The 288,358-nt window shown below is 38.6% G+C and overlaps 1 protein-coding gene, 1 non-coding gene and 1 pseudogene across 5 annotated transcripts; 2 read left to right on the top strand and 1 right to left on the bottom strand.

The window, feature by feature from the left end:
* Nucleotides 1-43,414: 43,414 nt before the first annotated feature.
* Nucleotides 43,415-43,546, bottom strand: LOC115031821 (small nucleolar RNA SNORA17). The gene has a single exon (XR_003837480.1). It is a non-coding gene; the product is annotated as a small nucleolar RNA SNORA17 (small nucleolar RNA).
* A 10,902-nt stretch (nucleotides 43,547-54,448) lies between these two features.
* On the top strand, nucleotides 54,449-195,511 carry Tusc3 (tumor suppressor candidate 3). Of its 4 annotated transcripts, XM_029480733.2 has the most exons (11): nucleotides 54,452-54,936; nucleotides 94,609-94,778; nucleotides 112,019-112,136; nucleotides 116,228-116,368; nucleotides 120,266-120,406; nucleotides 148,743-148,832; nucleotides 179,056-179,119; nucleotides 183,275-183,349; nucleotides 187,464-187,554; nucleotides 191,189-191,252; nucleotides 195,041-195,511. In XM_029480733.2, the coding sequence occupies exons 1-10, from the start codon at nucleotides 54,799-54,801 to the stop codon at nucleotides 191,205-191,207; spliced, it is 1,047 nt and encodes a 348-aa protein (XP_029336593.1). In that variant the 5' UTR covers nucleotides 54,452-54,798; the 3' UTR covers nucleotides 191,208-191,252; nucleotides 195,041-195,511. The 4 variants fall into 4 exon arrangements, with proteins under 4 accessions (XP_085700139.1, XP_029336593.1, XP_085700140.1 ...); XM_085844013.1 differs by lacking the exon at nucleotides 148,743-148,832 and having other exon boundaries at nucleotides 54,449-54,936; XM_085844012.1 differs by lacking the exon at nucleotides 191,189-191,252 and having other exon boundaries at nucleotides 54,455-54,936.
* Nucleotides 195,512-222,906: 27,395 nt separating this feature from the next.
* On the top strand, nucleotides 222,907-232,329 carry LOC115031751 (large ribosomal subunit protein uL1 pseudogene; annotated as a pseudogene).
* Nucleotides 232,330-288,358: the final 56,029 nt, after the last annotated feature.

Below are 288,358 nucleotides of genomic sequence, written 5' to 3'. Positions count from 1 at the left end.
ATTTATTTAAATATATTATTATTAGAAGTATACTAATTTTGGTAACTTATTTTATTTTGGGTCATTTAAAATACACAGAGCATAGGGCTATAGAGATCGCTCAGTAGTTAAAAACACTGACTGCTCTTTCAGAGGACCCAGGTTCAATCCCCAGCACCGACATGTTAGTTCACAAAGGTTTGTAACTTCACTTATAGGTGATCTGACATCCTCACACCAATGCACATAAAATAAAATTTTATAAATTATTTTTAAAAATCCAGAGACAGTAAACATATATGATTCACATATTACATATCTATACATGTCTTTATATATACATGTGTATATACACACAAACTCATACAAGTCAAATTATACTTGTTCATTTTTAGAACATTGAGGTTTTTTTTAAAGAGATTGTCAAAATTAAAATTCCCCTTGGGTAGCAGAATAACAAAAATTGCCTTCCCTTCACTCACCCCAACTTTTCTATTACCTAAGTAATACTATTAAAGATCTGAATTACAAGTTTTTTACTTAATGTTTTAATTAATTCTCTATATCTTTTAATAGTAGAGGGCAACAGAGAGGAGAGGGCATTAGTCAAATGCAAAAATAAGTACAGTAATAGTCTATTTAAACATAGACATAGATAATATAAAGGTAACATGGTGTAGTCTAACCCTTGCCTTATTGAATTTCAGTTCTGCAATGACTTTAAATCACAAATACCTAAAAATTCCACATTTTATGTATTTCAAGGTATCTTTGTCACATATGTAGTTTACAGATTTTTTTCTTTACACAAGGTTGAAACTTAGAGTCTTTATCCTTGCATGGATTTAACTCTTCTTGAAGGAAAACAGTAGTGAGAGTTGGATGGCATTTTGTTTCTTTCTTTAATTATTTTTCCCCATTGGAAAAAATGGAAGTGCAACAGTGAAGACCTCATACCTCCTTCCAGAGAATCAAAAGAAGAAAAACCTCTCCCAACACCATCACGAGAAATAAACTGGGATGTGCAGATTAGGGATCCTGATAAAAATGGAAATGGTGATTGTGATCTCTGCGACTAGAGTCATAAGAAGCCCTCACATGAAGGGACAAGGCCTGGCATGATCTTTATATGTAGGGGACTCTTGTATACAAGGCTTCCCACATGGGACTTTTCATAAAATTATCTCAGCAGATCTATATAAGTTTAGGGTTATTTTTGTCATTTTACAGATTACTAAATAGAATTTCTGTTAGATCATGTCCCTGTTTAGTGTTAGCTGACCAGAAAAATAAACAAAATGAGATTTAAGCCCATGATTACTTACCCTAAATCCTTAGCTTTAAACCAAAGGCCAGACTTGGGAGTTTGGGGCTGCATGTATCCCATGGCATTGGAAGAGACAACTCTAACATTGAACTAACTCCTCCTCCTCCTTCTCAGCCTTCTTGCTTTACATCAAATAAAACTTCATTCCATAGAGTCTCAGTAAATGCAAGTTGACTCTTCCTTGAGTTATCATTCATTTTCAACATAGGTTAAGGTTGCTAATTTTAAATTTAGGACACATGGTATTTTTGTACTTTCTAAGTTATCTTCTAAGTGTTTGACTAAAACATTTGATGATGACCATAAAATGTAAATCCTTGGTTGTTTATGGTATCATTACAAAAGCAATTTCTCTTTTAGATGTCTATGTATGGTATATTTCTGTGTAGGTGTTTGTGTTTATGTGAACAGGTGTGTGGAGGCCAGAGGACAAAAATACTTGGTCACTCTCCACATTCGTTTTTGAGACAAAGTCTTTCATTTAACCTGGTGCTTGCTCATGGATTATAGTAGATGGTCATGTTGTAGCACTCCAGAGATTGCCCTTTATCTACTTCTCCTATACTACAGTTACAAATGCATGCCCTGTGCCCAGCTTTTTGGGTGGGTGTTAGGAATTTGAACTCAGGTCCTTGTGTTTGTATTGCAAGCACAAAAGTGATTTCTGTTGAGTACAGCTGAAAATAGATGTCTGATCCAATACTTCATCTCACCTAAGAGTAAATGCCATTTTCACATGAAATTACCACTGAGAAAAGATGGCTTTGCCTAAACTTGTTTGTCCATTTGAAATCTTGTTGGCCTGTAGGCTCAGCACTGCCTTGGAATTGAAGGTTCATAAAATAAATGTAAAAATCCAGTTTTGCTCAGTGACATGACCTACTTATATTAACGCATTAACTGACTCTCACCAGGAGTGCCAAACAGGTGTAGGAAGCTCTTCATGCTTCATTATGGAGAAAATCCATGGAATATAGTGTTTCATTTTATAACTGAGAACTTTGAGATGATAATTTTAACATTTAACTCTGTATCTTTGTCATAGGATAAAAACTTCACGTTACCTAATCACCTTTTATTATGGTGTTGAGATCATTCTGCTGGCAAGAGAAATTTCCATCTGTCTTGCAGACATGTTCTCTCTGTGACCCAGGTTCAGTTCTATCAACTTACATTGCTTTTATTTATTAAAAATGTTTTGATAATTATCATTTGCTGTAATTTAGCTGATACTATATTGACAGCAATTGCTAATTTGGCTGAGCAGTGTGACTGTATTGTATATTTTTTTAATCTCCTATTTTCTGTTGCTATTATGTAATCCTCAAGGATTGGATTTTTAAACTTTTAAAGGGAGATTTATTTTAGCTTATGCTCCCTGAGACTGGGAAGTGTCAGAACAAGGTGCTAGCCAAACTTTTAGTTTGCACCGCTCTATTTTACAGCACTGTGTGTATATGTAACTGATACAATCCAACCAGAGGAAGAACTCACTATCAAAGATACAGCATACATCTATTTCTGAGGGCCCCTCTGCCTGCATGATCTAAACTCTTCCCTCAACCAAAATAGCCAGATGGAGTCCTGGGCCTCAACACTAATGTAGGTGGAGAGAAAACACATTCAAACCATAGACACAATAATCACTAATTTTATTGAGCAATTACTATTTTTACTATGTACTGGGCTGAAGGTTTAAATTACCCCATGTTACAGCCTTCTTAGGAGGCACACCTGACTATTAACCACTTCTCAGATGAACCTAGATTTGAGCACGTTGCCTGAAGTTATTGAACCAGCAAATGGCTAAACTGACATGAGAATCAGCCTGCCCCGGGGAGAGTGTTGACATTTTACTGTTTCCCTGCACCCCCTGTATGTGGCTTCCACACTGAAGGCAGCATCTGAGAATGTTTTTAAGTAGAGTCATGTCTTGCTTCGCTTAATTAGCACCAACATTATTCTTTCCATCTGTCGGTTTTCTGTTTATCTCTCAGTCTCTTAGCCAAAATTCCAAAATGAGATTTTTTTTTAAATTCCCTTAGATAAACGTTGAGATCTGAAGCTGATTAACCCAGCATAGATAAATCCATTTTTATAGAGTTAAAAGAAAAAATATATATAAATAAAGACACTAGAAAATTGGGGCTTTAGAGTATTGGGGGCCCTATAGCATTACAGTAGCAATTAACAAAACTGATCATTTTCATTTTATATGTAGATTATTGGCTCATGTTTTCATTTTCTTTTAAATTGTGCACATTAACATAAATACACAGACTAAAGGGAAGTAGCTAATTTGCATTTTATAAATGCAATTAGCATTAATGGAATGTATGAACTCTGATAGTCTGGTTGACACAGTTGCATTAATTCTCATCTCGGGATAGAGTTAAGTGATTCGGAATATACTCCTTTCTAATTGGATTGTTCTAACAAGGATAACTCAGAATGATGTGTCTTAAGAGCTGAACAGAATATGACATCTAGAATTTTAACAACATAATGAGATTTTTTTTTTGGCTTTCTGTATATCAGGTCTTCAAAGATATCTATAAAATTATTCATACCTACTTGTTTTCTCCTGCTTAGAAATCTCACTCTGAATAAAGTGTTTTGTTTTGGTTTTTTAACACAACAAAGTGCTGGCTGTACCCAAGGGATGGCTTATATAATTGTATTACTCGAGTAGGTTTCAAGATCTTAAGAAAATGTTCCATTTAAAGATTCTTTAAAAAGCAGTAATGTCTAATTCAGTGTGAATAGTGACTAGAATAAAGCAAGCACAATAGTTCCCACAAAATAAATGTAATCACTCATCAGGTACACCATCTCTCATTGCTCTGTGTTCTAGTATGCCTTAAATTTTTGTGTAGTTCAGTGGATTTGTTTGCTGACTATAACATGCTATTTTTTTTTTTTTTTTTTTTTTTTGGTTTTTCGAGACAGGGTTTCTCTGTGTAGCCTTGGCTGTCCTGGAACTCACTTTGTAGACCAGGCTGGCCTCGAACTCAGAAATCCGCCTGCCTCTGCCTCCCGAGTGCTGGGATTAAAGGCGTGCGCCACCACGCCCGGCTCAACATGCTATTTTTAATTCATGAGAAAAACGATTTCTAAGGAACATGGTATCTACATTGCTAGTCATTCCAAGATATAGAGGGTTTGGCAAGTACTCTTATATTTTAAAAATGTTAGTTATAGTATTTCTTTTATGAACCTCGGACTTGAGGAACAGATGTTAAGAACTGGAATGTCCTTTGGGTGGATGTTTTCTTTAATGATATGGAGTCTTTTTCCATATTGTCTTCTGATTTTTTCCCCGTCTCTTGTGATTTGTTTTGGTTTGAAGCCATTTCATCAGATACTAAAATGGCTATACCAGCTTTCTTCTTGTGTCTGTTTGCTTGAAATATTTTTCTTGGATCTTTACCTATCCTAAATCAGATAAGGGTCTAATATCCAATATATATAAGGAACTCAAGAAGGTGGACTCCAGAAAGTCAAATAACCCCATTAAAAAATGGGGCTCAGAATTGAACAAAGAATTCTCACCTGAAGAATACCAAATGGCGGAGAAGCACCTGAAAAAATGTTCAACATCCTTAATCATCAGGGAAATGCAAATCAAAACAACCCTGAGATTCCACCTCACACCAGTCAGAATGGCTAAGATCAAAAATTCAGGTGACAGCAGATGCTGGCGGGGATGTGGAGAAAGAGGAACACTCCTCCATTGTTGGTGGGATTGCAAGCTTGTACAACCACTCTGGAAATCAGTCTGGCGGTTCCTCAGAAAATTGGACATAGTACTACCGGAGGATCCAGCAATACCTCTTCTGGGCATATATCCAGAAGATGTCCCAACCGGTAAGAAGGACACATGCTCCACTATGTTCATAGCAGCCCTATTTATAATAGCCAGAAGCTGGAAAGAACCCAGATGTCCCTCAACAGAGGAATGGATACAGAAATTATGGTACATTTACACAATGGAGTAATACTCAGCTATTAAAAAGAATGAATTTATGAAATTCCTAATGGATGGACCTGGAGGGCATCATCTTGAGTGAGGTAACACAATCACAAAGGAACTCACACAATATGTATTCACTGATAAGTGAATATTAGCCCAAAACTTAGGATACCCAAGATATAAGATACAATTTGCTAAACGCATGAAACTCAAGAAGAATGAAGACCAAAATGTGGACAATATGCCCCTTCTTAGAATTGGGAACAAAACACCCATGGAAGGAGTTACAGAGACTAAGTTTGGAGCTGTGATGAAAGGATGGACCATCTAGAGACTGCCGTATCCAGGGATCCATCCCATAATCAGCTTCTAAACGCTGACACCATTGCATACACTAGCAAGATTTTACTGAAAGGACCCAAAGATAGCTGTCTCTTGTGAGACTATGCAGGGGCCTAGCAAACACAGGAGTGGATGCTCACAGTCAGCTATTGGATGTATCACAGGGCCCCCAATGGAGAAGCTAGAGAAAGTACCCAAGGAGCTAAAGGGATCTGCAACCCTATAGTTGGAACAACATGATGAACTAACCAGTACCCCGGAGCTCTTGTCTCTAGCTGCATATGTATCGAAAGATGGCCTAGTCGGCCATCACTGAAAAGAGAGGCCCATTGGACTTGCAAACTTTATATTCCCCAATATAGGGGAATGCCAGGGCCAAAAGAATGGGAATGGGAGGGTAGGGAAGTGGGGGGCGGTATGGGGGACTTTTGGGATAGCATTGGAAATGTAATTGAGGAAAATATGTAATAAAAAAAAAAAGAAATATTTTTCTTCCATTTACCAAGAAATGTGGTCTATCCTTGATTTCAAGGTGTGTTTCTCAGATACAATAAAGGGGTGGATCCTAGTTTTTGACTCAATATGCTTGTTTGCATATTCTTATTGGGGAATTGAGATCATTGATGTGAAATATCAATAAGTAGTATTTGTTGATTCCTGCTATTTTGTTGTTGTTGTTGCTGTTGTTGTTGTTGTCACTACTGTTGCTGCTGCTGCTGCTGGTGGTGGTGTGTGTGTTTATCACCTTGTCTGGGATCATCTACTCGTCATATTTTCTTGGGGGGTAGTTAACCTTCAGGTTGGAGTTTTCCTTTTAACACTATCTGTAGGGCTGGATTTGCAGATAAATATTGCTGAAATTTGGTTTTATTATGGAATGTCTTATTTCCTGTGCCTATTGTGATTCAAAGTTTGTTATATATAGTAATCTATGCTGGCATATGTGGTTTCTTAGGGTTTGTAGAACATCTATCTCTTCGGGTCAAGTTTTTAAGGTTTCCATTGGGAAGTTGAGTTTTATTTTAATAAGTCTGCCTTTATATGTTACTTGATCTTTTTCTCTGAAGCTTTTAATATTCTTTCTTTGTTCAGTACCTTTACTGTTTTGATTATGTGCCAAGGGGATTTTCTTTTCTGAGCCAATATAGTTGGTGTTCTGTAAGCTTCTAGTTCCTTAATAAGTATTTCCTTTTTTAACTTAGAGAATTTTTCTTCTATGACTTTATTGAAAACATATTCTGTGCATTTGATCTGGGTGTTTTCTTCTTCCTCTGTTCCTATTATTGTTAGATTTAATCATTTCATAGTGTCCCAGATTTCCTGAATATTTAATACCAGGACTTTTTAAAGATTTAACATTGTCTTTGGCAAAGTTATCCTGACGTTCTACTGTGTTTTCAACACTGATACCCTCTTACATATTTTGTGTTCTGGTGCTGAAGGTTGTCTTGGTTATGGTTTAAGTTCCTAAATTTTGCATTTCCAGATGTACTTACTGATTCTATTCACACTTTCATGTCTTGAACTGTTTTATTCATTTCCTTTCATTGTTTGTGTTTTAATGGGCTTCTTTGAGAGATTTATTCATTTCCTCTTTAAGGACATATATTCAATTCATAAAGGTCATTTTATGGTCTTGTCTTGTATTTCAGCTATGCTACAAATCTCAGTGCCTACTATGATAGGGTTGTTGGGCTCTAGAAGAAACATATTCTGGTTAATATTAATTATGTTTTTACACTGGTGTCTAGGTATCTAGGTTTGGAAAATTTGTAATTTTAGGTGCTAATATCTGGTCTTGTCTTTGTTGTGTGGATGTTCTGTTCTTGGTTTCTATTGCCCAGTCTGGTTCTTAACAGAATATCGTAGCTGTGTATTGCCTAGTAGAAATTTCCAGGATGCTGACAAAGTTCTGTGACTTGTGGTTCTGAGTAAAATATATTTCTAGTTTCGGGGATCTGACACTTAGGAAAGAGGGTAGGCTGAAGTTGGGGTAGTCCAAAAGAATAAGGAAAGCAGGTATTCCAACAGAATTCGCTTAGACTCTCCCCTTGCAATGAGAGCAGAAGGTGAGAATTCACAGCGCAAGATCTGCTACAGAACTGGGTATGAGACTTGGGAATTGGATATGAAGAAAAGAAAGGTGAGTTAAGATTTGAAGTTCACTTACCTCATCTACTGAACTACCTGTCACTCTGGCAGGCTTGGCTAATGGGTTCCCATGAAATGTCTGTTGCAGTTAGGAGCTAGGATAATAGGGTGAGATGGCAGGAAGTTTGGAGAATATTTGCCTGATTGATTGGATGAGAGCAGAGAGGAGGGGTAGGCTGCAGCATGTGATAGGCTCCAGACTTGGGGGCTTGGATTTGAATGAGAAAATGGACAGATGAAGATCCACAATTAGCCTACCTGCTTCCCTGGTTGTAGTGGTCTGTGTGTTCTCAGGGAATGCCTGCTGGAGTTGGGTGCTGAGAAGTTTGGAGGGAAGATCTGTGTGATCCACTGGAAATGGGGCCAGGGGAGAAGGGAGTCCTCAACAGGTGACCTGTTACGGAACTGGGGAGTAGTACATGAAGATCTGCCTATGTGCTTCTCTGGCTGTTAGCTCCTTGCATTTTTAAATTTGATTTATTTTATTCTATTCCATGCTAGGATTAGGAATAAAGGAAACCACAATAACTTACCTTGTTGCATATACTCTTTGTTTTTCCTCCTCGTTTGTAGTGGTTTGAATTAGAATAGACCCCACAGGCTCATATATTTGGATGTTTAGTTCTCAGTTGGTATCCTCTTTAAGGAAGGATTAGAAGGTGTGGCCTTGTTGGAGGAGATGTGTCAATGAGGATAGGCTTTGAGGTTTAAAGCCTAAACCAGGTCTGTCTCACTTTGTCTCCTGCCAGAGGATAAGAATGTAATCTCTGAGAGCCAGGCAGGTTTCTGAGTTCGAGGCCAGCCTGGTCTGCAAAGTGAGTTCCAGGACAGCCAGGTCTACACAGAGAAACCCTGTCTCGAAAAAACAAAACAAAACAAAACAAAACAAAACAAAACAAAACAAAACAAAACAAAACGAAAGAATGTATTCTCTGAGCTACTGCTTCAGCACCATGCCTGTCTGCCTTAGGCCATACTTCCTTATGTAAGATGTATGTATATGTGAAATTAGCTTACACATGTATGGAGGCTGAAAAGTTCTAAGCACAGCAGTTGACAAGTTTGAAAGAAACTCAGGAGAGCAAAAAGCCTAAGTAGTTTGGTTAAAAAGAAAACAAACAAACAGGAAAAGACTGATAACCTCTTAGCTTGTGGACAGATAGCTCATTTTCTCCTTATCCACCTTTTTTTGTTTGTTTGTTTTTGCTTTTAGTTTTTTTAGATTCACACCTTCAATGAATTGGAAGAGGTCCACTCAAATTGGTCCCAGTTCTGATTTCTTTGGTCTACCAAATCAAATGCTATTGTCAACCAAATATGCCCTTACAGATTCTATCACTACCTCTTCTCCTGACTAATTGCTCCATCACACTTTTACACAAATTCAAAATTCTCAAATGTTTACAGTGGCATCTCCAAATTTTGTTCAGTTTTAAAATATTTATTTATTTATTTATTCATTCATTCATTCATTTTTAGCTTAGATGTATGAGTGTCTCCCTGCATGTGAATCTACACACAAGTGTGTGCAGAGTCCATGGAGGCCAGAAGAGGGCAATAAATCAACAGATGAATAGGTGCTTCTGTATGGGTACTGGGTACTGAATCTAGATCCCCTGCAAGAAATGTTTCTGTTTGTTTCTTGTTCACCATTTTAGCATTTATGGCATATCCCTTATGATATTATTTTCATAATTTCCTATACGAATATTTTCCTATATTGTTCATGGATATAATCCTTGTATTCAAAATGTGTTTTAGCACTTAGTATAACCTGCTATTGCTAGATATTATATCAATAAATATTTATTAAAAGAATGAGAGCTCATGTATGCTTCATTCTTCTCCAGTTTCCAGTATCAACACCCTTTTAGTTCTGGTAAAATATATTAATGGGAAGCTGTAATGTTATTCTTGTTGTGATTTATAAGTCTGAGAAAATGAAAGGAAGAGTAATCTAAGAACTGTGTAAAAATAGCCCAGTTCTTTCTTTTGAAATTTCCTTTGCCTAGTATGAACAAAAAATACTTTTAAAAAGCAAGATAGTCCATGCGTTTTTTAAGATCTTTCCTATTTCTCATTAAATGCCTATGCCTATGTGTACAGTAAAAAGAAAGAAAACTTCAATTATGAATGTGGCAATCTGGCAATGGACGAAAACAATCATCCTATACTATGTCAGCAGGAGCTCACAGGAGTCACAGAAGTATGTATGTGTGAGATGGATCTTTAAAAATTGGCATTCAAGGGGGCAAGTGTATATGTTGAATAATGGAAAGATTCCTATCTTGAGATCACACTTCCAAAATACTAGGTTTAATACTCTTGCAAAGGGCCCTAGAAGACAGTACACATTTCCCATTAGGGTGATATCTAGAAGTAAGAAATAACCAATGGCTTATGCTAATTGAGGCTGATGTTATAAGATAAATGCATTAAAGGTGCACAGAACTGAGTGTGCTGAAGGAGACCTGCATATAAGACTAGAGGTGTGCCAGGTAATTATGAGCTGTATGAAGACAGATAACATACAGCATTTATGAAGCCTATGAAATGTACTGTTGGCACTCAAAGTACTATTACTATAGCCATTGACTCTTTCTATATAATATGGATGACAATGTGAGCAAATATAAGGGGATTGTGTGCACTAGTAGAGATAAAGATGGAGGATCCTGAAGTAATAGAGGCTACTTGGTGGGGTTAGCGGTCAGTGTTCAGTTACATGCTTGGATCAATTTTTATATTGAATAGCAAAGATCCTACTCAATTTGCAGGATCAAGAAAAACTATTTGGAGATGATTTTGAGTTTGATAGTAATTTCTCCAAAATTATCTTCTTTGACTCAATTACTATATTTCAGCAAGTTTTTTTTGTTTTGTTTTGTTTTGTTTTTTAGCCTAGATCTCTTCTGTATAATGATTCATGAATGTGAAACCTCTGAAAAGTGACATGGCAAGCATACTTAGTTAAACAGAAAATTCCACCTATCCATAGAGAAAATCCTATTCATCTCCAAGAACTGTGGATATTTTAAGTATAATTTTTCACTGAAAAAAGGTGAACACAGATATTTTAAGATCTAGGAGTAAAAAAAAAAGCAGACAAAAAAACAAACAAAAAATACTTGAGTTATCACTCATACCCAGTGCCCAAAGCATAAGCAAGGGTCCCTGATCAGGGTGGTCTATGTGTTGTAGGTTTGAAGTACGGTCATCATCAAGATCCAGTAATAATAGTTCCATGAGGTATGTGCACTTATACAAAGATTATTCAAGATTCTATAAGATACACTTAGAAAATAAATAATTGGTACTTAGAAAAACACTAACATTGTGGTGTGTGTGTGTGTGTGTGTGTGTTACATTTTACCACATTTGAAAAAGCTCTCAAAAAACCTCTAGAATCTGTCTCTATATAGATGATAAAATGAAGACTAGCATTTTACTCATAAGGAAGACAAACTCTTACATAGCTAAGGAGTTCAAAGGAGGTGGTTTCTATTATACCTCCATTTAATTTTTCAGTTTATTCTTCATGGAAAACCAGAAGGATCTACAAAAATGACAACCACCAATTAACAAAATAGATACCCCTATTGTATCTACTCAACGGAATGTGCTCTAATTCTTCCAGAAGAGGTTAATATGGCCTTGGTTTTAAAATCATAACAGGAACACTCATATTGACAAGAAATTGTCCTTAAAGCCCTTGAGTTTGTGAAATCCGACAGCAACCTGGTTCTTTCCCTAATTAACAATGTACAAAATGTGCCCTACAACACAAGAGAAATAAGTCTCACCATACAGGATGATGTCAGGATCACTCCAGCGACAAAGTGGCTGTGTATTACACCTTACATGGGAAAGTTCCTTAAACCATGAAGAGTACAGCTTGAGTCAGGGATGTCTGGCCCCAGTGGGGGGAGGGTATGCCTAGTCCTGTAGAGATTTGATGCCCCAGAAAAGGGGGATGTCTGGGAGGGGGCACCATCTCAGAGTTGAAGAAGAGGGATGATAGGGTAAAGAAGCAGGGACCAGGAGGGGGAAACATTTAGGCTATAAACAAATAAAATATTTTTTAAAAGACAAAAAAAAAAAAACACGTGAAGAGATAGATAGAAAGAAAGAGAGAGAGAGAGAGAGAGAGAGAGAGAGAGAGAGAGAGAAAGAAAGAAAGAAAGAAAGAAAGAAAGAAAGAAAGAAAGAAAGAAAGAAAGAAAGAAAGAGGGGGAAAGAGAGGGAGAGAGAGAGAGAGAGAGAGATCATTAAGACTAGTAGACCCTAAGCAAGAATCATACCCCTAGACCAAGCAGCCTCTGTAACCCAATCACAAAAGAACTCACATGATATGTACTCACTGATAAGTAGGTATTAGCCCAGAAACTTAGAATACCCAAGATACAATTTGCAAAACACATGAAACTCAAGAAGAACGAAGACCAAAGTGTGGACACTTTGCTCCTTCTTAGAATTGGGAACAAAACACTCATGGAAGGAGTTACAGAGACAAAGATTGGAGCTGAGATGAAAGGATGGACCATCTAGTGATTGCCATATCCAGGGATCCATCCCATAATCAGTCTCCAAACGCTGACACTATTGCATACACTAGCAAGATTTTGCTGAAAGGACCCTGATATAGCTGTCTCTTGTGAGACTATGCCGGGGCCTAGCAAACACAGAAGTGGATGCTCACTGTCAGCTATTGGATGGATCACAGGGCCCCCAATGGAGAAGCTAGAGAAAGTACCCAAAGAGCTGAAGGGGTCTGCAACCCTATAGGTGGAACAACAATATGAACTAACCATTACCCCCTGGAGCTCATGTCTCTAGCTACATATATATCAGAAGATGGCCTAGTTGGGGCCATCAGTGGAAAGAGAGGCCCATTGGTCTTGTAAACTTTATCTGCCTCAGTACAGGGGAAAGCCAGGGCCAAGAAGTGGGAGCAGGGGGGGGGCAGTGGGGGGAGGGTTGGGGGGACTTTTGAGGTAGCATTGGAAATGTAAATGAAGAAAATACCTAATTTTAAAAAAAGACTAGTATACCCTACTTCTTTGCAAAAGCCCAGCATACCTGCCTACTCTTTTGTCTGCAGGGTGAAGCCTGAGTTTCCCCACAGCAGTGCTGACCTCATTTACTTTTACTCTTGTTCTTTATGATTAAACATTTTCCTGAAAGCTCATACTCCACCTCAGACTTTATTCCCACCAACGCCAGGACATATTCCCTTGCATCCATTTTGATACCAGGTACACAGCATGCAGCTGTACCTGTATAAAAATAAAAAGTAAATTTTGTACAACAGCATGAAGAGCTGTACTCTTCATGGTTTAAGGAAACTTTCCCATGTAAGATGTAATGCTCAGCCACTTTGTCGCTGAAGTGATCTTGACATCATCCTGTATGTGGCAAGGCTTGTTTCTCTTGTGTTGAGAAAAATAAAGATTCTAATTGGTTAACAGAACTAAAAAGTAAATTTTGTACAACAGCAATGCAGCTATTGGTTTTGGTGAATGAGTTCTTGGCCAGTCATATCCAAAGGAACAAAATCAGTTAAAGTGCAATGGCTCAACTGCTGACAGAAGCCAAGACAGTCAGAGCTTTCTTTCGTTTTGTTTTGTTTTGTTGTCTTAATTTTGTTTTAATTTTTTATTATATATTTTCTTTATTTCCATTTCAAATATTATCCCCTTTCCTAGTTTCCCCTCTGAAAATCCCCTATCCCCTCCCCCCTCCCCCTGCTTCCCAATTTTAGTGGCTGTGCCACATACTCACAACCTGCCCATCTTAGCAAAACCAAGTGGACTTGATTGTTTTTTCAGATGAATGCAAGAAGTTGGGAGGGAACAGTGGTGGGAGAGGGACATGAGGACTTGGAAGGCCAAGAATAGGGATAGATTTGATAACAATGCATACAATCCTCTATGAAATTTCAAACAATTATTAATATAACAAATGTTATATGATAAGTAGCTATCCATATTCAATAATGATCCAAATACACTTGTACTTTTTTAGTCATACACACATGGAATAGCAGTGCAGGTATTTTATTACATATGACCTATTTAACCTATTTTAAATATGAGTGAGGGAGCTAGTAGTAATAATCCTTTATCCTAATAGTCATAGTACCCATCCTTTGGAAATCAATGCACTAGAGGCATTTGCTGCCTTACTTCATATCTTATACTTAGGCACTCCACTTTTACTACTGATCAGATAAAACATTGCTTCAGTTGCTCACACAGTTTAGCTAATAGAGTCCATATGGCATCTGTGTATGGTGAAAGAACTTGGATCTAAATTTCATTATCTATATAAAAAGTGGAGAGACCACTTGAAGCAATTCAGCCCTGGAGAGACTGGAACAATAGCGGCAGCAGACAGTAAAGCAGCTGGGTGAACAGCAGGCTGTATGGCGGGGTTATTCTTGAACAAAGAATTCAAGCAGGTTACCAGTCTACAGTAAGGCAGTGTGGATAATTTCATGTTGGGTAAATAGTTGCTGGACTTGTAGAAACAAAGGGCGAATTTTGTAATCAGTAGCTCCTGAGTTGGTGGCATGGTTATTGATCCCTTCAATAAAAACTGTCTACACAGTCCTATAGCCATAAGGTAATATTTTAGATGGACTTGTGAATTCACTTACAAACACACTTAAAAATAAAGATTCTAATTGTTTAACTGAAGTAAAAAGTAAATTTTGTACTCTGTTTCTGAGGTCACAGTAAGTTTTACCTCGCATGTTCATTATTGGTCCTTGATTATAAAGTTAGCATTTCAATATGTGCTTTTTCCCTCATAAAATGGTTCAGTCCTCGAAGGTGGGAACTGCAATTTTATTAATAGATGGCTTTCAACTTCTTATTGTACGTTTTAACCGTTATTCTAGAAACAAGAACAAAATAAATATTTGATGACTCATTTTCCTAAGTTAATATCTAAAGGTAAGACTTATACAATATTGTGAAATGATTCAGAATTCATAGTCAGATCAGGGTAGAAGTTACCCCTTTCATTCACTGTGTGACATTGGATAAATTACCGAGGCATTTTAATTGTTACACTTTCCAAAGTGCCTACTACCGTGCAGCATTTTTGTTGAGGTTAAAGATCACATTTGCCAGGCACTTTTAGCATTGATCCTGGAACATGTTAGAGATTTCATAAAATGTAAGCACTGCCAACGGTTTCATAATTCTCACAAGGCAATATAAGGTTTGATAAAGAGGGCGACACATCATGACTAAACAACCAAAGCCCTAACATTTTTGACTTTTATGTATTTTGAATATGAAAGGATAAAAACCTCATATACACTATGTTGTCATATTTTACAAGTTTTTGTAATTTGTGTCTAACATAGTCAGAGGGTTTAGCAAACAAACCCAGCCTTGAACTCCCTGCATTGTCTTTAATGTCCCTGATGTGAGTTGTTTCCACTCTCTGCAATGTCTATAATGATCCTGATATGGGTCGTCTCCCTACTTCTATGGAAACACTTCTGGAAGCAAATCACTCGCCACTTCATCTTCTCTTTGGGGGGCATCCTTTATACTCAGACTGTTTGATCTTGATGGTTGAAAACAGTGTTTGTAGAATTTTGTACATTGACCTTAATTTTTCCCTTCTAGAATTTTACAAAAATGTCACAACTGCATACAAGATCATTAAACAATGAAGCAAAGCAGTATTAATGCCAAGGAACTCAAGCTAAATGACACATTAATTAATATCACCAATAGGAGTTGTAGTCAGCGTAGAAAGGACTTAAAGGAGTTAAATGGACTTTTTGAGTTGGTGCCAACTCTTTTTGCCCTTCATATCAACATTGCTCCCAAAGAAAATTGGCATAATTCTCTGTGTTTCACAGCTCCCTGCGTGTATCTCTAGTGTGCTAGGTTCCTAGACAGTGGACAGAGAGCTGCCACTCTCAGCAAGTTCTTCTACAGATCAGTGAGTGGATGGGATGGAGCAGGGGTGGGGGGTGAGTAAAGGCCCCTCAGGAGGAATAGCATCCACTCTGGAGCAGAGGCTGTGTGACTGCTCAGTGATTTGAGGTGACACTATAAAGTTAAATGGGATGATCTATGTCAAAGAATACTAAAGAATACTAAGATATGATGTAAACGTAAGTCATGGGGGAGTTGGCGATACATATAACTACTTAAGACAGAAGCTGGAATCAGAATTTAGTCGTTGCTTGGTTTTGGTTACTGAATTTGTTTAGGAATTCAGGCCGTTTGGGGCCCACTTTCTTTCACTAATATCTCTGGGTTTCTGGACAGAAGCTAATTACTGGCCAAGCTTCCCATGCTCTCCGACTCTCCCTCCACTCCACCTGTACACCAGCTGAAGAGAACACATCATGGAAGGCTAGAGAATCACCTCCTGTGAGAATTAGCTACATTCAACATAGAGGAAAAGCAGAAAAATAAAAGTCCAGTTCATGGCTAAGAAAGAAGCCAGTGACTCTAAGACTCCACCATAATTTCAACTATGCCTTATGAGAGAAGACTTTTGACAGATAAATCTGGAAGACTCATTCTGATTTACAATACAGATTTACCTGTTAAAATAACCAAGGTAGGGCTGGTGAGATGGCTCAGTGGGTAAGAGCACCCGACTGCTCTTCTGAAGGTCCAGAGTTCAAATCCCAGCAACCACATGGTGGCTCACAACCATCCGTAACGAGATCTGGCGCCCTCTTCTGGAGTGTCTGAAGACAGCTACAGTGTACTTAGATATAATAAATAAATAAATCTTAAAAAAAAAACAAAAACAAGGTAGAGTGCCCTGTCACTGAGCTCGATGGTAGCCTGTGAAACTTCACTATGTACCACTGTCTAGACATATCAGTATTGTCATTTACTAACATATATTTGATTTGTCTGGAAATAAAATAGATTGCGGTAGACTAGATTTAGATAGTAGCCTTTGCAAATAATAATTTGTGTTATTATTGCAAGTCTCAAAAGTTGTCATATTTACTTACATTTGTTATTTAAAGAAATTGCATTCTTTACAATAGGTTCCCGAAAACAACATGGCTGGGACAAAGTACTATAGCTTGTGGATCAAAAAACAATTATTTGTCTGTTACAACAATAGAGGTTGGGAAGTGAAAAGGGAGGGTATTGACATTTTGCTCTTCTTATAGGGACATTTATTGACACCAATGTAGGGATTGTTTCCTTGTTAATACCATGATAATGGGTATTAGAATAGCGATATATGAGTTTCAGAGGAACATAAGTAGTCTGTGTATGATCATAGGAAAAAAAAGCATTTTAGCGGTAAATGCAAGTATTCAAAGTTAATAGTGGGGAGTTTTAGATGGCATGTGAAAAAGAAACTTAAAGAAGGAAAAGACACAGTCAAAACAAAACAGAAATCTTTAAATCCTTCCTTTCTGCCCAAGTGCACATTACTTCTAATGCCCAGAGAGTCTATGTTTTTAGAGGCCACATTAGAATGCTTACATTAGCATTAGAATCCTGATCTCTACAGAATGTATTCTCTTTCTTTCAAATAGTTTGAGACTTTCATACTCTATTTTCAGAATTTCTTCCCCTTTCTCCCTTCCAACTCTGTTTGTGTTTTCCCAGTTATTCACACAGTGCTGTGCTCTCTTCGTCTGATGCACAGGCAGAGTGGAAGGGGAATGGCGCTAAGCACCACATTGGTAACTCGGGCAACTATTAGCTTCGGGTCAGAAACCCAGAGAATTTAGTGAAAAAAAGTGGGTCCAAAATGGCCTGAATTCCTCAACAAGGTCAGTCACCAAAAACAAGCAATGATTAAATTCAGACTCCAGCTTCTATCTTAAGTAGTTATATGCATCATCTGCTTCCCATGACTTATAGAATACCTTTCATATTCATGATTCCCTATTTTTCTATTATTGTTACATATACGATGTTATGTTTAATTAGAATTTTATAATCCATCTATTCACTGATTTTAGTCACCACATTTAAATTTTTAAAGAAAGACCAAACAATACAGTTCAAGCTATTATCACAATATATTAGTTTTGAATTATTGAATACAAAGTTCACTGTTAGGTCTACAGGCTACAAGTCACTGCATAAATAACATGGTACTCATGATGAATGACCAATCATAGGAGTTGTTTCCAAGTCAACAGGTGACTGATCACCCTGAACCTGGTGCTCAGATCATGCACAGACAACAATGCACATGGCATTGCTTCTCTGTCTTCTAATGATGAATTCATGTTACAATTTGCATAGACGGGTAGTCAAAACAAGGGATTTTCTGATAAGGGTGACAGTATGAGTAGTGAAATGCTGATGGAACACACTGTTGTAATGGAAGAGATGGTTATGCAGCTTTTTTTGCTGCTGTTAGATTATGTCAGCTCCTAACAAAGAGATTATTATCTGTATTAGGGTTTTACTGCTGTGACCAGACACTATGACCAAGGCAACTCTTATAAAGGACAACATTTAATTGGGGCTGGCTGACAGGTTCAGAGGTTCAGTCCATTATCATCAAGGCAGCATCAAGGCAGACATTGGACTGGAGGAGCAGAAAGTACTACATCTGGATTCAAAGCCAGACAGGAGAAGACTGGTTTCCAGGCAGCTGGGAAAAGGATTTCAAAGCTTACCCCAACTGTGACACACTTCCTCCAACAAGGCCACACCTCCTAATAGTGCCACACCCTGGGCCAAGCATATTCAAACAACCACATTATAATAATGTGTTTCTTGGGAAATTTAGGTTAGGGAATAGTGGGGATTTGAGTTAAGACTTCATGTGGTTCTGTCTCTCTAAGAACCCACATGAATACATTGGGCAATTTTAGTGTCCGTACAAATGGTGTTCTACCACCCTGAAGTGTGCACTCCTTTCCTTTGGTGATATTTTCCTTGCTATGATCCAAATTAGCGAGAAACCTGGGCTTCATATTTAGTAAATAAACTGGAAGAATTATATTCACTGTATTTTACTATTTTAAAATGTGAGTTTTGAAAAAAAAGTCTTTAGAGTCATTTTTACCTGGGACCTGAAGAAACTTTGATTCTTCTATTGTTCATGGCTTATCAAAATTCCCTTAGTAAAGAATTATACAATTGGATATTGGCTGAAAGTAAGGCAGGTGATGATATGTAGGTGGGAAAAATCAGAAAACATTCATCTTTGATTATGTTTTTCAGATCCTGTCTACTTTTTATAGCTAAAGAAAAGCAGAAGTTTGTATTCTTTCTTAGATTTACCAATATTTTAAAATGTTAAGTAAAGATCTTATAGAATCTAGGTGTCCATAACGACAAAGATAAGACAGAGAGGAAAGATTTAAATTATGATAAGGTGATTTCTATAACCTCCCATATTCTGATTCCATGAATTCTTTATGAGCACTGAGGGTTTTAAAGGTTCCAGAGTCATGAATAAAACACATGTGCACATTTCGAGTTAATTACTTGCTGGAGAAAAGAATGGGAGATAGGTGAGAGGAGGACAGAGGGTGGAAGGAGGAACTGAGAGAGGGGAGAGAAGATTAAGGGAGAGGAAGTGGGGGATAAAAACAAGTATGGTTAAGCAAAAAACAAAACAAAACAAAATAAACAAACAAACGAACAAAAAAAACAAAAAACAAAAAACGTGCAAGGAGGGATTACCTCAACCAGGCAGAAGGGACATATGGAAATGAGGAAGTGAAAACTTCATATTACTAAGTTACATAATACTTCAGCCAGAACAGAGAAATGTGTCTCAAATGTAGCACAAATCTTTTTTTTTTTTCTAATTAGAAATGAGGCACACTTGAAGATATTTTTTAAGAAGCCAAGATGAAGGACTTTGTAGTGAAAATGAGAAGAAGATCATTGACACACTGAAGGAAGGAACAGAACTTAAGATCTTAGGAAATAAAGGTTCCCATGCCTAACGAGATACATAAAGCTTAGGACTAACTGAGACAAACACAAACTTGGTTGACTTTACTCTGACACTCACCGTTTGCTATTATCGGTTTGTAAAAGACTATTGATTTTTGTATGTTGGTTTTGTATCCTGCCACTTTGCTGAAACTGTTTATTAGTTCTAGAAAATTTCCCCTTTGTACCTGCTTTATTTTACATCCTTTGAAAAGCGTTCCCTCACAATATCCCCTTAGTATATCCCTTATGTCTATGGGTATTCCAAATGGGATTCATATCTGAAGGCTTAAAGCTAATGTCAAGAAATGAGAGAAAATGTATGTTATTTTCTGTTTCTGGGTTACCTCATTCATGATGGATGTTTTCGCTCTATCCACTTACCTAAAATTTTTATAGTATCTTTCTTTGGGTTGGGGTGGGGGGAGGGTTTACTCAGCTTACATTTCCAGATTGCTGTGCATCACTGAAGACTGGAACTCAAGCAGGTCAGAGAGCAGGAACTGATGCAAAGGCCATGGAGGGATGTTCTTTATTTTATTTTATTTATTAGATATTTTCTTTATATACATTTCAAATACTATCCCGAAAGTTCCCTATACCCTCCTCCTACCCTGCTCCTCTACCCACCCACTCCCACTTCTTGGCCCTGGTGTTCCCCTGTACTGTGGCATATAAAGTTTGCAATGCCAAGGGACCTCTCTTCCCAGTGATGGCCTACTGACTAGGCCATCTTCTGCCACATATGCAGCTAGAGACACAAGCTCCGGGGGTACTGGTTGGTTCATATTGTTGTTCCACCTATATGCTTGCCGACCCCTTCAGCTCCTTGGGTGCTTTCTCTAGCTTCTCCATTGGGAGCCCTGTGTTCCATCTTATAGATGATACTGGCTTGCTTCCCCTGGCTTGCTCAGTCTGATCTCTTATAGAACCAAGACTACCAGCCCAGAGATGGCACCACCCACAAGGGGACATCCCCACTTGATCACTAATTGAGAAAATGCCTTGCAGCTGGATCTCATGGAGGCATTTCCCCAACTGAAGCTCCTTTATCTGTGATAACTCAAGCCTGTGTCAAGTTGACACAAAACTAGCCAGTACAATTGACCCCTTGTCAACTTGACACACAAACACATCACTAGTAAGCCTCAACCCTTAGTTTCTGATTCATCCCCAAGATGTAAATAATTTTAAAAGTCCCACAATCTTGTATATTAAAGTTCAGTCCCCTTAAAATGTCCAATATCTTTTAAAATTCAAACTCTCTTAACTGTGGGATCCACTAGAATACTTTCTTCCTTCAAGAGGGAAAAATATCAGGCCACAGTCACAATCAAAAGCAAAAATCAATCTCCAACTGTCCAATGTCTGGGATCCAACTTATGATCTTCTGGCTCCTCCAAGGGCTTGGGTCACTTCTCCAGCCCTGTCTTTTGTAGCACAGAGCTTGTCTTCTAGTCTCCAGCTGCATATACTCCACTGCTGCTACTGTTCTTGATGATCATCTCACGGTACTGGCATCTCCAAACACTGCTCTCTTCCACTGTAACTAGGCTTCACCAACAGCCTTTCATAGGCTCTTTTCATGGTGCCAAGCTTCAACTCCTTTGCATGACCCCTTCTGTCCTGGGCCATCAATTGCAACTGAAGTTGCACCTTCACCAACGGCCTTCCATGGCCTCTCACAGTGCCGAGCCTAAGCTGTTATACGTGATCCCTTCATGCCTTCAAAACCAGTACCATCTGAGTAACTCTTACACATTACTAAGTCCAACCACAGCACAAGGTACAGTCTTGGCTATCTCTGGAACACAGCCTCTGTGCTCTCAGAAAACACTTCACAGAAGATGTCACCTCAATGATGCTGGTCTCTTCTTAATCACCACTAATTTATTAGCTCCAGCTAACCAGCATCAATAGTCCCAGTAATGCAAAGGTTTTGCTTTAGTAGTTCTGGTATCTTTTTAGTCACAGCTGATTCTTCAGCCCCAGCTAACCACAATCACAGAATCTTCACAATCCAAATAGCAACAGCCCTGAAAAGAGTCTTTAATCTTCCCTCTGAAATTTCACAAGCCAGGCCTCCATCTTCTGCACTGTTCTCAACATCATAATATCATTTTTAACAGCTGAATAATATTCTATTGTTTAAATAAATGTACTACATTTTTATTACCCATCCATTGGTTGATAGACATCTATGATGTTTCCAATTTATGTCTATAGTAAATAGAACAGCAATAAACACTGATGTGCAAGTACCTCTACAGAAAGATATAGGGCCCTAGAAGCATGGTATAGTTGGACATTGTGGTAGATTTTCAGCTTTTTGAAGAATTTCCGCATAGATTTCCATAGTGGTTGTGCCAATGTACACTGCTACCAACAGTGAACATTCCCTTTCTGACATCCAGGTCAGTATCCCTTGTCGTTTGTTTCTTTGATATGGGTTATTCTTATTTGGCAAAGATTAAATCTCAAAGTAGTTCAAATTTGCATTTCCCTGATGTCTAAATATGATTAATATTTTTTAAAATCTACTGCAGCCATTTGTGTTTTGTCATTTGATAAATGACTGTTTACATCCATACCCCATTTTTATATCTGCTGTTTGTTTTCTTGATACTTAGGTTTGTGTGTGTGTGTGCGTGCATGCGTGTCTGTGTGTGTGTGTGTGTGTGGTGTGTGTTAAATTATATAATCTAGATACTAACCTATTAAATGAATAGCTGGTAATTTTCCCCATTGTGTGGTCTGTTTTACTTGAAAGATGGTGTCTGTTGTTGTACTGAAAATTTTTAGTTTCATAAGCTCACATTCCATGTTAGTTTTAATGCCTGGACTACCCAGGCTGCTCCTCAAAAGTCTTGTTTAATCATAAAGTCATGTACATGCATTATTTCTCAATGGCTTCTTTAACCCACTTACCTTTCAGTAATGTCTTGCTTAATCTCCTTGAATTTGTATAATTACTAATAGTTTATTTGCTATTGATGATAAACTATAAAATTTTGGTCAGATGCGGTACACACAGTTATTTTAATTTTTCCAAGTTTGTTAAGACTTTGTGGGGGTCTCAGTGGGTGGTCTACCTTAGAGAAGCATCATAGGATGTTGAGTAGCATATACATCCTTTGGAAGCTCTGTGGAACATTCTGTAGATATCTATTAGGGTCACACTTTATGATTTCACTTAATTGCAATGTTCTCCTGTTCATTTTTTGGCTAGATGAGACACCATGCCTGAGTTGGAATTAATCTGTGAAATTTGATACGCCAGCCTTTGCTGCATATCTTGGGGGTTGGAATGTTTTATTGGTTTGTTGTTCCCTTAATTAGAATAAAGGTTCTTTCTTATCTGTTCGGATTTGTCTCAGTTTAAAGTCTATTTTATTAACTAGCAATGCCTGCAAGTTTCTAGTCCTAATTGTGGGGAATACTTTTACCATCATCTGAGATACATAGGGAGATCGTAGCTCAAAAAAAAAAAAAGAATAGATAAAATCTTACAATATACATTTTAAAGAATTTACATTTTAATCTTAACATTCTAAATTTTTAGATATTAAAATTTTATTAAAGATTATCATTTTACTATTTCATTCATTGGTAATTGTTGATACTTTTAAAGATGTTTAAAATACCTTTATTAGAACTGTAAGTTATAACTTCTGAAAGTCTCATTCTTAAGCAAAGTTTAAGATGAGTTTTTCAACTTCTACTTTAATGTTTTGCAAATAATATTAAATAATAGCTTGATTAATTATTAATTAATAGATTTTTAAAGAAAGCTAGTTATCTAGTCTGACAGTCTTCTGCAAACCACAATGGTATAAGGTAAAGACACATTGGATTTCCTTTCTAACTTGCATTATTGAGGAGCAAAGATAGCACTTTTGGGTGACAGATTGAATGCTGAATTCCTGAGAGTCTAATTGTACATTTGCTCAAACACTACTTCCTTACTTATTGTATTAAGTATTATGGGATCGCACTGACTCTAACAAATGAGTAAACATCACACTTTCCTTGGTTCTTTATTAGATGTAAATTTGAAGACTCATTGACAACAGCCTAGAGAAAGATAACAAGAGGGTTGTTAGTTACTCAAGTACTTTCACGCAGGTACATTTATATTTGGTATGGCGTAAGGCATTTCCACATTAAAACATCTTTATGATAGCTTTAGTGCTTTCTCATGATTTCTTATTGTGTGAAATGTTCCCTAAACACATTACCAAAGACTTTGGAGAGATGCGTGAAGAGGTCAGATTAGCATTGATTTTCACAGTTACTCTTTGTTAATGACTACCGTGGAGTCATTAGGGTACTGGATTTTAGTAACCCTCATCTATAGTAACAGAGATGTTTCACTAACCTTAGAATTAACATATATTTCCTATATTCTTTCCTTATTTTAATCCACTTAAAAATGTGTGTTAAAATAAAACAGAGGGGCACAATGACAATTAACATACAGAATTCATGGTCTACTTCAACTTTTAAAGAGCGAGTTAGTTATTAAAATGTGTCTAAGAGTCTCACCTCACCATAATTACTGACAATTTCATTCTGTTTACTGGCTTCACCTGCTGCAGGTGGCTTCTCACTTTGATTACTTTGGGTATCATTCACTTACAATACATTACACTTGGGCACTATGTATTTCTCTTGATGCATACACAGCTTCTTGATGCTATGGCAGGTGATCTATTTTTCCCTTGCAAATGGTTGGTTTCCATTACCATACAGATTACTTTCCTTAATTAAAGTGGGTAGGTTTATAAATTGGAACTGAAAGCATCGGGCTCCTCCTCGCAACTCTGTGTTGTCATTCATTACTGGGAGTGTTCTCTCTCACATTCATACTACCATTAACCAAAAGGGCAAAAGGCCTTCTGAATTAAAAAGGCCACATTTAGACGAATTAATCTTATGAAACAGAAAAGGTCAGTCACCATTCCTTCAATGTTTGTTGAACAAGGAAAATGATGAGTAATATGTCATCAGAAAAAAACACAAAAATGAAGGTAACTCATTATAATGATTATACTTCTAAATGAGTCTATAGCTTTAAACAATTCTAGATAATTTTTGAATGCTCATATCTATTTTAAAGTGAAATTATTAATTTAATCTATGTTAAAAATTAATGCATAAAGTTATACCAGTTGAAGGATGTACTGTGATCTTTTGATACATGTATATAGTACAAAATATTTGAATTAAGGGAAAACACTTTCTCCTCTTCTTCTTTCTTTCTCTTTATTAACCTGTATTTTTCCTTCCTACCATCAGAACTCCTCCTTGACTCTCATCATCCCCTTTCTACACATATATGCATATAAATAAAATACATATAACTGTAGATTTAAATATAAATCCTACATCTGAGGTATATATGTGGCGTTATCCTTTTGTTTGCCTTCTTTTACATATCACAGTGACTACCAGTTCTATCACTTTTCTTCTGAAGATGTTACACTGTCATTGTTTACAGCCAAAATGAAAATTTGAATGTGTACACCATATTGTCTTTATCTATCCATCTGTTGGTGAGTGTCTAGGCAGCTTCCATATCTTAGCTATTATGAATACAGCAGCAATAAACATAGATGTGTAAGTACCTCTGTGGCAAGCTGACTTAGCAGCCTTTGCGTGTATACACAAGAGTGGTATAGATGGATCATATACTAGTTCTGTCTTTGGCCTTTTGAATATCCTCCTTATTGATTTCCACAGTGTCTATACTTGTATAAAATCTCACCATACTCTATAAGGGCTCTTCTCTCCCTACCTTCTAACCGGCATTTAATGTCATTTGTTTTCTTAGTGATAGTTATACTGAATGAAGTGATGTGGAATCTAAGAGCAGTTCCAATTTGCATTCCCCCAGTGGTTAAGGATGCTCCAAATACTTATCAGCCATCTGCATTTCTTCTTTTGAGAACTGCCTATTCAGTTCTCTTCGCTGAATGGATGATGTAGTTTTATTGGTGCTTAATTTTTGCAGTTCTTTATATATTAAAAACATTATCATTTGTTGGACAGATGGTGAGCAAAGGTTTGCTACACTTCTGTAGGCTATCTTTTCTGCTGTGCCTAGACATTCTTTTAATATCGTGCAGTTTTATTTGTTAATACTTGATTTGTTCTCCTCAAGCACAGGAGACCTGTTGAGAAGTTTCTTGACTACATCAGTATCCTAAAATGTTTGACACATGATTTACACACATCTCTGATCCACTTTGAAATTACCTTATGAGTGGTGAGAACTATTAGTCTAGTTTCGTTCTTTAACTTGTGTATAGTCCGTTTTCCAGGCACCATTTGTTAAAGAACCTTCTTTTGTTCTACTGTATGTTTGGGCTGTAGCTTTGTGGGTTTATTTGTGGGTCTTGTATTCTATTGAATTAGTCTTCATGTCCATTTTTGCACCAGTGTCATGATCTTTTGTTTGTTACTTTGTTTGTTTATTTACTATAGTTATGCAATGAAATGTTGTGATGTATGCAGCATAATCCATCGATGGTTTCATAGATCCTGCTTCCAGTATATATGAATTTAGTATAAACTTGGCTATAGATTTGTCATATATGGCTTTTATTATATAGAAATATATTCTTTCTTTTTCTAGCTTTTCTTTGAAGCTTATATCATCAAAGAAAACTTGATTTTGTCTAAGGTCTTTTGCACATCTATTGATATATGATTTTTTTTTTGCTTCCAAGTCTACTCACATGCCATATTATATATAATGATAATGGTTGTGTTGTGGAATCCCTGCATCCCTGAAGGAAATCAATCTGCTTTTGTTTATGATCTTAATATACTCTGGAGTTTAATTGAGAACATTTATGTCTATGTTCCTTAGAAAAACTGGCCTAGACTTTTCTCTCTGGCTCTAGCTCTTGCTCTCACTCTCAGTCTTGCTCTTGTATATACATATATATGATGCCTGCATGCCTGTATGTGTGTGTTGTTCCTTAACCAGAAACTGGAAAGAACCCAAATGTCCCTCAACAGAGGAATGGATACAGAAAATGTGGTACATTTACACAATGGAGTACTACTCAGATATTAAAACAGTGAATTTATGAAAGTCTTAGGCAAATGGATGAATCTGGAGAATATTATCCTGACGGAGGTAACCCAGTCACAGAAGAATGTTCATGATATGCACTCACTGATAAGTGGATATTGGCCCAGAAACTTAGAATACCCAAGATACAATTTGCAAAAAACACATGAAACTCAACAGGAGGGAAGACCAAAGTGTAGATATTTCATTCCTTCTTAGAATGGGGAACAAAATACCCATGGAAGGAGTTACAGAGACAAAGTTCGGAGCAGAGCCTGAAGGAATGACCATCCAGAGACTGCCCCACTTGGGGATCCATCCCATATACAACCACCAAACCCAGACACTAGGCAGATGCCAACAAGAGCCTGCTGACAGGAGCCTGATAATGGCAGTTTCCTGCGAGGCTCTGCCAGTGCCTGGCAAATACAGAAGTGGATGCTCACAGTCATCCATTGGACAGAGCACAAGGTCCACAATGAAAGAGCCAGAGAAATACCCAACCCAAAGAGCTGAAGGGGTCGGAAGCCCCATAGGAGGAACATACATATGAACTAAGCAGTACCCCCAGAGCTCCTTGGAACTATACCACCAATCAAGGAGGGCACATGGTGGAACTTGTGGCTCTGGCTATATGTGTGACAGGGGATGGCCTGGTTGGTCATCAGTGGGAGGAGAGGCCCTTGGTCCTGTGAGGGCTCTATGACCCAGTGTAGGGGAATGCCAGGACCAGGAATGGGAGTGGGTAGATTGGGGAGCAGGGAGAGGGGGGACTTTCAGAGGGGATACTAGGAGGGAGGATAACATTTGAGATATGAATGGAGAGAATATCTAGAAAAAAAAGAAGAAGAAACAATGAATTTATGGAATTCTTAGGTAACTAGAAAATATCATTCTAAGTGAGGTAACTCAATCACAAAAGAACACACATGGTATACACTCACTGATAAGTGTTATTAGCCCAGAAGCTTGGAATACCCAAGGTACAATTCACAGACCAAATGAAGCTCAAGAGGAAGGAAGACCAAAGTATGGATACTTCAGTCCTTCCTAGAAGGAGGAACAAAATACCCATGGGAGGAGATACAGCGATAAAGTGTGGAGCAGAGACTTAAGAAAAGACTATAAAAAGACTGAACCACCTGGGTATCCATCCCATATACAGTCACCAAGCCCAGACACTATTGTGGATGTCAACAAGTACTTGCTGACAGGAGCCTGATATAGCTGTCTCCTGAGAGGCTCTGCCAGTGCCCGATAAATACAGAGGTGGATCCTCTCAGCCAACATTAGACTAAGCACAAGGTCCCCAGTGGAGGAGCTGGAGAATGGATTGAAGGAGCTGAAGGGGGTTGCAGCCCCAGAGAAGGAATAACCATAAGAACCAAACAGTACCCCTAGTGCTCCCAGGGACTAAACCACCAACCAAAGAGTACACATGGAGAGACTCATGGCTCCAGCTGCATATGTAGCAGAAGATGACCTTGTTGGACATCAATGGAAGGAGAGACCCTTGGTCCTGAGAATGTTCAATGCCCAGAGTAGGGAAATGACAGGACACGGAAGAGGAAGTGGATGTGGATGGGTTGGTGAGCTGGAGGAGTGGGGAGGGTATATGGGATTTTCAGAGGGGAAACCAAGAAAGGGGATAACATTTGAAATGTAAATGAAGAAAATATCTAATAAAAATTAATAAAAAAGAAAAGGTCTCTCATAATTTTAAAAATTATGTTATTTATTTATATTCCAAAAGTTGCCCCCTTCCTGGTCCCCCTCCCTGAGTTATTCACTCCATTCCCCCTTCCCTCCCACCCCCGTTTGAGAGCGTGCTCCTGCACCCAACCACCCTCACCAGTATCCCTCTTCCCTGGGACATCAAGTTTCCACAGGATTAAGTGCATCTTCTCCCACTAAGGCCAGACAAGGCAGTCCTCTGCTATACATGTGCCTGGGGCCACAGACCAGCCCAGGTGTGACCCTTTGTTGGTGGCTCAGTCTCTGGGAGCTCTGAGGTATCCAGGTTAGTTGACACTGTTCTTCCCATGGGGTGCAATCCCCCTCAGCTCCTTCAAGTCCTTCCCCTAACCTCAATCCAATGGTTAGCTGTAAGGACCTTCATCTGTCTCAGTCAGCTGCTGGTAGAGCCTCTCAGAGAACAGTCATGCCAGGCTCCTGTCAGCAAGCACATTATGACATCAGTAATAGTGTCAGCATTTGGTGTGCAAGCATGGGGTAGATCTTGAGTTTGGCTTGTCACTTGGTGGTCTTTCTTTCAGTATCTGCTCCATTTTTGTCCCTGAATTTGCTTTAGACGGGAACAATTCTGGGTCAAAAATTTTGAAGATGATTGTGTGACCCCCTGCCACAACAGGTGGCCATGTGTCTATCTACTGGAGATAGTCTCTTCCAGTTCCATCTCTCCACTGCTGGGCATTTTGGCAAATGTCATGCCCACTGAGTCTTGGTAAGCCCTCACATCCCAGGTTTCTGGTACTTTATAGAGGTTTCCCAGAACCCATCCCCACCCCACACTGCTGCATATTTCAATTCATTCTCCTGGTCCTATGGGGTTCTCTCATGTCTCCACCGTAAGTGATTCTGCCGTCCATTTTCCACTTCCTCTCTCTTCTCTCACCCATGTTCCTCCCTCCTGCTGCCACCAATGATTACTTTGTAACCCCTTCAGAGTGGCTTTGAGACATCTACATTTGGGCCTTCCTTCTTTTCAAGCTTCCTACAGTCTGTAAGTTATATTATGGGTATTCTGAACTTTCAGGCTAATATCCACTTATCAGTGAGTCCATACCATTCATGCCCTTTTGAGTCTGGGTTACCTCACTCAGTATGATAGTTTCTAGTTCCATCCATTTGCCTGCAAAATTCATAATGTTCTTGTTTTTAATAGCTGAATGAATGAACCACATTTTCTGTATCCATGCCTTGTTGAGGGACATGTGGGTTGTTTCCAGCTTCTTCTATCTCTTGTGCTCTGTTGGTGATGCTTGCATCTGTAACTCCTGATCTCTTTCCTAGGTTTTCCATCTCCAGCATTGCCTCCACTTGTAATTTCTTTATTGCTTCTATTTCCATTTTTAGTTCTAAGATGGTTTTGTTTGATACCTTCACCTGCTTAATTGTATTTTCCTGTATTTCTTTAAGGGGTTTGATTGTTTCCTCTTTAAGGACTTTTACCTGTTTGCCTGTGTTTTCCTGTATTTCTTTAAGTGAGTTATTTATATCCTTCTTAAAGGCCTCTGTTGTTTTCATAAGATCGTATTTTAGGTCTGCTTTTCAGGTCTGTTAGGGTATCCTGGGCTTGCTGTGGTGGGATTACTACATTCTGATGGTACCAAATTACATTGACTTCTGTTGCTTATGTTCCTGAAAGTCCCTCTTGCCATTTGGTTGTCTCTGGTGTTAACTGGCTTGGGTGTCTCTGACTGGACTTTAGCTCCTTGGAAATAATTAGAGCTCTGTGACATGAGTTAGAGCTGGCCTCCTGGCAGCCAGACAGTGCTGTCTCTGTTTAAAGGAGGTGTGTACCTGATTATGACAGTCATTCTGGGAGATAAGCAGGCTATGGGATGGGGGAGAAGAGCAGGCACTCCAATATGGCTTCAGTGTAAGAGCAGACTGGAAGGGACATGGGGCTCAGGCAGAAGGGATGGGTTCTACATCTACTGGGCTCTGTGAGGGTCTCAGCTAGTGTAGTTATTTGGCAGGAGGGGTGTCTCACCTGTGTCCCTGGTTATGGCAGATCTCTTGGGAGACAGACAGGCCATGGGGTGTGAGAGAGGAGCAGACCAGCTAGCTGATCTACCCAAGTAGAGTTGCATCCAGAAGGGCTCTCACAGAGCTTATTAAAGACCATAACTTAAGCTAGGCTCACTAGCCATTGATCTCTCAGGATACTCTTTGTCCTTCTTCAATACTGGGTTACATGCATCTACTACCATATCCAGCATTTGCATACATGGGTCCCAGGGATTTGAACTCATATTTTTCTGCTTTAAACAAAGACTGTAGTGGCTTAGTTCTCCAGCCCCTGGAAAAGTGATTTTAAAAGAATGTATAGGATAAGTATGTAGGTTTCTCCTTATAAAATAAAAGTCTGTTACTGAAATGGTTATAGCCTTTCCTTTATAATCAGACATTATATATGCTACATATTTGAAATCATAGTTACTCATCTTCGTAATAGAAATTTTGGGAAACTATAAGACTTAAAGTTAGTTAGACCACTGAAGATTTATGTAGGAAAATATATTTTCCCTCTGCCTAAAGAAATATTGAATGTTAGCAATGCTACCAATTCTTCCTTTTTTTATAAAATTAAACATGTCTTATGCTCAAATTTGCATATAAGTGTAAAGACGTAATTTCATTAAAATGGAATAAATCTAAATTTTACTATTCTCTCAGCTCTATTTGAAAATGTTTACTCAACTATGCCCATGACAGCACAAATCTATCCTAAAATTGAGTTAACAAATGAAATCTTTATTGTATGCAACTCCAGCACACAATAACATTTCCTTGTACAACAGTACATTATTACAACAATGTTGTATGGTCCTGTATTTTGGCTCATTGATTGTGTCTCTGCTCACTCTAATATAGACATCTTCTGACATAAGATTTATCACCCAATTTTTAATTAAATTGTTGAAGTATGATGGAGGAGTTGTGAGAATAATGATTGCAATTTATTCTCTTGTTTGGCTAATTTTATGTTAAAAATTTTAAGATATAAAAATCTAAATTATAACATTAAAAAATTAAAAGGCATTATTAACATCTGTTTATCATAAAACATGTATTATATAAGCAGTATTTTTCATAATTCTATCTTTGTTACAGTCATGTAAGTTTTCAACTTCTTTATTTCTTATAAACTATAGAAATTTGAAACTATAATAAAAATTGATCATTTAGTTATAGAAGGGTCTATGTGTACCATCAAAGCCAAACTGACACAAACACACACACACACACACACACACACACACACACACACACTGTTTGTTTTGTTTTGTTTTTTTGAGACAGTTTTTCTGTGTAGCCCTGGATGTCCTGGAATTTACTCAGTATACCAGACTGGCCTCAAACTCAAAAATCTGCCTACCTCTGCCTCCCAAGTGCTGGGATTAAAGACGTGTGCCACCATTGGCCTGCTATTTTTATATATTTTAGGCATAAAATGATCTAATTCTTTGAATGGTTTAATGTCGACCAATATTTCAGACATGTGAATTATACCTGACCTAAGTTACAGATACCAATCTTTCATCTCTTAACTCTTCTGTGGTTAATACTGTGTTTTGAACTTTTCAAATAAATTCAAATCCAGAATGTACTGCATTTTTTTTAAAGGAACTATGGAAAAACTGTGAAAGAAAGAATGAACCATGTGTTGTTTCAGTCGAGATTATTGACTTTATAAGTGGATTGACATGAGTGTCTTAAAAAATCACAGAGACAGACTATAATTACAGTATAATTGCTGTTTCGTCCTAAATATAACACAAAGATATTCTGACATTGAATAACCAGTGATTCTCCAAATCCTCCTTCTCAGTTCTAAGTGAGATCACTTATGTGAGATGTCTAATTTAACACGCGAATATTTCTAACAGAAACATTGGCCATTGGTGATTAGTTTGCTCTCTGGTGCTATAATCAGATATCATGACCAAAGTGACTTATGGGGAAATTTAGTTTGGCACAACGCTTCAAAGGGATAGGTCAATAAAGACAGGCAGGGATGGCAGGAAGCCGCAAGCATGAAAATAGGAGCAGGAAGAGCTCACTTCCTAACAAAAAGCATGAGTCAGGAAGAGAAAACAAAGTAGGGTGAGGTTTAATATACCCAATGGCATTATTTCCTCCAGTAAGGCTGTACGTCGTAAACCTCCCCAAACATTAATACCAACTGGGGACTAAGTGTTCAGTTATCTGAGCTTATGGAAGACACTCTCAATCAAACCACTGCGATTGATAGCTGATGAAATATAAATCATCAATTTGTAGTTCTGTGAAACTGAAAAGAGTCCTCCAGGTGTCCTGAAACCTACCCACTTCTTGTTTCGTATGAAGCTTCTGCTTTATATGATAATGAAGAAAATTTTCATTGCATGCATCTGGGCATATGAGACAAACAGACGAAAAGATTCATGCTTTAACACCTGCATAATTAATCAATGGATTCATACTTCTGAAGTTTACAGTTCCAGCCTGAAGTCTGTATTGTTTCTCCTCATATTTCTCACCAATGCTATCAATTATTCAACAAAATAGAGTAAGTTTATGCTCTGTGCTAGTTGTAGGAGCGATGTGTTTGAATATTCTAAAGTTCTCGTCCTTACAGATTTGTTGGAAATGTGGGGCAGGAAAAAAAAGAAAAAAGAAAAGAAAAGGAAATCAAGATTTTCATTGAAAGGCTAAATAAGGATGATGGCCAAATTATATTTTGAAGCAAACCTCCAATGTTGGTTAGTTTATTGAAAAAGTGATTAAAATGAAACACATTATAATTCCCCTTTTCAGGCATTTTATTGAAAATGTTTCTGAGAATTAGTGTGTGCTATTGACCACAGGTTCCTTCACATAAGTAGACTTAAGTTAAGAAACCACATTATCATCTTAGATGAAGATAATGCCTTTGACAAAGTCCAACACCTCTTCATGATAAAATTTGGGGAAATCTAGGAATATGGAAAACATATTTAAACACAATAAAGGAATGTAGGCACCTTGAAACCAACATATAGCAAAGTGGAAAGAAAAAAAAGGAAGGCAAAACAAAAAATTCAAAGCATTTATACTAAAATCAGGAAAAAGAGTAGCATGACTATTTGCCTTTATTTATTTATTTATTATTTTTTTAATTAGGTATTTTCTTCATTTACACCTCCAGTGCTATCCCAAAAGTCCCCATACCCTCCCCCCCACTCCCCCCCACCCACTCCCACTCCTTGGCCCTGGCATTTGCCTATACTGAAGCATATAAGGTTTGAACGACCAATGGGCCTCTCTTTCCAATGATGGCCAACTAGGCCATCTTCTGATACATACGCAGCTAGAGACACGAGCTCCAGGGGATACTGGTTAGTTCATATTGTTGTTCCACCTATAGGGTTGCAGAACCCTTTAGCTCCTTGGGTACTTTCTCTAGCTCCTCCATTGGGAGCCCTGTGATCCATCCAATAGCTAACTGTGAGCATCCACTTCTGTGTTTGCTAGGCCCCGGCATAGTCTCACAAGAGACACCATAAAAGGATCCTTTCATCAAAATCTTGCTAGTGTATACAATGGTGTCAGCGTTTGGAGGCTGATTATGGGATGGATCCCTGGATATGGCAGTCTCTAGATGGTCTGTCCTTTCATCTCAGCTCCAAACTTTGTCTCTGTAACTCCTTCCATGGGTGTTTTGTTCCCAATTCTAAGAAGGGGCAAAGTGTCCACACTTTCCCCTTTGTTTTTCTTGAGTTTCATGAATTTCACAAATTGTATCTTATATCTTGGGTATTCTAAGTATCTGGGCTAATATCCACTTATCAGTGAGTACTTATCATGTGAGTTCTTTTGTGATTGGGCTACCTCACCCAGGATGATGCCCTCCAGGTCCATCCATTTGCCTAGGAATTTCATAAGTTCATTCTTTTTAATAGCTAAGTAGTACTCCATTGTGTAAATGTACCACATTTTCTGTATCCATTCCTCTGTTGAGGGGCATCTGGGTTCTTTTGAGCTTCTGGCTATTATAAATAAGGCTGCTATGAACATAGTGGAGCATGTGTCCTTCTGACCGGTTGGGACATCTTCTGGATATATGCCCAGGAGAGGTATTGTGGGATCCTCCAGTAGTACTATGTCCAATTTTCTGAGGAACCGCCAGACTGATTTCCAGAGTGGTTGTACAAGCTTGCAATCCCACCAACAATGGAGGAGTGTTCCTCTTTCTCCACATCCTCGCCAGCATCTGCTGTCAACTGAATTTTTCATCTTAGCCATTCTGAGAAGTGTGAAGTGGAATCTCAGGGTTGTTTTGATTTGCATTTCCCTGATGATTAAGGATGCTGAACATTTTTTCAGGTGCTTCTCAGCTATTCGGTATTCCTCAGGTGAGAATTCCTTGTTAAGCTCTGCACCCTATTTTTAATGGGGTTATTTGATTTTTTGGAGTCCACCTTCTTGAGTTCTTTATATATATTGGATATTAGTCCCCTATCTGATTTAGGATAGGTAAAGATCCTTTCCCAATCTGTTGGTGGCCTTTTTGTCTTATTGATGGTGTCTTTTGCTTTACAGAAGCTTTGAAATTTTATGACGTCCCATTTGTCGATTCTTGGTTTTACAGCACAAGCCATTGCTGTTCTATTCAGGAATTTTTTCCCCTGTGCCCATATCTTCAGGGCTTTTTCCCACTTTCTCCTCTATAAGTTTCACTGTCTCTGGTTTTATGTGGAGTTCCTTGATCCACTTAGATTTGACCTTAATACAAGGGATAGGAATAGATCAATTTGCATTCTTCTATATGTTAACCACCAGTTGTGCCAGCACCATTTGTTGAAAATGCTGTCTTTTTTCCACTGGATGGTTTTAGCTTCCTTGTCAAAGATCAAGTGACCATAGGTGTGTGGGTTCATTTCTGGGTCTTCAATTCTATTCCATTGGTCTACTTGTCTGTTGATATACCAGTACTGTGCAGTATTTATCACAATTACTCTGTAGTACAGCTTTAGTTCAGGCATGGTGATTCCACCAGAGGTTCTTTTATCCTTGAGAAGAGTTTTTGCTATCCTAGGTTTATTGTTATTCCAGATGAATTTGCAGATTGTCCTTTCTAATTCGTTGAAGAATTGAGTTGGGATTTTGATGGGGATTGCATTGAATCTGTAGATTGCTTTTGGCAAGATAGCCATTTTTACTATATTGATCCTGCCAATCCATGAGCATGGGAGATCTTTCCATCTTCTGAGATCTTCTTTAATTTCTTTCTTCAGAGACTTGAAGTTCTTCTCATACATATCTTTTACTTCCTTAGTTAGAGTCAAGCCAAGTTATATTGTTATAATTATATTTATATATTATTAAATTATTTGTGACTATTGTGAAAGGTGTTTTTCTAATTTCTTTCTCAGTCTGTTTATCCTTTGTGTAGAGAAAGGCCATTGACTTGTTTGAGTTAATTTTATATCCAGCTACCACACTGAAGCTGTTTATCAGGTTTAGGAGTTCTCTGGTGGAATTTTTAGGGTCACTTATATATACAATCTTATCATCTGCAAAAAATGATATTTTGTCTTCTTCCTTTCCAATTTGTATCCCCTTGATCTCCTTTTTTTGTCAATTGCTCTGGCTAGGACTTCAAGTACAATGTTGAATAGGTAGGGAGAAAGTGGGTAGCCTTGTCTAGTCCCTGATTTTAGTGGGATTTAGATGGATTTCCTGTAAGCAGCAAAATGTTGGGTCCTGTTTGTGTAGCCAGTCTGTTAGTCTATGTCTTTTTATTGGGGGAGTTGTGTCCATTGATATTAAGAGATATTAAGGAATAGTAATTGTTGCTTCCTATTATTTTTGTTGTTAGAGTTGGCATTCTGTTCTTGTGGCTGTCTTCCTTTAAGTTTGTTGAAGGATTAATTTCTTGCTTTTTCTAGGGCATGGTTTCCATCCTTGTATTGGTGTTTTTCTGTTATTATCCTTTGAAGGGCTGGATTCGTGGAAAGATAATGTGTGAATTTGGTTTTGTCATGGAATACTTTGGTTTCTCCATCTATGGTAATTGAAAATTTGGCTGGGTATAGTATCCTGGGCTGGCATTTGTGTTCTCTTAGTGTCTGTATAACATTTATCCAGGATCTTCTGACTTTCATAGTCTCTGGTGAAAAGTCTGGTGTAATTCTGATAGGCCTGCCTTATATGTTACTTGACCCTTTTCCCTTACTGCTTTTAATATTCTATCTTTATTTAGTGCATTTGCTGTTCTGATTATTATATGTCAGGAGGAATTTCTTTTCTGGTCCAGTCTACTTGGAGTTCTGTAGGTTTCTTGTATGTATGTTCATGGGCATCTCTTTCTTTAGGTTTGGGAAGTTTTCTTCTATTATTTTGTTAAAGCTATTTGCTGGCCCTTTAAGTTGAAAATCTTCATTCTCATCTACTCCTATTATCCGTAGGTTTGGTCTTCTCATTGTGTCCTGGATTTCCTGGAAGTTTTGAGTTAGGATCTTCTTTGCATTTTGCATCGTGTTTGATTGTTGTGCCAATGTTCTCTATGGAATCTTCTGCACCTGAGATTCTCTCTTCCATCTCTTGTATTCTGTTGCTGATGCTCACATCTATGGTTCCAGATTTCTTTCCTAGGGTTTCTATTTTCAGCTTTGCCTCACTTTGGGTTTTCTTTATTGTGTCTACTTCCCTTTTTAGGTCTGGTATGGTTTTGTTCATTTCCATCACCTGTTTGGATGTGTTTTCCTCTTTTTCTTTAAGGACTTGTAACTCAATAGCAGTGTTCTCCTGTATTTCTTTAAGTGAGTTATTGAAGTCCTTCTTGATGTCCTCTACCATCATCATGAGATATGCTTTAAAATCCAGGTCTAGCCTTTAGGGTGTGTTGGGGTGCCCAGGACTGGGCGAGGTGGGAGTGCTGCGTTCTGAGGTTGGTGAGTGGTTTTGGTTTCTGTTAGTAATGTTCTACGTTTGCCTTTCACCATCTGGTAATCTCTGGAGTTATTTGTTATAGTTGTCTCTGGTTAGAGTTTGTTCATCTCATGATTCTGTTAGCCTCTATCAGCAGAGCTGGGAGACTAGCTCTCTCCTCTGAGTTTCAGTGATCAGAGCACTCTCTGCAGGCAAGCTCTCCTCTTACAGGAAAGGTGCACAGATATCTGGTGTTTGGACCTCCCTTCTGGCAGAAGATGAAGGCCTGAAACAGGACCTGTCCCAGAAGCTGTGTTGCTTTAGCCTGTCCCAGAAGCTGTTAGTTTCTGTAGTCCACACTCTCACCTGCACATACTAGTCTCAGAGGGATCTGAGAACCAAGATGGCTTCCCCAGGTGCTCAGACAAAGCCCTCCGGGCCAGACAGACACCTCTTCTCTGGCAGGGAAGGTGCCCGGATGTCTGGAGCCCGAAACAGGGTCTGTCTCAGAAGCTGTCCTCTAGGGACCATGGGGTTATCCGCCAACTCTGTGCCCAGGTGACCAAATGCTGGTGCTGATGGGAAGGGACTTGTGACCCTGGTCAAGCCGGGTTTCCTGCTTCTCTAATGCTGTCTCAGGTCCTGCGCGATTGGATTGGAACAGAAGTTGTGTTTCACTCCCTGGTGGCCCTAAGATCGCTTGGAGAGTCCTCTAAGGGACCTTGGGGGTGTCAGCCAACTCCACACCCAAGGTGACCCGGAGCTGGCGCCGACAGGAAGGGACTTATGACCCTGGTCTATTTGCCTTTCTTATTCAGTATAGTGCTTAAAGTTTCACAGCAAGACAAGTCAAGGAGATAAAGAGGATACACATGAGAAAGACAGAAATCAAATTGTCCTTAGTTGTAGGTGAAATGATTCTATACATAAAAGACCTCACATAGTCCACCAGAAAATTCCTACAGCTGATGCATCAAATTAATACACATGAATCATTAGCTTTCCTATATAAGTGACAAACATATTGACAAAGAAAACAGGCTATCAATTCATAACAGCCTAAAACTCTTGGAATAAATTTAAATAAAAAATGAATTATTTGTACAAAGATAACTTTAAGGCACTGAAAAAAAAAGAAATAGAAGACATCAAAATTATAGAAAGGCCTCTCCCTCATGCTCATGGACTTAAAAGGTTTAAAAAATTTCAATGATCATCCCAAATAAAGATTCAAAGCAATCCCCATGAAAATTCCAATTCAATTCTTCAAGGAAATCGGGAAAAAAATCTTAAATTTCATATAGAACATAAAAGACCTAGAATAGTCAAAAGAAATCTTAAGACTAGAAAGGCTGGTGGAGGTAGCAGCATGCCAGATTTCTAGTTATACTGTCTGGCACTAGCATAAAAGCAGACACATTGATCAATAAGAGAAAACTGAGGCACCATACCCTAGCCCACACTACTGCAACCACCTGGTCTTTTACAAAGAAGCCAGCAATGTGCACTGGATGAGATAAAATGGTACTGGTCAAAGTGGGTAGCTGCATCTAGAAGACTTAAGTTAGATTCTTATCTCTCGCTCTGCACAAATCTCATCTTCAAATGTATCAAGAACCTCAGCTTAAGACCTGAGCCTCCTAAATCTAACTGAAGAGGAAGTAGGGCATTTTCTGACTGGGATTCCAATAGCAGAAGGATTATTGAGCAACCATTATTAAGTGGGATGTCATAAACTGAATGCTTCAGTAGAGCAAAGGCCAAAGGCAATATGGCTCATTTGAGTGACAAGGCAAGATATAGAATTGAAATAAAAAAGAACTTTATCAGTAATATGTCTCTCAAAGGATTATGATCTAGAATACACAAAAAAAAGTCCTAAACACCATTAAAATAAACAACCCATCTAAAAACTGAGGCATGGAGCAAAACAGAGAGTTCTCCAAAGACGAAATGCAAATATCTAATAAGTGTATTATTCTGCAGATTTCTGGTTTTGTTCTGTTTTTATTCAGCGGGAAACATATTTCCTCTATCAAGGAATCACCTTTGCAAGTTTCAAGTATTTTGATCGTTTAATTTTTTTTTTCAAAAGATTTCTGCCCCCCCCCCCCAAAAAAATTCCCTGAGTTCAGGAATTAAATGCACATAGCTTATTTGAGAAGCAATTTGAATTCCAGCTTCAGAAAGGATTGAGTTAGAGAGCTGCAAACTAACACGGAGATTGTTCACCAAGTAAGCTATTACTAAAGAAAATAAATGTGTATCATCTCTGTAGCCTCCTGTACAAAGCTTTATAACCAACCAGAAATGTTGGTTGCTATGGTAACCCAGAGAAACACCTACCGGTTTTCATTCTCTGATGTTCATAATCGACACAGTCAGAGTCCTTGAGGTAGAAAGAAGCATGTGAGACAGTGTGAGCTGAAGTGTTATTCAGTGCATCAAGAACCAGGAGAAGTGGTGCCCGGCATCAGAGATGAAGGATGCAGTATGAGAGGGACAAGGATTGAAGAAGTGTCAGAGATGCTTGTAAGTCCTATAGTAGTTATGTCCTTGCACTGAATTTTCCACTATGTGTTGGCATTTTGCTATATCTTCTGTATCGTTTCTTATTTTAAGTACTTTCTTTTTCCTAAAGTCTGTCTATCTATCTCTATCTATCTATCTATCTATCTATCTATCTATCTATCTATCTATCTATCTATCTATCTATCTATCTGTGTGTGGGTGCATGTGAACATATGTGCCACAGTATGTATCTGGAGGACAACTTGCTGGGCCTGGTTCTTTCTTTCTACTATATGGAATCTGGGAACAGGAACCAAACTCGGGTGTCTGGCATGGTAACAGGTGCTTTTATCTGCTGAGCCATCCAACAGGCCCCGCCTTATGTACTTTACACAAGTGTTTTTGCCTTCAAAGAACTGTAAGCCCCTGAGGACCATGTCTATACGTGGCCCTTTGTGCAGATACTGAGCTGACTAATCAACATGCTGGGGTCCAGAATAATAGCATGTTAATAAATTATTAATTAAATATTACTAACTATGTGTGAAAAGCTATTGCTAATTTTCCAACCTTGGTTTCCAAGTTGCTTTAAAGAAACTGAAAGCACATTTCCTAAAAGAGTGTAACAGATAAATTTAAAAGTAAAGATCCGAATAAGAGCTTATTTTACACTTTATTCAGATATACATTTTTTTAAGTTTTAAACTTGCTTATATTCTTAACAGTTTAACGCAATCATTTTCTTTCCTTAAAGTAAATGCTATAATCATAATGAGCAAGTAATTTTATATTTATGAAAGTGGAAATATTAAATCTGAGTTAATTAGCGCTCTATTAAAATAGTAGGCCCATTTATTCTAAATAATGACTTTAGATGAGTCCACACTCTCCAACCATAACAGTACTGAACACTTTGGAGAATTCATAGACTTTATTCTCTCAATGGAAAGAGCTTGTAACATTCTCAAGGTTATTTACCTATATGTTTTAATTTGAATAGATTCATTACATTTTTGAGCTCAAAGCCTTTTTCTAAAAGAGGTATTAAAACCTACGTAGTTCACTTCTTAAACTGAGATTAGATTTTATAAAATTGATGCCCAGTATTAGTACTAAGAATATGTTTTATTTTTTAATTTAAAGCCTTAATGAGAGTAATCTAAGCCTGAATAACCATAACCAGATATGAGTACCTTTTGTCACAAGTAGTTAGAGAGGAAACGAGACTCAATGAAACAGTCCTCCCAAGATCCCAGCTGTCATTTTCTCATAAGTGAGCACAATGGGATCTCACGATGTCTGACTGGCCAGGAAAATCGATTATAAAACGCAGCAGCTTTTATTAAGTTCCACATTAAGATTTGTTTTTAAAAAACTGAATTGCTTGCTGATTTTTGATAAATATATCACTTATTTTAGTAAGCAATCAACACTGTTATTTTAAAGTAAATTAATTTTTCTGTTCTATTTTTTATAACATTATAAATATTGATGGGTATGTCACACCTAAACTAAAGTTCCTTGGCTCTCCAATAGTTTTCAAGTGGACAGAAATTCCTTATACCAAAATTATTGAGGACTACTACACTATGTCTTTAATAGTCCAATGGCATGATGTGGCAAATAATTCAGAAAGAGAGCCTGCTGGAGGATTCTGTGAAGATTTCTTGAAGAGACTGAAACCTACACTGGATCTTACATGATAAAATGGATTTTAGCATTGTAGGATAGAAACAATGTCTATTTAAGGATGGTAGCAAAAGCATATGTATGTACCAACCACAAAGTGCAGGAGTAAGGAGACTGGTGAAGTGGGCAGGGGTATACATCACAAAAGCAGTAGGAGCCAAGTTGGAAAGATATGCTAAAAAAAAACCCCAAAACCCCCAAAAAACAGAATCATAGATGTAATCACACTGGCTGTGGGGAACCAGTAACTTCAGAAGCACAGATTATAGGGTAAAATGAATTCATACTTCAAAGGGACCCATCTGGGAGGTGGATTGATTCTAGAGAGAGATAAATTAGTAGAAATGTTAGCGTGGAGGGTTGTGTAGAAAAGGATAAAGAGCAGTCCTAAAATTCCAGGGCTGGAAGCTTGAATGAGGAAGAAAATGAATGCAGCATTGAGGCAAAGAGAACACTCAGCACCTCAGAAGAAAGGGCGAAACAGCTATGTTGAGAAATTGCGACTTGATGTTGACGCATCTGAATTTAATGATATATGGTACAATTTAAGCATAAAATACATTTCTTTGTGTTTGTATTTTAATTTGTAAAGATATTATATTACATGTTATATAACTATTTACTACATATGTATATAATTATAAATATTATATATTATTAAATATGTAGAAATGTCAAAATAAATTTGAGTTACTAATGAAAATTCCCTTTCAAGGACTCCAGTTAACTAAAGTTTGCTATACTATACACATCGATGTATGTTATTGAACAGTTCCCCCTAGGAAGAAAAAACATTTTCTTGTAGCTTTAAAATGATTACTTCCTACATTACTAACTCTATCTGTGCAACGTTTGACTGCTTTTAAAGCTGACTTTGTTTTCATTTAGAAAGGCACTCCATGCCACAAACACACACTACTGAAAAGTTACTAAATAATTGAACAAAATAAATCCTTCAGTTAAAAATAATTGTGGCCAAGTGTCATTAATGCCAGCCCTTGGAAGACAAAGACAAGAGTATCTCTGACTGTGAGGTCATCTTGGCATACACAGAACATTCCAAGCCAACCAGGGCTACATACTGAAACTCTGTCTCAAAAGGAGACAGAGGTTTGCGTTTTTTTTTTTTTTTTGGTTATTCTTTAAATTTATTAAAACTTTGTATTGGTTCTTTGTGATTTTACCTCATGCACCCCAATTCCACCTGTCTTCCTCTCCCCTCTTACCTACTCTCCACCCTTGCAACCCATCCCCCAACAGCCCCAGACATGTCTGCTAGTGAGAGTACATGCCAGGACTTCACCATAGTTCCAGCTAATATCACTGGCTACTCACATCAGGCTGTTCCCTCACTACCCTCCAGTCTCCAGTTCTGCCTCTACCATGGTGCCACAACCCTCTGTTTCTCTTTTTATTCCATCTCGCCACCACTTACTTGCTCCTTCTAGTGGCACCTGGGATCTCTGAGTGTCTGGAATCTTCTTAGGTTTGGTCTCAGGAGTGCTATTCCACATTCTTGCATTGTGGTGCCAAGACGGGGTCATCTCTGGTATAGTCACTTGCAACCCCCCCCACCCCCAAGCCTAGTGGTCATCTCAGGCTAGCTCCCTGTCCAGGCGCCATAAAGCAGGTCTGGTGGTCATCCCAGGTTCTTTCCTGACACAGTTCATCTGAGTGGCTTCTTGTAGGGGCCATCTATCTCTGGCTCACTCCTGCCCAGTGTTACAGTAGGTTCCAGGCAGGGTTCTTCTAGTCTGCCTGGAACCAGACTGGTGGTTGTCTAAGGCTCAATTTTTACAGGGAATGTTTGGCTACTAATTATTCAGATGTTCACAGGTCAGAACACTATGTGTAGAAATAGCCTCTTTCCTCTCGGCTACCTAATGACACACAAGTGACATAGTAGCCATACAGGTGACACTTCAAGGGGCAGGAATTTTGCAGATTTTTATATATGCTACTCGACATATAATTTTGACCTTTCCTATAAACACACGCGTGCGGGTGCACACACACATACACACACAAACACACACACATACACACACACTTTTATAGAAATGAAATGATATTTTTGGAATAAAATCAATATGTACTTAAAAGTTAGGGCTTCCTCTGAAGTCTTCATCTCATCAACTAAAAATATCCTTTGACATATTTCTTAATAATGAGTTAGCCTGTGAAGCAGATGAAGAACTCTGTGGGAAATCAAATGGCTATGTCACCATATTCTACCAATAAAACTTAATGACTGATTATAATTACAATTAAACACTTAATTTTGTTAATACAGAAGTAGCATATACCCAACTCAGCGTTTCTGATGTTTAGAAACCTAACTATCCATCACTTCTTTCCCTGAAAATGACAAGGTGAAAACGATCATTTATTCAGTGAAATAAAATTATTGGCATGCAAGTTTAGCTCACTCAGTGAGCATAGAAAATAAATTGAGATGAAAGTTATTGAATCAAGGACTTGGTAATATAGTTTACTCATTAAAAAGTTCTATTTGCACATTTATATATAATTCCAAAGAAAGGATAATTGAACGGAAACCAAAGTAAGTTGAACTGGTGGTCATTTGTACACTAAATAATTTTAACATTTCTTAAACTCAGAGAAACACGGATCAGAATCCACTGTTCGGTATTCTGCAGCAGGCTCACATCTATCCAAGCCAAGTCAATTTGTTTGACATAATAGGAATGGCAGCATTATCTCTGTGGCTCACCTGGCTTTCCAGTTTCCTTTCCAATGGTTCTTTGGCTCTGTGGATTCCTTCTTCAATTATTTCTGGAATCTCAGTATGCTCTCTATAGAATCCTGTAACCTGCTTGGATTCTTTTCTCTTAAAAACAATGCTACAGATTGTTTAAATTAAATATCTTCAATCATTTGTCCATGTTTCCATCTTCCCTCTATGTATTGGCTAGTTTTGTGTCAACTTGACACAGCTGGAGTTATCACAGAGAAAGGAGCTTCAGTTGAGGAAATGCCTCCATGAGATACAACTGTCAGGCATTTTCTCAATTAGTGATCAAGGGGGAAAGGCCCCTTGTGGGTGGTGTCATCTCTGGGCTGGTAGTCTTGGTTCTATAAGAGAGCAGGCTGAGCAAGCCAGGGGAGGCAAGCTAGTAAGGAACATCCCTCCATGGCCTCTGCATCAGCTCCTGCTTCCTGACCTGCTTGAGTTCCAGTCCTGCATCCTTTGGTGATGAACAGCAGTATGGAAATGTAAGCTGAATAAACCCTTTCCTCCCCAACTTGCTTCTTGGTCATGATGTTTGTGCAGGAATAGAAACCCTGACTAAGACACTCTATATCATTTCACTAAGATAAAATAAATTTTCTTACTGAGGGTGGGAAAATTCTGGTTGCATTCTGCCAGAAGCAACCATACTATGGACATTGACTCTAGAGTATGTAATATAGCAGAATTTAAGAAAATAATTCCCTCTCTATTTCTCTTCCTTCCCCAAAGCTACTAAATAATGCAGAGTTTTTTGACATTATATTTCTTGAGCTTATTGTGTATGACACTGGCCTCTCTGGTTATAGGGGCATGCTGAAAAATAAGTGAAATACTGTTTGTTTGAGATAATGAAATATCCAACATAACCGACTCATATGATTGGGGTTGTTTCAGAAAACATCCCAAACACAAACACAGGATGAAATCCAATTGCACAGGTACATGCTCTTTCTATTATAATTTCACTTGGTAAATTCCTTACTAGAATGTTTAGCAATAAATTTCAATATAAATATACAATAGCCCTGATCTAAATCCCAAGACACAAATCAAGCGACACTTGGATCATATGCAAATGCTCTTAGCAAATGCCCTAAATTATATGAAAGAGAATATTTTAATTTGATATCCAATATGGCATTAGGTTGGGTTTAATAATGTTATTGATAATAATTTGGTTGCTGTTGAATATAGTCATAGGACTTTGAAATATCATTCATAAGGAAGATATACTTTAGAAATAACTGAATAAAATGTGTCATAATATACAAAATCACTTTTATTTTAGAGTACATTCAAGAAATATTTATATAAAAATCATTTTGTTAAACCAAGAACTTTCAACAGAGGAATCTGGAGAAAGTACCTATGGGTGGAACAACATTATGAACTAACCAGTACCCCGGAGCTCTTGACTCTAGCTGCATATGTATAAAAAGATGGCCTAGTCGGCCATCACTGGAAAGAGAGGCCCATTGGACATGCAAACTTTATATGCCCCAGTACAGGGGAATGCCAGGGCCAAAAAAATGGGAATGGGTGGGTAGGGAAGTGGGGGGGAGGGTATGGGGGACTTTTGGGATAGCATTGGAAATGTAATTGAGGAAAAGATGTAATAATATATATATATATATATATATATATATATAGAGAGAGAGAGAGAGAGAGAGAGAGAGGAATCTCAAATGGTAAAAGAACATTTAAGTAATGTTCAACATCCTTAACCATCAAGGAAATGGGAATCAAAACCACGCTGAGATTCCATCCACATTGTTTCTCCCAGTATTTTCTCCTGCCCCACCTCCTGATCTCTCTGTTCCCACCCCAATCCACAACCAATCCACCCTTGAAGTCTCTTCTAGTTTCTCTTCCTAGGGAGATCCTTGTGTGAGCTCCTCTCCAGTCCTCCTTGTTTCTTAGTCTCTCTGAATCCATGGACCATAGCATGATTGTCTCTTACTTTATAGCTAATATCCACTTATTAGTGGATACATATCATGTTTGTCATTTTGGATCTGGGTTACTTCACTCAGGATGACCTTCTCTAGTTCCATTTCCCTACAAATTTGCATGATGTTATTGTTTGTAACGGCTAACACTCCACTTGTGTAAATGTACCACATTTCCTTACAGTTTCTGGCTATTATGAATAAAGGCTCTATGAACATAGTTGAGCATGTGTCTTTGTAGAACAGTGGAGCTTCTTTTGGGCATATGCCTAGGAATGGTATATCTGGGTCTTGAGGTAGATCTATCCCCAGTTTTTCAAGAAACTGCTAAATTGATTTCCAAAGGGGTTGTACAAGTTTGCACTTTCACGAGCAATGGAGGAGTGTTCCCCTTGTTCCACATCCTTGCCAGCATGAGCTGTAGCTTGAAATTTTGATATTAGCCATACTTATGTGTGTAATGAAATCTTGGCATTGTTTTGATTTGCCTTTCCAAAATTCCCAAAGATGTTAAACATTCTTTTAAGTGTTTCTCACTGGCCATCTTCCATAACAAGGCAAAATCTCAAGCAGAGAGATTGGGACATCAACTGTGGTGGTTTGAATAGATTTGACCCCTACAGACTCATGTGTTTGAATTCTTGATCCATTAGGAGGTGTAGCCTTGTTGAAGTAGGTGTGGCCCTGGAGGGGGTGTGTAATGTTTTTATCCCATTTTGCATGCTGCTTCCTGATATGACTCATTAAGAATTGCCAATGAGTAGATATGCATTCTGAGGTTTTAAGGTAGCTATGACTGATCTTTATATAACAACTTAGATTTGTGGTTCTCTTAAGATTCTTACAAGATTGCTTTTAAAGATGAATAATAAAAAATAAATTATTATTCCTTTCTTTGTAACCACAAATTGCTGCCTGCCAGTAAGATAAACTGTCTGAGAAAACTACCTTGCTTGTTCACACTTTGTTAATCTAAAACAAGTTGCTTAGTTACATATATACGTGGGTTGGAGGGAATAATTTGTTTTCTTTACCTGTACTAAGTAATGATATTACTTGTAAATGTATTGGAGAACACACTGTTTTGTTTTGTTCTTTTCATAATCATTTACTAGAAAAAAACAAAAATGTAATCCTATTGTAATTTTATACTGCTTGAAACATTTTGCTGGAATATAGAAGCTATGGAAGAAACAAAGTGTGGAGGACTGAAACATTGTCCCTTCTATCCATCAACTATGTGTATGTGTGTAAGGTTTGGGTGAGTGGGGATTGGCATGTTGTTCCTTCCACCCATCAACTATGAATATGCCTGTATATATGTAAAGCTTGTCTGGGGTGTGTTGAAGCTTGTTCCATCCACCAATCATGTGTAAAGATGTATGTATATATGTATGCATGTATGTATGGATGGATGGATGTGAAATACTTGGAGCCTTCTTGCTGGAATTTTGCTCTAACCACTCTGTGTGTGAATGTCTATATTTCTCTCTATATGTATGTATGTATGCATGTATGTATGAAGTTATTGGCCTCTGCCTTTTGTTTCATCCACTGTGTGATTGTGTGTGTGTAAAATTTTCTCTTTGTTTCTCTTTCTGGCATGCCTCAAAGAGTTAAAAAAGTTCATAGTTTTTCTGCTGGCCAGAGGGAGCACCAGCCCCAGTAAAATAAACTTTGTTCCCTCTGAGAAAAGTCTGTTGAGTAACTACTTCTCTAATTGTTGGCTGCCATTGGCAGCCACCTCAGCAGCAGCTCTCAGCACTGACTCTCAGCAGCTGCTTGTTTCAGTTTAACCACACATGGACACCAAAGCTGGTCATTGGCATTAGGCAAATCGACTTTATGACTATGATGGAGAAAGAAAAAAAATACAAATTACCTTAGTCAGGGTTTCTATTCATGGACAAAACATCATGACCAAGAAGCAAGTTGGGGAGGAGAGGGTTTATTCAGCTTATACTTCCAAACTTCTATTCATCACTAAAGGAAGTCAGGACTGGAATTCAAGCAGGTCAGTAATCAGGAGCTGATGCAGAGGCCATGGAGGGATGTTTCTTACTGGCTTGCTTCCCCTGGCTTGCTCAGCCTGCTCTCTTATAGAACCTAAGACTACCAGCCCAGGGATGGCATCACCCCTAAGGGGCCTTCCCTCCTTGGTCACTAATTCAGAAAATGCCCCACAGCTGGATCTCATGGAGGCACTTCCCCAACTGAAGCTCCTTTCTCTTTGATAATTCCAGCCTTTGTCAAGTTGACACACAAAACCAGCCAGTACACATATCCTTCTATATTTTCTCAGGATATATACAAAAGCAAGAATCCTATTCAAGCATCAAAATTGACCCAGCATCCAGATCAGCATCTCAGAGCTGATAAAATTTATTCACCCCTTTTGATCATATTGCCTTTAGCTCTCTTATTTCTTCCTACCATCTAGATTAAGGCACCCCATGGAATCTTCCATTTCTAACATCTTTTCATCTGGAGATACACACACTGGTGAATTCTTCTGAAAATGTCCAGATAAAGACTGGAGCATAGAATGAGCTCTTCTGACATTGTTTCTCTATAACTGCATAGTTCTTCTGAGTTACTATTTCATAGCAAGTTACCAGTATGCTTAAATTGGCTCAATTTCAGGTGTGCTCCTGGCAGGTTTCAGCTGATGGTTAGTAGTAGTATGGCCTAGATGTTGATCTAATCACACGCTTGCTGTTTTTAACTAACAAACTAGACTTAAGAAATGATGTGTGCGTTGGGAAGATCTGGTTATTTCTACATGTTCAAGTATGCAAACGAGTCATAGGTGGGAGCTAGGTTTCACTCTGGTCAGAGCTTTGGTTAACATTTGATTGTGATATGTAGTTGCTTTTATTTAGATATGTAGATTATTAATTTTCTTAGGAATTATATTCTGCATGGGCTTTGTGGTCAACTGATCCGATTTAGGTTGCTTTATTCATAACCTGTTATCTGGACCTCGAAGTATCTATATCTTTGGACTACTTAATTGTTATGTCTGTATTAAGGAGCCATATTTAAGGAGAAAAATTGATACAGATATTCAAAAATCCTTCTCTGATTCAGTATCAAGGAAGGCTGAGTTCTGAAAATATCATTAGACACTCAGGTTCTTTAGATCAATTTAATCTAATGCTGTCATTTCAAGTCTGCACAGGAACTTCTTTAGTCTATGAGAAATGGCTTATTCAGTTTCTTCTGAGCAATACCAGGTCATTTTGCCTGTTCTCTGATTAATATCAGATACCATTTGCCAAACTTTGACAGACACAAGATTTCAAAAAAACTAACTGAACTCATGGGCCTCTCGATATCTGTTGTCTTCTCAATCTAAAATGGCACTTCACTCAGGTCAGACACTTGGTTCCTCCATGTTTTCTGAGTGTAATATATACTTATTCTCTGATTAGTGAAATTTGCATGAGACAATTCAGCATTGTAGTGGCTACTTAGATCTTTGGCAATGGCAAAAACAAAGCAGGACCTACATTAGACAGGGGCACTTCCTAATCTCCACATGACTAATTCACCTCCCTCTGATCATCCTGAGTTATTTATTACTTATTAAATCCTACATTCTCTCTTGGCTGCTCTGGACCCAGAGTTCAGCCCAGCTGGGCAGCACTCTCCTGGATCCATCACATACCCAGATACTGCTACCTTGTGTTAGGCTGACATAAACTAGCCAGCACAGATGGGAAGGAACTTTTATCTAGGTGAAACTGCTTACACCACTGAGATCATCAGTGCAAAGCCAAGTGACAGAGTGTAAATGACATATTAAAGAGGAACAAAACAGCTAAGTAGAAAACAGTGAGAAATTAAAAGAGAAAATAGAAAATGAGTTCAGAAAGTTTGCCACAGACTAGGAAATGAGTTCTTGAGGACATGAAATGCTATGCTTTTTCTAGTGATGACAGCACTTTACACAGGTTTCTGTCTTGTAACGACTTCTGTAAAATGTAAGGAGGCAGGGCTAAGAGCTTGGGCTTATGCTATAAGAGGAGGATAATAGAGTTTTAAAAGGATAGGAGCAATTTTTGTAGGGTTGTTTAATGCTGATTTATAAGTGATGGAATCACACATTTGGGACAGAAAAACTGGCTGGCAACACCATAGGTGTAGAAAAACAAAACAAAACACCCAGAAACTGTGAGTTGCAGATAGATCAGGAGAATAAGGGGAAATGCTCTGAGGCCCAAAGCTCTTGTCATTGAAATGGTTATTGCAGTTACTGCAAGGAAATGAAGATCTGTTTGGGAGGGAGAGGGCAGGATAACGGATTTTGATTCTATTGAGTATATATCAATTGTGGATGATGTGGTTGTTGTCATTTACACTTTTTCTCTTGTCCCCAAATAGACGAATGTAGAGGCTCTTTTATAACACCTCGAGGTGAAAGTGGAGAGATATTCTTTGAGGGGACTAAAAGCAAATGGAGATAAGAAAATCTGCTGACAGCACATCCCTAACACCAAATATTTCTTCTGTATTAGTCATGGTTCTCGTGCCGTGAAGAGACATCATGTCCAAGGCAAGATTAATAAGTGAAAGCATTTAACTGGAGCCTTGCTTAGAGTTTTCAGAGGATCAGTCCATTATTATCATGTCAGGCAACATGGTGCCATGTGGGTAGACGCTAGAGCAGTAACTGAGAGCCACATCCTGATACAAAGAATGAGGAGAGAATTGGGCCTAGGATGGGCTTTTAAAATCTCAAAGCTGAAGCCAAGTGACACACTTTCTCCAATAAGGCCAAACCTCCCATTCCTTGTAATTCTTTAAAATAATGCCACTTCCTGGTGATGAAGCATTCAAGTATAAGAGCCTCTGGGGTCCAGTCTTTTTGAAATCACCACATTTTGTATATGAACCTGTCAAGGGCCAGCTTTGACATTACAAGATAAACTGAGACAGGCATCAAATGTGTATGATGATGGCAATCTATCAGTTCCCAAAGCTGATGACTTCTGGCAATTTAACTCTCACTTGCTTTCCAGACACAAAGGCTGTTGGCTTCTGACAATTCTTTCTGCTGATAGCAGTAGGGGGAAAGAAACTTAATTACTTGGATTCTTCTCTCTTTGAACCAGGAACTCCTAGCTGTCCAGACTAGAAGATCAGGGTTTGTTAACTCTTTGTGGGACAGAGTGGAAAAAAAGAAAAGAGAAGAGAGAAAGTAACTCAGGCACACAGACAACATACACACCAGATAAGGCTGGAAAAAGAGCTCCACTATATTTTTTTTTAATGTTTTTTTTTTCTTTCTTTCTGTATATAAGGTCACTGCAGCTGTCTGTCTTCAGACCCACGAGAAGAGGACATCAGGTTCCATTACAGATGGTTGTGAGCTGCCATGTGGTTGCTGGGAATTGAACTCAAGACCTCTGGAAGAGCAGTCAGTGGTCTTAACTGCTGAGTCATCTCTCCAACCCCATACTTTATTGTAGTTCTTAATTGTTATATCTTCTCCGTATAATTGATCACATAATTTTTAAAGCATTTTTACATTTCATAAGTTCATAGGTTTAAGGCAATAATTCATGTCATACTTTGCCAAGTCTTAAGGAGTTACAGCAGAACTGTTTACATGTCTTTCCATTAAGACTAGTTCCTGACTAAACATTCATTATCTGCTACTAGCTCCATAAGTTCATTGTAAGTTTAAAGCAATAATTCTTATGTCACAAGTTAGCATGGTTTTGCCAAAAGACAAATTATGTGCCTTGGATCTATAGTAATTTGAAGTCCTGTATAAGTCAACTAATCTATCATTTATTTTCTGTCCTTGCACCTACAATAAATTTCCTATTCCCAGCTTATTATGATCTTTAGTTATCAGATATTGGCCTCATTCCTAACCTAGAAGGAATGTTTTCTTTGATTGTAAATTTCTTCTATGCCTCCTTCCTTTTCCTGGTGCCATTAGCCTGTGACAGATGAAGGTTACAGAGCTCTATTTGCAGCTTTTATTCTATATGGAGCATGAGATTACTTGTATCAATTTAGGAGTTCTATAAAGTCATTTATCGGGAATTATAAAATCATCAATTTGTCTACACAGCATTACTACATGGAAGTACATCTCCATATTGATTCTGAAGAAAATATGCTCAATATGATGGACTGATGCCCAGGAATCATTAGGTATTCTGTAGTGAGAAGCAATCCTGAGATGAAGTCTCTTAAGACCCTGCATCCCAGAGCTAACACATTACAGCCATGCAAAATGGTGGACAATCTACAGAAAATTCACTTGCTTGCCATATGCTTTCCTAGATGGTCTCTGACTTGAGTCACAGGCAATAGCTCCATAGTCAACTAGTAGGTGGGTTACATATCAAAGGACCTCCAATCTGACCATATCCACATAAACATAATCCTCATAATTAAAGACTTCAAATACTTCAAAAGCCAAATGCATAGGTATGGCCAATTAGGAAGCAGCCTTACCTGGCTTCAACTTAATTCTTTGTGGAGTTGACCTTTCTGAAACTCTTCTGATTCTGGATGCTGCTATAAATAAGAATAATTTATACCCAACTTTAACTCTGTCTAAGTTTTCTTTAAAGAAAATTGCCCAGTACAGGTATGATGGGTATATGTTTATGCTTCCAGTATCTGGAAGGTAATGGCAAGAGAATGATGATTTAAGGTAGCCGTTGTTATAACCAGGGATATAGAGTGAGACTCTGTCTAAAAACCGAAATGGAAAAAAAAACACAAAACAGAAAACCATAAACTAACATATATGAACAGAATGTTCAGATGATTTTGGGAAACAAAAAACCTGAGAATCATAAAAGAGTTATATGTTTTATGATCTCCTTTAAAGAACGGTTAAGAGATGGATCAGTGGTTAAGAGCACAGGCTGCTCTTTTAGAAGACCTGAGTTAAATTGCTAGCATTCACATGATGGCTTACAACCATCTGTAACTCCAGTTCTAGGTGCTTAGATACCCCCTGCTGGCTTCTGTACATATCAGGCATGCATTTGGTGCACATATGCAGGCAAACACTCATGTACATACAATAAGAATAAATAAAACTTTAAATAAGTTGATGTAGCATGTGCATGGATACAGGGCTGAACTGCCAAAGTTTGAATTGCTGCTTCATCTCTGTCTAGCTGTACCACATAAATATTGAGTGTTAATGTGTCTATGAAATGTTTACTAAAATTTCCTGTGGTTGTGGAACAACCTTTTGTTTTGTTTTGTTTTTTTTGTTTTTTGTTTTTTTAATCCTACACTATGCCAAATCAGCAGTATTTATTACTTTCGTATGGAAACTGGTTTTGCCATATCATAGCCAAGTTGCTACAGGTCACATAGAATTCTGTGATCACTACATCAAAAATTACAAGATTGAAACTGCTGTCAGATGCAATCTGTGAGCACTGTTTGACTCTCATGTGACTTATTAGCTATGCCCCTTGCACTTTTGTGACCCTTTGTTATGTCTAGCTTTGGACTGTTGTTTCTCATATTTACAATATTGTCTAATATCTCCCCACTACAAGTATTTGTTGGTTAGCAAAGTGAATTATTTCAATGTGAATATTTGCTTTATAATTGATTCCTTAATAATTATATGTATATGTATATATGTGTGTGTGTGTGTATGTGTGTGTATAATTTATGCAGTTAAAAGTACTTTCAATGTCTTTAGGTTTTTCATCAGACTATCAAAGGTGTTTATCGTACAAGAGAAAAAAATCTTGAGGTAGAGGAAACAATGGAGTTACAAGATGCCTTTATTACACTCTTATTCATTTTTGAATAGAAAAATGTTGTTAGTTTCTAGAGCAATGCTGCTAACTTCATGAATAATGAATGAATAGCTTCTAGCCAGGTTGGTTTCTAAGGGCCCTGATGGAAGGTGGAAGAAACCCCGGGCAAAGTGTAGTACACTTAAGTACATCCAGGCAACTAAGTTGTGTGTCAAGTGTGGTAAGGACCTCAAGAGGAGACACATAGGGGTCCCTAGCAACTTCTTAAAGCGATGGGAGCCTTCTGATGCAAGAAGGCAGCGGGATTTCCTCCTGATCCAGATGGCAGGTTGGCTCAACGGGCTCCTTGGACACTCCTGTGCCCTTGTGTGCTTAGTGGGCAGCCCAGCGTTGGGTCAGAGGTGAAAGGGGTTACTTCTTGATGCTTGCACACAGGAAGCCCCCGAGAGAGCAGCGGAGACGCGCGCGCACAGAGCAGCTTTCTCGCCACGCCCACTTCCTGCTCCATCCCGCGCCATTCCTGGTCCCTCGCCTAGTGAACCGGATGCGCTGTCAGTCTCCTCCTCCTCCGCGTCCTTAGCCTCCACCCAGCTCCCTGGAGAAGCCGCTGCCACCCCGAGGCCTTGGCCAGGAGAGGCTGCTGGCGACTGGCCCGGCGGGCGCGGGCACGGTAGGAGCTGGGCGCGCACGGCTACCGCGCGTGGAGGAGACACAGCCCTGCGGCCATGAGTGCCAGGGCCGCTCCTTCACGCCGGAGACAGGCGGGCCGCCGGTTGCGTTACCTGCCTACTGGTAGCTTTCCCTTCCTCCTCTTGCTGCTGCTGCTCTGCATCCAGCTCGGGGGCGGACAGAAGAAAAAGGAGGTAGGCTGGATCCCGCGGGCGGTCGCCTCCGGGCGGGGGAGGGCTGGAGCTTGCTGCGTTGCTAGGAAGCCCCGCCGCGTTGCTAGGCAGCGGGGACGTGGGCGCTGGCGCCCGGGGGCGGGAGCTACGTGGGCGGGAGCGGGTTGGGCGTGTCCCTTGGGCGCCATGGGCTGTGAGTGCTGAGGGTGACACTACTCCTACATCCTGAAGTCTGAAAGCGGGTGCTTCTGAGACCCTAGCTGTGCTGTGTGCCTCAGGTGTAGGCCGGACTTTGGATGCTGGTGTTCCTAAAGGGCTTGCTGGGTGTGAAAATACCCTAAGGGGAGTACTTGCAAGCACAGAGGAACTATTTACCCATTATTCTGCTCTCCTTTATGTTAAGACGTCACATTGCGCGTGTTATACATTCTGTATTCCTAATAGTACCCTTGCAGAAATAACAGAATGCTTATGTCTGTGTTCAACCTCAGTGTGTGATCAAGAGAACAGTCGCATTTTCATTTTTAGCTTTTACACTATGCATATTTATTTGTGAAGTTTGGGTCACCTGATTTCAGTTTCAACCTATCTCTAGGGCCAAGGCTGAGATTTGACGAATCTAAGTGGGTGGTAGAATAATTCGAGCTTAGTTGTGCAGAATTAATGTGGAAATCTGGTCTGCTCGCTTCACAAAAGCATTTGTTTTGGAATTGTGAGTAGGATTTTTAATTGTAGACCAGTTTGGTAAGAGTATTTTGTTTATACGATTGAAGATGGGTTTTACTGTTGAAATTACACAAGTCACAAGGCTCATAAAAAAGAATCTGGTTCAGTTTATTATCAGAATTTCTTATCAGTAGGGTAGGGAGTGAGTGAGCGTACATTGTAATCATTTTCCTTCATTAATTAAAAAAAATGAAATGTTAATGTTTGTGATTTGTGCACCACTTGGGTAGGTATCCTAGGAGGAATCTGATCCCCTGGAACTACAGTCACAGCAGGTTGTGAGCTATCCTGTGGGTGCTGGGAATTGAAACCAGGCCTTGTGGAAGAGAAGCTAGTGCTCTAACAGCTGAGCCTTCTTCAGTGCTCTCTCTCATCAGCTTTGCTTGAAACCACCTCAGTATTCACAATTGCCTTTCCTGGCCCCCTCCCCCACCTTGAGATTTTCTCCTCTTCCTCCTCCTCTTCCTCTTCCTTCTTCCTCTTCTTCTTCCTCCTCTTCCCCCTCCTCTTCCCCCTCTTCCTCTTTTTTTTTTTTTTTTTTTGTACAAAATTCTTGGTATTTTGGTAAGAGGTTGGAGAAGGCCCACTGTTAACTTGAAATCGAACTTCCACCACAAACTAGATAGGTTTTCCCAGCACTTTGTGTCTTGTACATATTTTCAGAGCCTTAAATTCAGTTCATGAGAAAGGTAGTAGGTTTTCAGCAGTTTCATTTATTATTATTTGGGGGGGGGCTGCTGTGACATACAAAGCAGAGGGCAGTGGTAACTGATGATGACATTCATGGCGTCTGTGACGTTTGCCACACCCAACAATGTCACCAGAGCCACATTATAAGTTGTAGGGAAAATATTAGAAAGTTTACAGGTTCATTGATACTGAGCACCTCCAATCATGAGACTATTTCAATATGTAAAATGTTGGGAAACTTGCTATAATTTAACAATTAAACCTAAAGAACATATCTCCTTTCCTTAAAAATCCTTAGAACATTGGTTAGACAAGATATTTTCTAAAAGGAAAAGATTAGGAGCCATTGAGATGGTCCAGCAGGTGGAGGCGTTTGCCATCAGAGCTGATGATTTGAATTCCATTTCCAGAACTGTCATGGTGGAGAATACCAACTCCTATAACTAACTGTCCTTTGATCTCAAGACATACAGGCTTTGGCACATGTACACCCACACACGAACATGCACACGCTTTCACACGCACACACACGCACACACACACACACACACACACACACACACACACAATATGTGTAAGTGTAAAGATGTAAAGATTGGGGAAACATGATTTGAGATAGAAAAGGGATGAGTTCCAAAATTACCTTTGTCATTAAAAAAAGAGAACCAAATACTAATACGTGATGATATTACAGAGCACACATAGTGTATGTAGAGAAAATGGAGAGGAAATTACATTCTTAAAGCTTAGATAATGGTATTCTCTTTTAATTCTGGAAGAAAAAATAGTTTTGGAAGTTATGAAAACTGGTACCATTTTAGAAACATTGTCTGTAGTAGATGCTGTTTTTTTCCCTCTGACTTATGAATTTCATAGCCACTGTAAGATTCTATAACACGGAATCAGAAAGCATAGCAGTTGGAACATAATTTAAAATAGATATTACTGCCATCTGAATCAGAGTGGCAGCCTTGGCATGAACATGCTTCCTCCTTAAGGCAGAAACCATGCTAACATCTAAAGCTAAACTGGCAAAGTGATTATGACAGCAACAATCACCATTATGGATTTTTGAGTCATGTATGGTCCAGCTTCACAACTGGATCTCTAAGTAGACACCTGGCAGACACTTACCCCTGAAGTTTTGTGTGCTGATTTTCAAATCCAGACACTAAGAACCTACATCTTAGGATGTCGAGGTTAAGACTGTATGAAGTGTTCATAATAGGGCTTAATACATACTAGCAAATGATCAATAACTACCAGCTACTACTATGTAATACCCGAATAAAGGAACGTTAATATCATAGTTCTGACATGTAACTTAATTGATGTTAATTAAACTACAATATATTGCATGGCCACTGTATTGAATTATCATATTGTAAAACACTGAAATCTTAAACTCTTAGGTGGTGGAAGTTTCCTAGAATGGCTTTTCCATCACACAAGAGTTAGAGTCCATAGATTGTTGTGTGCTTGTGTTCACCTGTGTGTACCATGCATGTGTTTATACAGATTTCTTCATAAATTGACATTTACTTCATTAAAATGAGTTTTGATATATTTTCAGTTTAAGAATATACTCAAGTGAAGTAGCTGAGTAGTAAAGAAGATTGAAGATTTTTATAGTTGCTTCCTTTAATGATGTTTAATTATGTGATTAGAGCTGCAGAAGCAGTTGAACCCTTTTCATACTAGGTGACAGGACTTTGTGGGAAATTTGGGGTTCATATTAGTATTCATTTGCATAGCTACTACATTTTTCTGCTTGGCTTTTTAAAAAGCAGTTTCTTGGTTTTTGACATCATTACCATTTATCAGTTAATCACCTTCATTTAGAATTGTTTTTAAACTCTTAATGACTTCTTCCAATTATGTCAAAAAGGTGCTTTAAAGTGATTTCCAGAGAACTTAGTTTTACACACATCAGAAGGTGACAATAATTTATCCTACCTGCTCAAAATGTGCCTCATCAAATAGGCTGTAATATATAGGTGAGCGCAAACATGCAGCATGAAAGCCTGAGTAGCTTACAGACATTTTTTTGAGAGATGAACAAAATTTTGCTGGTCTTAGCTGAAGCATTTCCATTTTAAAAAATATGTGTCTATGTCATTAATTTGTTAAGAGAATTTACATGGAAATTCTATGTGAGACTTTAATATTTTACCAAATGTTGGTAAATAGTATATATTTAAGCTAAGAACTGAAGTGGAAGAAAACTCCTATAACTATAGTACAACCTTCAAAACATCTTAGTCATTAGCATGCAGCTGCCCACCCACATGTAGCTTGCTGTGTGATTTACTTTAGCTGTTATTGGATAACTTGTTGAAGGCTGATTGAAAGAAACAGCCTTATCTTGAATAGCTCCAAGCAGTATGCCCTTGTTGCAGAGGTGATGGCAGAAGACATGTGATTCCTTGTCACAGCAGTGAGTGATTCTGTTTCCATCCTGCCTGTCCGTAGTTTGCTCTTTGAATGTAGCAATACTGGGTCGGTGAGGGAACGTTCTTCTGTTGCTTGCCTGACAGTTTTGTATGGTGGTGTTTGTTAGCAGTGAGCAGCTAGAGACATCTACTAATAACACCAGATGGAACTCCATGGTGGTGTAGCTCTTGCAAAGGCCCAGGATGCTGAGACCCTTCAGCCTGTGAGTGGTATAGGTCGTAAGGAGCTCTAAGAACTTACTCAGCCCTCAACAGCTCTAAGTGTTGGCATTTCTGGACCTACTCTGGTGAGATTTCCCAGGCCCTTGACTGTAACCACTGTTACACATTCATGGCCTAGAGGAGTGTATGTTGAATGACCCACCTTTTTGTTAAAAGTTGGAGTCTCCAAGAGAATAAATGGCCTTTTTTTCATATTCATAAAGCTGGAGAGATTGAGTTATGTCTTGGTATTATTTCCTGTATATTTTCTCTCTTAGAATCCTCAGGGGCAGGAAGAATGGCTAAATTAAAGTTAACACTTTACTAATGGCCCTATAATTTAGTGTAGCTTCACATTGCCAGCCATATGAGTCATATACTTTGATGTTAGAGAAAGTAGAAATCATAATATCTGTAATCGTAGAGTGGGAATTTAGTCTAAAATCATATTTTAGACTAAATAGCAGAGTGTAACTAGCAATCGGAGCTACTGACATCAGGGTTTACGTTTCTAAGTTCCGTTCCTCGTTATTGTGCCTTAGGGTCTCTCCACCCCTTTTCTACTTAATATTCCTTGTTACATCTATGTTTCTGTTCTTCTGTTCCTAGCTGAGACTTTAAGGGACTACCCTTTTAAGTGTGTCTTTTTGTTTTTTCATGAAATGAATAACCTACAGACGTTGTATACATTATAGGGGCTCCGAGTGGTGTTTAATATGTACTAAATAGTGTTTGTGATAGATTTAGCAGGTTCACATTATTAACGTATGATGGTCATATTGCTGTTATCTGTAGTCACTCTCCTGTATGACAGCACACCAGGACGTCTTACTAGCTAGAGTTAACACCCACTGATCCTCTTTCCCCAGGCTCGCTCTTATCTGCTTTCCACAGCCCACCCTTCCTCCTGTTCTCTGCACTTCTGTGAAGTCACCTTGCTACTTACAGGAGCTGGCTTTCTGTTTGTGTTTCACTCTTTTTAAGGTTGAAAAGCATACTATGATAGATATGCCACATTTCCTTTACCAGTAGGTGGTATATGAGATACTTAGATCTAGATCCATTTGTTCTAGTGCAGATAGTTCTGGGTGTGCAGTTTTATGACATAGTGATTCCCTTCCTTGGAAGTGACTGATAGCCTTAGGTTTTCTTTTCTATTTTTAGTTTATTGAGGAAGCTTGACACTTTTTCTGTAATGCGTGTGCTGATTTACCCTTTCCATTGATAATATAGAAGGATCCCTTTTGTCCATATTCTCCCTAGCACTGCTAATCTCCTGACTGTGGCCATTTTTACTGTAGAAAAGTACTAGTAATGTAGTCGAATATGTTTGAATTCTGACGTGTAATTACCTTTACTTTCCTCGTGTGTCTCAGTTACTATTGTGATGAGACACTCATTAGGGAGGAAAGGGCTGATTTTGCCGGCACTTCCATATCCTAGTCCACCATTGCCGGAAGTAGGGGCAGGACCTCAGCAGGCAGGAACCTGGACTGAGATGCTGATGCCCAGAGCACTGAGGTGCTGCTTACTCAGCTGCTTGCTCCTCAGCGCTTGCTCAGCCTGCTTTCTTATGGAATTCAAGAGCACAAGGGATGACACTGCCCACAGTGGCTTGGCCCTCCTTCACGGACCACTAATCAAGAAAATGCCCTACAAGCTTGCCCAGACCCGCTTGTAAGGTTTTTCAATGAGGTTTCTTCCTCTCAGATGATTCTAGCTCATTTCAGGTTGATAGACTACTAGCCAGCACATAGCCTCATGTTCAGGTTTTAGCTTCTTGGCTTTCTAGTTAAACACTTGGTCTATTTTCTGTAGTTATGCAGGAAGATGTAGCTTTAATAAATGCTGCTGCTCAGACCCGCTTAAGACCAGATGATTCAGGCAAATGTCTTATTGGGTGATGGCTTGCATATTGAATGAGCACACCTAGAAACATTATAAAAGTTTAATGAGCCGGGCAGTGGTGGCAGGGTCTTTAATCTCAGCACTTGGGAGGCAGAGGCAGGTGGATCTCTGAGTTCGAGGCCAGCCTGGTCTACAGAGTGAGTTCCAGGACAGCCAGGGCTACACAGAGAAACTCTGAAAAACCAAAACCAATCCCCCACCCCCAATAAAGTTTAATGGTAGTTTTGCCTTTGTTTTTGAGGTCGTCTCGCTGACCTGGTGCTCACTGTGCAGCTTAAGTTTGTGCCAGTCATCCACGTCTGTCTCCTGAATGCTGGGATTACATTCATCAGCCTCCCAAGGTGGCTGATATAGTTTAAAATTAGTATTAGTGGATTAGGAATATGGGACACAGATTGTTTGCCATTCTGCAACTGTGGAAGTGTCTCTGAAATGCCTCTGTATTGTGTTAGCAAGTACTGTAAGGTAGATAAGTCGTGTAATTCTTCAGTCACTCATCTGTTGAACTCGTCTGCTTTCATTTGTATCAGTTTCCTTAGCCCCCGCTGGAAAATATATGGGCAATTTATTTTCATAGAAAAGAAATCCTGTTACTATAGACCAATTAAATATCCTGTTACTATAGACCAATTAAAATGAGAATTGGAGAAAAATTCCTCATATGAACTTGACATAACAAATTATAGCATAATGATAATGAAGCCTCATGATACATATACATAAGTTTATTTAACTCATCTCAGAATATCTATATAATTATCCTGACATCTGGATGAGGGCAAAGTTAATAGCTTATAGCCAGAAGGAGCCAGCTACATAGAAGGAAGATGATGTATAATTTATCTTGCAAACCAGGCATTTAAGAGTGAAAGAGAGGATACGATTAATAATTGTGTTGCTATAATGGAAGTAAGGTGAGGCTGTTCTTGGGGGTAAATGGGACGTCTAGTGACTGAAGTTAGATGCAGGGCGGGTTGTTGAAATGAATATACAGTATCTGCATGCTTTTTGTTGCACAGTTGGTGTTGGTTTATAGGTGTATAGGTTTATAGGATGCTTGTTGTGTTTAGTGCCATGTCACGGATGTGCCCAGTGTGTTGCTTAGGTAGCACTGAGCATGGGTGGTGTTAGGTGGATTGCTTGCCTGCTGTTTCTTTCTACAACTTTTAAACTCAGCTTTTAAACTTTTATCATACTACTTTGGTCTTTTCATTAATTAAGAAGCAATTTATTAAAATTAAGCTTTATATTCAGTTATTTGTAAAGGTGAATTTTTGGATTGTGGGTTAAAAAGAACTGTTCAGGGAGTCCTGGTTTAAGAAACATTGCCAGCATCGTCATTGCGTCTGTTTTGCTCATCCCTTCGCATTGGTTACTCTCGCAGGATAATGAGTCTGCTCTATGCACTCTGTTTCCTTTCTGCAGTGTTGTGGAACCCCTCAGCATACATTTCAGTTTAGTGCCTTTTTAGGGTTAGAATATTATAAATCAGTGTGTGTCTGTGAACATATCTAATTGAATGATGACTGATTTTCCTGATGAGGCTTGATAGAAAAAGAAAGAATGCATCTTTTTTTTGAATATGCTGTGGCTATATTTATAGCATATACAGCAACATAAATCCAAACAGAAGTTTGTCTGCCTGCCTTCATTAATTTGTAAATTGTATAAGTTACGTGTTTTGTTGCTGCCATAAAGTAAAAGAGAAAAACTTACCTTTTGAAGTGTTTACCTTAGCTTACAGTTTGAGGAATCTAGTGCGCTATGGCGGAGAGTATGGGAGGAGCAGGAGGCGGCTGTTCCTGTGTTTCTACACTCAGGAAGCGGAGAGTGGTATACTCACCTGTTTTCTTTTTATTCAATCAGAATCCATCTCATGGGATAGTACCACTCAAGAGTTAGGGCGAGCCTGCTCATCCCAATTAATCAAGTGTAGGCAGTTATTTACGGGTATGCCCAGAAGTTTGCTTCCATAGTAATTCTAAAATTTTACCAAATGGACAGACAATCAAGATTAACCCTCACAGGAATGATTTTAAAACATGCAACTATTTGGATTGTATTAAAGTATATGATAATTTAATTATTGTTACAATGCTCAACATAGCTCCTGTAATATGCCATGCTCTGGATATTCTGTATTCTCTCACCATATACCTTAGTGTGAGTTAGTTTTGTCAAAGAGCTATAAGTAAGTTGAAGTGTTCTATAGATTAGGGTGATTTGCCCTAAATTAGGACTCTAGGAAATGTGCAATTATTAAAGTTCAGACTGGATATCAAAGCTGCTCCTAATTAGCCATGCTTTCCTCCTGCTTCTTAGACTGAGAGGGGTAGTGGCTGTGCGGGTGACTCTGGGGATCTAGAGGTGCAGTATGCAGCCAGATGCCTGTTCTAAACATCTTGGAGATCTTATGTTTTCTTTATATCAAAGCTTTTGCAGGCTTTGCTTTCTATTCATTCTGCTATTTTAGGAAATGTGTTTTATATTTATTTATTTATTTTCATTTCTCCGTTGATTATGTTGCTTTAGGATTTTATAGTATATTTTCTTGGCATGCTGTCTGTTTACCCCAAATGGGTTTAGGATTATTCTGTCAGCAACACTGCCTTCTGGTAGAGAAATGGCCAGCTTTAGGACTGTGTGCCGCAGTTAAGCAGCTCTGTTGAAGGCTGGCTTGTGGTGCTTGCATAGATTCTCCTGTGAGGGAGGCAGTGGGCCTAGATGGCTAAGGTAGTGTATTACTCAGGACACAGCTCACAGGTGAGCCTGAGCACAGGCTTCCTCAGTAGGTCTGTGTCACAGCAGAGACCCTGAGCTTAGCTTGACTTCTCAGTGAGCCTCTTTTAAGCTCTTTAGCCTGCCCTGCAGGAGCCAAGGCTCTATCCCTCTGGAAGGGAAAGTGCTCTGACTCAGAGAGAAGCTGCTTCAGAAACTTTATGCAAATATTATTTAAAGACATGGCATGGAGATCACTTGGCCACACCATGCCATCTTGACACTGGTGGTAATTCCTACCAGGGGAGAGAAGAGACAGTTATCATCACTGTAGAAGGTAGAGAATTGAGAAGGGACTTGTCATAGTGTCACCTTTCCTTAGGCAATTTTAGATATGTCTGTGCTGTTTCTTGGTGGTACTTTATTCCTCAAAGTCATTCCAGACTTTTCTTTTCTTTGTTGATATCTGTAGTTTTGGTAACTGGGATTTTGGCCTATCATTGTTTCAGTGAGGGAGGGCAGGCTCTCCGTTCACAGTTAATTTACCTGTTGCTCTTGCATATTTTAATTTTTACTGCTTCAGAGAATCAGTCAGGTATTAAAGTACTATTTATTTTGATTGTGTGTGTGTGTGTTTGGTGTATATGCAGAGGTTAGGTGAGGACACTGTGAATTCCTTACACGGGAGGTTTTTCCCTAAAGCTGGAGCTCTCAGTTTTTCTGCTTCTCTGACACACAGCAAACACCAGCAGTCCTCTGCCTTTGTCCTCACCAGTGCTGGGATTCCTGCTGCCCATGACTTGGTGCCCATTTGTTCCTTGTGTGCTGCTGGAATCTGAATTTAGGGTCTCCTGGTTCAGCAAGATGCTCAGAACCATCATTCCGTCTCTCAATCCCTCAGGCAGGCATTATGTTAAGGGAGCTGTAACACTTTGTGTCCCTAGGAGTTATCTGGGTGTAAGTCGCGTGGAAAACAGAGAACCAGAGAAACCTGAAAGCTATGTGTTTTATTTCAAAAAGACTTCCTGAGATATGCAGTGTGGTCCTTTCTTGCTTTCATTATGGTTTAGTTACTCATGTTCAGTCACACAGTTCAGATATATTAAGTGGGATATTTAGCAATAAGTAACTCATAGTTTTATATTCTGAGTAGCATCTCTCATCTGAAAAGGTCCTGTTTCTTTCTCATGATTTTACTTTTGTCCTGTATTTCCACACTGTATATGTATATCTGCACTGTGTATGTATATCTGCACCATATATGTATATCCACTATATCTACACTATATGTATGTGTATATATCCGCATTGCATGTGTATAGCTGCACGGTATGTATATATCCGCACTGTTTATGTATATCCACACTACATATGTATATCAACTACTTTCACACTATATGTATGTGTGTGTGTGTGTGTTTGTGTGTGTATGTATCCACATGGCATCTATATATATCCACCCTGTATATATTGTATATGCATCTTACTAGTCAGTCATTTGCTAGCTGTTGAGATTGTCAGATCACAGAAAACTAATACAGATGGATTGAGCCAGAGTAGGGAAGAGAGAGAGAGGGAGAGGTAAGTAAGGAGGTAACATTTACATAGCTTTTATTATAATATTAGTATTCTATAGTTCTGATTTTAGTAGTTACTGACAACTTACTTTACCTAATTTATAAACTAAACTTACCATCAGTGTGAATATACAGGAAAGTAGTTAGTGTTTCTAGAGGTCAGTACTGTTTTGGTTTTAGACTGCTGGCCGACATCTTCAAACTTAAACCTAGTGGATAAGGAGGAATCCTTCTTTGTAAGTACGCAGTTCATATCATTATTGGTAGAAATTTTATGTTTGTCCTTTTAAAAGTTATCATTACTGTCCAAGATAGAAATAAATTGAAGGAAGCCTTGTAAAAATGAATCATAAATAGATATTCTGTATGTTAAAATATGTATTAAATGACATCGAGGCTAAGAGTACATATTTCAGATTTTGAGGCTGATTCCATTTTTAAATGTAAATGTTTCCAATTCCATGTTACTTGAATTTATCACCAAAGCTTCCATCTAGGTTTTGTAAAGAAAGGTTTGGTGTTCCAGTGAGATAACAAGGCTTGGGAAGGATGTGTACAGAGCTCTGGCTTGCTTGGCTCTGAGAGACGGCATCCTGAGTCCATTAGTTGATAGCAATCTGTTCCTTTTTTGCTAAAGTGTATTTTGCTGGACAAGATGGTCTGAAAAATCTCTTTTCTGGAAACATTGTGGAAATCATGGCTTTTGATGCAGTATGCCTCAGATGAGGAAATTAATGCAAGACTGTCTTAAGGGCTTAAAAGTTACATGTGTCAATTGGCAATGAATCTGACCTTGTTTTCTTTCTCTGATGTTACTCCATGAATTCAGGGGTTCCTACGCTGTTATTAATATCAGATCTCACTGCTAAAGTACTGAGCCATGTCTTAAGGTGGAAGTACTTGAGTGTGGTTGATACAGCTGTGTATTTGTTTACTTGAAACCAGCATTTATCTGAGTTCGGGTTGCTGTAAGCCCCACTTACATTGTCTGTTGCACCAGCACTTCTGTACCATCACTGCTGAAAGTGCTCGGCAGACATGAGGTCTGTGCTGGGATTGCTGGTAAAGCAGGGTATGGGGCATTTAACATGTAGTTACACTGTTACAGTGTGCATTGTCATTTTGGGTTGTCTTCTTAACTTTATAAGTAACAACACAAATAGCAAATAGCTATCACTTTGGATCTAAAAAAGCTAAAGGAGGCTGAGAGTGATGCTAACAATGAAAGCCACCTTACATGGAGAATACTGCAAGTTTATTTAGGAAATTCCATTTAGGATAGGAAAGGTGTCCATGGCAGTTCTCTGCATATTTAAAAATATATCATGTATAATTCATGAAGACTCTTTCTATATAGCACAATAGGACAAAAACAGCAAACAAACACTAAACTATCCTAAGCTTGGTAAATTGTTATGTTTACTTTAGGAAAGCCTTTCTAGAGTCAGATGCAGATGTTTGCACCCAACCAGTGGACAGAAGCTGCTGACCCCTGTTGTTGAATTAGGGAAAGCTAAAAGAAGCTGAGGAGAAGGGCGATCCTGCAGGAGAACCAGCAGTCTCAATTAATCTGGACCCCCAGGATCTCTTAAACACTGGACCACCAAACAGACAGCATACATCAGCTGATATGAGACCCCACAACACACACACATACAGTAGAGGACTTCTGGTTCTGTGTTCATTCAGAGAAGATGCATCTAACCTTCAAGAGACTGGAGGCCCCAGGGAGTTTAGAAGTCAGGTGGGGTGGAAGGTGGGAACGTCTGCATGGAGACAGGGTGGGGAGGAGGTGTGGGATGTGGAACATTCGGAAGGTGGATGGGGGAGTCAGGGAATGAAATATGAAGTGTAAAAAAATAAATTAAAAATTAAATTAAGTTTAAAAAATAAGAAAGCCTTTCTAATCTTTCAGTTTTTGAATGGATTGGCTTCCTCGTATGAGAGCATGATGTCTTCTTTACTATGTATACGCATGATGGATGGACATACGTGCCATGACACGTACGTGGTGCTCAGTGCTCATGATGGATGGACATACGTGCCATGACACGTACGTGGTGGTCGGAGGACAGCTTCCTGGTTGATGTTGGTTTTCTCTTTCCACCTTTTTATTCGCTGTAAGGATCAAACTTATTTTGCCAGGCTTCTACCATGTCATTAGAAGCGTTTTAGAAGTTACTAGAAGTGTTCACCTTTGTGATCCACTGTAAACTTATTGCACATACCACATTATCTGGAGGTTTTAATTAAATTGCTTTAATTACTATGCCAATTATATTGTTTTGTGGAGGGGAACTATAATTAATTATTAACCAATGAGTCTCCCCTCCCCACATTGGGCAGCTCTTGGAAAACCATTACATGAAGTATGTCTCTCCATGTCTACAGCCAGGAAAACACTTTTATTTAACATGAGATTGGACTTAACTGGAGGTACAGGTTTTAAGGGGAACTTGAGAATGGGTCTGTTACCTCAGTAGGACACATGTGGAGTAAAGTCCCTTGACCAACGGAGTAATCAATCTGCCTTGTCCATGCCAGGGTGGATGTTTCTGAAGCAAATATTGTAAACAGCAACTTGTACCACAACAAGCGGTAGCATAAAAGTTTAATAGCTTTATTACTCTGTGGCAATTTACAGTACTTAGATGCTTCACCGGTATTCACACTTTCGACTATTTCTCTAGTATTCTCAGTTGTGAATGTCATACAAATATTATTTTGTTTAAATAAATAGATAAGAGATCACATATGAAATTGTCTCCACTCAGTAGAATTTTAAAAAAGAAAGAAGGCCATAAAAAACTGATCCATTCGGAGTCTCAGGGCTGGATTGGGAATGTGTGTGTTCATAGTGACGCAGGTTAAAGAGAAAAGGCTGTGAAGAATGCCAGGCAGGAATGGGCCCCACCAGGAATTACTGTGTTAAATTAAGGTGAACTTAGAGGATTTCACATAGAAGTTCAGGCTTCTGTTGAGATTAACATGGAGTGAGGCTGGAGACATATAAGTTAAATGTATTTTAAAAACTACAGAACACTAGTTTTTAATATTGGGAATGTATGTTGGAGGATAACGATTTCAAAAGACTGCAGACAGGCACATGAAATGCAAGATTTCTATTTACAAAAATTACAAAAGATAATATACAGATAGATATGTAGAAATGCTAGGTATATGCTTATAAAACATAATTGTTACAATAATTAGAAAGATATTTTGGGCTTGATGTACACCAAAATAAGACTGAGAAATGAGGATATGATTGTACTAATTTGGAAAGGATCATGAAACTCTGTTTATAACAGTGTTCTGTTTATAACAATGGAGAGAAGGAGGTGGAGTAAAATTGTAGTTTACACAACCAGTGAAGCTCCTGACATCAGGATACTGTTCCTTAGCTGTGTTAGGGGCCACAGGAGTTGCAAGACCACAGAGTTGAGATTGGAGTAGGTGTCATAATTACGTAAGCTAAATCCATGAAAGCACACCATAGAGGCTGAGGAATTCATACAGAATCGAGAGCAGGGGAAACCAGAATTCTCAGGAAAACCTGTCCAAAACGGCTGAGAAGGGCTGGGAACTTGGAGAACTTGGAGATTCTGATGATTAGAATTAAGGATCGGCTAAATGTTTCCAAATAGAATGCAGATCAGAAAACTGTCCACCAGATCTGCTCAGTAAAAGATCAGCTCCAGCCTGTTAGGATTAATTGAATAAAATTGAATAAGGCCAGTGAGTGAAGGTTACTATTGACAGTGCTTCATAAGTATCCTGGCAGCAACGCCGTGACAGCTGGAGGAGATGCAGCTTGAAGGAGGAACTTGTGGGGTTTGGTGGGTCAGTGGAATAGAGATGGTGCAGAAAAACAGCAGGAAGAGCCAGTAAAGTAAGGAACGTGAACGTGGTCACACCAGGGACTTGTTGCTGTGAAAAAGTATGTGACCGAATCAGAGAAAAAGTTTGTGGTTTCTGGGGATTTGTGTCCTCTGTGGTGGGAAGAGGATGATGCAGCTGCTCTGGAGTGACTTGAGGCTGTGGGAGTGTGCAGTGGCACTCCACACACAGTGCCCAGATCAGGAAGCGGAGACCATTGAGCTCTTCAAGTACTTGCCCCTAGTTTCTCACCACTTCCCCTCTCACCTAGTGTTACAGAGGTTGCATAGCCCCTGTAAGTAATTCTACTATCAGGGGCCAGGTTTCAAACATGGGATCTTTGGGGGGATGTCATTTCAGTCAGTCCTTAACGGGTTAGCAAATAGACCAAAGCCCCAGTGATCTGATGGCTAGAAATCTGGGCTGTTTCTCACAGAACACGTATTTCTAGAATGGGAGGTAAGTTCTGTGGTACACAGCATTTCCAATGAAATGCTGCCTTTTGTTGGTGAAGGTTGAGAACTGTACCTGTGTGGGTGTAAGGAGAAATACTTAGTGTGTACTTAGGAATCACACTGGCTTAGTTTAACAATGCTTACACTTTCCATTTCAGCAGGGAGAGGTAGATTTCTCTGACTGTTCTCAATTAGAGCAGCTTTATTGGATTGTTAGAATGAAAAAGTTTCGGTCCTACTGACCTGGCTTTGCAATGTTCAGTTAAATAAAGAACAGGTCTATGCTGGTTTGGGAACAGCTGGTTGGGGAATTGCTCTTTGAAAACTGCCACTCCTCGTGTTAAACGCCAATTCCCTTCACTTCCTTACATAGGCTCATCTGAGTGCTTTGTTTATGTTTTAGGTGCTTCTATATACATAATCTAAAGGGCATTTTACATTTTTTAATTTGAGGGTTTTTTTTTTTTTTTGTGTGTGTGTGTGTTTGTTTTAATTGTATGTAGTGTCATGGAATGCTGACCTTTGTGGGTGGCCTGACCATTGCTGCATTGACAACTCAGTTACGGTGACTATCTATAGGAGATCCTTACAAGATTGGGCCTATAAAGTAACATTCACTCCTAGAAGAGTGGGCAGGAAGATCATCAGATCCCTCACTGCCTACCCAAGCCACATGTAATCCTGCCACAGCAGCATGGAGTTTGAGCATGTGCTAGATAGAGTACCCAGGAGGTGGAGGTCAGCCTTGAAGGAGATCCTAGTGTAAGTCAGAACCCTGTGCTAGCTGTGACAGCTGCCAGGCATCCATGCTCCTGGAAGTAGCCCCAGCATATTGATGGGTTCACTGAGTTGGACTTGCATGGCATTGCTGCTTTGGTTTGTCAGTATCCTGTTGGGTGCAAATGGGAGTTTCTATATGTTTCTCCAGGAAAAAGTCACACACCATCTGTCATATGTAAATAAGTATGGAGTTTCTCATCTGTGCGATCCCGTTAAAATGCAAATGAATTTAGATTTTGGAGTGTTTTGGATCTCAGGTGTTGGGATTGGAGATGCTCAGCTTGTGACATATGGTTTACTTCTAGCGGTGCAGAACTGAAGCTGATGAAGCTGCTGTTTGTGCATCTGTCTGGATCTTTGCACCTTTGCCTCTGACATCCATGCTTTACAAAAATCTTTTTCGATACATTAACATTCCAGAATGTGTCACTGTTACCTTCTGTTTCGTTCCTGTTTCTGTCTGGTAAATGTTAAAGAAAATGATCCATACATCTTTTCAAACTCTCCTTACACCCGTGTGCTTGCCTGCGTTTGGAACAGCCTTGGCTAAGGGGTCTTCTGTTTGCATCTGGGCCCTATGGATTTGCTGGAAAGAACTTTTCTCTGTGACCGTGGAAGGCTTGGAGTTTAGTGACTGCTTTGCTCTGTCCTTCAAGAGCAAGCTGACATTTAAGGGTGGTCAACCTGAACTGCATTAGTAAACGTGGTATAAACTAATGATGGCATATATTTACATTTATCACATACATAACTACATACTAATGTTTTGCATCATTTTAACATGTTTCCAATTTGTTAAATATTCAAAATTTTCAAATATATGACTTCTTGATGTCATTCAAATTAAAACCTTATGTAATATTTTATCTCAAAGCCAAGCCATTTCCTTTCATGGGTAGGGATTCTGAGGCTGTAGGTGCTTGTACTCCTTTACTTCAGGGTGCTTTATTGTTGGCATCGCCAGCCTCCCCGAGGGTCTTAGGGCTGCAGTGTCTCACACTGCCCTCCAGGAGCTTTGCTGCAGAGTCTGGACTTGGTCAGGATACCCAATGTCCATATGCCCAGTACAGTCCTCTCAGATGGAGTAAGATTAGGTTGCAGATTGATTTGGTAATTGATGAATTAGAAAACTAAGCATGAAGTTTAGGAAGTAAGTGTAGAGTCCAAAGAAAGCCTTAATGTTAGATTAATAGTAGGTAATTAAAACATTAAGAGGAAAACTAATTAAACCAGTGTGCTTCTGTACATTGATATTCATAACTAGTGTGGAAGATGTATACGCTAGTGTTGCTATAACCTATACTAATTCATTCCTATTAAAATTCTACATATTGGAATTCCATGCTTTATAGCTTATAACCTTAGATTGGGACAATATATGTAAAATTGAAATGTTCAAAACTGAAGATAGAATTTAAAAGGGATACTAATATAATTTTAAAAGATTTATACCTTAAAATAGGATCAAAATATATTTCAATATTTTTCTCTTTATGGGCTGTTTTATAGGACACTTATCTTCATTATTGTCTGAAAACATGAGTAAACAAACTTAAAGAACTTAACATAGTCACTGTGACACAGAAAGTAATTTCATGATTCAGCCAATACAGTATCCAAATTCTATAACTAGAACTGCTTTTAGCAAAGGTGGAAGAAAAAGCTAGTTCCATGGTGGAACATGAGGCAACATGGACGGCAAGGTGGCATGAGTGACTGAGGACTGGGAAAGTGTGGGCATTGCCTTCTAACTATAAATTCTCATCGTCTGCCAACACTGGTTTAGCCAATGTAATGCCATAACAACATACATTCATGTATTTGTGATCATATTTGTGATTGTACTACTTATATATTCTTTTATGTGCTGTCAGACAATTATCTAGACACTTAATACTTGGTGTATCTGATTATCATCACCACTATTGATGCTATCATTTTTGTCACTAATTTTGTTTACAATTGATAGTGTGCTATGAAGGGTTTTACGTAGCCTTTTTTGTTGGCTAGTTTTTATGTCAACTTGACACAAGCTAGAGTCATCTCAGAAGAAGGAATCTTAATCAAAAGAATACCTGTATAGAGTTTGTCTGTTGGCAAGTCAGTAGGACATTTTCTTGATTGGTGATTGATGTGGGAGGACCTGGCTCAGTGTGCATGGGACCATCCCTGGGCTGGTGATCCCGGGTGCTATAAGAAATCAGGCTGAGCAAGCCTTGAGAGCAAGCCAGTAAACAGCACTCCTCCATCTTATTGCTCTGCTTGAGTTTCTGTCCAGACTTCCCTAATAGATTGAGATGTGGATGTGTAAGTGAAACAAAGCCTGTCTATTCCAAATTGCTTATGGCCATGGTGTTTTTATCAGGGAAGTAGTAGTATTCCTAACTAAGTCACAGTTCTTACCAGCTTGTATATTACAGTTACTTATAATTGCAAATATACATTATATCATTCAAAATTGACTTATTCTGCATTTATTCTCTACAGTTTTACTTTATCTTGTTTTTACAGCTTACCTTTATTAAAATGAGGTGTGTGCAAGCACAGTATTTTACCAGGTATATTTTCATCTCAGATATTGTAGCATATGTCTCTAAGTTAAATTGGTAATTTTAATTACTTTTTGTCTGACATCTTGAGCATGTAGAATGCAGTTCACTGTCATTCTACACTAAATTTAACACCTGTGTTGTGGATTTTGTTGACTAATTTTCTTTTTATGTTGAAATGTGTCCTCCTGTTGTGCTTTATGCTCAGAAGTACTTGATTAGGTATCAGACATTGTGGGTTTTATTTTTGGTGACTGGTGGATAGTTTTTTTTTTTTTTTTTTTAATCTTAGAAGTATCACTGAGGTTTTTTTCTGGTTGTGGTGCAAGTGTTTTGATGCTTTTAAGCCTTTGAATAAGATATACTGGGCAGGACCAGAACAGCATTCCATATGAGAGATAATGATTCTTTTCTTCTGAGGCAGGTCCTTCTGAGTACTCTAAAGCTTCTAAATTATGTTTTCCCACGTGGCTGGTGGGAATGGATGCTATTCTTTTCTGTGAGTCTCAGGTAACTGCCCGCTTAAACATATGTCTGTGCACTGAGTATTCCTCGTCTGAATCTAGTAAGATGCCACATACTCACATGGCTAATCCTATGAAGCAGATTGTTACAGGAAGGTCAGTAGATAAGTATGGAGTTTGTCTTTCAAGGGCTTCAGAAAGGTACCCATTTAGATCAAGTCTTGATTGTATGTGCGCCACTTGGATCACTAGAGTGAACCCTAGAAAGTAGTCTGTCCTGGATTCTTTATGGCTCAGAGCAATGTAGCACTGATAGACAGGCCTCCATTCCTAGAAAGGAAGTTACCAGTCACTGTTCTTTGGATCTTTTCCTGGCCTCAGCTGCATCTTCAGATGTAGGATTTGATCAGCAATTACCTGAGTATTCAGGATCTAGAGTTTTTCCTGTTTCTCTGTAACTCAGTAGTTCTTTACCTTGGTTTAGCTCTCTTGGGTACCTGGCCTCTGTTGGCATGACCTTCATACCTCAGCCTTGAATCAGTCTCTCTGAATGAAGGAAGGCTTCTATCTCTTCAACATTAGTGCTTTTTATTTTCTGATGTACGCTGTCCTATAGTTTTATATGTTTTCGTGTAGTTTTTGTTTGTTTGCTTTTGTTGGGAAGATAACTTGTATGTGTTTTCTTTGTGTTGGTTAGTTTTTATCAGGGTGGCACAAACTGTAGAGTTACCTGGGTAGCCTGGATCTCCATGGAGGAGTTGCCTCCATCAGATTGGTCTGGAGGCATTGCTGTGGGGCAGTTTCTTCATTAGTGATTGATGTTTCTTGAATGTTGATTGAGGGGCCCACCACATTGTGTGTGGTGCCACCTTGGATAAGCTGGCCTGGGTTGTACCGGAAAGAGGTCTCTGCTTCAGAATCTGCTTCCAGGTTCCTGCCTTGAGTTCCTCCCTTATTTTCCCCCATTTGAAAGACTGTACCTTGCAAGATTTAATATAATAAACCTTTGCTCCCTAAGTTGCTTTTTTCCAATGTTATTCATAGTAACAGAGAACCAAAGAACAGAAGCTTGTATCAGAAATGTAGGGTATTGCTGTGATTAACCAGACCATATATCTTTTTCGGGAGGACTGTGGAAGGATTGTGACTCTTTAGCAAGAGCACTCTCTGAGCTTAAGGAACTGTTCAGGGAGCTTGGATGGTAGAATGTTGAGAGAGGTGCAGAGGGGAAATGCTATTAAGTTTTAGAGGAAACAAAGACTGTCCATGAGACATTTCCAATTAAGAACTGCGGAAGTAGAACCTTTGCCTTACTGGGACAGTAGATGCAGTTACTTGCAGCTGAAGAATCTGCTGTGATTAGTGAGAGACCAGCTTCATGGAGACAAAAATCTGGGGTCAGAATGCAGTAGCTGTGATCCAGAGGAATCCAAGACTCTACATCACATTGAGAGCAAACTGGGCAGATAATGTATAAGGCTTACACATGGTACTGGTCTGAAGGCCTGGGAGGCTTGTGGAGAGTAGGTAAGGCTTAGCACTTTGTGGCAAGGTCAGCATCTGTCTGAAGAGAGGCGAGGAGAGGCTGGTGATGAAGATGTAGTCTCAGTTGTAGTGGAAGCTCCAGGGTTAAAGCAGCTAGGTAAGAAGCTAAGGCTTGGCACAGTCATTCAAGATCTGTCTAAAGAGAATCAAGAGAGGCACTTAACTGAGGAGCAGTGGAGACCTAGCATATTGGAGATGACCATCAAGGACAGTGTCAAGTGTGGAGCAGAGCTGGCCAGAACCTGTGAGACAAGCTGTGTGTATTCAGGATAGCAGAGGCACAAGAGGCTCAACTCTTATGTCAAAATGTGATTGTACAATGCTACAACCCACCCTGCTTCCCCTCACTTTGTGGTCATATCCTTTAAACATGCTGTGCAATTTCTCTTCAGGGTCCTAATTCAGCTCCCAAGTCTCTTTTGTGGCCCCTGATTGATCAGTATCAGTTTGATTACAGTAAATTTTTGTTATCTGCATTAACCTCATTTTTGAGTTATGTTGGATTCATGTTGGCTTTAAGTGGACCCCACAAGATAATAATAAGAAAGGATATAATTATTTTGGAATTTACAGGAACCTACAGTTAAGAGATTTGTTTTTAAGATTGTAATTTTAATTTTTAAATATATGCATGAGCGTTTTGCCTGACTGTATAGGCACCACATATGTAGCTGGCACTCAGGAAGGCGGGAAGAAGGTGGTGGGTTAGAATTACATAGCCTTGTGCTGGAAAGTGGTTCCAGGGTCTGCTGCAAGGACAGCTGTGTGACTTTGGGATTTGAAAGTATTGAAGTATTTAAAGTCCTTGAGAATTCTTAAATTTGTACTATGTTTATAGTGTGATATTAACATGGAATTATTGGGGCAAAGAAATGAAAGATTATTTTATTTCTGATTCATTTTGTCCAATCTTTCTCTCATTCATCACTTTGTCTGCTCTTCAATTAGACGTCACTTTGAAACATGGCTGCTGCCCTCGATAAAGTAACCTTACCTTTGTTAAGGATTAAAGGTGTACATTAAGAGTGTGTCTGCATTCCAGGCAGATCATAGTTTTGGATGTGATCCCTTGTTAGAACAGTTATGTTGTTTGATTAAAATTCCTTCTTCAGTAATCTTTTCTTTGTGTAAATTGAGGCTAGAACTTTTATTACTTATATTCTTTCTAAAGAACATTTTTTAAAAGATTTATTTATTTTATGTATATGAAGACACCATTTCTCTCTTCAAACACGCCAGAAGAGGGCATCAGATCTCATTACAGATGGTTGTGAGCCACCATGTGGTTGCTGGGAATTGAACTCATGACCTCTGGAAGAACAGTCAGTGTTTTTAACCTCTGAGTCATCTCTCCAGCCCCTCTAAAGAACATTTTGCTGCATTTCTTGGAAGGTAGCTTATGCTCACCACCATTCCACCAGTGTACTGTGTTCTGTAGTATGTCTTGCAAGGCAGGTCTGCTGTTAACCTATTTTCTCAATTTATATTTGTGGAGATAGTCTTTATTGACTTTCAATGTTGAAGGATATCTTTGGCACAGAGTTCTAGGGTTTTTTTCCCTTATAGTTGAAATATTTCAGTCTAGGTCTTGCATAGTTTCTGAAAAGTCAGATGTAAACTGTCCTGGCTGGTTTTGTGTGTCAACCTGACACAAGCTGGAGTAATCACAGAGAAAGGAGCCTCCTTTGAGATAATGCCTCCATGAGATCCAGCTGTAAGGCATTTTCTCAGTTAGTGGTCAAGGGTGGGAGGACCCATTGTGGGTGGTGCCATCCCTGGGCTGGTAGTTCTGGGTTCTATAAGAAAGCAAGCTGAGCAAGCCAGGGGAAGTACCACCTCCATGGCCTCTGCATCAGCTCCTGCTTCCAGACCTGCTTGAGTTCCAATCCTGACTTTCTTTGGTGATAACCAGCAACGTGGAAGTGTAAGCTGAATAAACCCTTTCCTCCCAACTTGCTTCTTGGTCATGATGTTTGTGCAGGAATAGAATCCTGACTAAGACATAAGCCTTACCTTTATTCTTCTTTAGGTAATGCTCAATCTCTTCCTGTAGTGCTTTAGCTTTGATTTTTCTGTTAGGTGGGGTGTGTGTGTGTGTGTGTGTGTGTGTGTGTACTTATTCTACTTGCTAGTTTTCTGAGCTTTTTGGAATTGTAAGCTTATGTTTGAAGTTTATTTGGAGACATTCCTGGCCATTATTGCCATCTCTGCCTCTCTCCTAAATAGACAGTGGTCATCTTTGTTGTTTGCTTCTTATGGTTTCCATATCTTTGCCTCTCTATTTATCTTGCATGTTCTTTGCTTCTTCGAGGTGTTAGCATCTTGATTATAGTTGTTGTAAATTCTTTAATTTAATCCCTGTTGCTTTTGCTTGTTTTGCTTATGTTTTTCTTTTTTGTTTTGTGCTTGATTTTTTTTTTCATAGCCCAAAATTTATTAGGGTAAAGGAACTGCCAGCTAGGCACATAGGAAATACTGTTTAATTGATTACTTTTTCTTAATGGGTTATCCATTGAAATGAACAGGCTGTGATATGGGGAAGAGTACTAGATGAACGTGAACATCTAAGGAGCAGACTAAGGGTAGATCTGGAATGTGAGGCAGCAGATCTGCTATTCAAGTGTGGAATTCATGAGCCACTCATGTCCTATGATCTGACTTTCTTTGTGTGTATTTTATTAGCACTGTTGGTCAAACTCTAAGGGATTTTTGTTCCCAGTTGTTTGCTTAAAATAAACTAGAAATGGCTAATCTGATTACTCAATGCTGGTGATTATCTGAACTACTATGTGCAGCTAGATGATAGAATAGCTTATGTTTGGTGGATATATTAGGTATACCCCTGTTCACTGACATCAAGATAAACAATTAGAAGTGCAAATCTAAAATGCACTGTTGACTTCAGAGTATCAGTTCAGTTGGTACATGCTGGGTGTATTTGTTTTAATGGGTAGCTAGCCTAAACTGGTTCCTTTTATTTATTTATTTATTTATTTATTTATTTATTTATTTTTATTAGGTATTTTCCTCATTTACATTTCCAATGCTATCCCAAAAGTCCCCCATACCCTCCCCCCACTCCCCTACCCACCCACTCCCACTTTTTGGTCCTGGCATTCCCCTGTACTGGGGCATATAAAGTTTGCAAGTCCAATGGGCCTCTCTTTCCAGTGATGGCCGACTAGGCCATCTTTTGATACATATGCAGCTAGAGTCAAGAGCTCCGAGGTACTGGTTAGTTCATATTGTTGTTCCACCTATAGGGTTGCAGATCCCTTTAGCTCCTTGGGTACTTTCTCTAGCTCCTCCATTGGGGGCCCTGTGATCCATCCAATAGCTGACTGTGAGCATCCACTTATGTGTTTGCTAGGCCCAGGCATAGTCTCACAAGAGACATCTGGGTCCTTTGAGCAAATGGTTGCTAGTGTATGCAATGGTGTCAGTGTTTGGAGGCTGATTATGGGATGGATCCCTGGATATGGCAGGCTCTAGATGGTCATGTCTCAGCTCCAAACTTTGTCTCTGTAACTACTTCCATGGGTGTTTTGTTCCCAATTCTAAGAAGGGGCAAAGTGTCCACACTTTGGTCTTCATTCTTCTTGAGTTTCATGTGTTTTGCAAATTGTAGTTACAATATCTTGGGTGTTCTAAGTTTCTGGGCTAATATCCACTTATCAGTGAGTAACAAATACAAAGAAGACAGCCACGGTGATAAGAACTGAGTGCAAACAGTGTGTATTAAAACACCAGATAAAGGAACCAGTTTAGCTTGGGCTCGGAGTCTGCTAAACTGGTTCCTTTATCTGGTGTTTTAATACACACTATTTGCACTCAGTTCTTATCACCGTGGCTGTCTTCTTTGTATTTGTTTTAGCATTGTATAGTATTCTCGGTCCCTTTCCTTGTAAATGCTTTCTTCAAACTTGTCACCATTGTGCACTCTCTTAAGGCAGGGAAGGGCTGACATGCATAAAGCCAGTGGTTTAAGTACTGTTTGCCTGAATTCCTGAGCCCACTGCACAACACCTTCATGGTGGTGCTTCCACCCAGTGACAGAGTCTGGCAGCTCAGCAGATGACAGCAAAGCAGAACTCACTTGGATGTGTTTGCTGTTGAAAATTCAAAATTCATAGGTTACAGCTGATCAAGGTAGAACCTGGATTAATTTCTTAACAATAGAAGTTTAAGTTTTATAATTGGTACTTGGTTTTTTATTACTATTTATAAAATAAGTAGTTTTGTAGCAGAAGGGGCAACAAGTCCATATTGGATGCCAGCTAAGTCATAGATAGCTTATAAGGGGAATAAAATGTATACCTTGGCATTTTGAAGACAATGATGATTTAATGTAGAGAATGTTACTGTTTTACAAGTGACTACCCATATGTCTAAATAGTGAAGGATTTGAGTACTTGAGGATGCTCTTTTTTTTTTCCTGAGTATTTAAGATGTTTTATGTTTCTGCTAGTAGTTTGTAGTAATGCTAGTCACTAGAGCAGTGGTTCTCAACCTGTGGTTATTGACATATATCTTTGCATATCAGATATCCTACATGTCAGATATTTATATCGAAGTCCATAAAAGTAGCAAAATTACAGTTTTGAAGTAGCAATGGAATGATTTTATGGTCGGGGGTCACCACAACATGAGGAATTGTGTTAAAGGGTTGCAGCATTGGGAAGGCTGAGAAGCACTGCTCTAGTGGGAATTTCAGCCAGAATGAGTTTCTCTTCATCAGCTGCATGCAGCCCATGCTCACTGAAGCATTTGTTTGTGCTACATTTGTGGCTAGGCTAGACTTTTCTTCAGGTGATTGTATTGCTCTGTGCATTGAGCAGTCTTTTTCCCGTCTACGTAAGCTACAGTGAGACAGACAGCTCAGCAGGTGAATGCATGTGCTGCCAAGCCTGGCTACCTGGATTGAGTTTCTGAAATATATAAGGAGGGGCGATTCCACAGTTGGCTATTCTCTGATCTCTCTTTTCCATATCTACCAAGAACACTTAGAGTCTTAGGAATAAAATGCTTTGAACTTGACATCATTTACTGGACACTGAGGCTTGCTTTGTGTCAGTTTTTACAGATAATACTTTGTCTACGTAAACCACTGAGGAATCTATTCTTATGTTTCCTATGATTGTTTTGTTTAATTGTAGTCTGCCCTTCTTGATTTTTTAGAATTAACTGAAATTCAGAACCAGTATATAATTTTATGTCGTGGTTTATATCATATGGGCATTGAATTACTATAAATTACTTTTATTCCTTGCTGTTCTCTCAGCTATTTATACCTTATGGATTTTACTACAATATACTTTTTTGCAGTACAACTTATATTAAATGAATTTTAATACACACAAAGTGAAGAAACATTCTAGGTTTTATTTTTGTATGACCCAAGTGGGCTGTGTCTTTCACAGCTTTCATTACACATCTACTTGTGAAATGTACTTCTGAATTTATTTAGGGGAGGATTTCCCCAGTGGTAGAAAGAAGCAAAGCAGTAATCTTAGATAAAAAGTGGAATTTCTAGGTGGACAGCATCTCAGGGTTCATCTTTGTGACTATCAGTTAATATTTATGAATGGAGTTGTACTTATTCTGTTTCTGGGTTATTAGAAAGGCCCAGTTTTTATACATATATTGTGCTGTATAGGTGCACACATGAATACTAAATGCACAAATAGATAAATGTGAGTAGGACTTTATTTAACCTATATTAGGTTTTAATATCACTCTGTAAATTATATTTGCTTTTTATAACGAAAGAAGGTAGGGTCGGGCTCAGTGAGACAGCTCAGCAGGTGTCTTAGTTAGGGTTTTACTGCTGTGAACAGATATCATGACCAAGGCAAGTCTTATAAAAAACAACATTTAATTGGGGCTGGGCAGTATCCAGGCAGGCATGGCACAGGAGGAGCTGAGAGTTCTATGTCTTCATCCAAAGGCTGCGAGTGGAAGAAGACTGACTTCCAGGCAACTAGGGTGAGGATCTTGTACCGTACCCACACCCACAGTGACACACCCATTCCAACCAGGTCACACCTATTCCAACAAGGCCACACCTTCAGATGGTGCCACTCCCTGGTCCAAGGATATACAAACCATCACAGCAGGTAAATGCATTCTGAAATCTACAAGAAAGGACTAATTCCACAGTTTGGTTGTTCTCTGATCTCTATAGTCCTGCTATGACATGCATACCTGTGCACACACAAAATAAACAAAATGAAATGAGACATGACTGCAGAAGATGGTATGCTAACTTCTGGCCTCCATATACATTGGCTTGTGCACCCCCACATACATGAACACACACACACACACACACACACACACACACACACACACACATTCCTTTAAAAAACTGACAAGAAAAAAAAAGTCTTTGACAAGGAAATCGTAAGTAAATTTGTGTTTCATGTCATAAGTAGACTTAATTAATAAATGGGTATGTAATGCTAATTGCTAATATGTTATCAGTTAACAATGAAACACCATACATTTCCAATAGAAATTTATACAGTTAAACTATATATTCTGAATAGGCTGTGAATAGTATCAACAGAAGGGTTAATAAATAAATATGATGATATGATTTCATTATAGGTATGAAAATTATAATACATTTCTTTGAAAACATGAAGCCGTCCGACAGTGGGGGAGTGGACCGCAGTTTAGGAGATTGTACGTTATTGATGAGAGTGCAGTTTTGTACACTGTTTTACAGTCAGCCTTCAGTTTTGTTTTTTTTTTTAAACTAGCAGATTCAGCCTATTCTAGGTGAAGAACAGGAGAAAGCATGTATTCTAAGACAGCAGAGTTTTCTCAATGTTATACTTTAAATGATAACTGTTTACCTAGCATTTATATAATATGAAATATTAAAATAGTAGAAAGAATTTATTGAAAATACACTCAAATTATATAAATACTGTACCATCTTATATGAGGATCATGAGCATCCATCGGTTTCATCCTCTGTGAAAGATATGCAGATATTGAGGAAGTCCTTGCTAATTACCCTGGAAAGCCATTTGGCAAGATCTTGTAATTGGTTCTTAACTCTTGAAGAAGTTGTGATAAGCATATGGATGATATGGGCCTGGGACCTTTGCATATTAGTTTTCTATTTGCCTTTTGAGACCGGGTTTCTCTCTATAGCCCTGGTTGTCCAGCAACTTGCTCAGTAGACCAGGCTGGCCTCGAACTCTGAGATCTACTGCCTCTGCTTTCTACCACTACCCACCTTGCATACTAATTTTTAAATGCATAAAATGTAAAGAGTATAGGAGATAAGCACATTGAAATGTATTTCTCAGAATATAATGTGATTTTTATGCCATTTTCTAGCAAGAATTAGTGTTGAGTATAAACAATACCTTGAGCTCTCAGGAACAACAGGAACAGAATAGGAAACACCTATAATTTCTGTTGGTCATAAAGACACAGAGACTACTATTCATACTCCATTTTTGTGCCCCTACTAAAATTGAGATGTCAAATGTTAGAGTTTTGAAAGTGATGGGAAACCCTTTAGTCCTTTCTTTCAAAGTTTACTACTCCTGAATTATAACCACGCTACTCCTGAATTACATCCATGGTAACTGTAGACCAAGCTTAAGGGCCTTCCTAGTAGGTCTCACTTATGAGCAGCACTAATGATTGTAGCAATGTTTATTACAAGAATTCAGTTGTAGTGAAATAAACACAGCTTGCAAGCGTGGATTCAGGCAGTTATGTGCAAAAGAGCAAAAGAGCGTAGGAGCGTAGGAGTGGCGTCAAGCCTGCAGGGACTGATGGCCTGTGCTGGCTTTGTTCTGTAAGGGAGGAAATTAGTAGTTCTTGGCTTTCAGCTGTTCTTTCTTAGACATATATTACTGTCCCTTTTAAATCAACAGTTACTCTGTGTATGTTTTTTTTTTTTGTTTTTGTTTTTTTTTTGTTTTGTTTTTGTTTGTTTTTTTTTTGTCTATTTTGTCTTTCTATCCATACATGTTTGTGTGCATATGTGGCTAGTTGACCTCAGGCATTCCTCCACTTTGTTTCCAAGACAAGATATCTCTCACTGAGTTTGGGGCTTACAAATTCGGCTAGACTGGATGACCATCAAGCTGTTGATGGACTGTTTGGAAGGATTAGGAGGTGTTCCCTTATTGGAGGACATGCACCTCTAAGGGTGGGCTTTTATATTTCAGGGCTTGGGGCTCCCTGCCTGTGGGTCAGGATGTAAACTTCTTAGCTACTTCTCCTGCACCATGCCTTCCTATGTGCAGCCACCCACCCCACCATGAAGATAGTGGACTAACTCTCTGAAACTATAAGCAAGCCCCCAATTAAATACTTTCTATTATAAGAGTTGTCTTGGTTATGGTGTTCTTCACATCAATAGAACACTAAGACACCCTCACCAGCCCCATTCCGTTATTTGTAAAATGATAACGTAGGATATCAATAACACTGACACTTATGAAGTAGAAATACACATATACCTTTATATCAGCTTTCTTTTTGCTGTGCTAAATAACTCACAGAGTGAACTTAGGGGAGGGGGAATTCATTTTGACCCATGCTTTAATGCCAGTGCTTGTGTCTGTGAAGGCATGGTGACTGGCTCCATTCACAGTGGCTTCAGCCTGAGAACATTTGCTTATATGCTTTGGACCAGGGAGCAGAGCACCCTGTATGGTTTCCTACTTGAAGAGTCTAAGATATAGACTTAATTCTTTCTCATGATAAACATATGGTATATGTACCATTATAAATGGCACAGACTTGGGTGTAGAATAATCTGCTGTGAATTGAAATAGGCACTATGAATTAATATTCATAGGAAGAAAGTAATTTTTACTATCTTTTTTATAGTTAGTGTCATACAGCCATTTTCTTAAGGGGCATAGCCCCAATACCACATATCACAGTGCATAATTTTACTGCTAGATTATATTTGCTATAATGATTGTTTTACTATCTTTAGGAATTACTATTAAAAACATCAAAGTGGATTATCTACCATTTTCAAACTAGTTATTAACAGTGTTAACACTTTATGAATTTAGCATGCTTTTCATGTAGTCTAAGCTCTCAAAACATTGGAAAAGTCTGAATTTAACATAATAACTAGTTTTCTTAAGTTTCCAATATAAATTTTCTCTTAGGTGCTTATCAATATTGTTGAAAGAGTTTTACACAATTTGATGTTCTAGTCATTTGTATTATAAATGTTTTCCATGCATTACTTTAACCTTGCTAACATCTTTATGAGGTTTTGTTTGAATTTTGTACTTGAAAAAAGATGGAGAGAAATAGTTTGGATAAATTACTCTATATTTAAGCTCAGTCATATTTTGAACTTATTAAATACTTTCTCCATTTAAGATTAATATATAAATTCTCTTTTTAAGATTTATTGCATGTGTGTGAGTGTTTTGTCTGTGTGTGTGTGTGCGCGTGCACGCGCGCGCCCACGCGAGCACCACTTGCAAGTCTGGTGCCTAGAGGTGAGAGAGGACATGGGATTACCTAGAACTGGAGTTCTGGGTGACTATATCAACATCTGAGTGCTGGGAACTAAGCCTGGGTTGTGTGCAAGAGTGATCAGTGCTTTTAACCTCCAAGTGTCTCTCCAGCCCCTCAAGTCCTTTGCTACAGGATGTGTTATATTGTATGTCACAGAGGCTCTTTGCTTCTTTTACTATGGCAAGTTCTACAGGTATAAAGTATATTTACCTGTTGGATTCCTCTGTTGAAGTAGGGTGGACAGTCATGATCTTTATTCTCTCTTAAGAGACCAGGAGCTAGTCAGGAGAATTTTAAATCTATAGAATATGCTTTTAGAGACCATTTCTGTGTTGTCTCAGTTACCTACCTTGTATACATGTTATTAAACTTCTGTTTGCATTTCTGTTGCTTGTCTAGCTATATTTTACAGGCAGGCCCAAGAAAAACTGAATAATGGAGAAAATGATGTTTTCTCCTCTGCAAGACTGAGATCCTCAGATTACATAACAGCAGAGTAATTGTTCTTAGGGGAGCTAGCCTTCTCTGTATATTACCTCCTAACACATTTTCATTACAGTTTGTCATCTTTATCACCTCGCCCAAGCACCTTGTAAGGACAAGCACAGAACAAGTAGGTAGATTACCATCTCCATATTCAGCATTGCGCATGGCTCTCTCATGCATGGTGAGAGCCTTCCTGCTCCGTGAGAGCAAGCATTTTTATTCTTTTATTTTCTTTTTTTTTAAGATGTGTGTTACATTTTTATAAAGTTACTCAATCAAGTGTGTAATTCAGTGATTTGGTAACTTTCAGGAGTGGTACATTCATCCTAGAAATAAGTTGTTATATTTCCTGTAAGAGATTCACCTATACTCATTGTTCACCCAATTCCTTTCTCCAGCCCCAGCCAATGGTTTCTTTGTTATTTTCTCTGTAGATAGTTTTCTGGACTTGTTTCCTGAGTGGAATCATACATATGTTCTCTGATATCTGCTTTCAGTCAGCAGTTTTGAGGATTACCCATATTATAACATTAATGTGAATTTTGCTGTTTTTTTTTCTCCAGCAGTATTCTATTATATGGATATGCTAGATTTTGATTATTCATTAAGCAATTTGTATATATTTATGTTTTTTGACATGTAAGCACACAAATCATGCTCTTACAAATTTATAAATTGCTTTGGAAGTCATTATAATTTGAAGAAATATTCTTCTGTATTGATGAGCTGTAATACCTCATACATGAAACCAGTCCTTTGTGTTAGAACTAATATTGAGTTTATTTTCCATTGTGTTAAAGTGATAGATATACTGGTCATTTTTACCTTTTCTGAAATTTCCTCTTAAACATTCCCATCTCCACAACAATATTTTCGGGGTGGGGTGAGGAATGTTGTATTGATTTTGTTTTCTTAATTTATTTTTTATTCACTTTACATTTTGATTATAGCCCCGTTCTTCCTCTATTCTCTGTCCTGCTCATACAAATATCTACCTCCATTGCCCCTTCCCCTTGGATGCCTCTCCACCCTTGGACATGACTAGACAGATCCTATCCCACAGAGGCCCAAACAGGCAGTCCAGGTAGGGGGAAGTGGATCCCATGGCAGGGAAGACAGACTCAGACAGTCCCCACTCCACTTGCTAGGGACCCTACATGAAGAACAAGCTGCACATTTGCTACAAATGTATAGAGGGTCTAGATCCAGCGCTTGCATGATCCCTGGTTTGTGACTGAGGCTCTTTGAGTTCCCTTGGTCCCAGATTAGTTGACTGTGGATTTTTGTGGTATCATTGACCTCTCAAACTTCCTCACTTCTATCCCCCACTGTTCCACAATATTCCCCAGGCTCCACTGGATGATTGACTGTTGGTTTCTATATCTGCTTGACGAAGCCTCACTTGAGACAGTTATGCTAGGTTCCTGTCTGCAGGCATTGCAGAGTGTCATTAATAGTGTCAGGGGTTGCCTCTCTCCCATTGGATAGGGCTCAAGTTGGGGCAGACAGTAGTTGGCTGTTTTGTCAGTTCATGCTCCATCTGTATCCCCTGCACATCTTGTATGCAAGACAAAATTCTGACCGAGATATATTATGCATGTTGTAAATTGATAAATACTTTTTAAACCATGTCTTGAAGTAATTATAGTGATCCTTTTTAAAAATTAATTAATTATTTTTTTGCACTCCGTATTTATCCCCACCCCACCCCTCATCCACACTCCCAACTGTTCCACATCCCATGCCTCCTCTCCACCCGCTCTGTCTCCACATGGATGTCCCCATCCCCCACCACACCTGACCTCTAAACTCCCTGGGACCTCCAGTCTCTTGAGGGTTAGGTGCATCTTCTCTGAATGAACACAGACCCGGAAGTCCTCTACTGTATGTGTGTTGGGGTCCTCATATCATGTGTGTGGTGTATGCTGTCTGTTTGGTGGTTCAGTGTTGAGAGATCTCCGGGGTCCAGATTAATTGAGACTGCTGGTCGTCCTATAGGATCACCCTTCTCAGCTTCTTTCAGCCTTCCCTAATATAACAACAGGGGTCAGCTGCTTCTGTCCATTGGTTGGGTGCAGATATCTGCATCTGACTCTTTCAGCTGCTTGTTGGGTCTTCCTGAGTGTGGCCATGCTAGGTCCCTTTTTGTGAGCTCTCCATAGCCTCAGTAATAGTGTCAGGCCTCAGGACTTCCCCTTGAGCTGGATCCCACTTTCAGCCTGTCCCTGGACCTTCTTTTCCTCAGGCTCCTCTCCATTTCTGTTCCTGTAATTCTTTCAGACAGAAACAATTATGGATCAGAGTTGTGACTGTGGGATGGCCCCCCTCTCTCTCACTTGATGTCTTGTCTTCCTGCTGGAGGTGGGCTCTACACATTCTCTATCCCTACTGTAGGCATTTCATCTAAGGTCCCTCCCTTTGAGTCCTGAGAGTCTCTTACCTCCCAGGTCTCTGGTGCATTCTGGAGGGTGCCCCCAACCTCCTATCTTCCGAGGTAAGAGACCATCTTACTATAACAAGTTTACTTTAACTTAAAGATTCCCTATTTTAAAACTCACTTGATACATGCAACACAAATATCCATAGTCGAGAAAAGCTGAGTAGTACATTTATCTGCTTCTTGATCTGTTATAAGGAATGAAGTATCTGTCTCTGTAGAGTATGGCTATTGGGTGGTACCCAAGGTGCTGGAAAAAGGGCTTGTCTTGGCTCCTCTATTGAGGTATTCAAATTAGTTAGAAAGCTTTTACTTATTTCTGTTGGCTTTTAGTTTCTTATTATTGAGGCAGATAATGGTGCACATTAAAAATAAGTTACAGTTTCTGTTGCCCATGTAACCCATTCTGAGGTAGTGTCTATCTTTTTCTCTGAGATGAGTTTCCTGTAAGCAGCAAAATGTTGGGTCCTGTTTGTGTAGCCAGTCTGTTAGTCTATGTCTTTTTATTGGGGAGTTGAGTCCATTGATATTAAGAGATATTAAGGAAAAGTAATTGTTGCTTCCTATTATTTTTGTTGTTAAAGTTGGCATTCTGTTCTTGTGGCTGTCTTCTTTTAGGTTTGTTGAGGGATTACCTTCTTGCTTTTTCTAGGGCGTGGTTTCCGTCCTTGTATTGGTTTTTTTTTTTTTTTTTTTTTCTGTTATTATCCTTTGAAGGGCTGGATTCGTGGAAAGATAATGTGTGAATTTGGTTTTGTTGTGGAATACTTTGGTTTCTCCATCTATGTTAATTGAGAGTTTGGCTGGGTATAGTAGCCTGGGCTGGAATTTGCGTTTTCTTAGTGTCTGTATAACATCTGTCCAGGCCTTTCTGGCTTTCATAGTCTCTGGTGAAAAATCTGGTGTAATTCTGATAGGCTTGCCTTTATATGTTACTTGACCTTTTTCCCTTACTGCTTTTAATATTCTATCTTTATTTAGTGCATTAAAAGTTGTCATTGACACTTGGTAATGACAATCTCACACATTTATGTTAATAAGGTAAGATGCATTTTAACTTGGTTTGGGTAATAGTGCATGCTTTGTATTGTTCCCTTGGGCTTTTCTAGTAGATATCAAATCAGTTATGGTAAGCCACAGGTGCCCTGGAATAAGTTACTGCTGACTTTAAGAGAAGGTGACCATGCTTGAGATAAGACCTTAGAAAGTGACTACTCTGCTCATTCTCGGAGGAAGGTAGAGCAAAGTTATCATCTAACTGAAAAATAGTAGTTCATCCAGATATGGATACTGCAAATAGAGGAAAAGAGTAGAGGTCTTGTCCTTTCTGTGGTGTCTAAGTATTCTGCTTTCTACATTTATAGTTAGTGATATGTACACACACCGGTGGATAAGCACACACACTTATATTTGGTCCTAGACGTTTGTTTATGACATGTTGTTGTCATTTAAAGACTGTAGGCATGTAGAAAGGACACTGGCATGACTTACACCTCAGAGATGCTTTATTAGTGGGGTTACAGCTTCACAGCCTGAAGTGGGAGGAAAAGAGACTTCAGTTCCTGAGGATAGGAGAGTCGTAGCATTGGGACTTAGTGCATTAGGAGACTGAAGTGAGAGACTTGGTTTTCAAAGTAGAGTTTCAGTATACCATACACAACATCATGGGGGTGTCAGACCACAGACCCTAAGTTGCAAAGCATAAAGGGAGTTCTCACTCTCACATATTTTCAGGGAGAGAGGGTTAAGTTCATCACCAGTTGGTCTAGGCTTTTTGTTAGGAGTCATGGTAAGAATGCATTAGGTAAAACAGCAAGGTTTTCTTTGTATGGAAATTAGGGGGAGTTCAGCTTGTCAGCATTTGCAAGCAGTAGAGAGAGACCTCAGCTCTCAGAACCATAATGCCACAGCATGTGTTACTTACCAATCTGGAGCACAGTGGTTGTCAGTATAGGGTGTTCAATGATCTCTCAGAATCTGCCCATCCAGCCTTCCAATACTGGTCTTAGGATGTGCAGTGCACCGTTCCTTATACTTTATGTGTGTGGTGCGACTCTGAACCCGATCCTCATGTTTGCATGGCTAGCACTGTCGTAAGTGAGCCACCTCCCAGCTGCTCCTTCACTTGTTAGTTATCCATACTAATTGTGGCACTGAAAATTAGATTCAACCTAGGTATCCATTAACAAATGTATGGGTCATAAACACACACACACACACACACACACACACACACACACACACGGTTGGGACACAAAACACATCAAAAACAAACGCAGGCAATGGAGTTTTATTCAGATACTAAGTACAAAATTATATTATTTGTGGGAAAATGTAACTGGGACTTATTACATTAGTCAGAATTATACAGACTCACAAAAATAATGTAAATCCCACCTTCTTTATTTTCCTGTGTGTGTGCGCATTTATAAAACCTGAAAATAGAAGGGGGGCTATTTGAAATAGGAAGGAGACTGTCCAGAGCTAGGGCAGGAGATGGCGTAGCAGGCTGGCTATGATCAGAGTGCATGATAGATTTAAACACAGTAGCACTTGAAAGCCATCACTTTGTATAATAAAAATATGCTAATGCAAAATTTTAAACTGTATTTATGATTAGATCAAAGAATTAAGGATATGATCTAATTAGTAAGCGAGAGAACATAATTGTGAGAAATACTTTGCCCTAAAATACTAATGCAAATTAAAATAATTAAAATTTTTCACTATTTCAGAGGTGTACACACATGCACGTGTGTAAATGAAAATGAGAATTGATACCACAATCTGGCCAGAGAGTAGTGACTCTCACATTCTAACACACCAGTACATTGTAGAGAGCTTTGAGGCAGTATTGTCATTGGAAACAGAAACATAAATAATTCATCTGCCAGATGACACAGATGGATGAGTGTTTCTTTAAAAGATGTGGCAGTTTGTAATGGCGAAACTATATATGATTGCAGTTCTACTTTTTTCAAGGCATAAATACACAGAAATTTTGTTTTTCTTTCCTTCCTTCTTCCTTCCTTCTTTCCTTTTTTCTTTTTTCAGTGGTTAACATGACTTTTAGCCTAGCATTTGAACCATAGTGTTTGTCAACTTGTAGGATATAAATAATAAAGAACTTTCATTGGTACAGTTCCTTTTTTTTTAATTAGGTATTTTCCTCATTTGCATTTCCAATGCTATCCCAAAAGTCCCCCATACCCACCCCCCCAATCGCCTACCCACCCACCCACTCCCACTTTTTGGCCCTGGCATTCCCCTGTACTGGGGCATATAAAGTTTGCAAGTCCAATGGGCCTCTCTTTCCAGTGATGGCCTACTAGGCCATCTTTTGATACATATGCAGCTAGAGACAAGAGCTCCGGGGTTCTGGTTAGTTCATATTGTTGTTCCACCTATAGGGTTGCAGACCCCTTTAGCTCCTTGGATACTTTCTCTAGCAACTCCATTGGGAGCCCTGTAATCCATCCAATAGCTGACTGTGAGCATCCACTTCTGTGTTTGCTAGGCCCCGGCATAGTCTCACAAGAGACAGCCATATCAGGGTCCTTTCAGCAAAATCTTGCTAGTGTATGCAATGGTGTCAGCGTTTGGAGGCTGATTATGGGATGGATCCCTGGATATGGCAGTTACAGAGACAAAGTTTAGAGCTGAGACAAAAGGTTGGACTATCTAGAGACTGTCATTGGTACAGTTCTGAGGGCTTATCAGTATTTCCTAGTGAGGAACTATGTAAAGGTATACCATTGGAAGGGATTTGGTTAAGTGATAAACTTTGACCATTCTAGGGAAGCACTATTGTGTGTTTTGTTTGTCATTTTAAAAGCAAATATAACTTCTTTAGTCTTTTTGTCCTTCATAGAAACGATTCCCTTACTTAGGACCTTCTGTTGGTGACTAGGCCAGTTAATGAGTGTGCTCTTCCATAGGGTGAATAGCGCTGGGCAAACCTAGATTCCATCTTGGTGGTCTTCAGCACAGGTTCCCATGGAGTATTTGTTAAGATAGGGAAATATTTTTGTGTTAAATATTTGGTGGATCTTTCCTCTGAAGCTTTGAAACCTTAAAACAGTCTAAAAGCTAGCTAGTGATGCCAGGGATGTTTTAAGATATATAAGGAAGCTAAATACAGAGTTGTCTTGGAACTCAAATTGGAGAGTGGGAGGGGCAGATACAAAGGGTCAGCTACCCACCCATTCCATTCAGAGGGTAGTTATAGTCTATATTCCCCTTTAAACACAAGTATCAGAAGTAGAATTTAATGTCTAAATGGTACGTAAACAACCTGTGTGTCATGTTGGATGTTCAGCAGTTTGGATCATGCCTGTAAGTTGCCTGTTTTAAAGAGAAAGCTGCTCGGTATTATGTGCAGGCACGTCTCCATGGAGCGCTCGTGTTTCATGTTTCTACATATCTCAGTACAAGCGCCAACAGGCTTCATATTGTGCTGTCTTTTCAAGGACATTGCTATATAAAATGCTCTGAAGATTGGGATAGCATCTCCCTCCTGGCCAGAGGGCAGATTTACTTCTTGTCTATAAAAGTAGAAACATTTTTTTCTCTCCAGGGTAAAGGTTGGGAAGATTCACTAGCAGTTCCTTTAAAAGATTGGTGTTTCCACGGCAGAGAAGCTGGCTCAGACAGTAAAGCTGTTGCTGGAGTATAAGGATTTGAGTCTCACTCTCAAGCACCTGGTAACATCTGTATTCCAGTGTGGTCTCTGAAGTTCCAGCCAGCATAGCTGAATTATGAGCTCCAGGTTTAGTGAGAGACCCCAACTAAAAAATCAGAGTGCAACATTCATCTTTAGTTTCCACATACCCCCCAAGCACACACATTCACACCCATGACTGTACATATAGATATGAACATGTGTATGTGCCACATACACAAACACACATGTAAAACCAAAGACTGCCGTTTCTTAAGCATTGGATTCTTGAGCTGTCTTATGACCCAGTCACTGCTTACATGGCATCCACTGTCACATGAACCCACTTGGAGTCACTTGGCTCCTACTGGGTGCTAATGGCAGTGTGAAATCCACCCTGAGGAATTCTCTGAGAATTCCTTCTAGTCTCTAGAATTATGATAGTTTGTAAGTAGATTCAAACACTTAAGTTGTATTTTAACAGTTTTAACCGATAGTGTATAATTGTGTGTTTAGCACCCCCCCCCCATAATTTGAAGACATTCACAGTGTATATTTGTGTTTAATTAGAAGACTGTATGAAAGTGCCCTAGGAACTCAGAATAGTAACGGTTTCTCAGACCAGTTCCCTCAGCCCTGTTCAGTGACACTCATCTGCTTGCTTGCTGGTTTGGAGATTCTGTTTTTGCTTAATGATTGTGATTCATAAATGTTTAAGATATTTTATATTTATAATGTATCTACTAGTTAAATTTCAAAAGCCTAAAAGAATCTTTAGGTAACATGGATCATTGAGCTTCAGACTGAAGAGTTGGAACCTTTTATATAAATCTTCCGAATCTCTCATCAGCGTTCTGTAAGGTGCACGAGTCCATTGAGCTGAGTGTGTGTTCCCATACTGGTTCTAGCATTAATCTCAGAACTAACCCTGTCTGTATGGGGTATGCTTATGGATTAGAACGGTCTTCCCAATGAATTTTTATTTGTTTTTTCAATTTCATACGATTATTAATCTCCTAATGAAAATGGACTCGTTTTCAGTTAAATTTGTCTGCATATATGTGTGATTGTTTTCAAGGTAGTTAATTTCAGTTCTTGTCTTTTTTTATAGCAAAATTATCTCATTAAAAAACCTAACAGTGAACCTAATAGCTGTCATTCCTTCCCTTAGGTTAGCATGCCATTGTCTGTTGATCTGAGTGCTGTGCCTGCACCTCAGCCAGTGCGCTTGCCCTCCTCCTGTCCCTTCCTGAGTGCTCCTCAGCCAGTGTGCTCTCCCTCCTCCTGTCCCTTCCTTTGCTTTTGATTCAGCTTTTCCCTTTGCTCTGGTAGGCACAGAATACTTCACTCAGGGCTTTGTTTGTTTGTTTGCCTTTTTTTCTTTAAAGCGAGATAAGATGCCTGTCTTCCTGCTTATGTACATATCCACCTCTTGCAGTTCCTAGGGACCCACTCTGAGTGTTCTTGAGAGGGAGAGAAAGAGATCGTGTTTCTCCCCAAATCATATATAGAGCTGGCTTAGATACAATTCAAGCCTGTCTCTTAACACTGACACCTGTAGCTTGTGAGAGCAAGGACAGTCTTTTTTCCTCCCCAATGGGTGCCCTCTCTTCCCCATGCCCTCTCTGGACCAGAATACCAGTGGAATTCTTGCCTCGTGTGTGTGTGTGTGTGTGTGTGTGTGTGTGTGTGTGTGTGTGTGCATTATCATTCAATCTCTGCCTGGTCCACATTCATCACTTCCCTTACTTCTGTCACTGCAGACTCATTTCTCTTGGTTTTGACCTTTATAAATAAAATTACACAACACTCTTTTTATGCAGTTTTGTACTTGAAAGATTTCTCTGTCGTTGCATGTTAAATGCTAAAAGGGAAATATTCTGACAGAGAGCCTCCCACTCCACAGCCTTCTCTCTCTCTCTCTCTCTCTCTCTCTTGTTCTCTCTCTCTCTCTCTCTCTCTCTCTCTCTCTCTCTCTGTGTGTGTGTGTGTGTGTGTGTGTGTGTATGAGATAATCATCTTGGGTAGAGCTGCTGCCTTGATCTTACTGGCTTGTCCTTTCCTTGCCCTTTGAGTAGCACAAGTTTCCTTAAGTCTGTTTTCCCTCTACCGTGGCGTTGTGTGTTGCTGGCTCCTTCAGGAGCCACCACATGAGACTTGCAGGGCACTTGCTGCTGGGCCACTCCTTAGTGTGCAGCCAGCCTGTCTGCCTTGTTCTTGTTAGAAGCTTCTGGAGTTGGCTGGCTTTTTAAAATAGAGTGAACAGAATTTTTAGCTGTATTTAGAGTAAATATTGGGCAAATGTATTTTTTTTTTCACTAAGAGCTGAAATTTGAGTTACTATAATACCTTTTTATAGCCCTTAATGTCATTTGCGAAAATGAAATATTTTGTGCAAGTAAGGTCAATGAGGAATTAATATATTTACTGAAATAAAGACCATTAACAAAGATTAATTTAGATTAAGAATAGAACCTTCATATAATTCTATTTATATGTAATCTAATCGGAAAAGTTTTAGCTTCTCATGAATTATTTATGCAGTACAACAAATATAGACTTATTAAGCAAAGAGAAAAGAATGGGATGGAAGTGAATCCAAGGGAGTAACACCCTGTAACTTTTAAATATTCTGCTTAATTATAGAACCTTTTGGCTGAAAAAGTGGAGCAGCTGATGGAATGGAGTTCCAGGCGCTCGATCTTCAGAATGAACGGTGACAAGTTCCGGAAGTTTGTAAAAGCCCCACCTCGGAACTACTCCATGATCGTCATGTTCACTGCTCTGCAGCCTCAGCGGCAGTGTTCTGTGTGCAGGTAAGCTGTAGACAGGAAACCTTGAGAAAAGCAGCAGCCTACCTTAGACTTAGAGCGAGATAGACATGTATAAGAAAATTCAGCAAGTTTTAGTGTAAGAATTGAAAAGTAGGCTGTCAGTCAGATTGTTGACCAGTGTCACAAGTATTTGTTAAAACTGACTTCTCATCATATGTGTAGTTTTTTATCTTAATAGATCAGGAGGCAGTAGCTGTGGTCTATGAAGTACTTCTCTCCTGTACTGTGTCTAAAATATTTTCTAAAGGGAGAGTCTTGGTTTTCTAGGGAAGTCCACTCATTTTTTGGTGCTTCTTCAAAACTTTTAACTACATGACAGAAGCAAACAATTAGAAAGGAATTAAGTGTTTGTCTGGGTGGAACTTTTAGCAAGAGCAAATACAGTCATGTGCAGTGTGTATTGAGATAATGGTAGAGCCCCTGGTAGGATTTGTAAGAAGTAATACAGAGATTCTCTCTTACTTGGTATCTCTGTGGCAGAACATCTGAGAACAAGCAACAGAAAGCAGGGAAAGATTCATTTGGAGTCAGGCTTTCAGAGGTTATAGTTTATTTTCAATTGGTTCTGTGTTTTGGGGCCTGTAGTGGTAGAAGGAAGGCAATCCAAAGCAAATCAAGGATCCACAGCTGAGTAGAGAAACCGCTTCCTAGGTGCTCTGGATTTATCAGGGGATGGAGTCACTCGTGTATGTGTGTATATGTGTGTGTGTACATGTGTACACACACATGTGAAGTTATGTGCATTCATGATCCAGTAACTTCTCAATAGTGCCAGCAGCTGCTGTCAACACAGGAATCTAGGGGACACATATTCAAACCATAGTTTCCTGTATATGACTTCTCCAGCACCTTCTAGAAGTCATACCTTGCAAAACTACAATACCTCATTGTAAACAAATACTTGGCATTGATCGGTCAAGATACAGAGGGGATAAATCATCATTTTTTTTCAGCCTTATCTACTCCATATTTCATCCTGTGCCTTGAATTTGGCAGCTAGCTAATTGATTTCCCATTTGTATAATTTTGTTATTTCAAAATGTTATGTAAATTTAATCATTGTAGAACCTTTTGGAATTGCCCTTCTTTTTGAGTTAGCATAATTCCTTCAAACGCCATCCAAGTTGTTGCATTTATCAACAGCTTGTTCTTTTTATTACTGAGTAATGATTTCATAGTGCAGATGTTCTGCGGTTTATTTATCAGTGTGTCTGTGCTAGGCCACGGGCACACTGTTTTGCAAAATGACCTGTAGGTCTGTGTCAGGTGCATGGAAATTACTTTGAAACAAATGAATTTCAAACGGGAATTGATCACCCTTTCCAAGTTTTTATATGTATATATTAAAAAAAAAAGTCTGATTTAATCCTAAGCCCAAAGCATTTCCTATCACAAGCATTGTTGATTCAGCATATTTAGCTTGTTCAAATAAAACAACTGAACATTTTCATAATGGCTAGTGATGATTAGTGCCATTTTAATCTTAAACATCTTATTTTTTTTGTCATCTTGATACCTTCAATGAAATAGTCCATATTTCTTCTATAGATAATTGATTGTTCCCTCTGAGCTATATACCATCATTTTGTGTGTGTGTGTTGCATATGTATATAGCTCACTGCTTATGTATGTAGCTAAGGCTAATCTGAGACTAGCTGTGTGGCCTTGGCTGGTCTTAAATTTGCAGTCTACAGTGTCAAGATTGCAGGTGTGTGTCTCCATGCCTTATTGTATATCCGTGCATTATGAACTGAGCCTCACAGGGTGTTGGAGACACTCTGAGATGCCACCCTTTCATCATTGACTTCCTTTTTCCCCACTTGAATTTTTCTGGTTCTTTCTCTTTTCGGTGTAATGTTGGATGATTTTTGCACTGCTATTTTAATATTTTATAATTCTGGATAGTCTTTAAAAAGTTCCAAGTACCTTTTCAAAAATCTGTGCTCTCCATTTTGAGACATTGCTGCCTTTTGCTTCTGTTTGAGGAAGATGAAGTTTCTGGTGTCAGTGGTTGCCTGCAGAGAGGCTGGGCACTGAGCTTCCGGGTTCCTTTGAGTCCTCCACAAGTCACCCTGTTCTTCCTTCACAGTCAGTTTACTCTCAGTTTTCAGAATTCAATTCTCACCTCCCTCCTGATCACCATCAAAGACTTTGGCCAATATAATGGTTAATTATGAGTATTCAGTACAATTCTCAGTTCCCTTAAGTGCTAGCTCCAAACTTCCTTTGCTAAATCATAGAGTGGAGAATATTCTCATAATTGCTCAGATGTGTTCTTGCACACATCTGTTCATCTCCAGGACTGACTCTTCTAGGAACAAAGCAGCTCCTTTTAAAGGTGTTATTCGGGATCAGTAGATTTTTAAAAAATCAAGTTAAGAAAAGTAAAAACTTTCATTTTTGAATCAAACAAAGTTTATATATAAATATAATCATGATGACATGTTAGAGATTAATATAGTATTATTGTACTTAAACTGAAACATAGTAAATTACAAATATATTTTGACAAGTTATCAACTGGCTATTATATGTCTGTGTATGTACACACTTGTGATTCTTTCTTCTGAAAGGTATATCTGATAAAATCTATTTTATGGATGACATTAAAGCTGAGAGATTAGCTAATCTGTCTGATGTCATGGAGCCAGGGTGGGGATCTGTGACTGGAGAGATCTTAGAGCCTAAAGCTTTCCTTAGGTGCACGCGTTTGTCCTTGTCCTGTGTCTTGTTTTTGTGTATCTAACAAAGATGCATCAGCCAGCACTTCCTACTGTGATGGTTGTCTTAAGGCAGCAGCTCTGAAGATCCAGTGTTTAGTGTTCTAAGCCAAAGCCATGTGGGGCAGAACTCACTGGATTTCTTTGACTCTAGTGAAGTCACTTGTAGGATTAGGTTCTCAATTAGCAGATAAGATGAAGACTGTGTGTGAATTACATTTTACTTGCATGTTGACTAAGCCCATCATAACTGGTTTGGAGACTTCAGTCCCTGAACTCTAGCTCTGAACTTTCACTCATTTGCTCAAGTCCTCAAACAAGGCATTTCACTTTGTCACAGACTAGAAAGTCCCCTTGGGTTCACCTTTTCTCTGTCTTGTGGTTTAGTTGATACACGAGAAATACTTTAGACTTTAGGGAAAATGTTAAATAATTTCAAAGTAGAAACAACACTACAGTTATTACTTCAGCAATTTATGTTGAAGGCATCCAGTGTAAATCAGTCTGTTGGTGGTCTCTGAGTTTCTTTGTCAGGTTGTCTATTCCCAGGTCTTTACTGTTTGTCATGCCTATTATTACTGATAGATGTGATATTGTAGCATTTTCCTGATCTCTTTTCTGAATTCTGAATTTAAGGTCTTGCTTTAATCTCTGATCTCTACCCCAACTGTAATTTCAAACATACAGGAAATTGGGACAGTATAATATTTGACCTCAGTGTTACTCATTACAAAGGTTTTACAAAATCTTTACAAAAGATTTTACAGTTTACCACCTTTGATTTTGTTCTCTTTCAAGTAAAGGTGGAAGAGCCACAGTGAGACGTCAGCAGAGGATGACCACTGGAGTGGTCAGTCAGTGCCTGCCACCAGGACTAAACTCAGGAGAGGGCTTGCTTTTTCTTTTCCCTACTTGTTTTATTCTTATAGCAACATACCTTCTACTTAGAAAAAAAACCATGGGAAAAATCAACAATTTTGCCACATAAAAGGACCACTGTTGACATTTTATTTCAATTCCAGTTCCATTCATTTATCTGTACAGAAATATACTGTTTTCTTAATTAATATAATATATATATTAATTAATTAATATATTTTTTCACAGTCCAGTCATCTGCCCTCCCACAGTTCTTCATCCAATTTCTACCCCCCACCCCACTCCCTGTACTCCCCTGTCTTCAAGAGGATTGTGCCCCACCCCCACCCCCACCCCCCACCAGTCTTCCACACTCCCTTGGGTCTGCCTCAAAGTCTTTCAAGGGTTAGGCATGACTTCTTTCACTAAAGCCAGACCAGGCAGTCCTCTTTATATATGTGTTGTAGCCTTGTACCAGCTAGTGTATGCTACCTGGTTGATGGTTCAGGGTCTGAGAGATCTCAGGGCGTTGGGATAGTTGAGACTAATATTCACCCTATGGGGTCACCCTCTTCAGCTTCTTCCAGCCTCTTCCTAATTCAATCACAGGGGTCCCCGACTTAAGACCAATGATTGGACTCACTCAGCTGCTTGTTGGACATCTCAGAGGGCAGCCATGCTAGGCTCCTACCTGTAAGCACATCAGAGCATCAGTAATAGTGTTAGGCCTTGGAGCCTCCTCTTGAAATGGATCCCAAGTTGAATCTGGGAGGGAGAGGGGATGGGACAGGGAAAAGGAGAACATGATCAAGTATGGGGGGTGGAATAGGAGAAGCCCTGAGGGCCAGCAGAATGAATGGAAATATGCCATCTCAGAGTGTGGGGGGTGGGTTGGGAGGTGGGGGTACCCTCTAGACAGTACCAGAGACCAGAGAGGTGAGAGACTCTCAGGGCTCAAAGGGAGGGACCTTAGATGAAATGTCCAACAGTGGGGAGAGAGAACTTGTAGAGTCTAATAACTCCAGTAGAAAGACAGCGTATCACGTGGAGGGATGGGGTTGCCATCCCACAGTTGAAAACTCTGACCCAGAATTGTTCCTGTCCAAAAGAACTGCAGGGATAAAAATGAAGAAGAGCCTGAGGGAAAGGCAGTCCAGTGTCAGGGCCAACTTGGAAGAAGGCTTTAAGGTGAAGCCACGCATACACAGTCTGAGCCCCTTTATAGTGCCTCTTGACCCAGTCAGTGTTGATCTGTTTATTTGATTGTTATACCTGTTACTTTCTTCTACTTTGTCATCCTCACATGTTAAATTAAATGACTTTTTTTTGTTTTAATGACATTGACATTTAAACAACAACAACAAAAAAGGGAGAATCCAAGATCTTGTTGCATATAATTTCCCATGAGTTATTTTCTTGTAATTAGATTATTATTATTATTATTATTTAGCATAGAAGTGACATAAAGGTCATTCATGTATTCTCATGTCATATTGAGAGGCAAAATGGAAGGTTGTTGAGACTCCAGTGTTGAGATTGAATATAGGTGATGCTCTTGCAATCTGTGATTTGTCCAGTAATTTTTCTTTTTCTCCATTGCAGTTCATATCTGGGAGAGGTAATTGGATTTGGAGGGAAGATATTTCACTATTGTCTTTTGTTTATTGTTGTAAACTTTCACTTATCTCATATCCTTTTGAGTTTTATTTCATTAATTTCAACCCTGATCTTTAATTATTTCTTTCTATTGCTTTTAGGTTTGACTGGTTTCTTTGACTACTATTGTATAAGTGCTTTTGCTGTATCCTACAGATTATAATATCATGTGTTTCCATTGCTTCTATAAAAATTTTCCTTCTCATTGATTATGTAAGAATTCACTTAGTAATTAAACACATATGGTTCAATTTCCAAGTTTGTATTGCTTTTGTAGTTTCTCTCACTGTTGATTTTTTATTATATTTTGTTACAACAATAAAAATAGGACATTAGTTCTTCATCTTTTTAATGTATATTAAGGCTTCATTTGTGATCTCAAATATGATTTATTTTAGAGACAGTTCCAGTTCTATGAATTTATGAAAATCATGTGTTCTGTAGTGGATGGATGGATGGAGTAGTCTGTATATGTCTCCCATGACATTTTCAGTATAGTTTAAGATTACAATTTGGTGACATTTTTTTTCCAGCTCGATGTGCTACATTTTGATGACCATGAGGTGGTATCAAGACCACCTATTATTGTATTAGGTCCTATATGCCCAGTTATGTCCTGTAATGTTTGGTTTTTGCTGTTGGATATAGCAATTTTCAGTGCATATGCATTTCAGTTACCAGTATGTAGTTAACTTGTTTGTTTCTATTTGTTTGTTTGTTTTTGCTAATTTTGGCTCTAGATATGCTCTCACATATCATATAGCTCTTGATTGTTCTTGGGTTCTATTTGCTTAAATATTATTTACTATCTTGTCTTTATTTTTTATATGTGTTTGCTAGTGAGATATATTCTAGACAGGGACAAAAAGAAAACATTGCATCATGATTTTGAAGCCCTTATGTCAATCCTAGAATTGGTCAGTTACTGTCTTTTCAGTTCAAGGTTACAGTGAAAGCTTTGAATTTATTCTTGTCAATTTTTTGATTTGTGATGTTTTATTTTTCTCATTTGCATATCTATTGTTGCTGTGGGGTTTATTATTTCTTTCTGTGTTCTTTATAGTATATGTCTTCTATTTTTGAAGGCACTTTTGATGTAGTAGTCACGAATTCCTTATGTGTGTTTTATAAGGTCTTTGTTCCTGCCTTAATTTGCAATGATGATTTTAATGGATCTAGTAAGTAATATTGTTGCCCTCTACCCTCCAACTCTTGAAGTACTTGACTGGCCTTTAAAGTTTCTCCTGAGAAATGTTCTGTGTTATTCAGTGTGTTTGCTTTTATAGGAGAGCTAGTGCTTTCTCCTTTCTCTGCGTATTGTACAAAAGTAGGATACTTCTAGTGGTTCAGGCCCTTGTGACCATAGAATGGCACACCCTCCATGCCTATCCCTGTGTCTAGTGGTTCAGGCCCTTGTGACCATAGAATGGCACACCCTCCATGCTTATCCCTGTGTCTAGTGGTTCAGGCCCTTGTGACCATAGAATGGCACACCCTCCATGCCTATCCCTGTGTCTAGTGGTTCAGGCCCTTGTGACCATAGAATGGCACACCCTCCATGCTTATCCCTGTGTCTAGTGGTTCAGGCCCTTGTGACCATAGAATGGCACACCCTCCATGCCTATCCCTGTGTCCAGTGGTTCAGGCCCTTGTGACCATAGAATGGCACACCCTCCATGCTTATCCCTGTGTCTAGTGGTTCAGGCCCTTGTGACCATAGAATGGCACACCCTCCATGCTTATCCCTGTGTCTAGTGGTTCAGGCCCTTGTAGACCATAGAATGGCACACCCTCCATGCTTATCCCTGTGTCTAGTGGTTCAGGCCCTTGTAGACCATAGAATGGCACACCCTCCATGCCTATCCCTGTGTCTAGTGGTTCAGGCCCTTGTGACCATAGAATGGCACACCCTCCATGCTTATCCCTGTGTCTAGTGGTTCAGGCCCTTGTGACCATAGAATGGCACACCCTCCATGCTTATCCCTTGTATCTAGAAAGTGTATAGGAGCAACTATGCTGAAGCCCCTCATAAGTGCAAGGTCCTCAGGCTTTTGGCTTTCTCTCTGTTTTTGCTGTGTGTTCAAGAATCCAGAATGGGTTTACAAGGGTCTAGCCATGCTTACCTGCATCATAGCTTTGGATATTTATTTTTATTTTTTTACTTTTACCAGTATCAAAACATTACTTACTCTTTCAGTTAAACTTTTTGCTGATGAGATGAGCTGCATGGTGGCTTTTAGGGGGGCTCGGGGTGTAGCACATCAGTAGAGCATCTGCACACTGCACAGTGTATTCTCAGAGTGCTATTCTATCCTTGGGGTTGGGAGAAAAGGGAGGCAGTATAGTAACAGCGGCGGTGGTGATGGTGAGCATGGGAAAGGTGGGCTGGAATTCAAGGCTTTGTGCACTTTTGTGCTTAGAAGAATTTTATTAAATGAAGGAGGGAGTATATTGGTGACAAACAAAATAAATTCCAATGTTGAAAACTTTGTGTAACCACTATAGAAATGAATAGACTAGAAGAGTGATGCATGACTTCTTTCTGAAGCTTGTGAGGTTATAACTGAAGTGGTTCTGTGATTTCTGTCAAACGTGAAGTCCTAGGAGCTGCTGTTGAGCATTCCAAATAAAGACTGAAGGCTCTACATTTTTTCAAACTTTTTCCAATTTTTTATTAGGTATTTTCTTCATTTACATTTCAAATGCTATCCCGAAAGTCCGTTATACCCTCCCCCACCCTGCTCCCCTACCCACCCACTCCCACTTCTTGGCCCTGGTGTTCCCCGTTCTACATTTTTATCCCTAAAGCTATAGAGATTGATAGTAATACATCATACTTGAGTATGAGGTCTTTGACCTCTGTGAGTTTAAGTTATATTAATTAGCACTTAGTAACATCCTGTTTTCTTGGCCTTACTATGTAAGTAAGTTAATGTAAATTTATAAGAATCTTGATTGCCTAGCGATTACTTCTGTTGTCCAGTACTTTGTTGATAGATTGTTGTCTCTGTTGGAAACACATGGTGAGAATGTTGACGTACTCCTTTTATCTTTTAGCTAGGACCAGCTCACAGAGTTTGCGGTTTGGTTATGTCATAATCCATTCCATTAGTGCTAAGGACCGCTCACTGTGCCTAGGTTGAAAGAACAGGGTGGCTAATGCTGACTGCTTGAAGTCCTTCTGTGACTTGGGGATTTTCTTGTTTTGTTTGTTTTTGATTTGTAATAGTGGACTGTGTGTCTCAGCAGTGAATCTGTAATGATCTCACTTGTAGCATTAACCTGGTGTTCTACAGTAAAGGAAGTCTTCTTACATTACAAGGGGCGTCCTAGGAAACGGACATTTTGCTCATTTTAGACTTTGCTTCAGGCACCCCTTTCTTCTCTGTCAGTTGTTTTCTGTATCATATTTGCTGAAATGAATAAACAAATACATTTCCCCCTCTTAGCTAAGGCTGTATCCTGGATTCGTGAAACCATTTAGAAAATTATGTATAGCTGTTTTGGTGACTCCCAGTGCAGAAACTTTTAGTAATTATGAACTGTTTATCAGTATTTTTGACAATAAGTTCAATTTTGGTTTCTTTTGGTTTTGCATTTGTTGTTTGGTTGTTTTGTTTGATTTGAAACCGGGTCTCACTGTATACTCAAGGAACCCTTTATGTGGACCAGGGTGACCTTGAACTCAAAGAGATTCACCTGCTGCTTCTACCTGCCTCAGTGTAGACTACTCTGGCCTCAAACTCACAGATCTCTTCCTGCCTCTACCTCCTTAGTTGAGTGGTGGGATTAACATTGTGCACCACTATGCTGGCTTACATGTTTTAATAGTCACTGTAATTTTTATTTAAGTTTTATTTTTGTTTTTTTTTTGTTGTTTTTTTTTGTTGTTGTTGTTTGTTTGTTTTGAGACAGGGTTTCTCTGTGTAGCCCTGGCTATCCTGGAACTCACTCTGGAGACCAGGCTGGCCTCGAACTCAGAGGTCCGCCTGCCTCTGCCTCCCAATAAAACAGTTTTATTTTCCTACCTAAGGATATTGAGTAGAAACGAGATAATAAAATTGTATTCATAAACTTTGTAGTGTTCACTATGGGGTTTGGTATTAATTGTGGTAGTTCAAAATTCATTTCCTGAGATGATAATTTGTCTTTTAACCAGTATTTATGGTTACTGATAGTTGGGATGTCAAGTTTTTAGCTGGATATTAGAAGGAACCATAATCAGACACACCTGACTATAGTTTTTCATCTCAGAACAGGCTTGAAATTCTGCAGACTTGATAGATACACATTTTTTAAACTGATATTTACCTAAACTCTTAAGTATCATGAAGGAAAGCAGAGAGATTGATGAGAAGACCTTTCTCATTATTATTTATTATTATTTTATTCTAATTATTAATTTAAATAACCAGAAACCATATATTGGAAAGGGGGGTTGAGGAGTTACTAAGATTCATAGAATGTCTGGAAATTAATATGTCATGCTTATATGCTCTTGTATATTGGATCGGTTATTTGATATGTTTCTAGTGTGTCTTGTGTAATGTGTGTTCTCCAGGTATAGAAAGTTTAGGAGATGGACAAAAGAACACATTTAGATACCCCTGTCACTCATAAAGTCAACTTATGGAGGGGAACTGAAGACCTTGGGATACAGCGCAGAGAGTGAGAAGAGAAGGAACTGCCGAAAAACATGAAACATGAGTTTTTTTTTTAAGATTTATTTATTTATTTATTTATTTATTTATTTATTTATGTATGTATGTAAGTACACTGTAGCTGTCTTTAGACACACCAGAAGAGGGCATCAGATCTCATTACGGGTGGTTGTGAACCACCATGTGGTTGCTGGGATTTGAAGAGCGCCCGACTGCTCTTCTGAAGTAACATGAGTTTTAAAGCTAGTTGTTGGCAGACCGAGCTTTATAGAGCCTTTTGTCATGTACCTAGGCATGTGACAAGCCTCATCATTCTTTCACCTCTTAGCAACCCAAGGGGAAGTGAGTACTCATTGTCATGCAGTGTGTGTGTGTGTGTGTGTGTGTGTGTGTGTGTGTGTAAAACATTTTATCTAGGTTTGTACATCATGAGCTTTAAAGCTTATACTCAAGACCAGATCGTCAGATCAAATGCTGGCTGCAGGGTGTGGCTGCTCTCCTAGCGCTTGGTAGGTGTTAGTTTTACAGTTTATTGCTCATTTATGGGAAGTTATACTTCTGTACACGGTCTTCGTTGGAACATAGAGTACACTATTTGACCTCTGAGACTACAATCCACACTGGCTCATGTAAATAGCCTCTCTTTTCCTAAGCACTCCTTCATGCTACTTTCTTGATGCTTTTCTGAGTATAAATAATTGGAAAATTGGAAAAAAAATACATACTGCACACACACATGCATTGCAAAACTGCTTATACAAAATTCTTGACTGACAACATGATACAGGCTTAATGGAATTGTATTAAAAAATAACGCTGATTTCTGACATGTGCTGAGGGTAGCTCTGAGAACTAAAAACATATTTTTATATTTATAACCAAAGATGTAGTTCCAACCTTTGTCCAATTGAGATTGAGTTCTTGTTGCAGTTATTTCTTACTGTGAGACAGAGGTAGTTTGTTTAATTTCTGCTGTTCACATTTCTCCTTTGAACAAGGATAAAATCAGTATGGGTATCAAAGCCTTATGCCAAAGCAAAACCAGAGATGTATATCTATCAGACACAAGACATCTTTGGTAGATGTAATTGAAAATTCTCACTGTAAACCTGGCTTAAAGTACTCAGCAGTAACCATACCAGTAACCATAAATTGCATTTGCTCCTCAAGTATTATTTCTCTGTGCTAGCTAGCCAGTGTGTTTATGTGACAGACTTCTGAGAGAAGCAACTTAAGGGAGGAAAACTATGTTTTGGCTGATGTCAGAAAGAGTGTGGCAGAGCACCCAGCTCAGACCATGGTGGCAGGGGATCCAGAGGGCAGGGAGGGCACATGGGCTTCCTGCTTCTTCACTTTTGTTCTGTCTGGTCCTCTCTGTGGGATAGCACAAGTCATATTCAGGGCACGTCTTCCTCTTTTAGTTTGTTTGTTTCTTGAGGCAGGATCTTACTATGTAGACTTAGCTTTCCTAGAACTCATTAAGTAGGGCAGGCTGCCCTGAAGTTAATGTGAATCACCTAACTCTGCTTCTAGAGTGCTGGGATTAACAGGGTGTGCCCTCACTCCTGCCTGGATCTTTTCTCTAAGCATACTTAATGGGAATACCATTATAAATTCATCTTGAAGTGCGTTTACTAATTATTTAAGCATCTTTCCATGTACTGAAGTTAATAAGATCAACAATCACAGTGGGTATGTTATCATTAAAACTTTTATTAGTTTTGACTTGTTGACTGATTGTTTTCTACCCATCATTTAAATACTGTGTTTCTAGAAGGTATCAAAGTATCTGGAGGCAAGTAAAGCATTGCTTACTTCTTTGAGGCATCAAAATAATTCATCTGTTGCTTTAGTCATTTTGCAATCGTCATTACTACTTTTATTTTATATGTAATATAATCTTTCTCTGAATGAAGTGTATGGACTTTAAAAAGATTGCTCAGTGAGCAAGTGGAATATCAGTTTGTTTCTTTGCTACCTGTATGTTACTCATCCTGGCATCCACATGTACGCATTTTTGCATTACTCAACTGTACTACTCATAGTTATGTTTACATTATATTTTAATACATTTCTGATGTAGGGTATATACATATTTGAATCAAAATTTGTACTGATATTTTCAGTGTTTATTTTGATTTAGGAAGACAACACAGATACACAAGAAATGCAGAGTTGGCATTGACATAGTCACTGACATGCAAACCTTTACGGTTTGACATGCTTGTTATAAAAGACCTTGTGTGGTATCCCATGCAGGCAGGGTTTAGAGCCTGGCTCGGGGGAAGAAGTGACTAGATTATAACAGCTGAGGTTTCATGAATGGATTAATCCATTGCTGGCTTCAAAATGTGTATAGTAGTTGGTGAGACTGTAGCAGGTGGGCCTAATTGAAGAAAATACATCACTCAGAGCTTGGCCTTCACAGTATGTCTTGACTTGCCCTTCCACTTTCTAGACTCTGCTTCTGGCCACTTTGAGGACCAGAACCTCTTCACATGTTCCTGCCATTATCTTACTATTCCTGTCCTCAGGCCCAAAGTAATGTACAGTCAGTCTGGGATGGAGTAAAACCCTGGAGCTGGCCCCAGGGAGTAAATATTCCCTTTACCGTGGCTGTATTAGTGAGTGAGGCCTAGCCTAACCAGCTTAGCACAAGCAGGAAAGTGAGAAGCTTTCAAAAATGCCTTGAGTGTTGTTACCATAATACCAGAGGCTTCTTCAGGAGGCAAGTTGGCTCCAAAGCTGTGCAATCACTGTCTGTTGAAATCATTTGAGGTTCTATGAAGACATATTCTGAAATAACTAGGTAATTATGTTTATGTATATGTCACTCATAATAAATGCATAACTATAGACAGACAAACTTTTAATATGAATCTAATGTTATGAAGAGAGGCTACTTTTTAAAACATTCCTTAAAATGCTTTAAAGATAAAAATTATATTCATCTTAAATATATAGAATTATAGATGAGTTAATAATCCTTTTTAGTTCTACATAACCTTTAAGAACGAGTATAATGTAAAAAAATTATAGCATTTGAATTAAGTGATTTTTTTTCTTGTTCTCTAATAAAAAATGGAGAAAATTTAATACAAGAGATTTAACAGAACAGTGCCCTGTGGTTATTTCTTAACACTACTAGATCCTTCTCATGCAGCTTGAGTGCCCTCTTCAGGCTCTGTGTGTACATGTGTGAACAAGTCATATGTTCCTTCCATCCCTATGCTTGGAACATTCATTTTTGCTGTTCCCCCTACCCGGGAAAGAAGACATGTTTACTAATGTAGTTATTTATTTGTGTGCACCTGCTGTTTGTGGTATTTGCTTTGAATTTTGAATGACCGTGAGGCCTCAAGTGTGCTAATCACCAGTAACAATATTAGTGTGTGCTTTTAGTACAAGCTGACAAACATGCTAGATTCCATTCTTATCTTTTACCTTTCCTTTCCTTTTCTCTTTCTCTTTTTCTTTTCTTTTTTTTTGTTGTTGTTAGATTTATAAATTCCCTGTTAAGTTAGAGTGTTGGTGGATATAGGGGATAATGGATTTTACATCATTGGACACCTTTATTTCTGAAGCATTACTTGTATTTTGAATAGATAGCATTAATAATACATATTTCTTAAGCATGTTTAATTTAGTTTTGTCTTAGAGATACATTTGTTCATTGGCCCTATTGTTACTCAGTACACTCAAACAGGAGAAAGCGTCTATTTGTTTTGCCAATATGAACATTGCTCAGTTTTGTATTTGCTTTGACTTTCATGGAATCTTTTATTCAAAGTAGAAATATTTCCAAAGCTTTGTCTTAGTATTTGTTTTCCTGTTGCTGTGATAAAATACCCTGATGGCAAAGTAAGCCAGAAAGGGTTCAGTTTACAATTGGAGACTCTTCTCCACCACTGCGTGGAATGCAAGGCAGCATGATCTGGAAGCAGCTTCTTACTCTGTGTAAAAGGCAAAAGCAGAAAGCCCTGAATGGCCTGCATGCCACTTGGAACTCACTCTGTTGTGGTTTGAATGAGAATGGATGGCCCCAGGGGCTCATGTGTTTGCATGCTGAGTTGAGTCCTTAGATAGTAACTATTTGGGAAGGAATGAGGAAGTGTGGCTTGGAGGAGGTGTGTCACTAGAAGTGGGCTTTGAGTCTTCAAAACCCCATGCTGCTGTGCCCAGTTTCTCTCTCTCTCTCTCTCCACCTCCACTCCCATTCCTGTTGCTTGTGATTCTGAATATAAAGTTCTCAGCTACAGCCATGCTGGTTTGCTTCCTGCCATGAAACTAAACAAGCCTCCAATTAAATGCTTTCTATACTTGCTTGGTCATGGAGTCTCTTCACAGCAATGAAATAGTGACTTGGACACTTGCCTTTTCATCAGTCCATGGCCCAGTCCAGGAAATGGTACTGCTCACATTGAGGGTGAGTCTGCCTATCTTCATTAGCCCAGTTGTGAAGCCCCCTCACAGGCATGGCTGCAGGCCACACTTATCTAGGTAATTAGTCAGTGAGATTGCCTTCCCAGGTGATTCTACTTTGTATGAAGTCTCCAATCAAAACTAATGATCTAAGGTTGCACAGAAACTTCAGTTGGATGCCCTGGCTTTCTAGATATCAAAGAAGTGTGTATTCAAAATAGGTCACGTGATTATATATTAGTAAACTTTTTTTCCCCCAACTCGACCATCTCAAATGGGCTCCAGACATTTATCAAAATCTCATTCTCCCTCAGACATGGGGTTGTCAGACACAGTGCAAATTCTGCTTTGCAAAATGTACTTTAAAAAAACAAAAAAACAAGAAACCCTGAAGCTGGTTGCTGTTTATAGAATGAAGCCACAATCCTGTTTATCTCTCAAGTCTTTTTTTTCCCTTATTGTCTAATATGAAGCCTAGATTCTCTTGAACACAGGAACATTTGAGACTAGCTTGTCTATATTCCTGTCTCCCTGTTGGATTTGCTCATAAATTGAGTATTTAGACCTGACTGTTTTTTCCTGCAGCTTTCCAGCCACTCATGGTTCCAGTCCATTTTCTCCCATTTTATGTGTGCAAGTATAAGGCACATCTAAGACTTTGGTTCATATTTATGTGCTGGCATTGCATGAGTGTCTGTTTCTTCCCATGGCCTCTTCTGGTAGACAGTGTTAGCCATATTTCTTTGTTACTGCAGCATCTACTTAAAATACCGAGTAAAAATATCTTTATGTTCTCAAATCCACATTTGCCTATAAGACTGACATTAACACGTCTCTCAATGATTTATTCATTATAATGTTTAGAGCCATAAATACTATTCATTTGCCAAGTAGCATAGATTGCTTCAGCTCTGTTAATTCCTCTTGTTGATGGTTTGCTCTATTTAAGAGAGTACAGCTTGGAATAGATCTGTAATAAGACTGGGTGGGTCATGGTGTTTCTGCTATGTTATCACATTTCCTCTCACCTGTTGTATGGTGTAGTCGTGTTTGTTTGTTTGTTTGTTTGTTTTTATTACACATTTTCCTCAATTACATTTCCAATGCTATCCCAAAGTCATGTTTTATAGTAATAAAGTGAACCAAGTTATTATTCCATTGAAACCAACATAAATGAGAAAAATTATATTATTTTTATAGTATGGTAGATTAGAAGGTCAATGTTGTTCCCCCAAGGCCCTAATCAAGTGAAATAAATCTAAGTTGTCTAAGTGACATGACAGAATTAAAAGTCTCTAATGTGGAAAATACATCTTAAAAAGTATTTATGGGGCTGGAGAGATGGCTCAGTGATTAAGAGCACTGGCTCTTCTTCCGAAGGTCCTGAGTTCAAATCCCAGCAACCACATGGTGGCTCACAACCGTCTGTAATGGAATCTGATGCCCTCTTCTGGGTTGTCTAAGGAGAACCATGCACTCACATACATAGAATAAATAAATCTTTTTATAAAAAGTATTTATTATTTACTGATGAGGTAGGAAAGTGTATTATTCATTATCACTGACAGCAAAACTTGGTGGAACTTCTGGGTTCTAGCCAGTGGGCAATCAATACTTGCAAATAGAACAGCTAGTGTGCATCCAGTAAGTCCTTCTGCATGGTAGCCCAGGGTTTCCGTTGCAGTCAGTGGCACCAGTGAGTATTACAAGTGTAGACTTGGGGTGTCATTCAACAGAAGTGGCAGGTTTTGTACTGACTTTTGAAGAAAGAGGGCATTCTGAACCAAATATTTAGTGTATGCTATAGGAGTGGCCATGGTGTTTTCGTGATGTAGACCACATGGAGTGGGCATGGCTCTAGTGTGGAGGATCTTGTGCTTGTGCATAGGATTTTGTTATGGAATTACAAGTGGTGACTAGGAAATCAGAAGGGTAAAATGAGGGTGGAGTATGAGTGTCAGGACAGAGGGAGCTCACCTTTGATCCATTGGTTTTTAACAGTCTTTTAAAAAGCTTCAGAGAACTTGAACTTACCTGATAGTTTGTATTTGTGTAAGATCTTTCTCTCTTTAAGGAATGCTTCTTGAAGTCAGGGATTTTGAATTTGTCATTTGCACATTGTTTAGTAAATCATGGATTTGTGGATTTAATTGATTATTACATATGTATATTTGATAGACTCTGATAGGCTGGATTAATTTGTAATATGAGATAAGAAAATACAACATCCTCATTTTAGGCCATTTCATTATAAACTGTTATGTTCCAACATTTGTTCCAGTGTCCATGATTTACAGACAAATGGCCAGAGCTTGGTATTATTGCTTGCTTATATAGTTTTTAGGAGTTGATGGACCCGTGTATCTAGCTGTTACAATGTTCATGTAGTAAATTGATGTTATGCTTCTTGCTGTGAAAAGTATTGAACACTTAGCAATACAGATAAAATCATTGTGTTTTCTATGCCTTAAATACAGATGTTTCTGGATTATCTGGTTTATGATACAAAAATTAGTAAGCACACCAATTTTTCTGCTCTCACATAATCAGTCCCTCTTTAGTGTTATATTGCTACATATAGAAACATTTATTACCTATACTGTATACACTTAATCTATACAGATTGATTTAAAATAATAGAAGGAATTCAGTATGCATATGCGTGTGTCTGTACAGCAGTTACACTGTTTTATGGCCAGTTCACTTGTAGTTTGATACACTTGTTTTAGAAAGTGTTTGCTGATCTTCTTATGTGTACGGCAGTGTAGTTTGCAGTTCACCCAAGTCCTAGTGAGATGATGGTCTATCCCATCATTGGTTGACTACCCCAGAGTTGTCTGTTGTAGCAATGGCTCTGGTCACTGCATACTAAAATGTTTTTGTTCTGCTCTATTATCTATTCCAGGCAGGCTAACGAAGAATATCAAATCCTGGCTAATTCCTGGCGTTATTCATCTGCTTTTTGCAACAAACTGTTTTTTGGAATGGTGGACTATGATGAAGGGACAGATGTTTTTCAACAGGTAAAAACTCTGTATGTTATTTTGAAATTCATAACTGAGTTATTTTTGATTAAAATTATATTGTGGTTCAGAAGTGAATGCTCACAGCCATCCTTTGGATGAAGCACAGGGTCTCCGATGAAGAAACTAGAGAAAGTACCCAAGGAGCTGAAGGGGTTTGCAGTCCCTAGGAGGAACAACAATATGATCTTACCAGTACCCCCAGAACTCCCTGGGACTAAACCACCAATCAAAGAAAACACACAGTGGGACTCATGGCTCTAAGTGCATATGTAGCAGAGGATGGCCTAGTGTGTCATCAGTGGGAGAAGGGGCCCTTATTCCTATGAAGGCTCTATGCCCCAGTATAGTGGAATGCCAGGGCCAGGAAACAGGAGTGGGTGGGTTGGTGACCAGGGCGAGGTGGAGGAGGTAGGGGATTTTTGGAGAGGAAACTAGGAAAGGGGATAATATTTGAAATGTAAATAAAGAAAATATCTAATTAAAAATTATGTAGTGGTTTAATTAGAGTTGAAATGTGGAGATGTTGATAATCCCATCATTATATATTTTGTCCTTTTATTATAGTAAAAAACACTTTGATTTCTATTTAAAGGAAATGTGCTTTCTAGCACAGTGTCCAAAATCAAACATTAATCTTAATTTGATATTACATATTGCTTAGGTAGTATTTCACACGGGCTTATGGCATTTCATATAGTGTTAAGTGCAGTTTATTTATTTTATATGTGTATGTACATGTGTGAATGCTTGTTTGTATTCATATGTGTATGACCATGCTTGCATGTTTTATTTGTTAATATATGCCATGACTTCCATGTTAGTGTCAGAGGACCCCGTTGTGGAGGCACTTCTCCGTTTTAACCTTTTCATGTCTATGTTTGAGTGGGACATTAAACTCAGTTTGCCTGGCTTGTATAGGGAGCACTTCTTCCTCTGAGACCTCCTGATCCTGTTTTGTTTGTTTTTGAGATAGGCTTTTTCGCTGACCCTGGATATTGGAAATTTGGCGTGGTTAGCTGGCCAGCTGGCTCATGGATCCAATGGTGTCTGCACCCCAGTCTCCATGCTGGGGCTACAGCTGTGAGGCACTTCATCTGGGTGCAGGGGCTCTGAGCTCAGGACCTCATGCTTCTACAGCATACACTTTTCCACTTAGCTATCCTGTGTGCTTCTGCCACAGATACACTGTAAAATAGTCTGTATTTATCACAAGTATTTTCTCCCTGTTATGGCCTAGATCTCTACCACAGATGCTGCTGGTGTTGAAGCTAGAAATCACCTATGACCCTATGTGAGACAGAGCATCAAAGAGACTCCCAGGATGAGTCGCTGATCACTGTCTTCCTCCTGTGAGGAAGAAATAGCAGGAAGGCCTGTGCTCAGAGACGGCAGTGGGGAACAGGAATAAGATAGTCTCACATAAGCTAGGAAGAGGAGCTTCCCAGAAACCCAGCCCTGCCAGGTCACCTTGATGGTGGACTCTCATCTCCAGAAGTAGCAGAAAATAAGCTGCTCTTGTTTATGTTACCTACCTTGTACAGCAGCATTTGTAGACGTGTGATGTACTCACATGCACAGTCTTCTCATTAGACAGAAACTTGGCTTTGGGCGTGAAGATGCTAGTCACCATGGAGAGCACCTTCTTAGGTGTGGCATCATGTCTGCTTCTGTTACCAGCAGTGCCCGCTGAGCACTTCATACATATTCATTAGGGCTGCCTCTTTAGGAACCTGTTGGATATGGCATTGTTGCCATGATTATCACTTGTTTAGAGCGATAATGCATCCGGATGTGGAATAAGATAGCGGTTCTAGCACACAACATATTTCGTGTCAACCTATTGTATGAGCCTTTTGGGTGAATATGAAAACAAACATCTCCTCCATACAGCTCTATTGCCAGAGCCTTTTCTGCTAGCAGTTGCTTTCTGCTTTTATAACCATCTGGAAGGCCTTTGGGAATCCTTTAAGTTTCTGCTCTCCCGGCTTTTAATGTTGTTTACTGTTCAGGTCGCAGGAGCCTCTCTTTGTTCTCCAGGAGGTATTATTTCACTTCAGAGAAGATTCCTGTATGATACATTCACATCATGTGTACTGTATATGTGTGTGTGTGTGTGTGTGTACACATGCATATATGAGACATACACAATATACTAATGATATGGTATGTGTTGTATGATATATTAGAATTTGTCAGGTTTTTACCATGAGAACAGGTTTTATGATTTAGTTTTATAATGAACTTTTCAAAGTTTCTATTAAGATTACTTATAAAACAGTTACTCAGGAGTCATTTTCAAAGGAGGAAACTTCTGCAGCATTGTGCTGTAATTGAAATGGTGGGGTGGAGGTCAGGTCAGACGGTCTAGCTTTACCTCTTCATAGCTGAGCACCTTGAAGATTTCATAATCCTACTGTGCTCTCTCTCTCTGTGCAGACAGGAAAAAGGACTTTTATGATTACTACAATGAGATGTTAATGTGTGAAGATACTTAGTTGTATCCCTGATGCATGTTTATAAAATAATTCCTATCATATATATAAATTAATAACGACTTTAGCATCTTCAAACTACAGTATTTTTGCAGAATTTGACTAAATGTAAATTATATAGAAAGAAGAAAAAGTTAGGCTAAACAAATTGAAAATCAGGAAAAGAAACAACAATAAGGTAATCTCCAGCTATATTTTAGGGAAATATAACTACCACTGTACCTGCATGCAGTTGCAGAGCAGCCGGACTCTAATATGTGAGTGTGAAGAGCGCCCTCTTCTATAGCTGTGGGAGGCAGAGCAGTGAACGAAGAGGAAAAGGCCTTTTTATAAAACTGCATCCCCCTTGGGGACAGAGCTCAAGGAAGAGCTCTTATGGCTTAGTCACCTCATGGAGGTCCCACTGTAACAGTAGCAATTTAAACTTAATATGACAGCTTTGGGGGTGGCAGGGATAAACAGAAAACATAGAGCAAATTGAGACCTACCTTTCCCTCTTTAACAGGAGGACTTAAGATAATGTGGTGGTAAATAAGAACGTTTGATAGCATTTGCAGTAGTGTACATGAGAAACAGTTGATAGAGACATACTGCTTTTCAGTTCAGGTTTTCCTTGTGCTAAGCTGTTTGAAGATCTATAGTTGTTACTTGGGCTATTTTCTGAGTAAGGCAGCCACGGCCAGCATTTGTTTATGGGCCAGGATCAGTTTTGCCTTGACTGTAAGCATGGTCCTCCTTGTTCTCACCTCTTGCCAACCACCGTCTGACATGACACTTGGTTTTGATTCTCATTATGTGAATCTCTTTGAGTTTTATTTTATTGTCTTTTTAATGTAATCCCCATATAGGAGCTATTTAATATATTGATATTGTAGTTAGTTTCTATGTCAAATTATCCTACTAAGTATTTAATAAACATTATACTATGGCAGTGTTCATTTTAGTATATTTTCTGAATAGGTATTTTCAATAGAAAAGTTTTCTGTGCTTAACCACTTTAAAAACAATTAAATTAAGAATTTGAACAGAACATGACTGCATCAAAGATTTATCTTATTTTTGGTATATTCAAGTTGTTTAGAACAAAAATATTTGTTTCCATCGCTTATTGACCATCAACGAAAAAGAATAGTCTTTGCATTTTGAGTAGGAGATTGGATTTGCAGGTAATGTGTTTGCAGTCCATCCTTTAGTGTGCTCCCACGTGCCCAGTTCCAGTGACTGCTGAAGAAGCAGAGTTAATCCACACGCTGACAGAGCCCATTAGTTCTGTTTTGTTCTTGTAGACTTTGCATCATCTTAATCATAAACGTCTAGAGAGACAAGGAATGAAAAACTAGTCAAAATACCAAACCAGGAATGTGAATAGTGTGTTAAATGTGACAGTTCAGGCAGCTTAAGCAAATTCAGCTATTCTCTTCACTTAATAGTGCATCAAAATGAATAAAAATAGAAATTAAGCTTCAGAAAGCCATGCAGATTTTCTTAATAAATTCTTTCTTTTGGAAATTCACACAAAAATGTAGAAGATGTTGGATGAATAATATTGAATGTTGTGGTGCTGTTATAATTAGCATTTTATCACTTGCTTTGCAGCTCAACATGAACTCCGCTCCCACGTTCATGCATTTTCCTTCAAAAGGCAGACCCAAGAGAGCTGATACTTTTGACCTTCAGCGAATTGGATTTGCAGCTGAGCAGCTAGCAAAATGGATCGCCGACAGGACGGATGTTCACGTATGCTCATATTCACTACAGTAAATACTGTGTGTGTGTTTGTGTGTGTGTGTGAGAGAGAGAGAGGAGAGAGACATACATTTACATATGTCTAGGTTAATTAGCTTGGTTTGCTTGGCTGCAGTAATGAAGTTGCAGGGGTTTTGTTTTTTATAGTTTATCTATGGAGTTCGCTCTTTTTCCTTGATGAGAGAAGATTTGTCTTCTTCCATGCTAAGGATTGAACCCAGGACCTGGTGCAGTTGGAATATTCTACCAGTCAGCTCCATTCCTAGTCCAAGAAAACTGGATTTAGCAGCTGTAACTGTTACTTGAATTGTAATTAGTCAGCTCATGCATTGCTGCATGATGATCAATTGATATTCTAAACAAACACTAAAATGTATATTAATTAGAGTATAATTTATGGAATGAAAAAATACAATGAAAATGGTTTAATATTATTAATGATCAAGGGATTTCAAACCAAGGAGCAAGATTTTTTTAACACATGTATTATATATATATATATATATATATATATATATATATATATATATGGGAAAAGATTTGGAGCTGTGGAGAATACCTGCTACTGTGTGTCACTGTTGGGACTGGCACTTGTTGTCAGCATTTATACAACATGAGTCCTATGTCTTTTTCACTTCATTTAACTAAACAGTGCCTCTTCTAGGAATTGAACTTAAGTATGATTTAGATTCATAGCCCTGAAAAGAATGTAACAATATTTATTTTAATGAAAAAAGTTGGAGACAAATCAAATGTCTAAAAATAAGACTTTTATTGGAGACATTGAATAAGCTCATAGTTTAACAAGTACAATGTCAATTAGAAAAGTAATATGGACACTATGATCTGGGTGTTTTTAAGCAATATTGTGTATATAGATTGAGACAGATCATTTATTCTGAATTAAATTAACCAAAATTATGGTACGTACTAATTTGTTTGTGGAGGGTTTGTGGGTATTTTTAAATTACTTACATATTTTTTATGATGAGCTCTATAAAGCTGCTTATAAAATTATAAGATATGTGAGCTTATATAACTACATATAGTTATATAATACATAACTATAAGCAGTTATTTTAAGTTATTCATAAACACTGAAGTTTTACTAAAAGATCTAAACATTTTTCTGAAACAAGATCGTTGTCTCATGGTAATAAAACCTGTCACCTACATGATTTTGTCACCTGTATCATTGGTTTTAATGATACTTTGATGAAAATAAATTGTTTCCTAAATTTGTTCATTTAAAAATATTTCACTATATAATGTACCAACAATGTGTGATCTAGTTGGTGGGAGACATCAAGGATTCTACTAAAGTATTATCCAACAGTACTCACAGTTTAACAAGTGCAATAACAGGTAATGTCAGTCAAGGTAATTAATTCATTACTAAACTACTAAGATTTGTATCAGAGAGGAGGTTTAGAGGATAAGAGCTCTTACTGTTCTTACAGAGGACTACAATTCATGTCTTTTTATCTTAAATTGTTCGCTCATATTTTACTTTCTGAGCACAGTTTCTCCTCCCTTCCCCTGTTCCCTATCCACTCCTCCTCTGTTTCCCTCCAGAAATGGACAGGCCTCCCAGGGATATCAAACAAACATGGCATATCAAGTTGCAGTAAGGCTATGCACACCCCCTCATACTAAGACTGAACAAGGGAACCCAGTAGGAGGACAAGGGTCCCAGAAGCAGGCAAAAGCCTCAGAAACAGCTCCTGCTCCTTCGGTTAGGAATCCCACAAGAAGACTAAGCTACACCACTGTAACTTATACAGAGGGTCAAGATTAGATCCATGCAGGTTCCCTGATAGTACTATAATTTATATACAGAAGGCCGAGATTAGGTCCACACAGGCTCCCTGACTGATCAGTCTCAGTGAGCTCCTAGTGGTCCAGATTTGTTGATTCTTGGAGTTGTCATGTGGTGTCCTGTGACCGGTCAGGCTCCAATCATCATTTGTCCCCCTCTTCCTCAGAACCCACTGAGTTCCACCTAATGTCTGGCTGTGAGTCTCTGCATCTGTTCCCATCAGTTGCGGAATGGAGTCTCCCTGATGGTGATTATGGCAGTCTTTTGTCTGGATTTCTCCAGTCTGTGTGCAAGGCCTCTAGTCTAGAATTCCCTTTTTATTAGTACCCATGTTAGGCAGCCAATAATCAACCACCTTTAACTCCAAGACCAATGGCACTAATACAGTTCTCTCACTTCATCGGGCTCTTGTAAACACATTCGTACCACACACACACATATACATAAGGTTTTTTTGTTTGTTTTTGCGTGTTATTTGCCTTTTTGGAGAGGTTATGCATAGAGTGCCTCTCACCTTTAGAACCTTTCCCCTGCTAACACTTCCCCTGTCATGCCTGTTTCTAATTTATTGCTATTGTTAATTAGCTAAGTGCTCAAGTTGCCTGCGATTTTAGCACCACTCCCCTTTATCCTCAGGCTCTTGGTCCCCGAGACATGGCTCCATAATTATTTTCAAAGTATATGCTTATTTTCTGGTACATTAACTTTCTCTGGGCTCATGTTTTTATTCTGTGTTTAACCTAACATTCCAGTTAACCGTTTCATAGAGTATCCTTCCTCCTTTCCATAGAAATGTTCCCAGAACCCAGATCTGAAGTTTATAAGTCAGGAGTTTGTTCCAGTTGTATGTCTTTGTAAACAATAGCTTCTGTAGGTTAAAGTACAATAATATGGATGTGAGCTGGCAGCCCAAAAAGTAGAATAAGTATGAGCATATCATATTTTCTAAAGACCTACACATATATCTTGGTATATCTGTGGCTCATAAACTCAATAAAGTACCAAATCTCAATTAGAAATTAATACTAATAAACATTTCTTTAAAGAGAACATTCATATGTCTAGTAAGTACAGAGAAAAATGTTTGTTTGTTTGTTTTTTATGATTCCATTGCATGCAAACATAAGCCAAAGTGGGGGAAAGCTTTATACCCAGTAGTGTCTGAGGACAGTATGGTGGTGGTCGGTGTCTGCAAGGAAGTAGCTTAGTTGGATATTGCCGTAGCCCTGGAGGATGCACACTGCTACTGGCACTTTGACAACAGCCGCCCAATTCTTCAGTTAAACATGGAGCTTCTGTGTTATCTGTGAAAGTGTAATGAAAGCATGGATACCTGAAACCTTGAATGTGAGCATGCCTGTGCATATATGCTGTAGCTGCATGTGCAAGGAGAGGTCAGAGGCCAACTAGGGTGACTGCTGGAATTGCCACACACATGCTCAGTTAGACTTCTGGGGAGTGTTTGAGCAGCTTTATTAAACAGTCTCTAGTTGATAGAATTCACATGTGCCCTACCTTACCTTCTCACTAGCTAACGACTACCTCCTTGAGTTGGTTAGTTGTGTGATCCAGAGCAGCTCTAGACTGAGTTTCAGGTGTAGTGTTGCATACACTTGAGTAAATGAACGAAAGGAAGAGACTCTTTCTGTATAGCCAAGATGCTCAAAGCATGTATTGTCATTCATTAAGAGCTCAGTAGACAGAGTGTCAAAGCTGGAGGTGAAGAGTATACTGACTGTCATTTCCCTGAAGTCTTTGTGTTGGTGATAGGAGAGCTGTAGGCCAACTGTGATTCAGTGGCTAGCCCCAACACAGGAGTGTATGGACGCACAGAAGAGAGTTAACAGGTCATTAAGGATAATATCACAGAGAGGTCAGGAAGTTGGGGGCAGATCTGGGAGGCGTTAAAAGGAGGAGCTGGAAGTAAATATGATCCCAATACATGCATTGTATGTAGTTCTCAGGGAAAATTATAAGTTAAAGAGAGTAGTGACTAGAACATGATTAAAAAGAAAGTATCAATATTTGTTTTTCACTTTTTAAATTATCATTGTGTTTTTATTTTGCAGATTAGAGTTTTCCGGCCACCCAACTACTCAGGCACCATTGCTTTGGCCCTGTTAGTTTCACTGGTTGGTGGCTTGCTTTATCTAAGGAGGAACAACTTGGAGTTTATCTATAACAAGACTGGTTGGGCCATGGTATCTCTGGTATGTTATCAAGTATCCTGCTACCTCTGTTCCTTGTATAGTTGCATTTTATAATAACAGAATGAGCCAGATTATTATTACTTCAGTGTGAAAAATCACCAAAATGAGATGTCATGCTATTTCTATAAGTAAAATAGAATTAATTTACCATTCAGCTTAAGCTATGGGTATGATTTCTTCTATGTTTCACTATTAAAATATAATGACTCTAGTATGTGGCACATTCCAAATATTAGAGAAATGTCCCTTGACCATATGTATATCTCTATATATGGTAATGAATCAATAAGAATTAGCAATTTGGACTAAAATGTGAGCTGAAAGGATTTTGGCATATACTCATTCAATTTGTTTCTCCCTGAATATATCCACTGTGTGACTGTTATACTTGTTGTATGTAAATGAGACATAGAACTTTCTGTAATGACCCAACTGTGGGGGTACAAACTGGTTACCACACACATACAGTGCTGAGTTGTACATGCTGTTATAGAGACCAGCAGGGAGGGCTGTAGGAATACACAGACCAGGTACTTAGCCTGGCATGAAGAGGGAATGGAATTCTGATTTTTTTTTTTTTTTATGGCCAGTGAAAGGAGACATGATTGTCCAGAGAAAAAAACAAAACAAAACAACCTGTTGTAGCAGTGGCAGAATGGGAAACACAAGAAGGCATTCTAGACACATGCACCACGATTCAACTCAGGTTAGAAAGTAGCTGTGGAAGAGGGGTTTGAATGATATTAAGACCAATTCAGAGAGCATGTTCTTATTTTATGTTTTACAGAGCTGGGTTTTTGTTTATGGCTAAAATCATGCATTATTTTATTTTTTAAATTAGCTAATAAAAGGTCCAGCAAGGTGTTGCAGTGAGTAAAGGCTCTTTCTGCTGAGGCAGTCCGCCTGAATCCAGTCTTCAGAGTCCACACTATAGAATGAGAATGCCAACTCCAAGTTGTCCTCAGACCTCCACAGAATCTGACATTTTCTGAAAGACAAATTGTCCCCAGGCCTCCATATACCCTGACACCGTGTCCCTCAGAAGAATAAGTGAGAAAGATTAAGAATTAGAGGAAGTGAAATGAAACATAAAATACCTTCAAAAAGGACATGATTACTATTTAATACCTGAATTGGTCAAAAGATTAGTGTTAGAATAGAGATTACAGGGATGAATAGATGGCTCAGTTGTTTAGTAGCACTGGCTGTTCTACAGAGGTTCTGAGTTCAACTCCTAGCACCCATGTGATATCTCACAGCCAACCACCTAGAACTCTAATCCAGTGGGATCTGATGTCTTTTTGTGGTGTGCAGATGTGGTGTGCAGATGTATATGCAGACAACCATTCATGTACATAAGTACATAAATAAACAAGTCTTTAGAAAAGAAACAACCCCCCTTAAAAAATATACATTATAAGTAGAAGAACAAAATCTATGTTATAGAAGTAGGCTTAAACTATTACTAGAAAATAAAAAATATATCTTAATACATGAATGATTATTTTTCATTTATTAGTTGATCTGAAATATATGATAGGAAAGCAAAATTGGTATCAGTGGATTAATGGATTGTCTGGCTTATTGCATATATGTATATTTGCAGATTATAGTAATAGCATATAAAGGCTAACTTGACCTTGGCTTGGCACTATGTCATAAGTGGTTCAGTATCACAATGAAATTAATGAGGATTAGCTTTCAAACATGTTGTAATGCTCAGAGGAACAGCTGCAAGAAAAAAAAAAAAAACCTCGGGGATCTAGGAAGCACTCCAAGTCAGGAGTTAACGTGGAACCTAATTGTGTCATTGGAACAGAAGCAGATGTGAAAAGAACAGAGGGAGAAGGGCAGTAACATACAGATAATGAGAAATTTAAGCTCAGCCATGTCAATGTACTTACTGTATTACATGCAGATGAGCTGAGCATCTAATGCAGAAGCAGAGATTCCCAGACTGGATCTAATAGTGCAGAACCAAAGCTGCCTGAATGCTGACACGGAAAGAACGCTTTGAAGGCACTTAATGCTATGCAGGAATGTTTACAGAGACTTCACACATGGGGAAGTCCATGTAGTCAGGCACTAAGCTTTATTTAGTATATGTATCGCATTTCTTTCATTTTTACATGACAGTTGTATTCCTGGATGGAGTTTTAGAAGAAACCTAGAAGCTGATTCTAAAGGTCATATAGAAAGGCTAAGGTTTTGGAATATTGAGGTATTTAAAAAAAAAAAGAAAGAAAATCAAAGGGCTTATATTAGCTGAACTTTGACTAACTATAAAGCTATGGTAATTAGAATGGTGTAGAATTAGCCTTTGGCTTGATACGGAGATCACTGCAGCAGAATGCTGGGGACTGAAACAATCCACACACATACATGTTCAGTTCACTTTTGAACACAGGTGCTAAGTAATAAACATGAGCAGTACAGACTTGTCCAGGTAATGCTGGGAAATACCTAAGTGCAAATGAGTCAACAACTAGTCAAGTCTATGCAGTGTGTTCAGTGGCTTATGGAATGATGTGCAAGAGCTTAAGTGTCACTCCTAGAAAATCACAGAAACCCATTGTAGCAAAAGCAGAATGAACATGTAAATGAAAAAGGATGAATTATTCTTTATTAAGGTTAAAACATTCTGTTCTTTAAAAGATGCCCTGAAAGTAATTTATAATACACAGAGCAAATGAAACTCTGTGGGAAGCATATGGTAAAGGACATATTTACATATAAAGCTGCTTGGCGATAAGGAAACAAGTCTTGTGTTTAGCAATAGCCTGTCTGCTTTTACATAAGATGGGATACATGTCCTCAGTGCCACACAAGGGTAAAAGCTGAAGAGAGTGAGAGACTCCACACAGAAAATGTCCATAGACTGGACATAAAGGAGTAATGACGTTCAAACCGATTAGAGTTAGCAGAGCATTGGTAAGTTTTTGTTTATGGGATTGAATTTAGTGTAGATGAAGAGCAGGGATAATCAACGGTAAGGAATTGAGAAAAGCTGAGAGTACAGGGAGTCTTCAGACAGCTCAGCTTGCTTTCAAAGCTGCTTTCCACCACCCTGCTCTTCCATTGATCACAACCTTTGGATTCCTGAATTGACAGAGCAGTAGGGGCTTTGGAAGTAGCTAGCTGGCTCCACCTCCCACTAGAGGGCTTTTTTTTTTAGTTAACAAAATGAATTGTTTTATATATTACATCCCAACCACAGTTTTCCCTGTCTCCCCCTCCCCCTCCCCATCTGCTGCTCCATTTCCTACTTCCTGTTAGAGTCTGTGTCTGTAGGAAAGGATCTAACACTTTGAGGCAGGCCATTCACTCAGCTGCCTTCCCCATACATACCAGTGCTGAGTGGAACCATAGCAGACTCTCTGTACAGGACTTTGGTGAGTGCCTTATTCTACATTTTTAGCAGGCCATATTTGAAGCAGGAATCCTTGAAATCTGCCACTCCATCATGAAGCCAAAGTTAAGTATCTTGCAGACAATACAGAGGCGGGACTTCCCCAGCCTTTGCTGTTGCTGTCTTAGAAGTTTGGATGTTCTGAAGGTGAAGTCTGTAGCACCTGATCCCATAGGGCATCTCTTAGGGAGTTTGTCAGGATTGCATCTTTCATTTGGAAGGGAATTGATCACATTGCTCAGTTTTCTTGGGTCTTTTCTCAAGAGTTTTACATTTTCCTCCATTGAAATTGTAGGTGCGTGTTTGAATCCGGGACCACTTAAGGGCTGGTGGTCCCTGGGTATAGTGGCTGTGTTTGATCCTGTTGTTGGAGGACTATGAGAGCATCTTGTATATTTTCCCACCATTTTTAGATTTGTTTTTAAGGTTTCTCATATAACCTGATATGAAACTTGACTAGGCATGTAGAGCTAAAGGGAAAGACAGACCTAACATTTTGTATACACAATGCACAGACACTGCCCACAGCCTGTTAACATTGCTGGGGACATGTGATTGGAATTCCTGTGGTCAGTTTCCAAAGTGCCCATGAGACCCTCAGAGTCCTTTCATAATTTCAGTAGCACTACCAAGAATGTCTAAAGGATGTGTCTTACTCCTCAAGAACTGCATCCTGCTCAGCTACAGACATTTTGACTTGCTAATTTGTTGTCTTTGCAAGTGTCCCATTAAGACAGGTAACAGAACTGTGAGCAGCAGCCTTTACTCTCTTACTGACCCGTGGATACCATGTGATAAAGAAGGCATATCCAGTGACATGCAGCTGCGTTAGCCCTACAAAATACAACTGCATTTTGGGGTTTAGGTGGTTAGTCAAGGCATAGGAGTGAAAACATCTGGTGTGAGAGTGGAGGAACCCTACACAGTGCAAATGTATCTTGGGGGTGGAGTAGTTAGGGGAGGTTTAGCAGTAAAAAGGTCCTGGGCAAGAGTAGAGGAAGCTATTTAGCTAAGGTCTGCTCACTGAGGTCTCTTGTTAATGTTTTCATGGAACTGATACATGCCTTATCTGAGGAAGCTGAGTTGACTAGGGATTCTGCTATTCGTACAGGCACGCATAGCATGGTATTGGCGTCCTTAAATCCTTGACTAGAACTCCCTCCAGAAAATCTTGGTGAAGTGAATGTACACCAACATAGCATGGGAAAGGCACCCCACTGTTCTCCTCTGCTATGAGCCTTTTAATTACCTATGCCAGCCTTGAAAGATGAACACATAGGGTTGACTTGGAGCTGAAGTCTTCAAATATTAAACAGAAAAAGCTAAGGTGGCTGGAAGGCAAATGGAATTTAAGATGTAAAGAAAGTGATTGGATACATTATTATTATGTAATGATTAAATGCGGATGAACAGTCTATGCCGTTATGTATTGAATATATTATTAATTGAGTATCTGGGAGGTTTTCCCATAATCTGTATGCTGTTTATTCATTTCTTTTTTATGGAGTCCCTGGTATAAATGGTGGAGCTATTTTCTGAGCTATAGGACATTATTTCAGAAAGCTCTTGTACATATTCAGGTCTTGAAGTATGTTCTCCATGTTTTTACCCCCCTGACATTTCAGTTTCCTGCATACATCAAGATGTCTAATCCAGTTTTAGTTGTCTCATTGACTCATGTTGAGACTCTTTATCCAGTACTGGAAGAAAGACTATCTTTTCTCTGGTGTGTGTGTATGTGTGTGTGTGTATTAATATATATATATATATTGATATATATTAATATATATATATACTTATATATTAATATATAATGGGGTGTATATATAAATACTAATATATATGTATGTATATATATATACATATATATAAAATCGTGTGTGTGTGTGTGCGCGTGTCTTTGTGTGTGTGTGTCTGTGTATGTGCATGCATCTTTATTAAAAGTCAGGTGGATGTAGCTACCTTATTTCTTTATACTCTTACCCTATTGATCTGCAGTTTGCTTTGTGTGTGTACCATGCTGTTTTTGTTACTTTGGTTGTGTGGTGTTATTGGAAGTCAGGTATTGTGAAAAATAAATATAGCATTGCTCTTTTAGTGCGAAATTTATTTGACTCTCTGAAGTATTTTTTGTTGTCATGGGTTTTAAGATTTTTTTTTTTTACTCTGTGGATTTTGTCATTGAAATTTTATAGGCATGACATTAACCTGTAGATTGCTTTTATCATGATTTCTATTCTAGAACATAGTTACTTTAAGTTAATTTGTGTATGTTGAAACATCTTTGAGCCTCTTGACTGGTAGATAGCTAACCCCCTTGATATGTGTTTGTGTACAGCTTTCCAGTACTTAGTGGTGAATTTTACATGTGTTTTTATCAGTGTGATTGGCCTATAATTCTCTTTTTTTGTTTTCATGACTTGTTTTTGTTATCAAAAGAATATTGGGTGATTCACAATAATTTGAGTGTTTCTTTCCTCCCTGTTTTGTGTAATAATCTGCGGAGTGTTGTCAGTTTATTGTAAAGGTGTGCTGACGTTCAGTGATGAGCTTCAGCCTTTCTTCATTTGGAAGGGTTCTTTACTACCAATTCAGTCTTCTGTTTAAATTGTTCATGAGTTTTGGTTTACTTTTGTTTGTATAAATTTGCTTATTGAGTTTGGATTTTCCAAGTGTTCAGGAATATGGGATTTTCTTACTTTCATTAGTATCAGTTGTAATGTCTTTTCTCCTTCACCTTCAACTTTATTATTTGGGTGTCTGTTGTTCTTTTATTGGCTCTTATGTCACTTAAAGAACCAGCCCTTTCTTTCATTGTATTGTTATTTTTGTTTTTTCCTCAGCATTTGCCTTGACCATTTCTATTTTCAATTTGACTTATTTTTATTTTTTTTTACAACATTAAAATACAAAGCATAAGCCGAGCATGGTGGCTGGTGGCGCACACCTTCAATCCCAGCATTTGGGAGGCAGAGGCAGGCAGATTTCTGAGTTCGAGGCCAGCCTGGTCTACAAAGTGAGTTCCAGGACAGCCAGGGCTACACAGAGAAACCCTGTCTCGAAAAACCAAAAAAGAAAAAAAAAACTTCAATACATAAGTGTTGATACTCTGCTAATCTTTCAATTTGTAGATTTGTAGCTATATAAATTCATTTTAAAACTGTTTTTATTGTATCTCACAGTTTCTTATATATCAAGGCATTTTATGTGTTAATGTTTATTCATTCCTATTTGCCTCCTGATTTCTCAAAGAGCAGTTTGTCACTTGAAGATGTTCTGTCACAATGAGTTTATATATGTGTTCTGTCATTTCTCTTGTATTTCTCATTTTAATTCATTGTGATCAGATGCAGTGCAGTACTTCCCTCAGTTTCTTCTTTCCTCAGATCGGGTCTATTTTAGAGAAAAGTTCCACGATCTACTGGAAGGGGCTTTGCAATGTAGTGGTTTGAAAATTTACAAATGTTGGTTATCTCATTTTCACACAAATTGTCCTTTACCTTCAATACTTCTTTGTTGATGGTCTGTCTTGATGACATAGTAGTATGTGTTGGGATCAGTATCATTTTTACACACTGGTGTTTATGAAATTGGTGTGTGTATGTGTATATACATATACATACATAGAATAGTGATACAGTCCTTGAAGGAACTGCTCTTCTTTTTCTCTCTGTTTTTAAAAATTCCTGTTTTATTTATTTCCATTTCAAATGTTATCCCACCTCCCCAGCCTGGCATTACCCTACACTAGGGCATTGAGCCTTCCCAGAACCAATTGCCTCTCTTCCCATTGAGGGCCAACAAGGCCACCCTCTGCTACATGTGCAGCTGGAGCCATGGGTCCCTCCATGTGTACTCTTTGGTTGGTGGTTTAGTCCCTGGGAGCTCTGGGGGTACTGGTTGGTTCATATTGTTGTTCCTCCTATGGAACTGCAAACCCCTTCAGCTCCTTGGCTGCTTTTTCTAGCTCCTCCATTGGAGACCCTGTCCAGTCATTGGCTTGAGCATCCACCTCTGTATTTGTCAGCCTCTGGCAGAGCCTCCCAGGAGGAAGCTGTATCAGGCTCCTTTCAACAAGCACTTGTTGGCATCCATAATAGTGCCTGGGTTTGGTGACTGTATATGGGACGGATCCCCAGGTGGGGCAGTTTCTGGAGGGCCTTTTCTTCTGTCTCTGCTCTAGACTTTGTCTTCATATTTCCTCTCTAGAGTATTTCTTCCCCCTTCTAATAAGGACCGAAGCATCCACACTTTGTCCTTCCTTCTCTTGACAGCTTCATGTGGTCTGTGAATTGTATCTTGGGTATTCTGAGCTTTTGGGCTAATATCCACTTATCAATGAGTGCATACCATGTGTGTTCTTTTGTGATTAGGTTACTTCACTCAGGATGATATTTTCTAGTTCCATCCATTTATCTAAGAATTTCATGAAGTCATTGTTTTGTTTTGTTTTTAATTAGATGTTTTCATTATTTACATTTCAAATATTGTCACCTTTCCTGGTTTCCTCTCCAAAACCCCCCTATCCTATCCCCCCTCCCCCTGCTCACCAACCCACCCACTCCTGCTTCTTGGCCCTGGCATTCTTCCTATACTGGGGCAAAGAACCTTCACAAGACCCAAGGGCGTCTCCTCCCATTGATGACCAATTAGGCCATCCTCTGCTACATATGCAGCTAGGGCCATGAGTCCCACCATGCGTTTTCTTTGTTGGGCAGGTTAGTCTCTTGGAGCTCTGGGGGTACTGTTTAGTTTATATTGTTGTTCCTTCTGTGGGGCTGCAAACCCCTTCAACTCCTTGGGTCCTTCCTCTAACTCCTTCATCAGAAACCCTGTCCTCCATCCAACGGATGACTATGAACATCCACTTCTGTATTTGTCAGGCACTGGCAGAGCCTCTCAGGAGATAGCTATATCAGGCTCCTGTCAGCAAGCTCTTGTTGACTTCTACAGTAGTGTCTGGGTTTGGTGGTTGTATATCAGATGGATCCACAGGTGGGGCAATCTCTGGGTCATTCCTTCAGTCTCTGATCAGAACTTTGTCTCTGTAACTCCTTCCATGGGTATTTTGTTCCCCCTTCTAAGAAGGATAGAAGTGTTCACACTTTGGTCTTACTTTTTCTTGAGTTTAATGTAGTTTGCAAATTGTATCTTGGATATTCCAAGCTTCTGAGCTAATATGCTCTTGTCATTGGTTGCATATCATGTGTGTTCTTTTGTGATTGGATTACCTAACTCAGGAAGATGTCCTCCAGATCCATCCATTTGCCTAAGAATTTCAAAAATTCGTTGTTTTTAAAAGCTGTGTTGTATTCCATTGTGTAAATGCACAGCATTTTCTGTATCCATTCCTCTGTTGAGGGACATCTGGGTTCTCTCCAGCTTCTGGCTATTATAAATAAGGCTGTTGGCAGGAGTGGTGGCGCATGCCTTTAATATCAGCACTTGGGGTGCAGGGGCAGGTGGATTTCTGAGTTTGAGGCCTGCCTGGTCTACAGAGTGAGTTCCAGGACAGAGAAACCCTGTCTTAGAAAAAAAAAAACAAACAACCAAACAAAAATAACAAAAACAAAAACAAACAAACAAATAAGGCTGCTATGAACATAGTGGAGCATGTTTCCTTATTACATGTTGGAACATCTTCTGGGTATATGCCCAGGAGTAGTATTGTTGGATCCTTTGGTAGTACTATGTCTAATTTTCTGAGGAACCACCAGACTGATTTCTAGAGTGGTTGTACCAGCTTGCAATCCTACCAGCAATGGAGGAGTGTTCTTCTTTCTCCACAACCTCACCAGCATATGCTGTCACCTGAGTTTTTAATCTTAGCCATTCTGACTGGTGTGAGGTGGAATCTTAGGGTTGTTTTGATTTTCATTTCCCTGATGATAGGTGCATCTCAGCCATTCAGTATTCTCCAGTTGAGAGTTCTTTATTTAGCTCATACCCCATTTTATAATGGGTTATTTGTTTCTCTGGAGTCTAATTTCTTTTTTTTTTTTTAATTTTTAATATTTTTATTACATATTTTCCTCAATTACATTTCCAATGCTATCCCAAAAGTCCCCCATAGCACCCCCCACTTCCCTACCCACCCATTCCCATTCTTTTGGCCCTGGCATTCCCCTATATTGGGGCATATAAAGTTTGCAAGTCCAATGGGCCTCTCTTTCCAGTGATGGCCGACTAGGTCATCTTTCGATACATATGCAGCTAGAGACAAGAGCTCCGGGGTTCTGGTTAGTACATCATGTTGTTCCAACAATAGGGTTGCAGATCCCTTTAGCTCCTTGGGTACTTTCTCTAGCTTCTCCATTGGGAGCCCCGTGATACATCCAATAGCTGACTGTGAACATCCACTCCTGTGTTTGCTAGGCCCCCGGCATCATCTCACAAGAGACAGCTATATTTGGGTCCTTTCAGCAAAATCTTGCTAGTGTATGCAATGGTGTCAGCGTTTAGAAGCTGATTATGGGATGGATCCCTGGATACGGCAGTCTATAGATGGTCCATCCTTTCATCACAGCTACGAACTTTGTCTCTGTAACTCCTTCCCTGGGTGTTTTGTTCCCAATTCTAAGAAGGTGCACAGTGTCCACACTTTGGTCTTCATTCTTCTTGAGTTTCATGCGTTTATCAAATTGTATCTTATATCTTGGGTATCCTAAGTTTTGGGCTAATATCCACTTATCAGTGAATACATATTGTGTGAGTTCTTTTGTGATTGTGTTACTTCACTCAAGATGATGCCCTCCAGGTCCATCCATTTGGCTAGGAATTTCATAAATTCATTCTTTTTAATAGCTGAGTAGTACTCCATTGTGTAAATGTACCATAATTTCTGTATCCATTCCTCTGTTGAGGGACATCTGGGTTCTTTCCAGCTTCTGGCTATTATAAATAGGGCTGCTATGAACATAGTGGAGCATGTGTCCTTTTTACCGGTTGGGACATCTTCTGGATATATGCCCAGGAGAGGTATTGCTGGATCCTCCAGTAGTACTATGTCCAATTTTCTGAGAAACCGCCAGACTGATTTCCAGAGTGGTTGTACAAGCTTGCAATCCCACCAACAATGGAGGAGTGTTCCTCTTTCTCCACATCCTCGCCAGCATCTGCTGTCACCTGAATTTTTGATCTTAGCCATTCTGACTGGTGTGAGGTGGAATCTCAGGGTTGTTTTGATTTGCATTTCCCTGATGATTAAGGATGTTGAACATTTTTTCAGGTGCTTCTCTGCCATAAGGTATTCCTCAGGTGAGAATTCTTTGTTCAGTTCTGAGCCCCATTTTTTAATGGGGTTATTTGACTTTCTGGAGTCCACCTTCTTGAGTTCTTTATATATATTGGATATTAGTTCCTTATCTGATTTAGGATAGGTGAAGATCCTTTCCCAATCTGTTGGTGGTTTTTTTGTCTTATTGATGGTGTCTTTAGCCTTGCAGAAGCTTTGTAGTTTCATGAGGTCCCACTTGTCAATTCTCGATCTTACAGCACAAGCCATTACTGTTCTATTCAGGAATTTTTCCCCTGTGCCCATATCTTCAAGGCTTTTCCCCACTTTCTCCTCTATAAGTTTCAGTGTCTCTGGTTTTATGTGAAGTTCCTTGATCCACTTAGACTTGACCTTAGTACAAGGAGATAGGAATGGATCGATTCGCATTCTTCTACATGTTAACAACCAGTTGTGCCAGCACCATTTGTTGAAAATGCTGTCTTTCTTCCACTGGATGTTTTTAGCTCCCTTGTCGAAGATCAAGTGACCGTAGGTGTGTGGGTTCATTTCTGGGTCTTTAATTCTATTCCATTGGTCTATTTGTCTGTCACTATACCAGTACCATGCAGTTTTTATCACAATTGCTCTGTAGTAGAGCTTTAGGTCCGGCAAGGTGATTCCACCAGAGGTTCTTTTATCCTTGAGAAGAGTTTTTGCTATCCTAGGTTTTTTGTTATTCCAGATGAATTTGCAGATTGCACTTTCTAATTCGTTGAAGAATTGATTTGGAATTTTGATGGGGATTGCATTGAATCTGTAGATTGCTTTTGGCAAGATAGCCATTTTTACAATGTTGATCCTGCCAATCCATGAGCATGGGAGATCTTTCCATCTTCTGAGATCTTCTATAATTTCTTTCTTCAGAGACTTGAAGTTTTTATTATACAGATCTTTCACTTCCTTAGTTAGAGTCACGCCAAGATATTTTATATTATTTGTGACTATTGAGAAGGGTGTTGTTTCCCTAATTTCTTTCTCAGCCTGTTTATTCTTTGTGTAGAGAAAGGCCATTGATTTGTTTGAGTTAATTTTATATCCAGCTACTTCACCGAAGCTGTTTATCAGGCTTAGGAGTTCTCTGGTGGAATTTTTAGGGTCACTTATATATACTATCATATCATCTGCAAAAAGTGATATTTTGACTTCATCTTTTCCAATTTGTATCCCTTTGATCTCCTTTTGTTGTCGAATTGCTCTGGCTAGGACTTCAAGTACAATGTTGAATAGGTATGGAGAAAGTGGACAGCCTTGTCTAGTCCCTGATTTTAGAGGGATTGCTTCAAGCTTCTCACCATTTACTTTGATGTTGGCTACTGGTTTGCTGTAGATTGCTTTTATCATGTTTAGGTATGGGCCTTGAATTCCTGATCTTTCCAAGACTTTTATCATGAATGGGTGTTGGATCTTGTCAAATGCTTTTTCCGCATCTAACGAGATGACCATGTGGTTTTTGTCTTTGAGTTTGTTTATATACTGGATTACGTTGATGGATTCCCGTATATTGAACCATCCCTGCATCCCTGGGATGAAACCTACTTGGTCAGGATGGATGATTCTTTTGATGTGTTCTTGGATTCGGTTAGCAAGAACTTTATTGAGGATTTTTGCATCAATATTCATAAGGGATATTGGTCTGAAGTTTTCTATCTTTGTTGGGTCTTTTTGTGGTTTAGGTATCAGAGTAATTGTGGCTTCATAGAATGAGTTGGGTAGAGTACCTTCTCTTTCTATTTTGTGGAATAGTTTGTGAAGAACTGGGATTAGATCTTCTTTGAAGGTCTGATAGAACTCTGCACTAAACCCATCTGGTCCTGGGTTTTTTTTAGTTGGGAGACTATTAATGACTGCTTCTATTTCTTTGGGGGATATAGGGCTGTTTAGATCATTAACCTGATCTTGATTCAACTTTGCTTAAGTCTTCTCCTTTCTTTTAAGGCCTGTTTTGTGACTGATTATATGACCATTTTGGATAAGGTACCATGAGGTTCTGAGAAGAAGGTGTATTCTTTTGTTTTAGGATGAAATGTTCTGTAGATATCTTTTAGATCCATTTGGTTTATAATGTCTGTTAGTTTTACTGGGTCTCTGTTTAGTTTCTGTTTCCATGATCTGTCCATTGATGAAAGTGGTGTGTTGAAGTCTTCCACTATTATTGTGTGAGGTGCAATGTGTTCTTTGAACTTTACTAAAGTTTCTTTTATAAATGTCAGTACCCTTGATTTGAAGCATAGATGTTCAGAATTGAGAATTTTTCTTGACAGTTTTTGTTTTCCTTTGATGACTATGAAGTGTCTTTCCTTATGTTTTTATATCTTTTGGTTGAAAGACCATTTTATTCGATATTTCAAAGGCAACTCCAGCTTGTTTGATGGAACCTTGTGCTTGGAAAATTGTTTTCCAGCCCTTTATATTCTGATGTAGTGCCTGTTTTGACACTGAGGTGTGTTTTTCTATGCAGCAAAATGCTGGGCCCTGTTTACTTATACAGTCGTTTATTTTATGTTTTTTTATTGGGGGAATTGAGTCCATTGAAGTTAAGAGATGTTAAGGAATAGTGATTTTTCCTTCTTGTTGTTTTTGTTGGTAGACTTGTAATTAATTATGCTTGTGTGGCTGTCTTCTTTTGAGTTTGTTGAAAGATTACTTTTTTGCTTTTTCTAGGGTGTAGTCTCCCTCCTTGTGTTGGAGTTTTCCATCTATTTCATTTGCAGGGATGGTCTTGTGGAAAGATATTGTGTAAATTTGGTTTTGCCATGGATTATTTTGGTGCTCCATCTATGGTAATTGAGAGTTTTGTGGTATAGTAGCATGGGCTGGTGTTTGTGTTCCCTTAGGGTCTATATGACATCTGCCCAGGATCTTCTGGCTTTTCCAGTTTCTGATGAGAAGTCTGTTGTACTTCTTATAATTCTCACTTTATATATTACTTGACCTTTTTCTCTTACTGCTTCTAATATTTTTTCTTAGTTTTTTACATTTGGTGTTTTGATTATTAAGTGATGGGAGGAATTTCTTTTCTGGACCAGTCTATTTGGAGTTCTGTAGCCTTCTTGTATGTTCATGGGCTTCTTTTTCTTTAGGTTAGGGACATTTTCTTCTCTAATTTTGTTGAAGATATTTACTGGCCCTTTAAGTTGGGAATCTTCACTCTCTATTATACCTATTATCTTTAGGTTTGATCTTTTCATAGTGTCCTGAATTTCCTGGATGTTTTGTGTTAGGAGCCTTTTTGCATTTTGCATTTTCTTTGACTGTTGTATCAATGTTTTCTATGGAATCTTCTGCACCTGAGATTCTCTCTTCTATCTCTTGTATTCTGTTGGTGATGCTTGCATCTATGACTCCTGATCTCTTTCCTAAGTTTTCTACCTCCAGTGTTTCTCCATTTGTGATTTCTTTATTGTTTCTATTTCCATTTTTAGATCCCCGATGGTTTTGTTCAGTTCCTTCTCCTTTGGTTGTGTTTTCCTTAATTCTTTAAGGGATTTTTGTGTTTCCTCTTTAAGGGTTTCTACCTGTTTACCTTTTTTCTCTTGTATTTCTTTAAGGGAGTTATTTATATCCTTCTTAAAGTCCTCTATCATCATCGTGAGATGTGATTTTTAAATCACAATCTTCTTTTTCTGGTGTCCTGAGGTATCCAGGACTTGCTGTGGTGGGAGAACTGGGTTTTGATGATGCCACATAGCCTTGGTTTTTGTTCCTTAGCAGGTTCATGTGCTTGCCTCTCACCATCTGTTTTTTCTGGTGTTGGTCTTTCTGACTCTGACTGGAGCTTGTCCCTCCTGTGGGCTTGGGAGCCTGGGATCTTAGGTATGTCAGCATGGCTGGGGAGACCAGCCTTCTCTTGGGTAGGATTTGGGTATGGAGGGCTGTGGTTCCAGGATGCAGATGGAGACCAGAAGGATCCTGTCCCCAGCTGCTCTGCTGTCCCTGTGCCCTGTGCACTCCTGGCAAGTCCCTCTTTGGACAATTGTTGGAGAGAAAGTGGTGATCTCACCTCTGAACTTATGAGTGAGAGCACTCCTGGAAGACCAGCTCTCTCAGCTTCTATTTATCTTTAATTTGGATCCGAGGTATTTGGATATTGGTGTAGATGCTCATGCTTGCTTTCTGCTAGCATTTGCCTGGAATAACTTTTTGTACCTTGATGTAAAGCTGTTAACAGGCAACTAGTTGAGTGGTCATGATTTTAATCTAGATGGATGGTTTGTCTTTTCATTTAGGATTTTGGCCATTATCTTTTGGTTATCATGGGAAAATATTTGATGCTTTTCTTACTATGGTAGAACCATACCTCTCTGAATATGGCAGACCCCATTTGATCTTGAGAGTTAATCAGTCTTGGGCTGAATTTAATTGGAGGAATCAAATGAATGGAAATTCAATGGTATAAATCAAACGAACCTGGACAGTGTCTGGTAGACAAAATGAATGGGGTTATGTTTAGGTTTGGTTTGGTTTGGTTTGAGGCAGTGTCTCAATATATAGCCCTGGCTGTCCTAGAACTCATGTTGTAGACCAGGCTGGTCTTGAACTTATAGATCCACCTGTCTCTGCCTCCAGAGTGCTGGAATTAAAGGCTTGCAACACTACATCTGACCATATTGAGATTTTAAATTTTAATAAAACAGATATTGTTATTAATAAAAATAGCTACTAAGCTTTGAAAATTACTTAGAATAAACTAATAAATAGTCAAGGAAAAGAAGATTTCTCTTAAATAGAAACCATAAAATTAATGTAAACAAAATAATTTACAATATATGGACATATGTCTAATTAAATGAGTTATAAAGTAGTCTACATCAGAAAAAGAAAATGAAGAAATATGCCATAGTATATAGAATTTATGGACGTCATTCTTCTGTGGATAATAAAAAAGCTGTAGCTTTCAAAATGTTCAAAAGAATATGGGATTTTTAGAGAAGGCTAAATGTAGAAGTAGATGTTTAGACATTCTGCAAACTATACTTATGAATATAAAAACAGAAATCCTATAGGAAAGATTGGAAATTAGCACAGAATTTTTAAAATGAAAAGCATAAACTAGGAAGCAGTATGTCATGGGAAAGGTTACCAAAGAGTTTGCTTCATTGTAAAGCATCACACTGACTGTTTAAAGAAGAAATAAGACTGTAATTGTGAATAATGTTAGATACCACACAATAGTAATTCATCATAATGTTAGAAGATTATTAACTATGTGTCACTGTGGGCGAGGTTAGTTAGGCATTGCTTATCTGTCAGACGTCATAGTACGTATCTTTGTAGTGAAGGTTACAAATCATGCTTAATTTTGTCTTACTCATCTTCATTTTACTCATGAAATTAATCACATGTGCAATCAAAATATTAGTTAAAATTATAGATTAAGTGGAAATTCGTCATTAGCATGATTTCATTGTAGTTGTCATTTGAAGCTTTAAGGCAGTTTGTGGAGAACTGACAGTCGTACACTTCAGCAGTGTGCTTGTAGGTTTCTTACATATGGCACAATTTAGATATGAAATTAAAAATAAACCCCTTTATAGAAGAGTGTATGGTAATAAAAAATATTATAAGTATCCCATAAGAAGAGAATAAGGTTAGCATGGAGGTTGCATATGTCAAAGTATGATGTATGCATGTGCTGAAATGTCATGGTAAAAATCTATTAATTTGTCCAATTAAAGTAAAATACAGTAAAAAGTTAATTCAGCAAGATACCTGAAATATTTATGGTTAGTATATTAAAAACAGATATGTGTAATGTAGTATGTATAGTTGACATACAGCAAATTCTCACTTTACCTATGTCCAGTGGCTCTGTACACCCTTCATAAATATTTTATATTTTAATTTCACCAAGTAGTTAGGAATCTTCAGAACTGATTTGCAATTGATAGGGTGGACTGAAAGCAGGCAAAACCAAGGCAGCACAGGACAGATCTACAGACCAGGCAACAGGCACCGTAGGAAAGATTGACTTAACAGACCACGCAACAGGCACTATAGGACAGACTGACTGACCAGGCAATAGCCGCTATAAGACAGACTGACAGACCAGCCACCACAGGGCAGAGTATGAGACAGCCCATACTGCAACCTCTTGAGAGCAGTTTTCTTTTCTCTAGGAACATGCAGAGTTTAGATATCCACAAAAAACCTTTCCAGCAATGACAAATTATGTGTTTAAATTCATACTTTTAAGAGTAAAGATTGTAACACTTATTTATGAAAGTTATATTTCTTTGTATTAAGTTGAAGTAATTAAAGTAAATAGACAGTGGGTAAACTGAGAATGAATCAAAAAAAAAAAAAAAAAAAAAGAAGGGAAGTTTTGTATCGGCCAGATTTTGGGATGCTTATTTCAGTGAATCTACCCAAATTAATTTCTAAAATACAAGTTTTTCTTCAAAGTCTTGTTAGAATTTTAAAAGTCGTTAGTATTTAAAGAACATACGAAATCTTTCCAGCACTTCACCCTAAAAGTGCCAGTCAGTTTTCTTTTCTGAATCCTCACATCCAAGAAGACTCCTTAATTAGCATATCAGAAGGCAGTAATGATCAATATTACTATTTATTGTATTTACTTTATCTGTGTACCTCACAGCAACCGTGCAAGGAAGTTTATATTTTACAAGCAAGAACATATTCACTTACAGTCAACTTGCTTCAGTTCACAGAGGTGGAAACTCGGAACCAGAACTTGAACCTACTTGCCTTATCTATAGTCACTAAGCTCTGTGTCCCCAAATTCAGGCACAGTGTTTATGTAACATATAGCTCCCTGGACACTGGAACCCACTGTGGTAGCAAGAATGCATAGACACCCATTTGTCTGTTGAGTTTTGAATATAGCAGCAGATCAGTTCTTGTTTCATCTATTGCACCATGCATACTTGTTGTGTTTCATTTTGAAAACTTAAATAGAATATATTCTAACATTCACAAACAAATACCTGACAGGAGAAGCTTGGCAGGTGAACCACTCCCCAATGGTAGCCTTTTAGACACCAGAAAGGCATGTTTTCAGACAGTGCATTTAAAACTCTGTTCGGATGATAACATTTTAAAAAATAAATAATGTGATTTTTTTATATCTCTTCCTTTTTTTAACATATAGATTAAAATCTCGATGTCTTTTATCTATTGGTAACTGTTAGAAGTGAAGTCATTTAAGCAGTAGAAATATCAAACATGCCCTCTGAATAATCGTAGTCATAATTTTCTGTCTTCTACAACTATTACTGCCATCCCAACTGTCACCAGCCTTAATTCTTCATAATGAGTAAATATATGTTATTGATTCTGTCTCCTCTTAACCTATTTTGGAGACTTTCTTCAGCAGTTAAAATGCTATCCAAAATGCTATTTTGTTCATTCAGTTCCTGAAATACTTACCTGGTTTAAATAAACAACATTTTTCCCCTTTGGAAGCCGGAGTTTACATTTCAGTTTTGGCAGAAATGTTAGTATCTGATTTTGAGTAATTCTATTAGAAAAGCCTTTTCTCTGCCTAGCAAAAGAAGAGTTCTTAGCACTGATAAGTAATACAGGAATGTATCAATAATGCAAAAGGAATTATCTAGAAAAAGAGTGTGTATGGATTTTCTGTCCCTATGCTATTTCCTTTTCTGTGTGTGTGTGTTTGTGTGTGTGTGTGTGTGTGTGTGTGTACGCGCGCACACGCACAGTCTGTGTATGTATTTATGTGGCTATGTTTATAGGGGTGTCCATGAAGACCAGAGGATGACATTGGGTATATTGTATTGTTGTTTTTTTTTTTCACCCACCCAACTTTTTTTCATTAATTTATTTCTTCACTTTACATCTGGTTCTAGATCCTGTCCTTTCCTCCCAGTCTCACCCTCACAAATCCCTCCCTTATTACTGCCTCCTCTTCTCCTCACTGAAGGAGCAGCACATCTGCATATCCCTCCCTCCCTCCTCCTGCTTTGAGTACCTACCCACCCTGGGACATCAAGTGTGAGCAGACTAAGGGCATTCTCTCCCATTGAGCCCAAGCAGTAAGTCCAGGTAGAGGAAGGGGATCCAATGGCAAGCATCAGAGTCCGAGACAGCCCCTGTTCCAATTGTTAGGGTTCACACATGAAGACCAAGCTACACATCCGTTACAAATGTGTGGAAGGCTTAGGTCCAGACCTTGCATGCATTTTGGTTCACCCAGCCAATTTTTTGACACAGCATCTCTCATTAATTGTGAAGCTCAGTTATTCAACTAGACTTGTCCAGCAGTCTTTAAAGATATTCCTGGCTCCCTTTCCTCACTGCTATAATTACAGACACACTCAACCTTCTTGTATTTATGGGTGTACTATAGCTGTCTTCAAACACACACCAGAAGGGGGCACCCAATCCCATTACAGATGGTTGTGAGCCACCATGGGGTTGCTGGGAATTGAACTCAGGACCTCTGGAAGAGCAGTTGGTGCTCTTAATAGCCGAGCCATCTCTAAGCCATCTCCCCAGCCACCTACTCCATACCATTTTCTAGTAAGTAATAAGAGTAGAAATTACTCAAATCCCAGCAACCACATTGGTGGCTCACAACCATCTGTACAGCTACAGTGTACTCATATACATAAAACAAACAAATAAATATTTAAAAAAATAAATTACTAGGTGTATGTTTTATAGCTGATCCATTTGAAAACATACTTTTCAACGAATTACTTAGTGTTATAAGCCCTTACCTCTAGACAAACTGTCTTATAAGGGTATTAATTATATTTACTACTGTACTTTATTGCTTTTGGTTCACGACTAGAGTAAGAATAAATATATATTGCAAAAAGGAGAAACTTATACATAGTGGTTTATGCATAGAATACTCTGAAAGATTTGAACTTCCTGGCAAAGAGGAAATGAGCTCTAGAGATATTTATACATACATATTCATAGCTTCCTGACTTCAAAGTTAAATTTCAGAGGTGATACAGTTAGATTTTACTGCCTTTTGGGTATCTTGAGCAGGAAAAATGCTTGTTAAGTACCTCGCGTTCATAAAAGGCAACAGTGGGCTAGGGAACATGGTATAGGTCACTGACTGGTTCTCACTTAGCTTCTTCTGTCTTTACTTAGAGAATTAATTGTGTCCTGATCTATGATGCTGTTGAAGTAGAATGGTTAGGTAAAATACTGAATTATAGGGCAAATGTAAATGTTGTAATTTTCAAAAAGCAGTGTTGCTTGAAGTGCTAGAATGGGTTGAAGCAGGGTAGTTTGTAGCTCATACTACAGAACTCCGTGGCTATCCAGTTTTCAAAGATTCCTGTCATTTTAACCCAGGCAATATTAGTGTGGTGAGTAGTAACATTCCTTTCAGACACAAAAGAAAACATCCCATGATCTGAGAATTAAAAACATGAAAGAAAAGACATCATTAAAAGTCTAATAAGCCAGCCTTATTATCACAGTAAATCACAGTGGGGCAGACACTCCTTCTGCCTGCTACTGCTGAAGAGCTGCACTAGTGGATGGTTCTCACACCCTGATGTTTCTCCTGCCTCAAAAAATTATATCAGTTTAATTACCTAGATTATATGAGAAGCTTAAAAGGCTGAAGATTAGTACAAATTCTCAGACAATTTTCATGAGCAGGAAAAGTCTTTATGCCTTAAACACATTATAACTTGTTAGAACAAACATTCAGAGTTATTGGGTGGCTCTGATTTCACAGAATGGTGGAAAGCACCCCCCAAATATGTATTTTAATAACATTATTTAACTTTTGACTAATATAAAGCTGTTTGTATAGTTAGCTGTTCACCTTTCCAAGTGGGAAACAAGTTATTGTTGTTATTTTTTCAGGGAAGTAGGCATTTAAGGACATCCCTAACACTTCCTTCATCTGCCACCTGATTCATTAGAAGATAGCTATGCCTGTTTTTTAAATAGGTAGTTTTATATGCAACCTATTTGTGGAGAATTCTTGTGGGAAAACTCCGCTAATTAAGGTCAAAGTCTACCATTGATCTCATACCCTCTAAGCTCAGAGCAATATGGAGCAATCCCTTCATTAACAGGGCTTCTCCTTCTCTGATCTTATCTGTGGAATTTACCACCTCCCCCCACTCCACACTCACACACTTCTTTTTTAAAGATATATTTATTTATTTTATGTATATAGTTACATTGTCTTTAGACACATCAGAAGAAGATGAGGACATTGGATTCCATTACAGGTGGTTGTGAGTCACCATGTGGTTGCTGAGAATTGAACTCAGGACCTCTGGAAGAACAGTCACTGCTCTTAACTGCTGAGCCATCTCTCCAGCCCTCCCCCCACCCCCCACTACCCACACCACTCCCACACATACGTACACCTACCTCTACTGAGGAAGGGCATTTATCCTTAGTTAGACTGCCAGATGAACTTCTCTTCTCCCGATAAGAAGCAGATCAGCTGGCAACTGAAGTTCTGGAATGCTTCCCCATGTTAATGAGGCATTTTAGTACTCTAAACCTCCACTTAATGACCTTTGCTCCTCCTGGATGTGCCCATCCCCAGTCCCCCAGATTGTATAAGCCTTAGATCCCCCCAGGTAAGGTTGATATGACCCCCCCCCCAAAGCTGGTCCTGGTGCGAGCATTCACCTAAGGTACTCGCAGGGCTCATGAACTCCTGGTCTGTCATCTCTGCTCCCTTCACCCTCATGGACTAATAGTAGCTGATGATCTCCAAAGACAGGGACAGCCACGAATTGAATTCTGATAGTCCTGCAATCCCACAGAATGAGTTTATATCTTTGGAATATACTTAAAAACAAAAACAAAAAACAGAAAACAAACTTGATTCTTAATTTTCTTAACTAAAGAGAAACAGTTACCTGCAGGGGAATGTCTTTTCTTGTCCTGTTATTTTTATTGGTATGCTTCATGGACCTTTATATAGGGACCTCGTTCTTTAGGTTAGTTAGGGAAAATATGTTCCACACTTTTGCTGAAAATATTTTCTGTGTTTTTGACATGAGTTTCTTCTCTTCACTATTACTATTACAACATGATCTTTACATAATTGTCAGGATTTTGGGGTGGTTTGGTGTCTGTGGGTGTGTATATAGTATTGCTATCTGGCCTTGCGTTTGTTGGGTGGTTGTTCTCTGTTCCTTGGTTGCCCCTTTTACTTAGGAGAGTGTGTAACTGACTGTATTACCTGGTAGAGAATTCTTTTGTGATCCTTCCAGGCGTGGGCATGCTTAGTCCTAGACAGAATGTGTTTCTAGGTATTGGCAGCTAACACTGAGGTCTGGGGATGACCCAGAAGAAGGAGAGGTCTGCTACCTGAGAGAGGAAAGCTAGGTGTTTCACCAGGATCTGTGTAGACCTCGGGAAATCAGGCAGAGAAGAGTGAGAAGCCACAGCTGGTGGGCAGCTACAAAACTGGACGTAGGACTCAGGGACTGGAATTGGTAGCAGAAAAGGTAAGACAGCCTTCCTGATTCCCTGGCCAGCATGGCAGGTGGGATTCCTGGGAGGGACTTGAGAGTTTATAGCTGAGACAAAAGGATGGGGTCCTGAGGAAGACTGTAGGAAACAAATCTGTGTGACCTGGGTGTACTCAACTGCATTTTTTATTTTAAAGATAAACTATTAAAATCCATGATCTTAAAATAATGAAAATCTCTTTCTGAATATTTACGTTCTTTTGTACCAGTGGGGTTTGGTTCCAGAACTCATCTAGATAGTCATAATGTAGCCATGACTCACCTTGACACACCTTGCTAGATTAAGGGATTGTACTTCAACAATGAAATTGGTAATTACAAAGAAACTTGAAAAAGTTTAGTATACCAAATCAAGGCACCAATAGAGAGAATGTCTGCATTCTATGCTACGTTCTTAAACCCCCAAATTATAAAAAAAGGGAGGGGGTGGCTAACTCTCTCTGATATTTAAATGCTCTTATCTTATAATTATTTTTATGAGCAAGAAAAGATATTTTCTAAGCTTTCTGAAACAAAATAACTTATTTTTAGTTATGACACTAACATTTAGAAATAGGAAAATAATAGACCAGTCCTCATGAATATACATGGATTTTATTGTGGGCTCTGAATGTAAAAAAAAAATGGTGAAGAGAATATGAATAAGCATAAAGCTATTGAGTAATTCAGCAAGATTGATATAGTCCATATTCATACATTAACAATATAAAAATATTTAAATATCTTTTTAAAAGAAAATGAAGTTAAAGAAATCATTCATTGTCATACCATAAGATACTCTCCCCTCTCAGTCCAGTAAAAGGTAAGTAAGCTGACAGCTACCATGTGACATTTAAGGAAATTGTTTTAAAGAAAGAGACTTAAGCAAAGGTATGTTATCACAGATTAGATAACTCCACACTGTAAGAGTATGCATTTTCATTATAAGAAAAATCTGGAAAATTTTTTGACAGTTGACAAAAGATGTGATACTATATCTGCAAATGCAAAGGGGCAAGAATAGAATTATCATGAAAGAGAAGCTAGAGTGGTTGAAGTTTGTACTTACAAGACCAGCTTCACTGCAGATCCTTAGTAATGTTGTGATGGTCATTTCCCAGCAAGACAGAGAGAACACAGTTGTTGTGTACAAACAGGTTTATGGTTATAAAGTCATGTATTGTAAGAAAGATATCCAATGCAGTGGGACGGAAAACCCATGAATTTGTGTCTTACCTCCTACCATGTACAAGAGAGCAAATGAATTACGACTAATGGGGAACATAATACTTTGAAAATAATGTGTAGATATTCATTGTTAGACAAGAATATCTTAGAGCAGAAGATGAAGTAACTATACTCGAAGAAATAAATGAGCTATATTAACATTAAAAACTTCTGTTTGCTAAGTGATACTTGTAAAACAATAAAAAGAAAAGCACTCAATTGCTGAGACTTACTTGCTTTCTCTATATTTAAAGTGCCCGACCCACAAGTAGAAAGAACTTCAACAAGACAGTAACCGTAAGGCACATAACCAAATACCAAGGAAGAGGAGAAAACTGGGCACCGTCACTTAATATCCAGTTCCATTAAACATAGGAAGGTGCACTCAACTACCATAATCTCTAATACATTATAAAATTAAAGTGTTACTCTCCGAGGCCTCAAGCAGGATACCCAAGGATGCACATCTAGGCCCAGGTGTAAAGAGAGTGTTTAGCATGTGACTGCTTGGGGATGTGCATGTACTTACTCGTGAGAGCAGCTACATGGCATCTGTGAAAGAGGGTGGGACCTAACATACTGCAGCCGTTTCAAGAAAATGTCCTCTCTTAGAAGGCTGTCTTGACATCTCTCAGGGAGTACCTCAGAAGACTCGTGTCTTAAAATAGTTCTGTTCTGTATTTTTCTCCTTTACACACTTTATGATGACTCATAGATGTCTCCTCATGAATTGTGCATTTTCTGAATATATTATTTAATAAAAGTTCCAGTTACACTAATGGCAAAAATTGAGTCATCCAAATAAAGGAGTATACTAAAATGGTGACAGATTTTTAGCATCTATGATGAAAGTCAGAAATGTGTCATGCATAAAGATGGCTAGCATAAATTTGGCATGTCTGGCACTTTAGATGATTATGTTAATTCAGAATTTTCTTGTATCTTGTAAAATTTGCCACAACGTTGTGAGACCTGGATTTCTGTAAGTTTGTCTTAATGACTCAGCAGAGAATCCTTTTCTAAGGTTCCTTTATGCTTATTACTCCAGCTGTTGGACACTTGAATAAACAGTTAAGGGAATTTACAAAACCTACCATAGATTATGTTGTTGCTTAATTTTGATATCTATGTTTAAGATAATTTGGTCATTTTCTGTTGAGTACTAGCAAAATGTGTTTGCATATGTATCTATTACTATATTAATATGACACAGATGTAATCATGGTCTCACTATCATAATTTAGACCTAATTCTGAATGTAAACATTTTGTGATATTGACCAACTTCTATAACATGGAAATCTTAGGAAAATTTCTGTATTTGTACCATTGAGAGAAATTCACATGCCACAAGAAGGTTGATATGGCACTTAAATGTACATTTGATGTTGATTATTTTTGTTAAAATTGCAAATGAAGATTCGTTTCTATAGCTTCCCAGACTACCCTGTAGCAGCATGTTTGTAAGGTAAACCTTGTGTTTAGATAGCTGTAGTCAGTCACTGAGCAGTTTCTACTCCTATCTGAGGCTAAGGCCTCTCGCTTATGTGCTACATCGTTTCCCTTCTTGCGTATGCAATAATAACACTCCAACTGTTCTCTGTATTTTCAATGTCATTACAAAGTGTTCCCTTTTGTAACTCATTCTCTTTAGAAGTGTAGCTATCTGGAGTATAAAAATATTTTTCTCTCTAAAATTCTATAATAGAATTCTGATTAGCCTAGTACATATAGGTCTTGTGCATGTATCTGTGCTGCTGATTCCATTGGTACAGCACCATATCATGTCTGAAAGACAGCTTTGCACAGCATTCCTTATTATTCTTTAGCTCTTGTAGTCTTTTTCACCCCTCTACTGTGATGTTCACTGAGTCTTGGAGGAGGTGATACAGATGTCCCAAGTAAAGACCTTCATCCTTCAGGTTGAGGCTTGTCAGATTGCTTTGTTTCATTTCTCTCCAACTATGATGCTTGCTGGCAACTATAACTTCAGTTTCCAAAATATTGTGTTTGCCAGGTACACTAAATCTAATAGTGAGAAGGTGGGGAATAGGGAGGAACTCAGGGGTACATGAGACAATTTCTTGAACAGAATACCAGTGGCTTGGACACTAAGGTCAGGAATCCATAAATGGGACCTCATGAAACTGAAAAGCTTCTATAAGTCAAAAGACACCACCATCAGCACAAAACAAGAGCCTATAGATTGGGAAAAGATCTTCACTAACCCTATATCCAAAAGAAAACTAATATCCAAAATATATAAAGAACTCAAGAAGTTAGACACTGACAATCCAAATAACCGAATTGAAAAATGGGATACAGAGCTAAACAATTCTCAACAGAGGAATCTCAAGTGGCCGAGAAGCACTTAAACAGTGTTCAACGTCCTTAGTCATCAGGGACTAACAAACCAAAACTAGCCTCAGATTTCACCTTACACTCCTCAAAATAGCTAAGATTAAAAGACAGCACATGCTGGCATGATTGTGGAGGAAGAGAAACACTCCTCCACTGCTGGCAGGAATGCAAACTTGTACAACCACTCTGGAAATCAATTTGGTGGTTTCTCAGAAGATTTGGAATAGTTCTATACATTAAGAGACAATATACCAGTCCTAGGAGTATGCCCAAAAGATGCTCCACCATACCACAGAGTCACCTGCTCAACTATGTTCATAGCAGCTTTATTGGAAATAGCCAGAAACTGGAAACAACTTAGATGTCTCTCAACTGAAGAATGGATACAAGAAATGTGGTATATCTACACAATGAAATACTGCTCAGCTATTAAAAACAAGGACATCATGAATTTCACAGGCAAGTGGATGGAACTAAAAAATATCATCCTAAGTGAGGTAACTCAGACCCAAAAGGACATGCATGATATGTACTCACTAATAAGTGGATATTAGCCATAATGTACAGGATAACCATGTTAAAATCAACAGACCCAATGAAGTCAACTTACAAGGAGAGAAGAAGAGAGGATGGTTGAATCTTTCTCAGAAAGGAAACAAAATAGATATCAGAGGTTTATGGTAGTAGGGAACAGGGTGGAAGAGGGTATGGGGACAGGAGCAGACCAGCACAGGGATCATATGTGGAGAGAGCAGGGGATAGAAAGTAGATTGGCCAAGAAGCGGGTGCAATCTCTAGGATGTGCCGGAAACCTGGGATGGGGAGAGGCCACAGAGGGCTTAAGGGGGTGACTATACCTGAGATATCTAGCAGTAGGGGATATGGATCCTGAAGTGACCACTTCCTGTAGCCAGGCAGGACTCCCAATGGAAGGATAAAGACACAAACCCACCCACAAAGCCTTCTACTCATAAATGTGTCCTGCCTACAAGATGTGCAGGGACAAAGAGCAGAATCTGAGGGTATGGCCATCCAATGACTGCCCCAGATTTAGACCCATCCCATGGCCAAAAGCCAATCCCTAACACTATTAATGATGTTCCATTGTGCGTACAGATAGGAGCTTAGCTAGCATAACTGTCCTCTTAGAGGCTCCACCCAACAGCCAATGGGAAGAGATGTAGAGACTCATAGTCTCTGCAGTAGATGAAACCTGGAGGGTCTTAATTAAAGAGTTTTGAAAGATTGATGGACCCGAAGAGATCAGAGACTCCACAAGAAGACTAACAGAGTCAACTAACCTGGACCCTTGGGTCCTAGAGACTGAACCACCCACCAAATAGCCAACAGGGACTGGAATTAGGCCCCTGCACAACATATGTAGCAGATGAGCAGCTTGGTCTTCATGCAAGTCTCCCAAACAATTGGAGCAGAGTCTGTCCCTGAACCTGTTACCTATCGGCCTGGATCCCACACAACTAAGTGGACAGCCTTGACTGGTCTCAGTGGGAGAGGATGTGCCTAGCCTTGCATCAACTTGATGTTTGTGGGATAGAGGGATGGGGGTTGAGGGGGATGGTACCCAAAGGGAGGCTTCCCCTTCTCAAGGGAATAGGGGGAAGATTTACATGAGGGGGTACTAGGAGGAGAGGAAGGGCTGATATTGGGTTGTAAGGTGAATAAATAAATTTAATTAAAACAAACAAAACCAAAAACATCATAACTTGTTCCTTTGAGTTTTTATATTCTCCAAAGGTACATCATATCCTGCTCTTATTTATGTTTCCTTTTTAAAAAACAAAACAAACAAGCAAAACCACACACATTTAGATGGTTCTTTATTGCTATTTTTAACCCTCATGGAGACAGATAATTACCAGAGCCAGGGAGCTAAATGAAGAGTAATTGGACAAATTACAGGGCCTAACGAGTACTGAGCATGACCTGAGGCACACATTTTATTCTAGAGGAGTTTTCAAGTTGATGGATTTAAAAGTAATGTTTCAGGAGAACTCACCATATCTGTAACGTCTTGTTCATTACCACTCCCCTTTGTTATGCTTTGTTATCATTGAGGTTTTTTTCCAAATACATTTGTTTTCTCATATTGAGCCAACAGGCACAGAAATAATCCCTAGGAGTTATTCTTGAGTATATAGCTTCCTCCATTTCTACTGATCTTTTGGGTTTGTAGTGAGGTACTTTGCTGAGTGAGGCTAAGTACTAGTGGACATCTAGATGTGGGAACCTAAGAACATAAGCTTTGCATTGTCCTAATGAGTGTGAAGTTCAGAAAGAAGGACCCCACTTTTTATCTCTACCACATGTTCTTTGGTGGCTGGCCCAGGTTGGCAAGTGTTGTCAGATTGTCACTGTCAGTGCTTAAGATAATGTGTTATTTAGGTATCATTGCATCTCTTAGGGAGAATTAGTCAGCTTCATAAATATGGAATTAAAGATATAGAGAGAGTAATTTGCTCAGGATCCTATAGGAACTGGATTTTTTTTTTTAATCATGGGAACTGACACATGATTTTTAAATGGTAGTTTAATGGTGAGTGTTACTGTTAAAATATGCATTATTCTGGCATTCCCTGGCTTATGTATTGAAATATTGTGCCCTGGTTTTCAGTGTATAGTCTTTGCTATGACGTCTGGCCAGATGTGGAATCATATCCGTGGACCTCCATATGCTCATAAGAACCCACACAATGGACAAGTGGTAAGTTCATTTTCTATCCATCGATATTATAAGCATCCTTTCATTTACTACTTCTCTCTCATGTATGCACACTTGGCATAAACTCATCATATGGATTACTTTAGAGTAAGGAACATTTTGTCATAACTTCTTAAAATTGTGCACCCGACTGAAAGCACATGTGCACTTAGGGTATTTTTACAAGTTTGTAAGTTACTGTGATGACAATATGAAATAAACCATGAGAAAAAATTTGAACACGTTATACCTTGAAAAGTTAATTTCAATATTGTTAAGAATTCTATTATCATATTAGATAGTTAAGAAACCTAAAAGAGTGAATTTGTAATTTATAATAGCCAGAAGCTGGAAAGAACCCAGATGCCCCTCAACAGAGGAATGGATACAGAAAATGTGGTACATTTACACAATGGAGTACTACTCAGCTATTAAAAAAAATGAATTTATGAAATTCCTAGGCAAATGGATGGCATCATCCTGAGTGAGGTAACCCAATCACAAAGGAACTCGCACAATATGTACTCACTGATAAGTGGATATTAGCCCAGAAACTTAGGATACTCAAGATATAAGATACAATTTGCTAAACGCATGAAATTCAAGAAGAACGAAGACCAAAGTGTGGACACTTTGCCCCTTCTTAGAAATGGGAACAAAACACCCATGGAAGGAGCTACAGAGGCAAAATTTGGAGCTGTGACGAAAGGATGGACCATCTAGTGATTGCCATATGCAGGGATCCATCCCATAATCAGCTTCCAAACGCTGACACCATTGCATACACTAGCAAGATTTTGCTGAAAGGACCCAGATAGAGCTGTCTCTTATGAGACTATGCCGGGGCCTAGCAAACACAGAAGTGGATGATCACAGTCAGCTATTGGATGGATCACACGGCCCCCAATGGAGGAGCTAGAGAAATTACCCAAGGAGCTAAAGGGAATTGCAACCCTATAGGTGGAACAACAATATGAACTAACCAGTACCCCGGAGCTCTTGTCTCTAGCTGCATATGTATCAAAAGATGGCCTAGTCGGCCATCACTGGAAAGAGAGGCCCTTTGGACTTGCAAACTTTATATGCCCCAGTACAGGGGAACCCCAGGGCCAAAAAGGGGGAGTGGGTGGGTAGGGGATTGGGGGGGTGGGTATGGGGGACTTTTGGGATAGCATTGAAAATGTAAATGAGGAAAATACCTAATAAAAAATAAATTAAAAAAAAAAGAGATAATGGAAACTTCATTACAAAGGACATGGATATGAGAAGCACAACTGTAGATCACTTGGAAGGACACAGAGAGGGAAAAACCAAATAAGCAGACCTATAAAATTCTGGTGGGCAGAATGTCATTGCCAAACCTAGCCTCAAAATTGAATTTTTATATGGTTCTTAAAAATATTTTCTTGAGAAATCTGCCCATGGGTTTAAACATAACTCAGTTAAGATTTCCTTCCTGTTTAAATGTGAAATTAAAGAAAATCAACTTTGTACTGTAAAAAAAAAAAAAAGAAAAAAGAAAAAGAAAAGAGAAGAGAAGCTCATTGTATTGAATTAACAACAACAAAAAAATCACAAAATAATGCAGTCACAGTCTATATAACTCCAGTAATTGTTTTGATAAATTCAACTTCATGTGCTTAATAAAAGTAGACGAAAGTCGTTGGCTAATATGTTTAAAAAAAAAAGAAACCTAAAAGAGTGAATTTGAAAAAATTGTAGAATGTATGTATTATTAAATAAGGAGTAGAATTTATATTAGTCATGACTCCCAAATTCACATGACTTAGCCTTTTGGATTGATTTTTTGGGTTTGGTTTTTTTGATGGGAAGGAAGTACTGTAATACATTAGCATAGCAACTTCCCCCCTGACAGTTAGCCCCTGGTCCAGACCCTGATGGAGTCTTTATTCTCATCTGGACCTAAGGAACGCAGTGTAGTGTCTGTGTTTCTGTCAGCCTTCTGGTCTTCTGAAATATCCCAGTGTCTTCCCATTTAGTTGAGGTAATGGTAGGTGCTTTATGGGTTCTTTTACCTTAGTATCTTAGATTTTCACATTGCATGATAAGCTCCAAAAGACTAAGAGTCACATAGTCAATACATTGTCAGGAACTACCATCCTGGAACTAGCTTCATTGGTTAGTCACTCTTGTGCTGCACAGATCAATAGTCTAAGAAGCACCTTTTAAAAATCTTTTAAAATTTTAAAAATGTTCTCGGCCATTAGTATATGAGGCGAGTTCAGTCTTACTGAGTTGTCACTATTACGACTATGACTAGGTGCTAACATCCATTCACCCAAATCAGCAATGCTGATACCGTAACTCAGAGTTTCACAAGCTGCATGTAAACTGCTTTAAGTATCTTAAAGGTTATGATTAGGAAACATTATGGATCACAGTCATAAGCCATGGCCCTGTGTTTTTAAGCCATAGGGGTAGGACACACATGTGTATGACTTGTAGCTGGAATGTACAGTAATAATAGCTCCATGCTTAGTGCCTCATGCTAACATCCACTGAACTGTCCACCAGCAGAGTACAGAAGGATTGTAGGATAAGACAGTGAGGCACATACAACAACGCTGCTGTACATGCAACAGTAAAGACGTATCTCTGTAATGGAAAGTGAAGCCAGACAAGGAAATGTTTCCGTTGTCAGGTTTCATTTATCCATGTTCAAATCTGTATGTTAGTCCTCAAAAGCAGCTGCTCCCATGCAAGGCAGAGGACATACAGTAAGTCAATCAGGTGGCTTTTGCCTGCTGTTTTAATCTACATGACACATACAGATTACGCTGGTGAGAATACATCTCAGTATATATATGCTGTGTGTGTGTGTGTGTTTGTGTGTGTGTAAAATACGAAAAGGAAAGGAAAACATTCCCTTTGCATACCATACTATAAGTGTCCTTTGAAAGGGATCCATCCCATAATCAACTTCTAAACACTGACACCATTGCATACACTAGCAAGATTTTGCTGAAAGGACCCAAATATAGCTGTCTCTTGTGAGACGATGCTGGGGCCTAGCAAACACAGGAGTGGATGTTCACAGTCAGCTATTGGATGTATCACAGGGCTCCCAATGGAGAAGCTAGAGTAAGTACCCAAGGAGCTAAAGGGATCTGCAACCCTATTGTTGGAACAACATGATGTACTAACTAGAACCCCGGAGCTCTTGTCTCTAGCTGCATATGTATCGAAAGATGGCCTAGTCAGCCATCAATGGAAAGAGAGGCCCATTGGACTTGCAAACTTTATATGCCCCAATATAGGGGAATGCCAGGGCCAAAAGAATGGGAATGGGTGGGTAGGGAAGTGGGGGGCGCTATGGGGGACTTTTGGGATAGTATTGGAAATGTAATTGAGGAAAATATGTAATAAAAATATAAAAAAAAAAAAAAAAAAAAAAAGAAAAATAAAAGCTTTAAGTAAATGTTTAAAGATATGTTGTTTACAATACCTGCTACAGTTTTTCCACATTAAATGATTTTACTATAGCTAGTCCTAAGAAGTATTAATGAAAATTAAATTTAAACCCTCCCCAGAATTCTATTGGAATGGATATAGGTGCCTTGCTCAGTTTTGTGCTCACAAACGTCTCAGAATTCAGTTGGTACTTCTCATCAGTGTAGGTCCGTCTCTTACTACATCGGAGCATTTGGATTTCACATGCCAGAGCTTATAGTATCTTATCATATCTCATGTTCTCCATGCCTTCATAGGTTGCTGTGTCTGTGACACAATAGCAAACTTGGCCTGCTCACTACGGCCTCCTACTCCTCAGTACTGGGCTTCTGTTCCCCAGTATACACAGCCAAATCCGAAATAGTCGGTGAACATTATCTGGGCGTAATAATTCCTCATTGGTGAAACTTTGCAGGTACATGTGGGGGGCTGTCTATTCTATTCCACATCAGACTCCTCTGTCTGCCAGTCAGCATTTCAGGAAAAGATGCCCAAACTGTAGAACTCAAGCTGTGCAGCCTAGCATGGTTTGTAGAACGATTGGGTATATTTGTGGCTGCTATAACTGCAGTGACAACTCTCATGTCAGATAGCTTAAGGCAAGACTGCTGCTAAAATGTTCAATGATACGAACTGTAGCCACATAGTAGGAAAATTACCCATTCCACATGGCGACTGTAAAATGAGAAAAGCTCTCCTGTAAATCTGAGAAAGTCTGATGGTTGACTTTTTAAATACAAGCATAGACCTCCTGAGCAGAATTTAGCTAAGGGAATGCTGCTGCTGCTGCTGCTGCTGCTGCTGCTGCTGCTGCTGCTGCTGCTGCTGCTGCTGCTGCTGGCATTAGCTAGAACCAGTCATGTGCTGTTATTAGGGATTTTTAACTTTTAAATCTCTAAATGGATGGGGTGACTTCTCACTGGGAACACATACATATCAATACTATTATAGTATGTAATATAAAGAAAATTACATGTAATTGATAGATGATCTGTCCGCTCTCAACTTCTTACTCTGTATTTAATCATGTAAGTTTTCAATGGGACTAAAAGGACTGGACAAAAAAGGCTTAAAAAAATAAAATAACATTCTATGATGTTTTGAGTGTTTATTTCCTTATCAATTATTTATGCATAAATGTTATCTTTAATCCAGTGTTTTTGTTCACATTTTCACATATTGTGAAATAACACAGACTTAAAAGGAGCTGAAAATATTAAAAAAGTTCTATTTCAGTGTGAATGGATATGAGGAATGTAGGAAGATTAATACTGCAGGAGGAGAAAGCTGTGGCTGATTACAAGTTTCTTTCTCTCTATTATGATGGCTGTGTAGTCACACAAGTCAAGTACTAATGATCTCTTAACAGCATGGAAGTCATCACAAAGGCAATCATTACTGTGCACCTAAAGGGAAACTGTGCAACTCATGGTTACATGGGAAACACACTCTCTGTTGAGTAATAATCATCTCAAAGAGAAACACCTAACATAAAACAAAGGTTATTCTTAGGTTATTACTCCCACTCAACAAATACATCATTCTGTTTAAGATTTAGATGTCAGCTCTTGCCTGGGAGTGATGGATGTTGATTATACATAATCCAGGGCTTGTCCTGTTTGGCAAATGAGTTATGCATATTCTGAATGTCCTGCTCACATGTTTTCACACGCAGAAGCAATCGTAAAGTAACATTGCTGCTGGTTGAGGCTGCAGTCAGCCTGGGTGACCCACTGTACTCTTACGTTTTCATAAGCATCACGTTCATGCCTCAGACTGTATTCATGCGGACTCTCATCTCCAATTATAAGTTGGAAATTGTATGTACTTAAATATTGTGATCTTTTGTTTAGGAATGTTTACGAATGCTGTTCAGTACTATGTACAACAAGAATGTTAACTTTAAATTTTAAAAACTAACAAAGCCAGAAATAAAATTGATGTAGAAAAGATTGACAGAAAATTTGTGCTAGGGTTTCTGTCCTCTGCTTGATTAGTCTTTTATTTTTCCATGCAGTAAACATTTCTTGAGAGGGCATTAAATATCAGGTGCAGTGTTTGGTACAGCACCACTGTGGGACCTATAAACTAGAGTGGGCTGTGACGTGTACTGTGGGTACTCAGAAAGTCTCATCTCTAGAACCTTGCTTCTCACTGTGCTGTTGGCAGTAGGGTTGTTTGAAGTTTTATCCTAGTACCACTGGATAGATAGGAAAGGGTGTGTGGTTATACAGTTCTTAATAAGGTAGACATCAAGATACCCTGAAACAAGTTGATTGCTTTGATTTTGATGTAGGACATTATAAAATGAAATAAGACATGTATGTATAAATTTGGTAGAATATTTAGGAAGGTCTCTTTTAAGAAAACTCTATATTAAATATTCTCATTTAAAACATTCTTCTAAATAATATGGGGTATGTAATCTCAGCTATTCAAGAGGTTAAGATGGGAAGATTAAGAGTTCAAAAGCCTAGCTTAGGCAACACAGTGAGATCCAGCTGTGAGATGAAGGAATGGAAGGAGGGCTGGGATACTGGGAGGGAGACTCAGACAGGAAAGATGACTGCTGCCAACCCCGATGCCTAATGGAACTCTGTGCTGGGTGGTTTTATATCAACTTGATACAAGCTAGAGTTATCTGAAAGGAGGGAATCTCAAGGGAGAAAATGCCTGCATAAGATCTGGCTGTAGGGCATTTTCTTAATTGGTGATTAATGAGGGAGAGCCCAGTCCACTGTGGGTGGGCCCACCCCTGGGCTGGTGGTCCTGGGTTCTATAACAAGTAGGCTAAGCAAGCCATTAAGCAACATCCCTCCATGGCCTCTACATCAGCTCTTGCCTTCAGATTCCTGTCCACTTTGAGTGCCTGTCCTGACTTCCTTTGATGATGAACAGTGCTGTTGAAGTGAAAGCTGAATAAACCCTTTCCTCTCAAAAATAAGGGGGAGGGTCAGGGGGAGGAGAGGGGAAGGGAAGGAGGAGGGAGGGAGAAGGAGAGGATGAGAGAGAGAGAGAGAGAGAGAGAGAGAGAGAGAGAGAGAGAGAGAGAGAGAGAGAGAGAGACTGTATCTGTCTGATCCTTTGCATGCATTTCCCTGTATTCCCTGTTATTTTCTACAACATTGCCTGCCTAGCTGGCTTTGGTGACATTGCCAGGCTCTGTTATTGTTTGCATACTTTCCTCTATGTCTCCACCTGTTACTTACTTTCATTGTCACCGTGAACTTTATCCACTCTCAGCCTAAACCCTAGCTGTGTCATGTCTGAGCAGTGTGAACTGCTTCCTTTCAAAGATTTCTGTGTACTGCATTCATAGTCATTACAAGGAACCATGTACTCAATGCCCTTACCTCCTAACAAGGCATTCTTCATGACAGACATTTGAGAACTTACAGACAAACAAGTTTTAACTTTGCAAAAAGATAGTTCCGGGCCTATAACTTAACAGAGAAGTAAGAGTTTACTAATTAAAACCTTGACAGATAGCTCAGTAGCTAATGCTACATACAGTCAGGCCTTCAGACCAGAGTTTGTGCCCAGGGAATGCACAAACTGGAAGAAAAAAACAATCTCTGAAAGTTGTCCTGTGATCTACATGAGCATATCTATCATATCCTACTGCCGCACACACTCACACAGCCACAGAAACATATACATACACACGCACTGTCCCCTTCCAGCCCGCACTGTCCCCTTCCAGCCCTCCCCGCTGCGCTCTCTAAATGAAACAGAAAACCTTGAACATAAATCCACTTGTTATAGAACTACAAAATGAGAATATATTTTAGTATGTCAAACTTTATTAGAACTAAATATTCTCTGAGAAACTAAAATATAAATTTGATTTTGCATGAAAGTCAAATGAGAAAGGATTCATCATTCCCAAAGAGCAAATGTAGAATTCTTCATTAACTTCTTCACACTGTTTAAGTTTTTCCAATTATGTAAAATTATTTCATGGTTTGTAAAAATTAATGTCCTAAATAGAATCCAGTTGTCCTTAAAAACCATAGATTATTCTCACTCAAGACTGAGTAATTACATTAAAAATAAGTCACTAATAAGCATATGAATTGAAGTCTGAGAAAAGCATTTTAATCCATATCTCTAAAGGTAAGAATAAGACCTTATGAATGTCACTGATGGAAAGGCTTCATGAAGACTTAACCACACACAATACCATGACGACAGTTGATTATAGTGAAATCTGAAAGAACTAAGCATCCGAGCCAGTCTCCTCAGTATTCAGTTATCTGTTACTTCTATATACACCAAAGGAAAATTTGTGATACATTTTATATATTTGCCTTAAAATAGTTTGTGTTTTCATGTGACTAAGGATTTCTGTACATTTTAAAGCTGTATCATGTTTCAAAACAAGCATATGTGTTAACTGTCTTCTATTAAAATTACATGAAGACAGTGTCTCATACCTCACACCAGAGGCTAGATTGGCTTTAGTTTCTACATGATTCAAGTTTCAAAATTCTGCTGTGATGGGGATGAGATAGGTATGTGTTGGGAAATTTTCACATTTCTTTGCATAAATCACACTTAACAAATTCATGTATCAATGGATTTCTCTAATCTTCTGTAATTCCACCTCTCATTTTCTTCCTCCTTCAAATATTACTAAACCATTATCAATCATTTGTGTTCAGATTACTAAGTAATACAGAATGTGATGGAGCTAGAACAGCGAGTCTTATACACTGTATGAGTTTAATTCTTGTTCACAGTAAACACATAACAGTTTCTTATTATGTGCTGTGGTTTGCAATGGCAGTCTTTTCTTCGTTCCCAGAGCCCCTCTTTTCTGACATAGGTCATATATAATTTTTTAAAGAAAGTCATTTGTATGTTTCAGTGAATATAATTATTTTTTTGTTGGTGGTGGTGGAGTTCGAGACAGGGTTTCTCTGTGTAGCTCTGGCTGTTCTGAAACTCACCCTGTAGACCAGGCTGGCTTCGAACTCAGAAATTTCGCTTGTCTCTGCCTCCCAAGTGCTGGGATTAAAGGCGTGTGCTACCACGCCCAGCGAATATAATCTATTTTGATTGGCATTTTCTTGTTTGCTTTAATTCTTTTGTTTAATCATATATCTTGTTTTATAAACATGCCCACTAATGAAGTAAGATATCTTGACCACAGAGTGAGAATGTTCTTCATGATTGTAATTTTCCTTAGGACACTGTGCAGACATGCCAAGAAAGTGCATTTGAAATAACTAGGTGAGATAGATTTCATATGTTTTATTCTTTTTTTCTTACAGCATGGTGGTTTTCCATCTGTGCATTCATAAATTGTCCTGAACTTTGCTTTATTGGTTTGTTTGATTTTTTTTTTCTTTTTGATTTTTTAAAGAATAATCTGGGAAATAATGGAATTACATATACTACATTTTTTCCACTAATATAACACTGACCACATACAATATAAAGATTATTATTTATAAAAGTATTTCTAGTTTTACAACATTACTTGTTTAGCCTACATACTCATAATTTTGCAATTTTTTAAATGTATCCAAATTTTATTTTACTTTTTAAATGTTTTCTTGGTTATTTTATTTATTTCAGTTTCAAATAGGAGTTTATAAACTCCTTTCCAGTTTCCCCTCCAGAAACCCCATATTCTATACCCCATCCCCCTGCTTCTATGAGGGTGTTCCCCTACCCACCCACTCCTGCCTCCCTGCCCTTGAATTCCCCTACACTGGGGCATCAAGCCTTCACATGACCAAGGGTCTCTCCTCCCATTGATGTCTGACATGGACACCCTCTGCTATATATGCAGCTGGAGCCATGGGTCCCTCCATGTGTACTCTCCTTGGTTGGTGTTTTAGACCCTGGGGGTCTGGTTGGTTGATTTTGTTGTTCTTCCTATGGGGTTACAAACCCCTTCAGTCCTTCCCCTAATTCCTCCATTGTGGACCCCATGGTCAGTCCAATGGTTGGCTTGTGTGCATCCGTATCTGTATTGGTCAGTCTCTGGCAGAGCCTCTCAGGTAACAGCTATACCAGGCTCCTGTCAGCAAGCACTTCTTGGCATCAGCAATAGAGTCTGGTTTTGGTGGCTGTATATGGGATGGATCCCCAGGTAGGGCAGTCTCTGGATGGCCTTTCCTTCTCTTTGTCCCTGTATTTCTTTTCTGGGTTAAAATTTTGAGAAGGGTGAGTAGCCCCATCCCTAACTTTGTTCATTTTCAAAGATTGGTATTTAGCCAAAATACTCAGGTCAGACCTAAATGAATCCTTGTGGCAAAATATAGCTAATATATACCATACATACCATGTTTATATGTCTATAAGTTTCCTTTACTTCACCCTGACTGTAACTTAAAATAAGCACTGAAGTGAGCAGTAGGCAAAGTAAGCTGTGTTCTCAGTAACGAGTGTTTCATAATGAAACAGCACAGCTGCTTTGTGAATGTGCAGAAGGAGTACTTGAGTTTCCCCCGAAAGGAACAATTACCGGGAAAAGAACACTTTCTTCAATGAAGGAAATGGTTGGGTCCTATTTCAAATCTTGTAAAATTCTGTTAGGAGTCCAGAATGTTAGGCAACATTATATTAAGTCTCTTGTACAGAGAGAATGAAAAATCATTTTTGCAATAAAGGAAACTTTAAAAATATGTAATGCACATATATTTTGTCTGGTATTAGATGTGCATTTTATATACTTACTAAATCATAGTTTCAAAATGTAACTTTTCAATCTTTCAAAATGCATCTCACCTTCTGTGAGATGGTATCACATTATCGAGATCTTTCTGGGACCCATTCTGTAATCTCCAGTTTATTTGTTGCACACTCAAATCCCTGCAATCCTTGCACATACTTAGTGATTACCGGAAAGTAAAATGTTGCATGAAAATACTGGGAGAAAAGTGCTCGCTAGGAAGAAGAGTGCCGTAAGTAGCACGTCATGGAAGAGTTTCTATCGCCCAAGGGGTTATAGTTCTACTTATGGAGCATCTTAATAAACTGGATTTTTTAACATATGCTGAAGGAGATCCATAACTGTAGAATTTAACCTATTATGCAGTAATTCAACTGAAGGATCACATGGTTTCTCGTAAGGAATGATACTGTGTGACATAAAGCAAGGGATCTTAAAGAACAGGCCATTTGAGCTACACGCTCACTTACTATGTTACATACAAAGTATAATTATAAGTATGCACTTTTATGAGAAGTTTTAAACTTGACTATTGCTTAAATACTTTTATATAAAATTGTATGTTCTATAGAAAATTACATAAGAAACAATTATTGTTATGTAGTTAAGTAGATAGGAACATCAGTATTCAGCTCCATACCCTGTCAGCAGACAACCTGTATATATAATGAACTTCCTGTGGAAGAAGGCTTTGTCCAGCTTCAGAAAGAAGTAGAAGTGGAATTTCCCAAATCTTTGAGGCTGGGCTTAAAGAGTATAAGGTGGGCTTCAAAAGATCGGCAGCTTCTCTGGACTTGGAAAAGATTGTGACACACAATTTGTGATTTCTGGATACTGTAAGGCTCTTGTCGACCCAGGTGTGTGGACTATTCCCTGTGATAAATTGATTAGTACAGAGTTCCTGAAGCAAACACTATTGCTATTTCTTTGGTTTATAGTCTTATCTGTGTTAGTTGTTCTTTGAACAACTACTAAGACAGGTTGACACAGATGTTCTCAGTTCTCAGCAACAATTCAAGAGGTTGTTGATGGATTTCAGGTTGCTAGGGTGGTTTCCAGGATAATGACCCTGTGATGAGAAGAGAGCCCTTCCACATGGAGCAGCAGTGCTAGTGCAAAAGAGACTGTCCTCATGGCCATGCGGGACTGATTTTGCTATACTTAGGATTTATTCTTCAGGCTTTGTTTTTACATACATATTTTATAGGTGGTAAGTAATCTATATGTTACCAAGAACAGACTTTTATTTAAGTAATGCTTTTACAACTTTTTTTTATTAAACAGTAGTGGTGATCCACCTGCTACATTCATATGGTAGAGAACTTGCTTCACGTGCTGGGTTAGCAATATATTTGTGTGTGTATGTGTGCGCATGCTCATGTAAGAAAGAGAAAGTGTGTGTGTGTGTGTGTGTACACAGGCATGTTCCTATGTATGTGTGCATACTTGCTTGTGTAGTATCTTAAGCTATTTGTTACAACCCCATATGGTACTTTGAATTTTCCTTTCATTTCTTTTCTCTGTAATTACATAGAATTGCTTCTCTTGTACCAGCTAAGCAAATATTTGAAATGCGTGTTGCTGGACTCTTCTGGGCAACCTATTTGTGGTCCCCTTGTTGTCCAGTGCCTTACCAGCCTACTTTGTTTGTGATTTAGTGGGTCAGTGTGACTGTCAATGCTTACAGTGTTTGTGTTGAAAACTGTTGTTCTGGCATCTGTAGGCATCTGGAGAACCAGACTCATATTACCTAGAGTAATGAATGACTGCAAGCAAAATGAACAGAACCAATGTTGGTGTCTCCAATTTTTCTAGTGGGTGCAGGAGACTGGGAACTCAAAGCTCATTTGGTTTCAGCATTAAGAGAGGTGAAGGGACAGAGTTACAGTGAGAGCAGGTGAAAGTGTGCTGAGAAATGCACTGACCCCATTTCCTAACTTAGAGACCAACAGGAAGAGCAGTTTGTGTTGCTTCCTGTGCATGGACTCTGACCTTGAGTTAGGAAGTGTGTGCATTGATGTAGTGTAACTGACAAAAAAACCTCTGCACCCTGAAGCTAATCATCATTTAAACAAAAGGTAGCTTCAAAACTAGACTTTGCTTTCAGCAAATGCATGGGGAGTTTAAGAAATCTCTGCTAGAGACTGAAGGAAAGGCCATCCAGAGACCACCCATCTAGGGATCCATCTCATCTGCAGACACCAAATCCAGACACCATGGGTGATGCCAAGAAGCGCTTGCTGACATGAGCCTAATAAAGTGGTCCCCTGAGAAGCTGGGCCAGAACCTGACCAATACAGATGTAGATGCACACAGCCAAACAGTTTACAGAGCATGGGGACCCAAATGGACGAGTTAGGGGAAAGACTGAAGGATCTGAAGAGGTTTGCAATCCCATAGGAAGAACAACAATATTAACTAACTGGACCTCCTAGAGCTCCCAGGGACTAAACCACCAACCAAAGAATGCACATTGAGGGACTGTATGGCTACAGATGCACATGTAGCAGAGACATCAATGGGAGGAGAGGCCCTTGGTCCTGTGAAGGCTCGATGCCACAGCATAGGGGGATGCTAGGATGGTGAGGTTGGAGTGGGTGTGTGGCTGCGTGGGTGTGTGGTGGGGGAAGCACCCTCATAGAGGCAGGGGAGGGGAGATGGGATGGGAGCTTGCAGAGGGGAAACCAGGAAGGGGGACAACATTTGAAATATAAACAAATAAAGAAGTAATGAGAGAGAGAGAGAGAGAGAGAGAGAAAGAGAGAGAGAGAGAGAGAGCAACCTTAATTTTTGGTGATTATTTTCAGTCGAAGGAACAAACCCTTCTAGTACTCCTGAAATGGAGGACAACTCTTCAAAGCAGGCATCCCTGAGGCCCTGCCACCCGTATTTGACCAGAACCTTCGTAGGGTCGTAAACTGCTGAGCCTCTTGCAGTACATTCCCCCAAGTGTCTACTGTATTTATATGGCTTGCTCTGAGAGCAGAGAGTGTCTTCTAAACTCTATAAACTGGAGGTTATGGAAGAAACAGCAGGGTACTACAGCAGGGGATAAAGGATAGATAGAATTTTAAAGTCTGTAATGTTATGGAAAGAAAACAGAAATAAACTCTAACTTCAATTACCTTTTTCTTAACTAAATGGGAATTTCTTCGAATTTGATGTACTTTGGGTTACAGCTGAGTCACGGCATTTCAGTGTCGTTCGTAATGTATGTCTACTTTATTAATGATGCTGAAAATGATAGTTTGGAGCAGCTCTGTATTCAGACATTTGTTCATTCGATTGTCACATCAGCAGCAGTTTAAAAAATGCAAGCCATGTGCCATGTTCAAAGCTTTCACTTTTGCAAATTAACTGCTTGGAGAAGTAAATGAGGCAGTGGGGGGCGCAGCCTTTGAGAGGAATGATGGAGTAGGGCCTGCTAAAGCTCAGAAAGACTAGATTCTAATATGACTTGAGACAGAAGGGATTAGGGGAAAACCCACACTTCTGGTGATGGTTTCATGCTTTCAAAACTGCCACTTCTTTAGTTTTTTAACCAAGAGGGCCTCATTAGCTGTACATGTTCTTAAATGTCATTGGCAGTTGGCTAAGGTGCTGCAGCCGTGGTGAAGCAGACTTGGCAGCTGCAAGAATGTTATTGGGCTTCCCCTTTCTTTTCTGTAACTGCTGTCTTTGCATCCACCCTTCCTATTCATGTGTTCTTGTGTGTACCCCCTACCCCATCTTTCTCATTCCTCCTCACCATTTCCCTTCCTCCCTTGCAAATTTAGTAAGCTTAGCTTATCACACAATGACATTGGTTTGTCTCATGTGAAAGTATGTGTGTGTTTATCTGTATGTATACACACATATACACTAAATAAATGTAAGTTTTAAAATTTGTAAATCACCAGTGAAACTAATTTAGCTTTTCAGTATTATGGAGCCATGTGTAGGTAAGTTAGAAGAAATATACTATACCACAAAATTAACTAGCTATCAAAAGCTAAGACAATGCATTCGGTTTTACATAAACATATCTCTGGGTGAGAACCTCTGTGTGACTGGTTTTTGGTAATGTTAGAACTAGCCAGTTTCCAGTGTCCTCAAGCATGACTGTGGTATGTTAGAAAATGCACTCTGGGTGTGTCTTCTGTGGTCAGTGCTGGCAGAAATGCATGGGAGCCACACTGCCAGGTGATGGGAGGGAAGCTTAGCCTTCTGCTGTGTTCACTTCGTTCATGCTCTTGCCTCTGAGTCCTTCTTAGGGAAAACAGTATATAAACCCAGCCTCCTGGGTTATGACACAGCAGCACTCATGCTCAAGTTTAGATGTAGCTTTCTAGTTCTTAAACTCACTGATTGTATGGATGGGCAAACACTCATCAAGAGCTTCAGATCCAGCAGCAAGGCCTTAAACTTGAAAGTTAGAGTTGTGCTTTGAGGTCCTCTTTGCTATCAGCTCTGCTTCTTATCTTCAGTTCTGCCTTGTTTTTTACATTTCTCTTACTGTTCTCTCATTGTTTAGAAAAGATACTCAGAAGGATATTTTCACTCTGAATAGGAATACTCACTGTTTTTAACAACATAAATTTACTTACCAGAATCTTATCAGTAAGTTAGATTCTGCATCTGTTCTCTGAGGTGGCAGATGTAATTTCTGGTGCTGATCTTGGTCTTCCCTTTCTGTCTGTCTGTCCTCTTTGTATGAGGATGCTTCCTCTTGTTGCATTAGGACTCACAATAATAACCTAATTATTGCCTGGCGTGGTGGCGCACGCCTTTAATCCCAGCACTTGGGAGGCAGAGGCAGGCGGATCTCTGAGTTTGAAGCCAGCCTGGTCTACAGAGTGAGTTCCAGGACAGCCAAGGCTATACAGAGAAACCCTGTCTCGAAAAAAAAAAATAATAACCTAATTATTTAAATACCTTTTGTCCACCTATACCCATATGCTCATGTTCTTGGGACTTAGGACTGCTAACATATAAATTCTATGGACACATTATTCTGTCTATATAGGATATTAATATTCCGTTGTACTGTTTATCATGAGAGTTTACAGCTTCAGTTGGAACCGTTTTTTCTCTAAAATACATTTAACCAATTATATGTTACTGATGAAATGTCTCCTGATAAAGCTCCATCTTCCCATAGGGGAATTACCTTCTTATGGGAACTACAGAAGTTGTTTGGAGTGACTTACAGTGAATTTGCCTACCTCAGTCTGTATATAAGGCCCTTTAAAAGCAACATATATATTAAATTTCATTGCATATCTTTAAATAATGTCTCTACTTTTGGTAATTAAATTATTTCCAAAATGATGCTATGGTTGTAGATAAGATTAACATTGCTCTGTAGTCCTTTTCTCAAACAGAAAATTTTTATATTTTAACCTTGATATAATGTTATATAAATGATAGAGCAATATTTACAATAATTTTGTTGTGAATTTTCATTTTTGAATTCTACCAGTTTATTGTAATGGTGTTGCTATATGTTATTTGAATAAAGTAGCAGCATCTTAGGTTTTTTTCCAGCCATACAGTCTTCAATTACCTTCATTATAGAGATACTAGGTTATATGTAATTAAGGACCAGGCTGACAGAAGGGTGATTCGGAAATAAACTAGTCAAGAGTCATGAGCTATCCTAGAGTGTCTGATGTTAATCCCAAACAGGTATTTCATGTTGCTTTCCTAGTATGGATGGTAAATGCACAATGCCTTTGTCTCTCTTTGCTAATTTCAGCTTTATCAACTTTCTGAAGATTCCAGTCAGCTCTTTTGAAAAACATGTTCAAAAGGAAGTGTATACTACTACTAGATAGTATCAAAAGTAAGAGCTTTATAACTAATTTTTCAACCTATAAAGAAAAGGTTTTAAAAGTTAACTGTAGTAAACAAAGTCAATTTATGATTAAAATATGAAGTGAAAGCTATTATTCTCCTATACTAATATACAAGAGTACTAACTGCTAATATAACATGCTTTATACATATATGTGGGAATACACTTTTGAGTGACTGTTCGGCACATAATAACCAGAGACTCCAGTTCACAGAGATTGATTACGTGTTGCGTGCTGAGTCCTTGGATTTAAAGCATGCACTACTACCCTTTACCTAAAAGAAAGCATTATTCATTAATCTAAGTATACAACCATCTTTGTAACCATTTTTATATTGCACTCTTCATAAAAGTATTTTGTATATAAGCAGTTACAAAACCAAGCAGTTGAAAGTTATTATAGTTAAAGCAACAAAGCATTTAAATTCACATTGTATAAATTATATTTTTCTTCCAAATTGATCGCAATCTGGGCTTAAGATTCATACAGATATCACTGTGACATAAAATCAGCTATGACTAAAATAGAGATTTAGTAGTGCAAGCACTAAGTATCCTAGTATTTTACAAATGACAAATGCTAACTCATGAGATAAATTGGAGAATCTTTGCTCAAAGAGGTAAAATGTGTTTTGGCCTTTAAATCAAGATTAAACGTAGTAAAACAATTAGAATATAGGTCATTCCATGATAACACTCAGTGAGAATATTAAGAAACCCTGCAGACATAGAATGGGAATTGCATGTCGTGGGGAGACAATTAGATCTGGATCAACGTTTCGTAAACTTGAGATTGCCAAGCCCAGTTCTTGAAGGACAGATTATCTGCCTGCCTTACAGGAGTAGGGATACACTGTGGATACACACTGGGTTTTTTTGTTTATTTGTTTGGTTGGTTAGTTGGTTGGTTGGTTGGTTGGTTTTTTATGAAAATGTGCTGTTTCACAGTCACTTTCCTCTCCTTCGTTGAAGAATAGTCCGTCATTCTCAGGCATTGAAGATATCTGTAAATGCATTGACTCATTCACTAAGAACCTGGGTTCTCAAGGTCCATCAGTGGAAGTGTGTTATTTTCAGGTGCTTTTGAGCAATAGACTGATGAACATGGTCACCTCGGAACTTCTTGAGTTAGGAGTAGAGCAATTGAAGAATAAATACTAAAAGCCCATTTTCCAAGCAGAATATGCTGTGCTGTGGAACAGAACCAGTTGCATTAATGAGCTTACTCTCACTTTAAGTTGACAAATATAAGCCAGATGACTTCATGATTAGATGTGGCATGTCAAAGCAGGAAGTTATGTCACTTCTTTCCTTCATGTTTATATACCTTTGGTCTCCTTCATCTGTCCTGTTGCTATAGCTTTACTTCAAGTGCTATATTGAGTAAGTATGGAGAAAGTGGTCAACCTTCTCTTGATCTTAGTACAACTGCTCTGGTTTTCTCTCCATTTAAGGTGATTTTAGGCTGTGAGTTCCTTCTGGAATGTTGAAGTGTGTCCTTTAAACTCATATTTTCTCCAGGACTGTTACATTAAAGGAGTATTAAATTTGGAAAATGCTGTTTCTGCATGGAATGAGATGATGTGTCTTTTGTCTATCGGTCTGCTTATATGGTAGATTACATTTATTGATTTACATATGTTGTGTCATCTCTGCAATGAGCTCTACTTGATCATAGTGGATGATCATTTTTATTTGTTGTTGTATTTGGTTTACAAGTATTTCCTTGAACTTTTTTTTTTTCATGAGGGAAATTGGTATGAAATCTTTCTTTGTTGGGTCTCTATATGGTTAAGGTATCAATGTGATTGTGACCTCATAAAAAGAATTGAGCAATGTCCCTTCTGTTTTTATTTTATGGAATTATTTGAGGAGTATCAGTTTCACCTGTTTGAAAATCTAGTAGAATTATGTACTACAACCATCAAGCCATGTCATCATTGTTGATGTTGGAAGAGTTTTAATCATTGCTTCATTTTCACTAGGGATTATACATCTGCTAAAATAGATTATCTAATCTAGATTTAACTTTTATAGGTAGTATGTATCAAGAAAATGATTCATTTCTTGTAGGTTTTCCACTTTGTTGGCCTGCATGTTTTTAAGGAATATTCTTGGGATTCTGTGAAGTTCTTTGGTGTCTATTGTTGTGTTGCCCTTTTCAGCTCTAATTCTGTTAATTTGTATTTTCTCTCTCTCTCTTTAGTCAATCCTCTAATGTCTAAATGTTTACCAATATAATGAACTTACTATTCCGTAAACGTATCTCTGTCCTAAGGTTTTCCTCCAGATGTTACTCCATTTGCCCTGATGTGCTTCCTTCCAAATGTCTCTGTAAAAGATGCTCAGAAACCGAGTACATGCTCCATGCTGTGTATGTATATGCGTATGTGTGTGTGTGTGTGTGTGTGTGTGTGTGGAGAGAGACCTTCTTTAAACTTAAATTGTATCCTTCCCTCACCCTGAGCACTTTGTCATTCAACATTGATAGTTTATTATTTGTGATGCACCTTCCAAAAATAACATAGGCAGTTGAGTTTACATTATTTCTAAAAACATATTGAAGTGTTTCATATTCTCAGTTTTGTCCATCTTTCCCAGGACAAGCAATACAAAGTCCAGCCCCAGTGTAAAGCAAGTGCCTTGTAATATACCTCCCATATGTTAGATAGTCATTTGTGTAGTAAATAAAACTACCATTTTCAACAAAGGTTACTCTATCTCATATGTTGTTATAAAATGTGTTTTTCATATATTTGTATTTAAAAATTCTCTCATACAATATAATTTAATCTTATCCATTCCCTTCTGTTGCTTGCTTCCTATCCTACTTAACTTCTTACCTACCCAATGTCAGTCCTTTCTCTTTCTCTCAAAAGCAAACAAAAGATAAGGAAACAATAACTATCAAAACAGATAAACTAAAAAGAAAAACAAGAAAAATTAAATATTAATAAGACAAAACAAAACCAAAAATACACCTAAAACCATGGTGTCTTTTGTGTGTTCACCAACTACTCCTGATCTTGGGACTTCCCCCTGGAGTAGTGGAGTGTGGTTGATCTATCTATCTGTCTGTCTATCTGTCTATCATGAATGAGATGCTCCTTTGGAAAGAAACTGGTTTTCCCTTTTTTAACATACCAATTTGAAGGATCTTGTTGATTAGGCCTGTCACTTTGTATCTACTTTCCTAACTCAGTGTTGGGGTTTTACCTGGTTTTAACCTGTACAGATCTTGCTCTAGTCTGAACTCGCATTTATGTACTGTTACTGAATATAGAGGATGCCGTTTCATTGGAGCCATCCAGGAGACCTAGCTCTTCAGATATTCTGACCCCTCTTCTTCATAGAGGAGCCTTGATAGAAGGGCTGTGATAGTGACATCCCAGTTAGGACCGAATGTCCCCAAATATCTTACTCTCTGCACATTGTCCTGTTGTAGATCTCTTCGTTACTGAACATTTACTACAAGAAGAAGCTTGTCTGCTCTATAAGTACAGCATGTTAATGATATTTTATTGTTTCTCGTCCTTAACAGAAAAATGGTATTAGATTCTCCCCACACCCATGTTTCAGGTTATTGACCACATTACCAGTGTGAGGTATAGGCTTCATCTCATAGAGTGAGCCTTATATCTAGTTAGAAACTAGTAGATTCCTACCATAATATCTGTGCACCGTTGCCCCCCTATCTCTTGCAGGCAGGTCTTCTTTTTTTAAGTCATGGGATATATAATTGGGAAATAGAGAAGATTATTTTTCTCCTCTGGTAGTATGCAAAGTATCTTCCAGTACCACGACTACTAGTCAGTGGGTGAAGCATCTGGCGAATAATAGTTCAGTTTCGGTGTGTTCAGTTATGTACCTAAGTTCCCAATACTCTGAGCAGTAGCTTGTAGTGGTCCTGGAACAGTCATGTGAATTAGAAAATCTTTTATCCCTCTTTTACAGGTGAGGAAACTGAATCCTGCATTAGTTATGGAACATGTTTATCCCATACTGTTTGATATAGAATCACAATTCTTTTAATAATGATATGAAACTTTTCTTGAAGATGAGTATTGTAGTTTCTGCTATGTTCTTGTAGAAGTAGAGATCTAAGTAATTATTCATGACCCATCTAACAGTTACTACAAAAGATTTACTGTCAAGAAATAACTTGCCTTCCCACCCAAGCGTTATTCACTAGTCACATGTTTGTGCCCATAGAGAGAGCATTATCGAAACACTGTGTGATAAGTACTGAGGATATGGCAGCCATCTATATTTACAGCTACGTATGAAAAGGAAGATAGAAGTTTAGGAATTTGGTTCAGTGGTAGATTTCTTACTAGACACTGGGTTCCTCTGGAATCAACCAGAAATTCCTGTAGTTGCTTATTTTCCATAATAAATATTAATTCCAAATTTAATTAATTATATTTGCCATAAATACCTGATGTGACAAACCTATAAGAGCATTTACGTTATTGATTACATAGTGACAGGATTTCACACCATTAGCTAGTTTGTTCGATGTTGGAATGCAAAGGAATATAAGAAGCCATTTTTATTTGTTTTGTTTTTAATTACATGAGTAAGGAAAGAAAATTGTATGAAAGTATGTGGTCCATTTCAAATTTTCTTTTGTTAAAGAATAAAATGGGATCTGTACTTATAGGAAAGTGTTACCAACAATGTTTTTGTTGAGTCTCTTTTGAAGGCGACTCAGAGAGTCACCTTTCAGCCTACGCTTTGCACTTGAAATGTTCTTACTCTGACCATGCCTTCTTTCTGGGTCTCTCATCTGTAGACAGGCTTCACGGGGTTCTGCCTCCTGTTTTGTTGAAAGGGGAGAAGTGATTCTTCAAAGATAGCGCATTTCTCAAGCTGTCCCAGCACCGTCGGCTCAGGGGGCTTTATGTTCTCCTCAGTGTTCTAGCCCTGCTCTCTTTATTGACTGTCTCAGGAGAGGCAGGCTTCCAGCTGTTGCAGCTTCACTCTGCTTAAAGCCTCTCCAGTTCAGTTTCTTTGTTGTTTGATTTTCCTTTCCTTTTACTCACATGTACAGCTAGTTTGGTTCTGTGGTTCAGGTAAAGTTATAAGGAGCGATAGTACTTTACTTCCATATTAATGGCCAGCACATTAATGTAGAGGGACCAGAATTAGACCCTGCCTGACCTGGGACAAGAGCTCAGCTGACACTGAATTCCTTTAAGTCTTCTATGAAGAGCTCCTAGTCTACCTGTGGGATCCACCCATAGTAGGCTTGGTTACTGACTCCCTGTCATTTTCACTCTGTGGGTGGTGCTATCCTTGGACAGGTGGTCCTGGGTTCTATGAAAAGCAGGCTGAGCAAGCCTGCAAGCAACACCCTTCCATGACTTCATCAGCTCCTGCCTCCAGGTTAAGTTCCTAACTGACTTCCTTCAATAATGAATGGTAAAATTGAAGTGTAAGCTGAATAAACCCTTTCTGCCCAACTTGCTTTTTGGTCATGGTGTTTCATCACAGCAATAAAAACCCCAATATTTCCTCCCTGGTTAGTGTCAGAGAGTTTCCTACTGTTGATTTTGTTTAACTTGTAGCCATTACTCTGTTAATCTTAAATTCCTTTATTTGCAATGACAATTCTTTCATTGTGTTAAAGGGCATATTAGTGAAATGTTTCTTCTGAGTTTCTAAAATATATGGTCTTAGCTACAGCAACAGGACAGAAATCATCCAACAAAATGAATGCAAATTCTGCCCCACTATCACCTGTTTCTTTTAGATCTCGATTTGTGGATAAAAATCTATAGTTTTTCTTTTGTTGTTATTGGTGGTGGTGGTGGTGGTGGTATTTCTCTATTTTTAGATTCTTTTGTTTTAAAGAAAGTCAGGTCTATTTAATGTACATATATCCAAGACTACTTCTGAGAAATACTTGCTTAAGGTATGTGACCAGTCTTTGGAGTCATCAAGTATAGTGTCACAATTACAGAATCCTTTGGGAGTTATGCCTAAACCAGGTAAGTATTTAACATTCCACTGTGGGTCTTGTAAGGAGTTCAGCTCAGAAGAAAAGTGCCACTACATTTTTAGGTAACAATAGATTCATTTGTTATTACTAACAATTTGCAGCTACAATGTACTTCCGGTGGCAAATAATTGAAGTTAATCATAGTTTTCCTGAATAGTTTCTGTCATTTTTAGTTTGAGCCAATTATTTAATGAAATGCATAGAAAATTCAAGCACAAGGTATGATCAACCACTAGGGAAATCAAACACTGAAAGAAGGTAATGCCTATTTGTTCCTCTTCTTTTAAACAAACTCAGAAGGACTTGACCTAGCCGCTTTATTATCTACAGCTCATCCGCTGTGCAGTGTAGCTGCCCATAAAAACTAATCCTGCCTAGAGAAGTTGGTGTGATTTGAGGAATGCAAAGAAGCTCCAAGGATAGGACCAGAAGTGAGTAGAGATAAGGGAGCGTTTTACCACAGCACCAGTGAGGGATTGCAGCTCTTTTTACATAGTGATCTTTTTTTTAAATTTATTAGATTGGCCAGTAAATAGATACAACTTGATGTTAAATTCCTAGTAACAGTATAAATACTTAAAAATAACATGAAGAAGATATAATCTTTCAGATAAGTCAACCAACTACTTAGAAAAGTACATTCTTACAGTCTCTGAAAAAAATGTCATATTTTTGTTGGATAAAAGCCTTTGCTTTTTTTTGCCATTCTTTTTTTTTTAATTAGGTATTTTCCTCATTTACATTTCCAGTGCTATCCCAAAAGTCCCCCATACCCTGCCCCCACTCCCCTACCCACCCACTCCCACTTCTTGGCCCTGGCATTCCCCTGTACTGAGGCATATAAAGTTTGCACAACCAATGGGCCTCTCTTTCCACTGATGGCCGACTAGGCCATCTTCTGATACATATGCAGCTAGAGACACAAGCTCCGGGGGGTACTGGTTAGTTCATACTGTTGTTCCACCTATAGGGTTGTAGACCTCTTTAGCTCCTTGGTTACTTTCTCTAGCTCCTCCATTGGGGGCCCTGTGATCTATCCAATAGCTGACTGTGAGCATCCACTTATGTGTTTGCTAGGCCCCGGCATAGTCTCACAAGAGACAGCTATATCAGGGTCCTTTCAGCAAAATCTTGCTTGTGTATGCAATGGTGTCAGCGTTTGGAGGCTGATTATGGGATGGATCCCCAGATATGGCAGTCTCTAAATGGTCCATCCTTTTGTCTCAGCTCCAAACTTTGTCTCTGTAACTCCTTCCATGGGTGTTTTGTTCCCAATTCTAAGAAGGGACAAAGTGTCCACACGTTGGTCTTCGTTCTTCTTGAGTTTCATGTGTTTTGCAAATTGTATCTTAATATCTTGGGTATTCTAAGTTTCTGGGCTAATATCCACTTATCAGTGAGTACATATCATGTGAGTTCTTTTGCTATTGGGTTACCTCACTCAGGATGATGCCCTCCAAGTCCATCCATTTGCCTAGGAATTTCATAAATTCATTTTTTTTAATAACTGAGTAGTACTCCATTGTATAAATGTACCACATTTTCTGTATCCATTCCTCTGTTGAGGGGCATCTGGGTTCTTTCCACCTTCTGGCTATTATAAATAAGGCTGCTATGAACATAGTGGAGCATGTGTGTTTCTTACCAGTTGGAACATCTTCTGGATATATGCCCAGGAGAGGTATTGCTGGATCCTCCGGTAGTACTATGTCCAATTTTCTGAGGAACCACCAGACTGATTTCCAGAGTGGTTGTACAAGCTTGCAATCCCACCAACAATGGAGGAGTGTTTCTCTTTCTCCACATCCTCACCAGCATTTGCTGTCACCTGAATTTTTGATCTTGATGACCCAGGATGTGTCCTTGGCCCTGCCTACTTGTATGCCTTCATTCTATTCCTCCTCTTCTCTCTCTCTCCTTTCACACTTGTTTAATGTGTTTATATGCTTTGTTCTAAAGGCTCAGTTGGTTCTGCCTTAGGCAGGAACACACAGTGGGATGTTCTCAGCTACCTTTAAAGTTTGTAATAATGTGTGGTCTTGTCTGTCAGGTATTTACAGAACAAAAGTATCCATTCTTGACCTTAAGTAAATATTCTGAGAAACTAAAAATGAAAAAAATATTATTTCTCTTATTCTGTATAACTTGGCACACAAAAGAATTTTAGGACCAGATTGTGAAACTACATTTCTACTACATGGTGATGGGGAGTGCTGTCTTGAAGTGGAATTATCAGATGGAGCACCCTAAATTATTCTCTTAACACAAGTTTGTAAGTTGAGTTATAAACAACAGCCCCCACTTGGCTATATTTAGAAATCGTGTTTTCAGGAAGTAGAGATGAGAAGGTAATAAAAAAGGACCTTTATGGTGGCTCTGTGAACAGAAAAGATAGCCATTCCCACCTGCAAAATACAGACACACACCTGACAATTCATCAAGGAATTGATATGGGAGTGATGTAGTGTGGAGATGACTATCTTGAAACCAAAGCAAGAGAGTTGCCCCTTACATGGCAATCCTACTGGTACCTTTATCTTGAACTTTTCAGTCTCCAGCTTGTAGGACTCCCACCCAAGTCCATAGGTGATTTGTTTGTTGGTTCATTAGACTTGACAATTTGAACAAACCCTAAGGTCCATCATAAACATAATCCTTCATTTTATATAGGCTGTGTGGTCAGCAATTCTGTGGTATGCCTGGTAGAAACTCTTTAGCAACCAAAATGGATTTCCAATACCTTTACTATTAAATGCCAGAAGGCAATCTGTTTTCCCATATTCATGCAGCTGGAGCTGACATCTTGGGTGTGTTGTCAGAGAAAATACAGAAGTATATTTTATTACATATTTATGTCCGTGAAAATTACTTTTTCTTTTTCGCTCCTTCCTTCCCTTCTTTTGTTTCTTTTGGGGGGGGGGTTATCATAATAATTTCTATACTGACAAAGAGCTTGAAATCACATGCTAGATAGCTGATATTCTTAGCTTTTGAGTCTAGATGTCAAGTCTAAGTTGCCCTTATGTAGGGAGGTGGTAAATACAGGAAGGTACAGGGAAAGGAGTCATTGGAGTACGTCACATGATGCCTCCAAAGATGAAAAGAGAAATGACATGTACGGTGTACTGAAAATTGTAAGATTAGACAGTTTATGAAGAGGGTGGGAATGAATGCCAACAGCTTTTTTCTAGAGTTTGACCAGCTCTTGGCTCATTTTGCCAAGCAATGTTTTAAAGAAAAGGAAGGAACAAGCCAGGCACAATAGTAAGAACCTGCAGTCCTAGCACATGGGATGCGAACACGAGGGTCAGGAGTTCAAGGTCACCATCTCCTCTGCATAGTGAAGTGATTCAAGGCTTGCTATCCTGGCATGTGTGAGGCCCTGTCTCAGAGAGCCAAAGGGAAGAAAGGAGGGAGGGAAGGAGCAAAGGTATCCTGTGTTCTCTGACCTTGGAATAAGAGAAGGGAAGGAGCAAAGATATCCTGTGTTCTCTGACCTTGGAATAAGAGAAACTATGACTTGAGTCAAACCTAACACTGTCTGTTTCTATCATTTGACTTTGACAGTGGCTTGGGTTTGAGACACTGTAATCCAGATTAGTCTTAAGCTGTCTTCTGTGTTAGCCTGAGCACTAAGCTTATAGCCATGTGGTCCCTACCAGGCTTTGTTTTTCCCTTGATATTTCAGAGGTCTTTAAATACATGCATACAAGAGAAAAAAAATAAAAATCATATACCTAGAAACTGACTTAAACAGATCTTTTTTTCCTAGTAAAGATTTCAGGAAGGGAAGTAGATGCCAGGATACATTTTTTTTTTCCACAATGATTTTGGTTCTTCTTCAAGGAAATAGTCAACTTGGTTCCTAAATCTGTTTAACTAAGGCAGTTTCTATCGAGGCTCCGAAGACAGTAGTCATGCTTATCTTTTATCTGCACATGTCCTATCCACTTGTTAGAAAAGGCTTGAGGAAACTTGAAAGGATATTTTTTCATGGTGAAAACAATATAACCAAGACACAATTGTCTGTTCTTACATGTCTAATAATATACATAAGCCAGTGGACAACAGTTTTTCCATTTGATCCTATGACTAAGAGGGAATAAATAATTTCAAGTTAAGAAAAGAGTGTAATCCCATATGTATTTTTATATTTTGCTTGGCAGACTTAAAGCTGATGGATTTTTAGTCTGAGTAAGCGCAGGGCTTGCTTAAACCCTGATAGTGTAACCCTGAGAGGATGATGTGTATGACCTGTTCCTTTAGTCCTGTTACCTGTTCTTTGAAGTATTCAGTACACTCACTAAGTGAACAACATTTATATTATACTGCATGGCCAGAATTTCTGTGTCTGGGAAATTATGTGCAATAGCAAATGTATTAGACTTTTTTACAAAGATATTCAAAGTCATTACCTTTATAAACCTAAGGTAACTATATATTTCAGAATAAATTACAATTAGCTACTTTTATTTCTCTCTTAACCTGAGAAAATAAGTAACCTTGTGTTAGCTTTAATAGAATCATGACTTAATATTCTTTCTTTTTATGTTTGCAAGTGCATGCATCAGTTAAATAGAAATCTTTACACCCAGCTTAAATATGTGCATGGTAGTTTAACCGAATTGCAGTTGTAATGAAGCACATCTGTAGACAAAGGATGCCAGGTGAGGTTTCTGGAGAGATCTGTAGAATTTGTATTCCTCTTTCCTCTTTTTTGTTTGCAGTGTGGTTTGTAGAGTGAGCCACTATTTTAACTGTTGTATATAACTAACCATGTTCTTAGAGTTTAAATGTATAATGCACATTAGTTACTCACTAAACAAACAAGTTAATGCTAGTTAATTTAATCCTAAAATATGTTGCTTCTGGGCTTAAAGTAACTTGGAAGAGTAAAAGCATCCATGAAGACCAAGTGGTTGTAAAGGATTCCGAGTCTCACCTTTTCGTAGTATCAGGCCAGCCCTCTTAATTTCACATGAAAAATACACTGACCTGATTAATTGTAAGTAACTTAAACATGTTATTTAATGTTTACAAGGTAGAAGCTACTTGAGTGGTGTCTGCTTGAGTATTTTTTCTTTATATTCCAGAATGAGCAGTTTCTCTTAGCTCGGAGAACACCACCTTGATTTATCCAGTTGTGTGGCCTAAACTTAAAATCTTTCTTTCATTCTTTCCCCTATTTCTCCTCTCTCCCTATTGCTATAGAGTGACAGAGACTATATTAATAACTCAGTACAGCATTCTTGTACTTAATTTCATGGCAGTCTACTAAGGAATATCCTAATCTCTTCCTAAAGTTGAGATGATGGAGTTTAGTTGACTTGTTTATGGCAAGGTACATAGTGAGTTACAGATTCAGAATGTTGTGTGGTGCCACAGATGCTACACATCGATTATGGGCGTTGATTACCCTAGGGCCCAAGCACATGGGCTTTGTTGTGTTTTTGTTTGCTTGTTTTTCTTTATTCCCGCCCCCCCTGGTTGTACATACAAATAGAGTTAAATACAAGCCTTCCATATGGTGACTGGAAACAGTCAGTGCATTCTGTGGTTAGATGTTTCTTGCACACATCTTGGAAAGCATTGGAGGATTCTGAGCAAAGTAATGATAGGATCACTGAATGTGCTTTAAACAGGATTAACTTGACTGACAAGTCGACAGATAGGGTAGAGGCAAAGGAAATGAAGGCATCTTTGCCATATTCTGGGCAAGAGGTGACAATTCCTTGACTGACAGGAAATGTTGGGCTTTGTTCCTTGGGCACCTTTGCCAGTTCCTCCTGTAAGTACTGACAAACACTGAATTGGGGATGACTTTAAAAGTGGAGCCCGTGGTATTTTCTGATGACTGGATGCATGGGAGAGAGGAGAGAAAGAGAAAAAGGACTAAAGGACGATTTCAAGGGTTTAGACTGAATAAATCAAGGTGCTGTTCCCTGTAATAAGAGAAACTGTACCTTCTGGAGCATAAAGGAAAGTGTAGGGAAGGTTTGTAGGTTTCAGCCTGCCAAGGGCTGACTCTATTCATGATAACTGGGCCAAGTAGACTGGATGGTGGTCCATCGGTTGGAATGCAAATGTGAGAGCTGCGCACTCAAATTTACTAACTGAAGTGCTTAGGTTGGGTGAGAATGAGTTGGTACAGAAGCAATGCCTAAACCTATGGATCGCTGAGGTACCCCAGAGTATGGAGGTAGCTGAACATTGGCAACAGGGACTGCTATGAACCCCGAGGATCTAGGGAAGTAACCGGATCACCACAAGGGAGAGGGTGATCCTGTAACACAATCCTTCTCAAAGGTGATGGTGCCTTTGAGGGTTTGCTGGTGGGAGCGCCTCAGTGACCCTGACAGAAGCTCTATTGAAGAGGATTCTGTAGCTTAGAACAAGCAGGAAAGCTTTTACCATTCACTGAAACAAAAAAAAAGCCTGAATGTCTCTCCATTTTATGTTTCTAAACTAGGCAGAGTGCCGTGCAGTTGTTACATAAGCTTGGGCATATTCTAAATTGATATAGTCAGGTATTTTAAGCAGTTGCATGAATACTGACTTTAATTCCTTTAAGTTTCAATGATACTAATCTGAAAGAGAAGTAAGGGCTATTTACAAAAACTATATACTATAACAAATAAAAACCCAAGTTTTGAATCACAAAGACCAAAGTTTAATTCTCAAAGCTTGTGAAAACCTGGAGATTTCTTCATCTCTCATCTATAAAGTGGCTGTAATACACCAATGTACTAATATTATAGGGCTCTTGAAGTTTCTCTGCATGCTTCATGTGGAGTGCTTAAGTGTTTCAGACAGCATGAGCAAACCATAAATAGTAGCTAGTACTATACTGTTGTGGATATAATTGTTATTCTTAAAATAATAAAGGAATAAAACCATCTGCTTTAACTGTAGCCAAACATGTCAAGTGTACTTCTTAGTATTTTATTTGCTTTGCTGTTTATTTTTTTCTAATAATAATTTCACCACTTTCATGTGTTTGTGAGGATCCAGGGCTATATGGATAGCAGTTTTATAACAAGTATATGAACGAGAATATAGAGGGACTTTGCTGAGACTGTGCTTAAAGAGTGCATCTGCACATAGCAGCACAGCTACAGAGGAGACCTTTGTGCTGTGAAGTACTTATAGTGAGACAGAGAAACAAAGGTGATGCAGATCGGTATGATATATAATGTCTAGTGAGCTGGGTTTGAACCCTGAACCCCAAGTAAATGTGGGAGGAAAGAACTGACTCCACAGAGCTGTGCTCTGACTTTCACAGGTGTCCCTGCCATCATTCCTCCACTCATACCACATCGTATGCATAAACAACAATACAGAGGACCAAGACTAACACTGATGACAAAATACAGATGTTTCTTCAGAAAGACCTTCAGAAGCATCTAGTTGAGCCCTTGATTTGATTGATGAGAGAATACTGAATTTATGTTTAGCTTATTGTGGAATAATAACAGGAAGGAATAACTGGTTCCTAAGCCTGTTCCTCATTAGTACAGAGAACTCTGCTGTATTCGTTGTCTTGAAATGAGATTTGAAAAAATAAACTGGGTGACCTCTTAGAGCTCACATGATACAATCATGTACTATATATGATATAAAAATGAGGAATCATATAAGGACCATTAAACAACTCTCTAGAAAGGGTAAGTATTTGGGGGCAGGAGCAATATGGGGTAGAGAGGACCAGGGAGGGAATTGGAATAGCGTGTCGAGCAGAGTACAGCGACATATATATATGAGAAGGTGATAATGATGTCTATTGTATTGTATGCTGAATGTAAGGTCACTGCAGAAACCACCAGCTTCCATAAGGGATCATAAGAGAGTGCTTTAGGATTGTGACGTGTGCTTTTTTAAGGAAACTCTTTATTCAAATGTTGGTAATATGGTAAAGAATGACTGGACAATTTGTGGGTCAATTTTATTTATCTATCTATTTGTTTGTTTGTTTATTTTGAGACAATTTTTATTAGATCTTTTCTTCATTTACATTTCAAATGCTGTCCCAAAAGTCCCCTATACACTCCCCTGCCACCCTGCTCCCCAACCCACCCACTCCCACTAAACAATAAACACTAAAGTTACTTGTCTGACAGTCAACGCTGTCCAGTGTCTTTAAAAGGAACTCTGGTAGAGCCATTGCTGTGTGTGTGCTTGTGTCATTACTGTCCCTCATTTGTGAGTTTTTGTCTATTTTCTTCCTTTATAGAGCTACATTCATGGAAGCAGCCAGGCTCAGTTTGTGGCAGAGTCACACATCATCCTAGTACTGAGTATCCTTTAAATACCGAGGACCTAAAAAGGTAAAGAAGAGACTTGTAGTAACGAATCGTGATTTTTCTGGCAGTAAATTTCAAGACACTTAAAGTATATTAACTTTTACACTAATTTTCTAATTCATATATAATTATTTCCTGTCACACTATATTTTCTGTTATGCTGAATCATCTGCAGATTTTAAATACCTTTTTTTCCTATTAGCTATTTAATGTCGTAGTGCTGATTTTAGGCTGCATTGATTATCTGCCTAGGTTGTATGCATGGTATGAGTGGTGGTTGTGGGGGTGGGAGTGTGTGTATTTACATAATTTTCCTCAAACAGGAGCTTAATGGCAGAGCAACTGTGTGCCTGATGTCAACAGTAGGCTAAGAGGACACTGTTGTCTCTGTGTACTAGATGCATTAGCACATGAAGTGTAAGATTTTGTTTTTCCACTTGGAATTTCACTAGTCACAAATGGAACACATTTAATTGGTCAAAATGACTATGGTTTTCTCCAAGTGGCAAGTTTCTCAGCTATGAGGCATGCGTAGTGAGAAGTGAGAAGAACCTAGCTGTAGATCTTCCATCACCCCATGCCAGGAATTTTCCAAGGTTTCATTTCCTGGGACATTGGTATCAGGCTGAGATTTAGCATAGCAAGACCCTTCACAATCAGTGTGAAGTGGTCCAGACAGACTTGTCAGTAATACATACAACAATTAAAAGTCCCCATCCCCTTTAGTCTCACGGTAGTTCGTTCTTTCATAGTCCTGTGTATTCCTGCTCCAGGGAGAATTGGTAAGGGGGTTGGGCAGTGTACTTTACTTTAAACATTAATTTATACTTGTTAAAACTAATAAAAGTTTCAGAAATCAATTTTGAATTTTTTCTATTTAAACTGGTTCCCAATAATAGTTTACTGGCATTTTGAGTTTACAGTAATTAGTATGACTATCTTTTCTTTTATGTAAAACATTAGATGATGCTTTATACAAAACATGGCTAAATGCCCAAAAGAAAGCAGAATGAGTCTAGAGTCATTGGCTACTGTCACTGTGCTATTCCTCATCCTGCTACGGTTTTGTTAACACAGAGCTAAAGGGAGAGGGAAATCAGTTCTCTGTAGGGGTTGGAGAAGGTGATTTGAGAAAGAATAAGCAGCCCGAGGGTGTATTCCAGGGTGTCGATCTGAAACCCCTGGGATAACTAAGTCAAGTAAAAATGTCAGCCAGGAAACATGGATTCTGATGTCCAGATTAAGTGTTCTAGATGGTGTCCTTGGATATTGGTTTTGTTAATAAGTAAGTTGGAGTCAGTTATGGATTAGGGAGGAGCTCATTTGTTCTCTTCCCGGCAAACTATTGACAATTGATTGTTTGTGGTGATAGACTCATTGTCTTCATTTATGTGCCCACTGAGTTCCAAACCTATGAAACATAAACAAAAGTTGGATGCTAGAGTTACCGCTTGCTGGGTTATTGGTTAATAACCCAGGCTGTGTCTCAGTAAGGCATCCACTGTGAGGAAAGTGGTCCAGGAGGTGGTGAAGGCACTTTTAATGCCGTCGTGATCATTGGCAGAAATGTTGGTACTATCTCAGACTATAATCATGCTCACTGTGGCCCATGCCTCATAGGCCACAAAAGAATTGAGAAGACCTTATTCTTGTGATATCGTAAAGCCTTTGTCACCTATATAGTAAGCCTGCTGTTGCTTTATCTTTTACATTATAGTAGACAATTTTAGGAATAGTTATGAATCCCTTTATGGAAGAGATTGCACGTCCTTATACCACTAAGGCACACCCTCCATTGAGATTATATCTGTGTGCGTGTTCATAAATACATGTCTACATTTGTGGTTTTGTCTATATATCATTTGACCCTGAAATTTTTATTTGTGTCTTTTTGCTCATTAAAATTGGAGAGTTTGTTTTGTATCACTTTGCCTTCGATTTTATTGACAGATTTAAGAGGTAATTATCAAATATAATTGTGAAATGAATGTTAATATTGGTATTAGTTTTAGTGCATACATAATTCTAAAACTTTTACATTTTTAACATTTATAAAGATTTGATCAAATAGTACATGTAAATGTGTAGTTGATAATTTATATATGAATGTAAATGAATGTTAGAGAAAAAGATTAAAATTGAAATAAAATTTCCTTAAGGATCATCATCAGTCATATTCATTTGCAGCAAATGTTTTTTGTTTTTTTTTTTAAATAATGACAACAGAAGTGAAGCTGAAATACTAGAAAGCTACCTCCTTACATGTTTTAATTCATTTTCCATTGTATACCATTGGTATTCTGTAAGTACGGACTAAGAGGAGTTTATACAGGTAGATTATCCAAGATTTTTTTAAAAAAATGAATTGGTACAGTGTAGACTTACTCCCACATAAGCTCTGCAGAACAGTTTTCATAACAAAATGAGAGCTGTGTGACTCAGGACATTAGTGATGTTCACACTTCAGGGGCCTCAGGCCTGCGCACTAGGCACTCTTGAAAGTTTAGTAGGAACATGCTGTGTATGATTGCGCAGGGGGACAGACAACACTCCACAGGGCTGTGGGACTCACCTCTGATAATGATCAGCAGCTAAAAAAGATGGGTTTAATTCCTAGTTTATTTTTTCCAGAAAAAGTTCCAATGCTATAATAGCTGGAATACCTTTGAAAATCATTTATAGAGGACATCTTAACATAAACGAAAAATGTGAAGAGTTGGGTATTAGTGTCCAGACATTGAGAAATGAGTCCTGGCACAAACTCAAATACAAGTACTATACCTGACTAAGTTAAGTTATATAAATTTTATATCTCTATATAATCTACCTCAGTGTGGGAATGTATATCCTACCTAACTTTATCTGACTTCCTCCATTTATTTAGACACAGCCCAGTGGAACAGTTTATACTTTTGCTAGTTAGGGATGAATCATGAGACTTGGTGGTGTTGTGTTCACATATACAATAGGAGAAATGAAGACAAGAAAGTCATAATTAAGAAAATGGAAGAAAATCTAAGCTAACATTCTTTTATTTTTCTCTAATTTTTAAATTATTAAACATTTGAACAGATACATACTATATATTTCTAAAATTGGTGAGTTCTAAAATCTTAGGAATAGATATTATTAAAAGTGTTTTAATAGCATGAGAAGATTGATTGGTGAAGTTGAATGAACCCTTTACTATAACCCTTGTCACCTTTGTGTGTGTCCTCCTGAGCAAACCCATGAGTTGTAAACACATACTAAGTAGAGGAGAGGTGTCCTTTTCTTGTTGCTGTGATGAACTGTCTGACAAGAGTAACTTGAAGAAGTTGCTTGTTGACAGGGATACAGTCCATTATGACATGGGCCCGTGTCAGCAAGATGTGAGGCCGGTGCTCACACTGCATCTGCCTACGGGAAGCAGAGAGAGATTAGGACTGGGCTCAGCCAGCTCCATTACTTTTTTCATTTTTATTCTGTTTGGGATCCTAACTCATAGGGTGGTGCTGCACAGAGTGGGACTTCTCTCTTGAGGTAAGCCTGTGATGTGCACCACCCTCATAGATGGAGCCCAGGCTGTCTCTTAGTGACTCCAAACCTAGAAAAGTTAGAGTGAATACAGATATCAACTAGCATGGCTGTTGTTCCTGCTTAAATGTCAGGGTCAAGGTGCTTCTCCATTGGTTAGATTGTACTATCATATGCTCGCTTGATTATGTAAGATGTATAGAATTGATTGTCCTCTCTACATGAGCCAGGTATTTAGAATCTATGACTTAATACTTTTGAAATTCAAGAAAAACTACATGTGTATGCAGAGATATGCTATGAAAATGGGAAAAATTAAAAAGGAATCATGATGAATACATTTTAATATTCTAGAATTGCCAATAATGTGTGTTACTATAACTAAAAGTTGTATATAATTTATGAAAATGGAATTTTGTAATTGGTTTTTAAAAATTGTGTAATTCATATGTGTTATGAAAAGTCTGAAAAATTAAGGCAAACTCAGAGATTGGTAATTGCAATATAGAAAGAATTGATCATCCTGTTCACATTTGTCCTTTAACCATTCTGGAACATTATATTTAGATCCAGGAAAAAAGAATAGCAGATTTTATTCGCACCTGTCTGTGGTTTCCTTGACAACTACTGTAGATGCTGCTATCACCATGGGGATGGTTCTTCTAAATGAAGCAGCAACTTCCAAAGGGGATGTTGGGAAAAGACGCAGTGAGTTGATGTTGCTGTATCTGTTGTTTTGTTTTATTCTTAGGATATGTTTCATTCCAAGGGGAAACAGAAAAGCCCCTCCTAAACACAGATTTTCCTAAGAAGCAGGAAAGTTAAAATTTTGTTTTACTTTTTTTCTTTATTGGCTGTATGTGAGAATGAACTTAAAAACAGTTCTTTCTTAATAGCTTTTAGGTGCCTTCCGCCAGTTACATGTACAGGAGAGGGAGGTGGCGTTACTCTGTCAGGGCTGCTGTGGCCCATTTCTGCTACAGCTGCAGTTGGTCTCTGCTGGAACATCCTCGCTGCACAGATGGCCAGTCTTGAGAGATTTTTATTGGCAGTAATATATTTTTATGTCATGAGACTCAGGAATCTCAGGGAAGCCAGTGCAGAAGCGGGCGCTGCTGCTGAAGCATCTTTTGTGCACAGACACTTGATTAGTGTCCAGTCCCCTCACATCTTTTACTGACATTTAAGAGCACATGGGGGTGGGGTGGTCCTCTGTTCCAGGAAAGGCAAGAACTGCCTTTTCCAAGGACTTTGCTGTTATTGCTTTTGTACGATTTACAACCCTGTCAGATGTCAGGTTTTCAGGTTAAGCAAGTAAACTTTTATCCTTTGATGGGACTGTTCCATCTCAAAGGATTGTAGGAAAGAAGTAATGGATGTTGCTACAAGCAGAGCAGTGTCTGGGGAATGTCTTCTGCCCAGATAATGGTGGGTCAGAAATGGACAAGAGCTTGAGGAGGGGTTTCCTGCCACCCAGCTTTTGATAGTTAATGTCATGACATTCTAAAACAAGTATTCAGCAAATATAGCTACTGTGTGCATCTCCCTATTTTAATTTATGTTATAATCCTTGAACATGTTTCACCTAAATTTTGATATAAAAAGCACATATGTTCCCCCAAAGAATATGATTTGAAATATTTAAAACAACCTAGCTTTGTATTTTTTACAGTGCTGTTAAGTATTGTGTGTTACAGAGGGCCAGTGGCTTCCGAGTACTTACTGGCGTGAGGTATTGAGATGTGTGCAGATAGTGTAGATAGTGTAGAGTTGGCCTGGCTTCAGTGTCCCCTGATGATTCTTCATGAATGGAAGGAAACTCAGAACTGAGCTCATTGTCTTAAGCTTGGTGATAGCAATAAATGCTATGTCTTTTGAATGCTGCTCTTGGGAGGGGCAAGGCATTATTTAATCTGCTGTTCTTTCCTCTGATCTAAATTATAGAAAGAGCTATGTAATAGACTATTTAATCTCACATTGATACATATGAAGACATTGCCTTGAACTGCCATCTTCATAGATGGTCTGTTGTAGTGCCTGCTCCCTTTACCTCCAGAGTAATTATTTATATCAGGTTGGGATGGGATAGAATGCGTGGGAGAAGGAATAAGAGATGCTCATACAGGGTAAAAATTGCCGTTGCCCTTTTGGGTTTCATTCTGCGACTGGTATTGAATTGTACAACTCCTGAGACTATCTCTCTTGCCCGTGCAGCAGAGTATTGAGGCCTCCCCCTGTGGTTACCTCATGGCCCCTCCATTCCCATCCTGAGATACTAGAGTAGCAGTATTTTGATCTTATCACATAGACTCACACTAGTCCATCTGTATGCTTAATCACAGATTTGGAGCCTCATTCACCACAGTTCTATTCCTCTTCTAAACAGAACCACTAGAAAATAAGATAGAAAAAAAGTGGTAGAACATTGTATTGAGGATAAACATCTCTAAGCTTAGAGAGAAAGAGCATTGGAAGGATTTATTACAAAGTATATATACTGGCTCCCATATCAGCCATACTTGGAAAGCATGTGGCTTTTTAAAAGGTGTCTTACTTTATTCTTGGGGAGTACTCATGTGAAGCTAACAGATCAGTGATGTTAAAACAGAAGTTGTGGCTGAATTCTACTAAATTCTCCTGATGTTTGAAAATTTCTACTGCAAACAGCAGTTGATATTCCTGAAAGAAAGAGAAAAAAAAAAACTGCATGGACAAAAGTACATCAGGTTAGTGTGCTCACAGCACAGCACAGCACTTCAGGATAGTGTGCTCACAGCACAGCACAGCACATCAGGATAGTGTGCTCACAGCACAGCACAGCACATCAGGATAGTGTGCTCACAGCACAGCACATCAGGATAGTGTGCTCACAGCACAGCACAGCACATCAGGATAGTGTGCTCACAGCACAGCACATCAGGATAGTGTGCTCACAGCACAGCACATCAGGATAGTGTGCTCACAGCACATCAGGATAGTGTGCTCACAGCACAGCACATCAGGATAGTGTGCTCACAGCACAGCACAGCACATCAGGATAGTGTGCTCACAGCACAGCACAGCACATCAGGATAGTGTGCTCACAGCACAGCACAGCACATCAGGATAGTGTGCTCACAGCACAGCACAGCACATCAGGATAGTGTGCTCACAGCACAGCACAGCACATCAGGATAGTGTGCTCACAGCACAGCACATCAGGATAGTGTGCTCACAGCACAGCACATCAGGATAGTGTGCTCACAGCACAGCACATCAGGATAGTGTGCTCACAGCACAGCACATCAGGATAGTGTGCTCACAGCACAGCACATCAGGATAGTGTGCTCACAGCACAGCACATCAGGATAGTGTGCTCACAGCACAGCACATCAGGATAGTGTGCTCACAGCACAGCACATCAGGATAGTGTGCTCACAGCACAGCACATCAGGATAGTGTGCTCACAGCACAGCACATCAGGATAGTGTGCTCACAGCACAGCACATCAGGATAGTGTGCTCACAGCACAGCACATCAGGATAGTGTGCTCACAGCACAGCACAGCACATCAGGATAGTGTGCTCACAGCACAGCACAGCACAGCACATCAGGATAGTGTGCTCATAGCACAGCGCCTTCACTACTCTCCACCTTCAGGGTTGCTGGCAGACCTGCTTTTCTTCATGCACTAGGAAAAAAGGAAGCTTTTCCCACTATAGAAGCAGAGAGCTATTTGATTACAATATACTTCTGACTTAATATTTTTAATGTCTTTGTCTTTTCCTATTTTCCCTAATTATGTCACTCCTAATATCCCCTCAGACAAACAAGTGTGTATTAATTATCCTGCAAATGTTTTATTCATAACTAGTATTTTGGTAACACTGGTGTATAATTTTATAGGACAGGTTTAAATACTATTTTTTATTCTATGTATGCTTTCATATAATTAGCTAATATACTTTAAACTTTAGAAGCGGTTTTTAATTTTACTAATAGCAGTGAATTTTATTTATATATAAATATTAATATATAAACATTGTAAATTATATATAAATATTACACATACACAAAGGGGAACGAATGTTTCATTAGTCATCTGTTCCCAGTCATAGTAGAAGAAAATGAAAACTGAGAAAGCAATGTCCCTGCTGTTATATTTTAGTACTACAGAACAGTATTGAAAGCCAGGACCACAGCACATTCCACGGGAATGTGGTTCTGTGTTCCATCTCAGCAGTACTGACACCATCACCTGCTCTGCAATAGCGTCTTCCTCCTCGGGATTGCCAAGAACATAGTTTTCTACCCACAGGATTTTGTTCCTGGTCTTTTGTTTGCTGAGCTGTAGTATTTGTAAGTGAGATGGCCTCTACTGAGGTAGCCGTGAAGTCAAAAGCTGGACTTGCGTTTCTGCCTGACGATCACTTGGCATCTTGAGAAGGAGATTGTTGTGGAGCATCTGCCAAGTCATACACTTCTCCTGCTGCTGCTATAGCCAGTGCTTCCTAATCTGAGAGCTGATCATTATGTTTGTCACCTTTCACATTGGTTCGCTTTTGATCCTTCTGGGACATCTTAGTACTTAGAGGAAGTCCATAAAAGAAGAAAATCACCACAAGTCTTAGGGCAGTCAAGTCTGTTGTTTTTACACCCCAAATACTACATTTTCATTGAGAAGAATATGGAAAATGATGATTACTTTGTATTGTGAATTATCTGGTTTTGGTCCTTGTATGTGCCTGAACTGTTGCATGTAAGTATTTTGTAATTGAATGTCTTTCAAAAGCACTAATATTTCCATGTTATAAGACCCTAACAGTGTTATTTCTTTTTCTAGTCATTTGCCTCGTGGGATTGGGCTTGGTGGTCTTCTTCTTCAGTTTTCTACTTTCAATATTTCGTTCAAAGTACCATGGCTATCCATATAGGTAATATATTTATACTGATTTGGATGTTTTCATTTTAAACAAACAGTATAAGTATTCCAGTGGTTAGTTGGAGTTAATATTAAGTATTTAAATCACTAGTTGTCTGATTATCGTGCTATTAAGGCAAGTCTGAGCACCTAGCATTTGTTTAGCATCATGAACTGTGCAGAGACAGTTCTTGTTAACACCATGTATTTTCATTTTAGAATGCAGGTACATGTGTATGTACAGTAGTACAAAATGATCTTTAGGTAACAGACTTTAACATAATCACTTCTCTTTATGTATTTGTAATAATTGAGACATTATTTTCAAGATTGATTTCTTATAGAATCTACTCTTCCATGTCCTTTTAAAGTTGTAGCATCTTTGGGATGCTGCAAACGTCTAATAGTAGGACCAGACCATCTGAATCTAAGTCCCTGTCTGCTTACTCTGTTTCCAATTGAGTTGAGCTTCCACTGTATAAGGTGACTCATTCCCCGTGATGGCTCCACTACTCTAGAGTTGGACTCTTGAGATTGGTAATGTAGACGAACTCTCTTAAAGTAACAGACATGGGCATCTTCTCTAAGAATTGGTTGTGACTATGAAAATGAACAGGTTAGATGAAAACACAGGAGAAGTTGATGCTAAGCAACAGAATTGATGAGAAGAAAGCTGGTCAAGAGAGCCTGGGAGCCAGTGCTCTAGCAAGGAAAGGTCAGAGTGAGAGAGCAGAAGGCAGACTTTCCAGGCACTCATACTTGGGCTGTGCTGTTGCAGTGGGGAGGTGGGTCACCCCACTTTTTGAATTTCAGTAAGAAAGTACTTTCTTGGGTTTATGTTGTAGTCTTCTTTAGGAATTCCTGCATGCCTTGGCTTTCATTCCAACATTCTTTTCATTCTTTTTACAATTATTTTATATGATTATGTTTCAAATGATAGCCTCCTTCCTGGTTACCCCTCCACAAACCTCCCGTCTCCTCTCTCCTGCCCCATCCCCTTTGCCTTTATGAGGGTGCTCCTCTGCCCACTCACCACTCCTGCCTCACCTGACTCTAGCATCCCCCTATGCTGGGGCACCAAGCCTCCACAGGACTAAGGGCCTCAACATTTCCTCCTTTTCTCACAATTTTTAATTCATTCCACTGTATTCTTAATACCTTTGATTTGCTTTATATGAAATGATCCTTTCTTGATTAACATCAAATCAATAAAATGAAGTTGGCCACACAACACATTTCTTCACACAATGTTCAAAATTTCTTTATATAAGTACCTGCTTAGACTGTAATGTCTACTTATATATCTCTCATGCTCTCTTTTTAAATTATCTTTAATCTTTTTTATAGTACAGTTTCACCCTCCTGTTCTGCCCTCATCCCATTCCTCCTCCCCTGTCTCAAAGAGGATGTCCACCCCCCCACACACAAACACACACAAATCCCTACAGGCCTCCCCTCTCCCTGGGGCCTCACTTCTCTCAAGATTTTCTCACTGAGGCCCTGCTGTGCTTTCTTAAGGCTTCTTCATTTTAGTACTGAGAGTCTAAAACCCCAGCCTGTCCCAGACTATAATTGAATTCACAGACCACCTTTGAGAATTTGATAACTAGTCCTGTCCTGGATTCACTCTACTTGAGACCACAAACAAATTGTTTAACTTTTTGTTTTTATTTTTATGAGATTATATATGTAAATTGCTTAGAACACCAGTAATAGTAGTAATTAATTACTCAATAAATGTTTAATTCTAATTATTATTAATTCTAAATATTTACACTCATATTTTACTTTTCTCTAAATGGAGTTTTCTTCACCGTGCACACCAAGTAGCTTTGGTTCATTTTTTACATAATTCATTTCAATGAAGAACAGATTTCTACTGAACCTTTTGATGAATTTAATTGGGCTCCAGAGTCCCTTGAAATTTGCCAGTGAAATATCAAGATTCTTAGAGATTTTATCTAATTACCAACTGACACATAATTCAGAAGACAAGTTTTTTTGCTGATAGCACTGACTTCATTTTATGTATTGAATAAAATGTGACCTTGTTCTTTGCTCGGTTTCTAAGAAGACAGTGCTGGTATGGCTACGTGGTAGTATCCACTTAGAGATAATAATTATTTTCTCAGCCTTTTCTACTGGCACTCAGACATAAAAGTATTTTTTGTAGATGTCTCTAAAAACATCTGTGGATCATCAAAGTTCTTACTGTAGTAGGAGAAGGCATTAGATGTCTGTATTCATTCCATCACTGTGTGTCTTAACTGTCTGAGTAGTCTTGAGGGGCTCAGAATGACAGAGTAGCATCATGAGAAATACTAATTAGAAGCAGAAGATCTGAATGCAAGCTCTGGGTTTGCCTTTGCACTTTTACATAAGAGCTCCTACTCTGGTTGCACAAGATCATATTGAAATATCTCAGATCTTCTTTTTGTTAATTTAGAGTCTTAGGATTATAATCTTCCTCATCATTTTCCCCTCAGCTCTGATACAGTAGTCTTAGAGGGGCTGGAGACAAGTACCTAAAGGTGTCTGGCTTCTGTATCCATGCCTGGCTCATTAGCTGTTTTTGTATGTGCTTATACATGCCTACCTCAGAATCGCATGTGAATAATTGTGAAGGCCCTGACATCCTCTTGGTTCTCAGTGACCTCACTTAACCTCTCTTCATCTGCACGAGGCTTCTTAGCATTCCCTCACTGCATCCATTGCATTGTTTGGTTACGTTTTTATGTCCAGTCACCCATGTGTTTTCATTTCTTTCCTTTTAGAAGACTATATTAGGGGAAACAGTTTGTGTCTACAAAGGTCTGTGCACATAGTAGGTGCTTATAATATACTTGCTAATTGAATGTTTTTTCTCAAAAATATTGTCCACCATAGGGCAATATAAATGAGCCATTAAAACAGAGTGGAGAGCACTAGCCCGTGCCCTTCTCCAACTCCAGAAGCTCTAAGCTCTAATTCCTGTTAAGTTACAAACTTGGAGTCGTACACTTGCCTCACACAATGAAGAGAATTTATGAAAAGATGGTTAAATAAAGAGCACCCTGTACATCAATTCAGTATGTACAGTAAGCCCAGAAATTTGCTCTCACCTAGAAAAGAACATGGAGTTCATTATGCCTTTTGTTATCTGGAGTTATGATCAATAGCTTTATAATATGTGATGACATTCAGTTGAGGAACTTCATAATAGCAACTAGAAATAGAAAACTTAAAATTTAGAGAAAAGATGAGCATGAACAGGCATAGAATGGGGAGGAAGCTTGTGGTATGTAGTGTTTGCATATTTCATATTTTCGTAGACATCTCAGATATCCATCTCTCATCTACTAGGACTATGCCCAATGTGGAGCTGTAAGAATATAGCAAAGGTCTGCTGTGCAGATTGCATGACAGTGACAAGAATTGACTGTGCTGCCTTTCTCCTGCTGAGCTCTAGCCTGAAGAACGCATAAGGCCCAGACAGATGGCTCAGAAAAGCAAGCGTGGGGGTGCTCTAAAGGCACCAGTGTCTGTGGGCGCGCTGGTCTAGACTAAGAATTCAGTCGAAATCTTATAATAATGATGTGCAAACGGAAATGGAGTCTTAAGGATTATTTTTTCCATATTGTTGTATTTCCTTGTGGTGTATTGGAAAGTGATCTGGACATTGAGTGAGAAGATGTGATTTGGACCAAGGCTCTTAAAACTCTGTACCCTCAGGCAAGTCCTTTCATTTTCCCCGCCTTTCAAATAAAGACCATGATGCATCTCTTCAATTACAATAAGATGCTACTTTGTAGACAACTAAGATAAGCCGGAGTGAAGCCTGACAAGCCTTACTTTGCTGCTGTAAGGACAAGGCTCCCAAATAGATGACACCCATAGTCTTGGGCAAACTGTGTATTATTTAAATAATAATATATGAACATATCCCCTCCACCTTGGCTCATTTTTGTTGTCACTTTACAGAATATAAAACTAAATCAGTTGATAGAAATATTTAATTCTACCCAGTAAAAACTGTAGGCAAATCCCATTTGTTATTCACAAGTCTTAATATCCAATATTAATATAAAAATAAGACCAAAATAATTTAATAAAAAGTTGAGAATGGTGTCTGGATTCTTCACTATACACCCTAAACCCTCAAATCTCATAACAGTGGTACCCTAAAGGTTATTTCTATAGCAGCCTGCCCTTACTGTGCCAGGAGCTTCCACCACTGAGCAGTGCTGAAAGCAAAGGAGGACTTGGTCCAAGTAAAGTATTTACCTGTTCCTAGTTTTAATAATAGTCTTGTCCTCAAAATTCCTACTTAGTCTGCCTCTCTGTAAAAATTCTGTAAATAACTGACCCTGTCAGTAGTTAAACTTGTTAGCTATTGCCTTCTATAACTATAAATACAGTAATTTCTTCTCCTGAGTCTCTTATTCCTAAGAAAAGCCAGAATTTTTTAAGGCCTTGTCAGAACATAAGCTGTTTCAGAACTGAAGACTTCCCAGGGTTCTATAGTAAGGAAAGGGCCTCAGGACTTCCCTAAGGACAGTAAGCATCAGTGAGCACGTGAGTCAGTAAGAGAAGTAGCTGTGAGGAGTTAAAAGTCAACTAGTGGTCAGTGGTGGCACTTTGCCAGCCTGGACTACACACCAATACCCTGCCTTCAGCATTAAAAAAGATGAAAATCCAACCCATTGTGTACTTAATGGAAAAGTGAGGTCCTTCTTTTACCTGATCAGTTTGATGAGATGCCTGACAGTTTCTCATTGACCACGCATGTGGTTCTTGTTGGAGAGTCTACCTGGCCACTGGAGCTTTGGACTCTTCCCTTTGCTTGCGAACATGAAGAACAGTGAATGAGGGGGGAAGGACAGACATGCAGTTAAACCTCTCAATATTTAACCAGCTTTTGGTTGTACAGAATGCACTTCTTCAAAGCACTGTGCACATCCTATAACAACAGGAAGAGACCAAGAGGTTAATTCACAAGAGGAAGGGTGGGCCACTGTTTCCAGCATCAATGTACAAGAAGGGGACAGAAACTATCTCAGGATAGTCTTCATCCCATGACCTCCCTAGCACTGATTTGACTATCCTTTCTTTTCACACTGAAGACCTAGATTTTGTAACACGGCACTCATTCTTTTGTTTTCCGTTTTTGGTTATGTCAGTGCCAGATATATTAGCTCTGAGATTCAGAACTAAGTAATTGCTTGAGCAGCTCAATTTCTACATGACCCAAGTCAGCATCATTTCTGCATCCAGATGATGCCTTCTTCCACTTTTTTCTATTTTCAGTTTCTCGCTGCCATTAGAGTTGGAAATTGTTGTTGTCTTTCTACTCTCAGCCCACATCCTCATCCTAGGCCGCAAAAGGACTGGTCCCCTCATGGTCTCACTCCTGCCATTTTAATGATCTTCTCCATACCAGGGGCTTTCAATGTAGAGGAAAAAAAAAATGTAAGGACCTGGCTTGTCCTTCCACTTCTGGTGGGCCCTCTGTGCCAAGTACTCAACAGTGAGTCATCAGTAGCACTCTGCTAACTACTAGCTTAGTGACTAAGGAAATGTGAACCATGTTGTTCTGTGAGCAGTTATTCTGAATTTTAGGTGACGACTTTTCTAGTGTGCTTCTGGACTGTCATCCTTAGGAAGTTATGGGCAGGATTTTTTTTTCTGAATCCTGGATATGAAGAAAACAGCCAACATAAAGAATCATTTGAGATTGTCCTCCCATTTTATATTATACACTAGTATTCCTCTGCATCCTTCATACACTTTGCCTAGTCGTAAAGCTTCAGGGACAACCAACACACAGCTGCATACCTGTGACTAAAAGGAAGGATGTGTTTAAGGCCATCTGTACAGTGTCCACACAAACAGTTTACTCCATTATTCATTAGCTTCTAGTTTAGACTGTTACCTCACTTGACAGAGCATATATTCACAATCAGTACAAGTCAGTGCTATGAATAGTCCTGAAGCCACGGGGATAGAGTCTTATGGGGACAGCAGGACATTAGGCTGCATCCAAGTCAGCAGCTTGTTCCTTCAGAAAATTGACAATACTAATACTGATAATCATTATCCATCATGATACTGATAAATAATATAAGTGATATATACAAGTATCATCCGAAGTATAAGTATAAAAGAACAGTTACAGTGTTTGACCGTACATCACCATTATTCAGCAGGAACAGATAAAGAGAGAAGAGATGCATTATTAGATCAAGCTAGATAGAAATAAGATGTACCAATAAATAAAAAGTAAATAAATAAATGACCATAAACGTCGATATCAATATGTCTTTATGTAATAAAACATCCTGAGTGATTACCCAGAGTAAAACAGCTGGCTTTCTAAGAAACGTTTTTTTTAAAGATTTTATTTTATATGTTTGAGTGTTTGCCTGCACATATGTATATTCACAACATTCATGCCTGGTAACCATAGACCGGAAGAAGGCATGTGGTCCAGTGGGATGGGAGTTAATGATGGCATTGAGCCACCATATGGTTGGTGGGAACTAAACCGAGGTCCTCCAGCCAGGAGTAGTACTGTGTACTAGACTGACCACTTCAGGTAAGACATTTAATAACTTAGTTTGATGGGAATATATATCCTGTCAACTGAGATAAAGGTGACTATTGTAAAAAATAATAATAATTAAATACTTACTGAGCATTTCGGTTTGGCATAAACACCCCAATGTGAAAAGATAGCATCACTAAGTCACAAGTCAGTTTTTATGTTATGACTGTGATTATAGGGGCTAGCGAGCTAGCTCAGCAGTTAAGAGCGCTGGCTGGTCTTCGAGAAGCCTCAGGTTCAATTCCCAGCAACATGGCAGCTCACAGCTTTCCCTCCAATCCCAGGGCATCTAACACCGTGTTCTGGCCTCCTTGGATACCAGGCACACACAAGCTACACAGATATACATGCAGGCAAACTATATATACAAGTAAATTTAAAAAAAAAATAGTATAATCTCAGAGTTCCTTCTACTCTGCAGATATGGCATTCTAAATATCAGATCGTTTTTGTAATCTTTCTCATTCTAAAAAGGCACAAGAGGATAAAGGTAAAAGTATAAAAGTCTTTTTGCTTTAATAGAGGTGTATTTTTAGTGGAAATGATAGCTAAGGTTGTAAGTAATTACTCTTATATAGGCAAAAGAATTATAAACGCAGTACAAATATGAAACTTCTGTAAGAAATTCAGACATCGATATTATTCCAGTCCATTCCCTTTAGTCCCTATGTCCATTGTAACTGCTGATCTAGCTGTTGCTCACGTTCCACGTATTCTGTCACCTCTGACCCAGTCCTCTCTAAGCCTGACCCCATTCCAGGGACTCCTTTCAAAATCAGACCCTAATAGCAGTTTCAATTAGCTGAATATAATTGTGGTATTTTTGTTACATTTATGTGAGCTAATTTAGAATGAAACAAATAGCTTGTTGTGTTTTTCTTTTGCTCAATATGTAATATTTTCCTTTCTTTTTCAGCTTTTTAATTAAATGAAGCCAAATGGGATTTGCGTAAAGTGAGTGTTTACTGTGAAGAGAAGCAGTTCCTGACATTATATTATTTGGAATTCTTGAGGTTCATTCTTTGTTGATTGTGATACACTAGCTTATTCTTGTATAATTTTTTTAAGCTGTGGATTTTCCTAAAACATTTAATTTATAGAAATGGATGTGTAACCTTCCATAATCCGCAATGGACTATCAAAGGGTTTTTAAATATTCTCCATGTATGCCACAGGAGTGAAATAAATGACACTGTAACTAGGAATTCATGTTTTAGAATTGTGTGTGCTCCTATGTAAGGAAACCACTTGTTAGTAAAGAAATCCATGGATTATATGTAAAAGAATTGCTAGTACTGTACAAGGATAGAGCATATGCATGAAATATGTCGTGTGGACAATAATTCTTACTTCAGTTTCACTTATAAAGGATGTACACTGTTACAAAGGTGTTTTGTTATTCTTCTTCACAACTAGATCATAAATACATAGGACAAAGAGCTGGATAAGTGTTAATGCCAGTTCAGATCCTTAACCTAAAGAAAGAAGCTAGAAGGAACCTTAGACTTCACCATACCTCCAATGGGGTCAGGCAATAGAACCATCTGTCATTATTCAATGTTTTTGTGAAGCTCTTTACAAATTCTGACTCATGAAATCAAATCTACTATGGTCACTTTCCTTTTGTTTAATGGACTGGGCAGGGGCCTGGAACCCTATGAATTGTTAGTTTTCCCAGAATGACTCAGATGAAGCTCTTTGATAACCACATACAGAAGGAATGTAACTATTGTTATTGTGCGTTGTTAACGAACATACGTGTGTATAGTATACCCATGTGCATCCCAGGATTCCTCACATCTTTTCAATGGACAGGCAATGCAAGAACTTCTCTGTGAGTTACAGAGATAGCATAAACCAGCTGAAAACCAAAATATAAGTTGTACTTAAAATCAGCCTTTTAAACATTTTTTGTAAAACTCTGTACTGCAACTGAAAGAAATATTTCCTTAATTGGTTCAGTAAGTTTTAACATTTTTAAAAGCTTATATCTGAATAGTAAAACTGTGGAGGGATTTATCCAGTGGCAATCCCAGCTATATAGTCACAAACAGGAGTAAATAATATTCTCTGAATTTGCATAATAATTTAGAACTATATTAACTTTATCATACTCTGATATCTGTTACTAAAGCATAGTTGACTTAGTTCACGTTAATGCTAATAAATTCAGCATTGAGATTCCTTTTATGGAAAAATTTGGCATAATTTTGTTCAATGCCTGTCCCTAGGTATCATTTGAATTGGAGTTGTACCTATTTACTATTGCTATAGTCTCAAACTTAACTGACTCTAAGCTTCAGAGTGCAAATAGAATTTGTTTCCAAACCTTAAAAATAACAGATATTTGTTATAATTAAACTTTGTCATTCCCTATATTTCAAAATTATCTTCTAGTTAATTAAATCATATTGACAAAACACGTCAAATCTCACTTTAAAGGCTAATAGTATATATGCATAACCCCAGCCAGGCCATCCAAGCCCATGGAATAGAGGTTTGAAGGTAGATATTTCCTTATCTTACATTAGTAAGAAATTTTCCAGTTTGTAACAATTTGTAATTTTCTTAAGATCAAAGAAAAGTTAATTACAGGTTTGTTCAAGGGCTATGAGGCCAGATCCAAGGGGCTCCAGTGCCTCTGGGCCTTCCAGGCACCTGCACTTGTGTGTACATATGCAAACACATTCACAAAAAAGAAAAACAGTTCAAGTTTTCTTTTTCATATCTTAAAATGTGACAGGTGGGACAAAAGAGATGGCTCACCAGGTAAAGGTTGCTTACTGTTCTTCCAGAAGACCAAGGTATGATTCCCAGCCTTCAGCGGGTGCCTTCCTACCAACTACCTGTCACTGCAGTCCCATGGCTCTGCCACTTTTAACCTTTATTCACTATATGGAGAATTTTCATTCGAATCAATCATACATTTGACAGTTTCTCACTAGAATTTAAAAATTACTTTTCTCCTGTGACAGAAAAGTCCTGATAGAAAAAAAAAAAAATCTCCTTTCAGGGAGTCTCATTTTATAGAGACATTTGTTGGTCATCTCCTTGTGTTGTCTTCAGCACAGTGCTTCTTGAGTTATGCATTCAAACAAATAAACCCAATACTATGTGCCAACCATAAATTTATTTTACAAATAAAATATTTCCCATCAGTTTAATAGGGTGAGTTATAGGCAGTAACCAGAAAGCTTAACATATATTCCTGTCTTGATTCCTAAAGATACATGAAGGCTTATCATTATTTTACAATAAATGACATTATACATTGTTTTTCAAGAAAGGCTGGCCATAGGGGCATACAGATTAGCCAGACCATCAAGACACAGCAGTTAGTCTCAGTGATCATATAGTTTGGGAGGGAATACAACAACCCCTGTTTCTAAGAGACTGCCAAAGGATTCCCTTTTGTTTCAATCACTCTGAATTTACTAAGTTTAAAATACTAAAACAATGTATTTTTCGTACTTTTGTAAATGGGTGTTATATCAGATCAATAATCTAATCATACTTTCTAATGGTTGGGAAGGGGTAGTGTTACACCTAGTCACAGTTGAAGGCAAAAGTGCACGTCACTTAGCTCCCAGATTCCGTATATGATTTATGAAGGTCTACTATTTGCGAATTTTCTTTCATTCCTTTTGCAAACATATATTGCAAGTCATGCATATATTTTTACATATAGCTATAGAATCTATTGTTTTTAAAAATACATTCAGAGTAAGATAGGGGGAAAAAGTGCCATTCTTAAATGTTAATATACTACCCAGAATTTGGTAAATTTAGTAAAAATAAGAGTAGGAAACTCAAGAGATCTCATCATTCATAGAAACACTGAAAATAATTGAAAAAACTGCCAGTATCTATCTTGCTGGAAGTTTGGAAAATAGGCTTATAGCAACCAAGTAAAAAGTATAATTATGCCACCAGCAACTAGAACCCAATAGAATAGATATATCTTACTTCTCTCTTACTCTAGTTACCTATTAGCAGTAATGGTGGAAGATGTATCATGTATTGCTGATTTGGCTTGTAGTTTGGGAGGGAATACAACAACCCCTGTTTCTAAGAGACTGCCAAAGGATTCCCTTTTGTTTCAATCACTCTGAATTGTCTTGAGGTGAAGAAGATGGAGGGATGGTTCAACTAAAACCAAGAGCTAGACAAATCAAAGTATCAGCATTTCCAGATATTAAGATAGTATACATAAGTGACTCTCAAAATTCTACCAGTGAAATTCTACAACTAATAAACACCTTCAGTGAAATAAATGAATACAAGATTAGCTAAAAAAAAAAAAAAAAAAAAAGGCCTTCCTATGTACAAATGAAAAAGGGGCTGAGAAAGAAATCAGGGAACCAACATCCTTCACAATAGCTGCAAGTAATATAAAATATTTTTGAGTAACCATGCAAGTGAAAGACCTATATAACAAAAACTTCAAGTCACTAAAGAAAGAAATTGAAGAAGGTACCAGAAGAAGGGAAGGTCTCCCATGATCATGGATTGGTAGGAGCAACATAATAAAATTAGCCATCTTACCAAAAGTAATTAACATAATTCCCATCAAAATTCCAACAGAAATTTACAGACCTTTAAAGTACAGTACTCAGCATTATATGAAGAAAACAAAGAGGAACTATCAATTCTGAATATCTATGCTCCAAATACAAAGGCAGCCACATTCATTAAAGAAACTTTAGTAAAGCTCAAAGCACACATTGCACCTCACACAATAATAGTGGGAGACTTCAACACACCACTTTCACCAATGGACAGATCATGGAAACAGAAACTAAACAGGGACACAGTGAAACTAACAGAAGTTATGAATCAAATGGATCTGGCAGATATCTACAGAACATTCTATCCTAAAACAAAAGGAAATACCTTCTTCTCAGCACCTCATGGTACCTTCTCCAAAATTGACCACATAATTGGTCACAAAACAGGCCTCAACAGATACAAAAATATTGAAATTGTCCCATGCATCCTATCAGATCACCATGGACTAAGGCTGATCATCAATAACAAATAATAGAAAGCCAACATTCACGTGGAAACTGAACAACACTCTTCTCAATGATACCTTGTTCAAGGAAGGAATAAAGAAAGGAATTAAGGACTTTTTAGAGTTCAATAAAAATGAAGCCACAACATACCCAAACTTATGGGACACAAAGAAAGCATTTCTAACAGGAAAACTCATAGCTCTGAGTGCCTCCAAAAGGAAACTAGAGAGAGCACACATTAGCAGCTTGACAACACACCTAAAAGCACTAGAACAAAAGGAAGCAAATTCACCCAAGAGGAGTAGACTGCAGGAAATAATCAAACTCAGGGGCGAAATCAACCAAGTGGAAACAAGAAGAACTATTCAAAGAATCAACCAATCAAAGAGCTGGTTCTTTGAGAAAATCAACAAGATAGATAAACCCTTAGCCAGACTCACTAGAGGGCACAGGGAAAGCATTCTAATTAAAATCAGAAATGAAAAAGGAGACATAACAACAGATCCTGAAGAAATCCAAAACATCATCAGATCCTTCTACAAAAGGCTATACTCAACAAATATGGAGAACCTGGATGAAATGGAGAAGTTTCTAGACAGATACCAGGTACCAAAGTTGAATCAAGATCAGGTTAATGATCTAAACAGCCCTATATCCCCCAAAGAAATAGAAGCAGTCATTAATAGTTTCCCAACCAAAAAAAGCCCAGGACCAGATGGGTTTAGTGCAGAGTTCTATCAGACCTTCAAAGAAGACCTAATTCCAGTTCTTCACAAACTATTCCACAAAATAGAAACGGAAGGTACTCTACCCAACTCATTTTATGAAGCCACAATTACTCTGATATATAAACCACAAAAAGACCCAACAAAGATAGAGAACTTCAGACCAATTTCCCTTATGAATATCGATGCAAAAATCCTCAATAAAGTTCTTGCTAACCGAATCCAAGAACACATCAAAACAATCATCCATCCTGACCAAGTAGGTTTCATCCCAGGGATGCAAGGATGGTTCAATATACGGAAATCCATCAACTTAATCCACTATATAAACAAACTCAAAGACAAAAACCACATGATCATCTCGTTAGATGAGGAAAAAGCATTTGACAAGATCCAACACCCATTAATGATAAAAGTCTTGGAAAGATCAGGAATTCAAGGCCCATACCTAAACATGATAAAAGCAATCTACAGCAAACCAGTAGCCAACATCAAAGTAAATGGTGAGAAGCTTGAAGCAATCCCTCTAAAATCAGGGACTAGACAAGGCTGCCCACTTTCTCCATACCTATACATCATTGTACTTGAAGTCCTAGCCAGAGCAATTGGACAACAAAAGGAGATCAAAGGGATACAAATTGGAAAAGATGAAGTCAAAATATCACTTTTTGCAGATGATATGATAGTATATATAAGTGACCCTAAAAATTCCACCAGAGAACTCCTAAACCTGATAAACAGCTTCAGTGAAGTAGCTGGATATAAAATTAACTCAAACAAATCAATGGCCTTTCTCTACACAAAGAATAAACAGGCTGAGAAAGAAATTAGGGAAACAATACCCTTCTTAATAGTCACAAATAATATAAAATATCTTGGCGTGACTCTAAGGAAGTGAAAGATCTGTATAATAAAAACTTCAAGTCTCTGAAGAAAGAAATTATAGAAGATCTCAGAAGATGGAAAGATCTCCCATGCTCATGGATTGGCAGGATCAACATTGTAAAAATGGCTATCTTGCCAAAAGCAATCTACAGATTCAATGCAATCCCCATCAAAATTCCAACTCAATTCTTCAACGAATTAGAAAGTGCAATCTGCAAATTCATCTGGAGCAACAAAAAACCTAGGATAGCAAAAACTCTTCTCAAGGATAAAAGAACCTCTGGTGGAATCACCATGCCGGACCTAAAGCTTTACTACAGAGCAATTGTGATAAAAACTGCATGGTACTGGTATAGTGACAGACAAATAGACCAATGGAATAGAATTGAAGACCCAGAAATGAAGCCACACACCTATGGTCACTTGATCTTCGACAAGGGAGCTAAAACCATCCAGTGGAAGAAAGACAGCATTTTCAACAAATGGTGCTGGCACAACTGGTTGTTATCATGTAGAAGAATGCGAATTGATCCATTCCTATCTCCTTGTACTAAGGTCAAATCTAAGTGGACCAAGGAACTTCACATAAAACCAAAGACACTGAAACTTATAGAGGAGAAAGTGGGGAAAAGCCTTGAAGTATGGGCACAGGGGAAAAATTCTTGAATAGAACAGCAATGGCTTGTGCTGTAAGATCGAGAATTGACAAGTGGGACCTCATGAAACTGCAAAGCTTCTGCAAGGCAAAAGACACCATCAATAAGACAAAAAAACCACCAACAGATTGGGAAAGGATCTTCACCTATCCTAAATCAGATAAGGGACTAATATCCAATATATATAAAGAACTCAAGAAGGTGGACTCCAGAAAGTCAAATAACCCCATTAAAAAATGGGGCTCAGAGCTAAACAAAGAATTCTCACCTGAGGAATACCGAATGGCAGAGAAGCACCTGAAAAAATGTTCAACATCCTTAATCATCAGGGAAATGCAAATCAAAACAACCCTGAGATTCCACCTCACACCAGTCAGAATGGCTAAGATCAACATTTCAGGTGACAGCAGATGCTGGCGAGGATGTGGAGAAAGAGGAACACCCCTCCATTGTTGGTGGGATTGCAAGCTTGTACAACCACTCTGGAAATCAGTCTGGCGGTTCCTCAGAAAATTGGACATAGTACTACCAGAGGATCCAGCAATACCTCTCCTGAGCATATATCCAGAAGATGTCCCAACCTGTAAGAAGGACACATGCTCCACTATGTTCATAGCAGCCTTATTTATAATAGCCAGAAGCTGGAAAGAACCCAGATGTCCCTCAACAGAGGAATGGATACAGAAAATGTGGTACATATACACAATGGAGTACTACTCAGCTATTTAAAAGAATGAATTTATGAAATTCCTAGCCAAATGGATGGACCTGGAGGGCATCATCTTGAGTGAGGTAACACAATCACAAAGGAACTCACACAATATGTATTCACTGATAAGTGGATATTAGCCCAAAACTTAGGATACCCAAGATATAAGATACAATTTGCTAAACGCATGAAACTCAAGAAGAATGAAGACCAAAGTGTGGACATTGTGCCCCTTCTTAGAATTGGGAACAAAACACCCATGGAAGGAGTTACAGAGACAAAGTTTGGAGCTGTGATGAAAGGATGGACCATCTAGATACTGCCATATCCAGGGATCTATCCCATAATCAGCTTCCAAATGCTGACACCATTGCAAACACTAGCAAGATTTTGCTGAAAGGCCCCAGATATAGCTGTCTCTTGTGAGACTATGCAGGGGCCTAGCAAACACAGAAGTGGATGATCACAGTCAGCTATTGGATGGATCACAGGGCTCCCAATGGAGAAGCTAGAGAAAGTACCCAAGGAGTTAAAGGGATCTGCAGCCCTATAGGGGGAAGAGCATGATGAACTAACCAGTACCCTAGAGCTCTTGTCTCTAGCTGCATATGTATGGAAAGATGGCCTAGTCGGCCATCACTGGAAAGAGAGGCCCATTGGATTTGCAAACTTTATATGCCCCAATACAGGGGAATGCCAGTGTCAAAAGAATGGGAATGGGTGGGTAGGGAAGTGGGGGGGGGGATTATGGGGGACTTTTGGGATAGCATTGGAAATGTAATTGAGGAAAATACATAATAAAAAAAATTGTGAAAAAAAAAAGAAAACAAAGGCGACAGTAAAACTTTAACTACAAAAAAAAAAAAAAAAAAAAAAAAAGAAAGAAAGAAAACAAAAACCAGGATAACTGAAACAAACGTCCAGAGATAACACTATCCCTGATTTCAAGCTGTACTACAGACCAATTTTAATAAAAACCACATGGCATTGGGATGAAAATAGGTTAAGCTTGGATTCCAAGTAGTTTTATCCATAATAGCCAGAAACTGGAAACAACATAGTTGTCCCTCAACCAAAAAATTGATAAGTTGCAAATGTTCCATTTACATAAGAGTATTACTCAGCTATTAAAAAACAATAAATAACATGAAATTTGTTGGCTAATCATGAACTAGGAAAAAAAATCATCCAGTGGGATAATCCAGACTAAGAGAAACATAGCATATCCCCACAAGTGGATACTGTAAAGGATAATAATGCTACAATTTACAGAAGCAGAGAGGCTAAACTAAAAGGAATGCTTAAGGGAGACATATAGAGCTTTCTGTGAAGGGGAAATAGAATAGATTTCTTGGATGGACCGGGGGCAGATGGGGATGAAATCAGGTGGGTGGATAGAGGGAGAAAATAGTGGGAAAGACTGGAATTGGGGATCATTTTGAGAATTAGATAAAACTGTAGTGCAATGGAAACTCCATGGAATCTAAGAGGTTAACACTAGAAAGACTCCTAGTATGAGGGACAGGGAGCTTGAACTGGTCATCCTCTGTAACTAGAGAATGCCCCAAGTGGAGGGATTGAGACACTAACCCAGCCATAAAACCCCTGACCTACAGTTTGTCCTGCCTGCATAGTTGCTTGAACCAGAGCCTTCCTTAAATCCGAGAGTTCAGAGACTCCATCCAGCAACTGATGGGAGCAGATGCAGAGTTACACAGCCAAAATCAGGTGGAGCTTGAAGGGTCCAGCAGAGAAGGGGAAGGAAGCCAGAGGAATTGAGAACACCACACAAACAACAGCCCAAAGGATGAACTGGCCAGGAGTCAGATGGCTCACAGAGGTCAGCAAGCCTGAATGGTTCTGACTTAGGTTCTCTGCATATATATTATGGTTGTATAGCTCTGTGTTCGTGTAGAAATGCTAGCATTAGGAGCAGGAGCTCTCTCTAACTCATGCCTGCCCTTGGGACCCTTTCCTCCTACTGGGTTGCCTCCCCCAGCCTTGATGTGAGAATATATGTCTGGTCTTATTGTAGCTTTTTACACTATATTTGGTTGATGTCTCTGGAAGGCCTGTTTTTTTGTTTTTTTTTTTTTTCCCAAGCAGAAGGGGGTGTCTAGGAGGTGTGGATCCATGGAAAAGGGGAAGTGGAGGAGAGAGACTGGTGGAAGGGGAGGGAAAGGGATGTAATATATAAGAGAAGAATAAATAAAAAGGTAAAACAATTCTATAAAGCTGAAATACAAAGAACATTTCAAGGAACACATTTCAAGGCATCAACATAGGCAGAAACTAAGTGCAAGACTCAATTAGCTTAGAGAACAACCCTAGGAATTGACAAATTGGATTGCTCAGCCATACTCTCAACATAAGAAAAAGAAATTTTCAATTAAAAAAATCTCATGCATTTGAAATTTAAAAAAAAAACTGCTGAAAGAAAAGGAAACAGCAGAGTGAAGAGACATCAGAATGGAGGACTTTGTCAGCATGTAGAATATATGGCGAAGTGAAAATATAAATACCATTAACCCAAATTGCTGATCAAGAAACAAGCTTATAAACTAAACAGTCTGTGCTCTGAAAAATAAAAAGCAAATGGACAATAATAAACAAATAAATAAATAAATAAATAAGTGTTCTTCATCCTCAACCATCCAGGAAATGGAAACTCAAACTTCTTTGAGATTCCGACTCACACTAGTCAGAATGGCTGTTATCAATAAAGTGAGATATGCTGGTGAATATGCAAAATGGTACATCTCCTATGAAAATTAATGTGAGATATCTCAAAAGTCTAATAGTAGACATAGAAAACAAATCCCAGAATAACTCAATTAAGTCCCTTCCAATCAGTAGCTTCTTTAAGTGAAATTCATTAATGCTCCAGTGAGAAGATACGAGCAAAATGGATTCTCAAACTCTGAATCTCTTCTTATGTCTCTGAGAGACTCTCATCAATACCAATACAAGAGGTTCTAAGGCAGTGGGAAATGATACTCTATGCAAATGATAGTTAAAATCAGATAAGGAAATAGACTGGAAGACAAATATCAGCCAGTAGGTTTTACACTTAGTTATATAATAGTACACCAAGAGTAGAATATGCATTTTCCCAAAATCACTTGTACTATGGAAATAATTTTTTCACAAATCTTATTTTTTTAAAAAAAGTGGAATCATACATTTTTGTCCTAATTGAAATAGGCCAAAACTAAGTATTCAGAAATAAGAAACTTTGAAAAACTTAGTCCAGCTGTGGTGACACATGTCTTTTATCCCAGCACTGAGAGGCAGAGACAGAAGCAGAGGCAGGAAGATTTCTGTGAGTTGAAGCCCAGCCTGGTCTACATAGTATCTCAGGTTAGCCATAGCTATACAGAGGATCCTTTTCTTAAAAAAAAGAAGAAAGAAAGAAAGATGGAAGAGTCACATAACTTAAACTGACATACTTAAAACAGAATGGAGAAAGAAAACCCCCACAAGGGGTTCTCAGTTTGGGGCTGGGGGACTAGAAAATTGAAGAAACTGAATAGCCAGTCTTAATAAAGATAAAAACTCAACGTGCCTTAAAACTCAAACTAAGAGCTTCTACTTATGTTTCCAAGGGCATCTCTGAACAGCATGCAACTAAAGTATTTCAACTGTGAAGGACAGAATGCAATATGTGAGGAACTCTCACATTCACCACTTCTTTCTCCATGCTGTAGGTAATTGAAACAGGAGAACCGGTTTGCAGAGACAATCAGATTTGATTATTGTATCAAGTTGTGTCAGTCTCCCCCTAAACACACACCAAGATGATGTGAAATTCTATTCTCAGTACTTCAGGATGTGATTTTATTTGAAAACTCTGGATAGAATTATAGTCAGGTAAGATGAGATGATAACCAAGATGCTAGACTTCTACTTCAGTATGGTTTATAAGAAAACATGCATGTGAGGACCGACATGGAGGATACTTTCAGGAAACATGCTTGTGAAGATGTATCTACTCTCCAAGGAATTCCAGCAAATCTCCCAAAGCCAATTGATCGAACAAATGATTTAATGTAAAGACCTCATACAAAACATGGTCTTCCTGAGAGTTTGACTTTTAACATGTAATTTCTAGAATATTAAAACTATTTAAAACTATTTTAATAGTTTTATTACTTGTAGTGATCTATTTCTAGAACTTGTAGCCATCCACTTTGTTAGTTGCTTTGTTATAGAAGGCCAAGGAAACAAAATGAGCAATCAGCTTTATTAAATATTATTGTACACTATATAAGTCATGGTAATAATTATTTATTAAGAAACTTTTAATCTAGATTACAATAGATGCCACTTTGCACTTCCCCAATACACAAATTAACTGTTTAGGAAGATGTAGGGAAATCAGATTCTTCATATACTGTTAGTGAGAATGCCAAGTTGATCTACTATAGAAGTAACTCAGTGAGTCTTCAACTGTATGCATGACCTAGCAACCAAATTTATCACTTGATTTTTGTTAAAAGAATTAAAAATCATTTAGGCAATACACACACACAAACACACACACACATCAAAGTATAGCATTCACAAATGCCAGCTACTTAGAATAAGCCAAATACCCATTTATTATTGGGACAACTATACGACTACTAAGCCATGATATTGGGGTGAATTACTATGTAATTTATAGCACGAATGAACCTTGCAAACACTGCTAAGTGAAAGAAGTCACAAAGAAAGCCACATGTTTCAAGTCTGTTATTCTAGTTTCATTTCTGTAGATTGATAAAATATCCTGACAAGACAACTTTAAGGGAGAGAACATTTTTTTTTTTAATCTCACAATCTCGTGTTGCAGTCCATCATTGCAGGAGATTGACAGAGCTGGTCACAGCACATCCACAGACAAAAGCAGAGTGAAATAAATACATGAAAGCTACGTATTTACATAACTTTCAGAGAATGGTGCCACCCACAACAGGCAAGTTTACCTACTCCAATTAACACAATTGACAATAGCCCATAGACATGCCTATAGGCCACTCTGATCTAGATAATTCTGAGACTCTCATCCTAAGTGAGCCTAGGCTATGCCAAATTGAAAACTGAGACTACTACTTTCATGATTAGACCACTACTTAACAGAAGGCCTAAGAAAAGGACAAGATGTGAGTGAAGTAAATGCTTAATTGTTTGGAGGTTTTTCTTGAAGAAAAAATGTGGAACTAAGTGGTTGTGATTGATAATAGACATTGTTAGCTTGACTAGTATCTTAGTTAAGATTTCCATTGCTGTGAAGAGACATCATGACCAAGGCAATTCGTATAGAAGACATCTAATTGAGGATGGCGTACATTTTCAGAGGTTGAGTCCATTATCATCATGTCAGGAAGCATGGCAACATGCAAGCATACAGTAGGTCCTTAGGAATGAGAATGGGATGCTATGATGAACAGTTATATGTTGGGTTTGGGGTGTCTAGTTGATAGGTTGTGATGATTAACATTCATTGTCAACTTGACTGATTTTAAGGCCACCTGGTAGCATGCCTCTGAATGTATCTAATGTGGTAGATTTCAGAAAAAATTTAACAGACCAGGAGTGACTCTTGCTAAATGTTAATGATACTATCCTGTGGACATGAGCCAATGGGATAGAATTCTGGACTAGATCAAGTGTAAAGTCAACTGAGAATAAATTTTCATAGAGTGCTTAGCCAGTAATACATAGCAAAATAATTTTAAATATTACTTTTCAGAAAGATTCTCTCCATCTTCATGACATAAAACATTTCATTATGATATGATAAAGGGAGAGTGTCATAGAACAACACAAATGTAAAGTTTTGTATATTACACTGCATTCATTAAGATAGTACCTACATTTGATCATGATGATCTCGCCTTTGAAATAAACCTAAGTAATAGATACTACCTAAAACAGGCAGATTGTTAAAATCCAAAAAAGAAAAAAAAAAGTATGTGGTTTTGTTTGTCTGCATTTTTAAGCTTTGAAAAGCTATTTTCTAGCCAGTTCCCCTTAGATGTATAAGATTTTTGAAAGACTTTTTGTCTGGCTCCAGTTTTCAAATCAGGACTAGTATATCTAAAGACAAGTCAACTGATGCTTAAGGTTTCCACCTTCTGGTAATATCAAGAGCAGTACTTCAATGAGAATGTGCCAGCTCACTAAAGAACGCAGGAAATCATGATGGCATTCATCAGCTTTGGATGGTGCAAGTTGCTGACAAGCTCTTATCCTGGGTGAAGAAATGGTGAAACGTTTCTGTATATATACAGTTTTTGCTTAAATCTAAACTTAAAAATGAATATGTTTGCACTATGCTAAAAGGTAAAATGGATAGACTGAGTACCTCACTTGGAGGAAATACAAGATATATAAACAGCGTATGATGGCCACACTTGTAATTTCTCCAAATTAAAATTGTTCTTGATCCTCACTACATTACAATGGTGATAAAAGTATAACATCACATGTGTAAAGACAATCATGCAGAGATATGTTTAAAAGCTGATGGGTTATGATGCCAGTCAGTCAACTTTCAAAATTGCCTTTTAACTTTGGTAGTTTCATGTTCAGATACATATGTAGACACAAACAATATAATGAATTCATAAACTTTCTTAAGACTATCGAAGTATAGTTTGTAGGTCTCTTGGAGGAATTAGCATAATGTCAATACAAACTAATCAAATTTAAAAAGTAAAAATAATGAATACCTATTTCTTTGAAGCCTACAATTCTAATACTCTGGTGATATCTATCAGGGGCAGTCCAAATACAAAAAGCCCTGGAAATATTTTCTTTCCCTCCCCTGGCCCACCCTCAGAGCAGTATTCTGTCACATCAACATCAGGAGTTCCAAATCCTCACTGACACAGAGAAAACCTGCCACCGCCCACACCACTATTAATTAGGAATTGCTTCGCCTTGGTGTATGCTACCTGATTTACAGAGGGGTCCCGATTGATTCCATTCATTATAGAAACTGCTGTTCATTGACTGGGCTGAGAACGTGATACCACATTGGTACCCATTTCCCTAGCTGTGATATTCTTCTAGGATCTTAAGAGTAAAAACAAGGAGGCAAGCTACAAATCTTTGAGTTTTAATAATATTGGGTATTGAATTATCATCGCATGGAATTCCGGGGCACTTAAATTCAAATCTAACTCAAGGAAGCAAGCTATTTCTTTGCTTGTAAATACACAGACCCTCTTTAAACTCACTTCCAAAATTTATCACCATTATGCCTGCCTAGTCTAGTAAAAGATTAACTAAGAAATAATGTTAATATAGTATCCTGTCTCCTTCCTTTTAATTCCAATATGTGACTGTAATGCTAGAAGCCTAGGGACACCATTTGGAGTCAGTGTGCACCCAGACTTTATACCAGATTAAGTGTGTATTTCCCTATATTTTCAAATATAGCTGTTATTTATTGAAAGACCTATAAAGATCTGAGCGATCTTCAGAAATTAATATGTTAAACTGATATGGTTGTTAAAGAACAATGGCTGCAGATGAGTTCTAGTTTTCTGATTTTCCATTAATTGTATTCAAATGTCAAATCCAAAGAAACCTTTCATTCACTGTATTCCATCTGCATGAGGTTGAATTTAGCAATAGTTTAGCACTAAGACTGGAGTGGGAATATCCCATTTCATTTATCATGGGGAAGTACCAGCAGTAGCCCATCTTTTGACACTGTTTTTATCACATCTTTTAGCAAAAAAGGTGTAACTATGTGAATATATGTGTAGTAATTCTGTCAGCAATGGGATGAAAGAAAGCCCATGTAGAAACCAGGTCTAGAGTAGATGCTCAATAGTTAGAAGTATGAAGAGGATAGTGTCAAATTGGGTAGCAATCATGAAGAAACACTGAGTCAGAACATGTACTCTCAATATTTTATAAGAAAATCTTCACAGGTCCTACAAGTACATTATATTGCACCAAACAAAGGAAATACTCCACAAAATTTACAAAACAAATATTTTTTTAAAATGCTGTTTGACCAAGCCAGATCAGTCAGTCAACAGGTTCTCCAGTGCAGGAACGAAGACTGAAAAGAAAGAGACAAGACAGCGTGACCCCAGTCAAGTCTGAGACTGAAGGCAAATTTTTATTTTCCAACCCACTTTTTATACCATTTTAATTACATGCAAGTATTTTGGGCAAGCAGTACTATAAGGAGCAAACAAAGCAGCAATTCCTGAAATTACTCCTATGACAGTTGTTTAAAAGAACTTCTCATAATGACTGAAATACTTGAGCCCACTTCCTCGTCCAAGCCCAAAATCTTGTCTGAAGCCTAGTTCTTCTGTTCCACCCTAAGACTAAAATTCTTGCCTTACCCTACTCATCTATTTCAGCCTAAAGTTAGATTCTTGCTGAAACTTACTTATTATGCCCTAGTGTCAGATTCCTGCCCGAGTTTACTTCCTTGCCATGACCAATGTCAGATTCCTGTCTGAAGCCCACTTCTTTGTTCTTAGCCAATGTCAGACTCCTGCCAAGCAGTACCCCAAAAGGCTTTCCACAGCTGTTGCACTGGGTACCAAGAAATGTGCTGAAAGAAGAACACTAGAAGAAGTTTACATAAGGTGCTATCAACCACACTCAGACCTGTATTGACTTTGACAATCTATTCCAAAGACATTCAAATTCAAGGAGGTGAAGGTGGTAGCTGCATTTTTTTTAAGCTACTACATCAAGAATGTAGTAACAGACCACTGGCTGGGTGCAAGTATATGTCTTCGTCTCAAGTCAGTTGCTTGTTGGGCCTTTCTGAGTGCAGCCATACCAGGCTCCCATCTGTAAGTACAGCACAGCATCAATAATAGTGTCAGGATCTGGTGCCTCCCTCTGAGATGGATCCCAATTTGGGCAGGTCACAGCACCTCTTTTTCCCCTGTCTCTTCTCCATTTTTGTTCCTGCAGTTCTTCCAGACAGGAATAACCCCTAGTCTGAGTTCCTGACTGTGGGATGGTAACCCATCCCTGTCTTTCTATTGGAGGTGGACTCCACAAGTTCCCTCTCTCCATTGTTGGGCATCTCACCCAATGTCCCTTTAAGTCTTGAGATTCACCTCCTAGTCTCTGGTACATTTTAGAGGGTCACGCCACCTCTCCAGGGACCCTTATGGGTGAATAGGGGAAAGGCTGAAAGAAGTTGAGGAGGAGGGCAACTCCATGGGAAGACCAGCAGTCTCTATGAACATGGACCCCCAAGATCTCTCAGACACTGAGCCACCAATCAGACGGCAAACACTGGCTGGTCTGTGGCCCCCAACACATATACAGAGGAGGACTGCCTTGCCTGACCTCTGCTAGAGAAGACATACCTAGCCTTGAGAGACTTAGGGATCTAGGGAGTGGGGGGAGACCTGGCAGGGTGTTGGAGGGACATCCTCTTGGAGACAGGGGAGGAAGAATGAGATGAGGAACTAGAGGACAGAACAGGAGGGGGATAGTGATTGGACTGTGAGGAAACATAAAAGATTTATAAAAAAAAAAAAAAAAGAATATAGGAAGAAAAGCAGGTACATCAAAATGAGTGCTGTAATGTTTATACAAAATGGTTCTCTAAGCCAATTTCTTCTTTCATATTTTCAATGACAGAGAATAGATTCGTTTTCATTTTAGGTTACCTTCCACTCTTCTTGTCTATGTGAGGTGATTTAAGTTTTCCTTAATAAATTCAGCTTCCTAATTTTTAGAAAATGTTTATTACACTGTTCTGCTTTTGTGTTTTGAGCTATACTTTCTCTGATATGATTTCGAGTGTAAACAAAACAAGCCTGTCGTGCTCTGAAATATGTGTGTGTGTGTGTGTGTGTGTGTGTGTGTGTGTGTGTGTGTGAAGCAATGATTACAGAAGATCGAGTTTGGGAGGTAGGGTGAGAGACATGGGAGGAGGTAGAAGGAGAGAAGGAAGAGAAGAAGGGAGAAGATGATGTAAATATGATACAATGTAGGTAATTTCTAAATGTAGACCAGAAGAAGGAGGAAGAGGAGAAGGTAGACTGGGAGGAGGAAGAGGAGGAGGAGGAGAAGGAGAATGGGGAGGAGGAGGAGGAGGAGGGAGGAAGCAGGAGGAGGAGAAGGAGAATGAGGAGGAGTAAAAGAGCAACAACAACAGTAACAACAACAACACAATAACAGAAGGAAGAGAAGGAGGAAGACGAGATAGAGGAGAAGAACAAGAGCAAGAAGAAGAACAAGATGAACAAGAACAAAAAGGACGAGAAGGACAAGAACAAGAAAAAAGAGGAAAGGCTAGAGAATATCTCAAAGGTTAAGAGCACTTGCTGCTCTTGCAGGTGGCATGGATTTGATTCTCAGCACCCCATCAGCAGCTCACAATGCTCTATAACTCCAGTTCTATGGAATTCAATGTCCTCTTGCTTCTACAGGAATTAGGCCTATAAGTATGCCACAGTAATACATGCAGGCAAAACACCCATACGTATAAAATGAAAATAAAAAAATATTTAAATAGAGAATGACTAAAATTCCCAAGATTGACTACACAAGTATTGGTGAGAATATTAAGGAATTGGTGTTATTATTTATACCTTGGGTATAAATAAAATGGGTACATATAAAATGATTTGATCACTTTCGAATACATTTCCACGGTTGCTTAAATTTAACCTAAACCTACCATATATTCCAAATATTATATGCCTAGGTATTTTCCCAAGATAAATGAATGCATACAGGTATAGAAAACATATGTTGCTATCAGCTTTATCTGTAACAGACAAAAACTATGAGCAACACAAACGCTCCATGTCATTCACTTATTTATCCATTCGAATGCTACTGAACAGTGTGAAGCGATAAATCATGACTACACACAAGATGTGGGAAATTTTCAAAAGCATTGTGGAAAGCCCAAAGAGAAGAAACTGGTGTGTGTGTGTGTGTATTATGTTATATGCTAGGTTTTATGTCAACATGATGCAAGTAAGGGTAATATTTAAAAAGAGCATCCTCATTGACAAAATGCCTCCATAGGACTGGCTTGTGGGCAAGTCTTTAACGGCATTTTCCTGATCAATGGTTGATGTGGTCCCAATTCTGGACTGGTAGTCCTGGGTGCTATCAGAAAGAAGGTTGAGTAAACCATATGAGTAAACCAGTGAGCACCACTTCTACATGGTCTTTGCTTTAATTTTTGCACTGGAGTTCTTCAGTGTTGGACTTACAGGCTGCCAGGTGAAATAAACTCTTTTCTTTCCATGTTGCTTTTGGCCTCAGTGTTTTATCACAGCATTTGAAACACTAAGACATTAGAGTTATAAAAAAATTTTTTTCTTTATGTTTCATAACAGTAAATGAGTGATTTTGTGAGAAGGGAGGATAGAGTTTGGAGACAAAAGACACAAGGAACTGGACATAAACTATGTGTAACACTTGTTAAAACATCAACTTGTATATTTTAAATATTTGCAGAACATCGTAGATCAATTATCCATCTAGAGAGTTGTAGAAAATAAATTTTGCTCTCAAGATACAAATAAAATAATATGTATATGTATGATATATATATATGTGTATATATATATATATGTGTATATATATATATATACACACAAAGTTAAATGATAAGCAATTTTTACCAAACATAAAAACAGTAAAATAGAAATAGCTTTGTATCTGATATGATGATTTTTTACTTGGCACATAAAGAACAACTGTTACAAATAAAAGAAGAAATTACCACAAAATAAAATTTCAGCAATAGATTTTAACACCTCTATCAAATGTTGACAAACTAAGCAAAAATAAAATAGTTACCATATTACATTTCTATAAAAATGTTTTTAAATAGAACACTTAGTTCTAAACTGTCTAAAAAGCAAAATATCACAAAGAAATAAAACCTATGTAGCATCACAAAGCACAAGATACAGGATCTAACTTAGAGAGTAATTTCAAATTAGTACAAGATCAGTTCGTAACGTCATTTTAAAAAGAAGTGTTAAATAAAAATTGGTTATGTAAGGTATAATTTATATTTCAGGAATAATACACATGTAATTTTTGGTACACAGTTAAATTCAGTAACAAGCATCAATTAATTGTGTCATTTTAGATGATACAGACCACCCATTAACATCAAAAGAATAGACAGAATATATATAAGAAAGTGAGAAGAATATGATCAAAAGAAAAAAAAAGAAGCAAGTGTTTAATAGCAACAGGATTTTATATATATATGTGTGTGTGTGTGTGTGTGAATGATAGCAACAGGTGGTAAAAATCAGTGTTACTAAAATTGTAAATGATGATGCTAGTAAGACCTCAAAATTTTAAATAGTTATGACACGGAAATGAAGATTTATCCCTATAATTCAGAGTGACATACCTTAATGGGTATACAAGACCAACATGAAAAAGAAATAGACCATTATTTTGAGCTAAGGTCTCACTATGTAGCCCTGGCTGATCTTGGAGGGAGGTGGAGTGGGAAGGATGGGGGGCTTTAGGTTCAGAAGCCCTGTGAGTACTGAGTATGTGCAGGACCAACCGTAGGGAGGCAGATCAACTTTTCCTGTGGTGATTCAAGGCTTATATAATTTGGGGAACAGAGGACAGAATATCTAGGATGGGCAAAGGTAACTGGCTGAAGGCTTGTGTTACCAAAATGCCTCATTGGAATGGGGAAGTGTGGGAAGCCACATGTGCCGTTGCAGGGTGGCACTGGCTTCCGCTGGCCACCACGCATACATAGGCAGTAAAGTTCTTTTGCCAAGATGAGGTTTTGAGAATTAACCAAAATTAACCAATCAGATGAGAGACAAGTTAACCAATCAGATGAGAGACAAGTTAACCAATCAGATGTAGGCATGCAAATGAGATGATAAGCATAACTGAAGCACAACCAATCCGGGTGTGAGACACGCCTCTCCTAGACCTATATAAGCAGCAGCAGTTCTGGGCTTGGGGTCTCTTTGCCTCTGCAATCAAGCTCTCCCAATAAACGTGTGCAAAAGGATCCTGTTGCAGCGTCGTTCTTGCTGACAAGTTGGGCGCGCAAGAGGGAAGCATTTTAGGAATCTTAGGTGCTGGTTGAACTGGTTCTTATTGAGAGAAAGGAAGTTGAACATGTAATCTTAACCAAGTCTATGTGACATCTGCAGGTAGAGTCTGTGGGGGTTCTTGAGCTCCTCAGACAAGGGGAAGCCCTGCCAATGAAGGGAGTCCTCCATATTGTGCTGAGCTCAGAAGTCTATCCAGACAGTGGTAGACTTTAACCTTAATTATCAGGGCAACAGGAGGTGCAAGAACTCTCAAGAACACTTTATCTCTAAGGGAAAAGGTGGCGGAATGACCTCCAAAGCTCATGTATAGGAAAGCTTAATATCATAAAATTGACCATTCTGCCAACAATTTATAGGTGCAATATAATCTCAACCAAAATCCCCACAACAAAGCTCACAATAATAGGAAAGAAAATCCTGAAAATCATATGGAACCACAAATTCCTTGGATATACAAAGCAATATTGAGCAAAAAGAAAACATGTCAGAGTGATTACCTTTCCAGAGTTTGAGATATATTGCAGAGCTACAGTAATAAAACATATGTTACCAGCACAAAACAAACATGAAGAGCAATGGAACAAAGCAGAAGACCTGAGCATAAGTGCATGTAAGTACAAATGTTTGATATGTGACAAAGATACTGAACTCATACAATAGAGAAAATGATGAGTCACCAGCAAATGGTGATGGGAGACAGGATATCTAAGTGTAGAAGAACAGGAGACCCATGTTCATTATCCTAGACATATATTAACACCAAGTGGATCAAAGACCACAAAAGTAAGCCTCAAATGTGGAAATTGCTAGAACTCATAGGCAGTACTCTATATGATATAGGTGTTTGTGACTCTGTGCTCAGGATCTAAGACCAACAATTGACTTATGGGACCTCATAAAACTAAAAAGTTTCTGCACAGATAAGGAAACAGCTAATCAATCGCAGAGGAAGACCACAGAGTGCTAAACAAATGGAAACAAATGATCCAAATATAAATGGAGCTCTAAATCTAAACAGATTTCTCAGATACATTACAAAATGGCTTAGAAATATCTCAAAAACTTATGTTTCCTAGTGTGATGGTTTGTATATGCTCAGCTCAGGGAGTGACACTATTAGAAGGTATGGCCCTGTTGGAGTAGGTGTGTCACTGTGGGTATGGGGTACAAGACCCTCATCCTAGCTGCCTGGAAGCCATTATTCTGCTAGCAACATTCATATGAAGATTTAGAACTCTCAGCAACTCCTACACAATGCCTGTGTGGATGCCGCCATATTCCCACTTTGATGATAATGGATTGAACTTCAGAATCTGTAAGGCAGCCCCAATTAAATGTTGTCCTCAGCCGGGCGTGGTGGCGCACGCCTTTAATCCCAGCACTCGGGAGGCAGAGGCAGGCGGATTTCTGAGTTCGAGGCCAGCCTGGTCTACAAAGTGAGTTCCAGGACAGCCAGGGCTACACAGAGAAACCCTGTCTCGAAAAAAACCAAAAAAAAAAAAAAAAAAAAAAAAAAATGTTGTCCTCATAAGAGTTACTTTGGTCATGGTATCTTTCACAGCAGTAAAACCCAAACTAAGACACCTAGGAACTGGGGAAATGTAAATCAGAACAGCTTTGAGATTTTATCTTGCCTTAGTCAGAAGGCAATACCAACAAAATAACTGACAGCAAATACCAGAGCCAGTGAAGAGAAAGGAGAAATCTCATTCTCCGTGTGTGGGACTACAAACTGATGCAACCACTATGGAAATCAGTGTGGAAAATCCCTACAACCCTAAAATAAATCTACCATATGACCCAGCTATACCATGCCTTTGCATATACCCAAAGGAATGGATGTCTGCTCCACAGATACTGCTCAGTTATGTTCATTGCTGCCCTACTACCAATAACCATGAAATAGAAACAGCAGAAATGTCCCTCAACCAAGGTTGGAGAATGAAAATGCACCACAGCAAATGTAGGGCTGACTGTATCCCCTTTGGATGCCTCAGACCTACAAATGACCCAGTCTTCTCTCTCAGCCCATCCCTCTGTGGGAGGCACTCTCTACCTGATAACAGCTGAGTATGTATGATGGGAATCAGGTAGACAATCTTTACTCTCCTTCCTGCCCTGTGTTGCCATTTCCCTTCTCATCGCCAGCCATATACTGGACTAACTGCAAAAGTCTGGCCTCCCTCTCTAGTCAGCTCCCTGGGAAACCCACAGACCTAGTGGCTGATCCAGATCTCCTCATCCCTGTGAACAAACACTCTCAGAGACCCCCTTCTACTCCATTCCTATTCTGTTCATTCAGTTCTAATGCATACTTTTCAGGGACTCAAAAGCATTCCCTAAGAAGCAGTCAACAGTCATAGCACTCCAAAGATCCAGGAAGAAAAAACAAAAAGCAAGGGATGGAATACCCATCCAACAAAGATAAGACCATATACAAACAATAGTAATAATAATAATAATAATATCAAGTCAAGATGCCTAGACACCAGATGCCTAACCACCAGAGTAAAAATAATAACTAATAACAACCAGGAAAATATATCTCCACCAAACCACTCATATCATGGCCCCTGAGAAATGCAACATAAATGAAGCACAGGATCAAGAATTCAAAATATCCTCTACAAATATGTTCAAGGACCCAAAAGAGATTATGATAAACTCATTAGTAAAATCTATAGTAATGCAAACACTAAAATGAAAGGAAGAAAACAGTTAAAGACATAAAGTAGAAATAGAGTCACTAAGAAAACCCAAACTGTGGTGAAACAGGAAATGAAAACTTTAGGAAGTCAAGAAATAAACTTAAGAGGTAAGAAAAGAAAAATTTAATATAAAAATGGAGATCCATACCAAGGTTCAAGAAGTATAGAGAACATGAAATAGACTGGAGAAGAAGAGAAATTCTCTAAAACACATAATAAACACTGAATGTACAGAACAAAGAATGAATGTTAAAAGCTGCTAGGGAAAAAGACCAAGTAACATAAAGGCAGACATTGCATTTCTCAGTGGGTAACTCTAAGAGCCAGAAGGGTCTGCACCAATGTTTTATTAACTCTAAGAAACCACAGATGCTATCCCAGAATTTTGATCACAATGGAGGGAGAAAGAAAAACAGTCCTCCGTAACAACCAAATTTAAACACACTTTCTATACAAATCCAGCAATACAGAAGTTGCCAGAAGAAAAACTTCAACATGAAGAGATTAGGTGGCACATGCCTTTAATCCCAACACAGGCAGGTGGAGTTCTGAGTTCGAGGCCAGCTTGGTCCACAGAGTGTGTTCCAGGACAGCCAGGGCTACACAGAGAAACCCTGTCTCAAAACAAACAAACAAACCAACAAGACAAAAAAATAAAAAGAAAGACACATAGGAAAACACAAGGACTAAATAATCCATAAGCAGCAAATCAAATGGAGGGGGAAAACCCGTACCAAGACAACAATATAACAGTAATCAATAAACACTGCTCAATGCTGCCTTTCTACATCAATGGTTCAATCCATCAGTAAAAAGACATGGACCACCAGACTAGACAGGAGAATAGGATCCACCTGTCTGCTGCATCCAGGTGGGAGAGGAAGCACCTAGCCTCACAGAGATTAGAAGTGGCTGGCAAGGGGAGGTATCCATGTGGGGCCCACCTACTCAGAGGACAAGGGGAAAGGGGGATCGGGGAGGCTTGTGGGGGAGGTGACTGCGAGGGGTTGATGAGTGGGATGTACAGTGAATAAGTAAAAATACTAAAATTTTAAAAATGTCTTCTTTCAACTCTAATAAAGTTTTTGGCATATGACATCCAAAATTCTGATCCTTTTACTGTAAACTTTAACCATTCTTCTGCCACAAAATGAGTTCAGTAAATCCAATTCTTTTTAAAAAAAAATGTTATGCTTATGAAATTTTCACCTAATGGCACTCTTGCTCCTAATTCACAAATAGTATGAGAAATAGGAAAACACTGGTCAATAAATACCACACAATATATAAAATATGTGATAATACTTAACAATTTAAATTATCCTTCAGATTTATAGTGTAACAATTAGTGTTTTCCCGTCCATGGAGGAAACAAGACATTTAGAAAACAATATTTTTAATATTTAAAAATGAATTAACAAATTTTTAAAATTCAACGAATCATAGGCTATACTTTAAAATTCTATACTCCAATAAATTGGAAAATATAAAATAAATGGATAATTTTCTCAATAGGTATCATGTACCAAAGTTAAATCACTTTGTTAAACTTATAACCGCTAGTGAAATAGACTCAGTTATTAAAAGTCTCTCAACCAAAAAAAGCCCAGAACCAGATAGTTGTAGTTTAGAGTTGTACCAGAATTTAAGAGTTAGTGCCAATACCCCTCAAATTACTCCACAAAATAAAAACAGAAGGAGCATTGCCCAATTCATTTTAGGAGGTCACAGTTATGCTGATACCCAAACCACATAAAGACTCAGCAAAAAAAGTGAATTCCAGAACAATTTCCCTTATGAACATAAATGCAAAAATACTTAATAAAACACTTGCACTTCATAATCAAATAGGTTTCTTCCTAGAGATGCAGGGATGGTTCAATATATGAACATCAGAAAACATAATCCACCATATAAACAAACTGAAAGGAAAAAATATGATTTTACCATTAGATGCAGAAAAGGCTGTTGAAAAAAAAAATCTGATACCCCTTCATGATAAAAGTCCTGGAGAGATTAGGCATAAAAGGAACAAATCTAAATATAATGCTGGCAATTTACAGCTGGCCTATATCCAACTTAAATGGAGAGAAACTCAAAGAAATGCCATTAAAATCAGGAATAAGGCCAGGTTGGCCAGTCTCTTCGTATCTATTCAATTAGTCAAAATGTAGATGATAAGATGGTATGGAGTGATCAGCTCAAGTCTGAGTGGATCAAGGACCTCAACACACAAAACCAGATATACTGAATCTAATACAAGAGAAAGTGGGGAAAAGCCTCAAACTCATTGGAACAGGGGGAAATTTCCTGAAAAGAATACCACGCGATGGTGGCACACACCTTTAATTCCAGCACTTGGGAGGCAAAGGCAGGCAGATTTCTGAGTTCGAGGCCAGCCTGGTCTACAAAGTGAGTCCCAGGACAGCCAGGGCTATACAGAGAAACCCTGTATTGAAAACAAACAAACAAACAAACAAAACAAAAGCCAAAAAAAAGAAAAAACAAAACAAAAAGAAAAAAAAAAGAATACCAATGCCTCAGGTTCAGGTTCTAAGTTCAGTAATTGATAAATGAGACCTCATGAAACTGAAAAGCTTCTACATGTAAACCCAAGGACAAATCAGCAACCAATGGATATGGGAGAAAAAAATTCTTACTAACCCTACATCCAGTAGATGGCTATTCCAAACTATAGAAAGAACTCAAAAAGTTAATTTCTAAAAACCCAAATAACTCAAAATTTAAAAATGGGGTACAGAGCTAAACAGAAATCACAACAGAGGACTCCTGAATGGCTGAGAAGTACTTAAAGAAATGTTCAACATCCTTAGTCATCAGAGAAGTGCAAATGAAAACGACACGAGATTCCACCTTACACCAATCAAAATGGCTAAGATCAAAAACTCAAGTGACAGTACATGCTAGCAAGGATGTAGAGAAAGAGAAACATGCCTTCATTGCTGGTGGGTTTGCAAACTGTTACAACCACTCTGGAAATCAATCTGGCAGTTCCTCAGAAAATTAAAAATAGTTCTACCTGAAGACCCAGCTATACCATTCCTGGGCATATATCCAAAAGATGTTCTACCACCACAGTCGAGAGTTACTCCACTATGTTCATAACAACCTTATTTGTAATAGCCAGAAGCTGGAAATAAACCAGATGTCCCATGACAGAAGAATGGATACAGAAAATGTGGTTAATTTATACAATGGAACACTATTCAGCTATTAAAAAGGAGGATATCAAGTACCAAAAGGACATGCATGGTATGTACTCACTAATAAGTGGATATTAGCCAAAAAGTACAGAATACTTGGGATGCAGGAAGGACCAAGAGAGGATGCTTTAATCCCACATAAAAGAGGTAACAAAATAATCAGGAGAGGCAGAGGAAGGGAGGGTCCTGGGTGGGAGTGGAGAGGGGAAGGAAAAAGGAAAAACATGATCAGGTAATGCGGAAGACGGGAGAGGAGCTCAGAGAGCCAGGAGAAAGAATGGGACATGCAGTTTCTGGGGCTTGAGGGAGGAAGACTCTCTAGAAAGTCCCAGAAACCTGGGAGGTAAGAGACTCCCAGGACTCAATGGGCGTGATCTTAGCCAAAATGCCCAACAGTGGGGAGAGAGAACTTGAAGACTCCAACTCCTGTGGATAGACAGGGCCCCAAGTGGATGGATGGGGTTACCAAACCACAGTCAAATTGTCTGATCCAGAATTTTTCCTGTCTAAAAGAACTACAGTGAGAAAAATGGAGAAGAGACTAAGGGAAAGGCTCTAACAGGCCAAACTTGGGATCCATCTCATGGGGAGAGGGGACCAAAGCCTGACACTATTACTGATGCTATGATGTATTTATAGACAGGAGCCTAGCATGGCTGTCCTCTGAGAGACCCTACCAGCAGCTGACTGAGAAAGATGCAGATACTTTCACACAATCATTGGCATCAAGTCAGGGACCCCTATGGAGGAATTAGTGAAAGGATTGATGGAGCTGAAAGGGAGGTCAACCCTATAGGAAGAATAGCAGTCGAAACTAACCCAGACCCTAGGGAGGTCCCAGAGACTGAGCCACAACCCAGGCAGTGTACATGAGCTGGTATGAGGCCCCTGGCACATTTATAGCAGAGGACTGCCTAGTCTGGCTTCAGTGGGAGAAGATGTGCCTAATCCTGAAGAAACTTGAGGCACCAAGAAAAGGGGGTACCTGGGGGGAAAGGGGAGAGCATGCTCTCAGAGGCAAAAGAGAGGGGGAATGTGGTGAGGAATTGTGTGGGGAACTGAGAGGGAGAAATAGTTTGAATGTAAATAAATAAAATTAATTAAAATTTAAAAAAGAATAAGAGGAAAAACACAAAACATTGAGGAGTGGGAAAAGAACACAACTGGAAAATACCTTGTGTTTATAGACTGAAGGAACTAATAATCTCTGCGAACATAAAAGCAACCACAGATAAATCCTCATGTCTAAAGTCTTTTTTTTTTCAACTACTAAAACTTTATTTTGGAGATATGAGTGCAGCTGATCCAGAGTAAAACTATTGTATTTTAACACACTTTCCCCATTTACTTATTAATCATTCATTCATTCATTCATTCACTCATTCATATTCACTTTATATTCTGATCATAATGGCCCCTACATCCTCTACTTCCAGTTCCACCCTTATAACTCCCCCACTACCCTCTTCTCAGAGATGGGGAACCCTCCATGGGTACCAACCTGCCCTGGCACATCAAGTGACACCAGGACTAAGCGCATCCTCTCTCACTGAGGCCAGAAAGGGCAGCACAGATAGGAGAAGGGGATCCAAAAGTATATACTAGATCTAGAGATAGTGTCCCTCTACTCCTCTTGGTAGAGAACCATATGCACACCAAGCTGCACATCTGCTACAGATGTGTAAGGGTCCGGGTTCAATCCATGCTTGCTCTTTGGTTGGTGGTTTAGTCTATGAGCCCCCATGGGTTCAGGTTAGTTGACTCTTAGGTTCTCTTGTAAAATCAGTGGGGTGCATCTGTGGAACAAGATGGAGAGCTGGGATGGGGGAGGATCTCAGGAGTTTATGGAGGTAACCCTAGGTGAGACTGTTAACAACTCAAGATATGGAGCCTGAAGTAGCTACCCTCTCATAGTCAGGCAGGACTTCTAGTGGAGAGAGGGGACAGCAACCAACTCACCCACATAACCTTCCAAAATGTGTCCTGCTTACAAGATATGCAGGGATAAAGATGGAGCAGAGATTTAGGGAATGGTCAATCAATGACTTGACCAACTTGAGACCAATCTGATGAGAGAGCATGAACCCCTGACACTGCTCATGATCCTCAGCTATAGTTGCAGATAGGAGCCTAGCATAACTGTCTCCTGAGAGGCTTCATCCAGCATGGAAACCTATGCAGAGACCCATAGCCAAAGTGGAGCTGCAGGAGACTTATCTGCTGAGAACACACAATGGAAAGAGAACAGTGCCTTAGATTTATGTGGCTGGTAGACATCATCCACATGCAGAATTATGAAACCTTGACCTCAATTCTTAAAGGAATAGACTCTAAAATTGACTAAAAACTTCCACATAAGAGCAATACTGTACGACTAGAAGCCACTTGGAGCAACACTCTGTGATGTTGTTCTGGGCAGTGACTTGTTGAATCCCAAAGCACAGATGCTTCTACATGTACCATCAGGTATTCCATAGAATAATGACATGAACACACTGGGTAAAGCTGGATCTAAATTAATCCATTGAAAAACCAAAGGAAAAGCAGCCCCTCACTATGATATTAAACCAGAAAATTCCTGAATTTTCAGGAATTTGACAGCAGTCAAAAGGCAATCCTTGGAACAACATGTATTCAAGTCATGTCAGAACAGTGGTTATAAGTAATCATTTCATCAACTTGAGTTAAAATTGAAAAAATAACTATTTAATAGTGGGCATACATGTGAGTGAACACATCAAAAATGGCACTTAAAAAGTCAAGGGGTATTTGAAAATATGTTAGTTACTTAGCATCCATATCATCTTGCACCTATAAAATGGCTATTATCAAACCACAAAAGATATATTGGCCAAGATTCATTTTAACTTGATTTCTAAAGTCATTTATATGAGTAGCTTCTGGACTTACCATCACACATTCTATAGACTATGAAAACACTGGTTACTGCTGGATCTAAAGTAGCCCATGGTCATGAAAACAGGCATGAATAAAAAGTGTAATGAAAATCACAACAGATGATGACTTAATCTGTGTAAATACCTGCCAATAGATTACATGTTTACTATTGGTTACATTACTGCAATGTTTATGCCAGTCTTGTGACAAAATATATAGGTAAAACACATAATTGAGAGATTTTATGATGCCAGTGAAAAAATTCTTAAGAAAAATTCAAATATCAATCCTTGTCATAAGCATTCTCAAAATAACTAATTAAATTTTACTTCCACAATATATTTTTCAAAAGAAAATTCAATGCTTTTACCTCCCAAGAATTATTTCTTTTATTGGATCTTAATATATAATTAAAATCAGTCAGAACAAAGAACCTATTTATTATTAGATGGTTTATTTGCCTTCAACATCCTATTCTCATACTTAGTATTAAATATATAATTTTCTTTATGTATAACAATGATGAGCTATTCATTCCGGAAGGCTGTTCAAGAAATGATAAATGTTTGAGAAAAGAGTATGTTTAACCTGATGTAGATGTTGGGCAGATCATATATGCAGGCCACACACATGGCTCAACTAATGTATATAATTTTTATGCTTTATGCATCAGTTATAAGAAGTACTAAATATAAAATTAATATGCTCTGTTCATATAATTATTCTCCTTCTTTAAAGAAGTAACGTGTACCAGGCTGAAATTCAATTAAAGAATGTCACCCTTCGGATGGGGTAAAGCAGTTATAACTGGTAAATTATAGCTACTCAAATGTTCCTATTCTCTCCATAGGACTAATTCAGAAATGGAGTATTTCCAAGTCTGCTGACTGTTTTGGCAGACCCTGTCTGCCTGCTACTCTTGCTTCTCCACCTCCACAGGGTGATCAGGTCTTTAACAAACTATGATTATGGGGATCTTTGGAGACCAGCCAAGAATATCTAGGAGAAAATCTCTGGGTAGAAGGCATATTTGATCTTGGTTACTAAGCAATCTAAATCATGATAGCTCTTATATTATATTACCTGCATTCATTCACTCTGGACATCCTCCAGACCACCACTGAGTGGTAGAAACATGAATGAGGAATCTTACCAGGTGAATGAATGGCTTCTTTTTCTCAAATGCCTGCCATTTCACCAGACTTTAATTTCAAAGAGAATGTTCCAAGATCCTGCAGGCACTCAGGAACCAGAGCTTAACAAAGCTGGGGTGATGTCCCTAAGAGAGATGAGTACCTTTTTAGACTGAGTAGGTAAATTGGAAGCCACTCTCCCCAAGGCTGAGGGTGGAGGCTCATGAGAAATTATTGTTGCTGTTGCCACAGTTCTCAGCCATTTGGAGTATAAGCTGAGCCTCCCTGGCAGGTGTTAGATTATTAGGTAAATTAAGCAGATGGCTTTGGCAAACTGCACCTCCCAGTCCCTCTGCTGCCAGCAATTCCAACCCTCTAGCTCAGTTTCACATATGTTTGTTTAAAAAGCTCCTGCCATTCAAGGGAATGGGGAATCAGTGTCACCATGTGAGCAAGTCTGGGACCAAGAACAAAGGACATCATCCTCGGTCTCTCGGAATGTTAGGCAAACCCTGTCTTTGTTTTGTGTCACTCATAATGTGACAATGGGTTCCACTCAGGCAGTTCATGCCACTGTCTCAGAGGAAGAAAGTGTGTCTACCAGAGGCTGTCTGTAGTATTCAGTGTACTGTAAAATGGATCTGATAACCTATGTCATTTCGCAAGGAAGAGCAGCCAAGCCTCATATGTCTGCATGAGGAGACAGAAAATGGCATTTCCTTGAATGGTTCTTCAAGTTTTTGAAGCCCAGTGCGTTTTGCTAACATTAGGTCTGTCTTTTGACTAGAGAATTACTTGATTTATCAGCCAGTAACTCTTAAGAGACAGCTTACCAATCTGACAGGATCTTACGCAGATGCCTAATTGAGGCCATTAATGTAATGAAGCTGTGAGATATGAACTGGAACATTCAAACCATCCCAGCAACAGTGAAGATAATCTTTAGCTGTATTTATCCTTTATCTTTCTATTGACAGGCATAGCAACTAAAATAATTTATTTTAAATTCCTTACAATGGGAAAGATATGTACTTTTCAGCAATAATATTTTGAATATTTGCAATGAATTTAGCATTAATGGCATTAGGGTTACCTTAAGAAACATAACAGACCACAGTCCCTGCTTTCAATAAACTTAACAATAAAAAGAAAAGGGGATCACAAAAAAGAATAAATATAAAAATCTTGCTGCCTCTGAGTACATGAGCAATGCAGCATCTGGAAAGAACTGAAAAAATTCCTTGTGATGCATGACGGGTTGCTGGAATGCCAGATGATAGGTCTCTTCGTAGAAGCCTATATTTTTGTTTGTTTGTTTGTTTGTTTGTTTGTTTGATTGATTTTGTTTTATTCCAGACAGGGTTTCTCTGTATAGCTCTGGCTGTCCTGGAACTCACTTTGTAGACCAGGCTGGCCTCAAACTCAGAAATCCACCTGCCTCTGCCTCCTGAGTGCTGGGGTTAAAGGCGTGCGCCACCACACCCGGCCTTACTTGAGAGGAAAGAATGTAGAGACAAGGAAAGGAAGTTAGTTTCCCATACATAGGAAAAGAGAGAGCCACAGTGGTGACCAGTGTCATAGTTGAGGTTCATGCCATCAGGGGTCCTGAAAACCTTCAAGGAATATCACTACTGAGCAACTCTGAGATTCTAGAAGGTTTTATACAGAGATTTGCATTTTTAGATTTAGGTTTTTGATTTATTAAAACCATTAATGTGCATAGTTGTATATATTAGTAAGTTTTTCTGTAAGATTTTCATACATGCATGTATCATGCTTTGGTCATACCTGCCCTCTCCACTGTGCCCTTTTGTCCTCTCCTCCTCCCTCTCCTTCCCCTCGGTCCCTTGAGCCTTCCCTAGTAACCAGTCCCCTTACTATTCTACTATTTTTACACAGTCTTTTAAAAACTTATTCTAGTTTCACTATGAGATAAAATATCTGATTCTTGTCTTGTGCATCTAGTATATTCTCAACATCATGATTTCTGCTTCAGACATTCACATGTATGAGGCTATGTGGGCCATGCTCATCCATCCTACTACATCTGGGTCCACAGGAATGAAGCAGACAACGATAGAGCAGGATACCCAGTGTCTTCCTCTTCTGACCTTAGTGGAGATGGCCATGCTTGTGTACTTAGTCTCTGTCTGTCTGTCTGTCTATCATTTATCTCACACACATGCTAGAGCACACACGTGCACACACACACACACACACACACACACACACACACACACACACACCCCAGTACTGTTCAGCTAGAAGGAACATTTTCATTTTTAAAATAGTGTCCTGATTGTCATGTGGAGAATAGATTACATGAGAACAGACCTAGAAAATGTTTCATCTTTTGGCAGAGATTGATAAAACAAAGACTTCTTTTTACAGCAATGCTCATAAGTTTCTTCCAATAAATATTCTGTAGGAGTTACACCAGGGAAAGCACCCTTACCAATTGCCTTTCCTGCTTTTGGCCTATTCCATGGAAGAGATGCCAATATACCTTGTTAAAACAACTGTAAATTTCAAAGATTATATGTGAATTAGGTACCTCAGCGAATATAGTCATATGTACTTATACACATATACTCATAGAATAACTTGCTGTTAGGTATACATGTATAATGATAAGTAGTATAAATCCTATTACTTCTGCACAGGTATAACTGTAGAAAGTATGCTTTGAATTTTTCCAGCACATTGGTATTCATGTTCACGTCTATCTGGCATTGATGTACGTGCAGACTCGGTAAGAGATCATCTAGTTCAATTCCTAGTTGCACGGTAGGACTAGGCAGTCCACTATTTTAAGCAGCACTTTCTTTTATTGGTCACCTCTGTAGCTTATGGCCTGTCTTCTACTGATACATTGCACTAAATTGTTAATACTGGACTACAAAACCATTTCCCTTTTTATACACATAATTGAAGACAAAAAATGAAGCTTACTTTTAAGCCTTTCACTTTAAAAAAAATTCTCTGCCTTGCTTCTTTGACATGACCATAAGGGCCTAGGTCATTTGCTGTGTCTTGTTTATTTTTGAGACAGAATTTCCCAGAAGCCCAAGCTAGCCTTAAAATCATGGGTATTGCTTTAGCTTTCCAAGTGCTGGGATGACAGGAATGAACACCTGGCTTCTACCCTGCCATTTCATCCACAGGACAGGAAACTGACTTAGCTATCACTCTCCCCTCTCCAGCTTGCTTCTAACAGCAAATGGATCACCATGTTTGGCCACCCTCTATCCCCTCCTCTTTTCCAGTGAGAAAATCCATCCCTTAAGGAAGAAATTAAATACTGAACTGTCCATGTGACTCCCCCCCCTTCAAATTTAAAGGTCTATACAAAGGTCACTGTGGACAGTCTAGCAATGCCCTGCCCAGCCCAGCCCAGCCCAATTGTTCTGACATCAAGTGTTGTGTAGTAGCAGGGCCTGGGAGCCAAGTTAGAGGCAAGAGGTACTTTGCTTCCACTTTTTTCACAGCTTGGATTTGCAGCCGGTTAATTGGAACCTGCATTTTGCTGTTTAGTAGTGTACTGTGAACTCAACCAGAAGACTGGGCACATCTTCCAAGCATCATAGGTCACACTCACTGCTTAGGTTTGCGTTCCAGCCTTAACCAAAACAATGCTACTTGTAGAAGTGACAAGGAGGCATATAGGAAGGGAAGGGTACTTGTATCACATAGCTGGGGAAATTATTACAGAGTGCCTAAGTGACAGTGCAATCTTTGTGGAGAGCCAACTGAAATACAGCCCAAAAGATGCTGCTGGCACATGCAACAGTGTGTAACATTCTTCCAGGCTGTTACCTGAAGATCTTCAATAACCAAGAATTTGCTGTTTGTCTGGCGCAGACTGTTAACCAGGGTTTTTCAGCCATTTATCAGCTAACTTAAATGTGCACAGTATAAATGAGTTTTGTGAAGTGGGGAGATAGAATATCAGAAGCCCTGCTTTCCTACCCACTCACTCCCACTTCTTGGCACTGTCGTTCCCCTGTACTGGGGCATATGAAGTTTGCAAGACCAAGGGGCCTCTCTTCCCAATGATGGCCGACTAAGCCATCTTCTGCTACATATGCAAGCTCTGGGAGGTACTGGTTAGTTCATATTGTTGTTCCACCTAGAAGGTTGGAGACCCCTTCAGCTCCTTGAGTACTTTCTCTAGCTCCTCCATTAGGGGCCCTGTGTTCCATCCAATAGCTGACTGAGCATCCACCTCTATGTTTGCCAGGCACTGGCATAGCCTCACAAGAGATAGCTATTTCATCTAAATCCCACTAAAATAAGGGACTAGACAAGGCTACCCACTTTCTCCCTACCTATTCAACATTGTACTTGAAGTCCTAGCCAGAGCAATTCAACAACAAAAGGAGATCAAAGGGATACAAATTGGAAAAGATGAAGTCAAAATATCACTTTTTGCAGATGATATGAGAGAATATATAAGTGACCCTAAAAATTCCACCAGAGAACTCCTAAACCTGATTAACAGCTTTGGTGAAGTAGCTGGATATAAAATTAACTCAAAAAAATCAATGGCCTTTCTCTACACAAAGAATAAACAGGCTGAGAAAAAAATTAGGGAAACAACACCCTTCTCAATAGTCACAAATAATATAAAATATCTTGGCGTGACTCTAACTAAGGAAGTGAAAGATCTGTATAATATAAACTTCAAGTCTCTGAAGAAAGAAATTATAGAAGATCTCAGAAGATGGAAAGATCTCCCATGCTCATGGATTGGCAGGATCAACATTGTAAAAATGGCTATCTTGCCAAAAGCAATCTACAGATTCAATACAATCCCCATCAAAATTCCAACTCAATTCTTCAACGAATTAGAAAGTGCAATCTGCAAATTCATCTGGAATAACAAAAAACCTAGGATAGCAAAAACTCTTCTCAAGGATAAAAGAACCTCTGGTGGAATCACCATGCCAGACCTAAAGGTTTACTACAGAGCAATTGTGATAAAAACTGCATGGTACTGGTATAGTGACAGACAAGTAGACCAATGGAATAGAATTGAAGACCCAGAAATGAACCCACACACCTATGGTCACTTGATCTTCGACAAGGGAGCTAAAACCATCCAGTGGAAGAAAGATAGCATTTTCAACAAATGGTGCTGGCACAACTGGTTGTTAACATGTAGAAGAATGCGAATTGATCCATTCCTATCTCATTGTACTAAGGTCAAATGTAAGTAGATCAAGGAACTTCACATAAAACCAGAGACACTGAAACTTATAGAGGAGAAAGTGGGGAAAAGCCTCGAAGATATGGGTACAGGGGGAAAATTCCTGAATAGAACAGCAATGGCTTGTGCTGTAAGATCGAGGATTGACAAATGGGACCTCATGAAACTACAAAGCTTCTGCAAGGCAAAAGACACAGTCAATAAGACAAAAAGGCCACCAACAGATTGGGAAAGGATCTTTACCTATTCTAAATCAGATAAGGGACTAATATCCAATATATATAAAGAACTCAAGAAGGTGTACTCCAGAAAATCAAATAACCCCATTAAAATGGGGCTCAGAACTGAACAAAGAATTCTCACCTGAGGAATACCGAATGGCAGAGAAGCACCTGAAAAAATGTTCAACATCCTTAATCATCAGGGAAATGCAAATCAAAACAACCCTGAGATTCCACCTCACACCAGTCAGAATGGCTAAGATCAAAAATTCAGGTGACAGCAGATGCTGGCGAGGATGTGGAGAAAGAGGAACACTCCTCCATTGTTGGTGGGATTGTAAGCTTGTACAACCACTCTGGAAATCAGTCTGGCGGTTCCTCAGAAAATTGGACATAGTACTACCGGAGGATCCAGCAATACCTCTCCTGGGCATATATCCAGAAGATGTCCCAACCGGTAAGAAGGACACATGCTCCACTATGTTCATAGCAGCCTTATTTATAATAGCCAGAAGCTGGAAAGAACCCAGATGTCCCTCAACAGAGGAATGGATACAGAAATTATGGTACATTTACACAATGGAGTACTACTCAGCTATTAAAAAGAATGAATTTATGAAATTCCTAGCCAAATGGATGGACCTGGAGGGCATCATCTTGAGTGAGGTAACACAATCACAAAGGAACTCACACAATACGTATTCACTGATAAGTGGATATTAGCCCAAAACTTAGGATACCCAAGATATAAGATACAATTTGCTAAACGCATGAAACTCAAGAAGAATGAAGACCAAAGTGTGGACACTATGCCCCTTCTTAGAATTGGGAACAAAACACCCATGGAAGGAGTTACAGAGACAAAGTTTGGAGCTGTGATGAAGGATGGACCATCTAGATACTGCCATATCCAGGGATCCATCCCATAATCAGCTTCCAAACGTTGACACCATTGCATACACTAGCAAGATTTTGCTGAAAGGACCCAGATATAGCTGTCTCTTGTGAGACTATGCCGGCGCCTAGCAAACACAGAAGTGGATGCTCACAGTCAGCTATTGGATGGATCACAGGAGAAGCTAGAGAAGCTAGAGAAAGTACCCAAGGAGTTAAAGGGATCTGCAACCCTATAGGGGGAACAACATGATGAACTAACCAGTACCCTGGAGCTCTTGTCTCTAGCTGCATATGTATGGAAAGATGGCCTAGTCGGCCATCACTGGAAAGAGAGGCCCATTGTACTTGCAAACTGTATATGCCCCAATACAGGGGAATGCCAGGGCCAAAAGAATGGGAATGGGTGGGTAGGGAAGTGGGGGGGGGGGGGTAATGGGGGAATTTTGGGATAGCATTGGAAATGTAATTGAGGAAAATACGTAATAAAAAAAAAAAGCTTAAGAAGCACCAGAAGTTAGTCAAAATGCTGGCCAAGAAGTATCATGTATTTTTGGATTCTGAGTCTCTGATCAAGCAGATGCCTTGTACCCTGGGCCCAGGCCTAAACAATGCTGGCAAATTTCTCTCTCTGCTGATACACAGTGAAACCATAGTGGGCAAAGTAGATGAGGTAAAATTGTCAATCACATTCCAGATATAGAAGATGCCGCATCTGGCTGTTGCTGTCAGTCATGTGAAGATGACCAATGATGAGCTGTCTACAACATCCACCTGGCTGTCAATTTCCTGGAGTCCTTATTCAAGAAAAACTGGCAAAACATCTGGGCTTTGTACACCAAGAACACCATGGACAAGCCTCAGCATGTCTATTAGGACACTCCAATAAACCTCAGTGCTACCAAAATAAATAAATAAATAAATAGATAAATTGATTTCAAATTATCCTTTAGAATCAGATTTTCCATATAGAACATAATTTTTCTACCTTTTACCAAAAATGCCAATATATGCCAGAATTTCAAAGAAGTAGGCTCTAATGCTAGTGAAGGAATAGACTTGCTAGGGAGGGCAGGAGGAAGCATCAAAGAGAGAGCAACTCTCTACTGGCTAGTTTTGTGTCAACTTGACACAGCTGGAGTTATAACAGAGAAAGGAGCTTCAGTTGAGGAAATGCCTCCATTAGATTCAACTGTAAGGCATTTTCTCAATTAGTGATCAAGGGGGAAAGGCCCCTTGTGGGTGGGACCAATTCTGTGCTGGTAGTCTTGGGTTCTATAAGAGAGCAGGCTGAGCAAGCCAGGGGTAGCAAGCCAGTAAGGAACATCCCTCCATGGCTTCTGCATCAGCTCTTGCTTTCTGACCTGTTTGAGTTCCAGTCCTGACTTCCTTCAGTGATGAACAGCAATGTGGAAGTGTAAACTGAATAAACCCTTTCCTCCCCAACTGATTCTTGGTCAGGATGTTTGTGCAGGAATAGAAACCCTGACTAAGACAACCTCCTTATTCCATGTTGTTTATATAGGCTTCCAGTAGAAGAAGGCATGGCATAGATTATAGGTAAATCTTCCCATTTCAAATAATCTGGATTAAAGGTGTGTCTTCCTACTGCAAAAATCAGATTAAAAATAGATCTTCCCACGTCAAAGGATTCCATTTAGCAAACATAAATAAATAAATCACCCACAGGTGTGACCAGGCATTTTAGAGTTTTAATTGATTCCAGATGTAGTCAATTTGGCAACCAAAAATAGCCATTACAAGTTTCTATTGCTGTGATGAAACACCAAAACACAAAGCAACTTGCGGAGCAAATGTTCTATATAATTCTATAGCTTTACACCCATTACTAAGGGAAATGAGAGAAGGAACTCAAGGTAGGACCCTATAGGTAGCAACTGATGTAGAGGCAATGGAGGGATGCTACTTAGTGGCCTGATTTTCAGTCTGCTTTCTTTTTTTTTTTTAATATTTTTATTAGGTATTTTCCTCATTTACATTTTCAATGCTATCCCCAAAATCCCCCATACCCTCCCCACCATTCCCCTACCCACCCACTCCCACTTTTTGGCCCTGGCATTCCACTGAACTGGGGCATATAAAGTTTGCAAGTCCAATGGGCCTCTCTTTCCAGTGATGGCCGACTAGGCCATCTTTTGATACATATGCAGCTAGAGACAAGAGCTCCGGGGTACTGGTTAGTTCATAATGTTGTTCCACCTATAGGGTTGCAGATCCCTTTAGCTCCTTGGGTACTTTCTCCAGCTCCTCCATTGGGGGCCCTGTGATCCATCCAATAGCTGACTGTGAGCATCCACTTCTGTGTTTGCTAGGCGCCGGCATAGTCTCACAAGAGACAGCTATATCTGGGTCCTTTCAGCAAAATCTTGCTAGTGTATGCGGTGGTGTCAGCGTTTGGAAGCTGATTAATGGATGGATCCCCGGATATGGCAGTCTCTAGATGGTCCATCCTTTAGTCACAGCTCCAAACTTTGTCTCTGTAACTCCTTCACTCAAGGTTGGTTCTGCCAACAATGAGATGAGACTCCTACATCAATCACTAATTTAGGAAATGCATTATAGACTTGCCTACAGGCAAATCTTATGGAAGCATTTTCTCCTTGAGCAGCCCTCTTCCCAAATGACTCTAGCATGTGTCAAGCTGACGATAAGCTAGTTCAGAACACTAGCTTAATTTTCTCTGTAGTCTTTATTATCTTTTGAAACACCATTTGTATCATTTATCTCTGCTTCCATAGTCCACTAGAGTATACATTATTTGTAAACGGGAATTTTTGTTAACAGACAGTTGCTTTGTGATTGTCTTTTACTCGTCTAAACAATATAGAACAAATATCACATATAGAGTCATATCAAATGCTTGTTAAATGGATTGAATGAGTAAAAGTTAAAAAAAAAACATAAGAAGGAACTTATTCTTAAAATAGGGCTCATAAAATTTCCTATGTGGGAGAAAGTTCTTACTTTAGGAAACTAAGAGCAAGCAGTGTGGTTGGGGTTGGAGTAAGATGAAAGAGAAGATCTATACATGGTCCCTGATGCCCCCTCTAAAAGACTAAACAAAAAGTGCTAGCTACTCCACTTTGTCCTTCAGTGCATCCTTCTGAACCTTGTTGCTTTTGTGCCTCCATATGAGGCTCCATAGACTTACCACATCAACTACTGAACAAATAGCACATATCAACTGGAGCAGTTTGGTAACTCTATAAATACTTGGCTGAACAATGTTCCTTATGGAAACTGCTCAACCACAACAGGACCTTGATTTCTGAGAACCACTCTCTCTTCAGACCTTAGTTTTCTTGGCTCATTGTACTCTTCTGAGAATTCAACCAGTTTTCAAAAAAATAGTAAACCATTTTGCAATAATACAGCCAATAGTCTTATCCTTGTTTCTACCCCAAATTTATTTTAGAGAGATTTAGTATTGAGCTTTCTGCCTTCTCTTCTGAAATAAATCAGATTGTACATTTTCATACAAAAGGGACTTCTCTCAAACAGAAATATAACCCCAATAATTCATTGGAACTTGTTAGGAACTCTGAAGGATTTGAATGCTATCCCGCCATGGTTGTATGGAAAGACACAAGAGGTATTTGGGTTACTAGTCAGAGAGTCGGAGAATGACAAACAGATATGACACTAGAGAGAGAGTGTGTAGAATCTGAGTGTATTGTCACAAAGTGGACACCAGTCTTATATAATACAGAAAACAAAGGGGTAGGATGTCACAGCAGGCAAAGTACATTGAATTTATCTGACCCAAAACAGAGGACTGACTTCAAAAGGACTTACAGGAACCAGGTAATATTCACAGTAAAGACAAAACAGCTCTGCCTAGGGACAGCTAATGACAGGTAAGGATTTTACACCCTAGTCACAATTTGTGCTACTCCTTTGAGCCTTGTGAAAGCTAGTACCAGGTGGTTCTGCTCTAGCAGACCTTTTCATGAATAATGCAATACACAAACCCCTTATTTCCTAGGCCTTGGTAAATTCTTGCATATGAAGGTAACTTGGCTGTACTTCTAAGTATCTGTAGGGAATCTCCATTTGTCAGAAGAATTCACCAACTTGCTTCTAATATGCAATGTTGCCTGCTATACCTGGCTGTACTGAAGATTCTAAGTATACTTTGCTAAGCTTGCCATGAGATTGCTATCTCTTATGCAGTAAAATACTGTAAGAAAGCATGCAAGACCCTCCACGATATTACAGGGACAAATCTGGGGAAATCTAGCTATGGGAATGCCAAGGTTCCAGGAGGCTGAGTTTCTTTGAAACTCTTTGCCTCAGGACTGCTTCCAGGTTTTTAGGCCTGCCAAGCAAGTCACTACTGCAGTGGATGTAGCTCCTGGCCATAATAACTTCATTTTTATCTGTTTTCATGAATGCTAATTTCACATGACAAACAACCATAGAAAGACCAAAAGGCAGCTGCACTAGAGGAACCCTCCATGAAGAAGAGAAATGGTAAGCTTCGAGGACCCTGTTAAATAATAGGTAACCAGCATAGTCTACCTTTGGAGCAGAAACTCATCCTTTACTATCCTAGACTTTAACATGTTTGCCCTTTGTACCATGACTGTTTTTCTAGGCAAAGAAAAGTTAGAATATTTCTCCCAAGATATGCAGATATGCTGGGGGTCGGTCTTGTGTAGGAGTCTCATCTTACAGTACACATTCCTCATTACTGTCCCATTGTGGCTTGAGATGAAATTGCCATGAAGCTTGTCCAGAGTGACTCTTCTTAATCCAACTGAAAGGAGCTGGGGACCCCAACCTTCCAATCCGTTTTATGTAGCATTAGGCTGAGTTTAGTACGGATGGACTCCAAGCGAACTTAGTGACCCCAATCAAACGTGGCCACCCCACAGGGCTGCGTGTGGCCGGGGAGGCAGCAGAGACTGACTCGGAGCCTGAGCCCGAGCCCACGATTGTGCCCCCGCTCGTGGTACAGCGTGATGTGGCAGAAACGTGGGGCATCGAGGAGACCCCTGCCATGGCGCCTGCCATGGCGCCTGCCATGGCTTCTTGGGCTATCAGTCCTAACTAGCTAAACAGATCTTGCTAGCTATCCAGTTCTGTATATTGACTTTGGGCTTGTTCAAGGCATTAATCCAGGATGTTTTAGGATTTGCACAAACTGGTTAATCTGATAAATAGAAAATACTGACCCATCCTGTCATCTAAAACAGCCTTGGTCGGTGAGCAGAAACCAATTTGGTTATTTATCAGCATGATGTTGGCCTCATGGATCACTTCAGCAGGAAGTCATCGATCAGTTTTGTCCCGCTATTTCTAATTGGAGGACACACAAAGTACAGATAACTGCCAGAGCCTGCTCAAAAATATTGTGTCTAAAGAGAGCTCCCTTATGTCCACTCCACATATGTGAACTGCCATGCTGCCTGAGAGAAAAATGAGTATCTACTCAAAGCTTTGCATTGCAGCACAGCTTCTGAGGGGCACATGGTACCCCTGGAAAAGCACTATTTCTTGTACTTATGAGTCCCAGGTATTACATATATTGCTTTTGTGCAAAAGTTCTTGGGGCTTTTCACATGGCCTCCTAACAAGCTAAAAGTGTTAACACTTCCTGCTCAGTTTTTAAAATGTTGTCAACCCTTTTCTGGAGAGTTTGTGTGTGGTCAGGTATACCTATCTGTTCTTTCTGTTCATTCTATAAACTGAATGGCATTTGTTTGCCAGAAATGATCACTGCAGAGCAGCAATAATGCACCTGGAATGATAGCAATAGTGTTAAAATTACTACCAGCCAGCCTGAAAGGTATCAGAAGGGTCTGTAGCTAGTCTTTCAGCAATAGATAAGAGCAATAGCTAATCAAAAGCTAACAGGAGCCATGAGCTTATCTTAGAGAAGTAACCTTTGCCTCAGAAGTATATGGTCTATTGGTGGACCTGTTACAATACTTGACAAGAGAAATTACAGTTTTCATGGGGCAGACTTGGTTGGATGCTTAATTATGGTAGTTTCACCAAGACGAAGGATCTTGGGGTATAGCTCCATCTCAACACTGTAATTTGTAGCTGTGAACCATTGCCCCTAATTTTGATCTCCAAGAGAGGTATCATGAATCTGCTGGCCTGTAGTTTTCTAAGTGATCTATCAAAGCATTGAGGCCACTGAGAATACTAGACAAGTCAGTAGAAATGTAACAATAATCACCAAGGATTTACTATCCAGAGCATAGAGACTAAGCATGAGTTATAGCCACAGATTAGAGTGGGCTACACTAATTTTCTTCAGGATCACTGAGAATGGATAACCTTGGTAGCTAAGCAGTTGCTGCTTGGACTCAAATTAGCCAATTCATTAGTGTACATGGCCCGGGCATGAAGGGTATCTTGGCTCTGATTTGAAAACTTTACAGTGAGGGAGATGACAAGACAACAAAACTCAGGAGAAGAATTTTTGCATGAGAGCAATATGCGTTCACCAGAGGTTCAATATCACAGTCATTGGTCAGTCTTTTAAAGTCTTTTAAGGTTATGGAACTCTAAAATGAACAGAGACTGCTGACTCTGGCCTTATTCAAAAGGTGCCTATTGATGGATAAAGAGCTTTATAAAAAGCTATGAGTAGTAATGCAATCTGAATTTATTCCCTAAAGAGCCCAGTCAGCCCCCCAATTCCTAAAGTATCCAATGAAGTGTTATGCCCTGGAGAATCTGCTTTTTTTCCAACTGCAAGACAACACTGGAAATTTACCCACAGTTCAACACATCATTTTATAAGCAATCATCAGGGTTTGCCAGTTATCCCTGATGGAGGACATTTATGTTAATATCACATGCAGTAAGTACACTAACAATGAGTGTTCTGACTGACAACATTACAGACATAGGGAAAAGTTTGGAATTTAAATGGAGAAGCATTCATGATAATAGACCCTGACTCACTCACTGATGCTAAATAGACTGAAGGTTCAGGTTACCCTGGGAGAGCACTAACTGAATAAATGGGAGACCTTACCATGTGAGAGAGAAGTAACCAGGATCCTTTGGTATGACAAAATAGGCATGTCCAGTGCATAAGACCACACACCAAGAGCTATCAATCTGTTCAGTGGATACAAGCCCACACAATGCCTATAACCGCCCAAGTTATGGGAGCAGTAACTGACTGAAATTGGTGATTGAATTCACTGTGAACCTGCAGCTCTTGTTATATGTTTTTTCTTCTAGCTATAACAGGCTTCTCTACTGAGCTGCTGCATCTCTTACCGCCCTTCTTACCTCAAACCCTTCATTACAGAAGTAGTTTTGCTTTCTTTTCCAAGTTGCTATGCTGGATATTTTATGCCTTAGGGAGGAGAGGTATGCAAGATTAAGAACAATTTCTATGCCTCATTAGATGTTTGCTATATTCAGCTCTTCCTGTAAAAGACAGACAAGAATGTCCTTGCCTGGCCACCAAGAAAATACAATCATGTAATACGTTTATGTCTCCCACACATTTCAAGTTGGAAGCGCCTACAAAAGAACAGTGAACAGCCTGGAAGCTCAATTTGCTTCTGAGGTCCACTGTGAACCTCTTCCTAAGCCCATTAGCTGAATCCAGGCATATTTTCCTGCTACAGGTCCACAGAGGCTAATGCTATGGAAGTCTGATATCTCTTCATTTTGAAATTTCTAAGCATTCTCAGAATGTAAATAGAAATCCCAATTCCAGGATGAGGACAGAGATACTTTAACTCCACTTAAAGGATGGTTTCTCCTTAAATCAGCTGGAAAAAAAGGGGGAGATAAAGATTGAACTGGCTACAGTGGTCTACAGCTGTAACCCTCATAGACCTTCCCCAAGGGAAGTGGAAGCAGGGGAATCAGGAATTCAATGTCATTCCTGGCTACAGAGTTATTTTAAGCTAGCCTGAGCTCCATGAGAGCCCCATTATAAAAGAGATGAGAGAGAGAGAGAGAGAGACAGAGAGAGAGAGAGAGAGAGAGAGAGAGAGAGAGAGAGAGAGAGAGAGAGAGAGAGAGAGAAGAGGCTCCATTTAACCTTGAATTTTAAGCAATGCCACAGCAGCTTGGTTGCTTAGCTTACCTCCCAGTGTTTTTGTTTCTCTAGTTCTCCATATTGGCTGGCAAGATAACAAGATGCAACATATCCACATTGCTTTCCAGCCAAGACCACTATGTTCCCATCCCTGGAGAAACAGATTCCTGTGGTGCATATAAAAAGAACTTTTTAAAGGAGTTTAAAAACTCACTTTATAATGTGACCTCCTGTATTCCTGTTTGCCACTTACAGTGGCCAGACTCATGCTTTGTTTCATCAAACACAGGTGAGGGGAGTTAGTTATTTTTGTTACCACTGTGATTAAATAGCTGATGGAATCAACTAATGTGAGGAATGGTTCCAGAGGATTCAGTACATGATATTCCATTACATATGCTTAGGCAGCACATTATAGTAGCTAAAGAACATAGAGGATGAGTTTCTACATGAGGAACTAGAAGCAGAGAAATAGAAATACCATCACCTGGATGGTTTTATTTTTCCCTTTTAGTCTGTCTTGGTGTCAATTCATGTGATGGTGCCAGTCACACCTCATGTGGTTGGTTGGATCTTTATTTCTCACTATATATGATTCATAGATCCATACTCACTTGTGACTCACTGTCTCCTAGATAGTTCTAAATCCAGTCTGGTTGGCAATAAAGATCAGCTTTCATACTATGGAAACTTTACAGGGAGATGGACTCCTTGCATAATTTATATAGATCTCACTAGGTTAGATTCTCTTTCCCCTAAAATTCTTTTTTTATTATCATTTTGAGTCAAATGACAGCAGTGAACATCACTACATTTACCAGGTCCTCTTTCATACTTTCCCCAAGAGTTTCACTATCTCAGAGAAACGTCCTCGAGAGGGAAAATACTACTTAAAGAAACCATAATCCACTGTAACAAAAATAACAATCCAATTCTCATACTGCTTTCAAAGTAACCTCAAGCCAGGTACATTTGCAGCTTGCTTGACAGACTGGGAAAGATTGGGCAGGAAAACGCTTAGCCATTGTCCTCCTCCTATCATACTCCATGCCCCACATCCCAAGAGAAGCAGCCAAAGTTCACACAGTAAGCCTGCTTTGTTTGCTAGCCTAGGGTGAGGCTTAAGAAGAGTTTCTGCAATAAAGTGGACATGAACTGGCTATCAAATTTTTCTAGCAAGTTTCTCTGCCAAAAAATCATTGTGAACTGCAATCGAAGACCATTTTAGTGATAGCTTAGAGCAACAATTCTCAATCTGTGGGTCATGACCCCTTTGTGGGGGAGTGTCAAACAACCCTTTCACAGGGGTTCCCTAAGATCTTTGGAAAACAGATATTTACATTATGATTCTTAACAGCAGTAAAATTATAGTTATTAAATAGCAAGGAAAAATTTTTACGGTTAGCTCACTACAATGTAAAAACCTGTATTAAAGGTCACAGCATAAGGAACGATGAGAACCATTGGCTTAGAGAGCCTGCTTTGCCATACTGTCAGCCCGCAGTCAGCTTTCTTCTCACTGATGTTCAGTCGTGAAAAATTACATTTATTGCTCCATCACGCCTTCAGTTTGGTCAACATGTCTACTGCACTCTCTAAGGACTATATACAAATCTTCATTTCCAATCCACAGTCCTCATCTTTTATATTCTCAAACTACAACCTCTACACAAATACGCAAATGTGCCCACAGGCGCCCATATACATGCAAGAACACATATATATGAGGAAAAGAAAGAAATTGGGAAGTCATGTCTTTTTTTCCAGTATCCTACCCTAATCACCCAAACTCTCAATTAGTATTAGTCGTTCTGAAATCTTACTCCACAGACAAGTTACAGATTAGACTTCTTCAAAAATAAGGAGGTGGGTAGATGGTATCCCACTTTAGGTCATTGCTCAAAGCTGATTATTTTTATCAACAGCAGTAGCCAGAGAATATACACCTTGATGTCAGTGTCCTGCTCTCCAGTTCCCTCAGGCAAACACAAAGAAGTCTAGGAAACAGTTGTATATGCAGTAGGTTACATAGAAGGAGAAATGGATGCCTTGGTTAGTTGGAAATAACTATATCCCAAGAATAAAGCAAACTTGTCTCTTGTAAAATAAACAGTATCTCCATGCCCAAGGGTCCAGCTTGACAAAGGACAAGTCAGTGGCTTGCTCCCAGACATACAGAGACACAAGGGACTCATGGGAAATTTGCTTTTGTAGTTTTCCTTTGCTTGCGCTACTTGGAAACTATGTCATCAATGCTTTCTCCTGCAATGAGCTTACATGATAGCGCTGCTGCTTTGCTAGCCCCTGTCCTACAATGTGCTACCTGCTAACTTGCCCTACTGTCATGCTGAATGTCCAAAATTCTCAGGTGTCATCTCATCAGTTTCTGAAAATATAGGTGCTCATGATCCAAATGTACTAAAATCATTTTTAAATGAAAAAAATACAAATTTTTCTTAATTTTATACAGTATTCACTGGTTTCCCTCTGGCTCTCTATATACCTTAAGATTCTACACTTCTTCATTTAAAATACCAAACAGTATAACTAAAAATTGCTTTAGTTATCTTACACTGCATAAAACAAATACTTATTTAGCTTGTGACATTAGTTCAACATTATTTCAGCCACTGAGAAAAAAACTGTGAAGACCTGAAAAATTTAGACCATGATGGAGTGTCAATTCTACAGGAGGCAAAACTAAAATATACTAATAAGTAAGCAAATATAATGCTAAATATGAAGGATAAGAATAAACAATGTAGAGATAATAAGGAACACTGAATCAGGGTCATGGTACCATTGTATAAAGAGGTCATGGCGGTTGTCTATGACTAAATTAACATCTGAAGGACACTTAGATGTGGGGCCCAGAAATGAGCCAGGTCACTCTGTACCAGAGGAAAAGAACACAGCAAGTGAATGGAAGAGGGGAATTAGACCCACACCTATCACTTTACATAAACACAAACTCCAGTTCTAACAGAGCCCTAAATGTGAAATTTTAACACTAGAGCTTGTCGAAGAAAATATAGACAATTTCATACATGAAATATGTGTAGAAAGGGACTTTATGAATACGACTCCATTTGCCCCCAAATTAAGGCCAACAATTGAAAAGTATAACATCATGAAACTCAAATGTTTCTACATATGAGTATGTGAAGAATTAGTCCACAAAATGGAAAAAAAATTCTTTGAGAGATATACATCTGACAAAGGATCAATACTCGGAATTCATAAAGCAGTCTAAAGAAAAGAGTGAAAAAAGAAGCAACACACTGAGAGAGAGAGAGAGAGAGAGAGAGAGAGAGAGAGAGAGAGAGAGAGACAGAGACAGAGAGAGACAGAGACAGAGAGAGACAGAGACAGAGATACAGAGAGAGTGAGTGAGCTTGGAATTGAAACAGAGTTTTCAACAGAAGAAATAGGTAAGAAATAAGAAATACTTCAAAAGGTATTTATCATCTTTAGAAATTCAGTGAGCAAATTAAAACAATACAGAGATTTCACCTTGCACTAGTCTAGATAGGAAAGATGAACAAAACAACTGAGAACAACCCCTGGAAGAGGTGTGGGGAAAAGCATCCCTCCTTCTTTATTGGTTGGAATAATAAACTGGCCTATCCACTCCACAAATCAGTATGGAGAATTGTAGCAAGGCTATAAATAAGCCTACAAATGTCATAGCAATATGACTCCTTGGCTTATGCCAAAGGACTCATCATCCTACTCCACATATATTGCTGAGCCATATTTATTGTTGCCTCATTCACAATGGCTGTGATGTGGAAACAATCTAAATGTCCTTCAACAGATAATGAAATGTGGTGCATGTATACTATTAAATACTATTCTGCAGTAAAGAAAAATTAAATCATGCAATTTGCAGATAAATTGACAGGGCTAACACACAGCATATTGAGCGAGGCAACTCAACCAAGAATAACAAACATTGCATGTTCTTTATCATCTAATGTGAACACATAACTTGTAGTAACTACGGGAACTATAAAAATTAAAAAGGGACCATTTGTGGAGAACAGCAACAGAGAGATAAATAGTGGGGTACAAGTTACTGAAGGGGGAAATGGGATACACAGAGGGGGTACTTTAACTAAAAAAAGATAAACAAAAAAGGAAGGGAGAGGCTAAAATAACAATACTGAAGTCTAAAAAGTCATAAGAAATTCTACGAGTAACTATTTACATAAAATACCTATAAAACATGTAAATTCATTTTTATATATGAATATATAGTTCAAATGGAATTTTCCAATCTGGGCTGACAATGTTCCCACAAGTGACATAGACTACCTAACACCTCAACACCAGGCACAAAGAGACTTCTTTTGAGCTGCTGGTTAGGATTGTCCTAGAGCTTAAATGTCTCAGAGCATTAAAGCTTATTCCTCATGACCTTCACTGCTCCCTAGAGGTAGAACATAAATCCCTATTGCTGAAGACACTATGCATTTAGGCCATAGGACCCAGAACAAAGGAGTAGGAACTGAGTTGAAAATCATTTTGGAATGGTAATACATATCCTCTGATGCTGGAGGCATGAGATCTGCTTTTTTATTCTGATTTTTTTTAGGGATTACAGTAAAGTGATTAGATGAATTTCACCAGAGACTTTGAAATTTGGACTTTTAAACATTGTTGAGACTGTGATGGAGTTGGGATTTCTGAAGATAGACTAAATGTATTTTGTATTATGCTATGGTTAGTTATGGACCCCATAGACTCGCAAGTGTTTGAACAAGCCTGCAGAGGAGTAAAATGTGGTAGTTTGGATATGCTTGGGCCAGGGAGTGTGGAGATGTGGCCTGGTTAGAGTAGGTGTGGTCTTGTTGAAGGAAGTGTGCTACTGTGGGGGTGGGCAAGGAGAGCTCCCTCCTAGCTGCCTGAGGATATGAGTCTTCTCCTGGTTCCTTCAGAATAAGGATTAGAACTCCAAGTTCCTTTTCCAGCTCCATTCCTGCCTGGATGCTGGCATGCTTCAGGTCTTGATGATAGTGGTGGACTGAACCTCTGAACTTGTAGGATAGCCCCAAGACTGAACCTCTGAACTTGTAGGATAGCCCCAATTGAATGTTATCCTATATAAGAGTTGCCTTACTCATGATGTCTTTTCACAGCAATAAAGCCAAACTAAAAAACAGAGCAAACAAGATGTTTGGAGAAGAAGGAAATAAAATAAGGTTTGAATGAAGTGGTCAGAAATGAAGTCATTGAGGTGATACAGAACAGGGACACATTGTTGCAACAGGGTGGCCAGTAGGGCTTTTGCTGGTCATCAGCAGAGCTAATATACAGCAGACTTCAGAACTTATTCTATATGATACATCAATAGAAAGTTTAAGCAGAGATATTATATGCTTCAAATTAATCATTTAATAGGCTAGCTCTGACTATTGTCAGATAATAGACAAAGGGCCAGTGTGTGGAGGGACAGAAGAGACAACATGGTAGCAGGTGCTCTTACCTTAGATGGGTGAAATGTAGCATAAAGAACATAGGTAGAACAGTACAGGGGTGCCTTTTGATATGAGAAGATATGGTTTTGATAAAAGAAGGAAAAGAGGAATAAAGGTGACTGAATGAAGTGCTTCAGATGCTGTACAGAAGATGATGTCCAGAATTAGTGTGAACTGGAAGAGGAAACAAGTGTTGGGATTAGATTGACTTCTTTATTTTCCTTCTGTTATTAGTGTACTGTGTGTGCATGTGTGTTCATGTGTGTACATGCTTAAGCACTCAGACAATGCTGCAAGGTCCAGTCAAATGAAAATCACGTTTTGATTGAGAACTTGATGACTTTGAGAACTTGATGACTCTTGGCCACTTGACTGAACAGAAATTCAGGAAGGAGCTGGCAAGACCTTTAGCTGGAGTTATTACAGCTCAAGATAGTACAACAGTATCTTGAAATAATCAACTTAGACAATTTGATGATTTTTTTCCTGTTAAAGATGCAAAGAAATAGGGCACTGACTAGAAAACTCTACTGAGTTAAGAGATTGAGTGTGTGTGTGTGTGTGTCTGCTTGTTTCATTGTCTTTGTGCATGTCTCCTGCATGTACACACACACTGTATGCATAAATGCATACACAACAAATATAACTTTTTAAAATAGACTATATATTCTATTCTGTTAAGAGGGAAACTGTTATGGTTTGAATATGAAGTGCTGTCTATAGACACATGTGGTTCTCAGCTAGTGGTGCTATTTGGAACCTTGGCAAAGCTTTTTTTTTTTTTTTTTTTTTTTTTGGCATGGGGTATCCCTGGCAGAAGGAGCCCTTTAGGCAATGTTGATTATTCATGCCTCTCAAGTGCCAGGGAAGACATTCCCTTCCATGAACTCCCTTTGTAAACTGTGCATCCTTTATAAACTTTCTAAACCCTCAAGGCAGGGAAGTGGCCAAACTCCCCTCCCCCACCCAGACCTGAGGAGCTCCAGCAGACAGGTCTCTCCTGCAGACCCCCCTAACTGTGACTATGGTGTTTCCAGCCTCTGCAACTGTCACAAAGGTCATCTCCAATTCCTCAACAGGTCTGTCCTCAGATTATGTTAATTTTAGGTGAAAAGTCTGAACAAAAGTCAACAATCTCTGAATAGGAAAATTCAACTATCCTTGCACTTCTCACAGAAACCCAACAATCTCTGAACAGGAAAATCTACCAATCCCTGAGCACCCCTAAGCTCAGGACTTGAAACCCTACCATCCCCCAATCTGGAAATTTCTGCCCTGAATAGCTCTACCCTGCCCCAGAAATCTTATACAAGCACCGCCCTTTGTCTTAATCCAGGTTGTCTACTCCATCTACTGAGCAGAGGACAGCCATCCCTGGATTAGTCCTTCCTCTTGTTGGACCTTCCAATAAATATGTTTTATGAGATTTGCTTCCTGGTGTGACCCTTTCATCTGAAAAAAGAAAGGAAGAAAGAAAGAAAGAAAGAAAGAGAGAGAGAGAGAGAGAGAGAGAGAGGGAGGGAGGGAGGGAGGGAGGGAGGGAGGGAGGGAGGGAGGGAGGGAGGGAAGGAAGAAAGAAAGAAAGAAAGAAAGAAAGAAAGAAAGAAAGAAAGAAAGAAAGAAAGAAAGAAAGAAAGAAAAAAGCAAAGAAAAGAAGCAAAGAAATAGGGCTGAGAGGCTCTTAAAATCCAGGGATACTGTTCCCATTCCCTGTGAGCTGCAACACCTCTGCTGAGGAGTCAGAGCTGTGTGCTTCCTGGGCTTCTAAGTCCTAGAACAACTTCCCATCTGAGCAGAAAGTTCAACAGGCAATAGGGGTGAAATATACAAATTAGGGTCTGACCCTGGCTCTGGTTCTGCCCAAGTCCCTGCTTCCTGGTAGGCATCTAGAACAAGTAAATGCTGCACTCATTCCTCATCATCATGGTGGGTTACACTTCCTCAGTCTGCAACTCCAAGAGCTGCCATGACGTCATCATCAGAATAGGTTATACTCCCTTAGTCTGCAATCCCAAAGCAGTTCCCATTACATCATCATCCTCATGATAAATTGCACTTCCTCTGTCTGTGACCCCAAATAGGTCTTTCTTCCTTTTAGTTGCTGCTAGTCAGGTACTTGTTCACAGCTGGGAAAAAAAGGAACCAATAAGGAAGTAGGGGGGAGAAGGTGCCATGTACAGCCTTGGGCTAAGATTCAAGAAGTTCATAAATACAGGCTTTAATTTCTGGGCTTATATGCCACTTAAATATTTTCCCCTCCTTCTTAATCATTACAATAGTGATTCACATTCCAGATTTAATTCAGATTTGCTTGAAATGAGAGTTTATCCTACTGCCTTCTATGACAGAGAGAATGTTTAATGCTGTAAAACTGTGCTAAGTACTCTGAATACTCCAGTGCTTTGATCCTCCCCAAAGGAATATATTGCATTTCCAGTTAATGGGATAGGGTGAGGTGGAGAAGAGCCACGGGAAGAGAATTCTGTGTCCCTAAACTGCTGCATTTTAAGTGACTCAATATTCACAGGTGTAGTTGTAGACATGAGTACTATACTTCAAGTTCTTCCCAAACCCCATTTACTAACAACTCAGACTTCAATTATGGTATATTCTGCAGAGACGCTGATTTTTGATTAGCTTATCCTGTAAAGACAGGATTGGATTTAACCCGTTGCAGATAAGACACTTTCTTCAGGAAACATTCTCACTCCTCTTCCTCCAAAATATATCCACACATGAAGCTTTACCGTCTTCTAACCTCTCAGCACTTAGCAGATGTAAGGTCTGTCACTCATGAGTTCCCAAGAATGGAGAGGAAAATCCTCAGGTGAGAGAACAGAACAGAAGGGCACTTTTCAGGGACAGAGATGTGCTTCCACCTACCAAATTCACATGTGAAATGCAGTTTTGTAAGAGTTTATTTGAAGTGCATTTGAGTCTACCCAAATTTCATTACTTCTATGCGTGTTAAAAAAATCTTGAATAAAAGTAAATATTCATAGGGAAGAATGTGACAAAACATCTGGTTGCATCTATCTGGTAAGATTCTGGAAGCACAGAACCAAGACCATGCATTTTCTGTAAAGAACAGAACAAGTCAGGTGGTTGTGGATTCATTAAATACAATGTTTAAGGTGCGCTGAACTCATTCCATGAATTGAGAAAAGTATCCTTGATAACAAAAATGGCAGAAAATATAACTATTCTCCAAAGACTAATAAAATTGCAACTACGATAATCACTTACAAGTTCACAAGACAGCCATCAACTTGAGGATTACTACAGTCATTTAATGAGGATGTTGAAACTGCCTGCCATGCTGTCTCTTAAACAGTTCAGTGAGTCTGATGACTGCTGTGTTCCTTAACTTTTAAGAAATAGATTTTTACTAACCTTTGAGAGCTTGTTTAAAAAAAAAAACTGGTAGAGAGATTTGAGGAGTTAGTGGCGTGGAACTGAGAGGCAGTGAAGGGACTGGCACTTCCTCTGTCTTACTTTAAGCCTTCACATCGGAATAACAGTCCTTGGTGAAGAATCTTGAGTTAATATGTGAATGGAATAAGGAATTAGAGGCCTTGAATTGCAGCAATACTAAGCACAACTCGAGCATATTTTAATAAAGTAGAAGGAGGTATGAGTGATACAGGGAGAAATCCCACAGTGAGGGCAGAAAGAGCCTCAGGCCATCAGCAGGTAATCCAGGAATTCATGGGATTAATAAATGATGAATGCCCATGGTTTCCATGTGCATATCATCATGAATTTTAAACCAGCCTGAGCTATACAATGATTTTGGGTACAGCCTGGGTATATGATTTGTTTTAAAAATAAAGAATACAAAAATATTTTTACTTCATTCAGAAGTCATACTTGATTATTTAGAAGACATTACCTGACCCATCTTCCCTGCTGGGTGAATCTTTGGGCCAAGCCAAGCTGCTCTGAGCAGCCTGCTATCCCAAGGGACCCTTCGTTCTCCCACCTCTCCTCCACCTCCAGATTCCTGAAATATATAGGTAAGCATCCCCACCCACCCACCCACCCATCCTCCCTGCTCTCTGAGCATTCTGAGTCAAGCCAAGCTTTCCTAAGCAAACTGCTAGCCAGGAGACCTCCACACACCTGCCACATATCTTCCCACTTTCATTGAACCTTATCCTCCTGAACTATACAGAACTGCAGGTCTGGAACCATATAGCCCAAAGATACCCATCAGAGGCCTGCTACACAAGGACCATTGAGATTCAACCCCCTCCCAATAATGACTACAACAAGAACATCCAGAGACCAAAACCATCCAGGTGGCTTAATAAATAACAGTCCTCAAAAGAACATAAGCAATAAGATTTAGGGGAACATGATACTTCCATAGCACACCTACCCCACTACCAAAAAGTCCTGAATACCCTAACACAACCAAAACACAAGAAACTGACCTTAAATCCAATCTTATAAAGATTATAAAGGCCTTTAAAGAGGAAATGAATAAATCCCTTAAAGAAATATGGGAAAATAAAATCAAACAGATAAGTGTCTTTAAAGAGGAAGCTAACAAATCACTTTAAGACATATAGGAAAATACAACTAAACAGGTGAAGGAAATAATTAAAACAGTTCAAGACCTGAAAATGGTAATAAAAACAATAATGAAAACAAACTGAGGAAATCCTGGACTTGGAAATTCTAGGGAAGGGAACAGGAACAACAGATGCAAGCATCACCAACAGAATACAGGACATAGAGGAGAGAAGCTCAGGAACAGAAGATACCATAGAAGGCACTGATACATCAGTCAAAGTAAATGGTAAATTAAAAAAAAAATCCTGGCACAAAACATCCAGAAAATGTGAGATACCATGAAAAGATCTAATGTAAGAATAATAGGAATAGAAGAAGATAAAGAGTCCCAGCTACAAGGCCCAGAAAATATTCTCAATAAACTCATAGAAGAAAACTTTCTGAATCCAAGGAAAGAGATGCCTTTAAACATACAAGTTAGACTGGACCAAAAAAGAAAATTCTCCTGGCATATAGTAATCAAAACACAAAATCTACAGAACAAACAATCTGTAGATTGTTTTTGGTAAGATGGACATTTTCACTATGTTAATTCTATTTATCTATGAGCATGGGAGATCTTTCAGTCTTCCGATATCTTCTTCAATTTCATCCTTCCAGGACTTGAAGTTCTTGTCATACAGATCTTTCACTTTCTTGGTTAGAGTTACTCCAAGTGTATATATATACAATCTACAGATTCAATGCAATTCCCATCAAAATTGCAACACAATTCTTCACAGACATGGAAAGAGCAATTGCCAACTTCATATGCAGAAACAAAAAATCAGGGGAGCCCAAACAATCCTGATCAACACAAAAACTTCAGGAGGAATCACTATCCCTGACCTTAAGCTGTATTACAGAGCAATGAGCCAAGTGATTTTTTAAAGCCTCCAATTATTATTGATATTACTATGAAGAAAATTATAACAAATGCATCAGCAGTTACAATGACGTTATTGGTCATCACCCAATAAAGCACCTGACTGATACAGAAACAGACAAGCTGATTAATGGAATCTAAATGAAGACCCTGAGATAATTCCATTCACCTATGTACACTTCAATTTTGATGAACCATACGATGGAAAATGAAAGCATCTTCAACAAATCGTGATGAACTAACTGGATGTTTATAAGTGAAAATTAAAATAGATCCATATTTATCACCTTGCACAAAACTCAAGTCCAAGTGGATCAAGGACCTCAACATAAAACTATATACACTAAATCTCATAAAAGAGAAAGTAGGTAATGTTTCTGAATGCATTGGTTCCAGACACAATTTCTTGAACAGAACACCAGTGGCTCAGGATCAAAGACCAACAATTGTTAAATGGGACCTCATGAAACTGCAAAGCTACTGTAAGCCCAAGGACGTTGTCAATAGGCAAATTGGCAGCCTACAGAATGGGAAAGGGTCTTTATCAATCCTACATTTGAACGAAGGCTAATATCCACAGTATACAAAGATCTCGAGCAGGTACACAACCACAACACAAATAGCAAATTAAAAAATGGGGTACAAAACTAAACAAAATTTTCAACAGAGAAATCTCAAATGGCTGGGGAGCAATTAAAGAAATGTTCAAAGTACTTAATCATCAGGCAAATGCAAATCAAGATATCTCTGAGATTCCATCTTATACCAATCAGAATGGCTAAGATCACAAACTCAAGAGAGAGCACATCCTGGCATTGATGTGAGAAAGAACACTTCTTTATTGCTGGTGGGAGTGCAAATATTTACAACCACTTTGGAAATCTATTTAGCATTTTCTAAACAAACAAACAAAACTGGGAATAGTTCTTTTTTTTTTTCCAGTTATACTTTTATTGCTCTGGTAAAACATCATGGTCCAAAGCAAAACATTGGTGGTGGGAAGGAGAATGTCTTTCATCTTATAACTCTACTATCGTGCTCCAACACCAATGGAAGTCAGGGCAGATACTCAAAGCCAGATCAGGAATGCAGGGACTGAAGCAGAAGCCATGGAATGACACTGCTTACTGACTTGCTCTTTGTGGCCTTTTGTGCCTGCTGTCTTTTACAGTGGAGGACCACCTCCCTAAGACTGACATCATCTACAGGGGGTTAAGCCCTTCTTCATCATTTTTTTAATACTTTTTATTAGGTATTTTCCTCATTTACATTTTCAATGCTATCCCAAAAATCCCCCATACCCTCCCACCCACTCCCCTACCCACCCACTCCCACTTTTTGGCCCTGGCGTTCCCCTGTACTGGGGCATATAAAGTTTGTAAGTCCAATGGGCCTCTCTTTCCAGTGATGGCCGACTAGGCCATCTTTTGATACATATGCAGCTAGAGTCAAGAGCTCTGGGGTACTGGTTAATTGATAATGTTGTTCTACCTATAGGGTTGCAGATCCCTTTAGCTCCTTGGGTACTTTCTCTAGCTCCTCCATTGGGAGCCCTGTGATCCATCCAATAGCTGACTGTGAGAATCCACTTCTGTGTTTGCTAGGCCCTGGCATAGTCTCACAAGAGACAACTATATCTGGGTCCTTTCAGCAAAATCTTGCTAGTGTATGCAATGGTGTCAGCATTTGGAAGCTGATTATGGGATAGCCCAGATATATCAGTCCTGGACACATATCAAAAAGATGCTCCAACATCCCACAAAACACTTGCTCAACTATGTTCATAGCATCTTTATTTGTAATAGCCAGAAACTGGAAAAAATGTACATATCCCTCAACAGAAGAATGGATAAAGAAAATGTATTGCAACTATGCAATGGAATACTATTCAACTATTCAAAACCAAGACATCATGGATTTTGCTGGCAAATGGATGGAATTTGAGAACATCATCCTAAGGGAGGTAACTCAATCACAAAGGACATGGATGGTATTTACTCACTTATAAGTGGATATAAGTCATAAATTTCACTTCTCAGACCCAAAGAAATTAAGCAAGAAGGAAGGCACTGGCAAGGACTCTTGGATCTCACTTAGAAGGAAAATTTAAATAGTCATAAGAGCAGGATGGGAGGGATGGGTATAGGGGGTGGAATGTGGAGTTCAAGATCAGGTGTGCAGAAGGACAGAAGAGATAGCTAGATGGCTAAGAAAATGGAAATCTGCAACTGACAGGTGAGGAGGTGAGGGACATCTCCAGGATGAGACACCTAGGATAAGGATGCCCCCAAGAATCAATGGGGATGACCTTTGCTGTGACCCACTACATTGGATTGAGGATATGAAACCTGAAGAGGTTATCTCCTGTAGCCAGGCAGGAACCCCCGTGGAGCAATAGGGACACCAACCCACAAGCAAAACTTTCATCCTAAAATTTATCCTGTCTACAAGGCAGGCATTGGGGCAGGGAGTGGAAACTGCGAGAATGGGCAACCAACCGGCCCAGCTTGAGACCCATCCAATGGGCAAGCACTAGTCTCTGACACGATTTTTGATACTTTGTTATACCTGCAGACAGGAGCAAGTTGTCCTTTAATAGGCTCCACCCAGCAGCAGACTCAGACAGATAGAGATACTCACAACCAAACAGTGGATGGAGCTTGGTGACTCTTATGGAAGAATAGGAGGAAGGATTGTGGGCCCCAAAGGAGATAGGAACTCCTCAGGAAGACAATAGAATCAACTAACTTAGACCCTGTGGCTCTCAGAGTCTGAACCTCCAACCAAAGAACATACACAGGCTGTACTTAGGCTTCCAACATCATATGTAGCAGATGTACAGCTTGGTCTTCAGGTAGTTCCCAAACAACTGGAGTGGGGGCTATCCCAAAAGCTGTTGCCTGTACACAGGATATGTTCTTCTAGTTGGGCTGCCTTGTCTGGCCTCGGTAGAGAGGAAACACCTATCCTTGCAGAGATTTGAAGTGCCAGGGTAGGGGGATACCTAGAGGGGCACCTGTTCACAGGATTAAGGGGTATGGGGGAAGGATTGTGGGGGACGGTGACTGGGAGGGGGCAGTGAGCAGGATATAAATTGAATAAGTAAAAAAAGAAACAATAAAAAGTCATTACCTGTTAGATTACAGACAACCTGACCCTTTTTACTCTAGCAAATGTGGGAAGATCTGTGAATTCTTGGTACATTTGAAGGAATACTAAGGTTTATGAAATAGAAATCTCAAGTACACAGAGGCTCAGCTACAGAAAGACACACACACACACACACACACACACACACACACACACACACACAGAGGCATGTACAAGCTGAATTGGATATCTTAGGGCACATAACTTTTAATGAGAGATCTAGGGATGCTGGGAGAGAGTTACTAGCTGAAGATGCTCTGATACCTACTCTCATGGGGGCTTCATGCCCATCACAACTGCTGTACTCTGTGACCACTTTACCTAGCCCTAATTAGTATGCAGGCCCATCTTTAAATTTAAGCCCATTGGGAATTAGGGCTTAAGTTTGTGAAATTAATGAAATCAGTTTATGCAGATGTCATTTCATAACTTTATAAAAATGAAACTGACTAATTAAAAGACTTTGCTCCTCCTGATATCTGATATCTATGTCCTAATCTTGATAAATGTCTTTAGTCTTTAGTCCCAGCACCTGGGAGACAGACAGACATTTAAAAAGACAGACAGAGAGAGAGAGAGAGAGAGAGAGAGAGAGAGAGATATCTAGAAGTTTGGTGGGTAGAAAGGTGCAGCAGAATGGGGTGGGGAGCCAGAGGACGGGGCAAATACATGATCACAAACCATATATATATACATTTTTTAATAAAAAAAATCAATGAGAACCAAAGAATTAGCTGTGACAATAAAACAGACATCAAACTATATACTTCTTATGCCAAGTTGAAATAAACATATAAATGGGAAATATCAAAAATGATTATACTATTTTTACTTTAAAACTTTCTACATCTAACTCTTGAATATGTTATTTAAATACTAATCCATGGTTTTCAAAAGATTAGTGATATTTTTGTTTTCTCACTTGTATTAGAATAGTATTGTTTACATAGCAATTAACTTCCCTATTTAACATATATTTCTACCAGGCAAAATGTGTTCCTCAAGGGACTTAATGTTTTCTTAGACCTACCATAAATCTTGTTTCATTGTTATTTTAACACGACATTTTATTTTAGGCTATTAAACATAATGAGTACATAATTGGCTTAAAAGATAGTATATCCTGAGTGACAGAGGATGAAATGGATACCCGTAATTTGATATTTTCAGTTTCTTATTATGTTGCTGCATTTTTCATAATCCACAGAGTTTTTCACTAGAGAGAAAACTAAAGGGGTCAGAAACATTTTTTGTTTGTGTATCTTTAGCCATTTTTGTCCTTGTCCTTTGGCTTAAGCACTCATGCAAAAGTTATTCATTGTCATCTGTCCCTATTCTTAGTACTTTTGTTATTTCTTCTTCCACTAAGCTAATAGTGTAGAAAACAAAAGCAGATCGTGTAAAAGTCTCTCTTGTTCACTAGGAGTTATCATATTGGAAATAGGAGTTATGAAGCTAATGGACATTTGCTTGGTGGCTTATTCATCTTTGGCATGTGTAGGCTGGGGTGTTTGACTCATGTTAGCACTGGCCTTTCTTGATCCTGTGTTTCTAGGGTTACAGAGCTTTTGGTGATTTTTAACTTCTTTACCTGACTACGTTGTCTTTTTAAATGATAAGGTTTTTAAAGGGGGTATATTGTCAGATGATCTTTTATTAAGATCATCTTTGTTGCTTCTTAATGAACTGAGAATTCTATTGAACTACTGCTGATATTATTTGGATGTTGTGAGGGTGGTGACCATCCACATTGTAGCCCATGGACAATACTATACTCAAGATCTCCTTCATAGTGACACAAAGTTCTTTGGTCAGTGTTTCATCTGTCTGGCAAGGTTGACAATCTCTTCAAAAATGTTATTTCCACTGTGTTTGATGTTTTCTTCTTCCTTCTGTCTATTGGAAGCTTCTTGAGGACTTTGATGTTGAGGCCAGAGACAGAAGGTACCTAGAAGATGGTCAGTTTCACTGTCATCCTCAGACCTTGAAACAGACACTTGGCTACCAATCTTGGTTGTGGCACAAAGCTCATATCCAGTATGTGACTTTGGTCTTATTCAGGTCAAAGTTGGGTGGCATGGTGCAGGCAGCTGGTGTTTGATGAACCTGTAGCCACCTCCAGACTGAAAGGCTGATAGTTGTCTTGACCCACTGCAGATATATGATAATATTTTCTTTCCTGGAAACAATAGATAGGTAGATAGGTATGTTGGTAGGTAGATAGATAGATAGATAGTCTGGGTTTTATTGCTATGAAGAGAGATACTATGACCAAAGCAACTCTTATAAAAGCAAACATTTAATTAGGACTGGCTTACAGTTTCAGAGGTTCAGTCCATTATCATCAAAGCATGGTAGCATGCTGGTAGACATGGTGCTGGAGGAGCCAGGAGATCTAACATCTTCATCTGAAGGCAGGAGCAGAAGAATCTTTTCAGCAGGCAGCCAGGAGGAGGGTCTCTTCTGCATTGGATAGAGTTTAAACCTAAGACCTCAAAGGCATCCCTCCCCACAGTGACTTACTTCCTCCAACAAGGCCATACTTACTCCAGCAAGGCTATATCTCCTAATAGTGCCATATTCCACATGCCAACTATATTCAAACCATGAAGATATATATGTACATGTATGTGTATATACATTGTATAAAAATATATACAATATAAAACTGTTGTTCAATATTGCTCAAATTTGGCTCTCTTTATTCTTACCAGTGCAGGACTTCCCTGGTCTTCAAGAGAAAGCATGCATCTATCTCATGTGTTAGCGTGACTATCAATGAGATCACAGATCACAGACATCAACTTTTCAAATCTAATATTCATGAAAACCACCTGGTGAATGCACCCTGCTAAATCGCCCAGTTAAAATACATATAGTAATAAAGTATTTTGAGTATAAAGTCTGAGATTCTGAGCTTCGCTCATATTCCCAGTGTTGTCTCTGTTTCTATGGTCTTTTAGTAGTGAGCCTTGGATAGCAAGTCTCCAATGTGCACTTGGAACCACAACCTATATTACTGGAAAGTTTGAGAACTGTAGGCTTGCATTTCACCCCAGACTCGTGAATAAGGAACCTTGGGGTGGATCCAAGGAGTTCATTTTACTTAAATCTCCAATGACTCTGATACACACTATATTCTGTTTTAGGAAGTAGTCTAAATAGTCCTTTCACATCCATTTACCATATCATATGGCATTGACTATTATGGTTTTTAAAAAAAATTGTAAAGAGATGAACTAGACTCAGTAAGCACCCATATTTTATCAGGATTTTTTTAAAAAAATGGTGAAATAAAAGGAATAAAAATCAGGTTGGTTGAAAATGTTTTAGCAAGAAGATGAATGTGGAAAGAAAGCCAGAGTAATGACAGGACAACATGCTTTAACCATACAGAGGGAATTGGGGATGTAGGAAGACCAGCAGCAGAGAGAAGAACACAGATGCTGGTGAAAGAAAAAGGTGTGGTGGTCTGAACCTTTAGTTCTCTCTGGATTATGCTGGTATTCTCTACTACAAAGTAGGATGTCAGAAATAGAGTGAGGCTCAGGAATTGGGCATCAGAAGGAGAGAAGAAATAAGAGAATCGCTTAGAAGTATGAATAAGCTTAGGATATATGGGATTGTTGTCTTGTAACATTTTAGACCAATGGATTATGATAGTTTTATTAAGTGCAGTAGAGAGCAAACTCCTACAAACTACTCCTGACCTCCAGATGTATGATAAAGTCTTTCTGTTTTCTTCTTCCTAGTCATGTATCCCAGATATCATGGGGAGCTGGGCCGCTGACCAAATAGTCTTTTCTTTAAGTGTCTCTAACCATACACAGTTCCTTCCCCAATCTCCTCCTTCAATGCTACTCACTAAAATTTCTTCCTGGATTCAGTAGAGAAAGAAGCAAAGAAAGCATGGAATAATGCCGCAAATTGCCAGGAGCGTCAGGCTGGAGTTGGTGACAGCACTTCAGCCCTCATCTCTTGGACTAGAAATTAGTCCCAAGCTTTACACAGCTGTAGAGAGAACAGAAACTACATAGTATGCTGAGAATTGGCAGAGTATGACAAGTACTCTGTGTTTTAAGGATGTGTCCAAAGAAGCCAGTCAACAGCAAGTAAGTAGAGGTGTAAACAGCCATTTGAGAAGAAGGGAAGAGCAGGATGTGGAAGAAAGTGGCAGGATTCATGGACAACTTCCTCTTTTTTAATTAGGTATTTATTTCATTTACATTTCCAATGCTATCCCAAAAGTCCCCCACACCCTCCCACACCCACTCCCCCACCCACCCACTCCCTCCTCTTGGCCCTGGCATTCCCCTGTACTGAGGCATAAAAGGTCTGCATGACCAATGGGCCTCTCTTTCCACTGATGGCCGACCAGGCCATCTTCTGCTACATATGCAGCTAGAGACATGAGCTCTGGGGGGCGAGGGGGTGTTACTGGTTAGTTCATATTGTTGTTCCACGTATAAGGTTGCAGATCCCCCCAGCTCCCTGGGTACTTCCTCCAGCTCCTCCATTGGGGGCCCTGTGATCCATCCAATAGCTGACTGTGAGCATCCACTTCTGTGTTTGCTAGGCTCCGGCATAGTCTCACAAGAGACAGCTATATCAGGGTCCTTTCAGCAAAATCTTGCTAGTGTATGGAATGGTGTCAGGGTTTGGAGGATGATTGTGGGATGGATCCCCAGGTATGGCAGTCTCTAAATGGTCCATCCTTTCGTCTCAGCTCCAAACTCTGTATCTGTAGCTCCTTCCATGGGTGCCTTGCTCCCAATTCCAAGAAGGGGCAAAGTGTCCACACCTTGGTCTTCGTTCATCCCAAGCTTCATGTGTTTTGCAAATTGTATCTTATATCTTGGGTATTCTAAGTTTCTGGGCTAATATCCACTTATCAGTGAGTACATATCATGTGAGTTCTTTAGTGATTGGGTTATCTCATTCAGTATGATGCCCTCCAGGTCCAATCATTTGCCTAGGAATTTCATAAATTCATTCTTTTTAATTGCTGAGTTGTACTACATTGTGTAAATGTACCACATTTTTTTGTATCCATTCCTCTGTTGAGGGGCATCTGGGTTCTTTCCAGCTTCTGGCTATTATAAATAAGGCTGCTATGAACATAGTGGAACATGTGTCCTTCTTACTGGTTGGAACATCTTCTGTATATATGCCCAGGAGAGGTATTGTGGGATCCTCTGGTAGTACTATGTCCAATTTTTTGAGGAACCATCAAACTGATTTCCAGAGTGGTTGTACAAGCTTGCAATCCCACCAACAATGGAGGAGTGTTCCTCTTTCTCCACATCCTCGCCAGCATCTGCCGTCACCTGAATTTTTGATCTTAGTCATTCTGACTGGTGTGAGGTGGAATCTCAGGGTTGTTTTGATTTGCATTTCCCTGATGATTATGGATGTTGAACATTTTTTCAGGTGCTTCTCAGCCATTTGGTATTCCTCAGGTGAGAATTCTTTGTTTAGCTCTGAGCCCCATTTTTAATGGGGTTATTTGATTTTCTGGAGTCGACCTTTTTGAGTTCTTTATATATATATATATATATATATATATATATATATATATATATATATATATATATATATATATATATTGGATATTAGTCCCTTATCTGATTGAGGATAGGTAAAGATCCTTTCCCAATCTGGTGGTGGCCTTTTTGTCTTATTGATGAAGTCTTTTGCCTTACAGAAGCTTTGTAGTTTTATCAGGTCCTATTTGTCGATTCTCGTTCTTACAGCACAAGCCATTGCTGTTCTATTCAGGAAGTTTTCCCCTGTGCCCATATCTTTGAGGCTTTTCTCCACTTTCTCCTCTATAAGTTTCAGTGTCTCTGGTTTTATGTGGAGTTCCTTAATCCACTTAGATTTGACCTTAGTACAGGGAGATAGGAATGGATCAATTCGCATTCTTCTTCATGATAACCGCCAGTTGTGCCAGCACCATTTGTTGAAACTGCAGTCTTTTTTCCACTGGATGGTTTCAGCTCCCTTGTCAAAGATCAAGTGACCATAGGTGTGTGGGTTCATTTCTGGGTCTTTAATTCTATTCATGGATAACTTCTAAAATGTACAGTTCTTGGCTGTAAAGGTTTAAAGAGTGCTCTTGGATAAAAGTGTCATTGACAGCTGCCACATTTGCATGGGTAGACCATTCCTGCCACCTGAACTGGACAAGCTAATTCTTAAGTTACTGACTTCTGTCATAGGAAAAAAAATCCAGCAATTTGATGAACAGAGAGCTTTCTGATGATCTCTTTGATGATAATACACTAAAATATTTTCTCAGGGTTTTTCCTTTCCTTGATTTGCATTATTTTTTATTTTCCAAAGAATCAATGCAGAGGATGTAAGACTACTTTCATTGGTTTTGAGGATATTCAACTCAGCTGAAAAGTTTCGATTTTATTGTAAGCATTTAAATACATGTTTTTAAATATATTTATTGCCATGAATAAAAAGCCATGAAGGAAAAACTACCCCTTTTGCTGGAGCTCTGTAGACTAAGAGGTTCAAAAGACTCTCAAACAGAAAACTTGGGGGTGGGGGTGGGATGCTTTGGTAGTCAATATCTAACTGAAGGATTTAAACAATGTGGTGTACCAGTTTCCTCTGAGACCAAAACATTCCATCCCTCAGGGAAGTTCCTTAATACATGAAGTAAACAACTCAAAAGGGCTTCAGGAAGTTCCTAAAACTGACCAAATACACTAGGCCCCTCCCTCCCAAACATAAACAGTAAATTAGGACTCTCTCAGAGAAGCCAAACTGGCCTAGAGGAAGCAGATACAATTTAGCTCCCTGGAAGGGGTTCAGACTGTCTGAGTTGTCTGCAAAGGATGCCCTCCAACCAGTTGAGTGTCCTGTAGGCTGTGCAGTGTGCTCCAGATTTTCACCTTTTGTGAGCTGTCACCCATGCACAGATGGGCTCTGTTGATACAGCTGACTTTGAGTCATTTCAATCCCTGTAACCCCTCATCCATATTACTGCAAGTAACAACAATAAAATTCAGTGGTTCACCAAGTTGGACTTTGGCAATAAGGAGCTCTGTTGTTGGCTCCTTATCTAGGGTGTGTAGATGTCTATGTGCTGTATCTTCCTATAAAAAGTTGGTCACACAACAAATACTCATCAAAGGTAAACTTTTGAAAAAATTGATTTGGTTATGATGCAGTTATTTTCCTGTTAAAGGAATATTCTCAGGCTGGGAGATGCCACAGGGTGACATACTTACTGGGTAATTGTGAGGTCTTGAGTTTCAGTCTTCATCACTGATGCATAAACCTTGGTCAATAACTCTAGAACTGGGAAGGAGGCAGAGACAAGTAGATTTTTAGGAGCTTGTGGACTAACCAGCCTGTGTGATCATTGAGTTTTAGGTTCAGTGTGATGTCCTGTCTCAAGGGAGTAAGGTTACAGGCTCACAGTTTACAGCTATTCTGTATGTTTATTTTACCCATAAGTCTATTTTATAACTATTGTTATATCTTAGAATATTTCTTTTTTAAATAAAACTTTGTATGTACGGTGTGTATACATATATGTACATATGCATGTGGGTGTGTGCACCTGTGGAGGACAGAGGATGACATCATGTATTCTGTTCTATCATTTTCTGCCTTAATTTCTCATATGGAAAAGCTGTTTATATATTTAACCAGCAGCTCCTCAATGACTGGCAATAATGCATCAAATGGCAGCTTGTCGATTGCTGACAGGAGCCTGGTAAAGCTGTTCCCTGAGAGACTCTGCCAGAGTCTCACCAATACAGATGCAGATGCACACAGCCAAACAAACATCTGACTGAGAGTGGGGACCCCAATGGAGAAGTTAGGGTAAGTACTGAAGGAGCTGAAGGGGTTTGGGACCCCATAGGAAGAATAAAAATATCAATCAACCAGATCCCCTAGAGCTCTGGGGAACTAAACCACCAACCAAAGAGTACACATGGGAGGACACATGACTCCAGCTGCATATATAGCAGAGGATGGCCTTATCGGGCATCACTGAAAGGGGAGTCCTTTTGTCCTGTTGAGGCTCCCAGTGAAGGGGAATGCTAGGGCACTGAGGCAGGAATCGGTTGGTGGGTGGGGAAGCACTCTTGTTGAGGCAAAGGGGAGATATGAGGGGATAGGGGGTTTATAGAGGGGAAAGTGGGAAACGGGATAATGAAATGTAAATAAATAAAATAGCCCTTTAAAAATGGCAGCTTATTAGGCTTGGGGGTCTCTGGGAATTCAATAATATCCAATAGAAAAGCAGTAGAAATATATTGTTAATAGAGAATGTTGCTGCCTTAAATCCATTTGCTTTACCCCATTGTTTCCAAAATCATGTGTAATGTAAGACACATCATGGTTTAAATGGTGTTCTTTAAACAGGATGCAGTGTTCTTGTCTCCCTAGGGATTTACATGTCATACTTCCCATGGTTAAAATTCCTGAATGATCCTCTGCTTTGGAATCTCAGGTATCTAAAGAAGCCTTCCACTTGAGATCTTTGTCACCTCTGTGCTGGTCATAGTGCTGGCGATGCTTCATGTTTTATAGTAATGATAATAGTATCCCCTCCCTCTCTCTGTGAAGTTCTTAAACTTTCTGTGAATGCTGACATCAGTTGTTTCTGTAGTCTACTGTACTACATCGGCTGACAATGAATCCCTCACTGCACTCTTGCTGGCATGAATGGGAAGACACTGTAACTTTACCAGACATTTTAATTTTAGAGTTAATTTAGCACAAAATTTAATAATTTCAATGATTTTTAACAAAATCATTTTAGTATTTTAGTATCATTTTAGTATTTTAATCTATAAAATACAGGGGCAAATGTAATATTTTTAATCAACATATTTATTGTGTACCTATCATGTGCCCAGTCTTGTAATAAATAAAAGGTAGATTGATTATAAATCCTGATGTGAGAGTTTTCTTCTTGTGATTTGATATTAGTCATCAATCATTTAGTTTTATTGCTAGCAGCACATCATGCTGGGGCAGTACAGCAGAGTAGAGCACAGACTTTGGAACCAGTTCTTTGGGTCAAAAATCTAAATTTCCTATTATTAGAATTACAACATTAAAGAACTATCTTAGCCTCTGTGTCTTAGTTTCCTCATATTAAGATTATCTATTATTAGAAAATTGTTATAAGTAACTGAAATCAGCACTCCCAAAAATACTTGGAGCAGTGCTTATACATTGGAGGAATTTGTGTAATAACATCCCTATATTACAACACTGCACATTATCTATACCTTGGGACTTCATCTAAAGAATTCGTGTATTGTTACTTACTACGTTATGGATGCAACATATTTCCCTAATCAATATTAATAAATTAAGAATTTAATTTAGGACTTGACTTTTCCATAGACTGTGTTATAGTATAGTATTAATAAAATTTTTCATGATAAAAAATAACAAAACCTTTTATTTACATACATCTGGAAGATACAAATTACTCAAGTGAATTGCTACTGTATTTTATATTTTACTATTTTATTCATTGCAGAAATAAAGCAAAATAATAAATCTGACTACATTAGCCACTTGTGGAAATAAGAGGCCTGCAGTTTTCCACGAAAGACACTCATTTAAATACCGAGTATTTAAATTCTATCATACGGGGCATTGATAATAAATATGCATTTACTAATAAATGAGTTCATTTTCTTTTTTGAGGATCTGGTGTTTATGCACTCTCAAAAAGATTTGACTTGTTGAAATCCACAATATTTATCGCTTTCTATTTTTCCTTCCTTCCTTCCTTTTCTTTCTTTCTTTCTTTCTTTCTTTCTTTCTTTCTTTCTTTCTTTCTTTCTTTCTTTCTTTCTTTCTTTCCTTTCTTTCTTTCTTTCTTTCTTTCTTTCTTTCTTTCTTTCTATCTTTCTTTCTTTCTTTCTTTCTTTCTTCCTTTCTTCCTTTCTTCCTTCTTCCTTCCTCCCTTCCTTTCTATCTTCCTTCCTTCCTTTTTTTTCTTTCTTTCTTTCTTTCTTTCTTTCTTTCTTTCTTTCTTTCTTCCTTCCTTCCTTCCTTTCTATCTTCCTTTCTTTCTTTCTTTCTTTCTTTCTTTCTTTCTTTCTTTCTTTCTTTCTTTCTTCCTTCCTTCCTTCCTTCCTTTCTTTCTTTCTTTCTTTCTTTCTTTCTTTCTTTCTTTCTTTCTTTCTGTCTTCCTTCCTTCCTTTCTATCTTCCTTCCTTTCTTCCTTCCTTTCTTTCTTTCTTTCTTTCTTTCTTTCTTTCTTTCTTTCTTTCTTTCTTCCTTTTTCTTCCTTCCTTTCTTTCTTTCTTCCTTCCTTTCTTCCTTCCTTCCTTTCTATCTTTCTTTCTTTCTTTCTTTCTTTCTTTCTTTCTTTCTTCCTTTTTCTTCCTTCCTTTCTTTCTTTCTTCCTTCCTTTCTTCCTTCCTTCCTTTCTATCTTTCTTTCTTTCTTTCTTTCTTTCTTTCTTTCTTTCTTTCTTTCTTTCTTTCTTTCTTTTTCAACATAGGGTTTCTCTGTATAGCTCCAGCAGTCCTGGAACTCACTCAGGCTGGCCTCGAACGTAGAAATCTGCCTGCCTCTGCTTCCCAAGTGCTGGGGTTAAAGGCATGCACCACCATTGCCCGGATCACAATATTTATTTACCTAGGAGTTGGACCAAAAGTATACACTAATGTTCAAATGGAATACCATTTTGGTTCATCTGTTTTAATTATCTAAAGAGTTGCCTCATTAAAAAAAAATCTTCCTTTGAAAAACCAAACATTCCAATGTCTGGCAATCATGTAAAGGTACTTGACCCCAAGACTGAAGACCTAAAATTTGAATCCTGGTGGTCATGAGGTAGAAGGAATGTAAATCAGCTCCTTCACATGCTTTATCTGGTTCATGCATATACATACAAAAATAAATAAGTGTATTATTAAAAACTTAAAGAATGAATACACATGAGGGAGAGGAAGGCAGGGAAGAAACGAGAGAGAGTATACAAACCAGCTAGAAAGAGATGAAGAGGTGGAGAGAGAAGGAGAGGGAGAAGAGGGAGAGGGAGAGAGCAAGCTTGAGATTCTAACCAATCCTTGGTGTAGTGACTAGTCAGTGGACTGTACAAAGTTACTGAAGCTGGTCAGAACTCAATTCTGAGTACTTACTAAAAATGTAATAGTCAAGTTTGCTCTATGCTAAGTATTGTTGAGTATGAGAGAAATATTAGGACTGCATATGCTATAATAAATTATTACTGAATTGATAGTAAAGTTAATTACAAAGCAAGTTACACAAAGACACACTCAAATTAAATGTAACATAAGGGATCAGTGCTATGGGGGATGAGGCAGCACAATATATTAATATTAAAGCATACTAGCATACTATCATGAAGGATGATAAATGCTTGATACATAAAAACCTTTGAAGAAAAGTGATTGTGAGACTTTACAAAAGATATACATGAGGTAACATTGAAGAATACAGAGATCATTAACATAGAGATAAAAGAGAATTATTGGAAAATCTGTAGAGGTAAATTTATGAATTTAAAATCGTGACAGTTCTTGCAGACAGGAGAAAGAAAGCATATGTCATACGCCGATATCCTGAATCAGATGAATGTTCTGAGTGAGATAATAAAAAGAATATTTAGTATTAAAGACTGAGTCTAGAATTAGAGACCCTTAAAAGTACTAGATGTGCTTTACAGAAATGTAATTCTCCATTAAATGCTACTGAAAATTCTTGAATGTACCAGTTATATTCTAAAGCTCAAGGGGGGGGGTCATAGGAAGAGCAGTTAAAACTAAGAACAAAACTATCTGCCTTTGATCTATGAAGGTATTCTTTACCTATTCCCAGAACAAACACTAGGCAGAGTTGTGCATTCGTAGCATTGGGCAGATCCTGTTTCGTATGATATTCTGCTCATTTGTTTTCTTTTTCTGTGAACAGTGAGTTCAAATCTCTTGGTTAGGATAAATTACACCTCAGTCCTTTATTAAGTAATTTACAGACAGTGTCTCTGAATGTTTTCTAAAGGTGAGCATTATGAATTATAGAAGAGCAAATCTAGCATTGTTTCTAGGGACAAAAATGCAGAAGAAATTATCTTATAGAATACTTAATGTGAAGTATGTGCTCTTTAAAGTGCCATCATGGGCCCATTAATAGAAAGGCCTCCAAAATATTTAATCGCTTTTTATGGCAAGCCTGTCAAAAGAAGAGGAGGTACTAGCATACCGAATTAAACTTCTGATGAGACAATTCTCCCTTGCATCTGGCAAGCTGCAAGTCTAACCTGGTGAGAAGTTTAGGTGAACCTATTTGGTTTTCATCTTTGGTTTTGCATTAGAGTTTTCCATTTATTATCCTTTGAAGGGCTGGATTTATGGAAAGATTGTGTAAATTTGGCTTCGTCATAGAATACCTTGGTTTCTCCATATATGGTAATTGAGAGTTTTGCTGGGTATAGTAGCCTGGGCTGGCATTTGTGTTCTCTTCATGTTTGTATGACATCTGCCCAGGATCTTCTGGCTTTCATTGTCTCTGGAGATGTCTGGTGTAATTCTGATAGTTCTGCCTTTAGATGTTATTTGACCTTTTCCCCTTACTGCTTTTAATATTCTTTCTTTGTTTTGTGCATTTGGTGTTTTGATTATTCTATGACAGGAGGAATTTCTTTTCTGGTCTAAACTATCTGGAGTTCTGTAGGTTTCTAGTATGTCCATGGGCATCTTTTTTTTTTTTTAGGTTAGGGAAGTTTTCTTCTATAATTTTGTTAAAGATATTTACTGGCCCTTTACATTGGAAACTTCCTTCTTGTCTATATCTATTATCCTTAGGTTTGGTCTTCTCATTGTGTCCTGGATTTCCTGGATGTTTTGGATTAATATCTTTTTGCATTTCACATTTTTTTGATTGTGTGTCAATGTTTTCTGTGTTATCTTTTGCACCTGAGATTCATTCTTTTATCTCTTGTATTCTGTTGGTGATGCTTGTATCTATGGCTTGTGACTTCTTTCCTAGGTTTTCTATCTACAGAGTTACTAGATTATCTCAATAGATTTAGATACTGAGGAGAAGCAAGGGTTGTAAGAGGGTAGGGAAAAGTCTCATTTCTTGATTTGCACTACCTTTTAACATGAGTGGAGATTGAGAACATTTGAAGTAAGTAACAGAAGAAAGAATAATGTATACATTTTCATTATTCTAGCAAACCATCTTACTAAATGGCCAGTTTAGGCTATTTTATAGATTATGACTAGCAGTGAGACTTTTTTACAAATTGAGGAAAGGAGATATAACAAAAAGTACCTCCAAGAACCCCATCATGGGGAACCAATGGAGATAAGCAGACATGACTCTTGAGTTTCAGAAATTTGTAGGGTTGCTTGCTCCACCTGTTGGGAGACTTAATTCATAAGATAATTTCCCACAGACTGGTATTGCATTCAGTACAAGGTCTCAGGGTAAGGCTTGTAGCCTCATTTTTATCTCTAGCACCTGGAAGGAAACACAAATTTTTAATTTATAGAGCTTTCCCAAGGACTAAAAGCTCTCAGCATAGATGCACACTTGGGTACACAGCATATACTTCAGCATCCTTCAAATCTATAGTGATGGAGGGTTGACAATTACAATGTAGACTGAGCTTATGTTTACAGCGGAATGCAGATTTACAGCACCCAGAGGCACCAGTTTTCTTACATTATTACACATGAAAAGAAACAAGGGAGGTCTTTATTTCTAGTTTGGTTTCACCCAATTCCTTTCTCTTTTATTTGGCTGGAAAATAAAACCTAAGATGGGAAGGCCAAAAAACTGAAATTACTAATTAGTAACTTGGAACTTGAGTCAATAAATCAAGCAGTAATCCTTTTATAATCTTGTCACTACCTGAGAGGGACAGCTCTTCACTGTAGACTCCCGCTATTAACAGAGGTATGTGTAGTGTCTCTCACTTGTAAAAATGTAAGGGACTTTTTTATGTTTGTTATTAGGAAGTACCCACTGTGACATTATTAATGAGTATTCAGGTTGCTCAAGATGTCTCTTGGCTTTCCTGGCTAATTTCCTCTGCATGAATACATACAACTGGAGAATAAAGAAATCAAGACTTGAAAAGTACACCCTCAAAGGGTAACTATACAATAAGTTTACACAATCACATAAAATGCCAGGAGAGATAATATGGACAGAAAACCTAGTTAGCATAATTTTGCAATGCCATTAAAAGATAATTTAGTATTAACCCACCATGTCCACAAGGTAAAATACTGTATTAAGCATGACTAGATACAAATGTGTACAAAATATTAACATGCATCATGAAAGAATAAAGATTTTAAAATTGTGTCTGTACTTATGTTATTAAGTAAGTGTGGCGGTTTGATTGAAACATGGTCCCCATAGGCCCACAGGAAGTGGCACTATTAGGAAGTGTGACCTTACTGGAGGAGGTGCTGCTTTGTTGGAGGAGATATGTTGCTAGAGAGTGGGTTGTATAGTCTCAGAAGTTCAAGCCAGGCTTTGTGGCTCTCACTTGCTCTTCCTGCTGCCTAAGAATTCAGATGTAGAACTCTCAACTACCTTTCCTGCACCATGTCTGCCTGCAGGCTGCCTTGCTTCCTATCTTGATAATAGTGCACAAACCTCTAAACTGTAAAACATCCTGAATTAAATGTCTTTTTTATTCAATATTCACCATGGTCATGGTGTCTCTTCACAGCAATAGAAGTCCTAACTAAGACAAATAGGACCTATGCTAATGATCTGGAGCTCCTGTGGCACAATTGGATAGTGTTTGTAACTATGCGATGATATTCTATTGGGAGATGATTCCTATTTGCTTTACTTCAATATGAAATTACATATTTTGAGACCTTGATAAAATGCTACTAAGTATGACTACACCTGTATTGTGTATCTGCGTAGCTACTATTTGTTAACAACAAGCAGTTTAAAATCTTTTATGCAGTCCAAACACAATCTAAAGACTTTATGTAAGTTCATAATAGATTACTTATAAGTCTGTCCATGATGGAGTATTATCTTGACCTTCTAGATGAAGAAACAGGAGAGGAAAAGTTGAAGTTATTTGTTGAACACTTCATAACTGGTAAACTGAGATTCTGGACTCTAAGTTCTGATAGCTCAGAAATTAAATCCTTGGCTCCTAAAGCCAGCCCCATATTTTCTTCTCATGTTGGGAATTTGATTGCTTGATGACATACTTCTGGGAAAAGATGAGAACATGGGGGGTTCTGACTAGCCAATGGGTCCATAATTTTTAGATTGGTCCATAATATGGTGGCCATATTGGGAGATGTTGAAAAGTAGGAGGAAAGCCCCCCTTGAAGGAAATTGGGCTCTTGTGGGAGCAATCTGTCTCGCCACAGGCTCAGAGCCACAGAACAAATGACCATGAAGTGAGGCCTCTGAAACTGGTAGTCAAAGATCACATCCTTTTTCCTGTGTTTCCAGGTAGATACATTTGTCAAAATGAAATAAAAAGAAAGATATCAACACACAAGTGGGGCTTTCTTTTTTACTGTTTGTGGTGGTGCATCTCTGAAGATGTAAGAACTAGACACGAGAAAGGGTTTGGAGAGTTGTGAGAAGCCCGTTGGACAAGATCTCACAGTGCTGTAAGCACAGCCTAGTGGGAAATTCTGTCCGGTGAGAGCTCAGGAGACCAGAAAATGGACAGTAAATATATTCAAAGACTTCATATAGGATGATGGATTATTTTAGGAATTATAGTGGAGGCTATATGTGTGATATTCTCATAAAGAGCTGCTATCAAACCCAGTGGAAATGTGAACTTAAAAATCATGAACTAACTGTTATACTGTAAGAATTTCAAGACAATCATTAAGATGGTGCATGGTTATTATTTACTGATTTAAACCAGGCTGGTAGCAGTCACTGAGAATAAAAGAATAAAGTGGAAGTCTCATAGTTTCCCCAGAAAAGGAGTACCAGTGAAGTTAGAGCCAATTAAGGAATTAAGGATGCATTGTTAAAAGATGTTTTTATGAACATAGTGGAATATGTGTCCTTCTTACCGGTTGGGACATCTTCTGGGTATATGCCCAGGAGAGGTATTGCTGGATCCTCCGGTAGTACTATGTCCAATTTTCTGAGGAACCGCCAGACTGATTTCCAGAGTGGTTGTACAAGCTTGCAATCCCACCAACAATGGAGGAGTGTTCCTCTTTCTCCACATCCTCGCCAGCATCTGCTGTCACCTGAATTTTTGATCTTAGCCATTCTGACTGGTGTGAGGTGGAATCTCAGGGTTGTTTTGATTTGCATTTCCCTGATGATTAAGGATGTTGAACATTTTTTCAGGTGCTTCTCTGCCATTCGGTATTCTTCAGGTGAGAATTCTTTGTTCGGTTCTGAGCCCCATTTTTTAATGGGGTTATTTGACTTTCTGGAGTCCACCTTCTTGAGTTCCTTATATATATTGGATATTAGACCCTTATCTGATTTAGGATAGGTAAAGATCCTTTCCCAATCTGTTGGTGGTTTTTTGTCTTATTGATGGTGTCTTTTGCCTTGCAGAAGCTTTGCAGTTTCATGAGGTCCCCTATTTATAATAGCCAGAAGCTGGAAAGAACCCAGATGTCCCTCAACAGAGGAATGGATACAGAAATTATGGTACATTTACACAATGGAGTACTACTCAGCTATTAAAAAGAATGAATTGATGAAATTCCTAGCCAAATGGATGGACCTGGAGGGCATCATCTTGAGTGAGGTAACACAATCACAAAGGAACTCACACAATATGTATTCACTGATAAGTGGATATTAGCCCAAAACTTAGGATACCCAAGATATAAGATACAATTTGCTAAACGCATGAAACTCAAGAAGAATGAAAACCAAAATGTGGACACTGTGCCCCTTCTTAGAATTGGGAACAAAACACCCATGGAAGGAGTTACAGAGAAAAATTTTGGAGCTGTGATGAAAGGATGGAAGATCTAGAGACTGCCGTATCCAGGGATCCATCCCATAATCAGCTTCTAAACGCGGACACCATTGCATACACTAGCAAGATTTTGCTGAAAGGACCCAAATATAGCTGTCTCTTGTGAGACTATGCAGGGGCCTAGCAAACACAGGAGTGGATGCTCACAGTCAGCTATTGGATGGATCACAGGGCTCCCAATGGAGAAGCTAGAGAAAGTACCCAAGGAGCTAAAGGGATCTGCATCCCCATAGTTGGAACAACATGATGAACTAACCAGTACCCCGGAGCTCATGTCTCTAGCTGCATATGTATCAAAAGATGGCCTAGTCGGCCATCACTGGAAAGAGAGGCCCATTGGACTTGCAAACTTTATATGCCCCAATATAGGGGAATGCCAGGGCCAAAAGAATGGGAATGGGTGGGTAGGGAAGTGGGGGGCGCTATGGGGGACTTTTGGGATAGCATTGGATATGTAATTGAGGAAAATATGTAATAAAATATATTAAAAATTAAAAAATGTTAAAAAAAGATGTTTTTAATGTTAATAAAACAAAGCCCAGATCTTCTCATAAAAATAGTAAGAAAGATGCCCCAATGTCATCTCAAGAGTTTACTTAATATTCCAGCCAACTATTATTTGCAGGCTTAAAGGGGCCATAGGTTTTTATCTCATTGAAAAGAGTTTGTACTGAGCTCTAAGGCATAGCAGCAGAGAACCATCTATGGAAGTATTCCCCCATGTTCATCTGCCTAGATACTCAGAGGCTAATACAGCCATGTTCCAAAGGTGTTTGGCTATGTTTTGTGTTACAAGAAGAGTATGGTATTCTATGATGCTTTTTTGTAGGCATATGGAATGTCAAATATTATAGGTGGTAGAACTATTTATTCAAATTTCAGAGGAAATCCTGGAAATCAAGTTGATAGGTAGCAGGGCTGGGATCTCTTCAAGAAGCCCGTTGGAGAATATGTGGGCAACATGTCAATATGTGGTGGCGAAAGGAAAAATGGAATTGGAACCTCAGAAAGTGGAGATGCCAGGAATTCAAGTTTCTACCAAGCCAAGAGTCAGCCAGTAGAAAGGCCATGTAGGTTGCTTCCTGTAATGCCCAAACTCTTTTGAGCACACAAGCATGCTACCAGAGATGCAGCTAGAGAATTTAATGTTTGCCCTGATGGGTTTGTTCTCATCTTGTTGCCCTATCTTCTCCCTATGATGACATTCCTTGGATTTTCTAATGATGATGTCATCCCTATAGCTGCATATCTTGAAGTCCTTGAATTGATTTTCATGCCATAAGAACTCATAGCTGAGGATTGTGCTGACTCTCAAAAGGTAATTTGGATTTCAACATCAGAGAAATGCTGGAATGGTTAAAATATTTAGGGACTCCAAAAAATGCAATAAATATATTTTGCATTGTAAAGTGGACACAAGCTTAGGAGAATCAGCCATAGAATAGTATGGGTTAAATATGAAATATGTACCAAGGGTTTAAATATTGAGGACTGGTTGTTACATGGCATTAACTTTGGGGAAATTAATGGATCTTGAAGGTGCTGGCCTAATCAGTGAATTATATTCTTAATAGATTCATATTTAATGGTACTTTTCTGAAAAGTAATGAATGGAACTAACCTAGAGGAAGAGCCATAATCTCTGGAAGGTTGTCCCTTGTCCTGTCCTCTTTCTTCTTTGTCACTCTCTTAGCTGTCTGGCCTCCATATGGGAATGATTTTCATCTTCAGTGATGTACAAATTCACAAAGGCCAGAACCATAGAACCCACAAATCATGAACTAACACCTGAATACATGGGCATAAACAAATCTTACTTCTTTCAAACAACCTTTTACAGATACTCCACCCACACCCACCCCCACCCCCTGGCCAGGAACAAAATGTGACTAACACAAAGCTAAAGTCAGCCATATTTATACAGGATGACCACAGTATTTAGAAATAAACTAGTTCACGAAGGTTGACCCAGAGATAAGCATCATTTTGTACTTCAGAAAAATTACCTCTTTCAAATAGTAATACATAAAGAATAATGGCACCAGGCAGTGGTGGCACACACCTTTAATCCCAGCACTTGGGAGGCAGAGGGAGGTGGATTTCTGAGTTCGAGGCCAGCCTAGTCTACAGAGTGAGTTCTAGGATAGCCAGGGCTATACAGAGAAATCCTGTCTCCAGAAAACCAAAAAATAAACAAACAAACAAACAAACAGATAAAGAATAATGGCATAATTCATGCTGTAATTAAAAATCAAGGCACAGGTCAGGTAGCAAACTAGTACATGAAGAAGAGCTCATAAAAGTCACCGTGGAGAAAGTAAGGAACATTCTACCTGATGCAGCCTGCAGCATTTGCTTTTTTTTTTAGATTTTCTTTATATGTGTGAGGGTTTCGTTTTCATGTTTGGCACAGATGTGAACCACGTGTATATCTGGTGCCCATGGATGTCAGAAGACATTGGATTCTCTAGATATGAAGTTTGCAATGGTTGTAAACTACTATGCAGGTACTGATAACCAAAATCAAGGTGCTCTTCAAGAGTAGACATTGTTTTTAACCTTTGATTCATAACTCTAGCCCCAAAGTAAAGTTTAAGAATCAATATTTGACCACTAGCACTGCCCAGATAAGAATATGAGAGATTGTTCTATAAACTGGTATTTTCCTTCAGTGGTAAATGAATTTTTTTTTTAAATTTTAAACACTGTAGAGATTTTAGAAGACTTAAAGATATCACAGATAATTCGTAGATTTCTCTGCTTTTTCTCAGGCATATAAAACTTTCAGATATGGCTTTATTAGGTTGTTCAGTATAAATCTATTAAACATTAACGTTTCTAAGTTTGAAATTGTTTTACATTTATTAATTGATCATGGGTGTATGTGTGCATGCCATAGTACATGGGTATCATGATGTGCTCTTGAGGATGAGAGGACACCATGTCTGATTCAGAACTCTTCTTCTACTTTGAGGATCAAGTTCAAGTTGTTAGTTTTAAAAAGTGTCTTTATACATTATCTTTTATACACTGTTCCTTCACTTTTGTTTAAATATATATGCATTTATTTGTTTATTTATAGACAAATATATATTTATACAGCATACATACATATTAATATTTTATGTGTGTTAGTGTTTTGGATATACATTTGTACATCCTTAAGCAAATCTTGACTGTTTCAGGATAGCAGATTTCTTTTCTTTTCCTAATGTTTTAGCCTGTTATTACATCAATTTTATTAATAAAGATGCTAAAAATGAAGACACTTTCCCTAGAATCCTCAACCATTGGGAAAGAGCTTTCTTATTGGTTTGACTCTAATTCTCAAGGTCCCTATACATGGTCATACTGCTCCATCAGACAGCCAACACAGATGGGAAGAGGTGAGCTGAAGAAAGCACTGTAGTAAACAGAGACAAAATAGACTAAAAGGGCCAATAGGGAAAATGTGAGAAGTATCAAAAGGGCAGAAGAACCAGGAAAGTTATGACAAGGAAAGAAAAGGGACTATGGATCAGCATATACTAAGGTGTGTGTGTGTGTGTGTGTGTGTGTGTGTGTGTGTGTGTGTGTGTGTGTGTGTGTGAAAATAGTATAGCCAAGGTGTGAACACATATATTGCCCATCTTGGCAGTGGAATCAGTAGTCAGAATGTAGCTGTCAGTTGTTTTCAGGTTAGTCTATACAGGAAGCTGCCTCTGCTAAGATAATATTCTTTTTGTCATTTGGCTAGAGGGGAGACATTATGTCAGTTAAATGTAGTCGTTCTCACAGATGGTGCTTACAGGTGAGATATGTCAGAACCACATTATAATTTATCTTTCTAATCCAGCTGGCTTCTGGCTCCTTTGATAGATACTGATTCCCACTAAATGTCTTGTATTCCTAAAGTGTGTCTCAGGCTCTTCTTCCAGAAACCCAGTCTATAGTTTTAAAATAAACTGTGGACATTTGAGAGACAGAAAAGCAGGTAAGCTTTAGTGGTTCTAGAATCAGGACTAAGCCCCTCTTGACTCATGCTGGTGACTCAGGAATGGGATGAAGAAGGATGGCTTCAGAATCTACTGAAGGAGAAAGCAGAGGATGAATATTAGTAGGTGGTGTTGGTAACATATTAGGTATTAGTTCTTGCACCTTGGAGAAAAAGCAAAGATGAAGTTTAGTAGTGTGTGATAGATGGAATTAGAGTGACACCCGTAGGCTTGTAGATTTGAATCCTTGGTTATCAGGGAGTGGCATTATTGAAAGGATTAGAGGTCTGGCCTTGTTGGAGAAAGTATGCTACTGGAAGTGAGCTTTATGATTTTCAAAAGCCAAAGTAATTCCCACTGCCCCCCCCATTGCCTGTGGATCCAGATGTAGAACTCTCAGCTGCCTACATCTCCAGAACAATTTCTAAGATAATGTTGAAGGAACATGTTTATCTTGTCCTCCCAAGACTATGAAGTCAATATGGAGAAATCATTCTTGGTTTTTTTTCTCTCTCTACTACTTTTTTTCTAGTGCTGGGGATTGAATACAGAAACTTGTGTGTGTCAGATGAGTTCTTTCCTACAGATTTAATTCTTTAATCTCAGAAACTTGTCTTTTGTATGATCTAAATTCAAAGAGTTCTTGGTTCTAAAGCCATTGTCTTCATCCTTCAACATTACCATTGCCAGTGCAGAAGTTCTCACTATTAAAGCCGACTGATCACATTGATCTATATGAAGCTCTATTCTCAAAACCAGCACTACTTACTTATTTTTACCACACTTGATTACCAAGAATAATCAATGTTCATTCAGAAATCTGCCAAAAATGTAAGTTCTCATTTGGTAAATTCTCAAATGACTAATGGTGGAAAAAAATCATGGATATTATCCATTAGAATATTATGGGAAAATAGACAGATGTTCTTCAACTCAAAGACCCAGTTGGTTTGCCACCAGCTCATTGCTTGGTATATACTCTGTTGTTAGTTCAGAGGGGTGCATTTCACTTCCTTTTGAACAGTTTTAGAAGATCACATTGTGAAAACAAGACTGCTTTTAAACAACCTGAGTGTGGCAGTGCATGCCTATAATTCCTTCACACAGAAGACCAAGGCAAAAGAATTTCAGATTCAGGTCAGCTTGGGCTATATGACAAGACCCTATCTCAAAAAAAAAAAAAGTTAATTAATATGACTGAATACGTAGAAACCTAATAGAGTGAGCAATCTATTTAGGGATGTGGGTCTGAATTCAGATTGAGTCATATCCACTATTTGTCATCTACTAAGCTACTTAACCTCCCAAGACCTCATTTTTTCTCACCAGTAGTATAGTTAGAAGAAAAGTATTCTCTTGGAAAATCACTAGTGGAACTGAGGGAAAAAATGTTACCTCTTTTCACCAGTGACACTCTTACCTTTACCACCTTAAATTCAGTCAAGCTATCTAAAGAAATCACAATAGATCTAAGGTTATGGCAGAGAAAATTAGTCTCTGACCAATTTTATTACACGTAACAGCTTACTGGCTACAGAATAAGACTCATGGAGTCTGTAGGAGAATATGTTGTCTGTTGCTCTCAAGTTCATTCCTTGGCTCTATCTTAATGGATGTTCATTGATCCATCAAATCCTATTCAGTACTATGTTTATGCTAGAGACTGTTTTTGTGACTGGGAAGAGAGGGATAAAATAGAACAGAACTCCTGCATTTCTAACATTTGTGCTTAGTAAGTCTTCGCCAGACAGGATGTACCAGAAATGCTATAAGGTGATAAGGTTAGTGACATGGACAGAAGCTTTGGGAAAAGATGCTGGGGATAAGAACATTATTTTAAGTTGGGACAACAGAGCTCACCTGATAAGGTTAATGATTTGTCTTTGGAAAAATGTCATTTTCTAGGAATGGGAAGTCAGAGGTTCATGAAGTCAGATGTTAAATTTTTAAGCAACTACCAAATTATTATATATTTTAAATGCACTATTTCTTCAAAGTATTTTTCCAGTCCTGTGCTCATTCCCATACAGTAGTAGGCTAGACTCTTTTCTGGCTTGTTCCATCTTAAAATATTCCTGTCACTGTGTCACAAAAAGATACATATTTAATCAGGAAGTTTTAGCCCTCTGTGGTGATAGTCTGATCTGGATGAAAACTCTCCATTTAGTCAAAGCAAACACTGTTGGCCAGCTTTCTTCTGTAAGCTTGGATTTCTCTCCACAGTCTTCCCCTTCATTTGCATCTGAGAGTTCAAGGACAATTTTATTTTCTGTTTATTTACTTTGATTCTTGTGTTCAGAATTTACTGTTAGAATCTGTAGGAGGATTGAATTTACTGATCATATACCATCAAAGTGCAACTCAGCTAACAATTCTATTTTAAGGAAATCATCTCAGCTGCTTGGCTGAACTTAGACCAGAAGGATAAGAAGAAAGAGAGAGAGAAAGAGGAAAAGAAAAACCTTATTATAAGACTATTGTACATATCATGTGAAAGATCACAGTTACTCGACATGGCCAATGGCAGCCAATAAAAAGATATGGATATTTTGTGAGGATATTTTGAATTCTGACAATAGTATCTGATAAATCAGATATGGATCTGGAATGGAAAGAAGGATCAATTACACATCTAAAAACTGTTATTTTAGCAATTGTAAAGCATATTTATTCTTTAACGAAAAATGGAGGCTGTGGAGACTACCACAAACTAGGTAATAAGTGGGGGTACTATCATCAATTAGTTCTGACATGCACCAGTAAAATTCATATTACATGTCTAGTGGAGAGATCCAATTAGCAATCTATCAATCTAGACTTCTGTAGGACCAAGTCACAGACAAATAAACCCAGACTACACACTTTAGAATTGGTACTAAGTGCAGACAATAAGATCGGGAGCAGATATGCTTCACTCTATTATCTAATAGAACCATTATTCTTGTTAAAACTCAGATTTCTGGAACTGAATAATTAGGTCTTTGGAGAAAATTGATAGTGTGGATATTTTATAAGTTTTCCAGGTGGGCAGCTTGAACTAAACAGCATGTTACTGGCAAAGCAACTGCCCAGAGTATGAAGTTTGTCTCAGGACTGGGCTCTTAGGAGCTCTTGTTGTGGTATCAGAGAAAAGATAAAAAGCAGCAAAGGAACCTGTGGAACATTTTGTGTGGTTAGGAAGCCAGGAAATTGGGCTTCTAGAAAAGAAAGCATCACTGCCAGAGAGAAGAGCAGCTGTCATTTATTGTTGGTGATTTAAGTGAAATAAAAACAGTAGACCATGGCATACGCCACTGGAGAGGCTATTGGTGGTCTTTAACGTGTCTGTTTTGATGAAAATTTTGGACAAAAAGAATCTGAAAATAACCTTTGTATCCCTGTAACACATGGCACTAATGCCCTACACCAGAGAGTTATTTTCAGCGATGCTGTTCACAGTTAAGTTTTCTAAACAGTGCTGGAATGCACAGATCAGCTACTGTGGTTTCTTCACTGGTTTTGTAACTAAAACCATTAAATGTAAATTAATATTTTGAATTTCTGTTTTTGTTACCTGTCACATAAAAGGTCGTCGAACCCTGTGCCTGTGTTTGAGATTGCCATTCACTCTTGCTTTTCAGCGTGATGAGTTTCCAGAGATCATCATGAATCAAGACTGAACATAGGGCTCTACAGACACCCAACCCCTCTTCTGAAGGTAAACTCAGTTGTCCTTTATGTATAGTTAAGGTCTTGGAGGATGTGGTTTCAAAAGCCTTGCTCACATTTCGAGGTATGTGCTTATATGATATGGTAGTATCAATCGGAGGTTTCTGTACTTCACATGATTTAGAATCATTGTCTCACAGTGTTAGAGAGAACTCATTCATTATTGCCAATTACACACACACACAAAAAAAAAAACCCTCGTCATGGCACATTGAAGTATTTAGTTTATCAAAACCTGAACTCTGGAATTTTCACCAAATTTTATGCTCTTGCTATTATGACTTCTTGACTCAATTACTGTTCCTAAGAATTATAATCATTGCTATGGGAGAGAACTAAAGGAAATAGCAATTTTATGTTATTTTTAATAACATAAAAATGAAGACTTGATGCCCAAGTATAGGAGAATGCCAGGGTGAGGAGGCAGAAGTGGGTGGGTTGGTGGGGGAACACCTTCTTAGATGTAGGGCGAGGGGGCATAGGAGGGTTTCTGGGCAGGGGTGGGGGAACTGGGAAACGGGATAACATTTGAAATGTAAAGAAAATATCAAATAAAAACAAATAAACAAATAATATTTTAGAAAAGGAATAAAAAGATGCTGCAAAGAGAATCTTCCATTTATCTTTTGTCCTAGTATCCCATAACCTCAAGATCATTCTTTTTAATATATTATATATAATAAACGATGCTAATGAAATGACTGAAAGCCATGAATTACTGGATGATTTAATTTTTAAGCTTCAACTGTGTTGCAACAAAATAAATAATTTAAAATGATAAAGACCTTTGAAAAATGAATGCATAAGCTTGACATTAAGGCACATTTTTTTTTCCTAATGTGACTCAGCTTTAGCTGCTGATAAAATGCTACTAGCATGTTGCTTTCTATATCACAGCACATCCCAAGTACACCTTTGCTGGTTCTGATCTGATTAAGTCTGCTAAGTGGTGCTCATTTGTTTAAATGTGTGCTTATGTATTTGTTGTAAGATTTAGGGATTTATGAGTGCAATGTGAGGAAATATCACTATTGGCTATACTGACAATGTTTAAATTTATGAAGCTATGAGACATCTGAGTTATCTGGCTCTAACAGGACTCAGCCAGTCCCAGCCGGGTGTATCTCAGCTGTAATCGTCTCATCTTCTAAATGGCAAGCATATGATGAATGAACATCAATTATCATAGTTCATTCTTATAACGCTGTTTACATTGCATTTTTCCTGAAAATATAGAAAAATAAGATGCCTCTAGGTTTATAAAATCCACAATCAATAAATATAACAGCCATCTAGAAAGCTCTGCTTGCCATTTGAAACAGCTGCGTCTGCCTGGCTCAGAAGTTAATGACCCTGGGCTTGGATTTTCATCTGTGCTGCTTTCTCATGATTTTGTGGTGAGGTGTGGATGCTGTCTGTGAGTGTTAATGAATAGCAAAAGAACAAGCAGAGTCCAGGTTAGCATGGAATCAGTCATCATGGCTTGAGACAGAAGAGTGGGAAGCATTTTAGTGAACAACTGCACCTTAAAGCTTTTGACATCTGATGTTGGGGATGGGAAAGGTAGGGGAGTTGAAATTCAGCATTTATTTGGGGGAACCTTATTTAGCTCTCTCTGGTTGGTCTTGAGCAGAAACTGGAAAGAAACCAGGGACCATTCAGTACTTGACCAAATCCTGACCATTCTGACTTAACTACTGTTGTAGTGGCTATGGATCAGAATTTGTAGTCTGTGTGACCTAGATTCACCCATTGATGCATCTGTTATCACCTTTTGAGTTCCATCAAACTTTACTCAAGTTACTTTCTTATTATCAATTATTTGTCTCTGAACATGTTCTTACAGGCATGGGAATAAATTAGAGGCTATGGATACACCACTTTCTATCATGCTATGCTCCAGAGAAACATTATGTTCCAATAAATTCTAGTGCTATGGGTTATATTCATGGATATTTTAATATATATATATATATATATATATATATATATATACATACACACACACTAACATATTCCCCATGTAGGGGAATTCTAGGGTGGGGAGCTAGGAGTGTGTGTGGGGGCACCCTTATAGAAGCAGTGGGAGGGGCTATGGGATAGGGGGTTTCCAGTGGGGGGACCAGGAAAGAAGATAACATTTGACTTGTAAATAAAGAAAATATCTAAAAAAGAAAGCAAAAAAAAAAGGAATTATTCTTTCTTTAAACTGGGGTTCAAAGAAGAGTGATCAGAGTCTAAAATGAGTTTTATTTTATAATATTGAGATATGACTCAAATGTTCTCATTGACTGCTATATAATTAAAACTGGTGTTTAGATTAATCAAAGTAAAAATGGCTTCATTAAATTACATAATGTCTTGCATTCATCTTAAATCTAGGCTTAAAATTGTCTTACCATTGTAGTACTTGAAATGCTTTTTTATCCCTAGGTGCTGCTGAGCTGTATATTTGATTTCAGATGTTAAATATTCCGTATGGGATTTTTTTTTATCAAATCCCTTTCCTTGTTTTATCATTTAATCATAATTAATAAAACCAGAATACATTACACCCTGAATTTTACCCATAATTGATGATATGATGTAGATGATGAAATTTGGGACATTAACTTGATATTATTGATAATGTGTATGGAAACTTGAATCTGGGATGCTGAAGACATTTGGTGATGTTGGAGTATAGTGGGTATATTTTCATATGTGTGGGCCATGAATTTAGGGAACAGAAGACAAGCTGTTCTATGAGTCAAACTGTGTCCCTTGCCACCTAAAACATGTTTATATCTCAATGTTGTTTAGAAGAACAAGATGCTATTTGGAAATCAAATCTTTATTAAAGTCATTTGGGTAGTTTGATCCATGTACTCCATATCCTCATAAAAGGGAGAATTTGGAGACAAAGGCAGAAATGCTCAGGGTGGAAATGATAAGAGGAAGATGGAGCTATCTGTAAGTGAAGCATTATGGGAGCCAACTGACTTTGTAAGAGGCCCAAGACACATCCCTGCCCCTAGAGAAGGAGCAGAACCCTTCTAACATTTGACTTTGGCCTTTAGAACTGTGAGACAAGACATTCTGTTATTACATACCACCTTGAATACTAATATGTAACTTGATACCATTTTCAGTTTTTTGTTTGTATTTTCAGATTTATATCAACATCTGCAGATGCTCTTAAACCTTTGATCTAATACCATAGTTCCTTTCATTGTTTAAAAGTATGACTGAAGTCAAGAAGAGGTAGATGCCTCAGTACAAACCTAGACAAGGGGTATTCAGTTTGGGTCACCTGTACACGTGTAAAAAGCTGTGCTTGGGGGCCCATCGTTGGCACTGAGCAAGTAGAGACAGGTAGACTTACTGACCAGTGAGTCTACCCAATCATTGAGTTCCTATTTTAGTTGTTGATGGTATGTCAAAAATGAAAGGTATAGAGTGATAGAGGAAGAAACCAAACATTAGCATCTGTCCTCCACAGGTGCATACACATTAGTGTGTAGATGCATGCACTACACTAAATTATATATACTATACACTATGCTATACTATACCACATTATATGCACACACACACACACAAACACACACAAACACAGCACACTACATACACACACATACCACACACATAAAACCTACATTATTCCACACACAAAAACAAATTGTACTACACACACCAGACACACAAAAAAATCTTATTACACACACCACACACACAAACCATTCTACATATACCATACATGCAAACTATACTACACATGCATACCACTCATACATTATATACACACACATACAACACACACATATACACATATTCACACACTAACACAATGACACACAACATATACAGCACACACATATACATACATATGTACACATACAGAGAGATACACTGTTACATACAAACAAGACTCACATATGCACATACATATATGAATACACACATACCATATATACACATGCTACTCTCTCTCTCACATGCACACACACATGCACACACACATACTCACATACCATACACCACACTACACACACACTCACATATTATACACAAACAACAGTTGAACCTGAGATAGTTCCTGGGTCCTTTCTGGTTTCTACAAGTTGCTTGTACAGATTTCTTATAGCTGAAGTGTATGACTCAGCTTTTCATTTTATTAATTGGTAAAAACATTAACATTCTTTCTAAGATAATCCGAATTAGAAGGCCCTGAATTAGCTACTGCTTCTGATATGAAAAGGAATAAAATATGAGAATATGGGAAATAGATTTATTTTTTAGCTTAGAAAAATGAATGTAGAGCACATCATAGTAAAAGTTAATACCACATATTCCACCCTTCTGCTTAGCTGTATTCCAGAGACAGAAGGCTGCCATGATTGTTTGCCACGTATTTATAACTTCGTGGCAACCGGGCTAGGTGCTGGCTGCCTAACAAACCCTCTAAAGCTGCAGCTTACTCTTTTGTCTCTTTCTTTGCACATTAAGTCTTATTATGCCATTTGTTTTGCCACTAAGGGAGGAAGAGAAGCCAAGCAAACACATGCTGGAGGGAAAATTATCACTGCGTGCATACACTAAATATTTAAATTGTGGTTTCCTGTTTAGACAAAAAGTTTGAATTCGGAAAAACATCTAATTCTCCTGCAGCTCATATCCACCTCCCAAGTCTCATTTTCTGCTAATCAATTTTCTACAAATTTTTATTCGGGTATCATTCTCATACTTGCCAATTCTTTGTCATTGTAACTGTGTGTGCCTCTATTGTGTGTGTAATATAATTTCATTGTATGTTTGCTGTAAGTTATTTAGCAAGCTTTCCATTAATTATGCACCTCTCTTTCCAATTCTATTTTTGATTCCTCATTTTAAACGATATTCTTTAATTATAATTGTACAAAGATGAATGAACATGGACTTATGTTCCCCAATTTCCTTTCCCTGTCCTATTCCCTTTTTTACAATGTATGATTTTTTGGCTGGAAAAGCTAAGTTATCCATTTGATTCTGCAATTGTAATTTCCTTTTATTTGAAATTAACAGATGAATTTAGTATCAATGACCACAGACTTTTCTGTGTCCAACAAAACAACTCTGTTTTTGTCTTTGATTCTCCTTTCATTATTTAACTGTGTACAACATTCTCAGCTATTGCCTTTTTCTTGGGGACTGTTTAGAAGCTACTGTCTGGCTAGCTTCTAGCACTGAATGGGGTAGTATGTATGCCTAATTGGGTGATACGGTTTTTCTATTATAAGTGAATTTGTTTTTGCTGATATTTGCAAAAGGATTATGTCTTTTTTTAAAAAAAATCAAATAACTCTTGAGGTATTTATTGATGTCATTTTCATAATGTACAATGGAATTTTTCAAATAGAAACCTTTAATTTCTAAAGAACATCAGTGATTTATACACTGAAATATAATATAGGTTCTATTGTGGTATTTCATTTTGTCAGACTCATTATACATTTACAGCCTCTTATTTACATTTCTGCTATTTAAGTTTTATTCTTTTCAGTTTTGTCTCAATTTTCACTATTAATAGTTTTGCTATTTTATGCCCCTGCCTTCCTAATCCACAGTGTCAATTTTCCTTTGTGTCATTTCCCATTCTTCCTGTGTTTTAGTTCTGTGATTCCTCTTTGTTTCTCTTTTGACATATCCCAGCCCACTTATATTTTATCTTCATCTGTTATATTATTATCATGTGTCTGAATTTGTATTTCTTTTAGTAGTTCTCTTGTTTTAAAATAAATTGAGTCCTTTAAAAAATTGCAGAAAGGGATGTGATTGAAATTTATATCTGTTCTATAATGATCATTCTTTGGAGAATTTTATACCTTAATGGTTTTGCATTCTTTTGAACATCCTTGTTTTCTACAGCATTTTCATTTAGATATTTTTAAAAAATAATTATTTATTTTATGTTTATGAGTACACTGTAGCTGTATACCAGAAGAATGCATGAGATCTCATTAGAGATGGTTGTGAGCCACCATGTGGTTGCTGGAAATTGAACTCAGGACCTCTGGAAGAGCAGTCGATGCTCTATCGCTGAAACACCTCTCCAGCTCCTAGATATTATGTTGTTGGTTTTTTTTTTAAAATATCATCATTATTTGGATGAAATATTATTTACTTCAACCATATTTTTACTCTAAGTTTATATGGAAGCAGAGAAGAATTGAAGGTTGTATTGCCCTATATACCAGTTTAACCATGTTCTAGGGATTTTTTTGTAGACTTTACTTCTGCCCCTCTTGTTGGAGATACTAGATTTTGTAGCTGTTTATATGCACAAGAATCACTCTGTTTTCAGATCTACAAACTGTTTTCTGCTAATGTGGCTTTTCTCTCTCTTAGCCACGGTCAGTTCTCAGAAGGTATTTTACAAGCTGTGATGGTTATTCTCAGTTAAGTTGTTGACTATATCTGGTCCCAAAACCCAATGGAGGACACACCTGTGAGGGATTTTTGATTCAGGTGAAGTAGGGAGATTCAGTTCAATCCAGCTTATAGGAAGACAAGCATTTAATCCAGATCTTCTGATCTGGGAAAAGACATGCCTTAAAAACAGATCTTCAGGCATTAAAGACATAACTTTAATCCAGATCTAATCTGGGCCATGTCTTCTTCTGGAAGCCTATAAAAGGGCATAGAAGAAAGAAATTTTGTTTGTTGTGGTCTACCCTTGCTTTACTAGCAAGTTCATTGCTTCACCAGCGTTAGAGCCTACTTTGTTGGTATTCCAGCACATACTGAAGACCAGCTGAGACATTCAGCCTCCTGGACCTGAGCAACTACCAAATTGTTGGACTTTCTGTTCATAGCCAGCCATTGTTTGACTAGTTGAAAGACAGTCTGTAAGTCATTTAATAAATCCCTCTTATATATATATATATATATATATATATATATATTCATTCTATAAAATCAGTTACTATAGAGTACTCCAACTAATACACTAACATCCTCACAGATTCCATTACTGTAAGATTTTTTTAATTTTTATTAGGTATTTTCCTCATTTACATTTCCAATGCTATCCCAAAAGTCCCCCATACCCTCGCCCCCACTCCCCTACCCACCCACTCCCACTTTTTGGCCCTGGCATTCCCCTGTACCGGGGCATATAAAGTTTGCAAGTCCAATGGTCCTCTCTTTCCAGTGATGGCTGACTAGGCCATCTTTTGATACATATGCAGCTAGAGACAAGAGCTCCGGGGTACTGGTTAGTTCATATTGTTGTTCCTCCTATAGGGTTGCAGTTCCCTTTAGCTCCTTGGGTACTTTCTCTAGCTCCTCCATTGGGGGCCCTGTGATCCATCCAATAGCTGACTGTGAGCATCCACTTCTGTGTTTGCTAGGCCCCGGCATAGTCTCACAAGAGACAGCTATATCTGGGTCCTTTCAGCAAAATCTTGCTTGTGTATGCAATGGTGTCAGCGTTTGGAAGCTGATTATGGGATGGATCCCCGGATTTGGCAGTCTCTAGATGGTCCATCCTTTCATCACAGCTCCAAACTTTATCTCTGTAACTCCTTCCATGGGTGTTTTGTTCCCAATTCTAAGAAGGGGCAAAGTGAGATTTTTAGTGTGTCTGGAAACATCATGTCTCTGAAACTGACAGTTGAATGCATTTGTGTGGTCATATAAACAAGTGCCCTTTCTTTGACCCATTTTACCCCCTCACTTAGAATATCAATACCAGGAAGACATTATAGACACTTTGTAGTTCAGCTCTTTCTACTTTTATCAAGCTACAATTATGCTGAAATTGATCAGTATATAGAATCAGCCATGGATCATAATCAAAAGGAGCTGTCTTCCTTCACTGCTCTTTCCAGACAACCATAATTAAGTCCCCACTGTTATGTTCAAACCCAACTATTGATCCATTTCCAGTTCCAGGAAGCTCACATGCTTTCAATGGAAACCTTTGCTTAAGTTAGAAAATTGCAAGAACTGAAGCAAGTCATGAAAAATCTAAAGACACTATTGGTGAGAGGAAGACTTTATTCCTAGAAAGATTTGAGGATTGCAAAGATTACAGCATTTAAAGATGTAAATACAATGGAAGCAAAACAGGGTTATAGTAGGAGGAAAAGAAAAAGGGTGAACAGATCTCTAAAATTTTAAGCCTAATGTTACTTTTGGTTAATATAACTTATAATAATTTCTCATGGAGACAGAAATCTTACTGTCCTCGTTTTACTTCTGTTACTGTGATAAAATATCTTTATCAAAGACAGCTTTGGGGAAAAAGAATCATTCCAAGGAAGTCAAGGCAGGGATTTAAAACATCACATTCATGATCAAGGCCAGAGAGAGAGGAATACATGCTAGCTGCTTAATTGCTTGCTACTGGCTAGGCGTTTATACATTTATACAGTTTAGGACCCCTTGCCTACTTATGGTGTTACTGATACTGGGCTGCTGGATCTACTAACATTAATAACAAATATACACTCTCACAAGACAGGCCAAACTGATCTAAATAAATTCTAGCAATGACTTTCTCCCGGGTAATTTTAGGTTGTATCAAATTTACATTTAGAACCAGCACTCTGCTCAAAAAGAACTAAATTCGTGATCATAATTTAAGTATGCATATCTAGAAAAATTTCTATCACTCTGATGGTTTTACTACTTAAAAAAAAGACTCTAAACTAAATATATACACCATTTACATACAATTGTCCCCTTGCATACCAATACCAACTTACTGGTTAAAAAATTTAGATAGGTCCCTGGACTTAAGTTAATATTCAACCAGTAAGAACTAAAGTTAGTGTTTCAATACAAATTGACTCTTTTTATATGAATTACATTTAAATAAAAAGATGTTTTGGTCCATTGTTTTATTGAGAGTAGTCACTAAAGGATATTTATCTCGAATGTTTAAAAATCTATTATTAACAGCACTAGGAGCCCCTCTACTCCAATTAAAACCTGTGTTTATATTTTCTATTACCTAAAGTTGTTCCCTAGATTGTCATTAATTACTACAGCTATCTAGTCAGCATCTAAATTTATTGTACATCTGTTGTTTACCTGCTATAAATTCTATATATGCATGGGACTATTTTTAATTACTAAATTATACATTTATTTTTTAAAAATTAGTTTTACTTTATATATAGTTCAAACTATGCTCATAAACTTTAAATTATTTAGATTAGACTGAAGATCAGCTCATGCATTTTAGTACAATTCATTGTGGTAATATGTTTTTTGGAGGGGGGTTGTTTTTTGTTTGGAATTACAGTAAATTATTGATTATCCAAAGTCAAAGTCAAATCGTTTTTCCTTTCAATTTGTAAATTTTTTCATTAGTTGTACTATAGAAACCAAAGAAAGCTAAATTTTATTACATTCTTAGGAAAAAGTTAAATTGACTCTGATGCAAAGAATTAGGACTTACCATGTTACTTGTACTTAGGGTACAACTATAAACACTTCTCATTCGTTCAATTAAGGATGAACTCAATTGAAACATGAGCCATATATAACATAACACATCCAAGAGTTTTCTGTAACAGTACCCATTTAAATTACTCCAATTTATCCCCCGTGGTGGCAGCACATTCCTCGATACCCCAATGTTCTGGATTCCCAAATGAAAGACACATACATACAGCCTTTATATTTCGATATGCCTTAATCTGCTCAATGGCTGGGCTACTTCCTAACCTCCACATAGCTAATGGACCTCCCTCTGATATTCCCAAGTCATTACCTACTAAAATCTATTTTGCATCTTCGCTGTCCTGGATCCAGTCAGGCAGCCCTCTGAAGGCTACTTCCACTTCCTGCCTCCCTCCCCCACCCACTACCACACCCCTAGGCTCTTACATGGCTCTTACATTGTTGGGTTTAGATAGAGAAACTCATGTCTTCTCTAAATGAACTAAAAGCGTATTGTAGCTGTATGCTTCCATAACTCTCCCATGCTTAGAACTCTCCCCACCAGTAGAGCTAACAAGTCCTTGTTATTTAATGATGAAGAGGAATATGAAGTTTTAAGACTTGTTTAATAGACTCTAAAAGACTTTAAAAGTAAAGAAATTGCATTTGGTCAAGTTTTAAGAATTCAGTTTAGAGTATACCAATATA

This window comes from Mus caroli, unplaced genomic scaffold (assembly GCF_978045245.1).
Source record: "Mus caroli unplaced genomic scaffold, Mus_caroli_1 scaffold_10, whole genome shotgun sequence".
NCBI lineage: Eukaryota > Metazoa > Chordata > Mammalia > Rodentia > Muridae > Mus > Mus caroli.
This window is presented reverse-complemented; position numbering and strand designations above follow the sequence as displayed.

Excerpts from the sequence above, each read along its gene's own strand:
- Tusc3 (XM_029480733.2), top strand. The coding sequence starts at position 54,799 with ATGAGTGCCAGGGCCGCTCCTTCACGCCGGAGACAGGCGGGCCGCCGG. Across the intron at positions 116,369-120,265 it reads CCGACAGGACGGATGTTCAC|ATTAGAGTTTTCCGGCCACC; the intron begins GTATGCTCATAT and ends TTTATTTTGCAG. Across the intron at positions 179,120-183,274 it reads ACACATCATCCTAGTACTGA|ATGCTGCTATCACCATGGGG; the intron begins GTATCCTTTAAA and ends CAACTACTGTAG.